The sequence below is a fragment of the Staurois parvus genome, unplaced genomic scaffold, assembly GCF_062004578.1.
Source record: "Staurois parvus isolate SC_StPar_1 unplaced genomic scaffold, SC_StPar_1.0 ptg000102l, whole genome shotgun sequence".
NCBI classification, from domain to species: domain Eukaryota; kingdom Metazoa; phylum Chordata; class Amphibia; order Anura; family Ranidae; genus Staurois; species Staurois parvus.
Window position 1 is genome coordinate 4,622,046 of NW_028317898.1, and position 288,358 is coordinate 4,910,403.

The following is a 288,358-nucleotide window of genomic DNA, read 5'->3' on the forward strand; positions in this document are numbered from 1 at the left end:
GAGTGGATGCTCTGGTCACCGAACCTACATTAAGCTGAGAAAACTCTATTTAGGCTTGGGAAAGTTGTACTTTGGTATCCACATGGTGCAGTAAAGATTCCTTCAGATGCTAATGGCATTTTTTAGGAGAAGCAGCAGATAGAACAAGACCCAGTGAAATTGGGGCATGATCAAACCAGGTAATTTCCTCAGTTTCAGGGGATATCACATTTGTTGGGAGGGGAGTTGAAACCATGAAGCAGTCTAACCTAGAATACATTTTATTAGAGTGAGAATAATACAATGAAAACTGTCTGTTGGTGGGGTGTTTGATTGTACAGGAATCAAAACGGCAATGGGATTGAATTAGTTAACAGAAAGAAGTAGCATGGGACTGAGCTTCAGTAGATGGTATAGAGCTGAATGAAACCAGTATGTCTCCATAGTAAAACACAACACAGCACATAATGTAAAACACGCACAACACACAGTTAACCCTATGATTGGCCCAGATGTTAAGCCCTTCCTGCCTAGTGTCATTAGTACACTGTCAGTGCTTCTTATTAGCACTGATCACTGTATTAGTGTCATTGGGATGTCAGTGGCAGTTAGTCAATTGTCAGACTGTCTGCTGCAGTCCCACTGTCCTGCTATAAGTTGTTGATCACTGCCATTACTAGTATAAAAAATAAAATTAAAATGCCAGTATATATACCGCCATTTGTAGACACTTTAAACATTCATGAAAACCAATTAATTTACATGTATTGGGATTTTTTTTGCAGCAAAGATATGTAAAAGAATACATTTTGGCCTAAATTTATGAAGAAATTTGATTTTTACAATTTATTGGATATGTTTTATAGCAAAAAGTCAAAAATATTTTGTTTTTTTTCAAAATTGTTGGTCTTTTGTGTTTATAGCACACAAAAAAAATGCAGAGGTGATCAAATACCATCAAAAGAAAGCTCTCTTTTTGGGATAAAAAGGATATAAATTTAATTTATGTACAGTGTTGCATGACCGCGCAATTGTTGGTTAAATGGATGCAGAGCTGTATCACAATAAATGGCCTGCTCAGGAAGGAGGGGGGAAAATCCTCTGGAGGGTAAGTGGTTTAAGTTGCCACTCCAACCTTACCAGAAGTGTCAGAAGCAATATAAGAAGTAGGAAAATTTAAAGGATCCTCCAGATAGAAAATGCATCTCCTGGACTAGGATCACATCAGCACCAGAATTTTTAAACTCTTTTAATGCTAACCATTGTTTCTTAATAGAATTTAGACCTTTGACATAAGATAATATCCTTAAAGCCATAACCATTGAACAATATTAGGCACTATTAAGCATGGTATGATGGAGAGGAATCCATTGGTGTGCAGAAAAAAACCTGTAGCAGAGCTCTAAATATAGAAAAAAGAGCAGCAGAACACAAAAAAAAAAATAAGGCCAACAAAGACAGTCAATTGTACACAAACATAAAACCTCATAGGCTTAAAAAAAAAGAAAAAAAAACATGTTGAAGGCCTGAGAGGCATATGCTCTCAGGGGTCCAGAACCGTAACCCTGGGACATGGAGGGAAACATGGAGACTCCAGAAGCGGACGTGAGGGAGAATACATCTCCACTCTCCAGCAGATCAAAGCAAATATAGATTGTTGTTGAATATAGACCAAACTAACAACAATGTGAATCAGGGGACACATGACACAGGGGACACATCACATGGGTGAATCAGGGGACTCCAAAAATTAAAAATATAGGGAAAAAAGGGGCCTAAGAAGCCTTTGCTAGGGCAGCAGGAGGACATTGACAAGCCAAACCCAAGGCCCAGGGCATTGGCCCAGAATGTCATGTAGGTTGTCTGATAAGATGAGCACATTGTGGTTCTCTTCGCTTTACCTTTGGCTGGAGTCCAGAGTCTAGTTGGAGCCATGGGGGTTCATGGTGTAGAGGTGAGTCATCCTCAGGAAGAGGTGGAAGACTCAGGTTTTTGAGAAAGACTTCTCCTTCTTGTAGCTCTCGAAGGACATATTGAACACCATCTTTTGGGGCACCCAGACAGAAAGGGATGCCCCAAAAGAAGGAAATCATTTAGGTTTGAAGATGGGAGGTAATAGGCTGTGGACTGAGCCATTGTTGCAAATGTAATAAGGGAAAGGTCACCGAAGATTTGGAGCTTATCTCCTTTGTAATAAATCTAGGAGTGATTGCGAGTAGCCAGTGTAAGGGCTTCCTTGCTGTCATAATAATGAAAACGAACCACAATATCCCTTGGTCTGGCTCCTGTGGGAGGTTTAGGAGCCATGGATCTGTGAGAATGATCCAAATGCCAATCTATGTGAGCGATATCAGGTGCAAGGGTATGAAATAAGCCCAGAAGGTAAGGGCACATATTGTTATCACTCACTAAATCCAGCACTCAGTGAATACATAGATTCTAGCACCTTTCCGTTTTCTAGGTCCTCATGTTGCAATTGGAGTTGTGAGACAGTGTGTTTGAGCATGGAGTTTTCTTCTTCTAAACTATGAACATACTGGGTCAGATCATCAAACCTAATCTCTAAAGTATAAGTACACTCTCCCAATTGGCCTATCTCACCCCTCAGTTCCTGAGAAATCTTCCCAACCTCCTGAGAAATATTGCAGGTTAGCTGATGAAGTACAGCTTGTAATTTCTCATCCAGCAACTCAGGGGTTAATGTAGACTGAGAGGCTGAGGGATGGCTGTAAGATGATGCAGACTGTGGTGGATTCTCAGCCATCAGAACACTGATTTGTTCCGCCAGATCATTTTGGGAAAGTGTCACGTACCTGATGGGAGACTGAAATGACGAGGTCGGCCTCACTTGTGTCACTAGTCCTGACCCCGCTGGAGTAGGAACAGAGGGAGTCTAGGACCCAGGGGAACAAGAGTGCCAGTAGTTGTTGTTTGCAGCTCTTGCTGATGAAAACCTTTGAAGGCTGATGATCCTCTGATCTTGGCACAGTAGTAGTAGGCAGAGCAGGTTTTGCAGATTGACAGGCGTGCACCAGAGCAAGGCAGGTAGTGAGGACAAGAGACAGGAGCAATATCATGGAATAGCCAGGGTCATCAACAGTCGGGCAGCATGGTACAGAATCAGAAGGAAAAGCCAAGGTCAGTAGCAGAGCCGAAGTCAGGAACCAGTATCAGGAGAGCAATCAGAGTCAGGTGAGGAACAAGCCGGGTCAGCAACAAAGGAATCATACAGGAACAAGCAGGACATAGGGGAGCTGAAGACCAGTCAGCACTGAACATGAGCAGAGACACTCCTTAAATAGGATCTTCGCCGTGCCTGTGCGTGATCGCGCATTTCTGGTCGCGATTAGTCTTGCTGGAAATCCCTTACAGAAAGTGAGGCCAGGGATGCAGGCTTAGTAAGGAAATGCTCCAGTGTGGATAGAGGCCAGGCCTCCGGAAGCAGGGAAGAGGGTTGTTGCCACTCTATTTTGTCCATAGGGTGCTTGGGTGTTGTGAGAGTCAAGGTAGCTTGTCACCAAAGCAAGTGAAGCGGGAAGGGGGCTGTGGAGAGCGGAAAGGGAACCAGAGGTCACCTTTTAAATATCCACCATCTCTAGAAGCTTCAGTGAGTGTTTTACAAAAGCACCTGGACTTCAACCATAATCTAGTTCCTAAACTGATATTAAGGATAATTTTTAAAAAGATGTTATAATTACCTGTTCTGTGAAATGATACTGAACAGAGCAGTCCCTTACATCCTCTATGGCAGTATTCCGCTGGTGTTGACCACTTCTCCCTGCTCCGAGTGCCTCCTTAGCAAGCTACATGCTAAGAGATCAACCATGTCTGTGCATTTCTGAGCCAGGCTGTTTGCGTTCATAGGCATACACAGCACCAGCAAGCTACACCCCTGCTTCCTCCTCATAGAAGTTTGACTGACAGTGTCAGGAGCCTATAGCTTCTGCTGCTCTCAGTATCTCCCTTGAGACCAGGAAGTGAGAGGAGTGGTTGTGCTGCAGCCATGAAAGCACTGGAGTGCTGAGAGGAGTCAGGTAAGTGTTTAAGGATGTTTAGGGATGGGAATGGATGGAACAGGTGGTAGGGTATTTTTTACCTTAATGCAGGTAATACATGAAATAAAAAAAAACGTTTTGAGTTTAGAAACTCTTTAAGATGGGGGTCAGGCCATGGGTTGTATCCAGCTGCTCAGGAGGGGTACTGGAGGCCTAACACATAAGTACGGTCACATTATTATTATAATACAGTATTTATATAGCGCTAAAAGGTTTGCTCAGCGCTGTACACTATAGTGGGGACAGTACATGAGACAATACAGTAACAAAACAATACACGAGGGGTTCGAGGGCCTTGCTCTTTCGAGCTTACAATCTAGGAGGGAGGGGATAGTGGTACAGGAGGAAGTGGCTGTGGGGGGATGGAGTGGTAGGAGGAGTGGAGGAGATTGGCAGTTAGGTGAGGGCGGGGTAGGCTTCCTTGAAGAGATGGGTTTTCAGGACGCCTAAAGGTGAGGAGGGTAGGTGACAGTCTGATGGATTGGGGTAGTGAGTTCCAGAGGATGGGGGAAGTCCTGGAGACGTCCTGCAGTCGGGCGTGGGAGGAGGAGACCAGGGAGCTAGAAAGTAGGAGGTCTTGTGAGGAGCAAAGATTACGGGTAGGGTGGTATTTGGGTATCAGGTCAGTGAGGTAGTTTGGGGCAGCATTATGAATGGCTTTGTATGTCTGTGTTAGTAGTTTGGATTTAATGCGTTGGGCAATTGGGAGCCAGTGGAGGGAATGACAGAGGGGGGTGGCAGAAGCGGAGCGGTTGGTAAGGTGGATGAGTTTGGCTGCTGAGTTCAGGATAGACTGAAGTGGGGATAGTCTGCGATGAGGTAGGCCGGTGAGAAGGGAGTTGCAGTAGTCCAGACGTGAGCTAATAAGAGAGTGAACGGATTTTGGAGATGTTGCGGAGGTGGAGCCTGCATGAGTTTGCCAACGATTGGACATGGGGTTGGAAGGACAGGTTTGAGTCTAGAGTGACACCTAGGACTTTGGCTTGTGGGGTGGGACTGATGGTGGCGTTGTAGGTCGTGATGGAGAGGGGGAGGCACGGGCTGGGGGGAAAATCAGGAGCTCAGTTTTGGAAAGGTTCAATTTGAGGAAATGGAGTGACATCCAGTCTGATATGTCGTTCAGTAGGTGGGTGATACAGGCGGAGACTGAAGGGGTGAGGCGAGGGGTGGAGAGGTAAAATTTGCATGTCAATCGGCGTAGAGGTGATAGTTGAAGCCGTGGGAGTGTATCAGTTTGCCGAGGGAGGAGGTGTAGATGGAGAAGAGAAGGGGCCTGAGGACCGAGCCTTGGGGGACCCCAACAGAGAGGGGGAGAGAGGGGGAGGTGGTAGCGTTATAGTTAACGCTGAAGGAGTGTTGGGATAGATAGGAGGAGAGCCAGGAGAGAGCGGAATCTCTGATGCCGAGGGAGTGTAGTTTGTTAAGGAGGAGGGGTGGTTGACTGTGTCGAAGGCCCACGGAAAGGTCGAGGATGCACAATAAGGGTTAAGGTAAATAGATTTCTAGACAAGCCAGGAAAAAAGGGGTAAAAACAAAGGTCAATCTCCAATGCAGAAAAGAGTTACACCACAAATTAATAAACTCTATGTGTTATTTGTTCTTTAAAGGGAAAATGAAGTGGCAAGGAAAGCCTGAGAGCATAAAGAGTTTACTGATATAGATGTGGACTCTTAGGGGATTGCCTAGCAGGCGAACCAAAGAAAAACCTGAGAAGAGTGAGCTGATGGAGGAGCATCTGTACCCCAGGCGGCCAGTCCCAATACAAGCTACTGGCTACCCAGCTAGAGGTTCACACAACAGGGTCCTGACAGTAAGCACATCTAGAATTTATTATTATGATGAACAGTTAAAGAAGAAAGATGTTTTATTGAACAAGTCTGATTTAATGTCAAATATAGCAGTGTAGTTTGTGAAGAAAGGTGAGAGGAATTGATAAAAGAAACAAATTCATACAGTAAAGTGAATGTAAAACTTATAAGAAGGTAAGTGTGGAAACAACAATAGAAAAAATTATTTTGAAAAGATATTGAAAACAGCCATGTAGACTTACACAGTAATGTAAGTCAGACTGGAGCATGGCTTCATGCTGATTTAATGGATGAGGTTTCAGATGGATGACTCCATAATTGACCCTGGTTGCTCATGAATGCAACCCTGGCATTGTGCTGAATTATGTTCTGCCATAATACAGTCTGAAAATGGAAAAAAATGATCTTTTCTATTGTTTTTTCCTAGTATATTGTATTAGCTGGAAGAACACATTATTCTGCTTGATATATAGGGAGCAGAGCTCCTGCTGATTGATTTCTCTCTAATTTGATCATTTCACACTCTCTTCCCTATTGATGTTTGATTATCTATACAGCAAACAAATGTGGGTGTGTACTCTTAGATGTGATAGAATTAAGAAAAATGACCCAAGTATATTGCTTGTTGAGTTATTAATGCATGGGACATCATTCTAGTCTATGTTTTATTTATTGTTGTGCATTCATTAAAGTAATGCATAAGGACAGAAGTTGGAGATAAATGAATATAATGATGGAGAAGAGTGGATTTCCAGTTTTTGTAAAATATGAAACAAAACATTTCTTCAGCCTGGATATCACTGTCCACCTGCCATTTCTCATAATCAAAGCCAGACACATCCATCAATTCCACATATAGGCATTACAGCAGAATTACAAGCAGCACATTGGGCCTGCCACTCTGTTACATGCTGTTTGTAAGCAATTTACCTACTTTTAGTTCTGACCTCCATCATATACAAAATATACTCATTATGTTCATGCTCAGTTTTCTACCATTGTTTTTATTCCACATCCAAAATAAAACCTGTCTCCATTTACAAATTATACATTTGATAAGAAGTCTAGTCTTCCTTATATCCAGGGTTGTAATATTATATTGTAGTTTACTTTATTTGTAATGTACTTTAGCATTTATATGGTCCACATATGCAGTACCATTAGCATTTAACAGAGAATCAATCTCATTACAATCTATCATCCCAGTTAAGTCAATGCTTACTATATCTATAAATCTGAATTGTGGTAAGCCAGAGAAAGCTCATGCAAACATTGGGAGGATATACACCCATTAAGCCACGTCAGGTCCAAAATATTTTGATTTAATATCTTAGCTGTTCTTTCTTCACACTAGTTTAAATTGTTATTCCCATCCTACTTTGAGTTGACAGGAGAACTCCACCCAATTATTGACACAACATCATGATCAAGCAGTGGGCCATATAAAAGCAGACCTTCTAGAAGATTGGAAAGTAAAGATTATACCGGTGCTAAAGTGCAGGCCTTGAAAAAGACAGAATTACACAGGTGACAAGAGGTGTAGTCACAAAATAGATGAGTATCTTCTTAGATCACAAGAAAAATGGGTATGTTTCATTTCAGTTCTGGGAATGGACAACTGGACCCCAAACATCTTAGTTAACAGACCTCTAAATACCAACATCCTTATATGAAAACTAAAAACACAATACTGGGTAGGACATTTAAGGTACCACACACATTAACATAAGGTACAACAACATTTTAAATTCTTATCTTTTAATCTTACATCATAAGATCACAATTTCCATGGTAAAACATACACTTTAGCTTAACCTTCCATTTATAATGATTCACTTTATACTTATGCTTAATATACTTAAACCATGCACAAAAAATTCTTGGTTCTTTTCAATTATAATTTCACAACTCCTTTAATGTACATATTAGTATTTTTCCAAGAACCAGAATTTTTCTGAACGCGTTTCATGAACAGCGTTTACTTCTTCAGGAGAGGTTAAGAGTGGATATACAGTATGATATATAACAGCAAACATGTTACAATACATCCATAATATACAGTTTGATTGAATAAAAGGATAGATTCAACCTTGGGAACATGTTTCACCAGTTTTTAGGGTAGAATAAGTAACATGTCCTCACTGCTGCAGCCTCTCAATCTTTCAATTCTAGTGACATCGAGCTGGGGATCTTCTCCCTGAGCTCGCTGTCACAATGTTTTAAAAAAATGCGGCCATGTGGGGCTCCACCCACCCGGCAACGTTGTTAATTCACAGAGTTCTGTGAATGGGAGAACTACAAGTATCCAGAGCCTTTGCGGTTTGTAGTTCTCAATGAGCTACCAGGGCTCTGTTGAGCGCTCTAGGTAGTTCATTGTTTCTTCCTGTCATTGTGTACAAGATACAAGCAGACAGCTTACATTCACAGGTCTGCAGGAGTCCTGCATTGCACCTGCAATCTGCTGATCGTGGGTGCAATGCTTTGCATGCTGCTACTAAAAAAAGAAATAGATGCACATTTTTTACCTGCAAAAAAGATGTGCATTTATAATTTTTTTGCAAAGGTGAACGTATACTTTAAGGTTAACAAGATTTCATATACCTGGAATATTATTCAGCACTTATAAAATGAATGTTACACTATTGTACAGACATCAGACCAATCCCAGAGGATAAGAAGGTGGTGAGGGAAAGCAGAGAACCCACAAAGTATATCAAATAATGGGATGGTGTCAGGGCTCCAGGTATGACCAGAGGTATGTGAACTGACGCAGGGAAACGCAGGCTTCAGATATGTTATAAACAATATAATTTATTAATACTAGCAATACATAAATGCAGTGCAATACTAAAACATAACACAGTGCAAACGAACCAAACCAAACCACCCACAGATAACAATACATACAATGCAAGAGTCGTCAGGCAGGCCGGAGCAGGCAGAGAGTAGTCAGGTCACGAGCCGGGTACAGCAACTAACGGGCAGGTAGGTACAGGGGGTCAGGCAGAGAATGGTCAGGGTCACAAGCCAGGGATCAAACAGGAGAAGTCAGCAGAGGTCCGGATCAGGCAGGGTCGGCAACAAATCAGTCAGACAGGAACAGGAATGCAGGTAACAAGATACAGGGGCCCATGGAAAACCACACACCAAGGCACAGACTGCAGGTCTGGCCATCCCTTAAATACACCTCCGTAATCAGCTTCAGGTGTTTGGCTGACTGCAGGGTTGAGTCTCTGATTGCTGAGAGCACCCGCTGGCCAGCCCTGGTACTGCAGCCCACAAGGCAGGTGAGTCCCACCATTACTGGCAAGTCCATTCCTGACAGATGGCTTCTCCTCACTAATACAATAGAAATTCTTTCATACAGAGGGAAAAGTGATCTAAGTTATATTTCCAAATTTTAATAGCAGGCCCCTTATCTCAAGAAAATGCTATAAATATTCCAACAACACAAAAATATACATACTGTATAGCCTACTACCTTTTAAAGTGATATTAGGGGCGCATGCGCGGCCGGCTCCCGAATGGACATCTAGTGTGAGACGCTCCATTCAGCTGCCAGAGTGATCGCGGCATACCTAGACCCCAGGGATTTTTAACCCCACAGTGGCCTGCAGAAGAGCTGCTCGGACCTCTCCAGACATGCCCCACAGGAGGAAAACTCCGGGACAGTCGGGGAAACTAACAAATTTCTTCCCTGCCATCACGGCAGGGATCCAAGATGGCACTGGCGACATGAGGGACAGCAGGCAGGAGGGGGACTACACTGCCCAGCAGCAGGACCACAGACTGCAGTACCAGCTGTATCCAGGGGACCCTGGTGAGTTGTCTCCCCCCCTGTCCCCCAACTCTAGAAGCCCAGCCAAATCTAAACCCAGGCTGGACCCTGAACAACAGCCTGCATATCAGGCCCTCAGCCACCCACCTCCTCAGATACAGGCAGACCTCCTTGTTATAGAGGCATTCCCAGCAACGGATCAACCAATAACCGAGATATGCCTGAAGAACATGCTATTATCACTCAGGCAAACCCTGCACAATGACCTGTCATCATCCTTAGTACACATCACCACCGCGGTAAAACAGCAGGAGCATAGAATACAGCATATTGAATCCAAAATGAGCGACATCATTATAGCGCACAATGATTTGATTGACGCACACACAGATCATACTTCAGACATTGAACAAATCAATCTGAAACTAGCGGATCTAGAAGATTGGTCAAGGCGTAATAACATCAGATTCAGGGGTATCCCTGAAAGCGTCACTAACGAAGCATTGTTGCCCTATATACAACAGTATATGAAACTCCTTATGCCAGCTATCTCCAACTTAGAGATTGCTATAGACCGAGCTTACCGATTACCTAAGCCTTTATTCCTACCGGCTTCCATCCCAAGAGATGTCCTAGCCCGGATTCATTTCTATCATATAAAAGAAAAACTTATGCTGGTGGCCAGGAATTCATCTGCACTCCCACCATCACAGGCAAATATCCGGTTATTCGCAGACCTCTCAAAGACCACACTCCTTAACAACAAAAAAAAATGATTACCATCACTAAAGCCCTGCGTAATCACGGCATAGCATATCAATAGGGCTTCCCCACAAAACTAACCGTAAAACAACAAGGTAAAGTCTTCACCATCAGAAACCTCGAAGCGGGCCTGGACTTGCTCAAATAATCCCTGAGGACATACAACACAACACACCTACTCACTTCCAGAATATGGAGGCTGATTAAGCCCATTAAGGCTCACCTCCGCTACAACACCTCAAAGTTGACATCACTCTCCACTAATCTCTGGCGATTGGCCAAGTTACGAAGATCTTATGTTACTAGAAATTGTTTGGCTTGACCTTTTTTTCGGTCAGAGCCTGTTCTCACCCCCCAATTTCAGGGATCCCCTCGATCCCCGCCGCGATGGTCCCGGCGCAGGCGCAGTGTGCCGCCCTGTGCAGGGACTCGAGCATTAGGTACGGGCCAGCCGCGGCGTTCGAGTTCGCGCATGCGCAGTAGAAGCCGCGGCCGCCCGCTGGGCACCAATGGCAGCGCAGGGATATTTAAATGGCCCTGAGCTGTCATTCAGTGCCTTCTGGTCTTACCTGTATCCTGTATCTGCGAACCTGTGAATTGTAAATTGCTTACCCGGATTGTGCTTTGACCTTGCTGTATTTCTCCTGCCCTGACCCTTGCTTCGCCTGACCTCTCTCTTGAATGCCCCCTAGTGGATCTGACCTGCTGTTGCTGACCTGGCGTGTGACCCGACTATTCTCTGCCCGCTGCCTTGTACCGTACCGTCCTCCCTGTTACCGACCCGGCTTGTCTGACCTCGCACCTGCTCAGCCATCCATCCATCTGTCCATCCCTCCCAGTGGGGTCTCCTGACCTCCTCATATCAGGCTCTTCCCCGCAGGAGCCCTCGGCGAATACGACTACCACTAACGGGTTTGCCCAGTAGTCACGACCTGGTCTCGGAGGGCTCCAAGTCCATCCCCACCATCAGGGGCCCTGGTGAACAAGCACCCTGGGACTTAGACTCCGTGCTCTGGAAACGCCTATTTGGTGGAGTGCTAGTGGTACTGCTGGGGGGTCCCTTGCAGTACCAGAAGGCCATGACGGAGCCTCGAGGAGGACCCTCCCCGCTGGAGGAAGTTTGTAAGCACCTGGCTTCCTTGACGCAAGCTGTAAACGTATTACAGGACAGGTGTTTACAGATTGAAAATCGGTTCCAGGCCTGCACGATATCTACCCCTGCACCACAGGCCCCGACCCCTGCACCTCCGCCCGTAGCGGCCCCTGAGCCTGCTTCAGGGGCCCCCGCATCACTTCCTATGGCCGAACCCCGGGTACCCCTACCGGAGCGTTTTCACGGGGACCGCACACGCTTCAGGTCGTTCCGTGAATCCTGCCTTCTCTATTTTGAGTTGCAACCTCGTACCTTTTTGACGGAATCAGTAAAGGTGGGGTTTGTCATCTCCCTCCTGCAGGGTGAACCCCAAGACTGGGCCCACCGACTGAGAGGGAACAATGACCCCCACCTAGGCTCAGTTAACGTTTTTTTTTGACGCAATGGCCATCTTATATGATGACCCACAGCGGGCAGCTTCGGCCGAAGCAACCTTGTACACACTCCGGCAGGGCCGACGGGCGGCGGAGGAGTACGCCTCTGATTTTAGGCGTTGGATGGGGGACACACGCTGGAACGAGTTTGCCCTTGTGCACCAGTTCCGTATGGGCCTGTCAGAGGTCCTGAAAGGTGAGCTCGCCCGGGTAGAAATGCCTGAGGCGCTAGAAGACTTAATTGCACTAACCATCAAGATTGACCGAAGACTGCGGGAACGCAGGTTTGAGAGGTCCGGTCAGGGTCGAGGAGGTACCTGGGGGTCTTTCCAGGGTCACAGCCAATCCACTAGGCCACAGTTCCTGAACCCACCACTGGAGGATACTCCTGAACCCATGCAGCTAGGCCTGGCGCGACCTAAGCTATCTCCAGAGGAACGCCAGCGCAGACGCTCCCAGAACCTATGCCTCTACTGTGGTGAAGCTGGTCACATGGTACGATCCTGCCCGCAGAAACTGAGTAAGTGCACCTCTTCTTCCTTATCTGTTGGCGATGTTCATTCTTCCCAATACTTAGTTGTACCCCTCTCCTTTCAGCTGCCAGAAAGGACCGTGGAAGTGACAGCCATAATTGACTCGGGGGCATGCAGCTGTTTTGTAGATATTAATTTTGCTCACCAGCAGGGTATTCCCCTCCAACCAAAAGAAAAGGGGTTCAACATATTTCTGGCCGATGGGTCCCGGATAACATCAGGGGTGGTTAACCAGGAGACCCCTTCCATTGCTACCACCATTGCCAGCCAACACCAGGAACTCCTCCGCTTGGATGCCATCGCATCACCCCTTTTTCCAGTCATTCTGGGGCTTCCATGGTTACGGGCTCATAACCCCAAGATTGACTGGGAAACCAGGGTAGTCTCGTTCCCTTCCTCATACTGTCGGGAACACTGCCGCACTTCGGGCCCGGGGGTTCCCCAGGTCCTTGTGTGCTCAGAGGGGGATGCCGACTTAAGGCAGGTCATTCCTGCAGCCTACCATGAACTCCTTGATGTATTCAGTAAACGGGGAGCAGATACTCTACCCCCCCACCGCCCATATGACTGTCCTATCGACCTGTTACCTGGCTCAGAGATCCCTTTCGGGCGGATCTTCCCCCTTTCGGAGCTCGAATTGGGGGCCCTGAGGGAATACATTGAGGACAGCCTGCAGAAGGGATTCATCCGCCCCTCTACCTCTCCGGCAGGGGCAGGGATTTTCTTTGTAGAAAAAAAGGACAAGACCTTGAGACCGTGTATTGATTACCGGGAATTGAATAGAGTTACAATCAAAAACCGTTACCCCCTGCCGTTGGTACCAGAGTTATTTCAGAGTTTAAAGGCACCAGTGGTGTTCACAAAACTGGACTTAAGGGGAGCATACAACCTGGTTCGCATAAGGGAGGGGGACGAGTGGAAAACGGCATTCCGCACCCGCTTCGGCCACTTCGAATATCTGGTCATGCCGTTCGGTCTGTGCAATGCAACACTTTGTGAACGACATTTTTAGGGATTTCCTGGATGTCTTTGTTATAGTCTACTTAGACGATATTTTGATTTTTTCACCTTCTCTGGGGGAGCACAGGGTTCACGTAGCAAAGGTATTAGGGCGGTTGCGGCAGCACGGCTTATACGCCAAAGCTGACAAATGTTGCTTTGAACAGTCTAGTATTACTTTTCTGGGTCTGATTATCTCCACCGCAGGGGTCGCGATGGACCCTCAGAAAGTCTCTGCAATACTGGATTGGCCTGAACTCACAGACAGGAAGGGCGTCCAACGGTTTGTCGGGTTCGCAAACTTTTACCGCAAGTTCATCAAGAACTTCTCGGGTCTGGTCTCCCCCATTACTCAGCTAACCAAGCTTGGAACTCGATTCAGGTGGACGCCAGAGGCGCAGGAAGCTTTTGAAGCTTTGAAGAAGCTATTCACTTCGGCACCCACCCTGGGTCACCCCGATGCCGCCTTACCCTACATCTTGGAGGTAGATGCGTCAGAGAATGCGGTAGGTTCCATCCTATCCCAGCGAAAGGGCACCAGGGAATTGCTCCACCCTGTGGCATTCTTCTCACGGAAACTCACCCCGGCGGAAAGGAACTACGATATCGGCGATCGTGAACTTCTGGCGATTAAGACAGCGTTAGAGGAATGGAGGTACCTGCTGGAAGGTGCCTCACACCCCATCTTGATATTTACGGATCATAAGAATCTGGAGTACCTGAGGACCGCCAAACGCTTACGCCCACGACAGGCAAGATGGGCACTGTTCTTCTCCAGATTCAATTTCCACATTACATACAGGCCGGGATCAAAGAATACGAAGCCAGATGCGTTGTCACGCATGTACGAGGACGCCAAGGAGGTCCCAGCGCCCGACACTATCCTGTCTTCGGGAAACTTCTTGGTGCTCCAGACGGACCTTCGTTCCAAGATAATGGAGGCGTCCACGGCCATATCCATCCCAGCCAGGGTGCCCCTCCAGAACAAGGGGGGACTCCTGTGGAAGGAAGATCGGATTGTGGTGCCAGAGGAAATCCGAACTCTGGTCTTGGGCCATTGCCATGACCACCCGATGGCAGGGCACTTTGGGTCGGCCAAGACCTTAGAGCTCCTCCGACGCTCCTTCTGGTGGCCTGACATGGCAAAAGACTGCAAACACTACGTTAACTCCTGCATCACCTGCCAGAGGAACAAACCATCAAGGTGCAAGGCTTGGGGTCTTCTGCGGCCTTTACCGATTCCCGAACGGCCTTGGCAGAAAATTTCAATGGATTTCATAGTCGAGCTCCCACCTTCACGAGACCACACAGCAATTCTTGTGGTCGTGGACCGTTTATCTAAGATGGCCCACTTTATACCATTAAGGAAGACTCCGTCGGCAGCCGAAACTGCGCGAGTATTCATTCGAGAGATTGTAAGACTGCACGGGGTCCCTGAAGACATCGTCTCTGACCGAGACCGGTTCAGTTTACCTCAAGATTTTGGAGGGCTCTGTGTAAAGCTCTGAACATCTAACTGTCCCTCTCTTCTGCATTCCACCCTCAGTCCAACGGACAGACCGAGAGAACCAACCAGACTCTGGAGCAGTACCTGCGCTGCTATACATCTTTTGCCCAGGATGACTGGATACCACTTCTACCCTTGGCGGAATTCGCGTACAACAACGCGTGCCATTCGGCAACGGGGCAGTCCCCGTTCTTTTCCAATTATGGGTTTCACCCTACCTTCCTCCCGGACTTGGTCCCTGAATGCCCAATTCCAGCAACACAGGATACATTGACGTTCTTCTCCTCGAACAACAAGAAGCTACAGGAAGCCCTAATTCGGGCCCAAGATGACTACAAGAGGGCATTTAACAAGAGACGAAGGGGAGATCTGGTGTTGCGACCCGGTGAGAAGGTTTGGTTGTCTACTTCCAACTTAAAGATGCTTTGCCCCTCAAAGAAATTAGGCCCTAAATTTATAGGACCCTTTTGCGTTAAGCGGATGGTCAACGAGGTGGCCTACGAACTTGTCCTCCCTGACACACTCAAAATCCACCCAGTCTCCCATGTGTCCCTGCTGAAGCCAGTGGTCCCAGATACCTTCCCGAGAATCTAGACCTCCGCAGGCCATATCGGTAGAAGGGGAAGAAGAATTTGAGGTGGAATCAATCTTGAAGTGCCGAAGGAGGGGGGGGCCAGACCCAATTCCTAATCAAATGTAAGGGCTATGGCCCTGAGGACAATTCTTGGGAACCAGCCCATAATGTCCATGCACCTAGACTTGTCCGGAGGTTCTTTCGCGATCACCCGTGGTGGAGAGATCGGGTGGGCATCCGGAGGTTGCCCGTAGGGGGGGGGCAATGTCAGGGATCCCCTCGATCCCCGCCGCGATGGTCCCGGCGCAGGCGCAGTGTGCCGCCCTGTGCAGGGACTCGAGCATTAGGGCCGGCCGCGGCGTTCGAGTTTGCGCATCCCGCCCTGCGGCCGCCCGCTGGGCACCAATGGCAGCGCAGGGCGGGATATTAAAATGGCCCTGAGCTGTCATTCAGTGCCTTCTGGTCTTACCTGTATCCTGTATCTGCGAACCTGTGAATTGTAAGTTGCTGACCCGGATTGTGCTTTGACCTTGCTGTATTTCTCCTGCCCTGACCCTTGCTTCGCCTGACCTCTCTCTTGAATGCCCCCTAGTGGATCTGACCTGCTGTTGCTGACCTGGCGTGTGACCCGACTATTCTCTGCCCGCTGCCTTGTACCGTACCGTCCTCCCTGTTACCGACCCGGCTTGTCTGACCTTGCACCTGCTCAGCCATCCATCCATCCATCCGTCCATCCCTCCCAGTGGGGTCTCCTGACCTCCTCATATCAGGCTCTTCCCCGCAGGAGCCCACGGCGAATACCACTACCACTAACGGGTTTGCCCAGTAGTCACGACCTGGTCTCGGGGGGCTCCAAGTCCATCCCCACCATCAGGGGCCCTGGTGAACAAGCACCCTGGGACTTAGACTCCGTGCTCTGGAAACGCCTATTTAGTGGAGTGCTAGTGGTACCGCTGGGTGGTCCCTTACACCCCATATCTGAAGTAGCGAGTCAGGCTACTCAGACCACTTGCATTTTACGCAAGTTTTTTTTTTACCCCCATCCACCTTCCTCTCTGCCTCCTTCCCTGGCACCAACAGTTGCTCAATCTCGCCTGCACACTAATATTTCCATGACGAAATCTCATGGAAACTCCACCCCGTCTCAGCAACCGAACTTAAACTGCTTTAATACCTTGGATCACCTCTTTCCTATCGTGGATTTAATCGCACAACTTCATATCTTCTCAAATATCACCTCAAACATCTCGCTCCGCACTCAAAGACCTGCAACATGATTAACATCACTTTCCTCAACGTCTGAGGCTTAAATTCTCCATTTAAAAGATCGATGCTACAAAAAGAAACTAGAATGTTCCAAGCTGACATCCTTTTTATTCAAGAATCCCACTTCGCTACAAACAAGATCCCCAAACTCCACCTCCAACGTTTCCCAAACACCTTTATGGCTACTTACCCCAAGAAGAAAAATGGGGTCATCACAGCTATAAGAGATTCTATCCAATTCCGACGCATCTCAGAAACCATCGACCCTCAAGGTCGCTACCACATTCTAATATGCCAACTAAACAATACCTTCTACACTCTGGTAAATGTCTATGGACCCAACAAAAGCCAGATGAAGTTCTTTAACAAGCTATACAAAACAATCTTGTCATTAAAACAAGGCATAATTATCATCAGAGGTGACTTCAACATCATCGGAAACCCAAAACTGGACTCATCCTTTACCATAAACACTACATAAACACTCTACCAATTCCTACACAACCACGACCTCTACGACATTTGGAGATGCCAACATAGCAACGAGAAAGACTATACCTATTACTCCCCTGCGCACCTTTCATACTCCAGGATTGATTTTTTCCTCATGGACAAATGGACACTACAACATATCTTATCATCTAAAATTGGTACAATTACATGGTCAGACCATACTCCAATCCACATCTCATTGGACGACAATCAACGCTCAGCAATCCAGCCTATCTGGAGATTAAACTCTACAATCCTGAAGAGCCCAGAACACCAGAAACATATCTTAGAAGCACATAACCTATTCTTTGAAACCAACTCAACCCCTAACATGCCTATAACCACGATTTGGCCTACGTATAAGGCATACATGAGAGGTATCCTCATACAATTAAACTCCCGCATCAAAAAAACAAAGGTCCCATCAAATCGACCAAATCCTAGCCTCCATTAAACGGAACAAGAAAATTAACAAAAAATACCCAAACGCCTCCACAGCCGCAACCCTGGCCTCTGATAGAAATAAATTACAAATAATTTTGTTACACAATTACGACCTTAACCTACAGAGAACCAAATCTAAATTCTATGCGCTTGGTAACAAAGTGAATGCACTCCTATTGAAAAGAATTAAACAAAAAAGGCTTAAATCTAAGATCGCCACGATTAAACACCCAACGACACACGCACTAGTTACAAACCCACGAGACATATCTAACACCTTTGCGAAATATTACCAAACACTGTATAACATTAAGGATGATCCAAACACAACCCAACCCACCACCACCGTTCAAAACTTCCTAGACACTACCAAATTACCCCGACTCTCAGCGACTCACCTTGCATCGATACCAATCTCCCCCGCAGAAATAGAACGTACTATAACACTACCCCTAAACAAATCTCCAGGAAACGATGGTTTTACTAATTAATTCTTTAAAATAATGGCACCGAACCTCACACCACATTTGTCTGTATTATTTAACCATGCCACCTCTACAGGGACATTCCCATCTGAAATGCTACAATCAGTAATCACAACCATCCCTAAACCAAACAAAGATACCCAAATGGTCCAAAACTACAGATCGATTTCTCTACTAAACACGGACATAAAATTATATGCCAAAATAATTGCCCAAAGATTGCTTCCTTACCTCCCCACACTTATTCACCCCGACCAAGTGGGATTTATCCCAGGTAGACAAGCACCTGATGCTACCAGAAGAATAATATCCCTAATCTATAAACTTGAAGCCACCAAGCAACCCTCATTACTCTTATCGCTAGATGCTGAAAAAGCATGTGATCTAATTCATTGGCTTTTTATGAAACTTACGCTTCAAAAATTTGGACTCGCAGAGTGGATGCCATCGGCGATCCTCGCCCTTTACTCCAATCCGTCTGCTACAGTTTTAATGAACGGTACACTCTCACAACCCTTCTAGATATCTAATGGCACCAGACAGGGTTGCCCCTTGTCTCCCATAATTTTCACCTTAATAGAGCCTTTGGCATCTAAACTCAGAGATGATCCAACATTCACAGGTATTTCTCATCTTAAAACGGACCATAAAATTTGCCTCTTCGCAGACGATATTATCCTAATGGTCACTAATCCTTATAGATCGCTCCAAACAATACGCATGCACCTCCACAACTATTCTGAAGTCTCCTACTATAAGCTTAACGAACCTAAATCCTCCATTTTGAACCTTTACACCCCTCCTAAGATCCAAAATATACTGACCAAACATTTCCCCTATGCGTGGGCACAACACAGCATTCCCTATCTGGGAATCAAACTCACAACCGCAACTAACCAATTATTCGAAAATAATCATAAAATACTACTCGACTCAATCCCACGGGAACTTAAGCAACTACACACACCAACATTATCGACAATAGGTAGAATAGCAACCCTAAAAATGTGCATATTACCTAAAATACTATACATATTCCGTACTCTTCCTATTCCAGTTCCTAACTCCTTTTTCTCCAAACTTCAAGCGATCCTAAACAAATTCATGTGGAATTCAAAAAAACCTAGGTGCACGACTAGTTTATTAATCAGACCTTTCTCCAGGGGAGGAGCAGGTCTCCCTCATTTAAAGTCCTACTACAACGCCACGCTTCTAGACCAGCTCTTCTTTTGGTGGCATCCCGCCAATAGTTCGCTCAGCGCTGTACAATACAAATATGTGTTTATAGTGAAGTAAGTTAAAATAGACAAGACAGAATTGCAAGTCTAAAAAATAAGACTTCACAACTGGAAAATTCATATTGTGTGTTCTGTCCTATGTAGCAGATTAAATGTTTTTCAAAGAAAAAATAAATGTTAAAATAAAAAGGCAAAAATGTTATTTATAACATTGTTCTTTATCAGGTGCAATTACTTTGAACATAGTACTACAAAGTTGATTGCAGGTCATATTCACAGTTTGGACTTAAGTGTTGCAGTTTACCAAGTTCTTTTATTTCAAAACACCTTTCAAAATGATTTACTTTTGTATTTTGTCCTACTGGAAACAATGACTTTCCAGAATTACCAGTCCCAGCTGAGAGGATTGTTGATTTTGAATCTACATTGTGTCACAGAGAGTTCACAGTCAGAACTCTAGTCAGTTTTACAGTCAGAAATTTAGTGCATGCTCTGCAACCTATTTTGTGCTATTGACATCTATTTATTGTTCTCAGTAGAGAATGAATCGATAGCTTGTAAGTCAGAGAACATCCTCTGGTGTGTGAGATAGGCCAGCCTCTTTAGGTACTCCAGCATTGCTGCATCAGTATTTCTTGGGCATTCATCAGATACAATATTCCTCTTTGTGAGTATGTAAAACTATATCAGAGCATGGACAAATAACATACTGCCATAATATAAGGTCATATCCATGCCAGTTATTGGGAACAGATGAGCACAATGCATCAAAAATGTAGATGTAACCTAAAGACTAAAATCTCACATTTTTAAGGCATGTTAAAATGGGTCTTTAAAATGCCAGGTCCATTTTCTTTGTAGACTCTCATCCTTCATGCAAAAATGCAGAGTTACTTAAAAAAGAAATTAGGAGATGATAAAAATTAATACCCTCTAACTCATCTTCTGGTCGCTTCACCTAAGTGAGGGGAATGTTACTCAAATCCTGAGAACGCTGAGGATCTCAAATCTCATGAGACAATGGTTGTGCATATTCTCATAAGATTTGGGATCCTCGGCTCTTTTAGGGTCTCATATGAAGGCAGAATAAGATCAACCTTCCAGAGGCCAGAAGTCAAGGGGTACAGTTAGTGGTGTATTTAGATTTTGTGCTGCCCTAGGAAACACAAAAATTGGACGCCCCTCCTCCCTGATGTAGAGAGCTTGACACCAACCAACACCAGACCCCCCCACCCCCCACCCGAGAGAGCCTTTCACTAACACCCACCTCCCCAGCGACAGAGAGAAAGACACTCACCATTACAGCTCTGGACATCCCCGGGAATGACAGACGGGCTCTGCATACACCATCAAGTAGCCCCTCTCAGATCCCATCTGGTCCCCATGCTGCATATGTCCCTTCTTCTAGGGAGCAGTGCTGCCCCCCTAAAAAATGCCGCCCTAGGCAAATGCCTTGTGGTAAATACACCCCTGGGTACAGTGAGTATACTTTTCTTTTATTCCTAATGGGGCAGTGATGTCACAATCTTCACCTGATCCAGTCAAGAACGCCTTGCATTCATTGAGAAAAATGCAAGGGGTTTCGTGAATGACACCAGTGTGGAGAGAGCAATTCCCTGCTGTTACTATGTAGCAGCCAGCCACTTGCTATGGGACCTGGAAGACAGCAGTGATCACTGTAGTATTGGCAACTACTGCATCATTTCTCTGTTTCCACAGTGGTCCCACAGGTATGGCATCTCTACAACATTAAAGCTAGTCATTCTGTAGTCCAAGAATTAACAGAGTTTTTTGAGATAACACAGGAAGTGTGCAAAGGACACACTTATTAACTAGTGTGGGAACTTGCATCAAAATGGTAGAGCTTCTTTAAAGCACACAGCAACTCGATTTTTTTAAGGGCCGTTTTAGCCCACTTTTATTTAAAGGAAAAGTTCCACATCACAGGTTTCCCACGAAGGGGTATCCACCATCAATATAAACAAAATTCAGCCTCCTGGCTCTCTCCAATATACACAATCTTCCTCTGGCCTTCCTCTTCAGGCTTACGTCTGTCTCCTGCAGACTCCTTCAAAAATGTCTGTTTTGCACACAGCTAGCCACTAGCCCACAGCTACTCCCTAGCAGCCCCTTGCTTCTTCTGGCTTCCACCTCACCTAGGTGGAGCCCTCCTGACTCCTGAGCACTGACCTCCTGTCTGCCAGGGTGGAGCCCTCCAACTCACACAGCCGTAGAGTCGTTGGTCCACACACAACCATGAAGTCCTTGAACCGCACCCAGCATCAGTCTCACACAGAGACACTCATTTAAAGCCCTGCATACACCTGTACCATTAGTGTGCTGGCTGCTTTCAAACTCTGGACACTGGATTGGAGATTTCTTCCCTCCCAAGGCACTTTGAAAATCTCCAAACTACGGATCCCCATCCAGAAATACTAAAATCTGGAGAAACCTGCAACAGACGTTTTCTCCACTCAACATCTATGCTCCGCAGTTCTGCACTCCTCACATGTGCAGACCCTGTGTCCATTACCTGACCACTTCTACCTGCATTTATCCAGTGACAGGGCCCTGCACTGTTACACTAGATATAACAAAACTATTTCAATTGTAAATTAAACAGAGCCAAAGGGAGCAAAGAAGAGAAGATCATTGTTAGGGTTTACATAAACATCAAGGCAGTCTCTGGCTAAAAAGCTAGATCTACAGATGGACAGAAACAAACAACATACGTTTTTACCTACAAAACTATTTTTGTCATTTTGCCAAGCTAGTCTAGTAATTCCAATACCTTTGCCACACTGCATAGCAGAGAAGGTACCACTATTCAGTATCACAGTACCCTATTTCACCTGCTTGTCTGTTAGAACAGGGGTCTCCAAACTTTTCAGTATGAGGGCTACACTGTATATTTTACAATCATTTGCAGGCTGAAAAAAAATCCACTTTATAAATGAACAAATCAAACTTAAAATAATTAATATATTTTATTTTAGTTTTGTTGTTATCAGCATAAAATTTTTTAAACAAATTTCAGCAAAACAAAGCAAAGAAATTCCAAATAAAGTTGAGTCCCCCTTACATCAAAGTCCCCCCTTAAATCAGAGTCCCTGTCAAAACCCCTTACATCAGAGTTCAAATCAAAGTCCCCCTAACATCAGAGTTCTCCTTTACATCAGAGTCCTATTAAAGCAGTAGTAAACTGCCCACAAAATAATTCTAAAAAATCTTCTTGTTGCAAGTTAAGAGCATATTGTGCTAGTATACATCACATACTAGCACACTATGAAAGACTTACCTGAAAACAAAGACCTCCAGTGGAGCACTGTCATGGGTCTCCGAGGCTTCCATCTTCACCAGGTCTTCCTTCTGGGTTCGCAAGCTGCGGCCTTCTGATTGGCCAAGTCTCAATGTTGTCAATCCCGCGCATGCACAAAGGGAGTTTTGGTAACGGCACAGCTCTCTCAATAGACAGCACATCGTCCATTGAGAGCACAGTATGCATGTGATCTCCTAAACTGTGCACGTTTGCAGGATATTTACAGTACCTACAGGTAAGTCTTTTTAAAGGCTGTAGATAAATGTTACCAAAGTGGGTTTACTTCCACTTCTTAAGCCCCCTTACACCAGAGCACCCATCAAAGCTCTCTTTACATTGGATTCCCTCTTACATGAAGGTCCCACTGAGTTCCCTATTACATGACAGTCCCATTCAGAGTCTCCCCATAGATCAGTATTCTCATCACAGTCCCATCTTGAATGTACAGACATAGGTAGCCCCACTTAAATAATGTGTATTATATTAATGACCATGGATACATGTTTAGGGGATAATCGGCTCTGAGACAAGGAACTAGCAGAGAAGATCATGACAGAAAAGGCAGGTGGTGACAACCCTAAGTTTCAGAGATGGAACTTTGTAGAAGCCAGAGGCTGCCTTGCATACTACCCAACTTATACTTGTTTTTTATTCTAATAATTTTACTTAAAAAGCTCACAATGCCAGGAAATATGTTTGGTTGATCCCCCTGTTAATTGAAATGAAGCCTGATTGGTTTGCAGTATATCTGCTTTGCAGAGAATTGTGAAAGAGATACAGTGAAGATAAAAATAAGTAGTTTGAGAGCAGTTTTAAAATATGTTAACAAATACATTGCTGGATACAAGTGTTGTTAGCCATCAAAAACCATATGTACTGTATGTTTAGTGGGTTATTTTGTAACATCCATGCCTACATACCTGCAGTGAACTGGAGGTCTGTGTTGGAGAAATATGGTTTAAATTGACTCAACAGGGCTCACAGAAAGCTGTGTGGTACAGACAGTGACAGGCTGACAGCTTTTATTCTAAATTTGATGTAATGGTGAGCTGTCCATACCAGGTGACAGAGCTTCAAACATACTTGCCTTTTGATCAATTGCTTGACAGCATCATCCATGGACCACTTTTCTGCCTACCAACACACAGCTGCTCACCGTTCCACTGCAGCAACCAATCACAGTTATGTTAAATGCTCTGTACTTTCTGGGCAAAGGGATGCTGTGATATATTCCAATGACTTCAGTAGTCCAGAGCAAAACAGTCAATTACCTACTAACAATGCAACATATTTCCTAGAAAAAAAAGCACACATACTATACAGTCATGGCCGAAATTGTTGGCACCCTTGATATTTTTCCTGAAAATCAAGTATTTCACACAAAAAAGGTATTGCATTAACACATGTTTTGCTATACACATGTTTATTCCCTTTGTATGTATTGGAACAAATATAAAACAGAGGCAGAAAAGCAAATATGACATAATGTCACACAAAACCCCAAAAATGGGCTGGACAAAAGTATTGGCACCCTTAACTTAATATTTGGTTGCACACCCTTTGGAAAACATAACTGAAATCAGTCGCTTCCTATAACCATCAATAAGCTTCTGACACCTCTCACCCGGAATTTTGGACCACTCTTCCTTTGCAAACAGCTCCAGGTCTCTCTTATTGGAAGGACACCTTTTCCCAACAGCAATTTTAAGATCTCTCCACAGGTGTTCAATGGGATTTAGATCTGGGCTCATTGCTGGCCACTTCAGAACTCTCCAGCGCTTCTTTGCCATCCATTTCTGAGTGCTTTTTGACGTATGTTTGGGGTCATTGTCCTGCTGGAAGACCCAGGATCTTGGACGCAAACCCAGCTTTCTGACACTGGGCCCTACAGTGCGACCCAAAATCCTTTGGTAATCCTCAGATTTCATGATGCCTTGCACACAGTCAAGGCACCCAGTGCCAGAGGCAGCAAAACAACCCCAAAACATCATTGAACCTCCACCATATTTTACCGTAGGTACTGTGTTTTGTTCTTTGTAGGCCTCATTCCGTTTTCGGTAAACAGTAGAATGATGTGCTTTACCGAAAAGCTCTATCTTGGTCTCATCTGTCCACAAGACGTTTTCCCAGAAGGCTTTTGGCTTACTCAAGTACATTTTGGCAAACTGTAGTCTTGCTTTTTTATGTCTCTGTGTCAGCAGTGGGGTCCTCCTGGGTCTCCTGCCATAGCGTTTCATTTCATTTAAATGTCGACGGATAGTTCGCGCTGACACTGATGCTCCCTGAGCCTGCAGGACAGCTTGAATGTCTTTGGAACATGTTTGGGGCTGCTTATCCACCATCCGGACTATTCTGCGTTGCAATCTTTCATCAATTTTCCTCATCCGTCCACGACCAGGGAGATTAGCTACAGTGCCATGGGTTGCAAACTTCTTGATAATGTTGCGCACTGTGGACAAAGGCAAATCTAGTTCTCTGGAGATGGACTTGTAACCTTGAGATTGTTGATATTTTGCCACAATTTTGGTTCTCAGGTCCTCAGACAGTTCTCGTCTCCTCTTTCTGTTGTCCATGCTTAGTGTGGCACAGACAGACACACAATGCAAAGGTTAAGTGAACGTCTCTCCTTTTTATCTGCTTTCAGGTGTGATTTCTATATTGCCCACACCTGTTACTTGCCCCAGGTGAGTTTACAGGAGCATCACATGCTTGTAACATTCTTATTTATCCGCAGTTGTGAAAGGGTGCCAATACTTTTGTCCAGCCCATTTTTGGAGGTTTGTGTGACATTATGTCGAATTTGCTTTCTTTCCTCCCTTTTTTTGTTTTGTCCCAATACACACAAAGGGAATAAACATGTGTATAGCAAAACATGTGTTAATGCAATACGTTTCGTGAGAAATACATGATTTCCTGGAGAAATATCAAGGGTGCCAACAATTTCGGCCATGACTGTATATAAAATATATCGCCTTTACTTTTGGTTTCAGGCAACGTTGTTATGTTACTTTTTCTAACAAAATGGGATACCCTACAGTTTTATTAGCTCCTTCTCTGACAACACAGTCAAAATTTGTAAATGGCCTAATTTTTAATGGGTTTATGGCTAATTCTCCAGGTAAAACATATGCACCTGGTGTAGGACAGGAATGAGCCTTTCCCCTAGGTTCACACCTAAGCATTTTCTGCAGCATTTTGTGTTTTGCAGAAACGCAGTACAGTCTATTTAACATGATCTCCTATGGGACATGTTCACATCTGTGCATTTTCACCCAGTGCGATTTTTGGAAAGGGTCAGGGACTTTTTTGATCGCAAAAAGTTGCGTTTTTGGTTAAATGGAAATGCTGCAGAAAAGCATGTAGTGCATTTTTGCTGCATTTTTTTGTGTTTTAAATCTGCCTAAAGAAAAAATGCAAAACGTATTAAAATCACGGAAAAAATGCCAGTCCAGAAATGCAACGCAAAACGCAATTCAGAAACCGCTTAAACGCAGCCTGCATAGGTATGAAACTAGCCTTAGGGCTCGTTCACACCATGGTGCAGAGATGTCAGTTTTTATGCAAGTGTTCTACAACAGCCTTTCTCAACCAGGGTGCCTTGGAGTTTCTTCAGGGGATGACTTGCCAAAATGTCTAAAAATTGCCAAAAACTTGTATACAAGCCAGTTGGTGGAACAAGCCTGACTTTTAGCTGCACAATTATTATTATTATACAGTATTTATAAAGCGCCAATAGTTCGCTCAGCGCTGTACATTACAAAGGGGGACAGAACATGTGACAGAACAATACCAATACAATGCAAAACATGAGGGGATTGAGGGCCCTGCTCTTTCAAGCTTACAATCTAGGAGGGAGGGGATAGTGGTACAGGAGGAGATAGCTGTGGGGGATGGAGTGGTAGGAAGAGTGGAGGAGGTTCGGCAAGTTAGCAGGGGGTGGGGTAGGCTTCCCAGAAGAGATGGGTTTTCAGGGTGCGCCTAAAGGAGAGGAGAGTAGGTGATAATCTGATGGGTTGGGGCAGGGAGTTCCAGAGGATGGGTGACACCCTGGAGAAGTCCTGGAGGCAGGCATGGGAGGAGGAGACCAGGGAACTAGAGAGAAGGGGGTCTTGTGAGGAGCGGAGTGTGCATGCTGGTTGGTTCTTGGATATTAGGTCAGTGATGTAGTTCGGGGCAGTATGGTGGACAGCTTTGTACATCAGCGTTAGGATTTTGAATTTGATCCGTTGCACAATCGTAAGCCAGTGGAGGGATTGGTAGAGGGGGTGGCGGAAAACGGAGCGGTTGGAAAGGTGAATGAGTCTGGCAGCCATATTCAGGATCGACTGAAGCAGGGATAGCCAGTGGCGAGGCAGGCCAGTGAGGAGGGAGTTGCAGTAGTCAAGTCATGATATGATGAGGGAGTGGATGAGCTGTACAATGCCACAGGTTTTCATTGTGCGCCATTACAATCTTCTATGACAGCCAATGACATGATCAGTTGATAAGGAGCTGCCTGCACAGCATCCTACTTTGACCATCCCCTGCCTCTCTCCATCATTGCTGGAGTCACATTAGGTCAGTGATGGGGAAAGACTGAAGGAGAAGAGAAACACTGGAATACTAGTCAGTACCAGTGTGCAAAAGTGTATTTGTTATGGAAGAATAAATCACCTCTAATGTTGGGTGTCCTACATGTGTGGATGTTGCTGCATTATAGAAAACTATTAGAATAGTTTTTCACATTTTAGAATGGGGTGCCCTTTTAAAATTATGGGCTGCCTCAAAACTGTCCATAATTTTAAAGGGTGCCTCAGGACTGTCCATATTTTTAAAGGGTGCCTTGACTGAAAAAAGTTTGAGAAACACTGTTCTACAAGGGCACAACAAAATCAATTGTTCTCCATGTGCCCTGTTCATACCACAACACTTATATAACTTGCATATTTTTTCTGTACCAGAATATGCAACGTGTATAAAACTCACTGAAGCAAGCATAAAAATTGATGTCTCTGCAAGTGTAATCTGCGTGTCAGTTTCCATCAGTTTTTCTGCACAGACATGAAATATGAACACTTATCCCTCTATAGTGTCTACTTGTCTCAGTTAAGAGCCCTAGGTGACATTTCTGTCTGCTTCTTTGTTTTTATTAGTATGAGTCACTTCTGACAAGTTTTCTTGACACCAAAAGTAAAATGGTGACAGGGGAGGGACCTCCAGCAGAGTGACAGCCTCAGCTCTGTTCCTGTGAGCTGAGTGGAGGGGGAGGGTGTCTCCTCCCTCCAATCACATTGTTCACATGATAATAAACCCCGCCCTGCCTCCTGGCATCAGAAACCCATTAATGGGTCAGGAGGCTCCAGCTTTAGGAGGTAACAAGAACTAGTTAGCACAACAATAAGACAGCATACACTGCTGGCTTATTTATTGAAGGTCAATTCCCTCTTCTTCCTTGCTTCACTACTATGTGGTCATGGGTCACAGGCCTGGAACAATCAAACACATAAATGGTTTTCGCTTGTAAAGAATGGACATGGAACTTGCACCTTTTTAAACACGTTCAGTCAAAAGTTTCAGTTTACATATTTGTATACTGAAATATGTTCTAAGTCTTTCATTTCTCCTGTTACCATATCTTTGTAGCAGGATATCTAAGGTATGTGGATTCTGGTCAACTGCTGCAGCAAAAACAAAAGAACTGTGTTTGTTTGTTTTTTTTTTAAATGTTGTGTAGCAATCCCACATTCCCATAATGCTAAATACCCATACATACTTCTCTACTCTCCTGAGCCACAGCCCCTGAAACTGGAGACATTCAGCAGTTGGTCCCATGGAAGTCTTTGGAAATCAGTCCTGCAAGCACAGTTAGAGGAAGGAAGATTTTTGTTCCAGGGACTCTTAGGCCTGATTCACATCTATGCATTTTTAGTGCATTTTGCAGAAACAAGCTACAGTCCATTTAACATGGTTTCCTATGGGACGCGTTCACAGCCACTGTGTTCTTGGAAAGGGTCAGAGACCTTTTTAATTTCATTTTCATTTAAATTTTTGGTTCAATATACTTCAATAGACACAGAGCAGAAATGCATGTAGTTCGTTTTTGACACTTTTAAAATGCGTCTTTGATGCATCTTGCGTGTTTGGGGGGGGGGGGGGGGGCTTTGCCATTAGGAAAGTACTGACTTTGATGAAACTTTGATGTGACATTGGATGTGTGCAACTTTTTTTTATTTATTTGCTAATAGGAAAGTATGACAGCTCTGTTCATGTAGCACGACATTCTCAGGCAATCAAGTAGCATCAAAGTCAGTACTTTCCTATTGGCAGAAATGCTTGTTCAAAACTGCAAAATGCATCAATCGCAACACCCAGAGGTGTGAACCTAGCCTAAATACTGCAGTTCTCTCACAAAAAGCAACAGTAGTAAAACAAAATGAGTTTGCAAAAACATGGAGCAACACCAAGGAAAAAAAAAAGTTGCTAAGACCAACTAAACTTCTGTTGCACTGGTTTTGAAATTCTATGTCTTGTTGCAAGGAATTCCTATCTTGATCCAGAGGGGACTGATGCACTTCTACTGTTTTTCAGTTGGTTTTGTGCAAACCTGGCACATCTACACATCTACAAAGGACACTACTCAAAAGACATATTTTTGGAAGCAGTACAAATAGAATAAAAAGTGGAAAGCTATAAATTTGTGCCCCTGATGAATCTATAAACGGAGGAGTGTACTCCACTGACATTATCTGTAATGCATATGTTTCCTCTGCTATGTTCCACCATGAGCCTACCAAGTGTTAATTACCGCAAGTAAACCTCTCTGTTCTGACATTCTGTTGTGTTTTTCTCTATCTTTCAGCTCACAACATCCACAGCTCTCTACTTTCCTCCTCTGCTTAAATACACCTGCTAACTGTAACCTGCATTCACTTTTATTTTCCAGGATATTGATGTGTAGAAATACAGCTCTTCCCCTAATCCTACACAACCATCGTTCGGCTTGCGATCAGCAGTATATTGCCAATGGGCCTTTCTTAAGTCCTTTCTGGTTACATCTCTCCTTCCTTCAAATCTCATAAATATTTAACAATTACATAAGAAGGGACCTCTACACTTCTTTTCAATGACAGCATCCATAGTTAGTCTGGCTGAAAAAAGACAAAAGTCCATTCAGTTCAACCATTAAAAAAAAAAAAGTTATAATCCTATACCCACAGTTGATCCAGAGGAAGGCAAAAACCCCAGCAAAGCATGACTGAATTTGGTCCTGCAGGGGAAAAAATTCCTTCCTGATCCCCCGAGAGGCAATCGGATATTCCCTGGATCAACTTTACCTATAAATGTTAGTAACCAGTTATATTCTGTGTATCCAAGAAAAAATCCAGGCCTTTTTTAAAACAGTTCACTGAGCTGGCCAGAACAAATGCAGGAACGATTATTATGATAGATTACATAGATTAATCTGTAAATGTTTTCTTTGCACAGTCTGATTAATCCTTTAATGGCAAAACACTTGAGATATTTTTTGCATCAAATTTCTTACAAAGTACCTATACAACAATCTGCCTCTACTCATAAATTGCATTTGTGCCTTGCAGATGTGATAGATGACCACTGGGACTAACAGTCTAACAGTGTCACTTTAAAAGGTTAGGTTATTACTATCTTTAAGTAGTAGCAATAATAATAATAAAAATAAAACATTAACAACTAGCAATGTACTTCGGACGGACGATCCGTGCAGGCAAAGCGACGTACTGGTACGTCACTGCCTGCTTCTGGGTTTAGGGAGTGCACATGCAAGCCCCCCCGCGGACACCTGCTGTGATTATACACAGCGGGAGTCTGTCAACAAGTCCCAGCCAATGATTCATGGCTAGGACCTGTTGATGGGCTGTGTCCTCTAAATGTTAACCCCTTTCCAGCCAGTGCCACTAGTACAGTGACAGTGTATAGTATTATCATTGATCACTGTATTAATGCCACTAATGATGTCAGTGTCAGTTAGTATCAGATTGCCCACAGTACTCCTGCAGTCCCATTATAAGTCGCTGATCACAGCCATTTGTAGTATGAAAAAAAAATTCCTGTATATCATAATTTGTAGGCGCTATAATTTCATGCAAACTAATCAATATCCATTTATTGGGATTTTTTATATCAGACATGTAGCAAAATAAATTTTGGCCAAAATTTATAAAGAGATTAGATTTTTGTTTTCATTTTTTATTGGATGTGTTTTAGAAGGTAAGAAATAATGTTTTTTTTTCAACTTTTTAATTAACATTGAGAAAAAAAAACCCAGCGGTGATCAAATAACAGCAAAAGAAAGCACTATTTGTGTGAAAAATAGATATAATTTTTGTTTAGGTCCAGTGTTGCATGACAGCGCAGTTACCAGTTAAAGTAGTGCAGTGCTGTATTGCAAAAATAACCTGGTCATGAAAGGGGTAAAATCTTCCAGAGCTTAAGTGGATAAGCTCTCACCTGTTATTTAATATTATTACTATATGGGATTTATATAGTGCCAACAGTTTGCACAGCACTTTACAATTTGAACACAGATTGTACAATTACAATACAATTTAATACAGTAGGAAAGAGAGGGCCCTGCTCATTAGAGCCTACAATCTAAAAGGGAGGGTTAATTGATACAAAATGTAATAAATGTGGGGGATGAGCTGACAGAGCAAATAAAGTACAGATAATAGGTGGGGGCAGGAAAGGCTTGTCTGAAGAGATGGTTTTTTTAGGGACTGTCTAAATGTAGACAATGAGTAATGTAGAGATGAGTAGGAGACAATCAGATAGATAGGGGTAAGAAATTCCATAGGATGGGAGAGAATCAGCAGAAGTCCTAGAGGTGAGCATGTGAGGAGGTGACAAGGGAGCTAGAGAGCAGGAGGTTTTGGAAAAAACAAAGAAAATGATTTGGTTTGTATTTTGAGGCTAGGGTAGTGATGTAGTTGGGGGCTGAGTTGGGGATGGCTTTGTAAGTTTTGAACCTGGCACATCTACACATCTACAAAGGACACTACTCAAAAGATATATTTTTGGATGCAGTACAAACAGTTAAACATAATAAACATAATAAAAAGTAGAAAGCTATAACTTTGGGCCCCTAATGAGTCTATAAATGGAGGAGAGAGACACTCCAATCATATTATTTGTAATACATATGTTTCCTCTGCTATGTTATACCATGAGGCTTGTCTGTAGAGATGGGTTTTCAGGGATAAATGTAGACAGAGTAGGAGACAATCTGACAGATTGAGGTAGGGAATTCCATAGGATGGGTGTCAGGAAATGAACACATCTATGTACGGGCGTAGAACTCCTGTTGGCCCTGCTCGTGGCCAGTTGGCGGGTGCTTGCAAACAGGTGCGCGTTGGTGTGCATGCGCGACGGCACATTGACGCCAGGTGGGCTATTTAAACTGGGCTGGGGCCTTGCATCAATGCCGTTTGGTCTTTACCCCTGAGTATCTGTGTATCCGGCTACCTGTTATCCTATTACTGATCTGATCTGTCATTGACCTTGCTAGAATGCTGCCTGCATCGACCCCTGGCCTGCCCTCTGGACTATTGTTCTGCCTGCGGATTCTGTTTTACTTTGCCTGCTAGTTTTTGACCCAGACCGCCTGACCTTGCTTACTCTGATCCTGCACCTAAACCAGCTTACTCCTGCCAGTATCCTGAACCTACACGTCTGCCTAAGCGACAGCTGCCAAGCCATTCCTGCACCTCTGCCAGTGTGCCATCCTCCAGCAGCTCCTGCATTCCTCATCAGCCCCGCGGAAGTCCTACCAGGCACTCGTGCACCTCTGTGCTCCGGCACTCCCTGTTACTTTACCAGCCTGAGCCAAGGGAGGTGCTCCACTGCATCTCAGGTTCTACTATCAGGTACAGGACAATGGGAGAGAACCGGGAGAAGTCTTAGAGGCTTGCATGGGAGGAGGTGACAAGGGAGCTAGAGAGCAGGAGGTTTTGCGAGAGATGAAGAGAACAATTTGGTTGGTATTTTGAGACTAGGGTAGTGATGTAGCTGAGTTGAGGATGGCTTTGTAAGTTGTTGTTAGTATTTTGAATTGAATTTGTTAGGAGAGCAGAAGCCAGTGGAGGGCTTGGCATAGAGGAGTAAAAAATTCTGAACGGTTGGTTAGGTGGATGAGTCTGGCAGCAGCATTCATGATCGACTGAAGAGGGGATAGCCTATGTAAAGGTAATCCAATGAGAAGGGAGTTGCAGTAGTCAAGGCAAGAGATGCCCAGGGAGTGGACTAAGAGCTTTTTGGTGTCATTACTTAGGAAAGGGCGTATTTTAGTGATTTTGCGTAGGTTGAGGCAGCAAGCTGTGAACAGTGATTGGATGTTCAGAGGATAGTTCAGAGTCCAAAATGACACCAGGTTGACAGTTGTGCCTTCAATCGTGACAGAGATGGGGGAGGGGCACGTGAGGGAGGAAATGTTATGAGGTTGATTTTGAATAGATTTAGTTTGAGGAAGTGGTGTGACATCCAGGCTGATATGTCTGTTAATAGATTAGTGATGTCTGTGGAGACTGATGGAGTGAGCTGTGGGGTAGAGAGGTAGATATGAGTGTCATCAGCGTAGAAATAGTATTGGAAGCTATGGGAGGCTATCAACTGACCCAGGGAAGAGGTGTAGCTGGAGAATAGAAGAGGTCAGAGAGCAGAACCTTGGGGGACCAAGTTGAGAAAGGCGGAGGAGAAGAGGAAGTGACATTGCAATTGACAATGAAGGTACGGTGAGATAGGTAGTAAGAGAACCAGTAAAGAGTGCAGTCATGGAGACCAAATTGAGTGGTTTTAGCTGTTAGTAGAGAGCAGTTTCTGTGGAGTGTAGAGAGCGAAATGCAGACTGAAGAGGATCAAGAACGTTATTTTCAGTAATATGGTCGCACAGTCAGTTGTAGATTAGGCACTCAAGGAGTTTGGAGGAAAAGGGGAGCAAGGAGATGGGGCATAGTTTGTTCAGGTTGGTGAGGTTCATTGATGGCTTTTTAAATATGGAGGTGACTAGTGCATGTTTTAGAGAGTTGGGGAAGATGCCAGAAGAGAGGGAGAAATTGAAGATGTGAGTTAAAGATTGTAGGAAAGAGCCAGAGAGAAACTGCAGCATTTCTGAGGTTAAAGGGTCCAGGGGGCAAATGGTTAAGTGGGCATTAGAAAAAAGTTTAGCAACCTCTTCTATAATAGCGGAGTTGAATTGAATAAGAGAAGTAATGAGTGCACCTGTGGACATGAGTAGTGGAGGAGATGTCTCTACAACAGAGATTTCACCACGAATTGTATCAATCTTATTTTTAAAGTGATTGGTGCTATCCTGGGCAGTGGTTGAATTAGCAGATGGAGGCAGTGAAGGACGAAGTAGAGAGCTGAAGGTAGAAAAGTGTTGACAGGGACTGGATGAGAAGGTGTTAATGAGAGTGATAAAATAGGTCTGCTTGACAGCATGCAGGCAGGAGTAGTATTTTTGAAGGGCAGATCTATATTGGTTGAAATCTTTCTGAGACCTTGTCTTGCATCCCTGGTGCTCAAGAGCACGGCTGCGTTTTTTCAGACTTCTGGTGTTATCTGTTTACCAAGGTTGTAGGGTCGGGACCTTATTCCGTGTATAGTGAGGGGGGCAGTTGTGCCTGGGACTGATGTCAGTGAACTATTATAGACAGAAGTGGCTTGGTTGGGTCAGGAGAGGGGTAAGATTTTGTCATAGAGTTGGTCAATAGCAGAGTAGAGAAGTGAAGGGTTAAGGTGGTGGAAGTTTTTTTGAGTAACTGAAATATTATAGAAATATTGCTCTTCTGAAAGGCACCAGTAAAAACAAAATAGGCATAATTTGTGTCCGAACGTTTTGTGTCTAAGTGTCTCATCTACTGTGGTTAATTATTTCAGGGATTCTTTTAGTACATTTAAATTTAAAGCAGTCAATGGCCAGGAGGGCAGGGGATGTATTTAATTGTAAATGTGCTTTAATGAATTGAAATGAAATGAAATAGAAGTAATAGGTTTAGGCACAAAGTTTTAAACTTGATGCTCGAACAGATGACTGCAATCAGGTATATATCACTATTACCAGTGTTCTATTATGATATTAGAGACCTATGTGTAATAATAAAAGTCTTAAAAATAAATAAATATATATACACAGTGTGTGTGTATGTATATATATAATATTTCTAATATTATGAAAGGTTTCTGTACTGCAGCTTTTTCCCAGTAATACGATATTCACGATACTGATTAATGAACCTTTAAGGACTATTGTCTGCTTGTTCTCAACATAAAATAAATACGTCCAAAGTAAATAAAAATGAAACCATATAATTCATATGAATTACACTTCTCAATGAGATGCCCTTGTCACCTTCACGGCATATGGGCTGCCTGAGCGCATACAATTATGAGCCAGCAGGGCAGGTCACCACAGCTTTTATCTGCCATTAGAGTCATGGCTCACTCACGGCATTTATCCACCATCATCATGAAAGGGAGCTGGAGAGAGCATGACAGTGAGGGAATGTTATAGAAAAGACAGTGACAGCAGAAGCATGAAAGGTACGAGAGAAACAAAGTTTCACTTGTAAGTGATCAAAATCAGTATTTCTACTCTGGCTTTGTTGTGTTTTTTTTTTAAAGTCCAAATAAATGGGGCAAAATGTCCCTTTATAGTTTGTCCTAAAGTGTTAGTAAAACTAATTTTAAAAAATCATATTTTATTTTAAGATGATATTAATAAAGGCAATTTTTTTACATAAAACAACAAGCATGTTACACTTACCTGCTCTCTGCAATGGTTTTGCACAGAGCAGTCCCATTCCTCCTCTTCTTGGGGTCCCCCACAGGCACTCCTGGTCCCTCACTCCTGCCAAATGCCCGACAGCAAGCAGCTTGCTATGGGGGCACCCAAGCAGAGTTTGTTCCCGAGCCGCTGTTCTCTGTGTTCAATCAAACACAGAGCCCCACCTCAGCCCTCTTCCTTTTCTCTTCTCATTGGCACACTGGGTGTGATCAACCAATGAGGAGGGAGAGTCTCTGGAGAACAAAGGCTCTCTTGCATGGTCTTGCTACATCGTGATGGGGCTCAGTTAAATATTGGAGGGGCTGGGGGGGGGGGGCTGCTAGACACAGGAGGATTTTTACCTTTGTGCTTAAAATGCATGAAGGTAAAAAACCTTGAGCCCTTACAGCCATTTTAATCTATAACTTTGTAATAGCAGCATAAGATAGCACATGCAGAAATAAACATTTTTAGGATTCATGCACAATTAATGTTTTTAATGCTGCTCATAGGGACATCTGGCATTTGTTTTCTGCTTCTAGACACCCCTGCATGTTAGCCTTTGTGTTCATAAAGGTGTTTAGAGGAGTTTACAAAAAGGGGCATTTTAAGGCAAAAAAAACCCTCTGCCAGTGCATCTAGGAGTAGCAGCATTTTGGCAGAAAAAAACACTTGATGCCTGTAAATGGTGTTAACACATGTAGATAGCTAGGAGGGCTGAATAGCAGCCTGGGTGTGATATATAGAAGGGCCAAATTTGGATCAGGGCTGAGAGGCTCTGCAGACTGGCTCTCTGAGACTTCCCTGTGCACTAGAACTTCAGAGAAAATTCTAGAAGCAGTGGGTGGAGGTAAGGAGTGGCTATTCCAAACTCTGAAGGGATCCTGGCCAATACCCAACAGGAGGATTGGCAAGGATCCAGGACAACCCTAAAGAGCGACTGAGCCTGCTCAGCAGCAGGAGAGTTCTGGTAGAAGATGGAGAAGTGAGGCTGGAGAGCAGGAGCCTGGGACAGAGCCTAGATGGGAAGGGGCTCACATCCAGGCAGGGATACTAGAAAGAAGAAAAAATCAGCACCTCATCATTCCCCAGAGCAAGGAGTACCTGTGCAGCAGGGAAGAAGTGGCCCAGCTAGAAGACCTGGTAGCAGCCACTATCCCATCTGCTCAGAGATGGAGGACTGAGTGAGCAGAGCTACACCCCTTGGGCCAGTAAGGGGAAGGAGCACTCCAGTGGGAAATGGGATTAGCTACTACCCGGCACTGTCTTACATTTAAAGTGACAGACACTGGATCCCCTGTCCAGGGATTTCTTCAGGCAGATGGATAAAGGAGTATCTGGGGTCTGGAGTGGTACATCCAGAGAGGCTGGCTAGCTCTCCAAGAAGAGGATCTTTGTCTAGAGACTTGTACATAGCTCCAGGAAGTTGTCCTCAGTTATTATATCCTTGGGCATATCGTACACCCCTTACCCTACCCAAGTTCAGTCCACTAATATAACTTCAAAACAAAGCTCAAGGACTGGTTACTGTCTCCTGTATGACCATCTATGTGAAAATGCATGTAGCCTGGCTGTGCAGGACTATAAGGGGACCCAAAACTTCAGCGACTTGTAAGGGGGTAGTGCTACACCATCATGAATTACTTAAAATGGGGACACGTGCATTGCAATTAGGAGGTGTAAAGATTACTAGGAGTTGTAGTATGCATGTGACCACAACTTAAAATAGTATTTAAACATTGTTGGATTGTTTTAATAGCGTGGAAATGTTTGGTATGCTATGCTGGTATGTTATGCCGGATTACAATGGTTTTTTTAAGAAGGTGGGTTTAGTGACATTTTTGGTTTGCAGGCAACAAATGGGCAATTGTGACAATATGGGGCCACCATAGAGCAATCATATTAAAATGCAACACATTAAAGGGCAATTGTTATAGTATATAAGCATGCAGTGATATGCCTAGGGTAGTGGGGAGAGTGGTCTGCCTTGACTGCAGTCGGGTTGGGGGTGCTTCAGAAACTGTACCCCACCTATTATATGTAATTTTTCCTTAGGGGGTACATTTTTGCCTTTATAGTGTCACAATTGCCCATTTGTTGTCCACATATTGTCAGGATATGCAGCTTGTTGTCCACCTACATTTACAATTGCCTATTAGTTCTCCACATATTATCATGATTGCTCTTTGGTGTCCATATATTGTCACAATTGCTTTTGCATTACCCAGAAATGTCGCAATTGCCTGTCTGTTACCAATGTACTGTCATGATTGGCCTTTTGCTGCCCTTATATTGTAATAATCTACATTTTGTTATCTGTGTATTGTATATTGTATGATGGCCGGCCAGTTTGGGGCCCAAGTATTATAAGGACTGCATTTTTTTTCTTACATATTTCAAATCATCACTGTTGACAGGATCATATTATTATCATTTAGTCCCCTAAAGGCCTGAAACTATCAAAACACACTGATACTATCTCTATATTTAACTAAAGTGCTGCTATTAAGTTTTTTATTTTTTAACAAACATGATTATACAGTTTATACAACATTTAGATACGGAAAATATATAATTTCTAAAAAAAATTCTGCCAATTCTTAGCATGACTAATTCATAATTATTGTTAAACATAATTTTGATATGAAACTAAGCATGGGAGTATGTTAAAAATTATCCACCCTGGGGTCAAATAAACTAGTTACACTACTGCACTGATGATTCAGTAAGCCTTTAGCAGTGCCTTAGGGTCAAAACGCAGCCTCTTGTCACTTGATTCTCTGCAACCATATACAGTTGTGTTCAAAATAATAGCAGTCAGACATCACTAACATGATCAATCACTGTTTTTGGTAGAAATGATATTTCTACATGGCAAATAATTTACTAGCAGGTGTAGTAGGGTAATAGAAATCCAACATACCCAACAGTCATTACATGCATGCTGCTGATTCTGTGTAATTGAATCACTAATTGAAAGGGGCATGTTCAAAATAATAGCAGTGTGGAGTTCTATTAGTGAGGTCATTCATTCTTTGAAAAACAGGTGGCAATTATTGCCCTTATTTAAGGAAGGAAGGCAGCAAATGTTGTACATGCTGGTCACAGTGCATTTCTCTCTGAAATTCTGAGGAAAATGGGTCGTTCCAGACATTGTTCAGAAGAACAGCGTACCTTGATTAAAAAGTTGATTGGAGAAGGGAAAACATATAAAGAAGTACAGAAAATGATAGGCTGCTCAGCTAAAATGATTGCAAATGCTTTAAAATGGCAACCAAAACCTGAAAGACGTGGAAGAAAGCGGAAAAACTACCATTCGAATGGATAGAATAGCCAAAATGGCAAGGACTCAGCCAACAATCAGCTCCAGGAAGATCAAAGAAGGTCTAAAGTTACCTGTGAGTACTGTTACAATTAGAAGACGCCTATGTGAAGCCAAGCTATCTGCAAGAAGCCCCTGCAAAGTCCCACTGTTGAAAAAAAGACGTGCTGAAGAGGTTACAATTTGCCAAAGAGCACATTGCCTGGCCTACAGAGAAAGGGCGCAACATCTTGTGGACTGATGAAAGTAAGATTGTTCTTTTTGGGTCTAGTGGCCGGAGACAGTTTGTCAGACGACCCCCAAACACTGAATTCAAGCCACAGTACACTGTGAAGACAGTGAAGCATGGTTGCGCAAGCATCATGATATGGGGATGTTTCTCATACTACGGTGTTGGGCCTATTTATCACATACCAGGGATCATGGATCAGTTTGAATACATCAGAATACTTGAAGAGGTCATACTGCCTTATGCTGAAGAGGAAATGCCCTTGAAATGGGTGTTCCAACAAGACAACGACCCCAAACACACCAGTAAATGTGCAACATCTTGGTTCCAGACCAACAAGATTGACGTTATGGAGTTGGCCAGCCCAATCCCCGGATCTTAATCCAATAGAAAACTTGTGGGGTGACATCAAAAATGCAGTTTCTGAGGCAAAACCAAGAAATAGAGAAGAACTGTGGAATGTAGTCCAATCATCCTGGGCTAGAATACCTGTTCACAAGTGCCAGAAGTTGGTTGACTCCATGCAACACAAATGTTCAGCAGTTCTCAGAAACAGTGCTTATACAACTAAATATTAATTAAGTGATTCAAAGGAAAGCAAAATCTTCAAACATTTTTCAGTTTATATAGTGAATGTTTGAGTTTGTAAAGAAGAATACAAACACTGCTATTTTTTTGAACAGTCTAATATTTAATTTTCTTCAATTTCTTTAGAGGAACAACACAAATTTGATATATTTTTCTTCATGTTTTGATTTGGAATAGAATGTGTAGTGTTCCCAATGCATTTGTGTGTATGCAAATAAAAGCTATTAGAAGGATTTTGAGCTTTATTCACTTTTTTCAACACACTGCTATTATTTTGAACACAACTGTACTTCATCTGAATAGCAGTCATTCCTTTTTTAGAGGATTGAAAGACTGTGTGACTGTAAGTTCTGTGTTCACCCTAGACAAAACGAGCACTTAAACCACATAGCGCAGGCACAGCCCCACTGCAAGGGGAATTTTTTTTCCAGAGTTCTGCTTTATACTATAGTGGAAGATGGTAAAAGGGAGAGCAGCTATCCAGAGATTGATAGGTTGTTGTGATATGAAAAAGGATGCAGGCTTACAACAACCTCAATGAATAGATGTTGTTAGGGTAGCAAGAGGAATGTGATGTCATTTTAAAGCCCAAATCCAGCATACAGTGTATCTTTTTATTTTATTTATTTTAAGATTCTTTTTATTGAAATTTTTGCAGATACATGAACAAAAATGGAACATCATCTCCATAGGTTCACAGTTATACAGGCGAGTTATATATCAGCATAACATATCCCTCTGATAATGAAGAACATCAACCAGTAATAGTAGAGAAAAATATGAGGGGAGTAGTATTTTCAGAGCATTGCATAACCTAGAACTGTAAGGGGAGTAGGGGGAGGGACAAAAAGAATGGGGGGAGGGGAAGAAGAGGTAATAACAAATTATCCAACATATTAACCTTATACCAGTCAAAACATTATTGCAAATACTCCATATTGTATGAACTATCAAACTGTAACTGTACATTTAGGATTGTGTGACCATAAGGCCCAAGACCTCATTAATTTGGTGTAGGAGAGGTGGTTGAGGGAGAATATTTTCTCCATATCACATTGAGTGTTCAAATCACCAATCACTCTAGCTATAGATGGTGACACTAGTGATTTCCAGTCTAGTAATGTTGTTTTTAGCTGCATAAAGAATATGAATGACAGTGCGCGAACTTGGGGAGAATTTATCTAGACCAATATGGAACAATGCTAATGTAGGGTTAGGTCTTACCACGCTACCTGTCACTTTGGAAATCATGTTAAAGACACCATTTCAAAAAGATCCGATTGATTTACATGACCAAATTATGTGCAAAAGGGAGCCTATCTCTCCACACTGCCGCCAGCACTGCGGAGAATAGGTGGGGTATATTTTTGACAGTCTGACAGGGTTAGGTACCATTGATGCAATAATTTTAGGTAGGATCCCCAATATGTTGCGCAGTGAGAGTACTTGCACATTAAAGTGAAAGCCTTGTGCCAGGATTGATCTGGGATTGATTGTGATATTATCAGTTCCCAGTTTCTTTGGAATGTTGTTCTTTGGGTAAATTACCTCTACCAGGATATGTGGATTTGTTCAAATACTGGAACACTGGGGTTGTAAGGGTAGTTGTATGGAGAATATTTTTAGATTTTAAACAATGAACAATTCTAAAATGCGTAAATCTTTCAGAGGTGAGTAATGAGAATCTACTTTGTAGATATTGGAAAGGGACAGTTTGTCATATACTGTACATATAGGTCTAGTAACAAATATACACCACATGATTCCCATTTGGTTAGATTGATGTGAGAGATTAGAGAATATATTACATTAAGGGGAGTGGGAATCGACTTGCAGGTTGAAAAAGGATGTGATAATAGAGAAGACCAGGTTTCCATACAAGCTTTGATACATGGATGATTGATGGATGCTTATTTTCTATCTATGGCACGTAAAATTAGGTGATTCTGTGGTAGTGATGGAAGAAATAATTGGTATTCTATGTTAGACCAGGTTTTCTCCGTAGTTGGATGCCACCAAAAGTAGATCTGGTCAAGAAGTGTAGCTAAATAATATGAATGCAGATGTGGGAGGCCTGCCTCCCCTCTATGACTTGGGTGGATCAGTAAATTAGAGGCACATCTAGGGCGTTTTCATTCCCAGAGAAACTGGGTAAGTTGTGTCTGGGCCTTATGAAAGAAGTTGGAGGGCACTTTAATGAGAAGGGTCCTAAAGATGTAAAGCAGTTTGGGCAGGATGAACATCTTTAGAGCCATGATTCGACTCAGTTTAGAAAGGCCATAGGACCGAAGAGAATTAAGTTCCTTTGTTAGTGATTGAAAGAATGATTTATGATTGAAATCATAAAGTTGAGTGGTTGAGGGAGTCAGATTGATTCCTAGGTATGGGATTGGTAAGGCCTGACCCTAATTTGGCATTGTTGATTGATTAGTCCATAGAAATGGGAATTCTCTAGTGAGAAGCTGTTGTGTTTTTAGGGGTGTGTGTAAGTTCAGTATAAGTGATTTATTTTCATTCAGTTTATAGTAGGAGACTGCTGCATAGGAGGCCAGAATTTCTCTAACTATTGGAAATGATTGGGAAGGGTTAGTGATTATTAAGATAATGTTGTCTGCAAATACACTAATTTTGTGCTCAACATCTTGGTATTTAATACCCATGAATAGTAAATCCTCTCGGAGTTTGGAGGCCAGCGGTTCAATAAGTAGCGCAAATATAATAGGGGAAAGAGGGCATCCTTGCCGGGTACCATTCATAATGTCAAAGGTTTTGAACAGCATGCCATCTGTAAGACCTATAGCTGAAGGGAAGCAGTATAGTGACATGATGGCTGTTTGTAGCCATCCTTTTACACCAAATTTTTGAAGAACCGCTTGCATAAATCCCCAATGAATGTGGTTGAATGCTTTTTCTGCGTCCAAAGAGAGGAGCAGAGAAGGTGTTCTTTGGTCTTGTAAACTATAAATCAACGAGATTAGGCACCTAGCTGCACCTGGGGCCTGACAGCCCGGTATAAATCCAACTTGGTCTGAATGTACTAAGGACAAAAGAAAGGGATGCAATCTACAAGCTATTAATTTGGCTTATAGCTTCATATCTATATTGATGAGGGATATATGTCTATAGTTTTGTACAAATTGGAGGTCTTTGCCCGGTTTGGAAATAGCTGTTATAGTAGATTGTAACATTTCTTTTGGTAAACAACCAGTGGAGGTAGCACAACTGAAGAGGCTTGATAGGTGTAGAAACAGGATTTGGGCAAAGTGTTTGTAGTATTCATTGGTGTAACCATCACTTCCAGGAGATTTGTTCAGTGGTAGGGTACAAATTATGGACTCAATTTCCGCAGATTGGAACGGTTCCGAGATGGTTTGGAGTTGAAGAGGAGAAAGAGCTGAGAGCTTGACTGATTGGAGGAAGCTTTGTATGGTAGTGGTAGACGGTTGAGGAGTTTCCTCATCGGCTTTAAGGTTATATAGAGATTGATAAAAGTCAGCAAAGGCATTTGCTATGTCTAAGGGGTTTGATACAAGAGAGTTTGAAAGTGGTTGGTGGATTGAGTGTATTTTGGCTTTTAGACGTTGTTGTTGTTTGACTGACTTTTCTAAAAGGAAACCGGCTTTGTTACCTAGTGAAAAGTATTTAATTCTTTTCAAATTAAGGTCATATTTGTATAGCAGAAGGGAGCAAAGTGTATCCCTTTCTCCAAGTAGGGAAGTGGAGTTAGCTTCATTTGGATTACTTTTATTCATATCTTCCTTAATTTTTATAGACTCTAAAACCTCTTCAATCCGGTGCCTCCTCCAGTTGTTCACCTGGGAATTTAGTAAGAATTCCTCTCATATAGTCCTTGTAGGTAGTCCATAATACATTTATAGAAACATCAGGTGTGCTGTTTACTTAAAAAAATAGAGAGAGAGCTTCATTAATGGATTTCTGATTAACAGGATCATTTAGCAATGTGGAGTTGAGTCTCCAGGGACTTGAGATGGAAGGTCTGTTAGGTATGCCAATCGTGATGCTAATTGGTTCATGGTCCGACCATGTTATTGATCCTATTGTTGATGAAGAGATATGTTGCAGTGTCCATTTATCCGTGAGGAAGAAAGCTATTCTGGAATCCGAGATATGGGAGGGAGAGTAATAGGAGTAATCTCTTTCTGGTCCGTGCTGGCATCTCCAAATGTTGCAGAGGTCATTAGTGTGAATAAATTGGACTGCGATGAGGGTCATTTACCTGAAGACGTATCCAGGTGGACATTTCCAACTATATTGAAGTTTCCTCCTATAATTAGGTGTCCCTTTTTGAGCAAGGAAATCCGAGCATACAGATGTTTGCAAAATTGGATTTGGTTGGAATTTGGACCATATACATTGACTATCGTGTATTGATAATCATTGATGAGGGAAACTAGAATATGGAAGCAACCTTGGGGATCAGCATACTCAGAGGTTAGATGGAATTTAACCGAGTCTTTGATTGCCGTCATTTTTCTTTTTAACATTAGATGCTAAGTATTTTGTAGAGAAGTGCCTCATGTTAAAGAGGAGTGTCTTGGGGGAAGCAAAATGTGTCTCTTGAATGAAGGCGATATCCGTATGTAGAGAGTAAGCATCTTTGGTAATTGAGGATCTTTTGTAGGGGGAATTAAGACCACGGGCGTTGATTGATATTATTTTAGGAGTCATTTTGGTAAGTAGTAATGTGGAGGATTTGATTAGGGTAGATCGATTGAAGCCAGATTGGGGTTTGCATGACATAAGTGAGAGTTGTTGTACTTTTGCAAGTGTCTTGCGTGTCGTACCACAATGGGTAATTGTGGAGATCATTGAAGACTTCTTGGTCACTCAAATGTGAGGTTTTTGAGAAAGCTTGCCAGAAGCATAGCGTAAGTAATAGGAGTAATGTGGACTGGTATAAACAAAGAAGAACAGACAGGCAACTAGAATATAAAAAAATCTTGTTGAAAAAAAAGAGGTATGGGTAGCCCTCAGGCCACTGTCAAACGGGGGTAGTGTAGGAACCATGGCAACAACAGGTTGCCACAATAGTATGACTTTGAGATTTTAGAAGTCATGAAGTGTAGGCCGAGGCCATTCAGCAACATATAAAGGTATGTTTCACATGTGGATATCAATCAGGTGTAGAGTCGCAGTCAGGTCCAGTCCCCTCCATATGGTGAGGTTGGTTTGGATTGCATTGGAGGTCCACTACAAAAATTTCTGATTGTAAAGGATTTACCCTGACTTTTTATGAGGAGTTTGGTAGGGAAACCCCATTGATATCCTATACCACTGTTGCGTAGGGCTTTGATGACTGAGATCAGCTTTTTTATGTTAAGTAATGTCTCTTTGGAGACATCCGTGCATAGTTTGACCCCTGTATGGGATGCTGGGAGCACTGATGAGTTTCTCGCAGCTGCCATAAGTTTCTCTTTGATGTGATAGAAGTGGACCCGAACCAGTACATCTCTAGGGACCGAAGTCGGCAAAAATGTGGGTTTTGATATTCTATGGGCTCTGCCAATTGCTGCCTCAATAGCACTGAGTGAGTGGATAAGATGTTTCATTAGTTGTTGTAGGTAGGGCACTAAGGTGTCAGGAGTAATCGACTCTGGGATTCCACAAAATGCAATGTTATTTCTCCTTGAACGGTCCTCTAGGTCTGCTATCTTGAATTTAAGTTGTTGGATTTTAGTGTCATGGTCTGCATGTGCATCCACCATGCTATTGTGGGCCGAGAACATGTTGGTCATTTTGTTTTCAATATGGTGCAAGCGTTTAGCGTGATCAAGGATAGTGTTAGATAGTACTATCACGGTAGTAATATCAGTATGTAGGGTCTGTCTTAATGAAATGAAGTGAATGTTTTTCATGGCTAAGTCAGAGGCAGGTTGATCAGATGCAGGAGACTCTTCTATTGCTGATTGTATTTGAAATGTAACGGTATAGGGGATATCAGATGAGAGCAGTGCTGTGCAAGTGGGATCATCAATTCTAGGCCGAGATTTAGCAGGACTGCGTGAGTTGGGTGATAGAGGGGGCAAGGACTCACCTGGATCGCCATCGTAGAGAGGCACCAGGAGCCTGGGATCTGGTGTGTATAAAGCCTGTTCCTCTGAGTGAGCAGAGCAGAGCAGGCCGCCGGCGCCATCTTGGAATCTGGAGTCCCAGGCCAGATAAAAGTCCATCAGTCTCTGTGACTGAGTGGGTGATTTCCTTCATCTGGGCATCACACATTAGGAGGCATGGGGGTGTACCCTGTATTAGGTGGTGTCAGTGTCCTGTTAGTTGGTCTGGAGTCGCTGTTATGGCTGAGATGGTGGAGGAGCGCTGCTACAGAGGCGTAGCTAGGATATTTTGTGCCCGGGGACGAATGGCCACCTCATGACACCCCCCCGCTTCATATGGTCCGTGTACACACACCCCCATCCCGATCACATTGCCCCCTTCATCCATGGCACTACTCACCCGGCTCGGCTCTCCCCTCGTCCCCTCTGGCACATGCCTGGATCACTGCCCTCCTCTCATCTCCTCTCCCAGCATTTTTTTGCAGACCCAGCCACTACCTGAGAAAGAGAATGAGAATCTGTGGCCTCACATGACCAGAATGTGAACTGCAAAAAAAAAAGAAAAAGGGTGGGAAGTGACAGCTAAAGCTGACCTTTACTGGCTCATGTTGTATGGGGACTGACTGCAAAGAAAAACATAAGATTTTTCAGACCTGCGGAGACCTGTTATAGTGGCACGAAAATGGAATTTTCTCTTTTGCCTGCAAAGTCTCTCTACATAATGGATCTGTTCTTTTCCTAACTCTCTAGATTATAAGATTACAATCTGTACTGCAAGTACACTTGTTCCCTCTATGCTGAGAATTGGCCTTTGCGAAGGACAGCCATATATAGAGATTCACAATGATGGTTTGTGTTCTGGACCAAAAGTTTCCCATCAATCCCCTTCCTCGGTAAGTCAGCACTATTTTACCAGATATGTCTAAAGACTAATATTTTTAGCATAAATTTTATTGGATGCCAACAAAATCACAGCCAACGCAAGTAGGTAGAAAGAGAACATAATGAAATGGCATACAAGTTTACACTATCAAAATAGAACAGATACAAAAGGCAGGTGGACAGATCAGTACAAAAATCTGCAAACAACATATCAAGGTATAAGCAATTCAGAGTAGCATAGTGAAACATGCAAATATTCAGGTCATCGCCAGGTGTCGAAATAGGAAATAAAAAAGGGAGGGGAAAGAAAAAGGAAATGTAGGAGAAGAGGAAAGGAGAAAAGAGAGAGAAAAAAGGAAAAAAATTTAAAAAAAAAGGAAAACAAAAAGGGAGGGGGTGGGAGGGGTAAAGACTTATATTTAGTGTTCAGTTTTCACCTCTCTTAATTTTACCAGGACTCTCATTATAATTGCAGAAAGATGTCATCTCAAACTTGTTATCTAAAGGCAATTGTCTTAGCAGCAGTGATCAAAATATTTATTTATTTTATGCAGCGCTGTTTATTATTTATTCGTTATTGGCTGTCGTCATGGCAACCTGCATTGTAATAAAAAAACAGAACAGCAGAGGCCATTTTACATTTCCCACAGGGGCTATGTTTTACTAGATTAAATCGGTGAAGTCTAGATAATACAAAAATGTGAAAAATCCTGAACAAGCAGACAATGCTATTTGAGAAACAGGGTGAATAAATTAATTCCTTCTGATTTAGAGGCATGTTTCCCATTTTTGGATTTCAGTTACATATGTTGTGAACAATGTAATACTCTGAAGGGAAATTTAGTAAGGTGGGTCAGTATAATTTTAATACCTGTCCACTAATACTGGGCAGGGAATTATTATTTGTCCTGGACTATTCAGCCTAACTAACTGAAGTCATCCATAGTTCAGTAGACAAAGTTCTTGCATATGTAGCCAATAAAGCAGTGCAAAGTGTTATAGTAGTATAATAAAGAGAAAAAAGTGAGCACTCTATAAACAGCAGCTATAGCACTAAAAGGTAACCAAAATAAAAACCTCAATAATAGGCAAGTAAGAAAGTGCAGCGCTTAAAATTGAATCTGCGTTGAAACAACATGATAAACAGCAAATATATAAAAATAAATATTCAAAAATAGAATAGTATAACCTAAGCTTCTATACCCACTCATCACTTAAAGGGGACCTCTGGCTGACTGGATCCCATATCACCCAGGAGTTTCTGATGCACCACCACTTTCCAGAGGGAGGATTATCCTTGACCTGGCTCATATCCATTTCCTAAAGGGGACCTCTGCTGATTGATTTAAAGCGTATTACCATTACGCATCTGGTGAGTGCGTATTCTTACCCCACTATTTTGGAGCACCAGCACTGAAGTATTGCTGCTATTCACCATATACTTGCACAGATTGTCACCTATGGACTATCACCATTTAGCTGGCATGCATTTAATTTATTTTATGTGGACTGTTCTTTATGGTTTATCGATTCAATTTTAAGTGCTGCACTTTTTGCACAGGTATGGATCACAGTTAGATATGCACTACTAGAAATGGCTACTGCCCCAATCTATAACTGACCTTCACAGCAAGGAGCACACATGGAAGGGTGACGCATGTCAAACAACAAAAAAGAAAAATTCCCAGCTCTAACTTGCCAGCCAGCTTGCAAACAAACGGAATTAACCTGTCTAACAGTATGTGTTAAAAACAGGGGTTTAGTTAGCACACATTTGCAAATACATGCATAAGCTACAGAGCCTTGTCATGGCACCCCAGTATTCTGTAGTTCCTAACTCTACAATTTTAAGAGCCCCCATAGTAGAGGCACATGTATTTAATGGATAGACCAAGGGCATGTGGACCTGAGGGAGCCCACCCCTCCTTAAAAGGTACAGGAGCGCACTGGACACCCAGCATGTAGCACAATATCAGCTAAGGTCTCTAGTGTGCCCTCTTGACCAACAATTCAACAGTACAAGAAATGGCCACTGCCTTAGTCTATAACTGGCCTTCACAGCAAGGAGCACATGGAAGGGCGATGCATATCAAACAACAAAAAAGAAAATTCCCAGCTCTAACTTGCCAGCCAGCCTGCAAACAAACCGAATTAACCTGTCAAACAGTATGTGTTAAAAACAGAGGTTTAGTTAGCACACATTTGGAAATACATGCGTAAGCTACAGAGCCTCATCACGGCACCCCAATATTCTGTAGTTCCTAACTCTACAATTTTAAGAGCCCCCATAGTAGAGGCAGCCCACCCCTCCTTAAAGGTACAGGATTGCACTGGAAACCCAGCATGTAGCACAATATCAGCTAGGGTGTCCAGTGTGCCCCCTCGACCAACAATTAAACAGTACAAGAAATGGCTACTGCCCCAGTCTATAACTGGCCTGTCACTCCTGTGACAAGTTATCAGTGACAGTATAATTGAGTATAATTTGAGTATAATTGTTTTTAACTCATACCCATACTTCTCTATTAGGATTAGAGATGAGCGAATTATTCAAAAATTCGATTCGGCTGATTCGCCGAATTTGAGGAAGAAATTCGATTCGATGCGAATTTATTCGCTACGAATTCAACTTATAAAAAGGCTTTCTAGGCTTCAGAGAGCCTTTAAATTAGTGCAGAACACTGTACCTTTAATTTAAATGCCCTTGGAGATGAGGAAGGAGAAGGAGAAGGAGAAGGATGAGAAGAAGGAGAAGGAGAAGGATGAGAAGAAGGAGAAGGATGAGAAGAAGGAGAAGGATGAGAAGAAGGAGAAGGATGAGAAGAAGGAGAAGGATGAGAAGAAGGAGAAGGATGAGAAGAAGGAGAAGGAGAAGGATGAGAAGAAGGAGAAGGAGAAGGATGAGAAGAAGGAGAAGGATGAGAAGAAGGAGAAGGATGAGAAGAAGGAGAAGGATGAGAAGAAGGATGAGAAGAAGGATGAGAAGAAGGAGAAGGATGAGAAGAAGAAGGGTGAGAAGAAGAAGAAGGATGAGAAGAAGGAGAAGGATGAGAAGAAGAAGAAGGATGAGAAGAAGAAGGATGAGAAGAAGAAGAAGGATGAGAAGAAGGAGAAGGATGAGAAGAAGAAGAAGGATGAGAAGAAGAAGAAGGATGAGAAGAAGGATGAGAAGAAGAAGAAGGATGAGAAGAAGAAGAAGGATGAGAAGAAGGAGAATTCCAAGCCGGCAAAAAGTGTATCTGCAGAGCTCCGCTATTTCTTAGCGGAGCTCTGCAGATACACTTAGTGGAGCTCTACAGATACACTTTTTGCCGGCTTGGAATTCTTCTTATTTTCATCCTACTTCTTCTTCTTCTTCTTCATACTCATCCTCATCCTCTTCTTCTGAGGATGAGGATGAGGATGAAGAAGAAGAAGAAGAAGAAGAAGTAGGATGAAAATAAGAAGAATTCCAAACCGGCAAAAAGTTTATCTGCAGAGCTCCGCTAAGTTTATCTGCAGAGCTCCTCTATTTCTGACAGTTCTCTGACATTCACATTTACAGCGGTTGAAACATTGTATCTATTTGTTTCCATAAATGGAAACAAATAGATACAATGTTTCAACCGCTGAGCTCTGCAGATACACTTAGCGGAGCTCTGCAGATACACTTAGCGGAGCTCTGCAGATACACTTTTTGCCGGCTTGGAATTCTTCTTATTTTCATCCTACTTCTTCTTCTTCTTCATCCTCATCCTCAGAAGAAGAAGAAGAGGATGAGGATGAGGATGAAGAGGAAGAAGAAGAAGAAGTAGGATGAAAATAAGAAGAATTCCAAGCCGGCAAAAAGTGTATCTGCAGAGCTCCTCTATTCTACAGATACACTTAGAGGAGCTCTGCAGATACACTTTTTGCCGGCTTGGAATTCTTCTTATTTTCATCCGACTTCTTCTTCTTCTTCTTCATCCTCATCCTCATCCTCAGAAGAAGAAGAAGAGGATGAGGATGAAGAAGAAGAAGAAGAAGAAGAAGTAGGATGAAAATAAGAAGAATTCCAAGCCGGCAAAAAGTGTATCTGCAGAGCTCCGCTAAGTGTATCTGCAGAGCTCCGCTATTTCTGACAGTTCTCTGACATTCACTCCATACAGCGGTTGAAACAATGTATCTATTTGTTTCCATAAATGGAAACAAATAGATACAATGTTTCAACCGCTGTATGGAGAGAATGTCAGAGAACTGTCAGAAATAGCGGAGCTCTGCAGATACACTTAGCGGAGCTCTGCAGATACACTTTTTGCCGGCTTGGAATTCTTCTTATTTTCATCCTACTTCTTCTTCTTCATCCTCATCCTCATCCTCAGAAGAAGAAGAAGAGGATGAGGATGAGGATGAAGAAGAAAACGAAGAAGAAGTAGGATGAAAATAAGAAGAATTCCAAACCGGCAAAAAGTGTATCTGCAGAGCTCCGCTAAGTGTATCTGCAGAGCTCCTCTATTTCTGACAGTTCTCTGACATTCACATTTACAGCGGTTGAAACATTGTATCTATTTGTTTCCATAAATGGAAACAAATAGATACAATGTTTCAACCGCTGAGCTCTGCAGATACACTTAGCGGAGCTCTGCAGATACACTTAGCGGAGCTCTGCAGATACACTTTTTGCCGGCTTGGAATTCTTCTTATTTTCATCCTACTTCTTCTTCTTCTTCTTCTTCTTCTTCTTCATCCTCATCCTCATCCTCAGAAGAAGAAGAAGAATGAAAAGAAGAAGAAGAAGAATGAAAAGAAGAATGAAAAGAAGAAGAAGAAGAATTCTTCTCATTCTTCTTCTCATTCTTCTTTTCATTCTTCTTCTCATTCTTCTTTTCATTCTTCTTTTCATTCTTCTCATTCTTCTTTTCATTCTTCTTTTCATTCTTCTTCTCATTCTTCTTCTCATTCTTCTACTTCTTTTCATTCTTCTTTTCATTCTTCTTTTCATGAAGAAGAAAAGAAGAATGAGAAGAATGAAAAGAAGAATGAAAAGAAGAAGAATGAAAAGAAGAATGAGAAGAAGAATGAAAAGAAGAATGAAAAGAAGAATGAGAAGAATGAAAAGAAGAATGAGAAGAATGAAAAGAAGAATGAAAAGAAGAAGAAGAAGAATGAAAAGAAGAAGAAGAATGAAAAGAAGAATGAAAAGAAGAAGAAGAAGAATGAAAAGAAGAAGAAGAAGAATGAAAAGAAGAATGGAAAGAAGAAGAAGAAGAATGAAAAGAAGAATGAGAAGAATGAAAAGAAGAAGAAGAAGAATGAAAAGAAGAAGAAGAAGAATGAAAAGAAGAAGAAGAAGAATGAAAAGAAGAATGAAAAGAAGAAGAAGAATGAAAAGAAGAAGAAGAAGAATGAAAAGAAGAATGAAAAGAAGAATGAGAAGAATGAAAAGATTCTTCTTCTTCTTTTCATTCTTCTTTTCATTCTTCTTCTTCTTTTCATTCTTCTTCTTCTTCTTTTCATTCTTCTTTTCATTCTTCTCATTCTTCTTCTCATTCTTCTTTTCATTCTTCTTTTCATTCTTCTTCTTCTTTTCATTCTTCTTTTCATTCTTCTCATTCTTCTTTTCATTCTTCTTCTCATTCTTCTTTTCTTGAAGAAGAAAAGAAGAATGAGAAAAATGAAAAGAAGAATGAAAAGAAGAAGAAGAATGAAAAGAAGAATGAGAAGAAGAATGAAAAGAAGAATGAAAAGAAGAATGAGAAGAATGAAAAGAAGAATGAAAAGAAGAAGTATTCCAGTACAGCAAAAAGTGTATCTGCAGAGAGCTCCGCTATTTCTGACAGTTCTCTGACAGTTCCTTCACATTTACAGCGGTTGAAACATTGTATCTATTTATTTCCGAATAAAAACATCTGTATCCTAAATGGAAACAAATAGATACAATGTTTCAACCGCTGTACATGTGAAGGAACTGTCAGAGAACTGTCAGAAATAGCGGAGCTCTCTGCAGGGACACTTTTGCCGGCTGATCGGGAAAAATCCGATTCGCGCACCCGAAGTATGCAAATATTCGGATTCGACGCGAATCGAATTTTTCCTGAAATTCGAAACGAATTCCACTTCGCCTGGTTCGATTCGCTCATCTCTAATTAGGATGTAAGGTGCAGAACCCACAGTCTAATGTTTAATAGATGTATCTGTGAGTTGATAACTGAAGCAGTGGATTCAAAGAGGCAGTGCCACCTGGAAACCCTTTTTTAACAGGGTTTTTTTTCCGCCAACCCCTCTTCTTATTTTTTGACATTCGCACTGAAATACAACAGCCAAGGTGAATAATGGTGTGCATGTCCTGTATGGGCTATACCCTACAACACAGTGGGGTTGACTTACTAAGGAAAAAAAGGCTTTCACAAGATTAAGAGAATTTTCAGTTTGCAAGGAAGTTTTCCTTAGTGTACGTGTTTAAAATCCACTTTTCAAAGTACCCAATCCCATGCAAGGAAGAAAAACTGTATATTTGCTTGCACAATATTGGATGATGAAAGTCTGCAGAGCTTCACTTCATGCACTAAGCTAAGGGATATTCTCTTGCAAAGTGGGCAGTCTATTTCCTTTTGGTAAATCAACACCAATGTGTCAAATGTTGGTTCTCGGACACACCCAACTGTCCCTTTTTCCAACTGATAGAGAAGAATCATAGAGAGGCTCTCTACTGGATAGTGGGGCAGCAGCACCAAGTGCACGCAAGGTCTGAAAGCCAAGGTGCCCTAGAGTGTACATGATAAAGGGTAATAAAGAATTATTAGATCCTTATCTGATGCTTAGAAGCCAAACAAGTTCATAAAGGATGCATGATTCCCAGTGACTGAATTGGAATGGAGGCTGTAGTCAAAGGAAACAGTGAGCTAGGATGGGATTTATAATAAAGTAAATTAGGAGAGGATTTAGGATCATTAATCCATACAATAAAGTCTATATTGCAGTAAAATAATTATCAAGGGGGCTTTGTAATGGTGAAGAGTGAGTAGAAGGAGGTAAGTTCATTCTGGGATATTTTTGTATAGAGTTGATGTTTCTTCAAACATCAAAGGGCTTTGTATGTGTATAATAGAATGAGGGAATGCGTTGCAGAGCAGAAAGTTGTTTGTGAATGAATGAAGGATGTATAGTCAAAAACACTGTAAGGACCATTGTGATTATAATGGGATAGGGCTTAGGATAGTTTCTGATACAATGGAAGATGAACGCTACAATAAAGGAAACTGGGTTTAAGGTGATATGAGTTATATAAAGCAGAGTTACACAAATTGTAGGGTAAAATGTTTTTTCCTTATTGAACTTTACCTGATAAAGTTTCTTTATAGCTGTCTTAAATTCTTAATGTAATAATCAAGAACTAGACACTACACCAATCTTACATCAGAGCTGACAATCAATTATCAGGGGTTGTAAATACATTTCAATTTCAATTGTCCATTGGAGATGTTCATCGGTTAATCTAGGTAGGCTATATCAGTAATGATAAGTGAAGGTTATAGTGTATATGTAACCTGTCTAGTTAAGCAACCAACACACCTTTTCAAAAATCTTCATAGAGCGGAAGCTAAAGGTGGTTATGAGAATGTGTAGCTGGGAAAATTGTATAGAAGTAGAAAAAAGAAGTGAGTAAAAGAAAGATAAATAGAAGGTAGAGAGAAAAGAGAAGAACAAAAAGTCAGTTATTCATTCAAAATGACAAGTGACAAATCTTAAGTCACATTTAATGAAATAACACATGGTGCATTCTACTTCTTTCTTCTGTACATCCTGAAAGTATGTCAAGTTGTTAGTAGGGGTATATGTTATTAATAGGGGTATGCAGAGTGACATATTAGTGAAGGAGAAAGACTTTGTTTGCACTTAGCTGACTTGAGTTTTCCTTCTTCTACACTATTTATAAATGAATCCACTTTGTCCTACTAATAAACTGCGAAAAACAAAATGCTTTTTTGTAGCACTAACAAGTATTCAGTGTTTGGACTTGGAGTTAATGTGATAGATGGGGTCTAGAATTAGATCGTCGTCTTGCTGCGCCATAACTGATTTAGTTAATTAGATGAGATGATGCATGGATAGAAGCAGAAATACAGATTGATTTCTAGAAGAAAAGCTTGAAATTAAAAGGCTCGACCGACTGACCAGCTGGCAGAGCATGAAGAATCTGTGGATGATAGTTGGACAGTTACTAGAAGAAGAAGTCAATTCACTGCATACGAGTGTCTTAGTTACTGTAAACAAAAAAAAATATATAATATTGGCCGCGTATAGGCAGAGGAAAAAACTAACTATCTGAGCAACAGGAGTTAGAAACAATTTCTACAAGTGACCTGTATTGTAAAAAAGGGTGGGTGTGTGTTTACATTGAAAATTCACATTTTCATATGTTTGTTTTGATATATTTGTGTTATTCTAGCAATGGCAGATATTTGAAAATTAAACACTAGAACAAGGGTAGATTAGCTAGAACAAGGACTCTAGCTGTTGAACAGCTATTGAAATAATATATCAACTACGCAAGGAGGGCATTCTTTTTAAAGAGTAGGATGAACTTGTAGGAATAGGCAGCAACACAAAACTGTGGAAATATAAATCTGGAAGCAGAGCCTCTGTATATATACTGGGCAGAAATGTTCCAGCAAAAGAAAGTTGCAGTCTGCAACCTGCTGAGTTGTTTTACTTTTATTTATTTATTGTCCACTCCCCTCACTGAATAGCAATGACTGTCAGGATCCTATTGTAAAATTAGTCTAGCCCATCCTTTCTCAACATTTTTACCTTAGAGAAACACTTCAAATAATTCTTAGGTCTCAGGGAGCCTCTGCTAAAACCAATTCATTAGGGGTCACTGGGAAGACTGCCACAGTTTTGGTGGTTGTAAGGCTGAAGGTATTTTACCTTTGTGCATCCCCCCCCCCAATAACTACCTTAGCCCCATCACGATCCAGCTATGTGCACGAGAGCCTCTGCTCTCCAGGGACTTTCCCTCCTCACTGGCTGGGACAGCAGCAAAATCATTGGATCCTACTGCTTTCAATCACAACCAGTGAGAGAGAAGGAGTGGGGGCAGAGCCATGGCTCTGTGTGAATGGACATGCAGGGCAGTGGCTCAGGAGCAAGCCTGTTTGGGTGCCCCCATAGCAAGCACTAGTTAGGAGGGAAGGGCTAGGAGTGTTGGCGGGGGACCAGAGAAGAAGAGGCAAAACCACTGCACAGGTAAGTATGATATGCTTGTTTGTTTTTTTTTACTTTAATATCACTTTAAGAAAGCTAAAAAAAATAATTGGTGTCATGCTGCTGATTCTACCAAGTGGCATTGGCCCTGGAACTATACAGGCATTATCAAATGGGAAGTAATTTGTCAATGGGAAGCCCATTGTTTTTACCTTAATGCATAGAATGTATTAAGGTAAAAACCTTCTGCCTTTAGAACCATTTTTGTACTCTCCTCTTCTTTCTGATGCTCCTGGTTTTTGGCAGTACCTCACTGGCATCACATTGGTCCTGCAATGTATTTGATTTGTCAGTGCGCATCAACCAACCAAATCACCATAGAATATAGGCTTCAGGGGACTAGTTGCACAAGTTGGAGGAAGTCGGCCTGAGCGAGGAGTAAGGTAAATATTCTCCTGCTCTAGTGTCCAATAGCATTGCAATAATGGGGTTGACGTACCAAAAACAAAGAGCATGTTCACTTTGCAAGGAAATGATCTCCAGAGCTTAGTGGATGAGGTAAAATTCTGCTGACTTCCATCATCCAATCATGTGCAAGCAAAAATGCTGGGTTTTATTTCATTATCCTTGCATGTGATTGGGTATTCTTTGTAAAACGAAACTTCACCACGTTCACTAAGCTCTGGGTAAATTTATCTTGTAAAGTGAACATTCTATTTGTCTTTACTAAATCAATCCCAATGTTTTTAGAGGGAAACCACGTGTGTAAAAAGGCATACAATTTAGTATCAACAAAGCAGGGGGCTCAAACACTATGGACTTACTTTCAAATACACATGTTGTGCTGTACTGATATTCTTAAAAATGAATTCAGCTCTATTAACTTCTCTTTTACATACAGCACAGTTGTTCTTTGTTCTGCCCTGGTGGCTTCCCTGGTGGTATTCCCGAATGTAGCTCGGGGTAAAGTTTCAGTACCACAAGCGGTAACCCCCGAGCTACACTCAGGCTTACCATGCGGCGCTGCTCCAGGATCTGTTCTTCTCTTACCTTGTCCTGCGCTCCCGCAATGTCCCTCCTGCAGTGTCCCCTGTAATGTCCTCTGGAGGATGCCGGCATCTGTCTTCTGGGTTCCGTCCCCTGCGACGTCAGGACGTAAGGGGACGGAGCAGCGGGAAATTTGAAAATGACAAAAAGTGACATTCACTAAATTCACTAAAATTATTATTATTATTATACAGTATTTATAAAGCGCCAATAGTTCGCTTAGCGCTGTACATTACAAAGGGGGACAGAACATGTGACAGAACAATACCAATACAATGCAAAACATGAGGGATTGAGGGCCCTGCTCTTTCAAGCTTACAATCTAAAACCACATAGTAAAACATTACCATATCAAACCATTTCACATACATTTTGTCCCTACTGCTTTGTCCTGTGCCCTGCCTGCATTTTTACCGTTCTTTCTGCCTGGAAACTGAGAAACGTCCATGGCGACCAAAAAGCGTCCCTTTAGGTCAAAAGTGACTTTGCTCAGCAATGTGTGAACTTGGCGCTATATTTCAAATTTCAGTGTTTTTGGTTTGATTATATTATTTAAATTAATTATTATTATATTATTATTTGTTATGATTATTTATTAAATTATAATTTATGATTTCATGTTTCAAATTTTAACATACCCGGGATGTTTACTAGACTCTTGTTCGGACAGATTTCAGTGAGTTATTCCTAAAAATTACAGGCCTACATTAAAAAAAATACATATTTCCATGCAAAAAATGTACCACTTTGAGCACAGAAATATGGACATAATCAGACCGCTAGGGAGGTTAAATAAGCCTATTAGAATTTGTTTTTTCTGGTTCCAGATACTTAAGGTCTCAAACCTACCATTTAGTCACCACTGAAGCTATTCAGAAATACTTTTGCAAACCAGAACTAAAGTCAGATCTAAAAATTAGTAATGACAGATATTTCTAAAAGTAAGTATAAACTCCGAAGTTTGTACCTCTTTGAGCTTTTTATTGTCTTCTGTACAGCATGACTAAACTATTAAGGGTTATAGCACTTGACTTAAAAGTATAAGGAGATCTTTTAAGCAAAAAGTGTTGTTATATCACCTTAGATCATATACCATATTTCCAAATGACCTGGCTAAGCTGTTTGGTAGGGGTACCTGGGTCAATTGTCTAAACTAATAAAAAATCCATTGCTAGGTAATACAGCTAACATTACCCGTACACAAATTAAAACCCAAATCAAGGAAAATAAAAATCCTCCCATCTCACACCGACCTGCAGGGTTAATTGCCCATTACGGCTAGGGGAGAGATAAAGAAGTTGTTTCACTTAGATGATCCCCCACTCCACTCTCTTCCTCTGCCAGAAGCCTCAGCCTGTGGGCAAAGCCTCAGCATCATTGCTGGAGGGAGACTGATGGAGCAGTGAGTAATATAAGTAATCCTCTTCCCTTAAACTAAACAAGCAATCTAACCTTGCAGCATGGGAAGAGGGCGAGTGCAAGGGTAGATTTTTTCTCCTTGGCTTTAAAATATTTATGGGGAAACCCTGAAGCATACATTTAAAGGAAAGCTTTTATTGCTTAAAAATACGTATAAAAATTACAATTGCTACAACAGCTATTATTGTATTGTAATATGACCTTTCCATTTCATTCTGAAACTGCTATAATTTACTAAAACGTTAAAAAAAACTAAAATCTTACTGTTTTGCAATATGGCAACTTGGATACATTCTGTACACTCTTGGTGTACAGACTGAGCCCAGGAATTTCATTTTCTGCTTGTATGAATGACACTTCTCAGAGGCCTGCACTGATACATGCCACATTTCAAGTATCCCTTGTAATAGCAGTTTTATTTTTGGTAAAATACTCTCTAAGGTTGCTCTCCTTTTACGGGGATGCATATAATGTGCCATAGGTGGTTATAATGAGTGCAAACCCTCCCATTTACAAATGTGTTTGAGATGGGACATAGTGAAAAAAAACAGCAATTTCTGCAGAAAAAAAAGGGAAAGATATGAATCTGGAAAAAAAAAAAGCTAAAATCTTTTCAGTGTATATGTGAATATAGTTCACGTGAAAAATTGTCATTGTCAGCTTTATATACCAGCCACTGTCCATGGTGCTGAAAGCACTCATGTACATGAACAGCTTTAAAGTGATATTAAAGGCAATAAAAAAACACACACACATTATACTTACCTGCTCTGTGCAGTGGTTTTGCACAGAGAAGCCGTGATCCTCCTCTTTGTGGCACTCCTGGCCCAACCTTCCTGCCAAGTGCCCCCAGAGCAAGCAGCTTGCTATGGGGCTCCCAAGCCATTGCGTTGTGTGTCCATTCACACACAGAACAGTGGCTCGACCTCGCCCCCTCTTTCCCCTTATTGGCTCACTGGCTGTGATTGACAGCAGTAGGAGTCAATGGCTCCTACTGCTGTCTCAACCAATGAGAAGGGAGAATCCCCAGAGAGCCGAGGATCTCATGCAGATCATTGGATTGTGATGGAGCTCAGGTAAGTATTACCTTCTGCACACAGTAGCTTTTTTACCTTCATGCATAGAATGCTGGAAAGTAAAAAAAATCTTGAGCCTTTGCAACCACTTTAACATTTAATATTTCCGCAAAAATGTAAAATCATATTTATGTACTGTACAACTTCTCTCTTATGCTCTAATATATGAACTGTTCTGCAGCCATTTTAAATAAACAAGATGTGATGGAGGTGTGGGTGGAACAGAACACACACGGAGAGCAGTGGGACACACAAGGCTTTTATTGAGTGATTTGGAGGGCATGAGTATAGCAAGGCTCTGGCAAAACAAAAGTTAAGTCCGTACCACAGGGTGGGACACACGAGAAGGATCACCGAGTTCTGGTAGGCAACATGGGGGGATAGTCCGTAGCACCGTATGGGTTCACAACAGGGAGGCAGACTGACAGGCAATGGGTTAAGTCTGAGTGGCACACAACAGGGAGCAGTCTCTGGCAGGCAATGGGTTAAATCCGAGTGGCACACAACAGGGTGGCAGGCTGGCAGGCAATGGGTTAAGTCCAAGTGGCACACAACAGGGTGGCAGACTAGCAGGCAATGGGTTACGTTCGAGTGGCACACAACAGGGCGGCAGAACTCGGGTGGCAAGGATTAAGTCCAAGTTGGATCTTCAGCACAGAAGGTGGCACACAGCAGGGTGACAAGACTCTGGTGGGCAAAGATTAAGTCCAGATTGGGTCCTCAGCACAGGAGGTGGCACACATCAGGGTGGCAGGCCTCTGGCGGGCAAGGATTAAATCCAGGTTGGATCCTCAGCACAGGGGGGTGGCACACAGCAGACAGGCAGAACTTTGGTGGGCAAGGATTAAGTGCAGGTTGCGTCCTCAGCAGAGGGGGTGGCACCCTGCAGGCAGAGCAGAGAGGGTTGTCCTAGGCACAGGGTAGCAATTCAGGAGCTCACCAGCTAGCAGTGACCCCAGCAGAAGAAATCTAGGCAGATAGGCACCAACTCCTCACGAGTCTTCAGAGGGCTGTGTGTCTTGGCCGCAGCTTTGAGACCACACAGACAATATAGAACCACAAGTCCCAGCAGTGCACAAAGCAAAACACAGTTCAATGCATCTCCTAGCGAGGCCTGCAGCCATGAGCTGCTCTGTCCATCTTGACTCAAACTCTGCCCATTCTCCCCCCATAGGGACATTATATGGTCATTTCAATTTGACCAAGCCCCAAGCCCCTGGTGTCCACACATCTGGCTTGTCACAGCCACAGGACACCATGCTGTCTTCGCTCCCTGCTGAGATCAATCTCATCTCCCACCCCCTGTGGGCACAGGAACTCCAACTTTTAACTAAGCAGACAAGCTGACTGCTGGATACACGTGTTGCTTTCAACAAACAACACCAAAATAAAATAATATTTCTGATCTCTGTCACACAAGAATCCTGATAATTATAGATATTTAGATAGCAGCCATCTGCACAAGCTGAATTTTACGATTAAATACAGAGATACACATTAGGTAACCTACCTCCCAAGTCAGTTAAAGTGAAAAAGTCTTCTGTGCAACCTATGCATATGCTTCTGTTATTATTTTAATAAATTGGGCAGTTGCTAAAACCCTATAATTTGTCAACTAGCACAACTAAACAGATTTATAATTCATTGGTATTAACCACACCCCGCCTGGTCTTTAGCAATTTGATGGCCATCAGGACTTTCGTTATTCTGGATGGACGTCATATGAAATCCTCCCAAAATGCACCTCAGACGCAGCTGTGGGGCCACGCTGGGGACGCAATCTGTCACTGGCTGTGTCCACCGGACACAGCTGATAACTGATCATTGTACCGATTTGCTGCCGGTACCATGTAATCGCTGTAACCAATCACAGATCACATGACAATTGTAAACAATGAATGGCTTTAATCACATGGTACAGACAGGGCCAATCACAGCTAAACACTACAAAACAAACTGAATGAATCAATTGCATTCAATAAAATGCTTGCTTATAGCAGTGTATTTCATAACAATCATAATGTGTAAAAAAAAAATCCTGATCACTTCCCCAGAGTAGTGTAATGTTACTATAGTATATTGCTCTGATCACAGTGAATTAAAAAAAAACTTGTAAAAAAAAGAAAAAGATGTAATAAAAAAAAAATTAAAAGATTGAAAAAAAAAATGTATTTTTTTTCATACTCTCCCCAGTCAGTGTCCCTGGTCACCACCACACCAGTTATGTGATGACGCTGTACTGTACTGGTGACAGAATGTAAAGAAAAAAAATTGTGAATTCCAAAAAAATTTTAACTTAAAGGACTCGCAATGCCTCTTACTAAATACTCTCTACTTTCCAAAAAGGGGCCATTAGGGGGATATCTGTACTGTCATGGCATTTTTTGGCTACGAGAAACGGGATAGACTGTCAGTACATCAGGATTGATTGATTTTCAGATATATACCATAGTTTGTGAGCTCTATATATTTTCACTAAAGAAAAGTAGCAGGATACATTTTGGCCTAAATTTATGAAAAACAGTTATTTATTGGTAAAATTCTATAACAGAAACAAAAAAAAATAGCTGGGGGTTTTTCCAAATTTTTGGTCTTTTTTTATTTAGTAAAAAATACAAATCTCAAGTGGTGATTAAATACCTCCAAAGAAAGCTCTTAGTGATATGAGTACATAGCATATAGCAACCTCTCACAAGACACTGCCCCAACCCCTAAAACAAAAATAAATAATTAAATAAAACAATAAATTTCTTCTAAAGTCTCCACCACCAGGTGAAAAAAAAGTGTGCAAAACAATCCACCAATGAATGTCCTTTCATGTATACAGTGTAAACGAAAGCAGACTTCCAATTCAGATGTTCTGCTGCACCACAGTGTAACCAGTGAGACACTCTCCCCTCCACACACCTCACTCACCAAAATTAATTGCTTGTCTAGCATGAAAGCATAATTCACCGATAATAGTATAAGGAGATAACAGACCAGTATATTTCCAGTATAGGAGATCTGTAGATGAGAGGACAGTAGAGAGTATTATATCTCTTCTAATAGTATAAGGAGATAACAGAGCGGTATGTGTCCAGTATAGGAGATCTGTAGATAAGAGGACAGTACAAAGTATTATATACCTATAATATTATAAGGAGATACCAGAGCGGTATGTGTCCATTATAGGAGATCTGTAGATGAGAGGACAGTAGAGAGTATTATATCTCTTCTAATAGTATAAGGAGATAACAGAGCGGTATGTGCCCAGTATAGGAGATCTGTAGATAAGAGGACAGTACAATTTATTATATACCTATAATATTATAAGGAGATACCAGAGCGGTATGTGTCCAGTATAGGAGATCTGTAGATTAGAGGACAGTATAGAGATTATATACCTATAATAGTATAAGGAGATAACTGAGCGGTATATGTCCAGTATAGGGGATCTGTAGGTGAGAGGACAGTACAGAGTATTATACCACTTCTAATACTATAAGGAGATAACAGAGCGGTATATGTCCAGTATAGCAGATCTGTAGATGAGATGACAGTACAGAGATTATATACCTATAATAGTATAAGGCTATAACAGGGTGATATATGTCCAGTATAGGAGGTCTGTAGATGAGATTACAGTAGAGAGTATTATATCACCTATAATAGTATAAGGAAATAACAGAGCGGTATATGTCCAGTATAGGAGATCTGTAGATAAGAGGACAGTACAAAGTATTATATACCTATAATATTATAAGGAGATAACAGAGCGGTATGTGTCCAGTATAGGAGATCTGTAGATGAGAGCACATTACAGAGTATTATATCACCTATATTAGTATAAGGAGATAACAGAGCAGTATATGTCCAGTATAGGGGATCTGTAGATGAGAGGACAGTACAGAGTATTATATCACCTATAATAGTATAAGGAGATAAAAGACCGGTATATGTCCAGTATAGGAGATCTGTAGATGAGATGACAGTACAGAGATTATATACCTATAATAGTATAAGGCTATAACAGGGCAATATATGTCCAGTATAGGAGATCTGTAGGTGAGAGGACAGTAGAGAGTATTATATCACCTATAATAGTATAAGGAGATAACAGACCGATATATGTACAGTATACCCAATGGTCACTTGAACCTTGATATGCAGTCCCCATGGTGATATGAACTGGTCACTAAAGCTCAAAAGGGGGAAAACAAACAAGTCACATAGCATAATCCTATTTAAAAAAATTATTATAATAACCAATCCCTCATTAAAATACACTCACAAATGTACAAGTAGATTGTGCTTAAATACATTGGATAAATCATCCACAAGTCATCAGTAACTGCATGGTAGATGTGAACGAGGTCTCACTGTACTTCTGCAATCAGTCTTCTGCTTCACTTTAGGGTGGCGGGTCTTTGTCACTTCTGGCCAACCTATTGAGGTCATGTATTGTCATGCACTGATGTGTTTCATCATTATCACTCCTCTGAGGGTTTAGACCATACAACATGAGGGGCCGGCCTTTATAGGTAACACCCTTATTATATATAAATGACGTTGTATGGTCACACCCTCAGAGAGATAAAGCTTTTTTTTTCTCATTTTGGATAAGGTAAGTCTGGGCTTTAGCCCCTGTCAGGTTCTTTTTGTTATCACTGCCACAACATTTCCCTTCACTTCCAAAGTGAGGGAATACTGGAGTGTCACCAGAACTAGTATCCCCATTGGAATAGTTCCCCTCTATTCGTATTCTGATGTCAATCAAAAATGTTTTTTCTTTTACTTTCACTGTTGATCAAAACAGTAAACAGGATAAATAGAGAGGATGAATCTCTGCAACTGGGACAGAGACAGTGATAAAAACCTAGCAGAAAGTTTTGCCTTTAGTTAAACTTTAACAAAGTTTTTTAGTACTTTCCAAGGCAATGAAGCATTGGTATTACATCCGATAAATTGTGGCATTATAAATATTGCAAATCCAATATGTGGGGGGACTCCAACAAGTCATGTATCCGTGTGACATTTTAGGTGGTATGGATTACCAAAACTGAGACGATGACAGTTGAGAAAACATATGAGATATGCAGGAATGTCTTGATCTGGGAAATGACGAGTTAAAAAAACAGAAAGAATTTGAAAAAGGATAAGGTATATGAAGTATAAGGTCTGATTCCACAGATGTATCTGATATGTCAACTGCATAAGGGTAACACAAATTTAGGGGTCTTTAATCAGCCTCAGTAAAAATATCAGAGGAAGAAAAATGAATCCAAACCATACATTGTGCTTTACACTTCTCCCATGTGTCTGTGCCGTGTGCCAAAAGCTTCTCCATTCTCAAGATGTTGATAACCATTTTGTTTTCCACAAAGTTTATTAAGAAAACACAAATCATACAAAAAGTACAAAGAGATACAATGTGCCAATGAAAATCACAATGTACAACAATTAGCAAATACCATACATTGAGAGAATTGTTAACCATAAGGACTAAGACCAACAAAGGGAGTGCACATAAGCAGATTTAGAATGGATCCTGTCATTTACATTTAAGTGTATGCAATCCCTAACAATATTTTTTTTTTTTTACTTATTCCCTTGTAGTTTGTTAAATATACTATTGAAGGTTTTTTTTTTCATTATGTGCAAATAATACCTGTTGATCCTGTCTGTGAGTTTGTAACTTTGACTGGAATCTATGCAGAAGTGAGCCTGATTTTGCACTCTTTAGTTTTAGTAAATACACCCCACTATGTCACCTTTTCGCATTAATATATTAGTGATATTTTAGTAAGAAACACCAAGAGGTTTCCCTTGGGATGTGCAGATGACATGACCCTTCCCTCCAGCCTTGTGTAGTACAGAAGTGATAGTGTCAGATAAGACCTTGGCATTAGGTGCCAGCCTCCTGTCTCCACGTCCTTGCCACTTGCCATCTCCTTCCAGCTGGAAAACATAGATATTACAAGCATCTTTTGTGCTACACTTGCAAAACGAATTTCCATTTAAATGCATATTCTGACCTTCCTTTCAAGCAGAATAAATAAGCAATAAATTATTCATTGAAAGTGTTTAGCATAGGTGCAAATTAATACTTTAGCCAAGCAGAGCACATTTCAACTTAAATTAAAAAAAGTCTAGTTATGTTAATGGTGCATGGTAGTAACAGAATGTGATCATTGTGGGGCCATTTGACTGAACTGTATTTGTCAATGCCTGAGTCCTTTTCATCCAAGTAAATGATTTCAATGTGACATCCTAAAAGTGCAACTTCAGGTAACCAGTAAAATAAATATAACACAGCATTGCCAATGATATCCTGGGAAAATGTTATATCTAGAAAAGAAAACGTACTCAGGTTGCCTTGAGAGCTAAGTTCAGCAGGTTTCTAACAGAGCTGGGTGGAACTGTGTCACTTTGGAATAAGATTTTGTACTGTACATCCCTTCTTTGCTTATTCCAATGGGGTTGATTTACTAAAGGAAAATAGGCCATTCACATTGCAAAGTGATTTCCCCCAGGGATTAATGAATGAGGGGAAGCTCTGCTGACTTCCACCATCCAGTTATGTGCAAGCAAAAATGCTGTTTTTTTTATTTTCTTTATGCACGATTGAGAATTCTTTGCAAAGTAAAATGTCACAAACTCACTAAGCTTCTGGGGAAAATTCCATTGCAAAGTGCAACTTCTTTTGCAAAGTGAATCGCCTATTTGCCCTTAGTAAATCAACCTCAATATGTCTGGGTGCAATTGCAGACTAGAGAAATAGAGACTGATGCATAAGGCAGTAATGCACACAAAAACAAAAATGACATATATTGCAAATATACAATTATTAGATGCGGTGGTTGCATTTATTTCCTTTTCTTATTCTATTCCTTTACTTTACCTGATGATTGGACCAGTAAAGGTGGGAATACACGATTAGAAAATTGACCGATCAACGACCGAGAGGCGTTCATTCGTTGGTCAAAATCGTGGCCCACATTAAGCAATCTAAAAAAATTGTTCGTCGGGCAATACGTAGTGTTGACATCTTCCATACAAGTGGAAGTGATGCAGTGTCCATGTGACCTTGTAGCCACGCCCTTCCAGACAGAACGAGCGCTATCCACAGTATAATATAGTTTATTACATTAACTATATTCATAAATAGTGATACATAAAAATATAATATACATAACTCTGGTTTCATTATTTCTTTAGGCCAATCTACTTTTAACATTTGGATTTTTCATTCATGTTTACAAAGATTCCTTGGACATAAACATCCAGGTCATCTTCTGTTTGCGCTCATGTGTGATAGCGCTTGATAGATTTTTTTCGTACGACCGTCATACCACCGCATAGAAAATTGGTCGTTCGTATGCAAAACATTTTTCACTGTTGTTCAACCGGATTTTTTCATTCACAATATCGTTATCGGTTAAAGCATCCTGCTCATCAACGAAGAGAAAATCGCTCGATCAGTGGTTCTACTAAATGTTTCGGACGATTTTCTTATCGTGTGTTTGGGGCATAAGTCTGCTATTTTTCAGCTTCCTTTAAAAGACTGACATGTCCAAAAAGAGTACTAGTTTGAGTGTTGAGACAAACCTTTTAACACCAACAGGGGTGCTTACAATTCTCATCTTTTTTTCCTATAGTCAAAACCTTTATCCAAAAAAGAGAAACAAAAACAGTTTCTATGTAGCACTACCCCCTTAGGAGTTGCTGAAATTTTGGGCCCCCCTATAGTCCTGTACAGCTGGGCAACACGCATTTTCACATAGACTTGAATCCAGGAGTCAGTAACCAGTCCTTGAGCTTTGTTTTTGTGATTTTATTAGGGGATTGTAACTTTGATAGGGTAAGGGGTGTATGGGTGGTAAATGAGGACAATCTACCTATGCACATGTCTTTACATAAAAAATCCTCTTCCTGGAGAGCTAGCCAGCATCTCTGGTGGTACCACTTCAGACCCCAGATTCCCCTAATCCAGCTGTTCTGGGTGCATCCCTGAGCAGGGAATCCAGTGCCTGTCACTTTAAAAGAAGACAGCCCTGGGCTGTTGCTAATCTGGTTCCCCACCAGAGTGCTCCTTCCATTATCTGGCCCAGGGGGTGCAGGCCTACTCACTCAGTCCTTCTCCTGTACTGCTGGTGGGTTGGTGGCTGCTACCAGGCCTTCTAGCTGGGCTGCTCCTTCCCTGCCACACAGGTTGTCCTCTCTCTGGGGGCCTGTGAAGTCCCAAGCTTTCCTTCTTCGAAGATCCTCATGCCTAGAGGTGAGCCCTTCTCCCATCTGGGCCCCCTCCCAGGCTCCTGCTCTTCAGCCAACTACTCCATCTTCCACCCAAACTCTCCTTCAACTCTCCTGCTACTGAGCAGGCTCAGTTACTCTTAAAGGCTGTCCTGGCCCCCTGCCAAGCTTCCTGTTGGGGATTGGTCAGGATCCTCTAAGAGTACAGACCATCCACTTCTCAGATCCCCCCACTGCTTCTAGATCTTTCTCCAAAATCCTAGAGCAGGGGCAAATTCCAGAGGGCTAGTCTGCAGAGCCTCTCAGCTCTAACCGCAGTTTGACCCCTGCTAGCTATCACACCCAGGCTGCTACTCAGCCCTCCTGGCTAACAATTGGAGTCTAGCTCCCCCTAGCTGATTAGGAGGGTGCTACATCTGTAACTGTTTAACAAATTAAAGCCTTATTCCAGCTAACACGTTTTAGTCACTTTTGTAAAGTCCATCTAAGTCCACTAGCCCATCTAGCACTAACCATCTCACTGGATTATAGTGCAGCTGTCTAAGGGTGTCTACCTTGCTCCTCCATAAATGCAGTGGAGGAGTAAGTATAGCCACCCTAGCACAGGAAATGTGTGGCTGGATCAGAAGTTAAAAATAGTTTAAAAAACATAAAAAATGAAAACTAATGCATGTAAGGACTAGAAAATGACAGTATATTACATTTTTGGTTTGGGGTTTAGGTATACCCTATATTGCCAAAAGTATTGGGATGCCTGCTTTTACAACCACATGAACTTTAATGGCACTCCAGTCTTAGTACATAGGGTTCAATATTGAGTTGGCCCACCCTTTGCAGCTATAACAACTTCAACTCTTCTGGGACAGCTGTCCACAACGTTTAGGAGTGTGTCTATGGGAATGTTTGACCACTGATGTTGGACAAGAAGGCCTGGCTCGCAGTCTCTACTCGAATTCATCCCAAAGGTGTTCTACCGGGTTGAGGTTAGGACTATGAGCAGGTCATTCAAGTTCCTCCACCCCAAACTCGCTCATCCATATCTTTATGAACCCTGCTTTGTGCACTGGTGCGCAATCAAGTTGGAACAGGAAGGGACCATTCCCAAACTGTTCCCACAAAGTTGGGAGCATAAAATTGTCCAAAATGTCTTGGTATGCTAACGCCTTAAGAGTTCCCTTCACTGGAACTAAGGGGCCAAGCCCAACTCCTAAAAAACAACACCACACCTTAATCCCCCCTTCACCAAACTTTACGCTTGGTACAATGCAATCAGGCAAGTACCATTCTCCTGACAACCTCCAAACCCAGATGCATCCATTAGATCTCCAGACAGAGAAGTGTGATTTGTCACTCCAGAGAATACATCTCCACTGCTCCAGAGTCCAGTGGCAGCATACTTTACACCACTGTATCCGATGCTTTGCATTGTACTTAGTGAAGTAAGGCTTGGATGCAGCTGCTTGGCCATGGAAACCCATTCCATTAAGCTCTCTACACACTGTTGTTGTTCAAATATGAAGGCCACATGAAGTTTGTAGGTCTTTAGCTATTGACTTCTGTGCACTGTGCGCTTCAGCATGCGATGACCCTGATCTGTCATTTTACATGGCCTACCACTTTGTGGCTGAGTTGCTGTTGTTCCCAGTTGCTTCTACTTTGTTATAATACCACTAACAGTTGACCGGGAAATATTCAGCAGCAAGGAAATTTCACGGATGGACTTACTGCACAGGTGGCAACCTATCACAGTACCACACTTGAATTCACTAAGCTCCTGAGAAAGACCCATTCTTTCACAAATGTTTGTAGAAGCAGTCTGCATGCATAGGTGCTTGATTTTATACACCTGTGGCCATGGAGGTGATTGGAAACACCTGAATCCAATGATTTGGAGGGGTTTCCCAATACTTTTGGCAATTTAGTGTAGTTTAAACTCCAAACCAGGATTGAATCTGATTGGTGGCCCTGACACTCTGGGGTTGATTTACTAATGGCAAATAGGCAGTACGCTTTGTAAAGAAAGTTGCACTTTGCAGGAGAATTTGTGTAAAAACATAGGGAATATGATGATATTCACTTTGCATAGAATACCCAATCATGTACAAGGAAAATAAAAAAATAACATTATTGCTTGCACATGATTGGATGATGAACATATTCAGAGCTTCAATCCCTTAACTAAGCCGTGGTTAAATTCCCTTACAAAGTGCACAGTCTATATGCCTTTAGTAAATCAATTACTTTGACTCAATATGAATTTTTGTATGTGTAGGACACCAAAGATCTTACAATAGGTGTCCTTTACCATACCATACCATACCATACCATACCATACTATACCATACCATACTATACCATATCTTAAAATACCGTACCAAAAGGAATACCTTTACAAAGAGGTATGCAAGAGGGGTTCATGGACCAAATATTGACTAATAAGTGTGAAGGACTGGTGTACAGCAATGCCTGAAACTGAATCCCTGAACTGGTAGGATCCTCTCCCTATTCATTTCAAGGCTGAGAGTAGTGCATACTTAAAATCCATTCTTAGGTCTACCATTTATAGCAATAAAGACATCTGACATGATTTTCTGGCTAAAATCAGCACTTTTAATTATCAGGGATATAGGCAAATCAAACTTGTCTTGTCCTGATTTCTCTACTGCAGGCCACGGAGAATAGATATCTAAAATAAAACAGAAAATCAATATTGCTGGCTGATTTTTCTTTTTCCCTTTCTATCCCTGCTTCTCTTATTGTCTTTCTCCCTCCATCTTTTCCCTTCTCCCCTGCCGCTTTTATCTATCTGAATAACAATTGCTTGCACAACACCTCTCCATTCTCCCTTACAACCTGCCGCCCGGAACTTCCTGTCACTATCACAGTCTATTGTGTCACTCTTTGTTACTGTATTATCTTGCTGCACAGCTAAAAGAGAAATACAGAAGCTGATGCTGAGGTTTACAAGACAGAATTGCTCATATAGGGACATGTTTAAAATTCAGCACCTCTGCAGCAGAATGCTTGTTTATGATAGACTTAAATACAGTGAATTATTTATATAATATTAAATATTTAAAATAAAAGTAATTCATATATATAGTATGATGAAATGCAACTATATGTGGCAAAGAATATGTGACATGAATCAGAATTTTTTCTTTACATTAGCAGTACTCAGTTGGTGGCTCTTTTAAATGAACATGTGCTTGATTTATATGATTTTTTTCAAAGTTTTCAAGGCCTTCTATGTATAGTGTGTGATTACATATTTACATCATGGTAGCAATTTTTTCATTTTTTGCTAAATAATGAAAAACGACCACAAATTGAAAAAAAAAAATTCTTAGTTTCTGTTATTAAATTTTGCAAATAAGTAATTTTTCTTCTTCACTAATTTGCGCTGATGAAGCTGCACTAATGTGCGCTGATAGACTGCGTTGAGTTGCACTGGTGAGGCTTCACTGATGGGCACTTATGGGCATTGATGAGGTGGCACTGATGAAGCTGCCCTGATGGGCACTGGTGAAGCAGCCCTGATGGGCACTGGTGAAGCAGCCCTGATGGGCACTGGTGAAGCAGCCCTGATGGGCAGCGATAAGGCATTACTGATAAGATGGCACAGATAGGCACTGATGAGGCTGCACTGACTGGCACTGATAGGTGGCACTGATGGGGACTGATAGGCGGCACTGATGGGGACTGATATTTTGCACTGATGAGTGTTTATAAGCTACATTGGTCTGCACTGATGGGCACTGATTGAGCTGCACTGATGATCAGTGCCCTGATTATCAGTGTAAACAATGTACTGGCAGCCTTGCTGGCTATTGCCTCTTCTTTCCTCACACAGACACAGTGTGTGAAGAAAGGACTGCAGATAACCGGGAAGTTTGTGTACATGTGATCTGCTGTGATTAAACACAGCTGATCACATGGTAAACGGCCGCTGTCATAGGTCCATGGACGCCTGGAGGACCTCACTGTAGCCGTCTTTTAGCTATAGCATGGTTGGGAAGTAGTTAATCTCTGTGTATCAAAAGTAAAAATAGAAAAGAAAGTTCCTGGTCAACTTGCCAGCCAGCTTTTCAACAACCAAATTAACCTGTCTAACAGTATGCATTAAAAACAGGGGTTTAGTTAGCACACATTTGCAAATACATACATGTGACCAGGAACTTTTTCTCTTTTTTCTTTTGACATGCGTTTCCTGTTCATTTGTCCTTGCTGCAAAAGCCAGTTATAGACTGGGGCAGTGGCCATTTTTTGTACTGTTGAATTGTAGGTAAGTGGGAGCACTAGGATACCTTGGATGCCATTGTGCTACATGCTGGGTGTCCAGTGCTCTCCTGTGCCTTTAAGAGGGGTGGGCTCCCTCAGGTTCACCTGCCCTTGATCTATCCATTAAATACATGTGCCTCTACTATGGGGGCTCTCAAAATTTGTAGAGTTAGGACCACAGAATATCAGGGTGCCGTCACGTGGCTCTGTGGCTTATGTATCTATTTGCAAATGTGTGCTAACTAAACCCCTGTTTTTAACACATACTGTTAGACAGGTTAATTTGGTTGTTGGCAAGCTGACCAGGAACTTTCTTTTCTCTTTTTTTCTTTTGGCATGTGTTGCCTGTTCATTTGTCCTTGCTGCAAAAGCCAGTTATAGACTGGGGCAGTGGCCATTTTTTGTAATCTGTGTATCACCTGAGGCCAGTCACTTCATTGGGTATATGTAAAGGTTTACAATCACATTAATCATTGCACACACAGACCCTTCTCTATTCATTGCAGTGTTACACAATGGTTATGCTTTTCTGCTTGTTCTACCAATATAGGTCATGACTCATTGAAAGCAATGCACTCCCTGTTTGGTGGATACATGACTAAAAGATTTGTCAACCTCGGTCCTTAAACGTTTACAATAAAGACACAAACTGCATGGCATGGGTTTAACTGGCCACAGCAGAACTTTTATTAACAAACGAATAAATAACATAATTTAAAACAATTTTAACAATGCAACCAGAAAAGGGGTCTTTGGGTGTCCTTAAGGCACACTTTATCACTGTAACCACCCATGTCCTCAGCCGCACCCCGACTTAGGTTATGACCTCACACATTCTTACATTTTCTCCCAGGGGACCAGGCTCCTGGGATAACCACCAATAACTAATCAGGTGGAAGCACCATACCCTAGATGGGCCCCCAAATTGTTTGTAACAATATAGTTACACACTGACCTCCAAAGACCCCATGACCCGCTAAACTGCTGTGACAACATTCCATATTTTAAGTTCCTGTAGGTTTGGAACAATTATCCACCTATAAATGCGCACCCACAAAATCATATTGTACAACCCCAGGAACACCAGGCATCTGGAATTTAGGGTGGGAGGGAAAGACATTTGCTGTTCTCCAAAATGCTGCAGAATGAATACCCACCATTCCTTGCATGAACCACCCATGCAGCTCCAAGTACTATGCCCCTTCATTACTAAACGACCCAGATTTTAACCTCCCTTTAGTCATGCCGACCCTCTGTTCATTCTTTCTCTCTGGGTCAAACTTTATCTCAACTGCTACTAAGCTACTGTATATGTTAGGGTTACAATGCAAACACTTTTTTTTTTTTTTGCTGCCTGTATCTCTTTCACTTTATGTCCAGTAGGCACATTAGGAAGTGTGAAGAAAACTCTAGGAAGTGAGAGAAATCCCCTCTTAGGATCCTTTCAGACAAGCAGTCCGATCAGATAAGCATGTCAGTTTGAAGAAGGATCTGAATGGAAGGCCAGTGTTAGTCTGTGAGAAGGTTAATCTAACCCATTTGTTTATATCCAACTACTTTTGAGTGCATTTTGATTAAGAAATGGAACAATTGCCATTTTTGCAGACTTAAATGTGATGGATCGGAGCTAAAAAAAATGTAAATGAATGTACATTTGTTTATATCTGACTGTCAACAGACCCAACATGGGCCTGTTACAAAATACAGAAAAAAAAAATGAACAAACATGGATTTTACAAACGTCACATTCCATCCTGCTCTGATTCAGCAGGGAATCTGTTTCCATCCTGCTCTAATTCAACATGGGATTGTTCACAGATCTCTTGCTTATCAGAAACAATGCCTTCTGTAGAAAGGGTCCTTTGACAGTTACCACTGAACAGAGTGTCCCTGTTGGAAAATTTCAGAGGATGGATAGCTGGGGCCGTCAGGGTAGAGGCGGCAGTTTTGTATTTTATTTACTCTTACGTGACATATTCTGTGTGTCAATATGTCAGAAAAGAGCCAGTGTTCTGTGTTGTTTGTCTGGTCTGGTTCACACCACATTATCATTCATCTGCTTCAGAAATGGAAAATGCACAGGAGAGAGTGGAAACGCAACAGGAACCCAGCTGTCCTGAACTGAGCTGAAGCAGAGAAATCGCAATGGACAGCTTCAAAAACACTCCGCAATGCCCCAGAATGTACAAGTCCTGAATTGTGATGAAGAAAAAAACATTCTGAGAGTCATCTGGCGACACGACAGGAATGGAGGCAATACTTGAAAGGATGATTTTCTTTATCCCCTCAGAGACCCCCGGTCTGTGGAGAGATTCCTGATTTATCAGCAGAATTCTGGGAACACCCCTTGAACACGGAAATAACGGCAGCTTATGTTCAGAGATGTTCAAAGTTTATTAGACATTACTAAGATTATATAGGATACAGAAAAATAAGGGAAGGGGGAGCGAGTTTCAAAAACTGTAACTTGTAAGTTTCCATCATGAGCTAACTACATGAAACATGACATATACATTTCTTGGTACAAATTGTTTTGGCTAGCTTTCTGAGAAAGAACCAGACAAAGACATTGTCAGGGTCATGTTAGCTTCTGTTGATACATCCTTGAACAAGTAAAACAGTTTCATTAAACTTCTAATATATCTGCAAAAACCTAACTTAATGCTTAAAATGGCGTACATAAAACAAAATGGAGGTTATCTAGATCCTTTCAATACTCACATGAGGGTCATGCATGGAGCCATCTGTGTCAGCCAGGCCAAATGAATCTGGTCCTGGATTGCTGACATCCATCCTAGGGGATCTCGCAGCTGCAGCAGGCGATTGTGTTTTGGCCCTTTAGTTTTTGTAGCAGCAAACAGTTTCCGTGCAGCCTCATGCTGCTTCTCCTTAGCAGTGCAGGGCAGGAGGGCGCCATCTTGGCTGGCTGAATCCAGCTGCATCCTAATGCCCGTTCTCCTCTTACCCATCTGAGATGTGAAGCAGAGAGACAGTATTAGCCCACAAGCCCACAAGAGGAGGAAGACTGCTGTGTGGCTGGGAAATGGATCCTTAGCCCATGAGCAGTGCCGTCAGGATAGTAAGCAGGATTACCGGCAGAGCTTGCTAGTCTTCAGTCCTCTCACATACCGTGCAGGCCATATTCCCCCCGGAATACATATAAATGCACCAAAACCCCTCCAAAATGCACATAAAAGGGCCAGAAAGCCTGGAATCACTACTGGAACACAGATGTCCTTAACTGAGCTGAAGGAGAAAGAGAAAATGCATTGGACATCTTCAAAATATACTAGTCCTGAATTGGAGAAAGAAGAGAAGAAAATGTACCAGCAAGCTTCAAAATGCATGAAAAGTGCACCAAAACATACAAAAATACATGTAAACACACTGGAATGCATATAAACATACCGGACATGCACCAGAATGTACAAAAGAGAAGAAAAACATGCCAGCTTCAAAAATGCAACGGTACTGCACTGGAATGCACATAAATGCACCAGAAAGCATGGAATTTCAACGGGAACCCAGAGGTCCTCAATTGAGGTGATGCAAATAGAGAAAACGCAATGGACTGCTTTAAAAACACTTTGGAATGCCCCAGAATGTACATGTCTTGATTTCTGGTGAAGAAAAAAAGAGAAGAAAAACGCACCAGAAAGCTTCAAAAATTCATATAAATGCACCTGGATGCACATGTCCTGAACTAAGATGAAGAAAAAAAGAGGGGAAAAACATTGGTAACCATGGTTACAGAACAATAGCCAACTGTCAACTGAATTACAGCAATGGTATTTAAGCTATCATTGTATCCAGCAGCATTTGTTTCAGAAGCATCTCCTCAAACTCCAAGAAACTTGATGTCTGTTTCCAAGACAAACAATCTGAGGAAATGAGTGCACATATACTGTATATACTGTGTATATATATATATATATATATATATATATATATATATATATATATATATCAAATGCAACACACCACCTGGCCTAAACGACTGACAACCTAAACTGACACCCACCTACCTCCAACCACTGACACCCCAAACATGTCTCAATGTCAGGGCTCAATGTAAGTGATCATAGAGCCCTGACATTAGTGTCATCTACATATCAGACCTCCGTGATATTAATGCTTGCTAAAGCGGAAGAGTAGCCTAACTATAACAGTTCTTAAAAATGTCCCCCCTCCTCCTACCTATGCTGTATAAAAAAAGGTGCGTGTACTTACCTATTTTTAATCCACTCCAGTCACGTGATCCTGAGGCTCCGGCACCCCCGTGTCAATGACTGCTTGCTGCAGGGAAGAGGATGGAGGACCGACAATGCACATCTCCCAGAATTTACAGCCATTACCGAGTGCTCCCTTACACAGGATAGGTAGGAGGAGGGGGGAGGGGACATTTTTATGAATAGTTAGAGTTAGGCTTTTCTTCCACATTAAAGCTGAATTCCAGGAATTCAGTCACTTTGTAATTAGAAGGTCTAGCATCAGGTTTCCGGAACTATAGCAATAGCTGACTTCCCAGAGTTCTATAAATCTGTCAGATAGAATGACAGAGATTGGGCAGCACAGTGGCTAAGTGGTTAGCACTTCTGCCTAGCACTAGGATTGTGGGTTTGCATCTCAACCACAGCACTACCTGCCTGGAGATTGCATGTTCTCCCTGTGCCTGCGTGGGTTTCCTCCCACATTCCAAAGACGTTCTGGTAGGTTATTTGGCCCAAGTATGTGTATGAATATGAGTTAGGGACCTTACATTTTAAACCCCTTGAGGGTTAGGGACTTATGTGAATGTAGAATATATATGTAAAGTGCTGTGTAGACTGACAGCACTGTATGAATACCTGTAATAAAAAAAATAAGTGCGAGAGTTGTCATACACCTCCTTGGAAAGAAAGAAAACAAAATACTCTGTGAATAATAGGTGAGATAAAGCTCCTCCAAGTGAAAAAGACACACTCAGTGCTCCCACACCAGGGCTCAAATCAAAGGGCCAACTCACACTGCAACACAGAGCAGAAAAAGTCATTCACTGCTCTGCATTGCTGACTGCTGTAGGGGGGAGTGTGATACTCGATTCAGTGCATCACAGTGCTTCCCTTTTGTTTTTGTTTTGATTACATTTTTTGCTAAGTGGGCCATACTCTTTTCAGATTTCATAAAAGCATTGGATCATACCAAGATTATTTTTATCAGATGCTTTTTCCAAACCAGTATTTGTATGCACAGGAAAACCGGAAATGACTAAATACTCAGCACTTTCGATTTCTTACACCATAGAGATGATCATCCAGGTATATCCACTGAAACTTCCGAAACATACAGGTATCTTGCAGGGTGTCAAGTGGTTAATGATAGTCAAGAAATGAAAAGGAAATTACTGAACTGACCAGACATGTAGAAGTAACATATACCTAGGAAAAAAGTATAGCATATCAAATGGGCAAACAGAAAACATTTCATGAACCTTGGGATCTGTGGCTAGTATTTAGACTAGTGACTTACGTTAGTACAGCTTGTTTGCTGTTTTTAGTATGTTTAAATCATAAAACACCTGCACTCTTAGAATAAATTAATAATTCCCAGCAGCTGCTTGTAGGTATTATCTTTGATATCAAACCAGCATAATAAAATTAAACAGCAGCGTTATACCCTCATTCACATGTTGATACTTAATAAAGCTGTATTAATCCCAAAAGCAAATATTTATTATTTCAGTTTACTAATTGTTAGATGTGATGGCTACATTAGTTTTCTTTTTTTGTGGATTTCTTTCCTTTATTTTCATTTGGTGATCCAACGAGTAAGTCTGCTTTTCAACAGAACAGGCTTTCCTGCAAATCTAGCAGTTAGAGCAGGCATGTCCAAACTGCAGACCTTTGCTTCCATTCATCTGGCCCTTGTGGACATAATTCCTACTGTTAACACCAATGATGAGGCATCATTTCATCTACTGACACCTATACTAGGGTATAATTCCTTCCATTGACATCAATGATGAGGCATCATTCCTTCCAATGACACAAACAGTGTGACATAATTCCTCCCACTGACACCAACAATGAGGCATTATTCCTCTGACTGAACAAAGAATGGGCACTATTCCTCCTCCTACTGACCAAAAGTGCAATGTTTTTTTCACTCCCCTTGACCCTAGGTTATTTTCTACTCCCAGTAGCCACAATCTGCCCCCCCCCTAAAGTCTAAGGGTCAGTAAACTGGCCCTTTGTTTAGAAAGTTTGGAGACCCCTAATCTAGACAGTAGTGCAGGACAATCCACACATATATTAATAGAAAGTGTCGTCATGAAGTAAATCATCCAAATGCACAAATGTAGTATAGCTGAAGTCACCGTAAATGGGGGATAAAATCCAAAAAACCCTATTAAACATTTGTTTGTAAGCACCCCCTAGCTGCTGGAGGGCATCGTGGTTAAAACTCATATCTGGAGGCCTACACTGGGGGTGGACTCACAGGGGTACACCAGCGGGGTTGCTGAGCTTAATCCCAGCGCACTCACCCTTATGTTCTTTGAGAGGGACATAACAGAACTTCAGGCCCTCCTACCAGTTCTCCTTGTACAGTGTAAGGCCCTTATAAATATTTTGACCTTAAAAAAAGACAGGCGCCACTAAAATGACATACTCATGAGCAATACCTTGCTTAATACAAGGTCTTTGGCTTGGTCCCTGGGTGTGGTCCTGCACCCAACCAGGGACCACCTTGAAGTAGTCCTGTCATCTGAGTGTGTCAAAGATGTTCTCTGATTACTCTACCACCAGGATTCCCTACTCCCAAACTGGGTTCTTGCCATTCTTACATTCCCCTGATAACGTACATAGGCTGTGCTATGGCCTAATAAGGCCCACAACACAACACAGCATTTTAATGCAGGGTGCTTCCGTATTTATGTTAGAAATAATGGTAATAACAATTCCAAGCAATGGCAATCTGACACTAGCTGACACTGGCTGGGGGGTACACTAACTGACTAACCGAAACTGACATCAAGAGTCACACTAATACAGTGATCAGTGCTAATACTATACAGTACACTGTCACTGTACTAATGACACTGGGCTGGGAGAGGGTTAACATCTAGGGGCAAAGGTTTAACTGTGGGCCTAACAATGTGTAATGTGTGTAATATGTGCTGCTTTTACTAAGCGATCTTGTTGGGGTTTTTTTTCCCTTCTTTGCAAAGAATAACAAAACAGCAAGATTGCCTATCAATGTACAGAATTATGTGTTGTTTACCAACACAAAGCTCTCTTCCATGATTTACAGAGTCAATGAGTGGGTCCTGGTGATCAGTCACTGGCCGAGAGCCGCTGAACTGCTTATGCTGTAGCAAATAACAGCACAGCCAGGGTGGCAGGCGTGCTCGTGAGTGCGCACCTTGCCCAGAAGCACTGATCGCATACCAGATATGTGATCCAGTGTACAGTGGTCACACTGCAGCAGTAAATGTAAGTGGGGCGCTGACTAAGTGGATAAACAATTTCACACAACATCACTCAGTCCCATGATGCTATTTGATTACTTCCTCAGTTACACAAGAGGGGATGCTGAGTGTTATGAATTCTTTTCCCACGAGTAAACTACTTTTCTACATATCTTTTCTTAAGTCCAGAATAAAGTTCATAATGATATTTCTAGTCCATAGCAGGGAAGACTGGCAAGCGAAAAAGCCCAGTCCAAAGCAAACTCACATGTTCCCTTTGTGTGGTTGTCACATTTCCTCATTTCAACGGAAGGTATGCAGCATGGCTCCTCAAAGGGGGTCTACTCACAGCTGCAGGCTGCACATGATGTTGCCAGTTCTCTCTTCATAGAATGTGGTGTATACTGTATATACAGAATGTATATATACAGAGAGAGCGAGAGATTGATTATATGGCCACGCCAAAATGGCTGCCCAAATCTGGCTCCACATGGTGGCTGCTGAAGCCCAGGGTAGAGGAAAAATCAGTCTTCCACTGAGCTTCATACAACTCCATGTACTCCATAAAGTAACAAATTGTTCTAAAGGGCAAAGAGGCCTACTAAGGCCCACAACACAACACAGCATTTTAAAGCAGGGTGCTTCTGTATTTATGTTAGAAATAATGGTAATAACAATTCCATACAATGGCAATCTGACAGTAGCTGACACTGGCTGGGGGAATATATATATACAGAGAGAGCGAGAGATTGATTACATGGCCACACCAAAATGGCTGCCCAAATCTGGCTCCACATGGTGGCCGCTGAAGCCCAGCGTAGAGGAAAAATCAGTCTTCCACTGAGCTTCATGCAACTCCATGTACTCCATAAAGTAACAAACTGTTCTAAAGGGCAAAGGGAGTCCCCTAGCTGCCAAACAGAGAACTGTATCTCATCCACAGTAATGGGGAGAAGTATTATATGAAAAGACCTGTTTCCTACCTGACACTCCCTACACATACCTCACTACCAGGTGTGGACTGACAACTCATGGGGCCCCGGGCAATAGGGGATCATGGGGCCCCTGTGTCCTCACCCACACTCAAACCACACCCAAAAAAGCCTATGAAAGGTACCAGGGACATCTCATGGGGCCCCCTACTGACCCCGGGCCCTCAGGCATTGCCCGAGTTCCCCAATGGTCAGGCCGCCCCTGCTCACTACTTTTGAACACTTATTAGCAAAAGTATGTAGGCATAGGACACACCCTGCCATGCCCCCTTAAAGGAGAATTATACAACACAACTTAGTTAAACCCACAAGTGCTTTTTTTTACTACTACTATTCCTTTATACTAGCTTTTGAAACTTACAAATAGAGCAGTTTACAATTTGGATGGAAAGTTTAGCACTGTGAAAGATAAATAGTACATTTTAATTACAACTATATAGATCAGACCAAAGTGAGGGACAAATGAGGAGGAAACAAGGACATTGTTCTAAATCAGGGACAGTCTCTCAAAATTGGGGACAGTTGGGAGCTATGCCCACATACAATGTTGTATACAATGGCAGTCAACATTGACAGTATAATTCTCCAACGTTTGTCATACAGATTGCATCAGTACATGCACAGACATATTCTCCATAAAAGATGTGATATAAGATGTATATACAGTCTTTTCAATATCCACCCACAGTCTTAGTGGTAAAAGGCATGTAAATCTAGAAATATCGAAGACAGAAATAACATAGCCTATCAGCTCCAAAATATAATGAAGGCAATCCTGGCTAACAAATTACCAGAAGATGAGTGCCTAACAGCAGGAGAAGTTGGCAGACAATAAACAGGTTAAGTGAGTAGGCGATACAGGACACTAACATCATGTTCTGATGCTTTTTGTCACAATGGCATCATCTGAGTGTCAATAAAACCTAACAGGGTTCAGAAAACCCTTCCTTACTCTATCCAAAACTAGAAAAAAAGGTTTTGGTTTTAGATACACATTAAGCAATTAGGTAAAGTCATTGTAGTCATTAATCTACCCTGTCTTTAGAAGCTTATCTACAAATCTTTACATTAATATAAAAATATGCAGAAGCAAGCACATAAAAATGTCACTTGAATAATTAATGTAGACACTGTTCCAATAACTCAAAATGTAGTTTGTCTAATAATACACTATACTTTTCTTTTAAAGAAGAGTAGAGTCAGACCTAGATAGGAAGAAATCAAAAAATGTGTATCTGTACTTTTCTGTTGGATCAAATGTCAAAGAAAAAGTTGCCAAGCTGGAGACTGTCTGTCAATGTAAGTACCAAGGGGACATCTCCTCCCTGTCTGTGCTCAATGACATGCCATTGGTCAAAGACCACAGAAGTTAGAGAAAGAGATGAGGAGAGAGGAAGGTGGCATAGTTGAAGCAGCAGTGGGGAAGAAGTGATGCTGAAACCGAGTTCAACACTACAGTATATACAGTTAGATCCTGTTCACACTTGAGCATTTTTCAGCTCAAAGCTCGATGCTCAAAGACATTCAAGAAGTAAAATCCCATTACTGCCAATGGCCCCTGTTCACACTTGAGCATTCTGTTACCTGTAGCAAAACATATGTAGCTGAAAAAACTTGGTCCATGTTTCAGGCAGATCTGAGTGTTTTGTCCCCATAGACTTGAATGGAAAATGCCTAAACAGTGGGAATTAGTGTTTTTTCAAGCGTTTTTCAAGTGTTTTTCAGCTCAGACAGCAGCTATTTCTATTTCTATTGGCCACAGCAAAAACACCAAAATGAAAAACATTTATAATATTTGCAAATCTGCAAAAACGCTCAAAGATGCCTGAAAAAAAATAAACTTGAAAAAACACCTGAAAAACACTCAGCATAGTGTGAATGGAGCTTTTATACTTATTATTATGTAACTAATGCTAACAGCAAATTCCATTATGTTAAAGTTGCTGCAGGTGCATGGAGTTGCCAACCTTTTCATTTGGACATTTTTCTACAGTTTTTGTGGCTGTGGCCTGGGCACACGTGGAGCTCTGTTTAATGACTGCTGGATGGGTTGCAGCACCGCACCATCATTTTGTACTGCAGGTACATTGTGCTTTGCAGGTTAAAGCATTATGTCACACAAAAAACAAAACAGCACATGGGAAACAGCATCTTTATTAAACAGAAAACAGGATTTATTGGCTAGGCAATATATATAATAAAAAAAAGGCCCTAGTTTTTTCCCTAAAGAATAATATCCATATTCTCTTTAATAAAATAGCTAATAGAAGGGGGGCATTTATAAGATAGTACTACTTTATCCACTTTTTTCTTGCTAGAAAAAATTTTGCGTTGGTATCAAACACACAGGGGGTAAAACTCTGTAAAGTTGCACTTTTATCTGGTAGTCTGTCTTTGGTTGTGTGATATTACTGAGTTGGCATCAGTAAGTAAAACATCAGTATCTGATGTAAATTCCAGCCCTACGGCAGGCCCCTTTCTCAACATTATCACACACTAAGACAAGCCGAGGAAGGGACAAGCTCAAGAAATGGAATTATCTTTATACGTGTACCTTAGAATGTCAGAATGTCATTGCACCAATCAGTTCAGTTTCATCATACATGCAGCATTCCTGTTTACAAATATGTACGTGTATATATATATATTTCTAAACCGGAATGATCGACATCCCAGGCAACACAAGGGTGGGGCCTATTAGAGAAGGTACACCCTATCTGTCTTAACAACTAAACTTAACCTGAATCTTTATTGTTATTTTTAAGCCTAGGTTCACATTTGTCCACACTATGCGGGGTGGATGCAGAAATCGCACCTGTTCACACACACGCAAACACCCTAAGCCAAATCAATGCTCCTCAGAGCATTCTTAATGGCACCCCCACACAACTCAACTGGAAGTGTGTTTGCCGGTGTGGGAGCATTTTCAAAAAGCTGCATGTACTTATTTTCTGCAGGAAACGCAGGCTCAGCAGCCAATTCAAATCAGTAGGTTGCCGTCCCTACACAAATGTGGCCGCTCAACCTGCACAAGTGTGAACCTAGGCTAAATGTTTTTCTATATACGAACGATTTTAGCTGTTAGGGTATATTATTCTGTTACCCTTTTTTGTGTATTCCTATGTGCCCGTTGTAGATAATTGTCATCTTATATTTTTGAAACTGGTTTCAGAAATCTATCACTTAGCCCAAGAAGGGCGTAATAGTCCCTAGTTATTAATAAGCTGCCAACATCACTAAATTGTAAACTTACTAATAGTCCTACATTTCAACCATGTTTCATCACTTTTTTGGCTTTATCAAGGGAAATTGCAGAGCTTTTTTTTTCTATGGTACAATGTAAAGTTAAAGCCCAACTCCAGGAAATTAAAAATTAGCCTTTGCAGTAGGATCTGCCCACACTGCAAGGGTTAATTGCTATTTGAGGTCTAGGAAACTTGTTAAAGAAGATTTACTCAACTGATCCTCCACTCCTCTGCAATGCTAGACCTGTCTCTGTAGCATCTTCTCCCCTTCCCGTTGTACACCAGCAGTCTAAGGTGCTGATACCATAAAAATTATTGTATGATCTGTAGCCTTGCATTGTGATGAAACCGAGAGATAGTTCACCCCCAGCGCAGGAGGTAATGCACCATCCTTTGGGGGAACAGAGGATTTGGTAAGTTAAAGTACTTTTCTCCCCTAGAGTGAATGAGCAATTAGTCCTTGTGCACACCCACTGCAAGGGATAATTTTCAAATTTCCTGGAACTGGGGTTTAAAGCATACCTAAAAATAAAACCATATATTAATCTCCATTATTATGAGGTCCTGCTAAATAATCTGAATGATCTTCTGTTCCCTAAACTTACTGCCTTCTGAACTACAGAGGTGCTGAGAGGAGGAGCTTCAGGAGGCAGAGTCAGTACAGGGATCACTACTTGCAGGCAGCAAGGTACTATGGGATAAGTAGAGGGCCGTGGGTAAGGGGGTACCACCAGTCCTCCTGTATGGGGCCCAGGTCAGTGGGCGAATCAGATGTGGGCAGAAAAGGGGATCAGCAAAGTGGAGGGGGAAATTACTGGAACCAATCTCCGTATGGTTCTCTATGCAGCAGCTGAAACCCGGCTTCTCCTCTCACCCGCTGGATTTCAGCTATTGCAGAAAGAGACAAACAGGGGATTGGTTCCAGTAATTGCCCCCTCCCCCCCACTGCACCCATCATTCTCCTTGTGCACCATATGTGTCAGGGATCGCGGCTCCGTGCTCCGCGATCGCGGCTCTGTCCCCCGCGCATGCGCATTGGCGGCAGATCGCGCCGGGACACAGGCACTAGGTCCCGGTGAGCCGCGGCTGACAGGACGCCGCGCATGCGCAGTAGGTGCCGGGGGCGCGCCTCAGGCGCCCAATGACAGCCGGGGGCGCGTTCTAGCCGGCCAATGACAGTGCAGGGCGCACTATTTAAAGATGCCCTGCACTGTCACAGATTGCCGCAAGGTCTTCCTGTGATCCCGAGTTCCTGTACCTGTCTAGTGACCCTGATTGACCCTGACTACGCTGCCTGCTCCTGTGATTGACCCGGATTGTCCTGACTACTCTGCCTGCTCCTGCGTTTGACCCGGATTGCCCTGACCATTCTACGGATTGACTTCCCTGCTGACCCTGCGTGTGACCCGACTACTCTTCTCCTACCGATTCTGTACCCCGCTTACCCTCACGGGCCCACGATCCGTTACTACCCTGCTGGGGCCGCCATCCTCTTCATATCTGGCTCTCCCGGTACCTGTCCCCAAAGGTCTCCTCGGCCACTGGTGGGCCTGCTCGGAGGTCGTGACCTGGCCCGGGACTGTTTCAAGTCCATCCCCACCATCAGGGGCTCTGGTGAAAGCACAGCCCGGGCTTAGACCCCACGCTCTGAGTAGGTCTGTCAGTTGGCAGCCTGAGGCACCACCTGGCGGATCATAACAATATGTTTTTCCTTGCTGCCCAGGTCCCCTTGTGTGCTTCCGCAGTGCTGCCAGTTTCCCCCCTCTCCTTTCCATTGGCGGCTCCAATCATACAATAGGATCCTTCAGGATGGAGAGGGGGAATTGTCTGGTAAATATGTAACATTTACCAGCCCCTTTCTTTCCTGAATGAATACAATGAGTGATTGGTACTAATCCCTCAATGTGTTCATTCATAACTGAAGCATAGTAAACTGTATTTTTTTTTTTGGGGGGGGACTATCAGGTTGGCTGTATGGGGCCCTGTGGTTTCTAACAGCATCCTTGGATATGTAGTCCTTAGAAATCAAAAGTACAGCAGAGGGGAAACTGCAAAGCATGCAGGGAATCCAGGAAGCTGTGGAAAGAGATGGCCAGCTGACAGGCAGCACTCACAACATGGAAGGAAATTCATCAAGAAGCTTATATTGGATTTCCAAATATACCAGTTGTTTGTATTGCTAGTACAATGCTGACGTTATAAAATTATAGTGTATGCTGTGACCATAGATTTCCTTTAAATAAAATGACAGGTAGTGTGATCTCTCTAGTAAAATATTTTGGCTATAGTTCCCTTTTAGTTGTCAAATCCAATATCATTGCCATCTTTGAGGGGTTTTTTTTTATCACTCGCTATGCAAAGTTGCAGACTATGTTACTAAAGCATAATAACTGTAGATGTTTACCTTACTGCAATGCAGCTCTGTGGCTTTATCTTTTAATAATGTTTACAACATAGAGCAGACAGCGCTTTTCAGTTTTCAGAATGAATGAAAAGAAGATATTAAAATAGACTTTTTTCATAATGTGCAAATTTACAGCTAGAATTCAATGCAGTTCATACAATTCATCCATCCCCTGACTATGGCTGTAAGTACAGTTTTTTAACTCCAGGTCATCCCTGACTACCTAAGAGTCCATAATTAGTCTTGTTTGAAATGACATTAAATGAGTATGTTCTCAGCGTCTCTTTGGATGCATCATCAGGTTTATAAAGAGAACCCATTTCCTATCAGTGTTCCCCATTACATCTGCCACCTGTGAAAGATGAATTTTATTTGAAACAAGTCCAGTCACATGCACTAATTCTAATTTTCGGCTGTATATTATGGCAACAGACCATTTCTCTCTGTTGTCCTTAATGAATTTCTATCCATTATGGAACGCCTTGCATATCAGAGCTCGATGCAAGGCCGCTCAGCTCCAATTATTGACAAAGATATTGGCCTTTGGAGGGTGAGTTAATGGCCATTTTTCTTTCTTCCCTTCGATCTCTGCAAAGTCTCCGGGGAAAGAGAATATGTTTCTGTTATTCAGAAAAATATTTTGTTAAAATGAATCAAGCCCAGCAGTTATAGCAATAGTATACCTGAAAGTATAGGCAACATGCACATGGGTGACATTTGCTCCACCCATACGTATTAAAGCTTTTTCATTGCAGGGTGAACAAAACTCAGCTGGCCCTGGTAGACAAGAGAACCTGAATCAATGCACACATGTTCTTGTCCATCGTTGTTTCTAGGGTTCATTACACCTTTGAGTTTGTATGTAGGTAAATACAGGAGTTCATTATTAAAGCCAAACTTAAGCTTATAGGGTGGAATCTGCTATTGATCTTGAATGCCTTTGTATGCAAGCAAGATTACTTTCAGTTACAGTCATATTCCCCTGAGTCGCAGCGCAATATATGAATTAGGACTTCACCGCATTAGTAAATCTACAGAAATCCCTCACACAATGAAACAAACATATAAGCATGAAAGCTTCTTCTAATTGCTAAACACATCACAGGAACAATGATGAGGACGGAACACATCTCCAAGAGACATCGGTGAGAGATTCATATATAACAAACAAAAGCAACTTAAAAACACCCTCAGAAAGAGATGTAAGTGACGAAACGCATCAGGGTGGGGCCATACAGCAACCGGATGTGACATCAGACCATAGGCTGGACATCATTTGCAGAGGACGCAGTTTGGCAAGTGTGAGGAGACAGGGTTTTCACCGGTTCTCATATTCTGGGCACATCTGACTGTGACATTTTCTCATGGGCTTTTAAAGAATTACTTTTGTGAATGTATGTGAATTTAAATTTTAATATAATTAGTTTAATAGGATTACACTATCTAGACCACTCTTTCTTCTGAGTTCTAGTATTATATGGAGAAATATTGAAAAGTGATGGGATTGTCTTAAAGGAACAGTAACTTTGAAGGGGATTACCCTGAATGCTATATTTGCCAATAAGTAAAATGAGAGATGAGCTATGGGTCAGTGGTGAGCACCTTTTCACAGTGGTGGAGGAAGATTCACACAACTATTGTGGTGTATTTGCACTGAATAAATTATGACATTTTGAAGATATTATTAATACAAGCATTAATTGATTAATTATTTTATATTCTTGACTTTGGCACTTTATATTGGTTTGTTAAGAGCACTTATATGGGATTGAAGTGTATTATTATTGTGCTACCAGAGTTTTTTAACCACTTCCCACCCAGCAACTGCACATAAACGGCCGGGTGGGAACTTTCCGGCTCCTGAACGTCCTCTCAGGGTCGCACATCGACACAATCCTGTAATGGCTGTGTCCTTCAGACACAGCACATCACAGATCATGACATGTGATTGGCCCTTCTGATCACGTGATAGATGTGTCCAATCACAGCCATCATTCAGTGCAAACAGAGACACGTGTCAGTGTGTTGGCTTTCCCCACATGCCTATGACAGCTCTCTGCATAGCTGATGATTTTAGTGTTCAGCTATGCAAAGAACACAAAACATGAAGCACCATCTGTCCCTGTCCAAGTGTCACATCAACATCTGTGCCAGTGTCACATCAACATCTGTACCAGTGTACCACTGCACAAATCATCTGTCAGAGTGTACTAGTGTCACATCAACATCTGTCACAGTGTACCAGTGCACAAAACATCTGCCGTTGTGTTCCACTGCAATGTCAACATCTGTCAGTAGGCGACCAACATCCATCACAGTGTACAAGTGCACAAAAACATCCATCAGTGTACCAGTGTCCCTCCAATAAATAAATAAAAAAAATTAAAGCTCCCCCATCCCCCCGTTCTCACATGCAAAGTCAATGCAAGCATTGGTCCCGTACTCATATGTAAATGTCGATCACACTACACAGGTGAGGTATTGCTGCGAACATCAGAGCGAGAGCAATAATTCTAGCACCGGACCTCCTATGTAACTCTAAACTGGTAACCTGTAAAGCCTTATAAAACATTGTCTATGGAGATTTTTAATTACCGAAGTTTGGCGCCATTTCACAAGTGTGAGCAATTTTAAACCGTGACATGTTTGGTATCTATTTACTCGGTGCTGCACCATATTTTATATTTTACAAAAAATAATTGGGTATTTTATTGTGTTTGTGTGCATTAAAATATATTAAAATTTATTTTTGCATTAGTTTGTAAAATTGCGCTAGAAAACCCATTGCGCAAGTACCATGTGACCTAAAAAATTTGCAAAACCCTCCATTTTATTCTCTAGGGCCTCTGCTAAAAATATATAATATTTGTGGGTTCTAGGTTCAAGCAAAAATAGAGATTTTTACTTGTAAACAAAAAGTGTCAGAGTGCCTGAAGGTTTTCCTTAGATGTTGGTCCTTTCTTTGTGACTAGGCTGTGAAAAAGCCTCACACATGTGGTATCGCCATACTCAGGAAGAGTAGCAGAATGAGTTTTGGGGTGTAGTTACAAGTATGCCTATGCCATGTGTGAGAAATAACTTGTTAATATGACATTTTTGTGGAAAAAAAAACTTTGCGGTCTTTTTCCTTTTATAGCTCAAAAGAGTAAAAAACCCAGTGTTGATTAAATACCACCAAAAGAGAGCTCTATCTGTCTCAAAAAATGCTAACAATTTCATATGGGTACAATGTTGCATGACTAATTATCATTCAAAGTGCGGCAGTCCTGAAAGCTGAAAATTGGCCTGGACAGGAAGGGGATGAAAGTGCCCAGTATTGAGGTGGTTAAGTTACTCTTGTTTGTTATATATGATTTATATTATTTATGGTAGCAGCTAACATACTGTTAACACATTTGTTTAAATATTCTCCAAGGCGTGGGGTATTTAGAGATTTTTGATATCAGAGAGATAGTAATTAGTATTATTTCTAGTACTCTTGTTGCTATGACAATGAGCAGTGACAAAAAGTCCACACAAAAATGATATTTCACCTTTGATTCTCTATTAACTGTGACATACGTTTCCCTTGGATATCACACCTCCACCCTCAGCAGTAGTTGCAACTTATGCTACTAAGATATTTGCTAAACAGTGTTCTCCAGTCACCCCTTTGCAGAAACCATCTGACCAGTGGTAAAGATCTTACAATTCTGCAGAATGCACTAGAGAAGCAGTAGGCACAGAGGATCCTTCCAGGGCACACAGAAAAGCATAATGACTGGCACATTTTGATATCATCTGGTTGATAGCTCAGTGGCATAACTGCAAAGTCATACTCCACCTTGCTGAAGAGATGGACACTTGCTCTCTGCAGAGGTACAACACACCCCCTGCTGAGATTCAGCAGTTTCTAATGTTGAACTTCTGCTTCTCTGCAGCATTCTACACCTGTAAAATTTCACATTTCTTTCATTTTAATACATTGTGACAAGCAGCCAATATCAGTCCAAGGAAGAGTTGTAGATGGAGTTTACCTGACAACAAAATTGTAGGCAGGGGCGGACTGACCATTTGGAAACTCGGGCAGTGCCCGAGGGCCTGGGCTCAATAGGGGGCCCCATGAGATGCCCCTGGTACCTTTTTCATAGGCTTTTTTGAGTTTGGGCAAGGACACAGGGGCCCCATGATCAATAGGGGATGATCATGGGGCCCGGGGGCCCCATGAGTTGTCAGTCCACCCCTGGTTGTAGGGTATCATGAGATAAACTGGTGGCAGTGATAGGTCTTTCTAGCTTCATACTGGGGATTATGCACTGGTCACACCCTTTCTATCAGTTGGGACATAATTTGTATTTTCCTTGTATGAACAGGGATGTGGGTATTAGAGAATGTGTGGTCTCACAGCTAGCCAGGAGACTATATGACTTTTATTGGTTATGGGGCTGTGCTGAGACTTACCCCTTTGTGTTTGGTAGATTGCAGACAAAAAAATGTGGGTAGGAAGCCCTTAAATACACTTTGGCACCTGGATTTCCTCTCTGCAAGCTCTCCACTCAAAGTTAATTGCTTGCATCAACTGGAATGTATTTGGGCATCTGTCACTTCAAATAGGTCTTGTATTCCCATACAAGTCTATGGAAAAGCAAAACCCGCTTAAAAGAAGTCAAATGTAAGTTAGAGGGCGTTCAATTGCAGGTCAAATGTACCTGTCACTGAATTCTAAGAGGCCTCAGAAGCATTTCAAACTGATGCCAAACTAATGACATCGACACAAGTCCAAAGTCAATTAAAACATGCCTTGCAGATAATTTTAAACTGAAAGTTTAGTTTGAATGTATTAATTTTGTGAAATAATGTGCAACTCTGCATGGGGCCGCTTGGAGCTGGGGCCAGTCAACTGCTCTGATCACAGCACCTACATCACTAATTCAAGGAAAGTTAAAGAGCATGTCTATCCAAACCCAATATCTTGGTTTAAGGAAGGCACTGATGAACTCAGTTATCCGCTCTTTATTTTTATCTCTGAAACACTTTGCAGGAAGGCCTTCCATGAAAGGTATGAACATCTAACTTTAGCAGAGCAATATTATTTTCTTTGGTAGGATTTACACTAAGCAGTGATATACTACATTCTCTGTGCTGGTTTCCTCCCTAAACACAGAGAAGAACCAGCACAATATAATTACTTGGTATACAACTGAGAAAAATTAGGATAAAACTGTATAGGCCCTAAGACTACCTTTGAATAAATTTGTTATCTGGGTGGACCTACTTGTTACCATTTCCTATATATTTGACACATGTCTCTCTGTGAGGTACATTATTGAAAAATACTTCTCTAGTCCGGGACTTGTTTTTCAAAAGCCTGGTTTTCCTGTGATAAGCCTCAGTAATTGCTCTCGCTGCACCAGCCTTCAATCTATAGAAAGCCTGAAATGAATGGACATGTTTTCAGGCTGCTTCTTGAGGTTTGTAAGTATTGTTGTGTCAAGGGGGCAAGGCTTGCAGTCAGTCAAGTTGGTACAGCAATGTCACAGCAACAGAGGAAGATTGATGACCTTGTGAGAAAGAAACTTTTATTAGTGCCTTCGGTAACTTCTAAAAACAGATGATATATATTTCCCCTATTTGTACCGCATACTTTGTTTATTAGTTTCAGAAGTCAGAACTAAATTGCTATAGAGATGACAAGGAAAAAATATTTGGGGTTTCTTAGAAATAAGTGTGCATTTTGTGAAATGTACAGAAGTCACTGCTTTTCTAATTATCTCCCAAACTAGTAAAAAAGGCTACAGTGCAGTGAGTGTACATATGAATGTAAAAGCATCAACTATTTTATCACATATACAGTATTTACAGTATGGTTAATTCAAGCAGAACTATAGGCAAACTTTTTTTTCAGTTTGGATAGAGCAGGGGTCCTCAAACTATGGCCCGTGGGCCACATGCGGCCCGCAAAGACCATTTATCCGGCCCGCCGGCAGGGGCGTGTTTTCCGCGAGGAAGGGACACTAAGTACAGGGGCGGGCAGGGGGCTGCTGTACCTTGCCTGGCTCCGGTCCCAGTCCCACGACGATCCAGTCCAGGTAGTGCTGCTCCTTCATTCACTCCGGCCACTCCCTCACTCCTGCCGCTCGGCTCCGCCTCCTCACCGGTGATTGGGCGCCAGAACTGTAGCTCAGGAAAGGCACACAGGCGGCCAATCACCTGCGAGGAGGTGGAGCCAAGCGGCCCCACGAGCATCGAGTGAGGGAGAGGCCGGAGTGAAAAAGGACAGCTGACAGGTAAGTGTGCCGTGCTGATGGTGCTGCTGCAACCAGGTATGCTGGCTGCAGCAGCACCATGCTGGAACAGGGGTCAGCAAGTTAAGTGTCATTGGTGTCAGTGGGAGGAATAGTGCCCCATCATTGGTGTCACTGATACTAATGATGGGGCATTATTCCTCCCACTGACACCAACGATGGGGCACTATTCCTCCCCCCACTGACACCAACGATGGGGCACTATTCCTCCCCCCCACTGACAGCAACGATGGGGCACTATTCCTCCCCCCACTGACACCAACGATGGGCACTATTCCACCCCCCCCACTGACACCAGCGATGGAACACTATTCCTTCCCCCACTGACACCAAATGATGGGGTACTATTCCTCCCACTGACACCAATGTTGGGACACTATTCCCCCCCCCACTGATACCAATGACGAGGCACTATTCCCCCCCACTGACACCAATGACGTACTATTCCTCCCACTGACACCAAATATGGGGCACTATTCTTCCCACTGACACCAATGATGGGACACTATTCCTCCCACTGACATTAATGATGGAACACTATTCCTCCCACTGACACCAATGTTGGGACACTATCCCCTTCCCCCACTGACACCAACGATGGGGCACTATTCCTCCCCCCACTGACACCAATGATGGGGCACTATTCCTCCCACTGACACCAATGATGGGGCACTATTCCTCCCACTGACACCAATGATGGGGCACAATTCTTCCCACTGACACCAATGATGGGACACTATTACTCCCACTGACACCAATGATGGGGCACTATTCCTCCCACTGACACCAATGATGGGACACGATTCTTCCCACTGACACCAATGATGGGGCACGTTTCTTCTCACTGACACCAATGATGGGGCACTATTCCCCCCCCAACACTGAAACCAATGATGGGGCACTATTCCTCCCACTGACACCAATGATGGGGCACTATTCCTCCCACTGACACCAATGATGGGGCACTATTCCTCCCACTGACACCAATGTTGGGACACTATCCCCTTCCCTCACTGACACCAATGACGGGGCACTATTCCCCCCCCCCACACTGACACCAACGATGGGGCACTATTCCTCCCCCCACTGACACCAACAATGGGGTACTATTCCTCCCCCACTGACACTAATCATGGGGCACTATTCCTCCCACTGACACCAATGATGGGACACGATTCTTCCCACTGACACCAATGATGGGGCACTATTCCTCCCACTGACACTAATGATGGGTACGATTCTTCCCACTGACACCAATGATGGGGCACTATTCCTCCCACTGACACCAATGATGGGGCACTATTTCGCTCCATAAGACACACTTGGGGGAAATGTCTGTGCGTCTTATGGAGCGGCTGGCCCATTATTCCCGCCGCCGTTGTATGTCCGCAGTCTCTGGTCATCCCCTGTACTGTGTCCGCAGTCTCTGGTCATCTCCTGTACTATGTCCGCAGTCTCTGGTCATCTCCTGTACTGTGTCCGCAGTCTCTGGTCATCTCCTGTACTGTGTCCGCAGTCTCTGGTCATCTCCTGTACTATGTCCGCAGTCTCTGGTCATCTCCTGTACTGTGTCTGCAGTCTCTGGTCATCTCCTGTACTATGTCCGCAGTCTCTGGTCATCTCCTGTACTGTGTCCGCAGTCTCTGGTCATCTCCTGTACTGTGTTCGCAGTCTCTGGTCATCCCCTGTACTGTGTCCGCAGTCTCTGGTCATCCCCTGTACTGTGTCCACAGTCTCTGGTCATCTCCTGTGCTGTGTCCGCTGTCTCTGATCATCACCTGTACTATGTCTGCAGTCTCTGGTTTTGGGCCTCTCCGGGCCTCTCCTTGGTGTGGCGTAGGATCTCAGAGGTAGCTTCTGCATTGGCGGGTGTTCCGGTGCATCTGACTATGCAGTCCTGCCTACTGGGAGCCCATATCTCAGGAATTCAGACTGAGGTTATGAGGCTAATCCACACTAATTGTATATCCACCCTATGGGCTATTACCCTACACTGGAAATCTCTCACAGTACCATTGGCCTCTGCTCTGCATAGGGTTGATGCTGTAATGCTCATGGAAACAATTCATTTCACTTTACTGGACAAGATGCACTTATTCAATAGAAAATGGGAAATTTGGAGAACTCATATACATTTACTACATGATTAAGGAACATCCATGTTTGGATTGACTGAGTTACTCTGTCGGTAGCTGTATAATTCTGCCTTCCTTTCTATTTATATTGCTCATGTACTTAAAATTCTTTTCTCTCTTTCTCTCTTCTCTTCTCTTCTCTTCTTCTTTACTCTGCATAATTGTACTTTCTGAAATGTACATTTCAGTTGTGCCTTGTTTCTGTTTTACATACTGTTTGAAGCTGTAATGTCACTTTACAGTCTATTCTTGAAAAATAAAATCGTTTGTAAACAAAAAAGAATACAAGTACATTTAAATTTTTTTTTGAGAAGGTGACCTTACACTTTAAGGTGGGACTACACTAATTTGCACAGGCCATTCAAATTATTTGAGCACCTATTGCATTAATTATTATTACTAATATACAGGATTTATATAGCGCCAACAGTTTGCACAGCTCTTTTCAACATGAAGACAGACAGTACAGTTACAATACAATTCAATACAGGAGGAATCAATAATACAGTGTTTGGTAGAAACCCGAGCAATGAAATAGAAGAAAACTGCCTATTATTACAATGAGAATTAAAACAGTTCCCATTTCTCCACAAAAGTTAAAAATATTTCTATAGTGTATGCAGCAGATACAAATATTATGGAGAAAAGTTGCAGTGAGACCTTGGAAACTCAGATGTCTGAAGTGCTAGATGTCTGTTGTTATCAGTGAAGTACAATGTTATAGTTTAATTTTTTTAATTGTGTGTGCATATTATCTACTGGAACTATTTGAGAGTCTTAAATTACAGTACATATATAATCAATTTCCTTTGGGTAATTCTAATTAATCTTTTATTGAACATTGGCAAGCAATTGGAGATCTCTCCAAGATCTGATTATTGAAATAGGAGTATAAACCCAAGCACTATAGTAATAGACAAAGGAATGAACCATATAAAAACAAGAAGCTCCATCACTCAGGGCCAGAGGCTTGATTTCCATGTCCGTAGCCAGTTGGCATAAAAAATATCATAAAAATAGGTCTTCCATAAAGCACAGCACTAATTCTCACTAACCTCCCCAAAAAATGTATTAATAGAGGGAAGTGCCAGGGGCCCGCCGAATCAATTACACTGTGGCTATGGAGGTACCTTTGGCATGTAAGTCTGCCATAATGTGCTATTATGCTGTGCATAGTAGCACATTATTACATAACCCACCTGCCCCCTCCCCCCCCCAAAAAAAAAAAATAATAATAAAGGACTTAACTACTGCTTTAATGTAAATTCAATCTTTCAGTGGGGACAATAGTTCTGTAAACAACCAATGATTCCCTTAATTTTGAGGGATTTCATTGCACTTCTTGTTTTGGGTATGGCACAGGAAATGAAGGGAAATCTCCACAATGGGACACAGATGGCAAAACAAAATCTGACTTGAGTTGTAACCCTCCCTTACCCTATCCAAAAAATGTTTTACCTTTAGTTCTACTTTAACATGTGAAAGCTTATATGAGATTTCAATGATTTGGTATACAATAGTTTTGTAAGGGCCATTTAAAATAAAATCTATACAATGAAGAGATCTTTACAAATTCCTCAGGTTGAGCATAGTTGACAGGGATTGTTATGTATGAACCTGTAGTTCTAGTAGTAGATAATTGTACTGATTCATTAAATGCACTTGCAGTAGCTATCAGTATTAATCAGTTCAAGTGTAATAAAATTATGTTACAGAGCTATTCATTACAATGACTATCAATCTCCACTTGTAAGCAACACTTGTACTGTCAGGTGCAATCTATATGTTTACAAACTAGCTAGTGGCACTTTTACACTATAAAATGTTTCAATTAAAAAAAAGCACTCTTAATGTAATAAAATACTTTAAAAACACTCCTGATATAAGTGCTAACGTTTGGGTGGGCTAAGAGTCTATAGATTTGGAAATCTGCATGGCCAAATCCAACCATTTAGGATCTCTCTCTCTCAAAATCACCTTTGCAGCAATAGTAATTGGATGCTGCCTGAATACGCATATGTACAGTTATGACACATGCAGGTTTTTAGCCCTGACTATCTTAGTACATAACCAAATATTGATCACTCAGGAAAGAGTCTTCTTCATCCTGTGTAAGCTATCATAGAGTGGTTCTAAAGTCTATTTTTTTTTTCTTAAAGTGTTGCTAAACCCAGGGCCCTGCATTCACTATATCTGGTCTCCTACAGTACACAGAACATGGAACTGCAATTATTTTGTTAATTATAAACTGCTAAATACCTTTTCTCATCAGCAGTATATAGCATTCTTGTGACTGCTATCAGTGTCCGGCCGAGCACTGGTTAAAGCTTGTAGGGGGAGTTTTCATTCTCTGCTGACTGTCCTATGAGGCTGAATGACCCCTGACCCTCTGTCTGGACAGTGCTGTATGGCCCTCCCAAAAAAAAAAAAAAAACAACTCTCTATCAATACACACCATACACACCAAACTGAGCATGTATAGAGTGTCTCCTAGGGCTCCGTACTATCAGCAGATGGATTGGGGACAGCGAAAGAAGAGGAGGATCACAGAAGACAGGCTAAAATAGCCTTTTTACACAATGCAGAGGATTAACCCCTTACGTTCCACAGTGAATGTAACAAGCATGATGTACTGCATATACAAACTGATTTTACTGTTGTGGGTTTTAATGTAAAAATGTATCACTACAATGACAGGTTGCTGGCGGCCGCATTTATTTCACAGCTCTCTGCACAGCAAGCGATTACCTGCGGTTATTGTGTTGGATGCTCACGGAGTGCATCTAACAGCAATCACTGCAGGTAATGGCTGGCTGTGTGGACAGCTGCAAAGACCTGTGGCCGCCAGCCGCAAGTTATAATTCAAGGGCAGCCACATGGGCCTGTATAGGTGAGTTTAACTCAAAGAGCCTTGGGGTCTTCAAAACCTTAGTTGAATAGAGTTCAGCAATGGTGATGACTCAGCTCTCTTCTCCCCAAGTGAGTCTTCTCAGAAGTGACAAAAGACAGTCATAGAATCAATAGTACATTTCTGACTACTATTATGACTACTAGGGACCAGGGGGTAAATCTAAAACAGTGATAAAGTTGTGTTCATGTGGGGAGTTTGACAGTGTTTATAAAATTTGTGTGAAACATTTGCTACGATCCTCTTTGATTATCGAAGTTTCTATCTATTCTGTTTTAAAGAGGGACTGGAGATTTTCTAAAAATGATCATTAAGGATGGTATGGGGGGTTGGGGGGAGTTGCATTTTTTCTGCCCTCTGGTGATAAGATTAGGGACAAAATCCAAGATCCTATAGAAAGTTGTAAGCTATCCCACTCAACAATGCCAAATAATGCCCAGTTAGGTGCGATGGGGTGGAAGTCTGGTAGTTGTGTTTTAGTTGTGTTTTAGTAGATTACACAGCCTGAGCACATTATTGTTATTTGGGGATAGCCCCAGAAGTTGTGATAAAAGTTGTGTCACATTCTCTGCTGCATTTGAGACAACTGTGTGAGTTAGTTAACCTTAGTTGGTGAGATTTAGTGGGTAAATAAAAGCTCTATGGAAAGTGGAAATACATTTTCTTGTACTTTGCAGATGTTAATGGTGTCCACAAGCATTTGTATGCACTTAGTAGCCTAACTATGTCCATCAGGGAAAGTATTATAGCAATTTTGATGCGGTGACAGTGCATTTGAGTGCCCTATATTATCCCTTAGAAACAGTTAATATTTTGAAATCACTTTCTGAAGAACTTTGGGTGTCAATAACATAGTGTCAAGGATATTTTGCCAGTCGATTTTGAAAGTTTCAAGATAGATGGCATGGTGTATGATTTAGCTTGAAAGAATGCATAAATGTCTGAGGAAATAGCTAGGAATTTCTGGTTTAGTGTTGAAAAAGACAAAATTTTATGGGTCTTCAAATTGACTTGCTGTCTGATGGAGGAAACGCCTTAATTGTTCCATTTCTGAAAAGTAGCTGAGTAGAGGCCAGGATTAAAGTTCTCATTACCAGTGAGAGGCAAAAATAATGTGTGTTGTTTCTGTGGAATTTGTGTCATAGTAATCAAACTAATTATAATAGGAAAGTATTTGTTACATTTTCAGGGAGTAATTCTTTGCTTGAATGTGAGTCATGGTTATGGGATATATATTAGAAGTCAAGTTGTAGCCAAGATTGCGGTAAGTACAGTCATTGGTCTAGTGAATACAGTCTTTCAGGATTTTGCGTAGGGAAGACTGATTATATTTTTTTATATTTTCTGAGAGATTGTATGAGAATTAGCTTACTAATTTTGGCATATTATTCACCCCAAAGAAAGTGTCTAATCATTTTATTAAATTTTTGTAATGGTAACGGATTTTGTGTTTAGCAGTATGAGTCGATTATATTAGGCAGAGGAAGATAATCATTTTGTTTAAAGAAATCCTGCCAAGGTAGAAAAATGTGAGGTTCTATCATACTGCAGTCCAGTGACTGAAGCATTAGTTTCGAGCGCCATATCAATATATATTTTGGTTCTGAAAACTGATGATTTGTATCTGATGTACTTGTACAATTTAATTTCTATTTTTTTAACCTATTAGTGAGCAATCATGCACAATCATATTGCACAGACATGCACGACTATGCAAGCATGATCAAGATGAGTTTTTGTTACAGTCTGAAACAGGGGCGGACTGACAACTCATGGGGCCCCCGGGCAATAGGGGATCATGGGGCCCCTGTGTCCTTGCCCAAACTCAAAAAAGCCTATGAAAAAAGTACCAGGGGCATCTCATGGGACCCCCCACTGACCCCGGGCCCTCGGGCAGTGCCCGAGTTTTCAAATGGTCAGTCCGCCCCTGGTCTGAAGATATAGATGTTAAAGTCTTTCCTTAGTACTTCAGACAAACAAATAAAAGATCTTTCCATCTTTTTATTCACTGGGTAGATATCTCTGGCGCTGGTCTAATCTCTTGGAAACAATAAAAATATTTCAGAAACATTCTTTCAGAACAAATAATAACACCTCTACATCATTTAGATACAATGTGAAAGACCATACTGTGCCATAGAGATGCATAGTTTCTGATTTCATAATTGTTAATTGGATTAGTCCCCATGTGACTAGGGATAGCTTCAAGTGTAACTCCAACCAATCCTTTTTTCTGTCTTCAGTTTTGGATAGTTTGGGGATTCACTATGAGATTTTTTAGAGGTTGTGTTCCCATGCTGCCACACAGAAAATGGGAGAAATTCTCTGTTACAAGGACACAAGCAGTAATAAAAACCTGGCAGATGTTCAAATCACTCCCCATATTATCCAAAAAGTGCTTTAATTTTGTAGGAATTTTAAATCTTTTTACTTCTTCTGTTGCTTCAGCAAACATTAAAGAGATTGACTAAATACTCACAGTAATTCCAGGTCCAGTATGAAATGTCATGTGAAAATTATACACCATGTACACATAGAAGGAAAGAAAGAACGAAAGAGCTGAAATGTTAACTTGATGGTCTTGCTTCATTTAATAAAAATTACAAAGGTTAAAGTGGTGTTAGTAGCCATTTATGATATGTAATGATGGGTTTCCTTGTTATTTGTTCCTCTTGTGCTTTGTGGAACATCCACTGCTTATCGTTGTGGCAAACAACAAATAAGTACATCACTAAGTATTAACAGCAAATACACCTGCACTATACTTTGCTTTTTCATGATGACTCACAGTCATTGTCGCGGTCAAGAATCATTTTTCATGCTGATCCTCAGTTTTTATTAAACTCCTTAGTTCTACCTATTTTGTCTCTAAATAAAATCATGTCTGGATGCAATTAAGTAAACTACTCTTTCATTGCTGATGGAAACGAAGCCATTTTGCATGCAAAGTGTGCAGAGTAAAAGCTGCCTTACCTTCTGAGGCCCCTAGGCACAGGCTTAATGTACTTAATCCTAAATCCAGCTTTGACTGCAAAACACGTTATCTTCCTGAAATAGATGAGGAACTTGGGTTACAATATGGATGGCTGACAAAAAAACATAGCACAGAAATCCAGAAATGTTGCATGTGTTATGGTTCACTGTCTGATGAAGTTAACTGTGGAGAAAAAAATAGTTTTTGTTAATTCTTTTTTTCCTAATACTTTCCTATATTTATTCTAAAGAGAAGTCAACAAAAAACTATATTTTACATCTTTTTTTTAAATAGACATGATTTAGAGGCTACAATTTGGGCATAGTTAGGTTGCCCATACTTCCTGTCTTGGAGAGCACAAAGTAAAAGGAGCTGAACTTGATGAGTAAAATTATCCCAGTGTTAAATATCACAATTCTTGTCTCCAGCTGCTAACATGTGTTCTGGTTCCCTTTTGTGAACAGCTTGGCACAATTCACTTCTTTGGTTGGACATGTCCCTATAAAGCTCAATAGCACAAACTGAAAATTGCACACGAGTAAATAAGGCAGAACAGCAAGCGTTTATTTACACGCAAGCGTTGTTTTCATGTGTTTGACAAGCTCGCGAAAAGCACTCAAATACAGGTTGGCAAATTCCCATTGACTGCAATAGAGTAATTCATGTGACAATTCAGACCTATTTTGTGTTGCCTTTCTTTGGATGCAGCATGCCCTATTGATGTGTATTTAAACTGGAAAGTAGACCAAACCTAGCCCTTACCTGAAAAAACTGTGCATTCTTTGGAACACATGCATTTGAGTAGTATTGCATTCAAACAGAAATAGCTGCAATTTTTCAAAAATGCCTCTCTTTCTGAAAGACTCCATCCAAGCTTATAGTCAGAGAAAGGGACACTGATAACTCCTGCTGTGCTGCCACTTTAGCTAGTGCATAATGCTCTGACAATCCTTTGTCATATTCAATTATCACAATGTTTATTTGTAAAAGCAAAGATTACATACACATAGCAAAATCATAAATATCAGTGTTAAAATGTATAAATGTAAAATAAAAAAAAATAATTAAAAATGTATCCAAAACCTTTAATTTACTTTTAAGGTTTGGCTAGAAGAAACTCATTTTACTTACTTCCAGTGAGCTCATTAGGCAGGATAGGGAGCCAAACTAGTCTCTGCTTCTCCTGCCAATGGGTAAGTTTTCAATGTGCCTAATTGATGGCCTTTACCTCTATGTCCTATAGGGATGACCCCACAAAACATGAAGTAATTACTGCAATAAAAATGCTCTGCTCCTACATTTCTTCTTGCATGTGAATGACCCCGTTTGTAATTAGTTTCTGAAAAAAAAACACTTGCAAACATCTAAAAACATCATGGGTTATCTAGTCAAAAAATAAATTAAAAAAAATAGTTACTAGTAGAACATTCAGCGGTATTTACAACTTCCAGCTGTACATTCTTTTAAAGTAATTTGTCTTTTGCTGGGTTTGTTGGACCTTTAAATACACTGCTATCTAGCAGCACAGAACATGTTCATTAAATCAAAGGCAATGCAATTTTCTCCCCAGGTTTGCTAATAAACCTGCCTCACAGCTAGTAATTCTTTCAATCCATCTCTAGATTACTCTGCTCTGAGTATGGCTGCTGATTGTCTTCTACCCTAATTCAATTGGCCTGCAAACAATTCCTATTTTCTTTTATCCAAATCAGCACATGTGTTTGAAAGCTAAACCGATCAATGGACAAATGTTCAAATCCATCTAGAAACAGGACAGGGGAATTCTGGGGAATGGCATTATTTTTTTGGAAACACACATTTACTCAATGAAGTGATTACAGAAGCTTCATCCAAACTGCTAAATTTGGACCTTTTAAGAATAATGCCACTAAAATCTGAAACTATATTACTTTGATGTGTTACAATAAGCACCACATATATGCTCAAGTTAGGGCTCTATTCACAATAGTGCGATTTCAGATGTACCTTGAATCGAATGACAATAGAAATCACATTGTTTGCAAAAGTGCCCATTCACATCAATGCAACACAGCATGGGGCAATTTTGAAAAAGGTTCCTGTACTACTCTGGTGCGAAGTAGCATCGAAGTTGCATCCAGGTTGCACTACATATTCGCACTGAAAGTTGGATCAATATCGGTCCACAGTGTGAACCTGGCCTAATACTAGAAGAGTCATTTATTGGAGGTGAAAGTTTCTTAAAGTGACTAGGTCAATAGGGAAATATGGTGACTGCCGCTGCAGACCCCCTTCTGAAAATGCTAGATGCCTGGATATGTCTTACTTCAGTATATTTCAGTCACAGTCCTAGAACAAGATTGCTTAAAATGAGTGGTAAAAAGTGTCAGAACTACTTATCTCTTTTTCTGTTTTTGACTTCAGCGACCCAGACAGCACTGAAGTCAAAGTATCATAATGACCACCAAGAAACTTGCATTCTCTAAGGAGAGTTTAGTAATGGCAGACTCTATTCATCTCCTTTAAGGTGTCCTATCAGGCATTGTCCTTCATAACACAATAATAAGATCCAGCATCAATGCACATTGTTCATCAAAAGCACAGCTGTCAACTGACCCTCATTTTGGAACCAAATTTCTCTGCCATTCCTTCTTCCCCATTTGTCCTGTTTTTGGTTGATGTACAGACATCTATAATCATAATGTACTATTTAACTAGCAATAGTGTTATTTCACATTAATCCTTTTATCAATACCTCCCAACTTTAGAATTTAAAAATGAGGGACACAAGTAGCGACCTGAGGTGTTTTATGTGCTCCCTGGCAAAAAAGTAGGTGTGTCAAAACTTAACAGTCGGGGGGGGGGGTTAAGGGGAGTGGTAACACAAAACTCTGGCTTCCTTGTGCCTATAAAATATCCTTTGATTGCCGTGCTATGAGCAAGAGTCTCACACACATATAAACATCAGCACGATCTTTAAAAAAAAAAGCTCTTCCTTTACATGTGTTTTTTTTGTACACTGAAAATAAACAGGGAGCTAACACTTTGTTTGAGCCTTTCTTATGGAAGAACTTTATTCAGATAGTCAGGGACTGCTTAGCAACCAGCAACTGTTGGGACAAAGAACACTTTGATGAGAAGTATGTAATGTAGATGTAGCCAGGTGCTGGCTATATCGTTATACTTTTCAGGGACATTTACAGATGAGACTATGATTAATCATTTTCCCCCTAGTGCCCAGTACTGGGACTGCTACATCACTTCCTGTTAGCAGAGTGGATGCAGTTCTTCTGACAGCAGAGGATCTTGGGACTTATACATTATATTGCCAAAAGTATTGGGACGCCTCTCCAAATCATTGGATTCCGGTGTTCCGATCACCTCCATGGCCACAGGTGTACAAAATTAAGCACCTAGGCATGCAGACTGCTTCTAAATGCTTGTAAATGAATGGGTCACTCTCAGAGCTCAGTGAATTCAAGCATGGTACCGTGATAGGTTGTCACCTGTGCAATAAGTCCATCGGTGAAATTTCCTTACTACTTACAACTGTTAATGGTATTATAAATAAGTGGAAGCAACTGGGAACAGCAGCAACTCAGCCACAAAGTGGTAGGCCATGCAAAATGACAGAGCGGGGTCAGTGCACAAAAGTCGACAACTGTCTGCAGAGTCAATAGCTAAAGACCTCCAAACTTGGTTTGGCCTTCAGATTAGCACAACAACAGTGCATAGAGAGCTTCATGGAATGGGTTTCCATGACCGAGCAGCTGCATCCAAGCCTTATATCACCAAGTGCAATGCATAGTGTCGGATGCAGTGGTGTAAAGCATGCTGCCACTGAACTCTAGAGCAGTGGAGACATGTTCTCTGGAGTGACCAATCACACTTATCTGCCTGGCAATCAGCTTGATGTGTCTGGATTTGGCGGTTGCAAGCAGAATGGTACTTGCCTGACTGCATTGTGCCTAGTGTACAGTTTGGTGGAGGGAGGATTATGGTGTAGGTTTTTTTTCAGGGGTTGGGCTTGGCCCCTTAGTTCCATTGAAAGGAACTCTTAAGGCATCAGCATACCAAGACATTTGGACAATTTCATGCTCCCAACTTTGTGGGAACAATTGGGGGATGTACCCTTCCTATTCCAACATGACTGCGCACCAGTGCACAAAGCAAGGTCCATAAAGACATAGATGAGTGAGTTTGGGGTGGAGGAACTTAACTGGCCTCCAAAAGGTCCTGACCTCAACCTGATAGAATTAGAGCTGAGACTGCTAGCCAGGCCTTCTCGTCCGACATCAATATTGGGCCAACTCAATATTGAACCATACGGTCTAAGACTGGGATGCCATTAAGGTTCATGTGCGTGTAGAAGCAGGCATCCCAATACTTTTGGCAATATAGTGTAGTCTCATAGATAATACATACTGTATTTCTGAATGCTGACTGAACTACAACTACCAGAGAGCTGGTGAACCAGAAGGATGCAGATATATTCTACAGAAAGGGACTGTCTCTCTTTCTCTTGGTGTGGGATTCACAAATAAACATAGAAGACTGCTGTTATCCTCCAGAAATAGGTTGCTGGCCTACTGCTGCGGGACTCTGCACATCAGTTCAGCACAGCAGTGATGCTTATCACCATAGCGGAGCCCCATCAGCTTCTCTGCATCGGGACTGTCACTCTGCAGTCTTCACACAGACATCTCTGCTTGCTGCACTGACAGGCCATCAGGCAGTAACTCTGTTCATCCCTGCAAACAGCCAAGAGCCTAGGCAAGAACTCTTGCTCCTAGGAGGCTTCCATAGGAATGGTGAGCGAGACACTTTACATGCAGACATCTTTACACCTCAGTTACTAGCTGACCTTTGCTTTAAGCAGTACCACGGCTTATCTGTTTAACTTTATTGAATTACCAGTATTCACTACTGCTTATGGGCCCTACCATTGCTAGCAGAAGACAGCAGACACCACCATATCAGGAATTGTAAACATCTCAGAATTCAAGTTGCAATCTCTAGTTAAAAGGACCTTTTCTCTTCTAAGGCCATTGTTATTCAACTTAGGATACTTACAGTATATCTATTTGTGCCAGAGTATACATTTACATCATTCTCTGAATGCCCTGTGGTGCCAGTGGCATGGAGGGAGTTGATAAGTAAACATGCTTTTTCTTCCCCCTCTTGCTATTGGTGTTGCAATTAAATAGTTGAAGCTTGCTACTTAAGACTTCAAAACCTGTTAAAAGTTGCTAATTGATTATTTCTATTTTACCAGTGTTCTGTTTTTATGCATTACCAGGGTTGTATATCCTAAACCCAACATTCCTGCAACCTACTCTAATATATAGGTGTTACTAAAGAATTGAGTCTCTTGCATTAGTTTTCTATACTGTTGGAATATGTCTGAACCCAGAGTGTCAGAAGTGTCAGGAGGCTTGCAAGGTCAGAACAACCACTGGGGACAAGCATTATCAAGTGGCCTCTGAAGGGGTAGCACTACATGCAATATACTGTATATAGCGTAGGAGTCTGTAAGGGAGAGTGCAAGGGTCAGGATTATGTAATACACAGAGTGCTGCAATTAGTAGCAGGTTGAGGAATACATAACACAGAGTGCAGGGGTCCAGGGTGTGTGATTCAATATATTCAAGGGTAAGGAGTATGTATCACACAGAGTGCTGCAGTGACTCACACAGAGCAGGGTCCAGGAGTAAGTAAAGAACAGAATGCGGTGAACAGGAGTGCGTAATTCTCAGTAGGAGTCAGGAGTACAAAACAAAATGTAAGCAGGAGTCAGGGGTGTGTAATGCATAGCGTAGTGCAGTCAGTTGCATCCAGGCTTGGACATCTGTCCCTAACTGCAGGTACCCACTTAGTGCTTGTGCATGCAAACAGCAACAGCTGCTGTCATCCTCTCATTACTTTGTACAAGCTGAGCGACTGCCACTATTTGCATGCACCTTTCATTCTAACCACAAGAATTCCCTCGATCCGTGCCACTGGAATCTGGTGTACTGTATGCAGGTAAACGTCCCTGTGTAGAAAGCCTAATATTAGCATTTGACACCTTCACTTATAGTTGTGGGTACAGTGAAGTCCAGCACTTGCTCATTGTTGAAGGACGACAGCCTGTTATGCCCCAAGCCCACTAAATAACAGTCCCCACTACATTCATGGAACTCTAGCACTAGCTGGATACCAATATGCACACCCAGTTACTCAGCAGCTTTCATGACAACTCCCCAGCCTACCTCTGACAGTCTCTGAAAGTGTCCAGCTAAGTGTTGGCACCTGCTAACTCTAACCTATATCAGTCCACCAGGGGATAGCCTACGCAGGCTAACTAATATTTATTCAATGGGAGCCATGCACTTGTGATGACTCCACCCGCCTAAAAGCAAGAAAAAAGTCCCCTGATGGGGCCCAGGGAGCTTTTCAACAGGGCTGGCACTATTTCCCTACCAAGGGCTGGAGTGCGGGTGGATACAGGGGGAGAGAAGGAGGAGGTAAAGCAGATCCAGCCTCCCTCCTTTTCCATTTGTGCAGACACTGAGTGTCACTGAGTCTCTCAGCCATGACAACTGCAGTATGGTACACTCCTGCCAAGCAAATTATAGGCTCCCTGAGAAGCTGAGCCAGGTGCTGCTCCAGACTCTGGGGTGGATCCTGAATTTGAAGTTGGGATCTTTCCCCAGCCTGGACCGGCTGATTGATGTCAGCCGACAGCGGGCTTCAGTCTGCTGTCGTCAGAAAACAAGTCACAAACTGCACTCCTGTGAGCCACAGGAGAAGTACAGCCGAAAGAGCTTTGGCTGTACTTCTCCTTTAATGCTGTCCCTTATACATATGAAACATATAGCTGTTAAATAATTTTTTTCCTGTTTCTGCACCTGTGCCCAGTTTGAACTAAATTTGTTTTTCTTTTATCCCCTACAACATATCATATGAACACTTAATCAGACTTCTCTTTTTTGTGTTTACAAAGATTGTTTACTAGCAGTGCTACATGTTTCATATGAATCAACAGTAGCTGCCGCATCAGTATCCTCCACAACAATGGTTGGCAACCCCTTTAAAGAGCAGGAAACACATAGTCTAGGGTAGTATCACCGTACACTACAGGATACCTTTTCTCCACCGGTCTTTGATGGGCAGTTCTCCAGGAGAGGAGAGGAGGATTAAGAGGAAAGCAGGACTGTAACTGGCCGCATCTGGGGTTAAGTCCCAGAGATAAAGTTGGCTGTGTGGTTGTCTGGGAAGAACAGAAAATCCCCAACCTTTACCCAGGGACCCAAGCTAGGCAGGCAGCCAGCCTGGAGCAACCCACTAGCATCTGTCAGAGGTGGCCAGAATCCCAGGAACAGAATGTAACAGAGGCTGAGATCAAGTCCCCTGCAGCCCAGAAAGAGATCCATGGACCACCATCAGAGGACAGACTGCACCCAGATGGGAAACAGCCAAGTTACAGTCCAGTTACAGTGAAACTTGGAACTTGTATTGAACAGAATGTCAATGTTACAAACAGCCTGGGGGGAGAGTGCCACAAGGGAAATAACTCACAGTTTAATGCAGTCAGATGTGGCTCAGGAGAGGTGCCAGCAGAGTCTGTTTCAGAGGGTGAAGCGTGACTTGGCTGGTCTGGTCCCTAAAGGGAAAGTTCCTTTCTAGGATAGCAAGTCCCTAGCCTTTACCTCCTCGTCAGCAATCTTTCCCTAGAGTTACTTTCTCTAACTCTATTCTATACTCTCTATACTAACCACATGCAAAATGTGCACCACACTTAAATTGACCCTGCTGATCCAAGATGGCCACCAAGGGTCACATGGCCGTAGAGTAGCCAACCAGAATGCTGCTCCATTGACCCAAGAAACCATAGAGAAATGGTGTTTCCCTTGAACTTCCTTTCCAGGCTGTAGTACCAAGCTCCACCTACAGATGCCTTTAACAGATGCCATCCTCTGCATCGCAACACAATAGAATGTCAACAGCAGAGCAATAAAAACAAGTTAACCACTTGCACTCCTGAGCATTTACCCCCTTAATGACCAGGCCTCTTTTTGCACTAATTCAACTGATAATTGCGCGGTCATGCAATGCTGCACCCAAACAAAATTTACGTCCTTTTTTTCACACAAATAGAGCTTTCTCTCGGTGGTATTTGATCACCTGTGCGCTTTTCATTTTTCACGCTATAAACAAAAAAAGATTGAAAATTTTGAAGAAAAATTATATTTTTTACTTTCAGCTATAAAAAATATATAGTAAACTCAAAGTTAGTTATAAATTTAGGTCAAAATGTATTTTGCTACATGTTTTTGGTAAAAACAATCCCAATAAGTGTATATTGATTGCTTTGTGTGGAAGTGATAGTGTCTACAAACTATGGTATAATACTGCAATTTACGTCATTTTTTTGCTATGTAGCGCTGCACTAGTTTAACGGACAATTGCGCGGTCATGCAATACGGTACATAAATAAAAATTTTGTGAATTTTTTCACACAAATAGAGCTTTCTTTTGGTGGTTATTGATCACCTGTGCACTTTTTATTCTTGGCGCTATAAACGAAATTTTTTTTTAAAAAAACAATATTTTCTCATTTTGGTCATAAAAAATATCCAAAAAAACTAAAATGTTGTCATAAATGTAGGCCAAAATGTATTCTGCTACATGTTTTTGGTTAAAAAAAATCCCAGTAAGTGTATATTTATTGCTTTGTGTGAATGTTATAGCGTCTACAAACTATGATATAGATAATGGAATTTACACAGCTTTTACTTTCTGACTGCTCATCACATTTCTTGAGGTGCTAAAATACCAGGATAGTACAAACACCCTCAAATGACCTCTTTTTGGAAAGTAGACACCCTAAGCTATCTGCTGAGAGGCATATTGAGTCCATGTAAGATTTATTTTTTTTCCACAAGTATCTGGAAAATGGCAAAAACATTTTTTTTTTTACACAAAGTTGTCATTTAAAGGATTTATTTCTCCACACAAACCATGGGTATATGTGGAATTACACCCCAAAATACATTCTGCTACTTCTACCGAGTATGAGGATACCACATGTGTGAGACGTTTTTGTAGCCTAGCCACATACTGGAGCCTGAAATCCAATGACTACTTTGAAAGCCTGAAGGTGCGTAACATCCTCATTTTGACATCCTCAATACCTATCACAGTTTCGAAGGCCCTGACATGCCAGGATAGCACCAAACCCCCCAAATGACCCCTTTCTGGAAAGTAGACACCCCAAGGAATTTAAAAAGAGGCATGGTGAGTATTTTGCAGTTCTCATTTTTTCTCACAAGGTTTTGAAATATAAAAAAAGAATAGAAAAAATATGTTTTTGTTTTCTTTCTTCATTTTCCAAAAACTTGTGGCAACAAACGAGATCTGCAAAATACTCACCATGCTTCTTATCAAATTCCTTGTGGTGTCTACTTTGCAAAAAGGGGTCAGTTGGGGGGGTTGGTGCAATCCTGGCATTGCAGGGCCTCCGAAACTGTGATAGGTAGTCAGGAAGTGTAATGAGGAAATAAAGTCCTTTAAAAGCCTGAGGGTGCTTATTGGATTTTGGGGTCCTGTACTTGGCTAGACTGCCAAAATGTCTCTCACATGTAGTATCCCCATACTCGGGAGAAGTAGAAGAATGTATTTTGGGGAGTAATTCCACATATACCCATGGCATGTGTGAGCAGTAAATCATTTAAGTGACAATTTTGTGTAAAAAAAAAAAGTCATTTTCCAAAAACGTGGTAAAAAATTAAATCCTTCTTTTGATTCAACATGTCTCTCAGCAAATAGTTTGGGGTGTCTACTTTACAAAAAGGGGTCATTTTTGAGGGGTGGGGGTTTTATGCCCAGCTGTCAAGAATGGACTCAGCACTGGTGGTGGGTCTCACCTGCCGTGTGGGCTGCAGTACCAGAGCTGACCAGCGGGTGCTCTCAGCAGCCAGAAGTTCACTCCAGCAATCAGCCAAACCTGGGGCTGATTACAGAAAGGTGTATTTAAGGCATGACAAGGCCTGTGCTCTGGGCCTTGGTGTATGGTTTCCCATGAGCCTCTGTACCCTGTGTTCCTGCTTCGTTGCTGACCCGGCTTGATCCTGATCTCTGTTGACCGTCTCCTGTTCTGACTACTGGCTCATCCCTGACTATTCTTCTGCCTACTCCTATGCTGTTTGACCTCCTGTTGCTGTACCTTGGCTTGTGACCCGTTTACTCTTTGCCTGCTGCTCTGTACTGATCTGCCTCCACCGTTACCGACCTGGCTTGTCTGACCACGCTAACTACTCTGCCATCCATCCATCCTGCACGGATCCAGCTGTACCTGCACATACCTCTGGCGGATCCCTCTACCACTAGCAGGTGTACTCAGGGGCCGCGACCTGGTCTCAGTCCTGCGCCAAGTCCATCCCCACCAACAGGGGCTCTGGTGAAAAGGCAGACTGGGGCTTAGACTCCGCGCCCTGGGGAATCCTGCCCTGAGGACCACTAGAGGTACCACCAGGCAGTCGTTACAGAACCCTACGGCCGGCCTGACCATTCCACCTCTCCAGCCCTGACTACGCCTGTGTTCCTGCACCTCCTAAGATTAGTGGAAGGTTAGTTTGTTCACTGTGCGTTTATATATATATATATATATATATATATATATATATATATATATCTGGGTGGCTAATAATAAACTGTATTATATTGTACCTGAGACTTGCGTTTCCCTGTGTCAGTCCACACCTTTCTGGTCACTCCTAGATTCCTGACATCACACCAAGGCCTTTCCTGACCAGAAGTGGCTGCACAGGGAAGCCATCTTGACTTGTTGTGAAGGATGCATCCTGATGAGGTTATATATTTGTCTATGCTAGTCTTTGATGACAGAGAATATGCCTATCAGACTCTGCGGGAGTATACCAGGGATCAGCTGCTAGAGTGCATACGGGTCGCTCATTCCCTAGTAGGTCAGGACCTAGAGCTCTCTGAGGTGCAACCATTGATTCAGGCTTGTGTTGAGTTGGCTTCATCTAGTACCCCTGAAAGCAGGGATGAATTTCTTCCTCCATTCAGGGAGAGTCAAATAATATCACTGGTATGGTTGTTGGAGGATGATCCGGATTGCTTCTTGGAGCATTATTCAGCATGTTCACCACATGTGCCAAAGAAGTGTATAAACGCAGTGCAATCTTTGACCAGACAGGCCTTGTGTAAGCTGAGCGTTGTCCAACCCTTACTGCAGACATGGTCAGACTTGTTACACCCAGCCTCAATCAGCTTGCAACGAACCAGTCCTGCTTCTCATCATTCCTCTGCTCAAAGCTCTTTTCCTGCATTCCCGACAGCACCCCCAGTGACAGCCCCCCCTGTGACAGCCCAGTATACCCTGCTATCTACCACATGTCAGTACCCTGCTCCCACTCACTGTACCATCATGCCAGTCGACTGCCCTCTGTCATGCCAGTTGACTCGGTGCCAGTTGACTCGGTGAACGCTGTCATACCAGTTGACTCGGTGCCAGCTGACTCGGTGCCCGCTGTCGAGCCAGATGACCTGATGCCTGAGGACCCAGTGCCCGCTGTTGAGCCACATGACCTGATGCCTGATGACTTGGTGCCCGCTGTCATGCCAGTTGATTCAGTGCCCACTGTTGTGCCAGTTAATTTGGTGCCTGTTGTCGAGCTTGGTGACCCGGTACCCGCGGTTCTGCTAGATGGCTCGGTGCCCGCTGACATGCCCGGTGACTCGGTGTCCGCTGACTTGCCAGGTGACTCTGTGCCCGCGGTTCTGCTAGATGGCTCGGTGCCCGCTGACATGCCCGGTGACTCGGTGCTCGCTGACTTGCCAGGTGACTCTGTGCCCGCGGTTCTGATAGATGGCTTGGTGCCCGCTGACGTGCCCGGTGACTCGGTGCCCGCTGTCGTGCCAGATGACTCGGTGCCCGCTGACGTGCCTCTGCCCGCTGCACAGCCCGACATGCCAGCCCCTGATGTCCAGCTAAACTGGCCAATAACTGATTCTCAGCCTACTCCTAGAAATCCTGTGCCCAGTGACCTGCCTTCCTGGGTTCTCCTACACAAAGAGAAGTCTACCAGCAGGAAACCCAGCCAGCCGGTTTACTCCGGCAGTTGGATATTCAGCCAGTTACCTGACCCGGGCGGTGGAACATTTTGCCCACTAAGGACTGTTTGGAGCGTCCTGAGGCCGCTCCTTGAGGGGGGGGTACTGTCAGGAATGGACTCAGCACTGGTGGTGGGTCTCACCTGCCGTGTGGGCTGCAGTACCAGAGCTGACCAGCGGGTGCTCTCAGCAGCCAGAAGTTCACTCCAGCAATCAGCCAAACCTGGGGCTGATTACAGAAAGGTGTATTTAAGGCATGACAAGGCCTGTGCTCTGGGCCTTGGTGTATGGTTTCCCATGGGCCCCTGTATCTTGTTATTGGAGGTGGTGCTGCCTGAACCCTGTAGAGTTGTGATCGCCCACGGAACCTTCCCCTTGCGGGGTTGGGAGAAGTGGGTTGTCCTGTGTCGGTAGGAGTATGGCAGCGGTGCCACCAGATGCCCCTAACACCATTCGGGTGTTAGTTCCAGAGAGTCGCCGTGCTGACTGCGGGCTCTATTATATCCAGAAAAAGATCATAATGGATTTACTCGGAATGCCCATTGAAAGCATTTTTTGTCTGCAAGCTTTCCCATCTAGCGGGATGTTTGATGTGACCTTTTTTCGGCTGGCGGACCTGCAGACGTGTATGCTAAGACGGAATGAAAAGGCTGATGACCCGCAATTAGAGGGAATTTCTTTTCTGAGGAATGAGTCAAAACACCGGATGCCATTGACTGTCCAAATGTACAATCCATTTGTACGAGAAGACGAGGTGAGGACCTTTCTGCATAAATATTGTTCATTTGTGTCGGTTGGAGTGAACCAAACAAACATTTTGGGAACCTTTAATGGTCACCGCCGTTACTATGTTCAACTTAAGAAGGATGATGGAGGCATTGGCGGCTGCATGCACCCCCCTCAGGCTTTCTCCATAGGGGCTAATAGGGGCGTGCTCTGGTACCCGGGGCAGCCGCAATTCTGCAGGGGCTGCTTCTCCTTTGGGCACACCCGGGATCAGTGCGATGTTGGAATTGTCTGTAGGAATTGCTATCGTCCCGGACATAAAACGGCTGAGTGCCAGGAGGGCAGAAAATGCCATTTGTGCGGAAGCGAGGAGCATTTGGCCCGGCAGTGTCCCCGGCTGAATGTGCCCTCTGAGGACTCTGGTCACAATATCAGTGGGGCGGTTGGTGGGAGGGCCCCCTCATATGCTGAGGTGGCTAGGAGAGTGACCCGTGCAGAAACAGTGGAGGTTCCTGCAGAGAGGGAGGAGGCAGGTCAGGCAGAGGTGCCCAAGCCTGATGATACTGCAGTGGAAGCTCAGGTCCTGGCAGTTGGGACCTTTGAGCCCCCGTTGTTTACTGCAGTGGAGGGTGGTGGGGCGATGAGTACAGCTGATAGAGTCCTGGCAGTTGGGAACGTTGAAACCTCGCTGGCTACTGTGGTGGAGGGTGGTGGGGCAATAAGTCTGGCTGATTGGGTCCTGGCAGTTGGGACCGTTGAGCCCCCGCTAGCTACTGCGGTAGAGGGTGGTGGGGCAATAAGTACAGTTGAAGAGATGGACTTGTCCTGCGATACCCTGAAGAGGAAGCAAGAGAGTCAAGAGTCCTTACCTGCTTCACAGAATATACTGGAGTTTCCAAGTCTGGAGTTAGACTCTGATTCCTCTATCCAATCGTCGGAGTCCTTTGCCAGTTGCAGCCATGTTGAAAATTTACAGGCAATTATGGGCTTCAAACTCCATCCTTCTGATGGAGGGGAGGGGGTGGGTGGGATGGGAGGAGTCGTAGGGGTTGCTGTGACAAACAAAGGGAGGAGGTGTAGAAGCAAGAAGCTTGCTAGTTGACAGCATAGCCCTGATTGTTAAATTTCTTTCTGTTTAATGAATATCTCTGTCTCCTCTTTAAATGTCAGAAGTATAAGATCGGCACCAAGACGGGCAGCTGTATTGAAATACTTGTCTCTAGTACCTGGAGATATTTTATGCCTACAGGAGTGCAACTTAAAAGAGGAGCCGCACCGAGATTCATGGACGCACGGCCCCGCGGTGTGGTCAGAGGGATCTGATGGCAATGCTGGGATTGGAATCCTGTTCAAGGGCTGGCGCTTCAAAATATTGAAAGTTGTGCATATTGCAAGGGGGAGGGCGGTGTTAGTGTGGGTGGAGGTGGATGGTTTGGTGTTCCGGGTGTTAAATGTCTATGCCTCCACAAAACAACAGGAACGCATTGAATTGTTTGAGAACCTGAGATTTTTTTGCGGCGGTCGTGAACCCTTAATGGTCTTGGGTGATTTCAATTGTACAGTTGGGGCTGGGGATAGGAGGGGGGGTGGGGGTGGTGGGGGGGGGGTGGGGGGAGGGGGAGTGGATAAGTCGGGTAAAATTTTATTAGAAATTTGTTCAGATTTTGGATTGGTTGATGTTGGGAAAAACAAGGGGCATACCTTTTTTGCTGAAGGCCGAAACACAAGCTCACGTATAGACTTTCTTTTTGTCTCCAGAGACTTCAGTCCTGAATCCTTTGTGGTGCAGCCAGTAGCGTTCACGGACCATGGCCGAATCAAATGCAAAGTGAGTATGGAGTCAGATAAGGTGTATGGTAGGGGAGTGTGGAAACTGAATGTGGATTTGCTAGATGATGTGAATGTGAGAAGAGAGTATGGGAGTTTGTTTGAGAGATGGGAGAGAAAACGATTGAAGTTTGAAAGTATAGTTGAATGGTGGGAATGGGTAAAAATGATGACTAAGCGTTTTTTTTTGTAAGGAAAGGGTGTGAGAAAGTGAGAAGAGAGCGTGAAGAGTATGAATGGTGGCAGAAGCGGTTGACATATTTGTTGGAAATAAGCGAATGGGGCGAGAATGTGAGAAGCGAGATTGCAGAGGCACGAGTGAAGGTTGGGAGTTTTATGAAAGCGAAGGGTAAGGCAATAATTGCACAAGCCAGAATGGTTGTGAGAGAGAATGACGAACGGTGTACAAGGTTTTTCTTTAAGAAAGTGTATAGACGGAAGAATGAGATTGTTAGTGTGGTGGATGAGAGTGGGAGTGAAATAAGTGGGAATAAGAGGGTATGCAGTGAAGTACGGAAGTTCTATAGTGAGTTGTTTTCTGTAAGAAGGAGAGATGAGAATGTGGAAAAAGAAGTGATTGGTGAGGTTGAGAAGAAGTTGGATGAGGAGGAAAGAATGGCTTTATGTGAGGATGTGAGTGTGAGTGAAGTTGAAAGATGTTTGAAAGGGATTAAGACTGGAAAGACTCCGGGTATGGATGGTTTGCCAGGGGAGTTCTATCGTGCGTTTTGGGGGGTGATCGGGAAGCGTGTGCATGAGGTATGTGTGACTGTGCTGGAGAGTGGGAGATTATACAAAAGTATGGCAGAAGGTTTGATAGTTTTATTGTACAAAAAAGGCGACAGGAAAGACCTCAAAAACTGGCGGCCTATATCTTTATTGAATATTGACTACAAGATAATTGCGAAAGTGCTGGCTGAAAGAATGCTTGGAGTGATTGGTAAGATGGTTGGTGAGGAACAGGTGTGTGCGGTGCCAGGGCGAATGATTGCTGAAAGTTTGGGATGTTTGCGGGACGTTTTGTGGGATAGTAAGGAGAGGAAGCAAGGGGCGGCTGTGGTTACGATTGATTTTGAAAAAGCTTACGATAATGTTGCGCATGAGTTCATGTATCGAGTGTTGGAAAGAATGGGAGTGCCTGAGAGGATGATGAAGTGGATTAGGTGTCTGTATGCGGGTATCATGAGTAGAGTGCAGGTGAATGGGTGGTTGACAGAGGGAGTGGAAGTGAGAGCGGGTGTGAGGCAGGGGTGCCCTTTGTCCCCTGTCTTGTTTGTATGTGTGATTGAGCCTCTGTTGCGGATGCTTGAGAGAGATAAATGTGTGAGAGGTTTGATGGTACCCGGGAGTGGAGGGAGAATGTTGAAGGTGATTGGATACATGGACGATGTGACTGTGGTATGTAAGGATGAGAGGAGTTTGAAGCGTGTAAAGTTGTTGTTGAATGTTTTTTGTGCTGCAAGTGGTTTTAGGGTGAATATGGAGAAGAGCGAATGTAAGTTTTTTGGTGAATGGAGGATGAGTGGTCAGTGTGATTGGAAGGTGTGTAAGGGGAGCGTGAGGGTGCTGGGTGTCAAGTTTGATTGTGATTTGTTTGGGCGTGAAAGTTGGGAAGACGTGATGGGCAGAGTGCAATCCAAATTGAACTTTTGGTCTCTAAGGACCTTATCCTTTGAGGGTAAAGTATTAGTGGTGAAGGCTGTGATCCTGCCAATCTTGCTATTTCTGTACCTGGTGTTCCCCGCCCAGGACAGGGTGCTGAAGAAATTGGTAAGGATGATGTTTCTGTTTTTTTGGTCCTCCCGCACAGAAAAGTTGAAACGGGAGAAAGTGGTTAAATGTAAGTTGAATGGTGGGAAAGGTATGGTGAATGTGGAAAAATTTTTGTTTGTGAAGTATGTGGGTATGTGCGTGAAGATTAGTAAGAAGGAGAGTCTAAGTGGATGTATGGTGTGGTATGTTGGAGGGAGCGTTTTGAGGAAGTATGGATGGGGTGAGAGTGATTTGTGTAGACCTGTTAGCTTTAGAGCTCCATGGTTTTACGTCAGGATCGAGAGAGGGATGGAAAAATTGGGGATGAAGGCTGTTGAGAGGAGTTTGTGGAATGACTGTAAAAAAGTGTCGAAAGTATTGGCTGAGAGTGAACAGATGGAATGGATTGGTGGGTTGACTGTTAGTGAATGTAAGCGAATGTGGAAGAACATTTGTATGGAAGGGATGGATAATAGACAGAAGGATATTGGATGGATGGGGGTGCATGGATGTTTGCCTGTGAGAATGTTTCAGAGGAGAAGAGGAATGTCCGATACCAAACGTTGTCCGAGAGAGGGTTGTGTGGGGTGTGAGAGCGTGTGCCATGTTTTCTGGGAGTGTGGGTTTGCTAGAGAGGTATGGAAGAAGTTGGAGAGGATGATAGAAGGTTTGGCTGGAGTTAGAAAGTTGACGTATGAGAAGATGTTGTATGGGTTGTGGAATGTGGGGGTGATAGAGGGGAGAGTGCTATGGATGTTGATGGGTTGTGTGAAAGAGAGTTTGTGGGATGTCAGGAATTTGGGTTTTTTTTAAGACAGAATGGTTGAGTGTTGATGAGTGTGCGGCCATGGTCCGTGGTCGTTTGTATGCTTACGGTCACTATGATCGGTTTAAACTGGGGGCTGAAGAAGCCGAAAGGATTTGGAAATTTGGGTGTTGGAAGAATTGGACTGCTGCTAAGGGGGATTGCAGAGTAGGTCTATTGATGGCCTTTCTTGCGTCCTCTGGAGGTTCGCAGTGCTGCGATGATCTGGTTCCAAGTCTTACCAACACTTCTGGAGTCTGAAGGGGAGGCGATCGTTTTTTTCTTCTGTCTTCCTTCTGGGGTCCCAGGGAGGTACAGATATAAGAGGATTACTGTTCATGACGTGATGCTGTGTTATTATTGTGCTTCTAACATTGTTTTTTCTTTGTTTAAGGCGGCATTCTGAGCTACCGGAATGGGTGGGGTGGATGGTGAGGGCGAGAATAGGTGTTTTCTTGTGTAGTTGTAGGGATAGTTATGTTTTGTTGTTTTTTTTTTGCTCCTTGTCTGCAATTTCACGAAGTTCTGTCATCTAAAGAGACAGCTTACAAGTGGAAAAGCACAGTTTCATTTTTCTGAATGCAATGGAGAAAATTGCAAGCTTGTTTGATGTATGCTGGAAATGCCTTTTTTGTTCCTTTTGTACCTTTTTTTTTTTTTTTTTTTTTTTTTTTTTTTTTTTTTTTTTTGTATATATTTGAAGGAAAAAAAAAAAAAAAAAAACTCATGACACATGATGTAAATGTTAATGCTTTATTTACTTTATTGTTTTGTTTATTGTTTATTTTTAGTATGATTTTGTAAATATTGCAGTTTTTTTGACTTTGAGGTATTCTGTTTTCTTTTTGGTTGATGATGATGGAATCTGTAAAAAAAAAAAAAAAAAAAAAAAACTATTGTTTTTGTGAAATTGTTGTTTGAAATTTTATAATAAAAGAATTAAAAAATCCTGTGTTCCTGCTTCGTTGCTGACCCGGCTTGATCCTGATCTCTGTTGACCGTCTCCTGTTCTGACTACTGGCTCATCCCTGACTATTCTTCTGCCTACTCCTATGCTGTTTGACCTCCTGTTGCTGTACCTTGGCTTGTGACCCATTTACTCTTTGCCTGCTGCTCTGTACTGATCTGCCTCCACCGTTACCGACCTGGCTTGTCTGACCACGCTAACTACTCTACCATCCATCCATCCTGCACGGATCCAGCCGTACCTGCACATACCTCTGGCGGATCCCTCTACCACTAGCAGGTGTACTCAGGGGCCGCGACCTGGTCTCAGTCCTGCGCCAAGTCCATCCCCACCATCAGGGGCTCTGGTGAAAAGGCAGACTGGGGCTTAGACTCCGCGCCCTGGGGAATCCTGCCCTGAGGACCGCTAGAGGTACCACCAGGCAGTCGTTACAGAACCCTACGGCCGGCCTGACCATTCCACCTCTCCAGCCCTGACTACGCCTGTGTTCCTGCACCTCCTAAGATTAGTGGAAGGTTAGTTTGTTCACTGTGCGTTTATATTTATATATATATATATATATATATATTTATATATATATATCTGGGTGGCTAATAATAAACTGTATTATATTGTACCTGAGACCTGCGTTTCCCTGTGTCAGTCCACACCTTTCTGGTCACTCCTAGATTCCTGACACCAGCATTAGAAGTTTATGCCACACTTCTCTCACTCCTCTAACCACCTGAAGATCAAGCCTTTTCTGACACTTTTTGTTCACGAGAAAAAAATTTGTATTTTTTGCTAGGAAATTATTTAACCTTCCTAGCGGTATTCCCGAGTATAGCTCGGGGTAAAATGTCTGTACCAAAAGCGGTAACCCCGAGCTACACTCGGGCTTACCATGCGGCGCTGCATAGGGAGTCCCTGCAGAGGTTACCTTGTCCTTCGCTCCCGCGATGTGTCCCCTGCAGCGTCCCCGGCCATCTCCTCTGGCCGATGCCGGCATTCGGCTTCTGTGTTCCGGTCCCTGTGACGTCGGGACGTACGGGTGCCGCCGGCGACGAGAAATTTGAAAATTTGAAAAAATGTCATTTTTTCAAACAAATTTTACATAGCAAAACATTGCTGTTTCAACCCATTTCACATACATTTTGTCCCTAGTGCTTTGTCCTGTGCCCTGCCTGCATTTTGTCTGTTCTTTCTGCCTGGAAACTGAGAAAAGTCCATGGCGTCCAAAAAGTGTCCCTTTAGGTCAAAAGCGGGTTTAGATCAGCTAGAGAACAGCGATAGTAAATCAGAACCACTTGCAGAATTGAGTGACAATGATTTGTGGGGAAATTCATCATCAGACACTGAAAACGATTTTGCGACTTTGCTCAGCAATGTGCGAACTTGGCGCTCTGTTTCAAATTTCAGTGTTTTTGGTTTGATTATATTATTGAATTAAATGTATTATTATTATAATATTATTTTTTATGATTATTTATTAAATTATAATTTATGATTTCGTGTTTCAAATTTTATCATACCCGGGATGTTTACTAGACTCTTGTTCGGACAGATTTCAGTGAGTTATTCCTAAAAATTACAGGCCTACAATAAAAAACTACATATTTCCATGCAAAATAATGGTACCGCTTTCAGCACCAAAAATCTGAAATATTCAGACTGCTAGGGAGGTTAAACCCCCCAAACATTATATATTTTTTAAAGCAGACACCCTCGTGAATAAAATGGTGGGTACTACAATTTTTAATGGCACATAGTACATGCGCAGCGATTTTTCAACAGTGCCTAAAGTACTCTAAGTGCTCGTCACACGTGTTACTTAACTCATAAATAATAAACATCATATATCATAATAGTGCTATGTAAAACCATTAAACGTATTTTGTGTTAGTGCCACTTCAAATAAATATATAACATGTGATCGTGCCAAATCACTATAAATAAATATATCGTCCAATGTCCAAAAAACAATATAAAACAATATAATCCAAGTGATGCTTAAATGCACATGCAGTGTGTTATCATAGTGTCACTCGTGAAAAACACACTCTTCCACTTTGGCTGCAATGCCTCCTCACCTCCTTTCAGCGACCCCCAGGGGCCCACAAGCCTCTAGGATCACCTTGGATCCTCAACACTCCTGGATGGTACCTCTCAGGCTATCCTCCTGTTTTGCCTCCTCCACACATTAACGCCTTATGGAGTCCTCTACAGCGTTAAGGTGTTAAGGCAGCAAATGGGCAAACTACGGCTCGCGGGCCGTATACGACCCGGCGGACCTTTTAATCCGGCCCGCGGAGCGTGATACTGTCAGGATGTGTGTAGGCGGGGCAGCATGAAGAAAGCGAGGGGAGCTAGGCTCCTCTCACAGTCCGCCCTGAAGACCGGTGTAGCATGAAAATCTGTCTCCTATGAGGATCTGTCCCCCTCGACGTATCTGCGCATGTGCCGGAGATCGCCGATCGGCTGCTAATGCCTGAAACTGGCACATGCGCAGATACGTCGAGGGGGACAGATCCTCATAGGAGACAGATTTTCATGCTACACCGGAACGGCGCGGGAACACGGCGAGAGGAACGCGCGGAGCAAAGGTAAGTGAATTGACACAGGGGGGACTTGGGGACTTAATATGGGGGGATGAATTACTATATGGGGGATGAATTACTATATGGGGGGATGAATTACTATATGGGGGATGAATTACTATATGGGGGGATGAATTACTATATGGGGGATGAATTACTATATGGGGGGATGAATTACTATATGGGGGGATGAATTACTATATGGGGGATGAATTACTATATGGGGGATGAATTACTATATGAGGGATGAATTACTATGGGGGATGAATTACTATGCTTACTATGGGGGAATATTACTATACTTACTATGGATGACACATACACATCATTCATCTACTCTTGGTCCGGCCCCCGGGTCCAATATATGAACCCATTGCGGCCCTCAAGTCAAAAAGTTTGCCCACCCCTGTGTTAAGGTGTGGAGGAGACCATAAGGCGTTAAGGTGTGGAGGAGACCAAACAGGAGGATAGCCTGAGAGGTACCATCCAGGAGTGTTGAGGATACAAGGTGATCCTAGAGGCTTGTGGGCCCCTAGGGGTCGCTGAAAGGAGGTGAGGAGGCATTGCAGCCAAAGTGGAAGAGTGTGTTTTTCACGAGTGACACTATGATAACACACTGCATGTGCATTTAAGCATCACTTGGATTATATTTGTTTTATATTGTTTTTTGGACATTGGACGATATATTTATTTATAGTGATTTGGCACGATCACATGTTATATATTTATTTGAAGTGGCACTAACACAAAAAATGTTTAATGGTTTTACATAGCACTATTATGATATATGTTGTTTATTATTTATGAATTAAGTAACACGTGTGACGAGCACTTAGAGTACTTTAGGCACTGTGAGATTTCCCACAAGGTCAATACATTTAATTTATCACTTTTATACAGATTGCTTTGATTATGTTATTTAGCGCTACACTATTTTAATATTTATTTGAGCACTGTTTTTTGGTATCAGTAGGAGTGTAAGCAGCTGTAAACTAGGGAAAGGGGAGGGTGGTCCATAGAAGCGCAGGAGGACTTACAATACATAGATTTTTCAACAGCAATTTGTAAAAAAAAAATACACTTTTTTTACTTTTAATGCACAAAAACAAAATATATTTGCCAATTATTTGGTAAGATATAAAAGATGATGGTATGCCGAGTAAATAGATAACAAACATGACATGCTTTAAAACTGCTCATGCCCCGTGCAATGGCGACAAACTGCATACATTTTTAATATCCATAGGCAATGCTTTAAAAGCCTTTAAAAGATACCATTTTAGATTTACAGAGGAGGTCTAGTGTTAGAATTACTGCCCTTGATCTGACGTTCACGGCAATACCTCACATGTATGGTGTAACCGCTGTTTACATACCGACACAGGGTCAACGCTTGTGCACACAGGTGTGCATGCATGGGAGGGGCGAGTTTTTTTTTTTTTAAGTTATTTTGATTTTTTAAATTATTTTTACACTGTACCTTTCATTTTTTTTTTATCACTTTTAATGCTATCACAGGGAATGCAAATATCCCCTATAACTTCAATGGGCATTGTCATATATTCTTTTTTGAGAAATCTCTGCCCTTACATTATAATGTAATTATCTAATCAAACCAAGATCGGTGTGATCAGATGTTTTCCCAATTTACAAATGGCGCTGTTTATATCCTGAGAAACTGAAGTGATGAAATGCTTGTAGCTTCTGAATTCTTAGACTATAGAGATGATTGGCACCACTCTGGTCTCCAATCAGCTCTATGTTTAGCTGGCAGAAACACCAGCTGCATTCTCAGGTTCCCCCGATGGCACGGGACTGCCCGAGAAGGCCGTGGAAGGCAGCAGGGGAGGGGGCATCATATCCCACTGCTTGTAAAAGCAATTCTGCAGCTAATTTGCCACTAGGATTGCTTTTACATGAAAGCCGATCGCCGGCTGAAAAAAACTATACCAAGATGATGTCTGCAGCTGTAGGCATCATCCTGGTATAACCATTCAAAGTCCAGTGATGTACCAGTACATCGCTGGTCCTTATTGGGTGCATATGCTATGTTTTTTTTTTTTTTGTATGCAGCCTGTGGACTGAATGAAAAAAAGAAAAAAAATCTCTGAAAGAAAAAGTGTGTGGTATGCCCACCATTAGAAAATACCATCCTGCATCCACCTACTTCTAATGGTGGGCACACATTAGGTCACACTTTGCCACAAGCGCCAGTTCCAAGATTGAACAAATGTCTAAATAGTGGCATGCTTGAATACAAATTGTCCACGTATAAGTGGTACCCCATATGGAAAAAGGATGACACCAAGTCCCAAACTATCTTGTCACTGCTCTCCATGTAGTCTGGACATCCGGGCGGGCTCCACGTGACTATCTTTTCCCTCATAGATCCAAAACTTATAAGTATAGCCTGTTGTCCTCTCACAGGTCTTCTACATCTTGACCCCATATCTGGCACGCTTGCTGGGGAGAAATTGTTTGAATGCAAGGCGGCCAGAAAAATTAATCAGGGACTCATCAACGCAGATTTTTTGCTGGAGAGTATAGACATCTGCAAATTTTTGGTTAAGGTGATTTGCGAGGGGCTGAATTTTGTGGAGCCAGTCAAATTCAGGGTCACCCTGAGGATGACAGAGTGTATTGTCGTTGAAATGCATAAAACACATTATACTCTCATATCTGTGCCTGGTCATGGCAGCAGAGAACACGGGCATATGATGAATTGGGTCTGCGGACCAATACAACCGCAATTCATTTCTTTTAGTAATGCCCATGTTGAGGGTTAGGCCCAAAAAAAATGTAAATTCGGAAACCGTAATGAGTTTCCATGCGACTGGTCTGGCAAGGTTTGAATTTGGGTTGGTGGCGATAAATTGCTGTGCATATAAATTGCTATGATCCACAATCAACACATACAGATATTCCATGAAAAACAGCTCCAAAAATCAAGGGGAGTAGTTAAATTTGCTATTTCCACCTGAATACCGGGTTGGGTAGTGAATGGGGGAAGTACGGGTGCTGCAAAATTTGTGGGCTGTCAATCGGGATTTGCAAGCACATCCGGAAGGTTACTGGGAGCTCTATGGGCCTGTGTGCGAATTCTTGGTGGCTGCGGGGCAGTACTTGCTCGCCACCGCACCGGCTTGTACTGGACTTATGGGATTCGCCACATCACCAAGTTATACTGCAGTGCTGGTATTATTATTATTATACAGGATTTATATAGCGCCAACAGTTTACTCAGCACTTTACAGTATAACAATACAATTCAATACAAGACAGCAACAATACAGTTCAATACAAGAGGGTTAGGAGGGCCCTGATCCTGGGAGCTTACAATCTAAGAGGTATGTGAAAGACCAAGATGTACTAGACCGCTGGTGCTCACCAGTTCACCAAAAGGTAGCATGGCATTAGTACTGGCACTCTGCTGCATATGAGAATCATCAAAATTTACAGGCAAGTGCTAACAGAGATCAGGCCTGATTCTGCCAACACTGCTGTTTTGTGTGCAATGTATCAAGTGACAGGGACCTACTGACACTGCACTTGCTGGGGGAGAAGGGGTCAGGTAAGTGTAGGGGCTAAACTCAGGTTCTGGCAGGGCTGATCCCGCTAACGCTGCATTTTTAGGGACGCTATACTAATGTGACCGCTGGTATAGTGCTGACCTGATCAAAGATATTGATCCGTTCAGACACTATACTAGCAATGGAGGTTTATTGTGCATGAGCGTCTTCCTGGCAATCAAGGGTTTAAATGTGATCACTGGTGTACTGATGGGCAATCTGACACTATCTGGGAGGGGCGTGAAAACCACGGGAGCGCAAATCATATATATATATATATATATATATATATATATATATATATATGTGTGTGATTTTGCGCACCCATGCCTCCCTGTAGCAGTATTTCTGCTATAGGGCAGTCAGGAAGCGGTTACAGAAGCGGTTTGTGTTACGTCACTGCGTTACTTTAACTGACAAATGCACGGTCATGCAACACTGCACCCAAATTAAATTTATTCCTTTTTTTCCCCACAAATTGAGCTTTCTTTCGGTGGTATTTGATTTCCTGTTATTATTTTTTGCGCTATAAAAAAAGGCTGACAATTTTGACAAAAAAAAACAATATTTTGGACTTTTTGCTATAAAACCTGTCCAGTAAAAAAAAATTAAAAATCAAATTTCCTCATAAATTTTGGCCAAAATGTATTCTGTGACCTGTCTTTGCTAAAAAAAAATCCCAATACGTGAAAGATGTTGTGTCTACAAATGGCGGGAAAGATACTGGGATTTTTTTTTTATAGTAATAATGGCGGCGACCAACGACTTATGGTGGTGATCAGCGACTTATGGTGGGACTGCGGCGGACATTTTGACACTGACATCCCCAGTGACACCAATACAGTGATCAGTGCAAAAAAAACCCCACTGACACTGTACTAAAGGCAATGGGGAGGAAGGGGTTAACCTTTTTAGGCAATGAAAGGGTTAACTGTGTGTTTTACTAGTGGGCGGGGGGTGTGTACTTCACAGGAACACCCTGATCCTGAGAGCTAAAGCCGCTCTCAGGAACAATGTGGTAGGAACTGACGGATGCATTGTAAACAATGCAGCTGTGCTTTGTGTCACTGTTTTCCAGCAATCGCTGGGACCTGGGGGTAGTGAACTGCTGGGACCCAGTGATTGACACCTGCGGCAGCGATTGGTGAGGCGGGTAGGGAGGGCACACACCTCGTGCGCGCCCCATACCTGTTTTGCAAAATCATGTTTTATAATGTGATTTTACGCAGCGGTGCCGCCCTGTTGCCGTTTTTCTACAGTGGCTGCTCAGCAAGTGGTTAAGGCAGAACTAATAAACACAGTTAAACAGCATAATCAGAAAATCTTGCAGATAGTTGCCCATGATTAGACCGCACAAGGTGGCAGATGGCTGGGCTTTCATCAGAGTCACTTGCCAAAGGTTCATCTTCAGGTAGTGACTTGGATGCCACAGGTGGCATGGGATCATTAATACCTTAAGCCCACTTTTCAACTGGGCCCCAAGTAGGATTTTCCTCTGAACCAGCACTGTCCATGGCATCAGACAGGGCATCTGGCTCCGCTGAACTGTCAATTTCAGAGTCTTTGGGCTCAGGCCCATTGTGGACTGGACGCTCCAGTTTAAGGGGATGTAGGATCCCGTCCAGGTGTGCCGTTTGTAGCGGTAGGAGGTTCGGCAGGGTTGAAAGCTTTCGGATCCTCAGCAGACTTCTTGGAACACTCGCCACCCAGTTCACAAGGCCTTAACAAATTTCAATGCAATTGCTTATTGACAGGTTCGGGTACCTCAGAGACCAGATTATAGACAGAGGTACGTGAGAATGATTGCCCCACCACCCGGTATGGGGCGATTCCCACTTAGGCTTGAGCTTACTACCTCGGGTGTGTTTTGTGTTCTTTACTAACACCCAATCCCCCGGCCATGAAGGTAGCTCTTTAAGGGCTGATTCCGGAACCAGGTCTTTATGTCTATCCAACACCAGTTGTTTGGCCCGTTTCATTTGCTCCCAATGTTCCTGTACCCAGGTATGGGGGGTGCAAGGTTGGAGTCTTTCAGGGGTATCCAATAAGAGGTCCAGGGGCATTCAACACCACCCAAACATGAGGTAAAAGGGCATATGCCTAGTGGATCAGTGGACCGTGTTGTTATAGGCCTCCACTACAGCCCCCACATGTTGATGCCACCTGTCTTGTTAACTTAGTTCCAATGTTCGCAACATGCCCAGAAGTGTGCGATTGAACCACTCACAAGCCCGTTACCCTGAGATTGATAGGGAGTGGCATGGGATTTCCAGATGCCACTCAGGTGGCACAGTTCTGTCATGATCAAAGACTCAAAGTTTGAGCCTTGGTCTGAAAGGATCTGGTTTGAACACCCGAATGGCTGGACAATGTACTTTCAAAACAGCATATATAACAGCAATATGTTTTCAAAGAACGGAGCAAATTCTTAACATCTTGACACAATGCTGGGGGAATATGCCAGTACCACTCTCAATTAGGTGGTGTATCCCCTGCATAAATTGGATGATCAATGACCTTGGTGAATTCATAGTCTTCTGGACTAGTGGCAAACACTAGGAAGTGTTTCTCCAGTAGTTGGTGTAGCAGTCTCTGGTGTGTTAGGGGAAAGCCTTTAAATGGGATGTCCAGTTGCTCCATGAGTAATCTGTATTGGGCCTCATCCCAGGGTGCCACATCTGCCTGCAGATAGGCACACTTGGCCTCCACCCCTGGCTGAGCCTCCAAAATGCAGTGGTTGGGGACTGTGTACAAGTCAGTGAGGATAATGTGTCTTGGTAGTGTGATGGGTGCATCAACTAGTGTGATGAGTGCATCGACCAGGTTGTTGAGCTGTACTAAGACGTGTCCTTGGAGGATCTTGCATAAGGTTCAGCCCACCAGTCACTCCCCCAGCATCACTTTACCCCTGGGGAGGGACCAGACCACCTCTTGCAAGGGTTCTAATAATACCTTCTGTTTAGGGGGTGTGCATACAACCCTTACCTGTTCTGGTTGTTTCTTTACTGCCTTCCATTGGGCCTTAAAGGCCTGAATCACTCTGATCCACACTGCTTGCAAGCCAGAGCTATGGGCTTATCTTCTTGAGAATTCATACTTGGCTAGCAGGTGAGGTAGGTCAGCATCTTTTAATACAGTCATGCCCAACACAACAGGCACTGCCAGGTTTACAGAGTCGCGGGTCAGCACCACTCCCAATTATTCCATCACCTGGTCTTCAATTTGAATCTTCAGCCAGGTAATGCCTTCCACCAGGATATGGCATGTTTTTGGCTGCTCGAAGGGAAAGTCAGCAGGGGCCTATCTGTTCCTGTGCATCTTTTTATGTAGAAGTCATATTCCATAACAGTGATCTCTGACCCTGTGCCAATCAAGCATGGGACTTCCTGACTGTTGACCAGGGCACACACCACTGGGCTGGAGGTGACCACAGCTTCCAACCTATTGGGACTTTGATGAGGCAGTCCTGTGGATCGTCCCTCTGCTACAGGATACATTAGTTTAAAGTCGGACTGGAAAAATTTCTGGATCACGACCGCTCACAGATCCTGGAAATATGTCCATACCAGCCACACCACCAGCATTTACGGTCTTCCTCTGGGGCCCTGTGCAGTGGATTCTCACCCCTCTGGGGTTGGGGAGAGTTATATTTTGAAAAAGGCTCTATCTTGCTTTAAAACAGCTACATCTTGAGACAATTCCCTCAGTGCAGATTGTACGGCTGACAGTGTAAAGGTGCCTAGGCCTCTTCCTTGAGGTATACTGGTTCATACCTTTTGGTCACTACTACAGTTATGTCTGCCTCTTCTTGCACTATGGCAACCACATCCACCACCAGGTTGTTGTAGGTTGTCCTTTACCCTTCTCGTGTAATGCTCTACAGGCTGGGTCAGGCTTCAGGTCTGCGATGAACTGATCCCTCAGCATTTAATAGGAGCCAGTTATGTCTGCGCAGCCGTGCATGTCATGCTTCTCTAGGCACCTCCAGAGGATCTGTATATCCACTATGTAATAGGTGATGTTTTCATCCTCCTGATGCTCCTGTTGAAGAACATCCTCCTCAGCTCCAGCAGTGGTATCTTCTCCCCAAAGAGGCCCTCCATATGTGTCACAATCAGTTCCACAGTGGCCCATTGCTCCTCTGGCAGCAACATCACCTCCTCATAGGTATCCTTCTCTAATAGCCAGCTCCACCACTAGCCTAGCCAGGACCTGGTAAAGACAGGCTCTCCTCCCATTCTGCCAGGGGGATGTTAAAGCCATTAAACTTAGATATCAGGGACAAGGCCGACCCTAGTGGAGTCATGCTGGAGCCCAGTCCTCTGTCTACACCCGCTGCAAAGGACATATCCTGCCAACTGTCACCAAGTGTGGGAAAGTGCAGCAAAGTGCAGGCAATAAATACACAGAGTCTGGTTGCAGTAAAACGTGGAACTTGTATTGAACAGAGTGGCAACATTACAGCCTGACAAAAGAGTGCTGCTAGGAAAATAACTTACAGTGCAATGTAGTCAGATGGGGCTGAGGAGAAGTGCCGAAAGCATCTGTTTCAGAGAGTGAAGTGTGACCTGGCCAGTCTGGTCCCAAGAAGGAAAGCTCCTTTCCAGGATAGTAAGTGCCTAGCCTTTTCCTCCTCATCAAGAACTTTTCCCTACCAGTATTTACTTTCCCTAACAAGAGGGGTGTCTCTCCCTACACTAGCCACATGCAAAATGCGCACCAAATCCCCACCTAAATACACCCTGCTGACCCAAGATGGCCGCTATGAGTCACATGGCTGCAGCTTAGCCAACCAGAACATTGCTCCACTTAACATAGTGATAATAACATAGTGATTGTTTGACAGCAGTCTGATACACCACCTTCCTTGTCACCACTAAATCAATGCAATTAGTAGAGATCATGAGCTTTCTTGATTGAAGTACTGTAGTTTATAACAAGGTAGGTATGGGGCAATATGTAAGTGAAGAGAGTTGGGCACTGGTCTGGATCTGCTGCATATTTATGGCAAAGTATTCCAGTTGTGTAATATGTCCAGGGTCACATCTTTACTAATGCTTATATCATGGACCAACTAAAGATGCAAGGGGAAAAGTTCCAAGAAAGTTATGTGAGGTTCAGAACAGATTTATTAGCAGCCACATTGGGTTAAAAAACCAACATGTTTCAAGGGCTCAGAGGACACCCTTTATCAGTGCTTATAGAAGCCAATAATTTGTATATTCTGGGCCAGTAGTGCTGAAAATGTCCTGTGGGGTAAAAGGAGCACATGGGCTTTATGGGCACATTTTGCCTCAGGAGAGGGAACCATCAAGTGTCTCAAACATTTAGACCAACCTCTTCATTTAGACCAAATCTTCATCCTCCAGCTGCCTGTGCAGAATCTCATCTTTGGAATTGGTGTCCTTTTTCCTGTTTAGAGAAAGATATCCTCCAATCATAGAAAGGAATCTTATATACACACTTTGGTGGAAGGAAAGGGGCTTAAAAGCTGCACCCACCCCTTACTTGTATTTTAATACAAGTTTTTCTATTACTATAAAATGTCACTTAATATTTCCATTTCTGAATTGAAAGAAACAGAAAGGTGATGCATTGAGAGAATTAAGAGTAGTCCTTACACATTAATGACTTATTTAATAGTCAATCCATTTCCAGTAAGTGCTACAGATCCCCATCCTGTATTTACAGAGAGTGCTGTGGCTTTCCTTTGCACAATCTTTTCTAAGTGGAATATTTACAAGGTTTTCCTAATTGCAGCGTCAAGTGTTCAGAAGCTAATTTACTTTCCTTGCACACTCTCAAATCTCTTGGAGAAACAGAGTGATTGATACGCAGGCGGAAGGAGGGGAAGATCTTCTCAGTTAGTACAGTACAAAAACTGGTAAGTCTGCCTTTCATGTACAGAAAAGGGGGGAGAAATGAAAAGCACAGTTAATTCAAAGCATATCTCCAGGATTCTCTTGAGGGAAGTGGGGGTACGCGCTCTTTTTATCTCCTTTGAAGTTGACAGTAGCAGCCTATCACAGCAAGAAAAATCCCACTTCATTAGGATAAACCGGCAGTTCTAGGACTGCAGAGGTAGAATCATTTATGGGAAACCTAATCGACAACCCATGTCTCCAGATTGCCTGCCGTGTACAAAAGTTGCTAGAGAAAGAAATGGTGATACACATTGTCTGAATGCATGCTTGTGTGTCAAAAAAGGGAGCTCAGTTCTCCATTTTCCATGCTCAAGACAGATTTTGTGACACCAAAATGCCTTTTTATAGCTGCATTACAATAGCACACTTTGGTTTATTACACTAGGCAGCAATGCACATGGCCAAAGTACAACTACTGTACAGGTGTCAATCAAATTTGAAATATAGTTATTTCTAACTTGTTATTTGAACTTTGCCAATTTGTCTGTCATATTGCCCATTCAAGGTAAAATAATAATATCAGCACACACTCCACCCCCCATGTATATGTATACTAGCTCAGCAATGCTCCCTTACAACCTCCTCCTTGCAACTTTTCGACCTGTCTAAGCTAAGGTTTTGAATGGTGTCAGAACTTAGGTGGGGCGGAAGGTGACATTATCTGGCAATTTGTAGGTCTGATGATTGGTGACTCAGCCTCACATACATAGTGAAGGCCCCATGCACCCCCATACCCAGGAAACCATTTAGCAAGGGTTCTGACAGTGCAGAGGGGTGGCAAAGGAGTATGGCTGTGTAAATATACATGCCTTATGAGGAACAGGGGTATAGCTACTTGCTGACACTGCCGGAAGTAGGCAAAGTGACAATGTCAAGTTAAAGTGCAGGGAAGCAATGGTAAACCATGGCTGGGGAAACATACATGTTGGCAGCAAGGAAGAACTGCGTCCTGATACATCTGTATTATCTCATATGTGTCTAAGTGCCAAACTGGTTCCCAGGCCCAAAACACTGAAGGTCAATGTCTTGCCACCTGCCAGTGACACCTGTCCCGCTACTGACCACAGAGACACCTTGAGGGGAATAGCACTAGGTGTAGAGTTGTAAGCCATGTATCGGGGTGGGCTCCCCAGGATACAGTGAAGTCATGAACGAGGAAAGCAACCCCAACTTTAAGTTGTGGAGTCCTTCCAATAATCAGTAACAGCACTTGTGGCCTGACACAAACAAAGACCCTAACTAACTAACTATAGGCCTGGACTCAGTCTCAAGGTGCCAACACTGAAATGAGGTGCGTGCATGATCTTACCGACCCGCCTCTGATTTGCAGCCGCTGGTGACTCTGAACAAAACAAATGTCTCTCCAGCCAGCATGCGGTCTCGCCGTATATATTGCTTAGTTCCTCTGCTCTCACCAGCCTTCCTGGCAGCAATCTCATCAGCATTCCTGGCAGCAATCTCATCAGCATTCCTGGCAGCAATCTCATCAGCTTCCTGGCAGAAATCTCTGGTTACTGAGGGATGCATTCACACCTGGATGTCATTGGATTCTCAGCTCACACGGCCCCTTCATTCAGCATTGTCCAAAACATGGCTGCATTCTCCTCTTTCTGTTCACTAAACTCCAACTCTGAGTGCAAAACTCCACCGCTTCATGAATATACAAATATCTATGTAGTCTGAGCCTGTGTTAAAAAAAACAGTGACATCTTGTGGCTAAACCGCAGAATGTCAGTCAAAACATTAATTTACTTCCACACAAACAGTGTTCAAACAATGAGAGCTGTTTCCCCATCTCACAGATTGTCCTCCACCAGCTTTTCACAACACACTTTGCTTTTCACTCATATCCAACCCTGAAGGCAAAGGGGGGAATTACCATTCTTACTTTGTGAGTCCTTGCACACAAATGGTTCCAGGCTCAATCCTTAGGAGGGTTACATTACGCAGCAGGCTCTAAATTAGAGACCCTGTAACTTGGCAGAGTATGCCAAGAGCCAGGCTTCTCCTATCTACGGATCCTCCATCACTGGCCAACATTGTTCCCTCTCTGAAACTGCCTGCTCCTCACTACATAACCTCAAGGGTGAACTAGTTTATACTTCACCATTCATCAATACACACTATGTAAATACACTCATGTTTTCTCTTCCAAAGCAACTCAGACAATATGACTCCTTTTAAACAGTGATTTATTTTACTGAATAAAGTTATATGGACAGTTTTACAGCATTTTCATAGAAGTGCATTGAGTGTGCCATTACAGTATACTTTACAGTCCCATCCTTCCTAGTTGTAACACTATATAGAACTCTGGCTGTGTAGTGCTGTGTGGTACTGTCCATACCTTACAAAAGATTTGTTGCTTCCCATAAAGTATTACCGAAAGAACAGTCCTCGGAACCCACACCACAAATTGTTCTTTTCACCTCCCATACACAGACAGACCATAAGATCTGACCTCCTCCAGCATATATCACCTTAGAAGCTGGAAGTGGCATATGCAGGGGAAAGCACACTACAGCATTGAGTATTAATGCTTGCAATACCAAACATTAACCCTTTTGTTTGGCAAACACATGACTACTGCACCATAGATAGGCTTGTCCACTCCTACCTCCACCATTGCCTATCCATACCACTCCAAATCCCCCCTTTAACCAAATAAACTTTACAAAAACATGACACCATTTTGGAGTAAATGGCCAACATGGCCTTTTATTAACAACTTCACATTTTACATACATCAACCGTTCCTTAACGGAAACCAAAGAATTGTTGTTGGTCTTCAAAGGCACCCACAAACGATCCAAAATGCACCTGCGGACAACCCTATACACTAGGCCTCCAGCCGCAACCACCCAGCTCAGAGACAACCATACCGTCCGCAGTGCAGCACCACCACCTTCCAGTTAAACCTTGGTTAACTGGGAATATCCACCGGGCCCCCCATACCACGGATGGGGTCCCACACCATTGTTTTCCTTCCAAGATGAGAACCGCCTCCAAAGACCAACAACCGCCCACGAACCAACATAAAACCCACCTCTCCAACCAGTGTCACCTTTGTTTTTTTTTTTGAGTTTCCTGCACACCTGCCCCCGGACAAGACCCGATACCCAACCTAACAGGGAGGGCGGGAGGGAAGCTCTGGTCCTTGCACCCATCCAGCTCCACTGACGCCCCTTCCGCAGCAACCCCCACCCTACGGTGCCACAGACCCCTCCTACACTCCACATCTGCCAATCCCGTAATTCCCAATCCATTCCCCACCCCTTGGAGCTAAATTTTAACCCCTTCCGTTCCCTACCACTCTGGGCCTAGTCATGTATGCCCTGCGCTATTTCCATTCTTCCCTATTCGCTACGGGCATTTCTTGACTACTGCACCATAGATAGGCTTGTCCACTCCTACCTCCACCATTGCCTATCCATACCACTCCAAACCCCCCCTTTAACCAAATAAACTTTACAAAAACGATCCAAAATGCACCTGCGGACAACCCTATACACTAGGCCTCCAGCCGCAACCAACCAGCTCGGAGACAACCATACCGTCCGCAGTGCAGCACCACCACCTTCCAGTTAAACCTTGGTTAACTGGGAATATCCACCGGGCCCCCCATACCACGGATGGGGTCCCACACCATTGTTTTCCTTCCAAGATGAGAACCGCCTCCAAAGACCAACAACCGCCACAGCACGCTGGGTAAGCCCTTACCCATGCGTGCCACGCCACAAACAAACCGCCCGTAGTATGCCGTCCTGCAGCTCCAGGGACCACAAATCCGTGCCCACCGTATTAAAATGCACTCCATCACTGCGAAGGTACCGCCAAGCATCCACCTCCAACTCCACATGCCGAACCACCAATCCTCCATTACGACTAAAAAAGCGCCCCACCTCCCGGTTGACCTTAATCCTGGCCTTGTTGAGCCGCTCCACCGACTGCGCCAAGCGCCAAGAAGTGCGGGCGACCATGTCAGACCACACCACCACCATCCCCGGAAACTCACGCCGCAACTGAAGAAAATCCAGCTTGACATCTCTAACCAGCTCCCGCATGGACCTACCCCCCAAATCGTTGCCACCCGCGTGAATCACCAACACATCCGGTGGCCTATCCAGCAGCGCAAAACGCCGCACCTCTGGCACGACACGACTCCACAACATGCCCGGCACACCTAACCAGCGGACACAAACCTCCCGTCTATCCAACCCCAGCTGCCTGCCATTGGGCCGAACATCAGCCCGCCTGGCCCCCCAAAACACATACGAGTGACCCAGGATCCACTCCAGGCACACCGCTCCACCTGAAAGAAAAGAAACAATACCGCCAGAACAATACAGCACAGGGACAGAACCGCAACAACCTCCCACAACCCAAACAAACAAAACACAGGACCATCCACTAAGCCCGCAACAAATGCGGCCGAACGTACAGGCGAAATCTCTGGGAATCCCACCTACCAATGCGCTTCACCACATCCTCCGACAGCCCCCACCTGGCCGCCTCCGTAGCAGCCCCTATCCGAAACGAGTGCAAAGCATACAAAGACGCATCCAAACCAGCAGCCGTCAAACACCGGCGAAAAACTGCCACAAATTGAAAACGCGTTAAAGGGGATCCATCAACATGCCTGAAAAAGGACCCCCGCCCCCCAGGGCGATGGGACAAAAATTCCCGAACCGCCTGAACAGGGCACACCAGTGAACCCGGAAGAGCGAAAAAACGCACCTTCGCACCCCTGCCCAATTGATCCGTCTTAGACCGACGGACCAGAACCTCCACCCAATCACCGGAGCACACAACCTCCCCCACCAACAACCCCCCAAGAACCGACTTGGACGGACTAACGAGCTCCCCAATTCGCAAAGCCCCAAAAAAAGCCACCGCAAAGGCAGCCCGAAATAAAACCACCTCAAAATCCGAAGAACACACAGTCCGCAAATGCTCAAACAAAGACCCCAACAACGAGAACGACACCGGACGACGAGAATCCCTACAACGATGAGCCCTCCGATAACCCCGCAGAGCCTGTCGAACCCAAAAATCCTTAGTAAAATCTCGACACCCTTGCAACTTAAAGAAAAACGCCAATGCCGCTAGCCGGTGATCCACCGCAGACACCCCCCACTCCAAACTCCGCGCCAAGAAGTACAACACTGCCACACGCACCTCCGGCCCCCAGGGATCAATAGCTACCAGTCGCAACAGCTCCAGCCATTCCCGCCAGACCATAGAGTAAGCAGACCAAGTCGCCTCACTCACCGACCGCCGGATCCAACCCGCAACAACTCCAAGGCAATCTCCCACAGCCAGTCGGGACAAGGAACCCCGTGTTGCTCCCAGAATTTGTCCCACTGAAAACGAGACAAAGTGTCAGCTAAGGTGTTGTCAACCCCAGGGAGATGTACCGCATGGAGAAAAACATTCAGCTGCAAGCAACGCAACACTAAGTGGCGAAGCAGGGCCACCACCGGTCGGGAAGAAGCCGAGACCCTATTGATGACCTGAACCACCCCCAAATTGTCGCAGTGAAAACGCACCTTTTGATTCAGAAAATTCTCCCCCCAAACCTCAACCGCCAATACCACTGGAAACAGTTCCAATAGCGCTAGGTTACTGAGAAAACCTGCCTCCCGCCAGGAAGCCGGCCACGAGGCCGCACTCCACCGACCCCGGAAAAAGGCCCCGTATCCCGCAGAAGCCGCCGCGTCTGTGAACAGCTCCAAGTCAAAATTACTAACCGGGCCCGACATCCAAAGCGCCCGCCCGTTGAAAGAATCCAAAAAGGTGTGCCACAACTGCAAGTCCTCCTGATGCTCCCGAGTCAGCCGAATGAAATGAAAAGGGGAGGCAATACCCGCCGTCGCCGCCGCCAACCGGCGGCAGAACACCTGACCCATCGGCAGGATCCGACAAGCGAAATTAAGTTTTCCCAACAATGACTGCAAGGGACGCAGCTGAATTTTACGCTTCCCCTGAACCGCACGAATTTCACCCTGAAGGGCCAACAGCTTCTCTTCCGGCAGCCGGCACTCCATTGCGCCAGAATCCAAAACGATACCCAAGAAAGTCATCACCGAAGCCGGACCCTCCGTCTTGTCAGCCACCAAAGGAATCCCGAAACGGTCAGCAACGTGCTGCAACGTAGCAAGCAAAACCGCGCACACCCCGGAAGACGGCGGACCCACGCAAAGAAAATCATCCAAATAATGGATGAGCGAATTCACCCCTGAAACATCCCGAACCACCCACTCCACGAACGAACTGAACTTTTCAATCAACTCACAAGAGATAGAACACCCCATGGGCAAACACCTATCAACGTAAAACGCGCCCTGCCAACGGCAACCCAAAAAACTAAAACTGTCCGGATGAACCGGCAACAGCCGGAACGCCGACTCAATGTCGGACTTCGCCATGAGGGCACCACGCCCATACCGACGAACCCAGAACACTGCCGCATCAAAGGACGTGTAAGACACCGAACACGACTCCGGATCTATAGCGTCATTCACCGACCCCCCTTAGGGAAGGACAGGTGGTGAATTAACCGAAACGCATTCGGCTCCTTCTTAGGCACAACCCCCAAGGGAGAAACCACCAGATCCGCAAACGGAGCACAAGTAAACGGACCACCCATACGACCCAACCCCACTTCCTTCCGCAACTTAGCCGAAACCACCTCAGCATGCTGCAAGGCCGACTGTAAATTCCGAGCTAAGGGGGGGACCAAAGTCAAAGTACAGGGGATGCGAAAACCCTCCGAAAAACCTGCCGCCAGCAGCACCGCCGCAGCCTGATCAGGATATCTATTTAAGAAAGGCTCCATCCTTTCCACCCGCACCGGCGTCATCCCTCTTACCTGCAGGCTCTCCGGGAGGGCCTCTACCCCGCCTGAAACAGCGCGAGAAAGGATGGGATCCACCACACCCGGAACACTCGTGCCTAAACCTGCAGGACCCTCCAAAACGACAAGTGCCCTCCTGGAACTGCCAGCAGAAACCCCTACGCTTGGCGGCCGATTGTCCCGGGGAAAACGAACCACCGGCCCCGCCCTGAAAAAACGGACCAGGAGCCCTCGGCGGCGCCATGAGCCGCATCCAGAGGCCAATGTCCTTGTGGTCCCAACGCAAAGACGGGCGAACAGCCCTCCGCTGCCTAAACTGCTCATCGTACCGAAGCCACGCAGACCCGCCGTAAACCCTGTGAGCCTCACTAATGGCGTCCAGGTAACAGAACAACGCCGAGCAATGCTCCGGAGCTTTCTCCCCAATGACACTGGCCATGATTGCGAAAGCCTGCAACCAATTTGCAAAAGTACGGGGGATAAGCCGAAAACACCGCCGCTCCGCATCCTCCCGTCTACCGTCATCAACCCGGGACCCATCAAACGGAAAACGCTCCAAAGGCAAGAGCGTGAATATGCCCACATACTCCCCGTTCCAAATTTGTTCCCGCACGGCCGACTGCAAATGCGCACCCAAGGGGCCCTCAAAACACACATACACTTCCCCCTTCGCAGAGTCCGCCACGCCGACAGGTCCGGACACCCCCGAACCCTCCCCCAAAACCGCGGAAGGAACCGCAGAACCCATAACCCCAGACTCCGCGGTAACCACCCCAGGCCCAGAACTAAGCAGAGAAGAGACCCCCAGGCCCCGCACTACCCCGCTGTCCTGTCCCGGAACCGCGAGCCCATCCCCACCGGCTGGCGGGAGCCACGCAGAAGCAGGCACAGGGGTCTCAACACCGCCCCACTCCAGCCGCCGCACCAAGTCCCGCAAACCGGAAAGTACCTCCCCGAGACGCCCACCAAAACCAGACAGGGGAACGCCGCCAACGAACGCTGCCGAGGCCGCACCCACCGGGGCGGCCTGACCGCCCCCCAGCAGATCCCGCAACGCAGAAGAAAAGGAGACAGACACAGGAACAGGTAACTCACCAGGCTGCCCAGGAAATGCCCCATCAGCCGCGCGCTCCCGCTCCATCGATGAAGAGCGACGAGCCGTCGCCCGCGCATCGGGTTCCGACAGCTCGCTCTCCGACCTCTCGTCCACCGCTCGGCGTCCGGATGGCCTCCCAGTCCCAGGAGCCACGGGTCCCGCAGGGTTGTGCCGCTCCCGACTCCGCCTCTGGGCACCAGCCATGCCTGTCGCCGGCCCTGGGCTCCGTCCAGCAGCACTCCGCCCAGCGCTGCACCTCTTCCTCCGTCTTCTGGGAGCCCCGGCTCCCGACTGTCCAGGGGCCCACCAGCCCACCAGCCGCATCAGGGGACAGCCCAGCAGCCGCAGCAGACCACCTCCCGCGCCGAGCTCCCTCCCTGACAGGTACTATGTCAGCGGAGGAGCCGGTTAATGCACTCCCTCTCCTGCCTCCACGCCGCGCGGGCGGGGGGGAGGGGCTACCCCGCGAAACCCTGCCCGCCAAGCTCACTCCACGTCCTCCTCTCCGTGCAGGCGGGGGGAGGGGCCACTCGGCGAAACCCCGCCCGCCGAGCTCACTCCACGGCCTCCTCTCCATGCTGGCTGGGTGGAGGGGCCACTCGGCGAAACCCCACCCGCCGAGCTCACTCCACGGCCTCCTCTCCGTGCTGGCGGGGTGGAGGGGCCACTTGGCGAAACCTCACCCGCCGAGCTCACTCCACGTCCTCCTCTTCGTGCAGGCGGGGGGGAGGGGCCACTCGGCGAAACCCCGCCTGCCGAGCTCCGCCATCGCCGGGGATTCCTCCCGGCACCGCCGCTAGCAGTGGCCAGTGAGCGCCCTGCCAGCGGGGCCGCAGGGTCCCGAGGGGGGCTCCCAATGCGGCGCTGAGCTCCAGGGGGTGGGGCCGGACTGAAGCGCTCCGGAGGCCTAGACCTCCGAGCACGTGGGTGCACCCGCCCCCCCCCCCCCCCCGCTGCTGGTGACAAGCCCGGGTCTCCCAACAGATCAGAGACCTGGCCCTGCAACCAGCCCATACCTCGCTCTTCTGCTGCCACCCGCAGCTGTGCCACAAGGGCCTCCATGCCGCAGGTCAGATAGGAGGGGGAATTTTCAGGACCAAGCTCACATGAAGCTCTGGTCCTTGCACCCATCCAGCTCCACTGACGCCCCTTCCGCAGCAACCCCCACCCTACGGTGCCACAGACCCCTCCTACACTCCACATCTGCCAATCCCGTAATTCCCAATCCATTCCCCACCCCTTGGAGCTAAATTTTAACCCTTTCCGTTCCCTACCACTCTGGGCCTAGTCATGTATGCCCTGCGCTATTTCCATTCTTCCCTTTTCGCTACGGGCATTTCTTTTTTAACTTTGTAGGTACCTACTGTATCTACACACTAAAGGGTGGCCTATGTGCATAGATAATCACTTTGTCTTTAATTTGCAGTCTAGTGCTGATAAAAAAAAACCACATAAAAGGTGAGTTTAGCATTGAATGGCAGGTATTCTAAGGTGCTAATCAACTTGTCCTTTTTAACTATTGTCGGAGCCCCCACACCCTCTTATGCAAAGCACGACTGCAAGTTAGTTGCATGGACATAGACAGTGCTTGGGTCTAGTAATAAGTTGCTCAAGCACTAAGAGCTGCATTATGGAATGAGGAAGAAGATAAGTCTACGTTTCACATACCTGTGAGTCTTTAGCACCATTGACAGAAGGATTTATTCTCTAACATAAGTGTATTTGGCACCTTGCATTTCTGACAATTCAGCACATACCATATTTTGCTATTTTGTTAGCGCCACTTTAGAGTAGTGTATTGTTTAGAGTATTTAATTATTATAAAAGCAACGTGTTGGCAATTTAAACATGAAATGCAGATCAGTGGATCAGTGAGAGATGAGTGTGGTGTATAAGTCCATTTCTCCACCTTTTTAAGCCCTACGATCTGCAGTTACTCTATAAGTAGTTTAGGAAACTCTGTGCCACTCCTTCATCTCTCCTTTACTGTTCAGGGTCCATAGAAGCCTATACAAAATGCAGATTAGAGAAACAGGGCTTTAAGGTAATCATAAGATATCCACTACATCCATAACTCTTCTATCAAAAATTAGTAAGAAAAGTTTTAGGATCAGTTGTTTTCTGGGGTATATAGGAGTAGAGCTGTGGTTACCATATTGGCAATTGTGGACCAGTGCCAAGGGAAGCAGACTCAAACTTCAAAATCTAAAAATTGTCATCCATTTATTTCCCTCTTCTTAGCACCTCTAGACTTCTGTGGCTCAATTCAAGATATTTCCTCTAGAGGGAAGTGAGTGCAGGGCACAGTGGGAGGAATCAGAAGACTCACCATAGTTCAAGGAACTTGAAACCATCTCTTATCTCTCTCTCTCTCTTTTTTGTGTCTGGTTATAAAGTAGTTGTGAGAATATATAGTGTAATATATAGTATAGAATATATTATTTTTCTGTTAATGGTTGGGACTAAAACGCCCTCCTTTATAAGTTTTTCCTTAAATTGGGCTCACCTGCCAATCTAATTATTACAGAGTGAAACTGAAAAACAAAATATTTCATCTTTGTGACACTTAAATCGAATTTGCATAATAATTTGGAACGCAGTGTATATAATTAAGAATATTGATATATATGAAATGATAAATACATGTGATATGCAGTATGTAATAATTATTAGGAGTATTGGGGAGCTTTTGGTTCTTTTCATATATTTTCTAGTTTTTCTTTATCTTTTGTTCAAAAAAGCCTGTTTACAGTGTTCAATGGCTCAAAATGAAATTTAGACACACATGTAAATATGTCAAAACAGTGACTCCTACTTACCCCCTCCATTTTTACCTGGAATCAAACTTTTGCAGTCCTTGTACAGCTGGGCTTAAAGTGTTACTAAACCCACAACAGTAAAATCAATCTGTGTATTTAGTAAAGAATGCTTGTTATACTCACTGTGAAATCTAAGGGGTTAATCCTCTGCATTGTGTAAAAAGGCCATTTAATCCTCTCTTCTCTGCTCCTCCTCTTGTTCAAATGTCCAAGTATTATCTCCAGATAAGACAGACTGAACCCATAGCCATTCTGCACATGCTCAGTTTACTGTGTATTGCTAGAAAGTTTTTTTTTTTCTTGGGAGAATGCATGTGATCATCACAGGGCCAATCAGCACTGTTCAGAGAGAGGTCAGGAATTTTGCATCCTCCAAGAGCAGAAAGAAAACTCCTCCTACAAGCTTTAACCAATGCTCTGCTGAACACTGATAGAAGTCACAAGACTGCTCTAACTGCTGATGAGAAAAGGTATTTAGCAGTTTATATTTACTAAAATAATTACAATTCCATGTTTCGTGTACTGTGGGGGACCAGCTATAGTGAATGTAGGGTCCTGGGTTTAGTAACACTTTAAGTGTGAGAGGAAGAAGCAGTACAAGGAGAAAATCAGTTAATGTGTTGACAAGAAGCACGCTGATAGGAAGAGAAAGCAGTGTGACAGAGAGAGGAGCTCATCACCGTGGTGCTTATGCTGTCACTATCCATTCACAGACTGGGGTGTGTCCAGATACCTTTGCTTAGAGAGAGTGCCATAGGTTTCTAATATATCTTGCAGGTGTAGTGAACGTGCTGAAAGAACATACAAACTTCTGCATTAAGGAGTTTTGGTGCGCTTCCTGAAAGCGCACAAAAAACGCAGAATATAATAGAAGTCTATGGCTCAGTGCAGCTAACCCACAGGAAAGCCACAGGTGCACTGCACTGCCCCTTTGATCCTTGTGAAAGCAGCTTAATAGTTGTTAACTACAGTATATGCCCGTTGCAAAAGCTCAATGTATGTGTTGCTTAATACACTGACTTTCTTTTCCTCTAGCTTTTGCTGGCATCACTCTCCATCTCCAAGCTGCTAGAAAGGTCCCAGGCAAAGTGCACTTGGTTTCACTCACAGGAGGCGGTGCTACAGAGGAAGCATCTGCTTTTGCAGCTCATGTACTCTCCATGGCTCCCTGCTTCCTCCGCTGCCAACACTGGCTCCATGCACTCTGATGCTCTGGGATAGCGGGTCGGAAAACCCAGATCACGATTAATTGGTTGCCAACACTGGGCATGTGCTTCCCTGGGTTGAGGTCGAGGGCCACATCAGAGAGCTGTTTCCCACGGGCCACAGGTTGAACACCCCTGGTCTATAGACTACAGTATATTATAAAGCTGTGCTTAGCTGTAAAATGTCAGTTTATTTATAATCTTAGCTGAATTTTCATTGTCATCTTGTAAGAGATGGAAACTATAAGCTTTTTACTGGAGGGTATCTGTGCTTCAGTCACTAGTGATTTTTTTTAGCAGCTCCACCTCCATAAACTTTAAAATTGTATGCATTAGAGCTTTGGTTCTAGTTATATGACCTCTCTGTGCCAAAGAGCAATTCATCAATTTCCTATCCTTAAAAAGACCCTGTCGCCAGGCCATTCATTTTAACAACACTCTTCCCATAAACTTCTCTGTGTATTTAATGTAATTAATGGATGGCATTTACCCGTAAAAGCCTCGCTTGTGTAGACATCTAAAAGCCCTTGAAATTGCTGCTGAGCACTGCCATCTTGGATTGGATGTCAGCAGCCCCAGAACACTCACAGCTATCACTCCAGCGACACTCAATAGTATTCCTCTTTGTGTCTTCCGTGGCAGCTACATAAAAGGTTGTGTAGCAAGGTGGAGGGAGGAGCAGAGCAGGTAGGCCAGTACAGACAGTAGTTACATACTCCCAAAACAGTAGAGGGCTGTGATGTTAGAGGGGCTCTGTGATGTTAGAGGGGCTGTGTAATTCTTCCTGAAGAAATCAAATATGCTAGAAAGTTTAAAGGCACATTGCAAGTGAATACAAATAGTTTCTTATAAGGAAAACAAATGCATGTAAGAGTTTAAAATGCTTGATTTTTCTATGTTGTTATATACAATTTAAGTTGGGGACAGGGTCTCTTCAAACCTGCCCCCTGATTCTTGGTTAAACTAAGCCTGAACAATGTGCTGCTCACTTCATGCTTTATAGTGAACCTTTGAACATGCTGGAATGAGTGATTATTAGTCTATTTTTATTCCATTTTTTAGTTTTTGATAGAGTGGGAGGGTTACAAGTTCTGCCATTTTTGTATAGCTGTATAAGTTCCCTTTGATGAGGTTTACCACTTTGCACTGATAACCATTGTTTCCAATAACTTGCTGAATCTGTGGGACAGGAAGTAAAGGAAGATTTCCCCAATAGCTTACAGACAGCAAAAAACGAAATACATTATTAATAATAATAATAATAATAATAATAATAATGATAATATGCAGGTGTTGTAACCCTTCCCTACTCTAACCATAACTAAGAAAGAATTATAAGCATACCCAGGTTTCCCATGGCACAGTTCTAAAGCATTTATAATATTTATTGAATGTATATTTTTCTCCAAGCTCATCTATAGTCTTAACTTTTACTTTTTTTTACACCACAGGGGTTTTATTGATCATACAGTTTGCATTACACAAATTAAATATAAAATATGCAATAATCCTCAAGCAACTCTATAAAGCAAAACAACAAATGTTATAAAAGAGAGTTTAAAGAAACCGTAACATTTTGTTTTTCATTCATGTTTATTAGAAATAAAAACATATTCAAACCTCAACCATCTTAAGAACCAAACAAAAGAAAATCACAACTTTTAATAATAATTTGTATCACACATACATTTCCACACAAGCATGTTCAATTTATTTCAAAATTCTAAGGGCTTGTGTCAACTGGTGTTTGGTTGCATCAGACAGGTTTTGCTTTCCCATACAAGTCTACAGGAATGTAAAACTGACTTGAAGTACTGTAGGTCAAAAACAGATCAGAAGGTGGTCAACTGTAAGTCATATTGACCTGTCTATGAGTTCTGAATGATCTCAGAAGCATCTAAAATAGAAGTCAGACTGATGCCATGGACACAAGCCCAAAGCCTGACAACAAAGGCCCTTAAAACTGGCAGAACATTTAAATATTCCTGGAAGGTTGCTTGCATTGCTTGTGTTCAAACCCCCCACCCCCTGACAAATGCCATTTCCTGCTTATGTGAACCCAGTGAAGACAACTGTCATTCAGATCATTCAATATCATTGTTGGAACCTGGAGATTAATCATTTAATGTGATTTTAGGCAATCATGCATCATCATGCAGACTGAGTTCACAAGAGAACACAGATAATGGCACTCCTGTCACATGTGAATGCCATTCTCTGGTGCATTGGGAACTACCATCAGTTAAGGACTTCCTGCACTGTTAATACTGCATTATTTAATGGACAACCAATGCATTATTTTTTTCATAATGTACTGTTTTCCTTTGAAAGACTAGTCCATTGTTAGCCCTGAAAGCTGCCAATAACTTGCCCATTTCTGTTGTAGACGTTGCATGACTGACTGTTCATTTGTTTGACCTTCTGTGCCTCACATCAATTATAATTGTTATGAACATTCTTTAAGAGTTGGATGTCCTTATCTGCAGGAAAAAAAGAACCTGCATATTGAGTAAATATCAATATCAATAAAACTCTGCAAAGCAAAGATTACTAGTCAAGATGTGTCAGCATGGGCAGACCCTAGCCAAGCCTCCATCAGAAAGGGTGGGTGTTTTATATGCACCACAACAAGTTCCCCCTTGACTTCTTCCCTGGCATAAGGTTGTCTTAGGAAAGTGGTTTCTCAAAACAGTCTGCACGTAGTGAAGGTGCAGGAGGTTTCATCGCTGGTTTTATATGGTACATCATGCCTCTTCTTGAATAAAGATAACTTTACTGTTTCAGCAGACCAATAATCACCTAGTGTGGCTCCTATAATAATTGCCCTTTTCCAAAAGGGACTTGAAAGAGAGCAGCAGCAACAATTGAAAAATGGAAATGGAATTGAAAATGGCATTTAGAGCGCAATTTTGCAGGTGAGGGATCACAGTCTCTGGAAAGGGATGGGTGTCACCTAGGATACTTGTACATACATGGTGAGGGATTCAAGCATATGAGTATCATATGGAGAAAAGTGACTTTTCAGTTTTCTCAGGAATTGAAAAGTGCTGACCTTTGTCCTGGAGCCTGGAGGTTTTGAAGTGTTTTGAGTGGGAAAAAGCCTCCAATCCTAGGGCCATGTTTAGCTGACAACCAGCATCCACTGATTGTGCAGGTGAGCATAGGTTTTATGGTATGGGAGCGGACTACATTTTAGGACTTCCAGGAGATGGATCTAACCAGGAGAGGATGAACCAGTACAGCTGAGAGCAAACAGTCAGGGTGCATGTGTTCACAGAATCTGAGAAGATGGTCTGTGAAGAAACAGACAGGGGCCTAAGCTTGTGAGCCAAAAAAGCAGTGCGACATGTGAAAGTTAAGAAGCTAATATAAGTATTTGTTTTGTGTCAAAGGAATGACATGTGTGGGTAACCTTTTTCTTATGAGCCTTACTTTTGATAATAATAGGTGAGGAAGCCCTTAAATGGACGGACTTGATTTAAGTTCATGAAAAATACTACACTGAGACCCAGTGGTGATTAATTATAACTAAAAGAAATCTCTATCTGTCTCAAAAAAATGATAAAAATTTTGTTTGGGTACAATGTTGTATGACCGCGCAATTGTCATTCAAAGTGCGACAGCACTGAAAGCTGAAAATTGGCCTGGGCAGGAAGGGGGTGAAAGTGTCCGGTAGGCAAGTGGTTAAAGTGGTTGTAAAGGCTGCAGGTTTTGTATCTTTATGCATTCTATGCATGAAGATAAAAAACCTTCAGGGTGCAGCAACCCCCCCCAGCTCCAACAATACTTACCTGTGCCCCACCATGATCAGCGATGTGCACAGCAGCCTCGGCTCTCCTGGGTCTCTGTTTCCTCATTGGCTGAGACAGCAGGATGTGCAGATACATGTTTACAGCAACGGACAGCCTTGGCTTTCAGCCTGCCACTCAGTTGTACAGGCAGGTACAGTATTTGCAGTATACTTGCAGCACCATGGAATTTAGACAGTATAAATGAGAAGTAAGCAACTTCCTTCTCAGTAAAGTCTAGTGCAGTTTGGGTAACACAGGTTAACAGCTGGAGGGAACCAAGGCCCAAGGACACAGGGCTGTCATCCTGCAGGACTACAGTACTGTGGTAGTAATAAGCGAGGGTTCCCCACGGGCTGCCCACACACTGGTTCTGACAGTGGAGGGCCTCTCACCTGGCTGCAGGCCACTTGTCCAGCTACCTCAGGTCTCATTAGTTATAGCCTCTCTATGCTGCCTCTAAGGACTCTAAGGAGACAGCACAGAACATGAGAGAAAATCTTTCCAAATGATGAGAAATGCTCTGTTGTCACCAGAACAAGTGTCTCCATTGGAATATTTCCCCTCTACTCTTTTGCTGGTAACAACTGCAGATTTACTCTTTTTTACCATTTTCTATCCCAGCGATAATGATCACAAAGAGAGGGTGACTTTCCCCAATGTGGCCACAGTAAGCAATAAAAATATGCCAGGGTTCTAATCCTCTTACATTCTGATCATGACTAAAAAAAAGTTTTTGCTTTATTATACAATTTAACCTGAACTCAAAAAAAACCCCCAAAAAAACAAAAAGAACACTAAACCTTCACCAATTTCTTTCCCCATTTATTTTATTTATTTCAGGTACTTATATAGCACTGTCAATTTACGCAGCACTTTACACATATATATTGAACATTCACATCAGTCCCTAACCACCCTCAAGGGGTGTACAATCTAAGGTCCCTAACCTACATTTATACATACACATATTAGGGCTAATTTAGACAGGATCCAATTAACCTACCAGCATGTCTTTGGAGTGTGGGAGGAAACCGGAGCACCCTGAGGAAACCCACGCAAGCACAGGGAGAACATGCAAACTCCATACAGGAGGCGCCATGGTCAGGAATTGAACCCATGTCCCATTTACTGCAAGGCAGATGTGCTGACCACTAAGCCACTGTGCCACCCATCCTAGCTTTAAACGTCAGATATACCCCTAAGTCTAAACACATATACTGGGGTCAACAATATAATTATGGTAAAATGCTCTAATATGGAAACTACTTTTATACCGATGTTAACCATACTGGTGCCAGAAACCTGCAGTGAAATGTATGCATCAAACCGAAAAGAGCGACTCAGCAGATAAAGCAATATGTTAGGCAGATATACCATAATACACCCCTATTTATACCAGTTATGCATTCCGTAAAAACAAAAAATATATATATATATATATAAAAATATTTTTTAAATAGCTTTCTGTAGTAGCCTGTCAAGCATTATTCAGATTGAGTCAGAATTTGGCAGCATGGTAAGTCAATTGCATTTTATACTTTTTATTTATAGCACAGTAAACATGTAGCTATCTATTAGAATCGTTTTTTAGATTCACTTTAATAACTTTTCCTAAAAAAGTTAATCTTGTAGATTATATTGAATAAGTCTAGTTTAACCAGTATCAAAACCTAAAATATCAAAATGATTCTTTTTTACCTAAGGGTCATATGAGTTTATTGACCTACTGACTGCTCATAGCAAGCAGGTAAATGCAAACATGTAGGTACAAAACATGATCTAAATGATTGTTTATTGATCAGAGATGAATTTGAGTATTGATCTGGCAGGGCTGTGGTTGCAATTTACCACATAAGAGTTTGTCTCAGGATGAAGCATAATTGTTATAATTGGTTGCATTGGGGTTTTTAGAATGACTTCAACTGAATCAATAGAACTGTTTACTCAGACTAATAATCTTGGCCAGTTACAACAAAGAAGCAAATATAGAGTTTGGTGAATACACAAGTGGCTATAAACAATGAATCCACATTATAGTACAGGGAGCAAATAGGGTAAATGATATAACCTATAGCAGGGGTAGGCAACCTGAGAGCCGCAGGACTACAAGTTCCATCATGCCTCTGCAAGTCATAGCTGTAGCTGTTAGTTTTGTAATCTTTGCAATGCCTCATGGGAAATGTAGTTCCACAACAGATAGCGAGCCGCAGGTTGCCTACCCCTGACCTATAGCTACCAAATGCCAGTCACATGCTGCTAAATTTAAGGCTAAAGCAAAGTTTGCTGAAAAAAAGCAAGTTTTCTATTAGTTTGTAATTGATAAAGTTATATTACTGATAATATGGCTGATTATCATAATATATTTTAAAATACATAATTTTCTTTAAGGTGGGCAGTCTGAAAAATGAAATAAAATATATTAAAATGGTTGGCACTCTACCATTAATCTAATTGTAAATGCAATCTGTGAGCAGTACACAGACTCTTCATATAATGAAAAGGTTCATTTATTTTGCTGAAATGCTTTGAGAGAGTTGAATAATCAGCTGTCCAAATATTATACAAACACAAAATCAATCAACAAGTATTCTTACAGTATGTGCCTGTTAAAGTGGGGCTGTCATGGGAAAAATGTGGTTTCTAATCTCTCCCACTTTAGTTCTCTGCCTCCCATATCCCTGCCTTTACAACAGTAATTTCTTAATTAATGTTCTGAAACAAGTATAGAAATAAAGAATTATGACTTTCCTCTGACTTTAGTTTTCTTCATGTTTGCTGGGTCAAAAGTATTGAAACCATACATAGCCAGACAACTTGCATTTACGACCGATAGTAGCCTCCATACATCTTCCATGAATGATGCCCATTACACCTTTCAAACTGAAGAAAAATGTTAATATACAGCAAGTGGAACAAAGCTGAAAAGGCCTTCCTGAGTTCCCCAGAACCCTTGAAACAAACCTGCAGTACACGGATATGCAAATATTTGCCTGAAGAAGAAAAGCTGAAGGCAAACCCACCTTTCCTGTCTCTCAAATGGTTGTGAATACTGACAGTCACCTTAAAGCTAGCCATGCATGGCTCTAATTTCAAGCAATTAATGAAACTGGATAATATTACAGTCATGGTTGGCCCTATCAGCACAGTGACTACAGATGTATTTGAGCAGTGACAGATGTTGTGGCTGTTTGGATACAATAGCCATCAGAGGAGATCCCTCTGTCTGTAAATAAATGTAGGAATTTAGTGATTTTCTTTTGATCAGTATATGGGCTAATCATGTGCATGGCTAGCTTCAGACAGAATACTGTATGTTGAACAGGCTAGCTATTATATTTCCAATTATAGTGCTTTGTACATGCCTGGGTGTTCAATAATATTTTTCATAGATGTCTGTGGGCCATTGAGTGTTGGGTACAAAAAAAGCATTGTGCATATTTAAGGTATCTTTGTCTGTCTACTTATTTGGTCCACCAATTGGAAGATATCCAAACTACTTTTAGAACTTGAGTCCAGCACCATTCTTTTGGCATCAGAGATTTTATTTAAAGATGTCTGACTACACATTTTCTGATATTTTAACCATTCTTGTGCCTCTCAAAGTTTCTGTGAAAATACAGTCTTTTTTAAAAACAATATGTACAAAGGCTTTAATGCATTCCAGCCTCTTGGGCAAGACAGATTTACACTGTGCACTGCTGGACAATGGATGGGTAATACTTATTATTCTAATACTTTGGTAATCTATATGTTTTGGGAACACTGGTAGTGCTCTGGAAAAGTATTGCAGCAAAAAATGTACAATATGGTCCTTCTTGGTGCCTAACATCAATTTGGGACCAGGGGCGGACTGACAACTCATGGGGCCCCCGGGAAATAGGGGATAATGGGGCCCCTGTGTCCTTGTGCACACTCAAAGCACACCCAAAAAAAGCCTATAAAAGGTCCATTTCAGGGGGCATTTCATGGGGCCCCCTACTGACCCTGGGCCCTCAGGCAGTGCCCGAGTTCTCAAATGGTCAGTCTGCCCCTGCTAGGGACCTTAGTTTACTATACATTTCTCTGTTACAAGTTGTTTTTAAAGACAATTGTACCTATAATAAGCTGTCTCTGCCGCTTGAGTACTGCCCACCAGATCCTTTACAGCCCAGTTCCATCTGTTTTTACCGTGTGACCTGCTTGAAGATGCACAACCTTTTTAATGAAAGTGGACTCTTCATTCTGTGCATGCATGCCCCAGCCCAATTCATTGTTTATGAAAAGTTGTACTAATGGTGCCTTCAAGCAGTCTCTCAGAGTACAGGTTTCCTATATTTTATTATTATATTACAGGTGCTTATATAGCGCCATCAATTTATGCAGCGCTTCACATATGTATTGTACATTCACATCAGTCCTTAACCCTCAAAGAGCGTACAATCTAAGGTCCCTAACTTACATTCATACATACATTATACTAGGGCCAATTTAGACAGGATACAATTAACCTACCAGCATGTCTTTAGAGTGTGGGAGGAAACCAGAGTACCCAGAGGAAACCCACGCAGGCACAGGGAGAACATGCAAACTCCAGGCAGGTGGTGCCATGGTTGGGATTCAAACCAACGACCTTAGTACTGCCAGGTAGAAATGCTTACCATTTAGCCATTGTGCTGCCCGATATGAATGAATTAATTTTGATGTAGGGGCGGACTGACAACTCATGGGGCCCCCGGGCAATAGGGGATCATGGGGCCTCGGTGTCCTTGCCCAAACTCAAAAAAGCCTATGAAAAAGGTACCAGGGGCATCTCATGGGGCCCCCTACTGACCCCGAGTGCCCGAGTTTCCAAATGGTCAGTCCACCCCTGTGTAGGTGTAGCTTATGCAAACTGTACAAAGGTACAATTGTACTTTAAAGTCAGGAGCCTAGAGGTGACTGTAATGTCACACTGCAATTACCGGATCAGTTCTGTGATCCCAGTTTAAAGTAATTGTGTGGTTGATTGTGAGCAGATTATTTTTTTTTCAATTCTGTATGTGCCAGTTTAACCAGAATCATTGCGTTTTCATTACTTATAAATAGTAGAAAAACATTTCCTATTTATCGTCAACCACAAAGACAATAAAATTTGAAAACCTACAGTAAATGTTAACTGCAAATTACACATTAATATACGTATTATATATTTATTACAACTAAAAACATACACCAAACAGAAAACTTACTTGAGTAAAGACCTTCCATATATTTAAGACCATGTTTCCTTTTGCCTTTTGTAGAATTCTCATGCTGAACTAACCCTGATTAAAAATGATTTTATAAAGTTATAACGCTTGCTTCTTTTTAAGCTTCATAATAAACCTATATTCATTGTATGATGGCTAGATTTTAACAAACATCATTAATCCAGAATCCTCCACATCCCAGAGGTGATGGGGACACTTTTAATGGATGATGGTTTTCCATATCTGAATGAACTCTGTGGCTCTCTGTGACACTCTTGGTCTTTTTGTTCTGACTTTTAAAGGATAGTTTAATGTTTCATTTTTTCATCCTCATAAACTTCTGCTAAATTTCGCTTAATGTTAAAAATGTTTTCTTTTTCTTATTCTACATTGGATTTTTATAGAGTTGATCACAAGTTTAAAATTCCATGTTTTAATAACTTACAGTATTCTGCTGAGGTTTTTTGCAACAAAAACCTTAAGTCTGACGGTTAAAAAAATTGATTAAAAAAAAATCATCACTTGGTCTGATGATATGAAGAGATATTTGGTGGATGTTGGACATAAATGTGTATAGCCTCACCAATTTCCATAACAGCTGTATAGACATCACTATTGATAACCTGTAAATGTCGTATTACCTGTATGTCCACAGCTAACTGTAGAGCTATCTATAACAGAATATAATCCACAAAACAACCTTTTCTTTCAGGACTTGGAGAGGTCTTCTGCTGGTCTTGAGATTCAAACAATAAGCATCTAATGTATGTGCTTGCTCTAAGAGTTGGTTTGGTGTTTATATGTCCAATCTATGTGTACCTAGGCCTGTACTGGCTAGTCATAGTTGTCAAGATTTTAAAATAATTTTCAAGGTTGATTTACTGGCTAGCTAACTACAATCCCTCTGGGGTGGAGTTAAACATCGGAGAAGGCTGTGACTGTCCTGCTGAGGTAAGTAAGTAGCTGTCTGATGGTATTCTAGGTTAGCTGTTGTTACACAAATAGGGAGGGTTCGCTAATGCAGTTTATTTTAAAAGTTAGCTTGTCCTTTAAAAGTAGGTTCAGTAAAACAAAAAAGTAGCTATAAAAATGTTTGAACTTTAAAACAATACAGCATTCGAGCAACTAGTAATTCCATTATATTTTGGGGGTGCTACTGGGGGTGCAGCTGGGGGCAGGGCTAAATATTGTAGTTGTTGGTGTACCTTCTAAGACCTTTTAAACCACAGTTACTGGCTATGTTTAGTAGAACTGAGATTCTGTATTCTTCCATGAGACCAGGATATGTGAATCTAATCATTAAACTGGAATTACTCTTTCAATCACCAAGAACTATTTTTCATCTTTATGCTTATTAGTAAATTGGAAGTTATATTATATTTACTTGTTTTAAACTTGTTTCTTTTCTTTACTTGCTTCCTGGTTTCTGTCCTAAATCAAAATGATGTCATACACCCAGGAGTCTTCATATGCATTTTTTACTTTCATCTGGAGGAGGGGCTTTGTTAGCGAAGCACAGCCTCCTGTCTTCATGTAAGAGCAGATGGATTCTACATAGTAAATACTACATGAATTATCTGCTCTTACTCAAGATGGCTACGGCCAGAAATTCTTGGGGTATATTTCAAAGGGATTTCTCAACAAAATAATGGGAGGATGGCTAAAACTGCTTTGAATGTTAGTAATGGATTAAATAGCATTTTCAGTTTATGGTGCTCGGATACAGTTTAATTCTGCTTTAAAGTTTATGTCAGGACAAAATTTAAAAAAAGCATTCTAAATATATCTCTACCATGCTTTGTCCCTTAAAACACACTACAACTATAAATACAAACTACAAATACAGAAATACCTGTTCATATGCCGGAAATCCAGTAGGCTCCTTGATTCCTGTTTGAGCTTACAGAACAGTGTCCTTGATGAAAACAAAATCTCAACCAGCATTGTCCTCCTTACCTGCTGGAAGATTGACCTTCACTTAGCTCATTCTCCACATGCAAACATTAATTTATCTTTCAGCAAACAATGCTGTTGCCTTGATTGCCTTTAGGGAATGGGCTCTTGGGAGATGCAATTCTGGGAGTGTGTCAACATTAGTAGGAATTCAGCTACTAGAAGCTGCCTCTTACAATAGTTTTTCAAACCTGGCAATGATGTCATATTGAGTAATAAAAGCTGTTTCTTCCTGAAGGAACACTGTGAAAACAAAAAATAATGCTGGGACATTATTAATCCTACCAAGTGAGTGGTAGGTTTGTGGATAAATTTGGGCTAACACTAGAATAAACATTAAGAATTTTGATACTGTTCTAGCTGCCAAGGTAGCTACTACCAAAAACTTAGTGGAAAAGACATTTTGTCAAAGATATCTGAGTTATATTTTTGAGTGAGAAATAAATAGTATATTAAAGCAAACACGTCAGTAAAAAGCAAGTGGTGCAGATCATCCTTTCCAATTAAAATCCAGGTATTTCCAGGTGTAGGGAACTAGTGTCACTCCACCCCTCCCTCACTCAATTCCTTGGAATCCTGGGTATTAAAAATAGTTACATAGTTAGTCTGGCTGAAAAAAGACAAAACTCCATCCAGTTCAACCATTAGAAAAAAAAGTTATAATCCTACACCCACAGTTGATCCAGAGGAAGGCAAAAAAACCCCAGCAAAGCATGATCCAATTTGCTCCTGCGGGGAAAAAAGTCCTTCCTGATCCCTCAAGAGGCAATCAGATATTCCCTGGATCAACTTTACCTATAAATGTTAGTATCCAGTTATAATTTGTGTATCCAAGAAAGAATCCAGGCCTTTTTTACAGCAATCCACTGAGCTGGCCAGAACCAACTATTGAGGGAGTCTATTCCACATTTCACAGCTCTCACTGTGAAGAAACCTTTCCTTGTTTGGAGATTAAATTTATTTTCCTGCAGACGTAAAGAGTGCCCCCTTGTCCTCTGTGATGTCCTCAGGGTGAATAACTCTACACCAAATTAACTATATGAACCACTGATGTCTATATACATGTTGATCATATCCCCCTTTTATATTCTCTTCTTAAGAAAGAATAAATTCCGATCCTCTAATCTTTCCTCATAGCTGCGCTCATCCATGCCTCTTATCAGTTTGGCTGCCCTTCTCTGTACTTTCTCCAGTTCCCCAATGTTTTTTTTGTGAATTGGTGCCCAAAACTGAACTGCATATTCCAGATGAGGTCTTACTAATGATTTGTACAGGGGTAAAATGATAATCTCTCTCTCTGGAGTCTATACCTCTTTTAATACAAGAGAGGATGTTGCTTGCTTCAGAAACCGCAGCTTGGCATTGCATGCCATTATTAAGCTTGTGATCAACCAGAACTCCCAGATCCTTCTCCACCATTGATTCCTCCAGTTGTACCCCCCTAGTATGTATGATGCATGCATATTATTAGCCCCCAAGTGCATAACCTTACATTTATCAACATTAAACCTCATTTGCCACATAGTTGCCAAGTTAAACAGTGCATTGAGGTCAGCTTGTAAATTGGAGACATCCTTTAAAGACGATATTCCACTGCACAGCTTGGTGTCATCTGCAGAGACTGAAATGGTATTTATAATCCCAGACCCTATATCGTTTATAAATATATTAAAAAGTAAGAGTCCCAACACTGAACTTTGGGGTACACAACCCTAGACCATTCAGAGTATGAATCATTAACCACTACTCTCTGAATACAATCTTTTAGCCAGTTTTATATCCATTTACATACTGATTTTTCTAAGCCTGTAGACTTTACCTTACACATTAGCCGTGTGGGGAACTGTGTCATATACTTTTGCAAAATCCAAGTATACCACGTCTACCGCCACCCCTCTGTCCAAGGTTTTGCTCACCTCCTCATAAAAAGAAATCAGATTTGTTTGACAACTTCTGTCTTTCATGAATCCATGCTGTCTGTTGCTTAAAATATTATTTTCCAGCAAGAATTCATCTATGTGGTCTTTTATTAAACTCTCCAGTATCTTCCCAACTATAGAAGTTAAACTAACAGATCTATAATTACTTGGTAAAGATTTTGACTCCTTTTTAAATAATGACACCACATTGACCTTACACCAATCCAGTGGTACTATGCCAGTCATTAAATAGTCCCTAAAATTAGAAACAATGGCTTTGAAATGACAGAGCTCAATTCTTTAAAGACCTGTGGGTGTTTGCCATCCAGTCTAGGTGCTTTATTCACCTTTATTCTGTCTAAATATTTTTGGATCATATCAATTGTGAGCCAATATGGATCATATGGAGCTGTGTCAATACCATACTCATTATGGACAAGAGCTCCCCCATGCTGCTTTGTATACACAGAGCTGAAGAAGGTATTTAAAACATTTGCCTTCTCTTTGTACCCAGTCACCCACTGTAGATTATTTTGTAAAGGGCCAACATGCTCGGACCGGACCTTTTTACTATTAATATATTTGAAGAATGTTTGGAGGTTGGTCCTTCTATCTCTTGTAATCTGTCATTCGTTTTCAACTTTTCTTTATTCTTTGTAATGTTTAAATGATGATAGCATTCCTTCATTTTTATATTTAATAAAAGCTCTTTTCTTAATATCTAAAGCTTTTTTAACTTTGGCCGTAAGCCACATAGGTTTGATTTTTAGCCTTTTAAACTTGTTGCCCATGGGAATATATTTTGCAGTGTGTTCACATACAGTCTTTTTGAAGAACTCCCATTTCTGTGTTGTGTTCATTGATGCCAATATTCCTTCCCAGTCTAAGTCTTGGAGAGCAGCTCTCAGCCTTGGAAAATTAGCTCTCTTAAAATTGAGGGTTTTTATTTTTCCCGTATGTGCTTGCTGTTTACAGCTAACAATAAATGAAATCATGTTATGGTCACTACTACCCAGATGTTCTTTTATATGGACATTCGTAATAAGCTCTGCATGGTTTGAGATTACCAGTTCCAGTAGAGCATCATTCCTAGTTGGGGCCTGTACCATAAAATTGTCCTGAAGTAGGTTTAAAATTTTCTGTCCTTTAACTGTTCCTGCAGTACCATTACTCTAGTCAATTTCCGGTCTTCAACTAGGTCATCTTTCACACTCACTCTGAGATCACTTCTCACATAGAAACCATACACCACCACCTTTCCTATTTACCCTGTCTCTCTGAAAGAGAACATAGCCAGGAATATTAATGTCCCAGTCATGTGAAGAATGAAGCCAAGATTCAGCAATACCAATTAAATCATAGTTCTCTTCATGCACCAAAGCTTCCAACTCACCTATTTTGCTTGGCGGACTTCTGGCATTGGTGAACAAACACTTTAATACATTGACACCTTGTGCACAAGTATGTTGCATATTTTTTTTTCATACAAATAGTACCAATTCCACTGGTTGTTTGTAACATGGGAAACTTATTATCATCTGCCATAGCCCTCCCCCCATCTTTCCCCATTCCTCCCACCAATAAGTACTGACCCCTGTCTGATCTAACTACCCCATTATAATGTAATTCTCCCTCCACCCTCGATCCTAGTTTTAATACTCCTCCAGGCTTCCCATAAGCCTCTCCCCCAGCACAGCAGACCCACTTCCATTTAGGTGCAAACCATCTCTAGCATATAGGCTACACCCAAATGAAAAGTCATCCAATGCTCTAGAAACCCAAATCCTTCCTTCTTACACCGGGCCTTTAGCCATGCATTGAGTTCCCTAATCTCCCCCTGTCTTTCCTGAGTTGTGCATAGCACAGGTAATAGTTCAGAGAATATCACCTTGGAGGTCCTTCCCTTCAACTTGCAGTCTAGTTCTTTAAATTGATTCTTAAGGAGCCTCCACCTTACATGTATTCTGTCATTGGTTCCAACATGGACCAAGACAGCTGGGTCATGCCCAACCCCTCCCAGTAATTTATCAACCCGGTCAACCACATGCCGAACCCTGCCACCAGGGAGACAGCAAACCATTCAGTTGAGGTGATCCTGGTGACAAATTATTCCATCAGTCCTTCTGATTATAGAATCCCCTACTACCACCAGCTGTATAGGCCTTCCTGCACTACTCTCACCACCCCTCTCAGATGGTCTGCCTTCCCAGAATAAATTGTTAGGGATAGCAGTGACATCCAGGGCTGCCACCCCTGAGCTTACCACCATCACATATTCACCCAACTTGGAAAATCTGTTTGGGTGCACAAACCCAGGGTCAGCTTTCCTTTTCTGTGAGCTCCGACCACTCCCTCTCATTACAGATGGTCAGCCCTCCTGGCTGTTAGGGATAGCAGTGACAACCAGGGCTGCCACCCCTGAGCTTGTCACCCCCACATCTTCACCCAACTTAGCAAATCTGTTTGGGTGCACATACCCAGCCTTCCTTTTCTGTGAGCCCCTACCACTCCCTCTCATTACAATAACCCATGTCCCTACCTGATAATCCTGATTAGCCCCTCCGCCCTCCACATTAATCTCATTAGCTACCTATTCAGTGAGCAGAAGACCCCTTTCAAGGTTGTCGGTTCTGCCCAGTGGTGCAACTTGCGCCTCCAGATCTCTAACACAAGTTTCCAGTAGGGAAACCTGCTCATATCTGTTGCAGCGGTATCCATCCTGGAGCTGTTGCTCCATTTTTGCATACGTGTGAAACACTGTGCACTGTACAAAACCTTCCATCCTGCTAGCACACATTATACCAATTACAATATTAATACAAAATATCAGTTGTCACTTACAGGTTTGTTCTTCCTTTTCTTTATGTAATATTGTACAAGAATGTCTTTAATGGCTTTTATAGAGCCACATTAGTTGACATATTTCTGCCCTGACAGATTCAATTACTGTCAGTCTATGTAGATCTTTATATTATGTGGTTAAAATAAACAGCCAAAATACCTATGCAAAAAGTAAGTTCAGAATCTGCAATCTGCTTAATTAGCCTTTCCTAATTTCAAGGAGTATAGAGATACTTAGCCTGTCTCTTTCATTAGCAGATCTACAGAGACACACAGTCATTAGGTACGTGTGGCGGAGGTGAAAAAAGCAGAAGAGGGCATGTTTGGGGCTCTCTCTGCTCTCTGCGGTACATGGATCATTCATGGTTCACTTGCCTCTGTTTTTTCCTTATGTCCCAATGTGTCACCCAAAGTCAGAATGTCTTAGGGACAAGTCATGTGTGACCATATCAGGCAAACAGCCTGGCTCTCATCCATCGAGACTGGCTGTCATTTCAGGTCTCTGGGTGCCTCGCTGTTTCACTGTAATACATTTTCTTTATATATAACTATGTGCCACAACCATTTATTTATTTTTAATTTTTTATCGTGTCTTTTACAGGTCCTTTTTTCCCATGCATCTTTAGATACAATTTATTTTATAAAAGTAAAATTTTTTGGCAGCATTAATTTAAAGGAACACTATTTTTACAACAAAAAACCCCAAACAAACTGCGTTAATGCTTCAAATATCCATTCAGTAAAACATATATTTTCCTCACTATCATGACAAACATGGCCTCAACATTTTTCATACTGTAGACCTCCTATACTGCCCCTTTATGCATCCCATACTTGTCAGGGCAGGAGCTGTGGAATGGACAGGCAGGCCTAATGGCAGGGTCACGCACCGACTGGCGACAACCACCACCCACAGACCGGTGTCCCTCAAGGCGCGGAGCCTAAGCCCCAGGCTGCCCTTCACCAGGGCCCCTGATGGTGGGGATGGACTTGACGCAGCCAGGAACCAGGTCGCGGCCCCCGAGAAACCCCAGCTGCGGTAATGGCTGCCTCCAATGGTGTATGGCTGGTAGGAACCAGATAAGAACGATAGTGTAGTCGGACAGGCCGGGTCGATAACAGCGGGACAGACAGTATGGAACGGTAGACAAGAATACACAGGTCACAAGCTGGGTTCAGCAACGGGAGGTCAGATAAAGGGATAAGGCTGAGAATAGTCTTAGACAAAGCCGAGTCAGTTTCCAGGAGAGCCACGAGAGTAGAATAAGAGCTTGCAACAACACTATCAAACAGGACACGAATGCAGAGAGAACTTGCAGACAGCAGGCTTAAATGTGATCAACCACACCCTTCTGAGGAGGAGCTGCAGAAGCCTGAAGGCATAAAGGTTCCCACCATGCTTTGCAGAAACCTAAGATGGATGCCAGCACATGGAGATGCACAAGTTCTGAGGAAAGGTAGGACCTTGACAGTACTACTACATACTACCACTGCCTGTACTCATACCTGTATCCGACCCTTGACCTTCAAAACTGAACTGAAGACATGCAACCATCTACCAAATTAACTAATAACCTATGATTTACATCATCATAGGCTTTGAGCTATTGACCATCAATAACACATTTTATGAATTACTCCCCTTAACTAACTTGAAATCATTTTGATTAAATATTGGATGACACATGGCAGCCATCAATTAAATTATTGGCTCTTCATCAGAACTGTATAACTGAGGACTTGTGACCTCCCCCACCCTTCCCCACTGATGACCTGTGATGCCTACATTGACTGATGACCTATACTGTTCCCATGGGTGCAGCTGCATTAAGATTTTACTTGACTTAGAGGTTCATTATCATTCATATCCAGGGGCGGACTGACCATTTTGGAAACTCGGGCACTGCCTGAGGGCTCGGGGTCAGTAGGGGGCCCCATGAGATGCCCCTGGTACCTTTTTTCATAGGCTTTTTTGAGTTTGGGCAAGGATACAGGGGCCCCATGATCCCCTATTGCCCGAGGGCCCCATGAGTTGTCAGTCTGCCCCTGTTCATATCTATCTATCTATTGTGAAGTGAATGTACTTGGGCAATAGTAAAATGGGAAGCCCAAAATTGTTCTGGCATAGGGAAACCAGCTGGATTTCAATCCACTTTAAAGTGGATGTAAATCCTAGACATCAAATATAAACAAAACATATCCCTCTATAGTGTATACATGTCTCAGTTAAGAGCACTAAGTTTAATTTCTGTCTGCTGCTTTGTTCCTCTGAATTTAGCATGAGTCTGAATCAGTTCATCACTTCTGACTAGTTTTCTTGTCACCAAGAGAAAAATGGTGACAGGGGAGGGACCTTCAGCAGACTGGCAGCCTCAGCTCTGTTCCTGTGGTGAGCTGTGTGTATGTGTGTGTGTGGGGGGAGGGGGGTTGTCTCTTCCCTCCAATCAGCTCTCAGAACTCTCCTCACCGAGCTCTTCAGAGTGTAATATCAGCTCTCCGCCCCCTTATTTCTGAGCTTTGACAAGCTTTATCAATTCCGGACGTTAAACGAAAGAGAAGTGAGAACTGCAGGTAAACAGTATGTAGGAGGATTTGTTTAATCTCTGAGTATCACATAAGGCCAGTCACTTCAGTGTTTATATGTAAGGGTTTACAACCACTTTAATGGTGGCAAGATGGAAGAGATCAGGGAGAGGGTGTTCCACAATCTACTCTGCTGAATGTGAACCCAGACAAGCTCAGCACTGAGCATTTCCTGTTAACAGCTCTACAAATCCTAGCTGAAAAGCAAGTGGCAGGGGAGACATAAGGTGTCTAATAGTCCCCTGATGTACCCATTAAGACAGGGCTTAAAATTTCAAATCCTAAGCTACTAGCCAGGCCTTAAGAGTTACTAGCCACCAACAAACACACACAGAGACACTTGTACACACACACACACAGACATGTACATACACACATAGAAACATGTACACACACACAGACACATGTACACACACACACACATACAGACACATGTATACACACACAGGCACATACAGACATGCATACACACAGATACATGTACATACACAGAAATACACACGCACACACACATGTACATACACACAGACACATGTACATACACACACAAACACATGTACACACAGACACATGTATGTACATACACACAAACACACAGACACATGTACACACACACATACATGTACATACAGGCAGACACATGTACAGATACACACATGTACATACACACAGACACATGTACATGCATACACACACACACACACACACACACAGCTCTATAAAAAGTTGCAGTACTTCGTTGTTCACTCACAGAACTTCACTCTAGGGGGAGGCAGAGAGCACAGCACACACTCCTTCCTTTGCTTTCACTGTGCTCAGCTATTGAGCAGTCTGACGGCTCCCAGTGCCAATGACAGATCCAGCCTGAGCTCTGAGCCTGCTCAGCAAGACAGCCCTGGGGACTCACTCGCCCCTACCATAATTTCCAGTCGCCATTGGCGAGCAGGTGAGTGGAAATTTGAAGGCCTGCATTAAGAGCACATGTCACCTGCCCAATGCTATAAAATAGGAGGCTTGTTCTTTAAAATGTTGAGTGGAAAAAAGTTAAAACATTTGAAATAAAAAAAATTAAAATAATTAAAAGCACCATCATTGCTCCATGCACACACAAATGAATGCAAGCGAGCACAGTTGTATGTAAATGATTGGGCAACACAACTTGGGTATAGCTGCATCACCAGAATATGAGAAATTTAAGAAAGAGCATAGTGTATAATATAAAATATTAATGCTTAATTTTCCTCTATGCTCTTACATTGGCAAGTACACTATTTGTATCAGGATTTGAAAAAGTCAAGTAGCAAAATAAAACAAGTACTCCTGCGCATGGGTGTGATGTACCAGGGTAGTTAGACAGGATCCCCTATGAACCCAAATCCAGGGATATTGAGGCCTTACTGCCCTCCTATGACAGGGGAAGTCCAGCAATACTGCAAAAAATCAAACAAAAGAGAAAAAGGACACACCAGCCTAGTGCATTATCCCTGTGGGTTTATTGGTAGTATAAAGAGCTCAAAACATACTTACAAGCATAAGTAATATATGGCACGTAAAATCAGCATTTGTGGCACAGAGGATGTTAAGACTCAAGTGGACCCAATGCCAGCAGAAGTGTCGTCCAGGATCCAAGACAGCTTACGCATTTCATGGGTACCCCTTCTTCATCAGAGCTAACTAGTTTGATCCTATCTATTTAGGTCTGATGAAGAGGGGGTACCCTTGAAACACATAAGCTGTCTTGAATCCTGGACAGCGCTTCTGCTGGCGTTGGATCCACTTGGGTCTTTACATCCTCTGTGCTATGAATGTTGATTTTATGTGTCATATATTATAAAAGAGAAAAGAGAGAAACATCAAGTCAATTAAACTCCTGGAATATTGATCCCAGTTAAGTAGCAGAGGGGGTTGTTAATCAGTTTCAGCTGCTTTGGTATTAATGAAATGAACAACAGATACACTAGATGGGGCAACAATGAGGTGACCCTCCCAATACAGGAATGGTTTTACAGGTGGAGGCCACTGACATTTTTTTCGCTACTCTTCCTTTCTGACAAAAGTCGCACAGGCAGTCCAACATTCTCAAGAGCATGGAGGAGATTCCAGGAGACAGGCAGTTACTCTAGGAGAGCTGGACAGGGCCGTAGAAGGTCCTTAACCCATCAGCAGGACCGGTATCTGCTCCTTTGTGCTAGGAGGAACAGGGTGAGCACTACCAGAGCCCTACAAAATGACCTCCAGCAGGCCACTGGTGTGAATGTCTCTGACCAAACAATCAGAAACAGAGTTCATGAGGGTGGCCTGAGAGCCTGATGTCCTCTAGTGGGCCCTGTGCTCACTGCCCAGCACCATACAGCTTGATTGGCATTTGCCATTGAACACCAGAATTGGCAGGTCCACCACTGGCACCCTGTGCTTTTCACAGATGAGAACAGGTTCATCCTGAGCACATGTGACAGACATGAAAAGGTCTGGAGAAGCTGTGGAGAATGTTATGCTGCCTGTAACATCGTTTAGCATGACCATTTTTATGGTGGGTCAGTGATGGTCTGGAGAATCATATCCATGGAGAGACGCACAGATCTCTACAGGTGAGACAATGGCACCCTGACTGCCATTAGGTATCAGAATGAAATCCTTGGACCCATTGTCAGACTGCACACTGGTGCAGTGGGTCCTGGGTTCCTCCTGGTACACAACAATGCCCAGCCTCATGTGGCGACAGTTTGCAGGCAGTTCCTGAAGGAATTGATACCACTGAATGGCCCCCACACTCGCTTGACCTAAATCCAATAGAACACCTCTGAGATATCATGTTTCAGCCCATCCGACACTGCCAGCTTGCACCTCAGACTGTCCAGGAGCTCAGTCATGCCCTGGTCCAGATCTGGGAGATAATGCCCCAGGACACCATCCGTCGTCTTATTAGGAGAATGCCCCGACATTGTTAGGCATGCATAAAAGCACCTGGGGGCAATACAAACTACTGAGTACCATTTTGAGTTGCTGTAATGAAATTTCAGCAAAATGGACTAGCCTGCAGCATCAATTTTTCACTTTGATTTTTGGGCTGTCTTTGAATTCAGTCCTCTGTAGGTTGATCATTTTTATTTCCATCAAATGATGGGTCATCCTTAGATTCCTAACACATTACCCAGTTCATATCACCTCCACCTCCCCAACATCCAAAATATGCACATTCCTAACTCCAGAAACTGCAAAGCAACTAATTCACTCCCTTATCATCTCCCGACTTGACTACTGTAACTCCCTCCTCGCCGGCCTACCCCAACACAGGCTATCCCCGCTTCAGTCTATCCTGAATTCTGTGGCCAGACTCATCCACCTTACCAACCGCTCCGTATCCGCCACCCTCTCTGCCAATCCCTCCACTGGCTTCTGATTACCCAACGCTTAAAATTCAAATTACTAACATTGATGTACAAAACTGTTCATAACACTGCCCCAAACTACATCACCGACCTGATATCCATCTACCACCAAAAACGCACTCTCCGCTCCTCACAAGACCTCATACTCTGCAGTTTTCTGGTCTCCTCCTCCCATGCCCGGCTCCAGGACTTCTCCAGGGCTTCCCCCATCCTCTGGAACTCACTACCCCAATCCATCAGACAGTCACCTTCCCTCCTCACCTTCAGGCGCACCCTGAAAACCCATCTCTTCAGAGAAGCCTACCCCGTCCTCACCTAATTGCTGATCTCCTCCGCTCTTCCCACCACTCTATCCCCCACAGCTATTTCCTCCTGTATTACTCTCCCCTCCCTCCTAGATTGTAAGCTCCAAGGAGCAGGGCCCTCGAACCCCTTGTGTATTGTATTGCTACTGTGCTGTCTCGTGTACTGTCTCCCATTATAATGTACAGCGATGAGCAAACTGTTGGCGTTGTATAAATATTGTATAATAATAATATCAGTAGAGATATCCAGCATGATATTTTTCCCCATTGAGATCTGATGTGTTTTCAAAGTGTTCCTTTAATTATTTTGGGCAATGTATACATACACACACACACACACACACATATATATATATATATATATATATATATATATATATATATATATATATTTATATATAAAACAAGAAGTGCCTGGACAAGAACCTTGATGGCAGGATCATGCAGGTCTTATTTTCATGGAAACTGCATATTTCAGATATTGAACACAACTTTTTAAATTGCATAAAAGCTTACATGAGATTTAAGTGATTGCTTTTTAATCTACCTTAATTCCCAATTTATTCAGAAGCATCTCTGGGAACAAGCTTCCTGGTAGTCCTGCAGTTGATTTTATAACACCTGAGCACACTTAAACCCTCTTCCTAATCAGTTCATTCAGAGACAGTCAATAGAAAAAGTGTTTTAAAAAGTGATAGAAGAGTACTACAAAACCAAAGAAGAGAGGTATGCTTATCCCAGGCTATCAGGCACACAAAATTAGTGCTGTAACAGAAAAAAAACTTTAACTTCCACTTTGTTCTAAGCCCCTTAGGGCTCGTTCACACTTGGCTGTTTTACCAACGCTTGCCAAACGCCCCTATAGCGTTTGGCAAGCGTTGGTCTGGCGTTTGCCGAGCATTTTTTAACGCTCAGCAAACGCTCCGCAAACGCTGCATGCGCGGTTTAGCAGCGGTTGCTAGGTGTTTGCCGAGCGTTAATAATGCCACACAAATGCCTATAATGCAGTTTGAGTGGTGTTATCGCTCCGCAAACGCCCCGCAAACGCCCCGCGAACGGCGTCGCAACTGCACTGCAAACGCCGGCCGGGTGTTTGCGGAGCGGCACCATAGACGAGAATAGGAGGCTTCAAAGCCTCCTGACTCCACCAGAGGCGTCCGTTTTGCCGCGACACAATGTGACGCGACGCAAGCACTATCGTTAGAACAGCACCATGTGCTGTAATGTGCAGAATTGGCAGAGGCGTTTGGGAAGCGGTAAAAACGCTTCCCAAACGCCTCTCTGCTGCCTGCACACAACGCTAATGTGAACGTAGCCTTAGTTCACCATAAACTCTTTGGGATGATATTGTTATACTTGTTCACAGTCAGTGACATACAGCATGATTAGGTCAGGATCAGGTTAACATCTCAGGAGCATATGCCCTCACACAAAACTTAGTAATTGTAGAGGCCATACTCCTGTCCTGACAGGTACTCTTTGATGTCAGTGTCCATCAGATATACAGTGTGTTTATCTTACCCTTACCCAACCATAGGGTGTTGCAGCTTTTTAACCTGCTGTTCTGTGTTATTGCGGGGTACAGACAGTCATCAGCCATCAATAATTAAACATGAGGCTACAGAAAAAGGAAACCAACACCATTAACACCACAGTAGAACAGAGAATTTATTGGAGCCATGAGATCACACCATGGTTAATCCTTTACTCATTAGAGACAGCACGTAACCCGACAGGTTTTGTTCATCAGAATTAAAAATTCACAGCACACGCTAGACTTGAAAAAGAACATATATCGTGAGCAAAGGTGACAGCTACATAAAGCAATATGTTACCAACATAACTAAAAAGTAGAAAAATACAATTAGAGGCACCCTATAAAAGTGTAGGCAGTAACCACAATCTTTTTTCTGTTCAAGAGCTACAGCCATTGCTGGTATCCCAGACTTCTGGTAGTATCAGGTACCATTTTCTATGTCACCAATGTGTGCCATGGTGACATAGAAGCTACCATGGTGACATAGGACCAGGCACCTGACACTATTCTGCTTTTAGATGGCATCTCTAGTCTTTTTTTTTTCTTTTTTTAGATTAGTGATAGAATTGCTTTAAGAAAAAAGAAGTATGGATGTTTATACACCTAATTGCTCACTGGCTTCAGATATCTCCCAAAAAACTTGAGTCCTCTCTTTCTGAGAGGACATGTGAGCTGGTGTAAGCTTCTGTTGGATGTTTTTCAAGTAACTCGATAAAGTGATGTAAACTTATTTAAGCCTGTACAGGGTAAATCTGGGCACCACAACAGTCCACAGTGGTGTCAACAAGCAATCATGTTCCTGGTAATCACTTTGGTTCCATTAAAAGTACAGTCTCGTTTGGTGCTTATGGAATACCATAAACACATATTGCAATCCATTCCAGTAAAGACTCCACTGGAAGCTACGATGACTTCATTAGGTTAAAATTCCTAGCTATTTATATGCTCCTCGAACTGCTCCATAAATGTTAATATTCTTAAAATTTAATATATGGGTAAGTTATCTGTATCTACAACTAAGTGATAATAACATGCCTCATAGAACTAAGCTATTTTAGCTTCAATATTTCACACACTGTTTATATTTTAGCTTAAAGAAATATAGCCAAGTGCAACTATTCCTAATCACAAAGCCTCCTGAAATATTCCATATGCAGAATTCTGCCAACTTTCCCCAATTATGTGCAAATTCATCAGTGTCTTCACATGCAACTTCAATAGCAGGCTTGGCAATAACACAGCCATGTTCTTATCGGAGTGACAGCTGAGCAGGATTTGTATGACAGAGGAGTGGGGGAGATGGATCAGAAAGGTAGAAGAAAAGCTGGGATTTTATAGAAGCTGTGAAGTTTTGTTCCCTTTTTCAGCATCTTGTTATTTAATGAGCTCTCCATGGCTTTGATCAGTGCAGGATGAAAAAGCTGCAGCTTCATCTTATTTTTCTTATTCGTCTGTTTGAGTTCTTCCCATACAGCACCAAAATTTATCTCAAATACTCTATCAAGTTTTCTCTGCATTCTTCAGTAGGCACAGCATCTATCTGTACTTGTCGCTGGATTATTTTTGTTATGCAGTTTAGCACTGGACACATCCATTTTAAAATGGCAGCTACTTCCAAATAATATTTAAAGATATTGAAAGATTTTAATTTTTTCATTTTACTCTTCTTTCTTTTTTGAATACACACAAATGTATTTAGCAGTATGCCTTACAACATTTTACAGTTACAAAAGTGACATATTAAAATGGTTGTCAAGCTCTCACATGAAATATGAACAAAGCAAATGCCTTCATAGTGTTTTTGTCTCAATCCAGAAAACTAAGTGTCATTTTGTCTCTTTCATCTACTATCTGTATGAATCACTTCTGACAAATTTTCCTGACACCAGGAGATAAAAAGGTGACAGGGGGAGGGAGCTGTTGTCATGTTCCCTGGGCTTCACATGCCAATTTGTGGGCCAGGAACCTGCATAGCAGGTGCCACCAGATAGAGGGAAGACAGCAGAGTGGACACACATCAGCTCTCCTCTCCTTCTTGTTGGTGACCTGGAAGCGACATCCCCCTGTCAGTTTCCCCTGGGAAATAATGTATTGCAATGTGATCTTCATTGCATTAAATTCAGTGGAGCACAGGGAAGACATCCAGGGTCTTTAAGACCCTGGATGTCTCACTAAGGGGAACCTGTCGCCTATTTTACTGAATTTTGCAGTAATATCATGTAGCATAAAAATTTGGAACTACAACTTCTTTATTCTTTAGGGTGTCTGCTTTCAGATAATATACTGTGTAATTTTTTGGGTTTTATACTATCTTGAGGCCTAAAATGATTTTTTAAACATGTGTGCAAAAGATGCAAAAAACAGCTCTGACAGCAAAAGGGTTAATACATATTCAAAAATATTTTAATGATTTTTATAAAATTGCTAAGCTAAATCTCTGAATGCTCTATGCTTAAATTAAAGAACTATTACCTTTCTGAAGAAAGCTACCATATTCTAAACTCTGTTACAACCCTGTCTGGGCATGGCAGTGGATGATACAAACATTTTTTTAAAAGGGCAGATGCATGGGAGCACATAATTGACCTACAAATTATTTTAAAGGTTTCTCTGGGGGCGTGGTCTGGTGTTGATGCGAGGAGACATACGTGGCTTGACCCCCGCTCCTGGCCCTTGACATCCTTGTTGCTGTGAGTTGCGATTGAGAGGGGGCTCCCCAGCAGACAGTGTTGGTGGCTGGGTTAAACACCGGTGACGCTATGGTGGCGGTCTGGGTGTTGAGAGGTCTGGAGTACGGTGAGGCTGATAGCCATTTATTTGGCTAGATCTGAAATTTTTGGAGCTGTGGAGGAAAAGAGGACTGTCTACCAGGCGGTGGGGACGGCTGAGCTGTGGAGGTGGCAGTCCTGGCAGCTAGAGGTCCAGAGGCTAGTGAGAGTGACGGCTGTTTGTTTGGCTTCCTCTGAAGTGCTGGGGGCTGTGGAGGAGAGGATGACTGCTTACCAGGTGGTGAGGACAGCTGGGCTGTTCTCGAAACGGATTAGAGGAGTGGAGGACTAGAGATTGGGTGGTTGGAGTGCTGAATAGTGTTGTCATAAATGGACTGAAATATTTTATACAGATTGAACGGTAACTGATCCCCCAGTGTGTGTGGTCCCCATGACTAGAAAGAAGGGAGAAGCAGTGCAGCAGGATGAACAGGTACACAAACGCAGCAATCCGCAAAGCATTAGGGGAGACAGGCAGCAGCCAAGCTGGAACGTTTTACACACACACCTGTAAAAGGGAGCCAATCTACTTTACAGCAGTCTAAAACCCAGGTGGTGGTCTCCCCAGTAAACAAAAGTAAGGGGGAACACACTGCAGGTTCAGGTGAGTGTGTACCAGGAGAGATGGTGGCAGAGATGGAAAATTCAGTGTTGTCCCATGAAGCCTATACTTTAACAAGAACCCTCCTTAAAGGAAGTATTGCAAGCAATCAACTCCTGTAAATGTCTGACCAACTTAAGGGTATAAGAGAGGAGATATCCTTTTTGAGACACAACTTACAGAAAGTACGTGAACGAACAATGGCTTTGAAAGGAAGGATAAGTGCAGTGGAGGACGATTTGAGCCTAGTAAAACAGGAATTAAAAGCACTTGGTAAAAAAGTAATTGTATACTGTCAGGAGCCGACTGGCGGTAACCTCTTGTGACCCACAGACCGGAATTCCTCAGGCCACGGAATCTAAGCCCCAACCTGCTATTTCACCAGAGCCCCTGATGGTGGGGATGGACTTGGAGCAGTCTGAGACCAGGTTGCGGCCCCCGAGTACAAACGGCTGTGGTAGAGGTAGTTGCCAGTGACAGGTGAGAGCCTGATGTGAAGAGGCGGAGTGTAGCGTAGTCAGACAGGCCAGATTGGTAACAGCAGATCGGTACAGAACGGCAGGCAAAAAGGATCAATGGGTCACAGGCCAGGTTCAGCAACAGGAGGTCAGGTAAACAGGAGAAGGCAGAAGAATGGTCAAGACAAGCCAGGGGTCAGAGCAGGAGAAGGTCACGGCAATCCGGGTCAGGCTGGGTCGGCAACAAGCAATTTCTCAGGAATAATAACAGGAACAGCAGGATAAAGACCATATGGCAAATTGTGCACTCCACAGGTCTGTTTAAATAGAGCACCCTGCGTCGTCATTGGTGCCCGGCGCTCACCAGTGTGCGCGAGTGCGCATGCGCAGCCGCAACTGCCGCCGCGGGTGTCTGGGTCCCATCGCCCGCATGTTGCTGCACCTAGGCAATTCGAGCCTGCACAGTCCTGTGCTCAGCGGCAGACTCTGGGATTCCTGACAGTATACACCTCCAAAATTAAGGATATGGTAAATTGGTTGCAAAGGAATAACATGAGGATTGTGGGTCATCCTGAACGTTATGAAGGGCTCAATCCAATTGAATTTTCTGGAGAAATGGCTTACAGAAACATCTGGAAGGACTCTTTCAACATTTTTTGCCATTAAAAGAGCACATAGGGTTCCATTTAGAGCACTGGCTCTAGGGGGTCAGCCTAAGCCCATTCTCATGAAAGTGTTGTATTACAAAGATAAACTTACCATACTCCAAAAGGCTAGAGAAATGAAAGACATTTCCTGTAATGGGATCAGGATTTCAATATTTCCAGATTTTTCCCCGAAGCTTCAGAGAGAAGAACAAAGTTTATGGAAATTAAACAGAAATTGCAACAATTGAAAGTTACCTCTGCTATGCAGTACTCCGCCCCGGCTGCAAGTGGTGGCATTTGGGGAACCCAATTTTTTTAATACACCAATGGAGGTGGCAGCATGGCTGGAAAAAAAGAGAAAAAGTTGTGGACAAACTTAAATTTGTATATAGAATGTGTTTATGCCATTTAGGTTATTAATTTTTTTGGGAGGGCGGTGGCGGGGGATACATAGTGGAAAGGGGAATGGTGGTTTTGTGGTTCCTCTTTGGAACAGGGATTTAATAGGAAGTCATTATAATATGGAGAGTCAAAATTTCACATTGATCACACATGATGTCCACTTTAGATGCCCCCTATATAGGCCTGATGGGTGGAAAAAAAGGGTGTTGGTGTATATTTGTTGTTTGTTATTTTATTGTTGTAGTTGTGTAATGTATGAGTTTTTTTTATTAGCGCACTATTAAGAAGAGAAGAAATGGGAAACAAATGTTAATCAGGGATTCAATATTATAAGTTAATTATGTAATTGAGAAACGCTCGCAGTATTTGCTATAGACAGGAAGAAACTAGAAGAATATCGAGGGAAGAAAGGAAAGCACAGTAGTTAGAGCGGTAAGTTGGGCTACAAGGGATATTAATATGGCAGACGATATATTAAGCAGTAAAATATGATGTTTCAGTCTAAAATGTTGAATATATGCTCCTGGAATGTTCGAGGGTTGGGGGAGCCAGCATAGAGGGCAGAGGTTTTTGCTACAATGGACACATATAACAGTGGGGTGGTTTGCCTGCAAGAAACACATCTAAGTAAGGAGACAGTCTTTCGCCTGAAACGTAGGAGGTTTTGTAACCAGTACTATTCTGTATATACCTCCTATTCAAGAGGGGTGAGTATTTTGATTGATTCAGGGGTTGTGTTCTCTTGCAGGCAAATTAGTGTAGACGATACGGGTCGATATATTTTTCTTTACGACTCTTGAGAATTTTGTGTGTGTGTTGGCCAATATATATATATTCCCCCGCCCTTTAAAGCTGAAGTAAAATTCTTACTTTATAAACCAGATGTACCGGTAATAGCAGTAGGACCAATTTTCACCAGGGTCCTTGACAAACCAAGTAACTGATAGCTTGCTATCCCAATTAGTTGGGGAGGCAGGGTTGATGGATATATGGAGGTTGCAAAACCCTAGTGATTTACAATATTCTTGCTTTTCTAGAATACGCTCTACATTATCCAGAATTGACTTAGCCTTGAGGAGCGAAGGCACATTATGTTATGTTAAAAATATAAAATATATGTCTTTCGGATCATTCGCCATTGGTGTTGCAAGTGAACTTGGGGGAGAATCGTTGTATTGGGCAATGAAAAATCAGCTTCTTTTGGTTGGAATTAGTGGGAGAATCTGTGGGAATGTTGACTTCTCTGAAGGAGTTTATCGAGAAGAATGCTGGTATGGCACCCATGGGGGTAGTATGGGATGCTTTAAAGGCTTTCCTTTGGGGTATATTAATACAACAGGTGTCCAAAATCAAGAAACGTAATAAGGAACAGGAAAAAAACCATAATGGGAGAGCTTGCACCAGCAGAAAGAGATTACCTGTGTGAGGCATTTCAGCAATAGGTGAATAAGCAAGAGGAATATAAACACAGGGATCTAATGAGGGAAGAAAATACTGTAGATGGTTATTTCAAAATCAGTGTTTTTATGAAGGAGAGAGTGTGGGACATATGTTGGCTCTTTTGGCAAGAACAAATACACCTACAATGGTTATACCTACTATTAGGACTTTAATGGGCAGAGTCCCCTCATATGTACCAGAAATTGTTGATACATTTAAACAATATTATGAAGGGTTGTATAGTATGCAACAAGAGAATATGGAGGGGAGATGAAGGATTTTTTTTAGAGATCTAGGGAATCCATGCCTCTCTACGGAGGAAAGAGAAATGCTAGACGCACCCATAACTTTGGAAGAGTTACAACAGGCGGTACTCGCAATGGAAAGCCAGAAGTCCCCAAGACCAGACGGTTTGCCTTCAGTGGTGTATAAACGCTATGGGGAGATTTTGCTACCGGAATTGTTGAAAGTATTTAATAGGACAGAGAAAGAGGGGGTTTTACCATCTTCTGTGAGAGAGTCGACCATCATAGTTTTGCCTAAGGAGGGGAAGGATTTATTTAACCCTTCCTCCTACAGACCAATATCTTTATTATGTACAAAAGTGAAATTACTCGCAAATGTTCTGGCTGCTAGAATAAATAAGATTATTCAGAAATTATTACATCCAGACCAGTGAGGATTTATACCCAATAGGTCCACAAGTACAAACATAAGGAGAGTGTACATAAATACACAGGTTCCAGTGTTTATTATGGGTTCAAGGGCTATTTTGTCTCATGATGCAGCCAAGGTTTTTGATAGCCTAGATTGGCAGTATCTTTGGCAAGTATTGGGGGCGTTCCAATTTGGACCAAGAGTTATTGAATGGGTAAAGTTGCTTTATACAAGACCTATGGCGAGAGTAAAAATAAATAATGAAGTTTTGGAAATGTTTCCGCTGGCTCAGTGGACAGGTCAGGGATGTCCCTCATCGCCCCTACTTTTTGCCCTAGTATAGGAACCATTGACTATCACCATTAGGTCCTCGCCACGAATTCAAGGATTTCAAAGGGGATGTGGTAAGAAAAAAAAAAAATCGCATTATATGAGGACAATGTATTATTATTTTTAGAAGATACTCAAGCCTCTCTGGCTACTGTAATGGATATAATAAAAGAGTTTCCGGTTTGACAATAAACTGGGATAAGTTGATGCTTCTACCAGTAGAGTAGGCCTCTTGGGTAAGAATAGTTAATAAAACTAAGTACCTGGGGATACATATAATGGGAGACCCTAGGCAGTATACTGTACAGTATATTTGATAATATAGCTCTATCAGTAGCCAAATTTAAACGTTAACGGAGGATATGGAGTTGCCTTCCCTTGTTGTTAATGGGATGGAGTAATTTAATTAGGATGATTTGGATGCCACAATTATTAAATGAATTACATAAGTCACCAGTATGGATACCTAAACAGTGGTTCCTGAGAATAGATATCACATTTAGGGAATTAATCTGGAAGGGAGAACAGCCCAGAATATGTCTATGAATGTTACAGTTACCTAAAGACAAGGGAGGGATTGCGTTGCCACACCCCTGGAGCTACTTTCGTGCAGCACAGCTGCAACACCTAATGGGATTTAATTTACTGATGGGGGAAGATTCAAGTGGGAAGATGATGCTAAAAGGCTCATGCCATAATACGTTAGTGGAAGTTATGGAAACAGACGGCTTAAATGTCCCACGCTTTCTATGATTAGTAAGGTATGGAAAATAGTGAAAGTGCTGATGGGTTATAACGTATATATAGAATACGCTCTGCTTTGGGATAATAATCATTTACGGAATTGTATAATATAGGGAAAGTTAAGGAATGGGAAAAGTGTGGTGCTAAATATCTTTCCCGGGGGGCGTGTCCAAGATGGCGACCGGAGCGGCCGCATAATCCGGAGCTCAGACGACCCTGCATCTAATCCGCTTTCATCCTGGCAGCAGGGGATTGAAGGAGCAACCCGGAGGTCCCGCCGCACCTGCTGGTGTTCGGTAGAGGGGAGTCAAGTGGTTTTGGCTCCCCTCCACGGCAGCGGACCGTCGCGGCCTAGTGAGGCCTTGCTGGACGCCGGGCTCGTGTCCAGCGAGGAAACAAGTCTGCGGTGGGAGGGGGTGTTTTAAGATCATCGGGCCCCCCCCACCCGGACCATCGGGCCACCCTACCCAGACCATCGAGGCCCCCCCACCCGGACCCAGGGGACTGTGACCTGGAATAAAGTGCTTGGTGGTCCCCTATTACAGGGAGCTGCAAAACAGCCCCTGCTGGGCCTGAAGGCCTGCTAAACCTAACAGACAGCTACTTGGGGGATAAAGCAGTGCTCCCTGCACCCCCACTGAAAGGTTCTGGAGCCAGCACCATAGGGAGCCTATAGTTCTTCAGCCCCTGTGCCTGCCTGCCTCTCTACACAGTTTGAGGCCTACATTTGGGCCCCTGGCCTTTATTGCGATTATATACTACAAGTTTATAATTACTGGGGGGCTTGACTTGAGCCCAGAGAAGATGGCAGCTTAGTTCCAGGTGCCCTGACACATGGAGGTAGAAGCACGTGCTCACAACAGGAAGAGACACCGCTGATATGGGGAGAGTGGATAGGAGACCCCCCGCCAGAAGAGCGGTACTGCCAATCGCAGCATTCCAGATTTATTCTGGTCCCAGACCCCAGAACACATTGAGACCTCCTCCCCTGCTGCCCCCTTCCATTCGCTTCACAAAGCACCCCACTCTCGGAGCAGGAGCCCAGCTGCAGCACCCACAGCCTGCCATTCTGAGGCCTCCCCTCTCACTATAGGGAATTTGAAAGCAGTAGCAACACTGTAGCAATTGCTGAGTTACATATCGACATGCAGGCAGTGGCCCAAAGGCTTGAGGCAGTGGAGGATAAAGTTATCACTCAAGACCTTGCCATCCATAATATACGCAAACTGGTAGATACACACACTATGCACCTAAGAGAGCTTGATCGTCATATCGAGGACCTGGACAAAAGGGGAAGACAACTTATTTAAGGGTACGTGATGTCCCTGAAGCAATTGAATCGGGCCAACTCACCCAAACGCTCTTAACCATTTTTAATGATCTTTTGGAAAGACCACAGGAATCTCCTATTGAGATCGAACGCTTCCATAGGGCTCTGCATCCTAGAGGTAGAGACACTGATCACCCGAGAGATATAATTTGCTGCTTAGTCGACTTCCGACTTAAGGAAGAAATATTAAGCAGAGCACAAGATCGAAACCGCGTGATATATAATGGAGCAGAAATCAAATTATTTAAAGATCTCTCCCATCTCAGCTTACAACGCAAAAAGGATTTATGCCCTTTACTGGACCTATTACATTCCAGGGGTATAGTATACCGCTGGAGATTCCTATTTGGCCTTTGAGCAACACACATGGGGCGATCAGCTCTCCTGAGATTCCCAGAAGATATTGCACCATTCTGCGAGATCCTAGATATCCCAGATATCCCAGTAGTGGAAATACCCAACTTGTCCGGTGAATCCCATCTCTGACGGATGAAGATCCAATGGAGGCCCAATCCGCTGGACACCCTGGAGGAGCAAGGCAATGCAGACCATCCCACCGCACCTCGTCCTCTCCACTACGACAAAGGCTCATCATTGGGGACAGTCTACCAGCTTCACCAGCTCATCGCAAGGCACGTCACGAATGACACTTCTCCTTTCTCCCCCCCCACCCATGCATCACCATTCCCCCATTCTACTTCCACACCTGACCTAATATATCGTGTGATTTTCTTCTAAACCATGATTCCTTTTCACCTTCAATGGAAAACCTACTGTCCGCCCTGAGATAAGACACTAGGGTATGTGTATTGCAACAGATTGCTCTAACTCTTGTGTATGCTATCTGTTCATTATCTGTTTATACCGCTTCTGAATGTATATACTGAGATTATATTAGCTCTTGCTCTCTGCGAGCTGCATGGTAGCGGTGCTATTAGAACCTCGATTCATAATCTTGCTGGCTCTGGAGTTTGTTTGTTTGGACAGTAATGGCCTACTGCATTATACGGATAGCCTCAGCTGAGACCAGAGTTTTTCTTTGTTTGAGATCCAAGGATGCAGACCGCTTAATTGCCTCGATGTAAGTCTGCGTCACTGAATCTCACCGCATTTTGCAATTGGTCTCCTCAGACAGGGAATCTTATGCAATTGAGATTTTGAGTTTGAATTACTACGGTTTATTATGGCCTTCTTGCATTGCCCGCTGGGAACATATTCTATGGTCCATGAGCAATTCCAGAACGAGCCTTCTCACTCCTATTCAATGTTTATATTGTGGTTCTGTGATGCTGTTATTGTGTGACCATGCTATACCCTGATACACATTCTGCCCATAGCGTCTCTTCATGAGCTTTTTAACTACATGTAAGCTCATAGGAACCTTTCTCCGAATATCATACTCTCCTACACATTCATGATCATACCTAGATTTATACATGAACACTTGAGACACTATATGCAATGCACTCATACACTTTTCTTCCCCCCCCCCCCTCCTTTGTACACCGCCTCCCTCTCCCCCTCATATGTTGGCTGCCTTTACATTTTTCCCAGTATAAGGTGTGATTACCTTAGAAACCCAGGTTCCAAGTCATCTTTAAACGCAAACCACGTAACTGCCCTTGGACAATGTGTTAAGATATGTCTAAGGCATAAGAGTTCTTTAATTGTTATGCATACTACTGGTTCACTCTATGGTTGTGCACATTTCTGATATGTGTACATAGATGATAATGGACCGCGCTCTCAACAGGCCACAGATTCACAATGCTACCTCAGCAGTTTATCACAACCTTGCTTAATCTGGGGTTAACCTGCATCCGTAATAGCAGCCAGCTGCACAGAGTGGAACGCCTCGGTTGGGGCCAATATTTTTCTTATATCAGGGTTTCAGGGATGCAGTTTGACCAGATGGTTTGCCCTCGGTCCGCATTCCTCAATATTTATGCATTATGTAATTGCTGTTTCCTTGCAAGGTTTCTCATAAGGTTAATATTTTCAGTCTGAACTGACACAGTATAAGGAGACATTTTCGCATTGTCTTTTGTGATCGCACTGTAGGGCTCATGGACAACTACAGAACGAAACGTACTATTAATGTATACTGCTTATCTTGTGATACTATAGTATTATAAATATATGACTATGCCACATCCTGTTACATAGCCCCACCTTGATGCCTTCCCAAGACAGTAGAACATACAACTAGACACATAGGAACCATCCTTCAGAACACCATACGTTCATACTTATTAGTGAGCATCCCTAGATTTGCACATGAATACCCACACTATTATAGCTAACACACCTCTACATATAATATCTCCTACCTGTGCCCCTTACTACGAATTGGACGGCTCTCCCTACAAAAATTTGCTGACATCCACCTATCTCTGTGTGTCACTGCTATGTTACGTTGGAACAGAATGACAACATCAAAGGAATTTTAATCAATGGCAAAATTCACAAAATAGCGGCCTTTGCTGACAACATCTTACTTTTCCTGACAGACCCACATATTACGCTACCTAACTTACTAAACGATTTCAAATTATTCCAGTATTTGGCCAATTTTAAAATTAAACTTCAATAAATCCCAGGCCCTCAATGTTTCCCTAACCCAAGATACGGTCAGACAGGCAAAAGCAAACTTTCCTTTTTGCATGGCAGTCCGAGGCCATCACTTACTTAGAAATTCAATTACCGACTCACCTTGCAGAACTCTATACTAAAAACTTTTTACCCATCCTATGTAGCATCACCAAAGATCTACAGACATGGGAAAAACCATTTTTTTCTTGGTTTGGCAGAGCAGCTATTCTCAAGATGAACGTGCTTCCTAGACTTCTATACCTGATGCAAACGATTCCTATCAAACTACCTAATTCCTTAAGTCCTATAAAACATTATGTACCTTGTTCCTATGGTGTAATAAACGCCCCAGAATCCGTTTTGAACAACTTACCATGCCTAAGACGAGCGGAGGTATTGGACTGCCTGATATCACCTGCTACTACAGAGCCTGTCACATGGCAAAAATAGTAGATTGAGCTACAAGCCACAACCGTAAGGCTTGGGTTAATAATTTGGAAGCCGCATTTTCGGGGACCCCGCTCGCCACCTCCCCTTGGCTGAAAAACTCCCACATTCCGTCTCAGTTCAGGGAACACCTTCATATCGGCCCTACTCTCTCGTGTTATCACCTGATAAGCCAAAAAACAGGTTTATCTTCAACCCCTGGCCCACTCACTCCTATCAAAATGAACCCAGACTTCCTCCCTGGTATGTCTCGTGCCTTTCTCGCCGGGTCTAACCCCACAGACAATTTGAATTTGCATCAACTTTTCAAAGATAAGACGTTATTACCCAGAGACTTCCTTCTGAACAAATGGCCATCCCTAACCGTGACGCCATGGATGTACAGACAACTCCACCACTTTATACATAGCTCCCCACATCTAAGAAATTTTACTAGACCACTTACCCCATTTGAAAAACTTTGCTCAACAGACTCCCCCCAGAGACATATTATATCTAAGCTCTACACATGCCTCGAAAACACCATTGACCTTCCGTCTAGAAAATCTTGCAAGGCCTGGAGCGCTGACTTACAACTCCAACTTTCGCCAGAGGACTGGGATCACATTTATGAACATATACACAAAGGGTCCATATGCGTCTCCACATAAGAAAACAATTTTAAACTATATTCTAGATGGTACAGAGTTCCGTCCCTGCTTCACAAATTTGACCCTAACATTTCAGATTTGTGTTGGAGATGTCACCAGGTGATGGGTACACTCTTGCATATCTGGAGGGACTACCCATTGCTACAGCCTTTCTGGGGGAAAATCCAATCCATAATAACACAAGTAACTATGTACTCTCTAGACCTCTCCCCCGCACAATTCTTGCTCCACCACTCCACACTTCCATTTAGGACATACCGTAAATCACTCGCCATGGACATGGTAAATGCAGCAAAACAATGTATCCCAGTTCACTGGCACTCAACACATGTTCCCACTATTCGACAATGGTTTGCTAGGATCAACAAAATTGAGGAAATGGAGGAGTTGATTTATGTAGCAAAAGAACATCCTGAGAGATTCAGGAAAACATGGGCTTGTTGGAGTCATTTCAAAACCACCACTACCTATCACCTATTAATGCATGAACAGCCTACACCCCCTGACTGATTGATTAGACACAATACTGTTCTAGGGAACACCTTGTCCACCAAAGGCACATTTGATACACATTTGGATGGGCTGAAACGCAGCATTGTGGTCTTAATTCTTTCTGCTGCATAGGGTATATTGTACCCCTCAGAAACTGTTTTTGTTTGGGTGGACGCAAGATGCCAGATGCCCAAGATGTGCAGATCCAGGCGGAGACCTTATTCACATGGTATGGAGATGCCCAAAGTTATATAGGTATTGGGGTAAGGTTCTCGATACTATAAACTCTGAATATTGGATATCCTGTAGGTTAGACCCAATGTTATGTATATTGGGCTATGTGGATAAGGATAAGGTAGTGAATGGGGTACAGGAGGCAGTAATTTGATGTTTGTTTCAGGTGCCTAAATTGATTGCGCAGAGGTGGCTTGCAGCAGTGTCACCTTCATGTAAGGAATGTGTGAGGACTGTGGAAGAAACAATAAGGAAAGAAAGACTGGTATATAATAAACAGGGATCTTTAAAGAAATTTCAGAGACTATGGAAACCATGGTTAACTAGAGTAGGATCAACTGAAAGAAAGTTTAAAAAGAATCTTTGGAATCTTAGAGAAGATGAGAGTAGTGCATTGTTATGTAAAGATATAAGTGAAACATGTAAATGTCAATTGTTGAATGTATGTATGATTTATAAAAAGTTTTCAATAAAGAATATTTAAGATAAAAAAAAATATATATATACACACACAAACACCTACATATATATATAAAAATATATACACACACTGTATATATTTTTTTTAATGAAAGAAAAGAAAACACTGCAAGAAAATATTTAGAGAAAATAATAAACAATAAGCAACAGTACAATAAATGGGATTAAAACTGAAACATATTTAGCAAAGTTTGCCTAGTCTTTGGTTCCATGTGTAACTCATTGAAATGTTATTACTTGCAATACATTAAAATGGACATTAGATGGTGGTGGGCTGCCATTCGAGGTCACTCGCATGGACAGAACAGCCCACTGGAACTTGTATGCTGTATAGCAGGACTCAGCTGGTGAGCAGAGCCGTTAGGGACTACATTTCCCAAAAGAGGTAGCGTGTGGGCGGGACCATATAAATATAAAAGCCTGGGAGATTGGCCTGTAGAGTGCAGGGAAAGACTGATGGAGAAGGAAGTGTGCTGACAGCTTAAGTGATGAACTAGGCCGTGGAGCCAAGGTTGGAGAAAGAGGAGTTCAGAAAGAGCCTGCTGACCACCCAGTCTGCCACGCTGCCCAGCAGGCCAATCTGACATCAGAAGACTAGACAGAACGCAGAGTTTGAGCCGTCTGTGGACTGACCCAATTTACAGAGAAAGACAAACCCTACGATCTGCCAGACTACTTAATCAGGTGAGGGAGACCCATGCACCCACTAACCAAGTGAATACTGACAGTTTGTCACCTCAGCTATCTACCTACACATAGTTGTGAGCATTACATATAGTTAACTCAGTTTGTGGCCTAGTTCTCACAGATGCCATCGTTGAGATACATCTACATTGCAGTCTATTTTACAAGCTGACTGCAAGACATACAGTTGCAGGCCAGGATACAACAGTGTAAACTGAAAAAACAAGTTATCCTCCTTCAACAAAGCATGATTCCCATTACTGTTAACTTTTGCCATTGATGTACAAAGGGAGCTATCTTTGCCTATAGACATTTATGCCAATTGTTGCTACCCATTACTCCAAGCCTGCACATGTTTAGTGCCCTAAAGGGGACTCTGCCTTAATTCACTAACACCAAGAGGACAAGTGTTAAATCTCCCTTGTTCCTTCACTATTCTGGAACTACCATCTCAAGGAACTATATTCCACACCTCAACTCAACTTCATTCCAACTGGGCCCCAATAAGCGTGCAGTAGACATTGTAGCGTTCTTAAAAGGGGCAGTGCTCAATTTCAATTTAGAAATCACTTTCCTTTATCTCTAATCCTTGTCATCTAGTTATGAGAACCCACAGTGAGCTCACCTGTTTCTTGTTAGTTGTTTCCTGCTCACTGAGGATTCAGCAGTTTTTGCTTTATGGTGAATGTCGTTACTTTTGCTCACAATTACCAATTGTGGTTATATTTGCTGCATATATCCATGTCATTTTGTTCTTGTAATTTACTTTGGTCACAGAAGCACAGTGGTGTCAGCAGAGGTTGGACTTGCAACCAGAGATTCAGATTGACAGGGAACCCAAAATAATTACTAAGCAACCCTTAAGGGTGTAGTGCTACACATAAACAGTTCATTCCCTTGCAGAGTAAGACCAATCTGATAAATCGCAGACACTGACTCTCCGAAAAATTAATCAGAATTCCTAATAGTTGTCAAACAAAAGCTGCAGTTGCTGATTGCAGTATTTTGTTGAACCTTGAGAATGACTTGGAGATCTAACTACACCCAATGAAAAGGTCCAAGGGGTGGGCTAAATTGCGCTGAGAATATTTATTATGCTCCAGCAGACATACCCAGGCCCGAACCGGGACAAAAAAATAGGCCTGGGCATATTGGACTGGGCAGCCCCAAGCCCGGGGACCCTTTCCAAGGAGTCCGGTGGCGGAATGCCATGGCCTGGTCGTAAGAGCAACCTTTTCAACCCTGGTAGCCACTAGTGTCAGTAGGTTTTTATTTTTACTTTATTTTTTTAAATTTTAGATTTTATTTTTTTTTTCACTTTTTTTTTGTAGGAGTCCTGTTGGGGGGCTTTGGTGAGTGGGAAAGGAAGGAAGGAAATAAATGAAGAGAGAAAGACAGAGAGAGAGAGAGAAGGAGAGAGAGAGGGAAAGAAATAAAGAGAGAGAGAAGGAGAGAGAAAGAAAAAAAGGAAAAGAAAAAAAGAAAGGAGAGATAAATAATGATAGAACGAAGGGAAAGAAAGAAAGAAAAGAAAGAAGGAAAGCAAGAAAGAAAGAGAGAAAGAAAGGAAGAAAAGATGAAGAAAATGAAGAGAGAAAGAAAGGGGGAACCCGGCAGGAGCTCTGCAGACGATGGCGGGGGGCAGCTGTGGAGGAGTATACAGGAGCCCACAGTGGCAGGAGATGGATAGGAGGGGCGGCTCATAGAGGAACCAGACCATGCATTTCTCTCCTGTCACCACTGAGTGCCTGTAGGAGGAGAGTGGTGATAAGAGGGAAATGCACGGTCCAGTTCCTCTTTGTGCTGCTCAGTCGCCCCTCTTATCCAGATGGCCCCAGCCCAGCCCAAATGCCCGGTGTGCCCTATGACCAGTCTGGACATGCCCTTACTGACATTTTAAATACACCTACATTACTATCTGCCAAGGTGTTACAAATCGGCAACCAATATATTGTTAAACAAAAGCAAATCACTATTTGTTAGAGAGCACATAAATATGGGTCATATGAACACCTCACGTAAGTTTTCTAATGTGTCCAATTAGACACCTGGACCTTGTAATATAGCTGCATTTGGTGTCTAGCTAATGGTATCATACATCAGTGTAATCACTTTTTATGATTGTAATTGCATCAGTCTATGAGTTATGGAATATGAGCAAATATGAGATGTATGAAAGTACTTTTTTGTCAAATAAAACCAGACTTGCAGATGTGTATTACTCACACTTCCCTTCCAGACTGTTTTACAACCTGGCTTTTTACAACAAGGCTGCAAAAGGAGTCTGCCCACTAAAGACATGAGATTTAAATCTAACCATCACTGTTACCAACTTGCTCACCAGAACACATAACAGTGATGTGTTTTGGAAACTAAATAGCATTTTGCTGGGGGATGTGTTACTAACTGGGTTGTGCTTGTCACCTAGGAGAGGAAATGAAAGCATGTTAACAAACATATTAAATGTTTCCAGGTTTACTTTTACATGTGACAAAAAGGAATTTGACACATATAAATGAACTTAGCCTTTAAATCTACTACAGGAAAGTGAACTGTTGGCTTATTCATGCCGGAAACAGAAGCCATGTTTTCAGTGCAAAAAACACACATTTGTTTGCCAACCCCAGGCTACAAAAGCCACCATAAACGGAAAGAATGCTAAAATTGCCAAGTTCCTGGCGAGGTCCATTTCAGTGAAAAGTTGGAGATCAGAGTCAAACTGGACATCTGCCACATGGACCTGTCATTTTACGCAGCAAGGGGCAGCTGACAAACTTTAAGGTCCTCCCTGGCTTCCCTAGTGATGCACATAAAATGTCAAAACTCCTGGTGTGAAAAATGAAAGCCGCCAGGAAAAAATTCTGCTGATAGGCAATATACTCTGAAAGCAAACATTACATTTTAGCAGCAAATGAAAAGATTTTAAAGTGGCATTAAACCCCAAAACAAAAAATAATAAATTGCAGCTTGCAAATCCTTAAATGTGGTGGCTGTATTAGTTTTCTTTTTTAAGGCTTTTTCCCTTACTGTCATTTGGTGATCCCTGCAAGTAGCACACTTCCTGTCTTAGAGTGTCATTCTGGGTAGAGGGACAATGGAGACACTTTTGGACAGCAGCATAATCAACTGGGTAGAGGGTAGTGCTAGGTGGACTTGATAAACAAACTAAGGCAAACTTCTGCTAACACTTTTTATACAGTTATAGCAACAGTTTTGTTTCCTTCTGGGATAAAGGTTTTATATAAATGAATAAAAGTTGACTATTGTAAGCACCCCTGTCAGTGTTAAATGGTTTGTTTCAACCCTCTAACTGCCGCTTTGCTGGACAGCTTGATCTGTTAAAAGAAGTTGGAAAATAATAGACTTACTGCTCAGATCAGCAAGAGAAAATAAGATTAAAGCCTAAAAAAAGAAATGAATGCAGCCACCACATCAGAATCAGTGAGCTGCTATATATTGCAGTTTTGTTTTGGGGTTTAATACCACTTCAAATTTACTTTTTTTACTTGCACCTTTTTTACCATTTCTGCAGAAAAACTCACATACTTTTCAGCTGGCAGTCCACATTTCATTCAAATGGGGTCAGCCTTGGAGATAAGAAATTTGATCATGTTTTTTCTTAATTTCTCAGAAATTGAACACAATTTTTTCAGGAGATGAAGGCTAGAATGTGATCTCCTAGAGCCAATGCAGATGAAAATGATCAAAATAATGCATCAGCACCTTAAAGCCTTAAAATAAGCACACAAAATGGTGAAACCCATAGACAAGCACCTGTTCACGTATCATGCTCTCTCATACTTGCAACAGTGATATTTTAGGTGTTACTTTTATTGAACCAGAACCATTAAAAGACCACTACTACAGGCAGACATAAGGGTACACAGGTGCAACTAAAACTGTCTGTGAAACGTGTTGAAAATGGGTTGTTGTCTCACCATTGGCCAGGATAATGCTACAGTATGTACTGAGATTTGTGGTTACACACATTGTAATATTTAGTTATTGTATTGGAAGAATAGGTGGGCCCAAATACCCTTCTGGGATAATGGTACAAGGGTGTAAGGTATAACATTAAAAGTGGGTCTAAATATAGTTTATAGTGACTGAATGACAACAAAGAACCTTTTAAAATGAAAATGCTAGGTTATTAATTACTACATGTGGATAATAATAAAAGCTACATTTTGTAATGGAAATATATTGGTTTCCATGGTACCTTCAAGGTCCAACTATATTTTGTTGAAAAACGGTTTAATATCTGTCTGTAGCTGCACAGTATCGTTTGTTGGGGGAAGGAGAGGTGAGTAGAGTAATAAGTCACTTCTCTAACTCATTCAGCTGTTTGTGTATTCTGAACCTCAACTTATGAGCTCTGCAAAACATAAGATTGTTGGAGGTGTAAAAAAGGACACTGGCCTTCATCTGGTGGTGAAGATGTATATATGGCAAGGTCTATAGACTAGTAGGCAAGACATTGCCCCAGGGGATGTGTACCAAAGCAAAAAATTCCCTTAAATTGCTTGTGAAGTGGCACATGTATATGATCTATGACTTACTACACCAAACTAACATTTACAAAGCAAAACATGCTGTTTAAATTGTAGGTAAATGACAACTTTGGCTGCTTTTTTATATTTTTATAAGCAAAGTGGATGAGGATTCCATTAATATAAACCAGACCCTTATGCTATATGAGGGTCTGGGATAGATATACCAGACCCTCATCTAAAATTGGCATGTGGTTCCACCTAAAAATACATATCAGACCCTTATGTTTGATGAGGGTCTGCTATAGATGTTAATGAGGACCCCACAAAAAAGCAGCATAGGCTCCCCACATGTTCTATACCAGACCCTTAGGGGTTTATTTACTAAAGCTGGAGAGTCCAAAATCAGACTCCCTTCTGCATAGAAACCAAACAGCTTCTAACCTCAGCTTGTTCAATGAAGCTTTGGCAATGAAACCTGGAAGCTGATTGGTTTCTATGCAGAAGGGAGTCTGATTTTGGACTCTCCAGCTTTAGTAAATAAACCCCTTAAAGTCTTGCATGGAGTTTAACCACTTCCCATCCTTAGATCATTTATAAATGGCCTAAAGTTGAAGTGGTCATACTGGGGTCATGGTTGAGGCTACAATTATGATCCCAGTATCAGTTTTATTTCAGCAGACGATTCCCCACAATGTAAAAGTAATCCAAGTGGCTATAGAGCCTCTGGATTATTTTTACAGGCAGCAGAAGGGGGGTCCTGCCATCACCCTTACTGCACTCTCCCATCCAATCAAGCATGCATAAGAATGCAACTGGTGACATCTGCTTCCTGGGACATAGTGAGAGGAACTGATGTTGTTCCTCCCACTGTATGATGTAAGAAACAGGAAATGACAAGGATTTTGTCACTTTCAGTCTTATTTGAACAAGTCTTTACAAGCTTTAGAAGGCAGCTGATCAAATCGTTACTGCTATTTTGTGCATTAACATTCATTAAAGTTATTATTATGTTTTCCAAGTCCGGAGGAAAGATCTGGGGTCAAATAGGTTTGTAGATCTCTCCATAAAGAGGATCTGTTATGTCTCATGCTATCACAAGGGAAGTTGTTCATCCCTTGTGATAACAATAAAGTTGATTAAATAAATAAATAAATGTACAATGTAAAAAAAGTTTAAAAAGGGTACTATGTAAAAAAATAAAAGGTACAATGTAAAAATTTTTTTTTAGCAAAATAATAAAAATTATATTTTTAAGTCAATAGATTTTTTATTGAAGTTTTCGAAAGTATGTACAAAGGACATAGTACATAATAAATACAAGAAAGAAAAATAACATAACACAGCCATTTGCAATCCACAATTCATATCAAAACAGTAACAGTACATTATTAAAACCTAAATACTACTGGACTTATGTTTTGGGACCTGACCTCCACTCTATCCAGGGTTGCCAGACCTTCATGAAGGTCAGGTATAGGCTCAACTCATGGCAAGGTCTTATTCGTTGGAAAATCAGTTCTAACCAGGGAGAGGGCCTCCAATGAGTTAGGTGCTAACTGGGATTTCCAGTGTCTAACAATTATAGTTCTGTGCGCCAAAAGAATATGGGTGATAATTGTGCTGCATGCTGTTGGCCATTGTTCAATGCCTAAATTTAGTAATGCTAGGGCTGGATTAACAGACCATAATATTCCAGTGACTTCAGAAATATTTAGAGATGAGCGAAGTATTCAAAAATTCGATTCGACTGATTCGGCGAATTCGTGGAAAAATTTTGATTCGAGTCGAATATATTCGCTGTGAATTTAACTTATAAAAGGGTGTTTCTAGGCTTCAGAGAGACTTTATATTAGTGCAGAACACTGTACCTTTAATTTAAATGCCCTTGGAGTCTGCTGGGGAAGAGAAATAATACTGACAGTCAGTATGACATGCAGATGAGTGCCGTCGATCTTAGAATCACCACACACTTCACTCATTTGGGCAGTCACGGGGCCAAAACCAGAGTGTGGAGCCACAGTGTGGCGGTGGAGGCAGCAGCAATGGGAGGCCATACAGCACCCTATGACAAAAATGGAAACCACCAGCAGTGTGAGGAGACCTGAAAGTGGCACATGGCAGTGTGTGGCGATGGAGACAGCAGCAATGGGAGGCCGTACAGGGACCCATGACACACTCTGGACCTGGCAGCAGCATGAGGAGGCGGTACAGGGGCCCATGACAGATTACGGGCCTGGCAGCAGCATGAGGAGTTGGTACGGGGGCCCATGGAAGATTACAGGCCTGGCAGCAGCAATGGGAGGCCGTACAGGGACCCATGACACACTCTGGACCTGGCAGCAGCATAAGGAGGCGGTACAGGGGCGCATGACAGATTACGAGCCTGGCAGCAGCAACTTGGACAGGAGGACGTTCAGCTTCTGCACCGTCGGGTGCGTGCTCGCAAACTGTTGTCTCTTGGAAACGGATTCCAAGAAAGACTGCTGACGGAATCCGTGAAGAGGAGTAGCAGGAGAAGGAGCATCTGAACGAGCGGAATATGCCAACAAGCGACAACAGGGGCCCATGACAGATTACGGGCCTGGCAGCAGCATGAGGAGTCGGTACGGGGGCCCATGGCAGATTAGGGGCCTGGCAGCAGCTATGGGAGGCCCGTAATCTGCCAGCACCCTATGACAAAAAATGGAACACACCAGCAGTGTGAGGAGACCTGAAAGTGGCACATGTTTGGGGCATGATTCATGGCGGATTTAGTCAGTTGTGTCAGGAACTGGTGGTTTGAAATCCAGACTAATCCACGCCTGATTCATTTTCACAAACGTGAGTCTCTCCACACTTTGGGTGGACAGTCGTGTCCTCCGCGGAGTTGCAATACCTCCTGCCGCACTAAACACGCGCTCCGATGCCACGCTACTGGCCGGGCATGACAGCCTTTCAAGGGCAAATTCAGCTAGCTGGGGCCAAAGGTCAAGTTCGTTGCCCAGTAGTCAAGGGGATTGTCTACCTCGGTTGGCAGGGTGCTGTCCAAGTAGGCCCAAGCCTGTTGTTTGAGGTCCTGCTCCAGGTCCACCTGATGCTGCTGCTGCTGCGGCTGGTTAGTAGTTTCCTCACTGCGCTGGTGAAGAAAGCTACTCATCATCGACTGCAGACTGAGGCAGCCGCTGCTGGTGGAGCTACCACTGCTCCTACCACCCCACCCCTCCCCTGCTGCCATGGCAGCGGAACGCGAGCGCACAGGGCCCACAGTGTCTGAGGATGGACGTTGGCGCAGACAGGCAGAGACCAGCTGACTACATAGGTGGTTTTTATAGTACGTTATTTTGGCCTCCCTCTCAGCAGGTGTGAAAAAGGCCACCATTTTTGAACGGTAGCAAGGGTCCAACAAGGTGGACAGCCAAAAGTCATCCCTCTGTCTGATGGTTATTATTCGGCTGTCGGTACGCAAGCAAGCGAGCATGCTATGGGCCATTTGTGCCAAGGAATGCGAGGGACTCCCTGCCTCCATCTCCACAGCATACTGCCACGGTGCGTCTGGGTCCTCTGTCTCCTCTTCCTCCTCCTCTACCAGATGCTCCTGCTCCTCCACTCCTGTCCGCTGAGTGGAAAAACCACCCATTTCACTCAATAATTCCTGAGCACCAATGTCCTCCTCTACCTCCTCCTCTTCTTCCTGTCCTGCCCCCACAGGGGTCATGTGGCGTTGAGATCTGTGCGCCACGTCTACCGCACCCTGACCAGCCATTATTAACAGCATTTGTTCCAGGACGTGCAACAGAGGAATGACGTCGTTCATCCCATAGTCCTGCCGACTCACGAATAGCGTGGCCTCCTCAAAGGGCCTGAGCAAGCGCAGGTGTCACGCATGAGCTGCCAATGGCTGACATCTAAGTTACACAGGGAGTACCTTTATCCGCTTTTAACATCAGGAAATCTGTGATGACCTTTTGCTGTTCGTAAAGGCGGTCTAACATATGTAGTGTTGAATTCCACCTTGTTGCAACGTCACAGCATGAGGAGTCGGTATGGGGGCCCATGGCAGATTACGGGCCTGGCAGCAGCAATGGGAGGCCCGTAATCTGCCAGCACCCTATGTCAAAAAATTGAACACACCAGCAGTGTGTGAGGAGACCTGAAAGTGGCACATGGCAGAGTGTGGCGATGGAGACAGCAGCAATGGGAGGCCGTACAGGGACCCATGAGAGACTCTGGACTTGGCAGCAGCATGAGGAGGCGGTATAGGGGCCCATGGCAGATTAGGGGCCTGGCAGCAGCTATGGGAGGCTCGTAATCTGCCAGCACCCTATGTCAAAAAATTCAACACACCAGCAGTGTGTGAGGAGACCTGAAAGTGGCACATGGCAGAGTGTGGCGATGGAGACAGCAGCAATGGGAGGCCGTACAGGGACCCATGAGAGACTCTGGACCTGGCAGCAGCATGAGGAGGCGGTATATAGGGGCCCATGGCAGATTAGGGGCCTGGCAGCAGCTATAGGAGGCCCGTAATCTGCCAGCACCCTATGTCAAAAAATTGAACACACCAGCAGTGTGTGAGGAGACCTGAAAGTGGCACATGGCAGAGTGTGGCGATGGAGACAGCAGCAATGGGAGGCCGTACAGGGACCCATGAGAGACTCTGGACCTGGCAGCAGCATGAGGAGGTGGTATATAGGGGCCCATGGCAGATTAGGGGCCTGGCAGCAGCTATAGGAGGCCCGTAATCTGCCAGCACCCTATGTCAAAAAATTCAACACACCAGCAGTGTGTGAGGAGACCTGAAAGTGGCACATGGCAGAGTGTGGCGATGGAGACAGCAGCAATGGGAGGCCGTACAGGGACCCATGAGAGACTCTGGACTTGGCAGCAGCATGAGGAGGCGGTATAGGGGCCCATGGCAGATTAGGGGCCTGGCAGCAGCTATGGGAGTCCCGTAATCTGCCAGCACCCTATGTCAAAAAATTCAACACACCAGCAGTGTGAGGAGACCTGAAAGTGGCACATGTTTGGGGCATGATTCATGGCGGATTTAGTCAGTTGTGTCAGGAACTGGTGGTTTGAAATCCAGACTAATCCACGCCTGATTCATTTTCACAAACGTGAGCCTCTCCACACTTTGGGTGGACAGTCGTGTCCTCCGCGGAGTTACAATACCTCCTGCCGCACTAAACACGCGCTCCGATGCCACGCTACTGGCCGGGCATGACAGCCTTTCAAGGGCAAATTCAGCTAGTTGGAGTCAAAGGTCAAATTTCGTTGCCCAGTAGTCAAGGGGATTGTCTACCTCGGTTGGCAGGGTGCTGTCCAAGTAGGCCCAAGCCTGTTGTTTGAGGTCCTGCTCCAGGTCCACCTGATGCTGCTGCTGCTGCGGCTGGTTAGTAGTTTCCTCACTGCGCTGGTGAAGAAAGCTACTCATCATCGATTGCAGACTGAGGCAGCCGCTGCTGGTGGAGCTACCACTGCTCCTACCACCCCACCCCTCCCCTGCTGCCATGGCAGCGGAACGCGAGCGCACAGGGCCCACAGTGTCTGAGGATGGACGTTGACGCACAAAGGCAGAGACCAACTGACTACATAGGTGGTTTTTATAGTACGTTATTTTGGCCTCCCTCTCAGCAGGTGTGAAAAAGGCCACCATTTTTGAACGGTAGCGAGGGTCCAACAAGGTGGACAGCCAAAAGTCATCCCTCTGTCTGATGGTTATTATTCGGCTGTCGGTACGCAAGCAAGCGAGCATGCTATGGGCCATTTGTGCCAAGGAATGCGAGGGACTCCCTGCCTCCATCTCCACAGCATACTGCCACGGTGCGTCTGGGTCCTCTGTCTCTTTCTCCTCCTCCTCTACCACATGCTCCTGCTCCTCCACTCCTGTCCGCTGAGTGGAAAAACCACCCATTTCACTCAATAATTCCTGAGCACAAACGTCCTCCTCTACCTCCTCCTCTTCTTCCTGTCCTGCCCCCACAGGGGTCATGTGGCGTTGAGATCTGTGCGCCACGTCTACCGCACCCTGACCAGCCATTGTTAACAGCATTTGTTCCAGGACGTGCAACGGAGGAATGACGTCGTTCATCCCATAGTCCTGCCGACTCACGAATAGCGTGGCCTCCTCAAAGGGCCTGAGCAAGCGGCAGGTGTCACGCATGAGCTGCCAATGGCTGACATCTAAGTTACACAGGGAGTACCTTTATCCGCTTGTAACATCATGAAATCGGTGATGGCCTTTCGCTGTTCGTAAAGGCGGTCTACCATGTGTAGGGTTGAATTCCACCTTGTTGCAACGTCGCAGATCAGGCGATGCTGTGGAATTCCGTTCTGCCGCTGCAGCTCAAGGAGGGTGTGCTTTGCGGTGTAGGAATGGCTGAAATGCATGCAAAGTTTACGTGACATTTTAAGGATGTCTTGCAGTGGGATGGTGGATTTTAGGAACCGCTTGACAACCAGATTGAACACGTGAGCCATGCATGGCGCATGGCACAACCTTCCTTGACGCAGAGCAGACACCATGTTCTTTCCGTTGTCGGTCAACATGGTTCCGATTTTCAGTTTGCGCGGAGACAGCCATCTGTCGATTTCTCTGTTCATTACACTGAGAAGTTCCTCCCCTGTGTGACTACGTTCGCCTGGACCTGGCAGCAGCATGAGGAGGCGCTATAGGGGCCCATGGCAGATTAGGGGCATGGCAGCAGCTATGGGAGGCCCGTAATCTGCCAGCACCCTATGTCAAAAAAATTGAACACACCAGCATTGTGTGAGGAGACCTGAAAGTGGCACATGGCAGAGTGTGGCGATGGAGACAGCAGCAATGGGAGGCCGTACAGGGACCCATGAGACACTCTGGACCTGGCAGCAGCATGAGGAGGCGGTATAGGGGCCCATGGCAGATTAGGGGCCTGGCAGCAGCTATGGGAGGCCCGTAATCTGCCAGCACCCTATGTCAAAAAAATTGAACACACCAGCAGTGTGTGAGGAGACCTGAAAGTGGCACATGGCATGAGACACTGTGGACCTGACAGCAGCATGAGGAGGCGGTATATAGGGGCCCATGGCAGATTAGGGGCCTGGCAGCAGCTATGGGAGGCCCGTAATCTGCCAGCACCCTATGTCAAAAAATGGAACACACCAGCAGTGTGTGAGGAGACCTGAAAGTGGCACATGGCAGAGTGTGGCGATGGAGACAGCAGCAATGGGAGGCCGTACAGGGACCCATGAGAGACTCTGGACTTCGCAGCAGCATGAGGAGGCGGTATAGGGGCCCATGGCAGATTAGGGGCCTGGCAGCAGCTATGGGAGGCCCGTAATCTGCCAGCACCCTATGTCAAAAAAATTGAACACACCAGCAGTGTGTGAGGAGACCTGAAAGTGGCACATGGCATGAGACACTGTGGACCTGGCAGCAGCATGAGGAGGCAGTACAGGGGCCCATGGCAGATTAGGGGCCTGGCAGCAGCTATGGGAGGCCCGTAATCTGCCAGCACCCTATGTCAAAAAATGGAACACACCAGCAGTGTGTGAGGAGACCTGAAAGTGGCACATGGCAGAGTGTGGCGATGGAGACAGCAGCAATGGGAGGCCGTACAGGGACCCATGAGAGACTCTGGACTTTGCAGCAGCATGAGGAGGCGGTATAGGGGCCCATGGCAGATTAGGGGCCTGGCAGCAGCTATGGGAGGCCCGTAATCTGCCAGCACCCTATGACAAAAAATGGAACACACCAGCAGTGTGTGAGGAGACCTGAAAGTGGCACATGGCATGAGACACTGTGGACCTGGCAGCAGCATGAGGAGGCGGTTCAGGGGCCCATGGCAGATTAGGGGCCTGGCAGCAGCTATGGGAGGCCCGTAATCTGCCAGCACCCTATGACAAAAAATGGAACACACCAGCAGTGTGAGGAGACCTGAAAGTGGCACATGGCAGAGTGTGGCGATGGAGACAGCAGCAATGGGAGGCCGTACAGGGACCCATGAGACACTCTGGACCTGGCAGCAGCATGAGGAGGCGCTATAGGGGCCCATGGCAGATTAGGGGCCTGGCAGCAGCTATGGGAGGCCCGTATTCTGCCAGCACCCTATGTCAAAAAAATTGAACACACCAGCAGTGTGTGAGGAGACCTGAAAGTGGCACATGGCAGAGTGTGGCGATGGAGACAGCAGCAATGGGAGGCCGTACAGGGACCCATGAGAGACTCTGGACTTCGCAGCAGCATGAGGAGGCGGTATAGGGGCCCATGGCAGATTAGGGGCCTGGCAGCAGCTATGGGAGGCCCGTAATCTGCCAGCACCCTATGACAAAAAATGGAACACACCAGCAGTGTGAGGAGACCTGAAAGTGGCACATGGCATGAGACACTGTGGACCTGGCAGCAGCATGAGGAGGCGGTACAGGGGCCCATGGCAGATTAGGGGCCTGGCAGCAGCTATGGGAGGCCCGTAATCTGCCAGCACCCTATGACAAAAAATGGAACACACCAGCAGTGTGTGAGGAGACCTGAAAGTGGCACATGGCAGAGTGTGGCGATGGAGACAACCCACCGACTGTTTTGCTCGCTGCCAAGCTGCCACCCTCTTCTCCTGATGATGCGGAAGCAATAGCCTGATGACGACGAGGCTGCCAAGTGCGATCAGCCTCATCATCATCAATTAGGGTCTCCGCCTCACTACTAGCCCCCTCGGCTGCGTGTGGGTCAGAAGACAGACCTGTCTCTAGACCGGCTACCGAGCCACTCTCCTCGCCACTACTTCTTCGCCTGGCTGCTGAAGAGGCGGATGTCTCCCCCCATTCCTGACCGCCCTCTGTTAGCTCTTCCTCACTGTACTGGATGACACTGGGAGCACTGGCCTCTGGCTGCGAATAGTGCTGCCTCGACCCCTTCCTCTGCTGCCACGTCTGCTCGCTCCTAAAACATTGCCTCCTCTGCCACTCCTCTGCATGTTGTCTGACATACTCTTTAATTCAACGATTCTGTGTCCCTGAGTAACAATTCTGTGTCTGTCCCTGAGTAACAATTCTGTGTCCCTGAGTAACGTTTCTGTGGCCCTAAGTAACAGTTCTGTGGCCCTAAGTAACAATTCTGTGTCCCTCAGTAACAATTCTGTGTCCCTCAGTAACAATTCTGTGTCTGTCCCTGAGTAACAATTCTGTGTCTGTCCCTGAGTAACAATTCTGTGTCTGTCCCTGAGTAACAATTCTGTGTCCCTGAGTAACAATTCTGTGTCCCTCAGTAACAATTCTGTGTCCCTCAGTAACAATTCTGTGACCCTCAGTAACAATTCTGTGACCCTGAGTAACAATTCTGTGTCTGTCCCTGAGTAACAATTCTGTGTCCCTAAGTAACGTTTCTGTTGCCCTAAGTAACGTTTCTGTGGCCCTAAGTAACGTTTCTGTGGCCCTAAGTAACGATTCTGTGGCCCTCAGTAACAATTCTGTGTCCCTCAGTAACAATTCTGTGTCCCTGAGTAACAATTCTGTGTCCCTGAGTAATGTTTCTGTGGCCCTAAGTAACAGTTCTGTGGCCCTCAGTAACAATTCTGTGTCCCTCAGTAACAATTCTGTGTCCCTCAGTAACAATTCTGTGTCCCTCAGTAACAATTCTGTGTCCCTCAGTAACAATTCTGTGTCTGTCCCTGAGTAACAATTCTGTGTCTGTCCCTGAGTAACAATTCTGTGTCCCTGAGTAATGTTTCTGTGGCCCTAAGTAACAGTTCTGTGGCCCTCAGTAACAATTCTGTGTCCCTCAGTAACAATTCTGTGTCTGTCCCTGAGTAACAATTCTGTGTCTGTCCCTGAGTAACAATTCTGTGTCCCTCAGTAACAATTCTGTGTCCCTCAGTAACAATTCTGTGTCCCTCAGTAACAATTCTGTGTCCCTCAGTAACAATTCTGTGTCCCTGAGTAACAATTCTGTGTCTGTCCCTGAGTAACAATTCTGTGTCTGTCCCTGATTAACAATTCTGTGTCCCTGAGTAACGTTTCTGTGGCCCTAAGTAACAGTTCTGTGGCCCTCAGTAACAATTCTGTGTCCCTCAGTAACAATTCTGTGTCTGTCCCTGAGTAACAATTCTGTGTCCCTGAGTAACGTTTCTGTGGCCCTAAGTAACAGTTCTGTGGCCCTCAGTAACAATTCTGTGTCCCTCAGTAACAATTCAGTGTCTGTCCCTGAGTAACAATTCTGTGTCCCTCAGTAACAATTCTGTGTCCCTCAGTAACAATTCTGTGTCCCTCAGTAACAATTCTGTGTCCCTGAGTAAGAATTCTGTGTCTGTCCCTGAGTAACAATTCTGTGGCCCTAAGTAACGTTTCTGTGGCCCTAAGTAACGTTTCTGTGGCCCTAAGTAACGTTTCTGTGGCCCTAAGTAACGATTCTTTGGCCCTAAGTAACGTTTCTGTGGCCCTAAGTAACGTTTCTGTGGCCCTAAGTAACGGTTCTGTGTCCCTCAGTAACAATTCTGTATCCCTCAGTAACAATTCTGTGTCTGTCCCTAAGTAACAATTCTGTGGCCCTAAGTAACGTTTCTGTGGCCCTAAGTAACGTTTCTGTGTCCCTAAGTAACGATTCTGTGGCCCTAAGTAACGATTCTGTGGCCCTAAGTAACGTTTCTGTAGCCCTAAGTAACGTTTCTGTAGCCCTAAGTAACGTTTCTGTGGCCCTAAGTAACGTTTCTGTGGCCCTAAGTAACGGTTCTGTGGCCCTCAGTAACAATTCTGTGGCCCTCAGTAACAATTCTGTGTCTGTCCCTAAGTAACAATTCTGTGGCCCTAAGTAACGTTTCTGTGGCCCTAAGTAACGATTCTGTGGCCCTCAGTAACAAATCTGTGTCCCTCACTAACAATTCTGTCTGTCCCTAAGTAACAATTCTGTGGCCCTAAGTAACGATTCTGTGGCCCTCAGTAACAAATCTGTGTCCCTCAGTAACAATTCTGTGTCTGTCCCTAAGTAACAATTCTGTGGCCCTAAGTAACGTTTCTGTGGCCCTAAGTAACGAATCTTTGGCCCTCAGTAACAATTCTGTATCCCTCAGTAACAATTCTGTCTGTCCCTGAGTAACAATTCTGTGCCCCTAAGTAACGTTTCTGTGGCCCTAACTAACGATTCTGTGGCCCTAAGTAAACGTTTCTGTGGCCCTATGTAACGTTTCTATGGCCCTAAGTAACGATTCTGTGGCCCTAACTAACGTTTCTCTGTCCCTAAGTAACGTTTCTGTGTCCCTAACTCTCTCCCTGCATACAGCCAGGTCTGCCTCTGTTGAATGACTGGAGGCAAATGGAGAATTCTAAAATGGCCGCCATTTATAGCTCGACCATTACACTGTGCTGGCTGGCTGGCTGCTGATTGGCTAATGCGATCACATGTCATGAATGAATGCATTATGGGTCAGCGCGCCTTGTCTACGCGCCTTCCCAGACATCCCCGCTCCGTCGCCGCACATGTCGCCGCCATTTTAGGAAAATTTTCCTAATATTCGAAACGAATTCCACTTCGCCTACTTCGATTCGCTCATCTCTAGAAATAATGTTGGATATCTTGAATCAAAAACTGGTTAAACGTTGACAAGCCCAGAGTAGTGGTGTATTGTGTCATCTAGATAAAATTGTTTGGTTGAATTCCTAGTGATTGGCATTGCGTGATGCAGAGTATACAGATCGGTATGCTTTAAGCCATTGTACCTGAGAACTGTTGGTTAAGATCTAACTCCCATTTTTTTATGGCGTCCAACTTATAAAACAAGGTTGTTTGTCCTGAAATAAAGCATAGAAAAGTGGTATACCCTTGCTGCAAGAATCATGAGCAGTAAAAAAAAAAATGTCCATGCCTGGGGGTGTACGTTTAGTACTAGGATGGGATACTTACTAAGAAATTGTGAGATACGAAGATATCGTATAAATAAAATTGGGTACTAGGGATCAGAAGATCCTCCATCAATTCCCCCGTGGTTTTGGGTATGGGGTTACACAACAGCTCATTCACTGTGGTAATGCACACATTACATTACAGTTTCTCCTTTACATCAGTGCCAACAGTTCACCACTTTACATCACAGCTCCTCCCTTTACTATACAGCCCACCTTTACATTGCACTGCATCCATTTACAATACAGCCCTCTCTTTACATCACAGACTCCTTTGCATCCAAGTCCCCCCATTTACATCACAGACCCCCTTTCATCTATGCCCTCTGTACCCTCTTAACATCACAGCCCCCTCCTTACATCACATACCTTCCCCTTTTACATCAGTGTTCTCAGCCCCCACCTCACATCATAGTCCCCCTCCCACTCACATCATTGCCCTCTGTCACTCCTTCACATCACAGTCCACACTTGCATCCAAGTTCCCTTCACAGCCCCCTTCATTGTATCTCAGTCTCCTTCACAGTCCCCTTCTTGTATCCCAGTCCCCTTTTCAGTCCCCCGTGCTTACACCCCAGCCCCCTTCACAGTGCCCCTCCTTTTATCTCAGTTCCCCTCACAGCCCCCCACACTTGCTTCCCAGTCCCCTTTACAACCCTCCTCCTTGTATCCCAGTCCCCTTCACAGCCCTTCTTAATTGCACCCCAGACCCCTTCACATTCCCCTTCCTTGAAACCCAGGCCTCTTCACAGCCCCTCTCCTTGCACCCCAGTTCCCTTCACAGCCCACCTTACTTGCACCTCAGTCCCCTTTACAGCCCCCCTTCCATGCATCACAGTCCCCTTTACAGCCCCCCTTCTTTGCACCCCAGTCCCCTTCACAGCTCTCCCCCTTCTTTGCACCCCAATCCCCTTCATAGCCCCCCTTCTTTGCATTCCAGTCTCCTTCACAGCTACCCTTTCGTGTATCATGGTCCTCTTCACAGCCCCCTTTCCTTCTTTGCAAACCAGTCTCCTTTTCTGTGAAAGCCCCCTCCCTTATTTCACATTTTCCCCTGTCAATCACAATCCTTCAATCTTACTTTACAAAGTAGGTAGAAGGCAGAAGCTGCGGCATGTCTGGACAGAGGGCGGGAGCTGCCCTACTTTTCAGGTTAACAGGCTGATGATTTGTTGCTAGACTGCTCTAGGGCCTCTGCTAAAAATATGTAATTCTTGGTGGTTCTAAGTAGTTTTCTAGCAACAAAATGCAGATTTTTACACGTAGGAGAGGAATGTCAGAATTGGACCTAGCTGGAACTGATTAAGGGGAAACCCATGCAAAAAAACTAGAAACAAAAATGGGATCCCCATAAAACTCATACCATTGAGGTGGAAGCCTGACACCTTAGCCACAGGACTACCTTGTCCTTTTGAAGAGCGAGGAATGGTTTCTTGTAAGAGAAAGATACCAATTCTAAAACACATCTGACTGATGTCATGGCAAACAAAAAGGCATCCTTGTGGGCAAGGTCATCTAAGGTAATCCCCTGATAGGTTCAAATGTTAATTTCTACAGAGAAGGGGGAGGGAACAAAGTTGAGGTCCCAAGGAAGCACAAGGTGCTGCACAGGGGGTGTGATTCAAGAAACAGCTTTTTGACAATGGAGAGTGAAGCCAGTGGATTTTAAAAAGAATAGACAAGACCAAAACTTTTTCTTTCAGGGTACTTAAGGCTAACTTCTGGTCAAGTTCAGATTGGAAGAAGGCCAGGAGACGAGTTCTCTGAATTCTCTGAGATTGAAACATCTGTGTTCACACCAAAGAAGGACTAACAGGTACAGATAATAATTCTAATTCTTTCTGGATGTGGTTTTTCTTGCCTTTAGCAAAGTAGGGATGACCGCCTCAGAGACTTAAGACTTGAGCTTCAACAACAATGCCATTATAGCAAGTAACTGAGAAGAGAGAGAGAGAACAAAAGTCCCTGTGACAACAGATCTGGCCTGTTGTTCCTATTAGTCTGAATATGTCTGTTTACCAGGTTCTTCTGGGCCAGATCAGGGCAATTAGAATCAATTGATTTTTTTCTTGCTCTATTTTAAGGAGCAGACAAGGTAGAATTCACACTGGAAACAAGTAATAGATTAGCCTGAACTGAGACCAGATGATTATCAAGGCATCTATTTTCAAGACTAGAGGATCTTTATATTTGGTCACAAAGAGAGATAGTTTGTTGGTGAATCTGGAGGCCAGAATATCCACATCCAGGGTCTCCTAACTCAGTTTGGTGTATCAGTTTGAAGATGTCAGGGTGGAGGGCCCATGCTACTTGATTCTGGAAGGGATGGCTGAAGTAATCCACTTTCTAGTTGTCCAGTCCTGGGACTACAGAGACTGCTGAACAGTGAGTTTCTATTCATGAAATGATCTTGCTTGCTTCCTTCAAGGTTGCATGACTCTTGGTGCCCCCTGGTGGTTGATGTGGGCCACATGTGTGGCATTATCTGATTGCAACCTGATAATCTGTCCCTGTAAAAGGAAGGTCAATTGCTGCAAAGCCAATTTGATTAATCTGAGTTTCAAGATGTTGATGGGCAGCTTCACTTCTGTCCAGGGGAGGACTGACAACTCATGGGGCCCCTGGGCAATAGGGGATCATGGGGCCCCTGTGTCCTCAACTACACCCAAAAAAGCCTATGAAAAGGTACTAGGGACATCTCATGGGGCCCCCTACTGACCCTGGGCCCTCGGGCAGTGCCCGAGTACCCGAATGGTCAGTCCACTCCTGCCTCTGTCCAGCCTGAAAGACTGACACCTGTTGTTTTCACTTTCCAATAATAAGAAAAAAAGGACTTCCCTGTTGATGAGGCTGGACAGAATCACTGGTATGTCAAGAGAAGGAGCATGTTTGTTCCAGTTCAACATGTTGTGTTGGAGCAGCCTCAAATGGAATAGAGCAAATTGAACAGCCTCAAAGAAGGACGGTGGAGAACAGATTTTTGAAAGTTGATCAAATGAATGCATAGAGAATCTGAATTGTCCTGTGGACATTGTCAGATAGCTGGAGGGAAGATGAGTCCTTCAGGGGACGTTCATCCAGCCTGTGTCCTGTACTGTACAAATAAGATAAGATAACAAAAAAAACTTTACTTTAAAGCTTGTATAAGATTTAAATGTTTGAGCTTATATACACTTTAAAGTACAAATGAGTTTCTATTTTCTAAATTCTGCATTTTCAATAAAGCTTAGTGGACAAGGAAAGGTATGTTGTTAGAGAGCCCCTTAATGTGCAGAATGGCTTGTTTCTTCATACAATGATAAAAACAATAACGAGGCAGTGCACCTTTAATTTTTTGCTGAAAGCCCACATTTTGTGATTCAGTGGCACACCTAAAACACAGATAAAGAGCTGTTCTCATAGTATATTTATGTATGAATTGCATTTTACTGGACTTATAACTGCCCATTACTCTGTCTCTTTTGTGATCAGTGAAGGTAGCTACTAAACTCATTCAATGCTATGCAGGAGAACTGGTCTAGTGCTCAAAAAAGGTTGTTTGCAAACAGTATTGTTTTTTTCAGATGAATGATTTTGCATGGTTAATCAATTAATCAATCATTAAAAATGCAAAGGACATTTTCTATAATGACTATCAAATTCCTCTGTTTTCAGTCAATATAAAAGCAGTCCGTACTCATTAGCTGTTTTATTGAATGGACTTCTTTCCTCCATTAAGTCATTAGAATTAATCTAGTTGGAATATTGAATTAGAAAAGGAAAGGTATTAATAGATTTGTATAATAAACTAAATTACCTAGATGCATGGTACATTTGACATCGGTTTTCTTACAATTTGTCTCTACAGTTGATATTCTCCCATTAGTTTTATATACTGCAGCCAATTTCTGTCTGTAACCAATACTCAGTTAATACACACACTGTGAATTCAAGGTTCTCAAATCTTCAGGCTTGACTAACAATGCAGGTTTTGCAGATCAAACAAAAGCAATGGGAAATCTAGCTACGTAGGTCAATTATCCTTTAATGAATTCATTCATTGTATAACTGGGTAATGGAAATGTAAGTGGAAAGCTATATGACTGCTGCCATTACTGACCTACCTCTGAAAGTGACTGTTGTTTGATTGTCATTCTGACCTACCACGTTCAATAATTTGAGTCAATCCTTACACACAGTGGGGTGATGGAGGCTTGCTTTCTTAATCAGATATGCTTGTGGTTGGTAATAGGACCTGTTAAGAGGGATGCTGCACTGTCCAACCAGTGGCTCAGATGCACTGCAAGACCCCAAGAATTTCCTCTTTTCCCAACACCAGGTGCAGACAGGAGGGGGTTTATTTACTAAAGCTGGAGAGTCCAAAATCAGACTCACTTCTGCATAGAAACCAATCAGCTTCCAGGTTTCATTGCCAAAGCTTCATTGAACAAGCTGAGGTTAGAAGCTGATTGGTTTCTATGCAGAAGGGAGTCTGATTTTGGACTCTCCAGCTTTAGTAAATAAACCCCGAGGTGTCCATTATGTCCCTAGACTTTCTCTTCTCCACAGGAACACAATCTTTTCAAAAAAGCCAAGTCAAATTTTTTAAAGCCAAGTCAAATTTTAGATTGGAAAACAGTGTGTTTGGGTGGTGCGGGGGAATTTGGGGCTTAGGGTCATATCTGAGTTTAACTGCTGCCTGTGCCTCCATCTTAGTAATGTATCTACAATGCATGACACCTTTGTGACACCGTGACAAGAAGGGTGGGGATAGGGGGTAATCAGGAAAGGATAGCATAAAAAAAACCAATACAAATCTGACTGAGGTTCTAAAATTTCTCAGCTAAAAATGGGTTTTAATGTTTTCTCTCTCCCCAGTTGGGAGATTTTCCATCACTTCCTGTCCTTCATAGAAAAATCTCCCTAACATTGTTACAAACAGCAATAAAAATAAAAACTGTCAAAATCTCACATTTCAACTCTAGCCAAAACAAAAGTAACATTTTGGTTGAATTGGGGTTAATGCTGAATTCTAGGCAAATGGCTAAAATGACATTATATAATGGAACGGTTTTATTTGTCAAATTATTTCTATTTCTGTCCATCCAGTCCTGACAATTACACAGCACTCTCATACAGAATGGGCTGGTCTGGCATGGCAGGAGACCTAATTTCTTCTGCAGTAAAGTGACACTTACAGGTTTTGTTCTTTCTCCAACCCATGACTGGGCAATGAAGAGAGAAGCAGCAAAATGATGAGCTCATCTTCATGTCACTCTCCTCCTATCAGCATACCCCTTCTTTGCACATGAGCACAACATTTTAGCTCCTTCTGCTGCTTTTGATTTTCCCAGGATGAACTCTGCTGTACGTGATATTGACAGCTCATCAAGTTACTTACCCTGCTTACATTTAAATATACATACTTTACATATAAGCAGCTTTAAATGTACTGGCACAGAGTGAAGTGATATTGACAAAAAAATGATTACAGTATAGAAAGTATAGGTACACATGTGGTTTTAGTGAGCTGATGGCTTTAACAAACTACCTTTTATATACATTGGGATTTATAAAATGTCATAACAGATTCAACATGAGAGCTGATAATTTGGAATATTTACGTGAAGTGGTATAAAACAATATAGTGAGGGTTTTGTGTATTGTCATATTTTTTATAGAAAAGTAAAAGACCAGGTAAGAGAGTGTATTAATATTAATTAAGAGTCATTAAAATTCTCCGTATCCAGTGGCCTCTGTCACAGACAACTTTCCACTGTCTCTAAGTGGGCTTTGCTGGACAATTACCTTGATTCTGTTCGTTTCTGGCTAATTAATCCCTCTATCACTGGGGGCTGGATAAAGGAAGTCAGCCATTTCATAGCATTAAATTAATTAACCCAAGCATTTACTTTTATTGTCAGGAAAGTAGTGAGATTCCTACATAGCGAGTTAATTAACCATTTAATTTTCACTTGAAATAAATAATTACTGATACAGTGTCTCATCCAGCAGATGTTTAACTTATTGGGTTAAATCTTTAGCATTGTTGTAAGAGTGCCAGAAAGTTGACATAGTGATAGGATATACATTTTAAGCAGAACTTTAGCCAAACAAATGGTTAAATACACAACTGGGATCCAACTGACAATTTTTTTTAAGTTTAGCTGCTCCTGCGATTCAAACCCATCTGCCACATCATGAATCCAAGGGGGAGACAATCAATATTTAAAAGGTATAAGCACATTATGGAAACACTGACAATACACATAAAACGTAATTTGACTGGTTTACACGTACAAAAGTCAACACAGCACGACAAATTATCAGCCCATAATATTTACAGACAGTTGTAAAAAATAACTGATTTCTACAAACTGTCTGTAAATTTACTGATGGTTGGCAACCCTGCTATGGACTCTGAAGATCGCTGCTATCACTGTAGTAGCACTGACTACTGCAGTGATTCTCTGCTTCCATAGGGAATGCACAGGTATGAGAAATGCATACTACATTAGTTCAAGCTGGACCAATGTAACTATACACTAAAAATCATGCCTAAAGTTCAGCTTTAAATTAAAGGCATTGTTCAATGTAGTGACGCTTGATTGCCTAATCTCCAAATTTCATTCTTCAATAACAGCTACTAATGTTCATTTTGTCTAGTTTCAGCATCTGAACTTGATTCTAGTTCAGGCTCATTAAATCCCCTGTAGAGTAACACTGAGACAGAGACGTAGGGCTAAGACTAGGAGCTACACAGGTGCCCTGACTTTACATGTTATAACATGGAGCATGATAGAAGGGAAGACCAAAGAGATGACCTTATCAGTCTGTTGCTGCTTCTATACTGTCCAGTCATAGCCTTGGGGGAGGGAAATGACCTGACGGGGTTACTTAACTGCAATGGGGAAAGGCCAAGTCCCCAGGCCAGCTGCGTTATGAGATGAGGACTTGGTAGACAGACATGCAAACCTTTTTGAAAGCTCCCAGACATGTATTTTAACTCTATATTTAGCTGTTCTCTTGGATTTTAGTTTTGAGCTTTAAACAAGAAAGAATATTGAAAAAATATAAAATATGAGGTGTTCTCAAAAATGTGTTAGTCCATCCAAACCTCATATTTTACTGCTTGGTAGATGCTAGTGAATTTGGTTCTTATATATCTCTGGGACTCTTTTAAATATAAAATAAGTAAGTCAAATAGAGCAACCACAGATAATGGTATTTAAAGAAAAAAAAAATCAAGAAAAAATGCCCACTGTGCTATGTGAAAATATAATACAAACTTCTCCAGGAAAGAGCACCATTATTGACTTCGTGAGGAGCAGGGTGTGGGGTATCCAGGAAAAGTAGGATCCCAAAGCAAGGACAAGGTCAGAAGCTTAAAACCTGGCTGTAGGCAAAATGCTGAGGCATTTAGTTATAAGGCTGGTAGGTATAACCCTCATCTTGTCCTTGTAGGAGAATAAAAGATTGAGGGAAAACCTGCACAGTAGAGGCCTCTGCTGCTAGTAAAACTGCATTGAATAAGTAGAAGCATCACCACCAGCTGGACAGTTAAAATAGGGTATGTTTCTTAGAATACAGAGTTGCAGTGAATGATCCCCAAGGGTCAAGGGCCATGTTCCCTCAGGGAACTTCAATGCCTTGGAATATAGAGAGACATTTTAAGACTATCATGCAATACTAGATGCAAAAAAACAATGTTCTTCAAGGCCTTGTCTGGACTTGCTTTGCTGTCTGAAGCGCACTCTGCATTCAAATCACTTTTCAGACAGTAAAAGACAAGTAGTGTGGAGGTATTGCATCACCACCTGTTTTAATCCCCTAATTTCTTGACAACCAGATCGCAACTGTGCACATTGCGGGACATTTGGAGACTGGTCCCATTCACTTGGTACCGCCCACCAAGTGCGACAGGGAGACAGTAACGCATTGCAGGCGCGGCATGTACACCCCCCCCTGCTGCTACCTCAGTAGCAACAGAGGGAAAGGTGGAGGGGAAGTAAAAACATGGCTCAACCTTTAGATTTTACCACCCCTTCAGAGCAAGTGCAAAGAAGGGCTCCTTCACACGTGTGTTGAATATGTAGAATGAAGTAACACACCTATAGGATTTATGATGTGTTTTGTTGTGTTTTGAAATAGCATCAAGAACGCATATAAAATGCCCATGAAAAGTGTTTTTTTTCTAGTAGGAAATGGGAGGTAAATAGAGGTATTTTTGTAAATTTTCTGCAATATAGATTTGTATATTTTGATCTTTTGGGCATTTGACTTGGTCCAGCTCAAGGTGATCATGTAAAAAAATGTCCAGGTGGAAAAAAAAAAAAGTATTGCACTGGTATTGGTCCAAACATTTTAATGAACGATCACATAATTACAGCAAGGCAATGTTTCGGCGTTTCGCAGGACCCTTCATCAGACGTGACAAATTGTGATAGAAACTGGAGAACTATTTAAGAAAACCATCCACCAATCAGAGTGAAGTGAAATGAGCCTGGCCCCGCCTCATGATGTCATGTTCCCTCCAAAAATGCATTCAAATCAATATAATCAGAAACATTGCAAACTGCGAAATAAATAAACCATAAAACAATAATGAGATGTGCATAAACTGAATTCCCGGGATAGAAACATTGTGGTCACGTGCGTATCATAGTACTCCCCGGATTGTGATAGTGTCAGCTGAAAGCAGCGCTGGATTATGGAGACAACGACCAGCAGCATAAATGTCCCTGACAGAAGATAAAGACTGTTGCCTAGAGATGTGGGGGTGTCTCCGATTGCCAAGTGAGCTGCAATGGGGACACACCTACAGTGGTCCTATTAGTGCAGTGGCACAGTTTCATGGAGACGCATGTCACCTGCATGCATGCACTACTCAAAGTCATTCCTGCAACGGCCGCCATTATCATGGAAACCCATGACGTCGGCGCCGGGAAGGACAAGGCAAGGCAGGTGGCCGGCATCATAGAAACACATGACACCAACGTCACACTAGCCAATGGGCGGGCAGGGTTGCAGAGATCAGCTGTGAAGAAAAGAACAGAAATGAAGCAGATTGAGGGCCAGTTCACACCACATGCGTTTCAGTTACTTTTCATCTGCATCCAAAGAGAAAGTAGGCTACATGGTTGTCAATGTCATAGTTCACATCAGTGCTTGTAGTTCCAGTGCATTCCAGCCGCAGATAAAAAACAGAACATGCCTCATCTCCTCCATACAGAACTGCACTGGAACGCAGCAAATAACACCAGAGCGCACCAAAATGCTCCAAAAATTCACCGTAACACACATGTCCCCATCTAAATTGAAAATAGAGGGGGGAGTTAACGGACTAGAATGCATAAAAACACTTTTGAATGCATTAAAAATGCATAAAAAAAACGCACCAGATGTGTCAAAAACCGTGTCAAAACGCACAGGCAAAAATGCATCTGGACTACGTGTCCATAGTGCGAACTTGCCCTGAGAATGATGATAATCGGTCCATGAATAGAGTTGGGGAGAAGTGGAAAAAAAGAGAGTGATAAAAATGGAAAAGAGGCTAGAAACGGAAAAAAAAGAATGTGTAGATGTGGCATAGCTCACCTGCTTGCAGAGAGAAAGAGAGAAACCACTGTGAATAGTGTGAATGTGAAAAATCTATACCAAAAGTTATCTACAAAACTATATACACTTCAATCATGAGGAATCATCCTAACCAAAGTTCATCTGCGATCCAAAAAGCACAAATATGATGTGTTGGTATTAAGTCCCCTCGGTTGTGTTGTGTCGAGGTTATGGATCCAATTAGCTTCACGACGGAGGAGGAAGTTGTCACGATCTCCTCCTCTCTCCGATCGACTGACATGTTTGATGGTCATGCCCCTCAATTCATGTACCTGGTGTCCTGCTGAAATAAAATAAACTGCTACGGGTTTGCTCAAATCAATGGGTTCACCTTTGATACTCTTGACTAGAGCTGTCCTAATGTCACTCCTGTGTTTCTGAAATCTCCGCTTAAAGGGGCCTTTTGTTTTGCCCACATAAACTAGTGAGCATGAGCATTTCAGAATATAAATGCAGTAATCCGTGTTACAGTTCAGGTAACCCTGTATCTGGTAATGTTTCCCATTGTGGGGATATGTGAAATGTTCCCCACAGATCAATGAGTTGCATACATTACAATTGTAACACTTGTAACAACCCTGTCTTTCTGAGAACTTGAATACTGCCTTAGCGTATTTGGTCCTAGGGTCCGCTTGAACTAATAAGTCATGTAGGGATATACCTCGCTTATATGCCATTAATGGTGGATTCTTTAAGTCGGGTGATAGAGTGTCATCAGCTCTAAGGATGTTCATGTTACGTATGACCGCTTGTTTAATACGTTCAGATGCCTGATTGAAGCCATATATAAAGAGCGGCCTGTTGGCCACCCTAGGGCTGCCTTCAAAATCTGTTGTAGATCTGTCTAATGCCTGGTCAAGTACTCGAGTAGGATAACCTTGTTCCACAAATTTTCTATACATGGCCTCAAGTTGTTCTATCCTGTCACTCATACAGGAACAAATACGTAACACCCTATTGAACTGTGAAATAGGCAGGCTATCACGAAGATGCTTGGGATGTGCGCTCTGGTAATGAAGTAGGGAGTTCCTGTCTGTTGGTTTTGAGAACACATATGTCTGGAGTGTACCCTGGTTGTTAGTGATCCTCACATCAAGATATGTAATGCTGTCGGGGGATATCTCTGGGTTGAAAATGATACCAGGAAAGATGCCATTAAGCTGATCAACAAACTCATAAAAAATAAATGTTTCCCCTTTCCAAATAAGGAAGATATCATCAATATATCTTAGCCAGCATTTTACATGATCAATGAACAAAGGCATGAGATACATGTTTTGCTCCTCCATAAACCCAACAAATAAATTTGCAAAGGAAGGGGCAGCAGAACTGCCCATGGCAGTGCCACATATTTGGGCATAGATGGTTCCCTTCAATGCAAAAAAATTGCTTTCAAGTACAAAACTTAAATAATCAATAAGGTATTCACACAGGAGATTCTGGGCCTTCGACGAGAAATGTTTAACGTTAGCAGATACAGGGTTATCTGAACTGTAACACGGATTACTGCATTTATATTCTGAAATGCCCCTGCTCACTAGTTTATGTGGGCAAAACAAAAGGTCCCTTTAAGCGGAGATTTCAGAAACACAGGAGTAACATTAGGACAGCTCTAGTCAAGAGTATCAAAGGTGAACCCATTGATTTGAGCAAACCCGTAGCAGTTCATTTTATTTTGGCAGGACACCAGGTAAATGAATTGAGGGGCATGACAATGGAACACGTCAGTCGATTGGCGAGAGGAGATCGTGACAACTTCCTCCTCCATCGTGAAGCTTATTGGATCCATAACCTTCGACACAACACAACCGAGGGGACTTAATATTAACACATCACATTTGTGCTTTTTGGATCGCAGATAAACTTTGGTTAGGTTGATTCCTCATGATTGAAGTGTATATAGTTTTGTAGATAAATTTTGGTTTAGATTTTTCACATTCACACTATTAACAGCGGTCTCTCTCTTTCTGTCTGCAAGCAGGTGAGCTGTGCCACCCCTACACATTTTTTTTTTCCGTTTCTAGCCTCTTTTACATTTTTATCACTCCCTTTTCTTCCACTTCTCCCCAGCTCTATTCAGGGACCAATTATCATCATTCTCAGGGCCAGTTTGCACTATGGACACGTAGTCCAGATGCGCTTAGGATGTGTTTTTGCCTATGCATTTTGACATTTTGTTTATGCATTCAGAAGCTTTTTTATGCATTCTAGTCCATTTTCTCCCCTCTCTTTTTTCAATTTAGATGGGGACATGTGTGTTACGGTGCATTTTTGGTACATTTTGGTGCGCTCCTGTGCATTTTTCCACGTTCCAGTGCAGTTCTGTATGGAGGAGATGCGGCATGTTCTGTTTTTTATCTGTGATTGGAACGCACCTGAACTACGAGCACTGATGTGAACTATGACATTGACAACCATGTAGCCTACTTTCTCTTTGGATGCAGATGAAAAGTAACTGAAACGCATGTGGTGTGAACTGGCCCTCAATCTGCTTCATTTCTGTTGTTCTTTTTTCTTCACAACTCATCTCTGCAACTCTGCCCGCCCATTGGCTAGTGTGATGTCAGTGTCATGTGTTTCTATGACTCTGGCGACCTGCCTCCACCTTGTCCTTCCCGGCGCCGATGTCATGGGTTTCCATGATAAAGGCGGCCGTTGCAGGAATGACTTTGAGTAGTAAACTCACATGGTGCATGCAGGTGGCATGCGTCATCATGAAACTGCACTAATAGGACCACTGTAGGTGTGTCCCCATTGCAGCTCACTTGGCAATCGGAGACACCCCCACATCTCTAGGCAAGTCTTTATCTTCTGTCAGGGACATTTATGCTGCTGGTTGTTGTTCCCAGAACCCAGCGCTGCTTTCAGCTGACACTTTATTACAATCCGGGGAGTACTAAGATACATGTGACCACAATGTTTCTATCCCCGGGAATGCAGCTTATGCACATCTGATTATTGCTTTATGGTTTATTTATTTTCACAGTTTGTAATGTTTCTATTTACATTGATTTGAATGCATTTTGGAGGGAACATGACATCATGGGGCAGGGCCAGGCTCATTTCACTTCACTCTGATTGATGGATGGTTTTCTTAAATAGTTCTCCAGTTTCTGTCACAATTTGTCACATGCCTGATGCGAGACTCCGAAACGTTGCCTTGCTGTAACTATGTGATCGTTCATTAAAACTTTTGGACCTGTATTGGTGATCCTCGGTGTGCTGGTGACATTCTCCCTTGCTGATTCTGTTCGGTTCCAGCCAACAGTCACTGCAGCACCCACTTATACACACAGCCATTTTTAACGCAGGAACGTGTGCTTTTTGGATTGTACACTTGCACTTGTATTGGGTACATCTCACAGTCTTCTAGAGAATTTCAAAGGGGCATTTCCATAAATTGATACCAGATAGTTGCTCTGTTCAAACAGGAAGTGGATGGAGCTGCTCTGTCTCTATGTCCCAGTGCATTCTGGGATACAGGAATCTCCACTCCCTCTCCTCCAGCTCCCAGCTAACACTCTATAAATGCTTCACTAACACACCATAAATTCTATAGGTGTGGTGAACATAACACAATGATATCACTCCTGTGTGTGCTGTACAGTGTGGTGTCCATTGTAATATTCTTGGTGGGCACTGAAGAGTGGTTATGGGGCTTTAAAAACACTGCTTAAATGCTACCTAAACACAGGATAATGACACAGATATGAACATTATCCCTGGTGTCCCTGATCTTGCTTGAGTGTATCTGATCTTGCATTCTGCTTGATCTTTTTCCTCTTTTCAGTGAAGTTTCACAGCAAGAAATGTTTATGCATCTATTAAATCTAAGGGTGCTACAAAAGTGATTGCAGTTGGGTAAAGAAAGCTACAGTGTCAGATTTCCACCAAAGAATAGCAAGGTAGCTACACTGAGAATTCCTCTTTGGTCCAAACCTTGCATGAGTAGCTCCCGGGGATAATATTTACATAGTTAGAAAAACAAACAACACATGTCCACCAAGTTTAACCAATAGACAAACATAAATAAATTAAAAACCTTGCATTGTTATGTAGGGACACTGCCCCAAGTAATAGTGCCCCTAGCCAGAATCTAGCGCTGCTTGGTTGTAATCAGCCTGTGCTCTAATTGATAGTTTTACTTTTTTTCAGTTTTCATTAGGCTCAGCTTTATTGTTTGTCTCTGCCTGCTATTGATGAATATCCCTGGCAATAGTGTAAAAACATCCAATAACCTGAGTTATAAATATTTTTGTCTTCCTGGACAACCACTAGGAAGTATATTGTCAGTTGTACATGCTGCGGATGATATAAATATTTGAAAGTGACCTTGGAAAGCTCTTTTACCTTCAGATTCTGGGAGTGTGTTTGTTGCTGTGTATTACTATTCTCTTGTACCTGCTGCCTGGGGAGGGTCTGTTACAGAAAGGCCCAAGCCTGATGCCCGAAGTATCCTGCTGTCCTGCTAAAGGGTTTATCCAGAGATAATGGAACAGGAAGGTGCTGACCTGGATTGGAGCACCAGGGATGAAATCTAGTCTGCTAACAAGTGCCCAGAAGAGTTGGGTAGAAGATACTAACTGTGGACATTGGAGGAAGCTCTGATGGATCATTTAAGAGGTATGTAAGCTGAATAGGAGCTGCTCTACAGTCTAAATAGTGCTATTCTAACTTTAAGGACCAATTTTCTGTACTAACTGTAAGTGATGATACAACATCTGAATATTATTGTTAAGTTTGGGTATCTTGTGCTCTAGTCCCTCTCTTCCAGAGTTTCTTTGTAGGCAGGTGCAGTCTGTTTTCTCCACTGTAGGTGGAGATTACCTGAGTGGCACCACAGCTGGAGAGGAAGTCAAGTAAAACAAAGGTTTCTCTATGGTTTCCTGGTTCTTGGAAGCAGCGTACAGGTTGGCTATGCTGCATCCAGGTGACTCCTGGTAGCCATCTTAGGTCAGCTGAACCTTTATAAGTCCCTGTTCCCAGGTTTGACATTTGAGAAGTGTATAGTGAAGAGAGAGAGAGGCCCTGTCTGTCAGGAAAAGTGATTAGTTGTAGGGAGAGGTTCCAGATGAGAAGGGACAGGTTAGTGACTCACCATCCTGTAAGGAAGTCTCCCCTTTTGGGACTATTCCAGCCAGGCTGCACTTCGACCTCTGAAACAGATGCTGTCAGCACATGCTGTCCCACTGCATTTATAATGAACTGTGGCTGTTTCCCTAACAGTGCACTCCCACCTGGGGTATTTGTAGTTTGGCATTCTCTTCAATACATGTTCCACATTCTATTGCAACCATTGTCTTTACTGTCACTGCACCTTCCCACATATTAGTGATAAACTCTGTTAAAGTGGCTGGTACCCAATATCTTTCACCCCACAAAGAGAAAAAAATTGTGCTCTAAGGTGAATGCTAGCCCACTGAATCAACTGGGGATCTTTAACAACCTTTGGGGCTACGGGAAGTGCTACACTAACATTCCTAAACCCTCAAATAAGATGTGATTACTCTGAAACAGATGTGTTTGTGATTTAATTCATCCAGAACCATCTGAGCCACTCCATAAAATGTTATTGCATATAGGTAAAATAGGCTTGTGAACATACAAGCTGTAGCCACTTTACTCATTGGTCTGCTCTGCCTGCTAAGGATGTTTGAAAGGTGTTGCAGTATTATAGGGCCTGCGTATATAGGCTTTTGGCCTCTTCAGAATTGTGTTTCTCTCAATACAAGTCAATAAAAATGTCATAGCTGCTTGGAGTGCCTTGATGATGAAGCAAAGAAGGTCAACTACAAAGATTATGTGAATTTTGAGTTTCAAACTGATTTCCATCAATGTGCAATAACAACTAGCAATTCGAGTGTATGTGCATGTGTATGCCCTTCACTGTATCTTCTACAAATAGAGAGTCGCAGCCTTGGTTTCCTCTGTTTTGCTCAATGACATTACTTATTGTGTAATATCGTTGATCAACTAATATTGATCCTGACTGTAGAAGAAGCTATTAAATTGCTTTTAATGTGTGTTTTGTCTTGAAATTCTGGGTTAACATGATCCATACAACCCTGATCACTGATGTCATTTTGAGCGATTTTTCTTTGACACCTATTCGTCTTCTCCCTTAATGTAATGGTTACACTAAGGGAATATTTTCTTGCACCAATTTAGCGAAAGTACCATTTTGTGAATCCTGATACACACAGAAATCCCTAGTGTGTTTTTGTTCTTTCTGCTTGAAAAGTAATTACGATACTATCTGCAGTCATGTTAATGTTAAAGGACTGATTAAATCACAGGAATCTGAAGCAAAAGGGGGAAAAAAAGGCATTTTTCATCAGCAGGAGTTGGGTAATATTTTATAGAGATTGCTTTAATATTGCAAAGTGCCCAATTAAAATTGCATGTCACAGGAGCAGCTGCCTGTCCCCTTTAACAGAGCTAGGGGAAATTATTCCATTAAACAGGAGCTTTTCTAAGTTTGAATTTGCCGACAAAACCTTTCCAACCCTCCCCTCCTCACCTCACCATGTCCGATAGCAAAGCTGCAGCAATTAAAAATCTCTTTAAAGATTAACAATGGTTAAAATGGCCAAGGGACAGAACATCCGAGTGAGGAGAGGTAAAGTGAAGTTAGAGAAGACATCATTAGGAAAATTTCAAGATAGTGGTGTTGCTCTTTCTGCATCTTAATGATGGGAATTGTTCTCCAACTGACATTTTCTGAATATAATTAATTGGATGGACTGTTTTAGGTGCTGTCTTCTGCAGGTGTGTTTAACCTTCTAAACTAAGAACAGATAGAACCTTTCAGAGTTTCTTTACTCCAATGTCTCAGAAGTAGAATATGTTAAAGGAAACCAGAGCTTTAAAAAACATGCAGGTTATTCTTCTACAAATGGTAGTCACCTGGCAGCTGTTCTGATCTAAATGGCTTCAATTTCCTTTAAATCACTGGCTTGGAACAAGTATGTAGATCAGAGCTCAGTCTTTCATCTGTCTTGGTGTAACTTATACTGGGTCCTGGTAAAGGCCCATCCACTTAATAAAAAATTGTACGAACATTTCAGTATGAGGAATGATCGGTCGATTATCTGATCGTTAGTATAGTACTTTTGACAGCCAAATGACTGTTTAGACAGCAAAAACTGAGGGTGCAAGCTAAAAAATCTTTATCGTGTGTAAACACAAAGTCTGGTTTTTGTTCAATGTGTACAGTAATCATACAGAAATAATCAAATAGAAAATAATAACTTGCATGATCAGAAGCAAAGAATGACTCTACACTTCCTCTTCTACTAAGATAAAATGTAGCTATGTTTGCCTACATTTTCCTTTGTGGGTTGAGAATTTTTGTACAAGTTAATACTATTTTCGGTTACATAACGATACGCATCTTCATGGAGAATCAGACGATCGTTCGTTCAATTTTCTGATAGAGTGTACTAGGTTTAAGTGTATGAAAATTGATTGCTTTACGAAATGTCTATATTGTGAGGTGGTACTGTAGAGCATGTCCCCCTTAAGTACCAGTGCTAAACCTGGATGTATATGTGAATGTACATTGCTGGTCAGTGGGCAGCGGACATTGCTGCTTTGCTTCTCACTCATGTGGGGTTGCCACCTCATCCCTTTAAAGCCAAACATATATTAATTACACAGGTTCTGAGGCTAATTTAATGCAGATAAGTCTCCAAGTGAGTTTAATTAACACCTTAATCAGCCTCAGAACCTGTGTAATTAATACGTGTTTGGTTTTAAAGGGATACGATAGCAACCCTACTAATGCGAATGCAAATGTGCATGGCATCAGCTTGCAAAACAATGCTGCTCAGCTTCAGCAGGCATGCAAATTTAGTGAAGCATGGGGTGTAGCCATTTTTCCAGCTGGAAATGGAGCAGTAGTGAAAATCGGGCTCTAGTACCAATGAGGTTTAGGCTGGATTCACACTTAAACAATTTGTAGCTTGAAGCTCTAAGCTCCAAAACACTCAAACTTAAAAAAAAGCAATTCTTCTCTATGGTGCCTGTTCACTCCTGATCGCATGAACAGGCACCATAAAGAACAATTGATTTTTTATAAATTTGAGTGTTTTTGGAACTTCAAGCTACAAATCGTTTAGGTGTGAATCCAGCCTAAGGAGCCTCTGTGTAGGTGCACCCCTAGAAGGGTTGCAACCTCATCCCTTTAAACCCAAACACATATTAATTACACAGGTTCTGAGGCTATTTTCATGCAGGTAAAGTGCCAAGTGAGTTTAATTACCACCTTAATCAGCCACAGAACCTATGTAATATGTGTTCAGTTTTAAAGGGATGAGGTGGCAACCCTAACCCCTAGTCATGACGTGGACAGTATATATTTGAACTCATACTCTGGATTACCCATTCTTTTTTGCCCCCTTTGGCTGAGAAAGCCAGAATGAAAGTAACATCAAACCCTAATAGGTTTTTTTAGATTAATACATTGAGTAAAATAAACATTCCCCAGTAAACTATTTGCTAAAATTCTTAACCTAGCACTTGCACTTTACAAATTTCAAAGCTGTTGACTCTTGCTTTCTCAGAGCTGCTTCCCTGAATCCAGATCTTCACAGGAAAGAGTTAACAGAAGAAAAAGTGCTGTCTCAAATCAGTCTGTTAGCTGGGAGAAGGGAGGAGGAGGAAGGAGCAGCAGCAGAAGAAAGCCTTGCCATCCTAGGCTCCATGACTGTGTGTTTCTATTGTACACAGTGTAGGAAGACAGGATTCTAGTCTTTAAGTGCAATGGTTTTTTTTGGGATGCTACAAGAGAAAGGAGTTACCCTGAAACAGGAGGTCTGGGGCAGCTGTCATGGTACCTGCTTATACAGAAGCATAAGCAAGGATTAACCCTTTCACTGCCAGATCAGTTTTTCCATTTTTTTGCACACGTTTAAAAAATAATTTTATTATTTTCTGAAAACACACCCTAGAGAATAAAATAATGGCAGCTACAATTTGTATTTTATTATTGAAAAAGTCTAAGAAATGCCAAATTTCAGTAAAAAACACACTAAAGTGAATTTTAGGGCAAACAAACACAATAAATTATCCAAATGTTTGATAAAATATAAAAAAGATGAGGTTGCACCAAGTAACTAGATACCCAACGTGTCAAACATTAAATTTGTGTGCGCCCATGAAATGGCGACAAACTTCAGCACCCTATATTTTCTCTAGGCGACATTTCAAAAGCCCCTACAGGTTATCATTTTAGTGTTACAGAGGAGATCTTGTGCTAGAATTATTGCTGTCACTATAGCTTGCGTGGTGATATGTAACGTGTGTATCGCAATCAACTTTTTCACACAAAGTTTACATTAGTACGTGTGTGGGGATCCTCAACATTTTTATTGGAGAGATGTTATATACTTGGGTGTAACTTTATTTTTTTTTGGTTTTGCAATAAACACAAAGACACCTATGTGATGTTTTTTAGGTGACAGGCTCTCTTTAATGAGACATGCAAGGTCTAAAAGACTCTGTACATCTCCTCTGGGCTCCACTGAATGTATTGCAAGGCAGATCACATTGCAATACATTCCTCCCTGGCTAGAGAAGTGACAGGCTGACCCAGAAGTGACGTCATACATGCCACTTTCCAGGCCACAGCAAGAAGAGGAAGAGTGCGGACATATGCCCCTCCACCCACCAGCACCCACTACATTGGCCCCGAGGCCGCAGTTGGGCAAGTGCAGCCCAGAAGACATGGCAGGGGTGGGTGCCTTTTTATTGAGAGTATGTGGAGATAATCGGGCAGCAGTACAGCCCAACTGCTTCCACCTGACAGGCAGGAGTCCGCTTGTCAGTTTTATACACAATCCTGGTGACTGCAGCCACTGCATTGTGTGTGAACCCCCCCCCCCCCACTGTCAGGTCTGTATAATGTATGGACCTGGCAATTAAAAGCTAAAGAGACTGCATTACATCAGCTGCTGAATATGATTCTATGGGTTTAAAATCACTTTACGTCTAAGAAGAGTTTATAGACCAGGCCAAGAATCATGGCTGTTACCTACACCCAAGTGAGATTATTAAAGCTAAACTCCAGCCTTACCGTTAGCCATGCAGTTGTACAAACTCCTCTCCTGTACTGGAATTGTTTGCTTTGATTTCCCTGCCCACTGTGAGCTTTTCATTATGTGGCTTAGAAGCTGTAGCAATTCAGATAGAGCCTGCCTCATATAATGACTAAAGCACAACTAGTATCTAGCTCTTTCCTCCGCAGCTTTAACATCCCTAGTCCAACATGTTCATTGGATTTAAGCTCTTTAAATCATGGAGGCTCAGCTTCATATGCCTAAACCTAGGGCAAGCTGCGTGAAAATGCAGCCTGCCTAGGAATTCCCAGTCCTCCAGAATGACGTCCAATCATCAAGGCATTTTAATATATGTTTATGTAACACTGTGCATTGTTACAGAGGATGTAGAGCCCTATTGGCCCACAAATTGGCAGCATTTAGCACTTTGCCTCACCATAGCCTCAGTACAAGTACTCAGAGCATTCTGGGGGGATGTAGTCTGGAAGCAGAACTTTCTGTAAAGTAAAGTTAAAGTCACAACTACAAAGCCTGCAAGCAGGAGGGACATTATATAAGGAAAAGCCTGGAAGGACAGTTGGGAAGAGATAAGCCAACTGCAAGGAGTGTGTGAGTGACTGTTCCAAGCTGTGCTGTCCGGGCCAGGTAGGGTTGAGCTGCATTCAACAGAGCTTCTAGTGAGTCAAAGAGCAGACTGCTGTGCTGAGCACTGAGCCATGGAGACCATTCTGGGGGGGTCCTTCAGCATCTGTAGCCACTGTGAGTAGTGCATGTGTCCAAATCGCCACAACTGCATCGCCATTTACTGCGCCCCCCTCACACCACATGACAACTTGCATTCTTCCAGGATTTCTCAAGAAGAATTAAGTGAGAGGGTCACTGTCCCACACTTCACTGATACTCATTATAATTAGTTCTTGTTGCCAAGCAGACCTACTTGGGCTATAATCACTTCCTGACACTGTCTTTGATCAGAGCTAAGTACCTTGCTGCCATCCATTGCTGTAAGCTGCCACCGTTTTACAATAAAGCTGCCATTGCACTCAGTCTGCTGAACTGGATTAACACTTCTCTTCCTGCTTAACCAACCCCTTGCTTCAACAACAGTTGCCTTTGCTTAAAGGGGCACTCCTACTGACTAAGTTCAACCCTTCTTTATGGAACTTCCCCCTTAACTTCACATCCTAAAGTGCACTTCCCTACTGACTTCTCATCTTAAAGTGAACTTCCTCATTGATTCCATATCTTAAAGCAACATCACCTTGTTTTGTGTGCGTAAAGGACCCCAACTAAGCCAGCAGAAGCTACATACAAGGATTATTCAGACCCAAGTAGCAAGACTGGTATGCAGGAGATTAGGTAGACATTTATGCCTAAACCTAGACTCTCCAAAGTGAGAGCTCCTCGGTTTACTAGCCTGTTTTTTTATTGGTAGGCATCTGAAGTCACTTGGAGTGTGATCTCCCAGTCAGAGAGCTATTGTTTACGCTCTTGGTACTGCAGTACATATTTAGCCTCACTTTAAAGGTACTGATGTTAACTTCACTGTATTGTTATTGCCTCATTTCCTTGTGTGTTGACTTTGAATCTTTGAACTGCTGTATTGCCCTACCACCCTAGTTTTGCCAGTACAACCTGTTTACTTTACAGAGGGCACAGTACTACCAGCAGCTCGTAAGGGGGTAGTGCTACATGCAACCCCACCCAGGAGCCACCCCATTACTTGCATCAGGGCTGAGGACAGTTAAACAAAGTTCTGAGATAGTGTTCTGTGTTTTTTTCAGAAAGCTACGTATGCCAACCTGTCAACCCCACCATCTATAATCTGCCTACATTGCACAGAGACTCGCTGATGATGTCACTGTGTCTAAAATAATGTATGCAATGAAAACATAAGGGTTTTATTTAAAAATTTCAATAAGATGTTAATGAATAGGAAAAGCTTTAAAAAGGAGAAAACAAACAGACAAACAGATTATATTTCAGCTTTTAATAGGGAAACAGGCATTTAAAGATTCATCTCTATAGATCACTAAGGGTACCTACATTTGTACTGTGCATTACTGCAACAAATAGATCTAAACGAGGTCTGAAGGACAATGAAATACACAAGGATCTGCTTTGACCTTGGGACATTAGTGGGTACATGACCATGGGACATTAGTGGGTAAAGTAATAGCAGCCACAGCACAACATTCATTGAATAAAGTGTATTTTTTCCAGTGGAAAAGTAGAGTGGAGTGGAAAGCTGGAGCATATTTTAATGCCCTATTGGGAGAGCCCTGGTGTCAAACTAGTTATAATACCAAATACAGCTTAACCTTCTATCTCTTGAGAGGTGTATATGAATTTTAAGTCACTGTTTAAAGTGGTGGATAGGATGACACAGTGGTTCCTTTTTCTCTGTTTGGACCAGGTAGACAATGACTGTTAGAAGTTTGAAGTGAAGCACTACAGGACTGGATATTAATGCATATGCCTCTTTTATAATGCACTAGGCATAAAGAAGAAAATCTGTAATTCTAAACTTGTACTACACAACACATACTGAAAAATCAGTTATCTTACAGCTGAAGAGCCACTGGGTACCTTTAGGTTTTGTACACTACAGGAATAATGTAGAGGAATATGTGTATAGAGTACAATAAACATATGTAGACCAAAGGGCTGGCTTGGGGAACATGTTTCACAGTGCTGAGGTAGAGATGAAAATACCAACACTATACATATGTATAAGATGCTATATGATTTATTCCTACATGTACAGTATACTTGTCAGCTTTTGAGCTGGGCAAATCTGGAGTCACATCACAGATGTAGGAACTACAGAAAAAGGAAATTTACATGTACATTTGAATGTAGTAACAATCACAGCGGTATTGCAAACCAAATGGAAGATTTTGGCTTGAAGTATCATTGTCTAGAAAGGACTCTTGTTGAGAAGTGTATACAAGTATATGAGCTGGCTGTCATCCTAAAAGAAACACAAAGATGTGAGACATGGATAAGGATGACAGTTTTGGAACTTTCACCTCCAAAAAAAAGGCCAGTAATGGCAGTTCCATGGAAACTGAACCCATATTAATCGTAGGGCTAGGAAACAGGTCACTTAATTGCACACCCACCCCTAAACCCCATTCCTTCTGCACTTTCTTTCCATTATCTTCCTTACCCTTCCTCATTTTGTGCCTGCTGTACCATGTACTTGTGTTTAAAGAAAGTATCCGAGCCTCTTTTTATTGCTTCTTTTGTGAAATCCCTAGTGTTCCTGCCTCTGCCTTCTTATTTAAAACTGACTACACTAGGCATGAGAGCACAGTGTGGTTATTTCTCTAGCTGTGCTAGAACTCAGTCTGCTCTCCTCCAATGATCACACTTTTGCTCACACCTCTCCCCTGCACAGCCTTTCACTGAGAAGATAAATGTACTGCTGTTTCTCCTCCTCCACCTCTTATGCAGCTGAGAACAGAGGGTATGTGATCACGTATTAAAAGAAAGGGGGGAAAAACAAGTATATCATCATTTTTTTATACATATCTATACACAAATGTGTTGCCTTTTATTTCTATTTTAAACTGGGTTATTTTACAAGGTGAGGGTTTACAATGACTTTAAAACTTTACAAGTGCAATTTAGCTTTGAGCCTTGAACTCAGTTGATGTGGATCAAGTCTCTCATATCTGTACAACATGGGTGTGGTTACACCGTTCAAGCCTTATTATATTTCTACATTTACAACCATTTGGGGGAAATGACAATACATAAAACATTACAGGTAGAAGATCATTGTCTGAGCCAGCTGATGACAATTACACCTATAGGTATCAACAAACATCCACAGTAGACAACTAACAGCACCGAACACAAAAGTAGCATTATAAATGTATAGACCTTTTGACATTTGAAATTCTGTATATATTTAAATACATTTTGAAAAAAATAATTCACCTTCTTTAGAACATGTCCAGTTTGTGCTGCTTTTAAGATAAATCAGAACAGGTAAGCCTGCTTATTGTATTTTGCACATATATAGTACAAATAGCTCCATGAGTTGAGCAGCACATATTAAACAGCTTTCCTCCAGCCATAAGGGATGTATGTTCAGCATTTGGGCATTTCTAATCTGTGTATGAGATAAGAATGGGAGCAATTATAAAGGCCTCTGTCACAAAATTGTGGGCATAAGCCATACAGTAGGAAGAAGGGATTAGCTGGAAAGAAGTGTGAGTTTTTTGATTGTTTGAAGTGCCTTTAGCAGGTGTAGTAAAGACTCCATCTATCATTTAATATTTCATGATAAAGCTGTTAAATATTTATAGGACACATACAGAGTGTGAATTTATTACAGGGAGAAAGAGATGGAAAAAAGTATGCAGAAATAGCTGTAAACTTATGAAAAGAAGTGTCTGAGCAGCCTCCGGAGCCTTGTAATGAGCCTAGAGGTGTAAATTTGTTTTCTATTTTTTTTCAAGCAATGTGCAGGTACATTTTTTTTGTAGATATTAATCTTGTAAACTGTGGTTAGCTATTTAGAGAAACCAGAATTTATCCCAAATTATAAAGGCCACCTAAAACTGACATTTTAGTTTAGTCTGCATCCTCATGATATGTTTCATGGACTTCAGCAATACGATCCTGATGTTATAACCTTGCCCAGTTCACTTCTGCTTTCATGAACGTAAAAACTCTAACAGTGAGAGTCCTCATAATAATGAACCGGGTACATGAACAAAACAGTTCAAATATGGACAGTGCTCCACCTTACATCCTCCCCAACACACACACCTTTTATAAGTAGAGCCAACTAATCAGTGCACACCCAAAACTCAACTGCAGTTTTGGGTGTCCTAATTGTAGGACATAATCATGGGTTTACATGAGTTAAAAAATTAGACACTTTCTGAAGACCCTTCTATAGGAACTGTACTATATGTATAACTAGAAATAACTGTCAAAAAGCTTTAATTTCACTAAAAATCTGGTGAAAAATTAGAGATTTTGGCAAAACGTTGCTGTGCATCTGAGAGGTGACCTGGAGTTTAGCCAAATGCCAAGCTCAGTGTCAAAGGTTGCCCTACAGTTCTGATTTGGTGTGGAAATCTCTGACTGCTTCTCTAGGATCCTCTAGGAGCTCCTGCTGGGATCCGGTTTTCCACTGGATGGTGCCCTCTGTGTGCTAGCATCACACTGTAATGTATAATTATGTATCTCACTTTCTGACTCTGGACTTGTTGGGAAAAGATCCTGGAAGGAGGAAGTGAAGGGATAGAAAGTCCTTGCCACATGTCATGTCCATGCTACTAATACCAGATCAGAAGAAACTATTATGCAATGCCAGATAACTAGAACTGCATTCTATGCTCATTGGGTAATGGCTGGAGGGTCCCCTCATCACCGCAGATCTTGTCTTCAGGTCTCTGATGCAAAAACACACACTGCATCATCCTCAGGGGCCCCTGCATTAGGACTTTTTTGCAACATTCAGTGTGCTCTGTGGTATATCTCTAAATAACTATATGTGCATAATTCCACTAGGACTCCTACCAGGCCCTTTCCTGATAATATCGGTTTGTACATTATATGTATGTATTGTTATTAATATTTTCTTATACAGTATAAAGCTTGAATTTTTTTAGACTGCATTGCATCTATATTTTTATGGTTAATGTTATATGCTGATTGTAATAGTTCCACTGCTTCCAATTACTCTGTTTCGATTACTGGTTAATTTCCTCATAAGGGAATCCCCTCTGTCTACAAAGGCCCTGCCCTGGGTGGAAGCACTGCCAACTTTTTTTTATCAACTCCACTCTTCCATTTAGCAAATGTTCTGGTTCTTATATTTACCTAGACATTGAGGGCAATATTTTGTTTGGGGTGGGCTATTTCTCATAACTTCCTCCCGCCAGGTAATCTGTCCTGATATAATGGGCATAATGAAGAGAGGGAGGCCTGTGATATGGCCATCGAGTTAGGAGGAGGAGGAAAAGAAACTGTGTGTGATTTGAAAAACTGGGTTTGGATATCATACATTTTTGTTCCTATATTTTCAAGGATATACATACAAAATTACAAATATATCATCTTTTAGTTCAAACATAGGCATAGACACGATTGAAGCAAAAAAAGAAATGTATTCATTTACAAGAAAAATGCTTTTTGACCAACTGCATAATTACAGCAGGAATAAAAAGGAAGAGAATATCCTTGGTGACCAGATAAAGATCTTGGCAAAACTACTGGAAGAAGATCACAAAGAAGAGCTGATGATATGCTAAAGAGTATAACTATCAATCATGCAATGGAGAATATGTACATAAATAAGGTTAATTCATTAAAGCTATGATATATATATATCTAAAATGATACAGGATACAGAAAGGCCATACCGCAACAGAAACAAGCAGAGGGCAAAGTTTGAGCGCCAGTATTGGCTGGATGTATCAGCACAGGATGGTGAAGTTAAAGCTCTTAACCTCCCTAGCGGTATGATTATTTCAGTTTTTTGGTGCTGAAAGCGGTACCATTATTTTGCATGGAAATATGTAGTTTTTTTATTGTAGGCTGTAATTTTTAGGAATAACTCACTGAAATCTGTCCGAACAAGAGTCTATTAAACATTCCGGATATGATAAAATTTGAAACATGAAATCATAAATTATAATTTAATAAATAATCATAAAAAATAATATAATAATAATAATAATAATACATTTAATTCAATAATATAATCAAATCAAAAACACTGAAATTTGAAATAGAGCGCCAAGTTCGCACATCGCTGAGCAAAGTCGCAAAATCGTTTTCAGTGTCTGATGAAGAATTTCCCCACGAATCATTATCACTCAATTCTGCAAGTGGTTCTGATTTACTATCACTGTTCTCTAGCTGGTCTAAAACCACTTTTGACCTAAAGGGACGCTTTTTGGACGCCATGGACGTTTCTCAGTTTCCAGGCAGAAAGAACAGACAAAATGCAGGCAGGGCACAGGACAAAGCACTAGGGACAAAATGTATGTGAAATGGGTTGAAACAGCAATGTTTTACTATGTAAAATTTGTTTGGAAAAAAATGAAATTTTTAAAATTTCCCACTGGCGCCCGTATGTCCCGACGTCACAGGGACCGGAACACAGAAGCCGGATGCCGCCATTGGCCGGAGGAGATGGCCGGGGACGCTGCAGGGGACACATCGCGGGAGCGAAGGACAAGGTAAGCTCTGCAGGGAATCCCTATGCATGGTAAGCCCGAGTGTAGCTCGGGGTTACCGCTTTTGGTACTGACATTTTACCCCGAGCTACACTCGGGAATACCGCTAGGGAGGTTAAAGAGCTGAAACTGCTATTCTTACAGCATAGAAGCTTTTAGGCAGTCTGGCATCCCTTTTGTCATCACAATATGGGCAAGAAAAGGGATGTTGGGTTCTGTGTGGGGAGGCAAAGCTCCTATCAGCATCCAGACTGGCTGTCAGTATTTTGATAGCTGCTGCTTAGTGCATCCCCATGCTTCTGCAATATCAAGAGTCATGCAGTACCTAAAATAGACCCAAGGAATGAAACTGAGATCATTTTCAAATGGCAACCCAGAACTCAAAGAATATGTGGACTGCAATTGGCCAGGTGATGCCAGTACTTACAAATCTACAAGTGATTGTTTTTTCCAATTAACAATAGCCCAATATCGTGGCCTACCAAATAGCAGATTTCAGTAGCATTATCTTCCATCAGCTGAAGACAAGAAGCAGTAATCTATGAGGATTCAAGGATGTTTCATTCTTGTAAAAAGATCAATATCGGAACCAAACACATTAATATGAGGTACCGTTTCTTCCAAGACCAATAGGAAAAAATGTGATTGTGTTTGAATAAAGTGAATTAAATAAGATGATAGCAGTTGCTATAATAAATCACTATCAAAGCCAAAGTTTGAAGAACTCCAAAAGAAGATGGGACTTATATGTGAAATAGTTTGAAGTGCTACCATCGTGAGGGCTGCTGTGTTATGGGTACTCCTAAGCAGGGGAGGACTGACAACTCATGGGGCCCCCGGGCAATAGGGGATCATGGGACCCCTGTGTCCTTGCCCACACTCAAAGAACACCCAACAAAGCCTATAAAAGGTACCAGGGGCATTTCATGGGGCCCCCTAATGACCTCGGGCAGTGCCCAAGTGCTCAAATGGTCAGTCCGCCCCTGCTCCTAAGCTTCTCTCTGCACAGCCAGGCAACAAGTATTTTTCCACACAGACTTGCATCCAAAGACAGTGACCAGTCCCTGAGCTTGGTTTTGCCGTTTTATTAGGGGCATTCAACTTGGATAGGGGAATAGGGATTATGGGATGCCCAACTTGGCTTGAAACAATGGAAGGGGGACTCTTTCTTTCTGTGCACAAAGGCAGATCCTGGACTATTCTTTTCTTGAAAGCCATCAGTTGTTGCGGATCAGTAGCAGCTGCCCTTTACGGAGCGAGGAACTAGCAGCCCCTCGAAATCACTTTACTTTTTGTAGCTACATACAGAGAAGTCATCTCTCCCCCTACAGAGCTGCTCCTAGTTCCATAGCCTGCAAGCACTACCAGTCCTCCTGGCTTCTTGGAAGATCTCCCTGGACAAAGATAAAGGAATTAGCTCAATGCTATGTTTGGCAGTCTTTCCTCTTGTAGATCCCAAAGTGTGCTGCTGTACTCACACTGTCCTGTTTGCTCGCTGCTGCTCCAAGCCTTCATCCCATCCACTCCTCTCTGCATAATGTATCCTCCTGAGCCAGCCCAAGCCTAGCGTATAGGTTCCCCCCCCCCCAGACCTAAGGGACCCCTCATAGACACCAACAGTCTCCTCAGCAGTCCATCTTCCACCTGAGTCCCCTGTCAGCCTGACTCTCCCATATTTAAAGGCCAGTCCACCACTCTACCTGGTCCTCCAGAGTTAGGCTGGCCATACACTATACACTTTTCTTGAGATTTTTGCTTTAGATTTTTGAAAAAACATATAATATGTGGTCAAACCTAAATAACACTTTCAGTTGTATCCAATTAGGCAGGCCCTTGTGCTACATAGTTGAAGGTAAATCTAAAGGAAATTGGGCAGAAATTGGACAGAAAATTGTAAGGAAATTGTATAGTGTATGTCCAGCCTTAGGAGGAAGTGATAGAGCCAGCCACAACCTGTAGAGTCATCCAGCTGACCTGCAATAACCCAACCTTAATCACGTGACCCACACAACTACCATGAGTCACAAACCATGATCTTGCCTATAATACACTACAATATTCTAGTAGCACACTAGAGGGTGGTACAAATTGTTGAGTGGGGTATTAGCATGCTGTTTATACAGACATAGGTGTGACAATCATACTCGTATAGTAAACCGCACTAAGTGGTACTGTTATGTTTATTGCTTATTATGAACTAAATAATTTGTGACTCTGAGCCAATGATGTAACATGATTAATTATAATGAAATTAATTGCAAAATATTGATAATAAGCTACCTCTCTATAAGTGTATAACAGTGAAATTGCACTCATATGGAGAAAAAAACCCCAAGTAGGGGACACTATACTCCGCAAACTACTACTCTTACTCAACAAAAATTCATATAACTGTGCATATACATAATTTAATATCCACAGCAAATTTTCAATAAAACTGGTAAATAAGATAATCTTTAGTTCATTGTGTCCATAATTATAACAACATCTATGTCTCCAGTGCTCCTCTTATCTTCCACTTCCACCATAACTATACATTTTCCACCAAATGTGCTCATGTGAATAAACCACTCACCAGTCTAAAATGACCCCTTTAATTAAAAATAAGGTCATCATATGCTTTAAAGTCCTCCACAGCTCTCACCAAGATAAGAATATCTGTGTACGGTTAGAACTCCTCCACTCCACCATAGAAACCAAGAAAAGACTGATATATTGTAGTAAATGTATTTAAAAGTCATGAAACCAATCAAATAACAACTACCCACATTTTTATGTTTATTGCTTGTATAGTGTATTGCTCTTTCTATGATGATTATATGGCATAATAGAAATGAATAGTGAAGAACTTAATATAAGTTAAGTTTGAATGCCAAATCTAAATCCCATGGAAGTTGATGGGAGCCGAATCCTTAGAAATCAGTAATGGCCATTTTCTAGGGATTGTCAAACAAGTGGCATCAGAAGGCTAGGTACTGCTCTGAGCAACATGTACCAAAGCTAATTCCTTTAAATAACATGCCTGGAGGATGCTTTAATCTGCCTGTGAAAGTGCATATTATTATGTATACAACCTATTATAGCAAAAGTGACATTTACAAAGAAACACAATGCTGTTTACATTGCCAGCAAATGACAGGGCCCAGCTGTTTAATTCTGTTTGTAACAGAATAGAATTTAGGAGGGAATCACATAAAAAAAAAAAAAAACCTAACAAAATCCATACCAGACCCTTATCCAAGTTCAGTATAGAGAAGAGATGAGCATGCGTCCCCCTCCTAAACCATACCAGGCCACATGCCCTCAAGGGCTACCTTTCCAGGAAAAATCTAGAAGCCCACTTGGAAAACATACCCCTATTCATTCTAAAAAATGTAAACATCAAATAAACAGACCTGCACTGTTTGATAAGTCCTTTATTGAAAAAAAAAGTCCCACAATATAAATCCATTGTCAATAACATCATCTTGCAATGCAGATCCTCACCAATTCCAATGAATGACACCAGTCAGCAATCCAAAATAAAAACCCACAAACACATGTGATCCCGTTACATGCAGTGAATAAGGCTGGCCATACACTATACAATTTTTTTTTTCAATTTCTGCCCAATTTCCTTTAGATTTACCTTCAACTATGTAGTGCAAGGGTCTGCCTAATTGGATACAATTGGAAGTGTTTTTTAGGCTTGAGCTCATACTATATGGTTTTTGGTAAATCTAAAGCAAAATTCTCAAGAAAATTGTATAATGTGTGGCCAGCCTAACAGCTCTCAGTCTCCACAGTGGAATGTAAACAAAGAGGTGGGGTATCCCAGGTGATGGTATTGAACAAATATAAACATAACCAGTAATACTGCTGCAAAATATATCATTTCCTTCTGAAGCCAAATATTTGGCCCAGCCAAACATACACTTAATTTGGCCATTTGCTGAAAGTCTGAACAAGCAAAATTCAGGCAAGACATGGGTTCGGACACAGTCTAGAGTTGATCCCTAGCTATGAACAAAAAAAGACGTGTTAGATCTATGGCTGCCTCTGTAGATACAGTGGAGAAATGAATGTAGACATACATCTATATACTCATTGAAAAGGTGAAGGTGAAAATAAAAGTAAAACAACATAAAAAGAAAACTAATGCAGCCACCGCAACTAAGAACTAGTAAGCTTCAATTTATTTTTTTGGTTTTTGGGTTTAGATACACTTTAAGGGTGATGTTTTATACACAAATTCAAATTTTTTAATTTTTTTTTATTTACCATAAAAAGTTATATCCTCATTAACTGGCTTATTTTTCACTATAACTTTTTGTTAATATATCTTTATCAACATTCTAAATAACTCTGCATTGCATACATACATACATACTTGTAGTGTGCAGTTGGGTCTCTTGGGGTGAAAAGCCACCTCTATCTTTGGTCAACAAATATTTCATTTAAGATCTGTGGATGTTTATAAAACCATAGATATTTAGTTACAGTATTATCCCCCTCACTCTACTGAGATAGACCACAGAGAGCTTAATTGATATATTCTAAATTAGACACAAAAATCTTGGCAAGACCATCATTTTTAGAATTACCATGTGTCCCAATAGATTAAATGTATGAGATTTCCACCCATTCAGCAAGTTTTGAACTATCCCATGGAAATTTGCATAGTTGAATTCAAACCGTCTTGTTAAATCACTTGGCAACTTGACACCAAGATAATAAATATATGTTGTATCTACAGAGTAAAGCCCTCATTAAAAAAGGCATCTGAAACATTTAGTTTTGCAGTTAACATTTGATAATATTCATCTTGAAGTCTGAATGCTTTCCAAATGCCTCAATTAAGTTTAAAAAGCGAGATGATGGTCAACAATTATAGAGAAACGATTTTTCATATGTGGGCTGCAACCATTTAGAAGCAAGCATAGTTACCCCACAAAGATATATTTAATGCACAAGAGCTGAATCAACCATCAATAAGAGAGCCAAGCAGATTTTGCTCCCAACACAGACACTCAAGATCAAGAGAGATGTGAGAGTGAAAATGAGTCAAGAAATTGGAAGTAACTATTAAAGCTTATGTATAGCTCAAACTTTTTTTTTTTTCAAGGGTTTGCTGGAGTAAGGAAGGGTTTTAAAGAAAACCTGTTACCTGTCCTGCCTAAGAAAATCACAGGTTTCATTTAAGGTGAATCTTTAGTCAGAAAAATAAGTCATGCTAGATCACTTGGCTGTCCTTTTGTATGTACAGCTATGTAAAACATTAAAAATATTTGCCTAGGGGCGCATGCTCGGCCGGCTCACGGATGGACGCTAAGCTGTGAGCGCTCCGTCCACCCGCCAGCATCTGAGCGGCACACACCGGCCCAGGGAGGTAATAATACCACAGTGACATTACCGGAGGGTGCCCGCACCCCTCCGACCATGCCCCGCAGGAGAAAAACCCCGGAGCAGCCGGGGAAACTAACTTTATTCTTCCCGGCGCTCAATCCGGGAATCCAAGATGGCGCCGGCTGCAGCATCCAGGGAGAAGGCAGGAGACACGAGGGGGACTACATGGCCCAGCAAGTAGATGCCAGGCTGAGGCATCCACTCTATCCAGGGGACCCTGGTGAGTTGTCACCACCACTATCCCCCACGACCAGTAGCCCAGCCAAATCTCGGCCACGACTTGACCATGACCTTGATCCCACATTTCAGGCCCAAAATTTCCCGCCTCAGTCAACTTCCACGATCCTGCCTGACATAGATTCCTTCCCAGCGTCAGACCAACCGCTGACGGAAATATCCATGAAAAATATGCTGACACTATTGCGGCAAACCTTACATAACGACATCTCGGTGTCGCTAAACCAAATGACTACTGCGGTACAAAAACAAGAACGCAGAATACGGCACATCGAACTTAATATGGGGGATGTAATATCTGCACATAATGATTTGATTGATGCCCACGCGGACCATGCATCTGACATCGAACAAATTAATTTAAAACTAGCTGACCTGGAAGATCGCTCGCGTCGCAACAACATCAAATTCAGAGGGATCCCTGAATCAATCACAGGCGAGGCGCTATTGCCCTATATACAGCAGTATATTCAACTTCTTATCCCCTCACTTCCTAATCTGGAGATGGCGATAGATCGAGGCCACCGGCTACCAAAACCCTCATTTTTGTCAGCATCTATTCCAAGAGATGTACTGGCCCGTATTCATTTCTACCATATTAAAGAAAAAATTATGACGGCTGCTAGGAATCCACCCCCGCTGCCACCATCACACGCAAATCTCTGACTGTACGCAGACCTATCCAAAGCCACACTCCTCAACAGGAAAAAAATTATTTCCATCACCAAAGCTTTGCGAAATCATGGCATAGCGTACCAGTGGGGTTTCCCCACAAAGCTAACAGTAAGACATCAAGGAAGGATATATACGATTAGATCCCTGGAGGCTGGCCTGGACCTACTCAAAGTATGGAACATCTTACCCGCGGATGCACAAGACACGACATCCACCTCCATTTTACCTATGGAGGCAACATAACCACCATAATGTCACACTCTACGCTTTGACAAGCCTATACTTCTCCCTAGAGGCCACTCTTCTGCATACCACTATCTGGCGATCGGCCATACCTGATGACTCATGTTCTAAGTTCCTACAGTTGGCATGACCCCTTCGGAGGTCAAAGCCGGTTCAAAACCCCCAATTACCAAGTGGCAGTTGCAGCTACTTGGTTCACTTGCATTGTTTGCAAGTCTGTTTTTATCTTTTTTTGTGCTCCTTCCCCCCCTCTACCCCAGCACCGCCAGCTACTTGTTTACATTCTAAGATATGACAATCCTACACATCCAGGGAAAACGTCCTCCAAATCCTCCATTGAGCCTAACCTACAATACGATAATCTCACTTCTCTCCTCCTCCAGAAGATACCCACTAAACCTCGATCTCCCCAAATAACAACGCTACTATGCAAACACCTGGGGAAAACATATACAAATGAGTAATATCACATCCCTAAATGTACGAGGCCTAAACTCCCCATTCAAGAGATCAATGCTCGCCAAAGAAACCCGGAAGTCCCAGGCTGATGTAATCTTTATACAGGAATCACATTTTGCTACAGACAAGACCCCCAAACTATACCTCCACCATTTCAACCAAATATTTATGGCGACAAATGTCAAGAAAAAGAATGGAGTTATCACTGCCATAAATGACTCTATTCCACTCCACATTATTTCGGAAAAAGCTGATCCGCAAGGACGCTACCATATCCTGATATGTCAAATAAACGACATAACCTACACCTTAGTGAACATCTATGGTCCAAATAGCAAACAGTTGAGCTTCTACCACAAACTATACAAGATCGTTGAACGATGTAAACAAGGTAGACTTATTATCGGTGGAGACTTTAATATCCTGAATAACCCTTCCTTAGACTCCTCCTCCAGCCAAAGATCCTCCAAATTAAGCCTCAATCGCTTTTTGCATGACCACGATCTATATGATATCTGGAGATGCCAACACGGCACGGAAAGAGACTATACATACTTCTCCCCTTCCCACCTCTCATACTCAAGAATAGACTTTTTTCATTACTGACAAGTGGACATTACAACATGTAACGGCATCCAAAATCGGTACTATATCCTGGTCTGACCACGCCCCTATCAACATATCCTTGGACAGAAAATGACGCCCGGCAATCCCGCTTATATGGAGATTGAACTCTACACTCCTGAAGAATCCGGAGAACCAGAAACACCTGCTTGAAGCCCATAATCTTTTCTTTGAAACCAATTCTACACCTGATATCTCTATTACTACGCTCTGGCTGACATACAAGGCCTACATGAGAGGTATTCTCATACAGCTTAACTCACGCATTAACAGGCAGCGCACACAACAAATTGACCAACTACTCAGTTCAATCCAATTACATGAAGAGATCAACAAAAAAAACCCAAACCCTTCCACATCTGCAGCTCTAAACACAGATAGAAACAAATTACGCACCATATTACTTCACGATTATGACACCAATCTTCAAAAAACAAAACGAACGCATTATTATCTAAAATTGTTAAACAAAAACGACTTAAAACTAAAATTCTTACAATCCAACACCCCGCCACGCGTTCCCCTTTAATAAATCCACAGGATATAGCCAACGCATTTGCACCTTATTACCAATCCTTATATAACATTAAAGATGACCCACATACAACCCAACCAACGATTGTATCTATTGAAAACTTTCTATCCAATACTAACTTACCCCAAATTACCCAATCTCAACTTGAAACCATTTCTGTGCCAATTTCTACCATGGAAATTGAAAAAGTCATAAAAAGTCTCCCCCTACACAAATCGCCAGGAAATGACGGCTTTACAAACGAATTTTATAAAACATTTACGCCCAGTCTAACGCAACATTTAGCTACCCTATATAACCTTGTTGCCTCTCGCGGGGAATTTCCTCCTGATATGCTCCAATCAATAATCACTACAATCCCAAAACCGGGCAAAGACCCCCAACTGGTCCAGAATTACAGACCGATTTCACTTCTCAATACAGATATAAAAATATATGCCAAAATAATAGCCCAGAGACTCCTTCCTCACTTACCTACATTGATTCACCCGGATCAAGTGGGGTTTATACCGGGAAGACAAGCCCCTGACGCTACCAGACGTATTATATCCCTTCTCCACCATCTCGAAACTAATAGGAAACCATCCCTCCTACTATCGTTAGACGCAGAAAAAGCGTTTGATAGAATACATTGGCGATTTATGACACTAACACTCCAAAAATTTGGAATAACAGACTGGATGCTGTCGGCAATTCTATCACTCTATTCAAACCCCTCAGCTAAAGTTCTAACTAATGGCACGCTTTCACAATCCTTTTCTATCTCCAACGGGACCAGACAGGGTTGCCCACTATCCCCTATTATTTTTGCATTACTCATTGAACCGCTTGCTTCCACCCTTAGAAATGACCTAAATTTCACAGGCATCAATTTTCTCCAGAAAGAACATAAAATTAGTCTCTTTGCAGACGATATTATCCTAATGGTCACAAACCCATCCAAGTCGCTCCAGGCCATCCGTACACAGATTCACAGATACGCGGCAGTCTCCTATTGTAAGCTTAATGAACCCAAATCGTCTATATTAAACCTCTACACACCCACAGGAACACAAAAAGTTCTTTCCCAACGTTTCCCGTTCACCTGGGAAACGCACAGCATTCCCTACCTGGGGATTAAATTCTCTACCTCAACTAACCAACTATACAACAATAACTTCATGCCTCTACTTGAAACTATACCACAAGAGCTCAAATACCTCTGTACGACTACATTATCGACACTTGGCAGAATAGCCACTCTAAAAATGTGCATTCTACCCAAAATTCTTTACATATTTCGGACACTTCCTATCCCAGTCCCTTCTTCCTTTTTCTCTAAACTACAAGCAATATTAAACAAATTTATGTGGAATTCAAAAAAACCCAGATATACTACGAACCTACTCATACGCCCACCTTCGAGGGGAGGAGCTGGACTCCCTCACTTGAAATCGTACTATCAAGCTGTTCTGTTGGACCAGATTTTCTTTTGGTGGCATCCTTCCGCTGAGAAGATCTGGTCCATCATGGAAGCATCCATATTCCTACCACACAAAATAACTGACATACTACTCATACCACAGACGGCACAAACTAAACCTCTACACAAACACCCTTGCATACAAGCCTCTTTATGTGCCTGGCTCGAACTTTTAAATCATAACCAGTTAAACCAAAATACTGTGCGCACTTCGGTCCCACTGTCCTCCCTACACCGCATCATCCCACAACTAAATCTAACAAGGTGGAAAGCTGCTAGCTTACTATATATTCATGATATCTACACTAATTACAAGCTTGACTCATTTCCCACTATCCAAAAGAACTTCCATCTCCCAGATAGGGAGCAATTTACATACATGCAGATAGCACATGTACTACAAAAAAACCCCATGCCATCTGAGGTAAAAGTCCCGATATCTACACACCAATTCTTCCAGACGGCCACTTACCCAAAAAAAGGAATTTCAAACTTTTACACAACTATAATCGGAACTCTATTTCCCACAAATACCACCTCAATAGCCAACTGGGGAACACACCTTCTTCCGCTAGCCCCACATATCTGGGAAAAAACATTCACTATTACTTTCAAAGCCTCAAAGTGTAGTTCTCATTGGGAAACGTATCTAAAAATTCTCCATCAAGGGTACCTAACCCCTACCAAACTATCCCTTTATTACCCCCAGCTCTCACAAGCATGTTGGAGACATTGTGGAGAGACAGGCTCACTACTTCATTTACTATGGACGTGTATGTCCCTTAAATCATACTGGAACAAGGTGTTCCAGATAATATCCTCAATTGCGGAAACACAAATATCCCCGAATCCAGCACTAGCCCTTCTTCACATCGGGATTGATAAATATCCTACAAATTCGCGCATTATCATTATACACATTTTAGCAGCTGCTAAAATAAATATTACAAAACTATGGCGATCCACTACAACTCCTCTTTTGTCACGCCTCTTTTCTGATCTCAATCTCCAATGTGAGATGGAAAGAAGAACAGCCCTGTACAACTCCTCCTATCACAAATTTAAGACTCAATGGTCTCGATGGTTAAAAAATCCAAATTGCTCAATACACTGTTGATGATTACTAAACAAAGTTTATATATCTTCCACATCCACTGACTAGGTGCTTCCCTTCCTCCCCCCCCCCTCCCACCCACCTTGTTCTATTTTACTACACATCTACTACTATCAACCCATTATGGTTCACATTATATTAAGTATACCTCTCATGTACATTATACGAATTCTCCTAGACCCTCGGCCAAATGGTGGGGGTCCTCTATTCCTTTCACTCATATCCTTTCCCTTCGTTAAACAATGCTCACCCCAAATGTGAATCTTCTCATGATGATAATTGTTCTTTTTCTCATGTATGTTAAACATTTCTTTTTGTTTCTCTGTTTTTTTTTCTTTTCTTTTTCTTCAATAAAAAATAAAAATATTTGAAAAAAAAAAAAAAAAAAAAATATTTGCCTATACTGTTTGAAATCCAGTAACACACTGTCTCACCCTGCTCTGCACAGGCTTAATTGCTCTCTGTTTTTCGGCACTGTGCTGAAAATGTGGAGGCCGATATGCTGACAGCCTAAAGATTTACTGTTGCTCAGGGGCTCTGTGCTTCAGCAAAATGGCAGCCACCAGCAAGAAGAAACAGGAACAACGCTGGAGGCAATTTACTGTGCACACTCATTTTGGTAGCAAAATTACTAAAGTAGAATGTATGTCCCTTGCTAAAGAAAATCTTTTTTTATCTTGTTTTTATGGGTAAAATTCCACTTTAATTAGCCTGTGTTTGCCATTAATTGTGGATTTCTGGTGTCTGAGAGCAGAGCATATCATTTTTGGTGGGTGTTTCAAAAGGATTCATGTGAGAAAATGCACAATTGTGCGAAATAAAGGCGTTCAATTGTTAAATAGCAATTTCACATAAAAAAATAAAGATTGTTCACGTGTGCAATATTTATGCATGTGAAACTTACTGTGAGATAAAATAACAAATGCAGTTAAAGGAACGTGTGCAGTCAACAAGCTGTTCCTATTGCCTCTGCTATTCTTTCCTAGGTTTCCCATTTCAGAAATAATGATAAATTAATCAGCTCATGTCTAAACTGGCTGTAGAATGAATGTTTCTGTACATCTGTGATAGGGACAATCTAGGTTCCACTGAGGCTGTGACTAATGGAGCTGGAAGATTCTCCCATTGCATAATTTAATAAATGGGTGGGACAGAAAGGGAGCATTTGTGTTGTACTGAAACAGAGAATACAATACAATAACCAAAGACACATTTTAATTATTGAAATGTGGTTTTTACATAGCTCAACTGTAGTTTACTTTTCTGTTTTGATATTTTTGTATTAGCATTACTAAATTCCTCCAGACACATAGTTAAAATGATCCAATTTTAGGGTACAATCATTTTTAGTGAGGCAATACATACTGTTCTGGTACTTTGAGTCATCCTGTTTTGGCATGCATAATTTCCACCATTGATGCTTACTGAAACAGAAAGTAGTAGTTAAAAGCAGTAATTCTAACTAGTGTTGCAGAAAGAAATGTATTGTAGTAAAATGAGAAAACACTGGAATTACCTAATAAAATACACAGAAATATTTATGATAGACTTCTAACAAATCCATCAGTGTTTCAACAGCATAGCACATTTCATTTAGACTAAGCTAAAATTCAGATAATAACTATAATAAAAGACCTCATCTTGATATATTCAAACAAAGGGCAAAATGTACTTGAGTGCGGAAGATTCGGTTTCAGTTCAGTTTTATATAAACTATATTCAGGATTTTCAGCTGTAGTATGCTGAATATTTTCTAGGACTGTAGATAGGGAAAGATTAGTGTAAGAATTACGGGAGGGGTTAATGTGAAAGTTAGTGTTAGGGGTACAGGGAGAATATGTGTGAGAGTTAGTGTTAGGGGTTACAAGATTATTTAAAGTGTCACTAAAACCAGGACCATGTATTCATTATAACTGGTCTCCCACAGTACACAGAACATGAAAATTTAATCATTTTAGTAAAAATAAACTGCTGAGGGCGTGGTCTGCCGCGATCCGGAATGGCCGCTTAAGCAAGGAGCTCCCGCCGGCCGAAGACTTCTCCCTCTTCTGCATAGAGGATCGGGTGAGGCAGGGGCACATGACCATGGGGAAAACGGACCGGAACACACCCGGTTCCCGTTCCCGTTCCCCACGGGTCCCTAATCAGCCGCAATCGCGGCATATACAGGAGCTGTTCCGCTCCCAGAGGGACAGGGCCCAAGCAGCTTCCCCCTCTCCCCCCCCTCCTTCCTCCTCCACGGCAGCCTGTGCTCAGGGCAGTGACACTGAGCATGTCACTGACACAGTCCCTCAGCATGATCTCTCCTCTGACTCCCAGGCATTATCCCTCAGAGATCTTCAGGCGGTGGCTGCAGATATTAAAGTCACACTCACCACCGCCCTCAGTGACCTGCGAGAGGATTTACTTTCCTTGGGCACAAGGCTGGAGGGAGTGGAAATTGCTAGCCGCAATAATGCAGACGCCATAGCAGAAATACAGCAGACAACAGTCTCACACGCATCACATATCCGTGAATTCTACAGACAAATAGAGGATTTGGATAACCGTGGACGCAGACATAACATTAGACTCCGTGGTTTGCCAGAATCTGTGGAACCGAACGACATCTCTACAACGGTTGTGGCGATCTTTAATGACCTACTAGGTCGCCCGCCGGCCACGCCTATAGAGTTGGAACGAGCACACAGAGCACTCCGTCCCAGGGGCAGAGATTCTGATCCCCCAAGAGATGTAATATGTTGCCTAGTCAGTTTCCCACTAAAAGAGGACATACTCAGGCGCGCCAGGGACAGAAGGCGCCTCTTATATCAGGGGTCAGAAATACATTTATTCCAGGATCTCTCCAATATTACTCTGCAACAAAGACGGGAACTTCGCCCCCTATTGGATACACTCCGCTCACATAACATACCATATAGGTGGCGTTTCCCATTTTGTCTTTCCGCACAGGCGCAGGGGCGCACAGCCTACCTGCGAGTTCCGGAGGATCTGCCTAATTTCTGCACTTCCCTAGATATCCCACTAATCGACCTCCCCGATTGGTACAGCAATATGCGTCTCCCAGGTGTTCCGGAATCCAGACCGACGCCAAGTGAGATGGAATGGCAGGGCCCTGGCTCTCGCCGACGCCGATTGATTCCCGCAACCCCGCCGAGACTTCCAGCCGGTGGCTCTACCAGCATAACCAGCCCGACGGCCTCTCCTGCTCATCGCAGGCCTCGTCATGAAGCTTAGAGACCCTTCTCTACACTCTGTCCTGATTTTCTTAATTTACTGTGCGCTACCGCTGGTTTCATTGCTCACGATCCGTTCAGCCACTCTTCGGACTTTGTCTGCAAATTCCTTGTCCCATTTCGCCTTACCTATGGAGCTTTCTGATCTATCATCCTGGGATCTTCCCTCCACATGATCTGGACTGGACTCATTGGTACTCTTGCACACAGGCAGCCCTATGCATCTGGGGCCACTAAGATCTCATCCCTACGATTCTTGACCCTTAATGATTGTTTGGCACAGAATATTCCCATAAGTTCCTCCCTTCTACCCGCCCATTTTCTGCACCACCGCTGTCGCTTCGCAACGGGAATATCGGATCTACAACCAATTTAGTGCCCAACCTCCTCCATGACACCTCTGATAGGTCTATTGCCATCTAGAGTCCCCGGGTGGACTACGGAGGGCTCCGATCCTCTTCCATCTCCTGCACAGCTGACTCCGAGCCTTTCCTGGGGACCTTCGAGGATATCGGATTCGCCAATGAAGGACTTTATGTCCCCCCACACGCATCGTATTCATCTCGCCTTGCACCGTTTCCAGAAGACTGAGTTGGGAGAGGATGAAGAGAGTTCCTCAGCACCATTTATCCTTTTTCACGTACTCTGATGAGCGGGTTGCTGAGTTTGGATTGGGAGGGGTGGGGGGGGGGGGGAAACCTTTGCTTATAATTTATTTATTTGTTTTTTTTTTTTTTTTTTTTTTTTTTTTTTTACCTTCACATTGTTGCTGTGCACCTGTGAACGAGCATCACCTCAATGAGCTCTCCGGATGGAGACTCCTTGCAGAAATCGGTCTCTCCCATCCCGCTCTGTATCCTTTTTCACCTTCTGCATACTAATGAGTACCTCTGCTGAGGCTCCAATGTAGGTACTCTGCCTGTGCCTTCTTTTTTTCTCCCCACGCATTTCCTCCTATCTGATCTGAGGTGCTGCTCGAGTCCAGGAGTACCTTGAGAGTCCAGGCCGGGGGGGGGGTCGTTCTGTCATATTAGTTGTTCTCAATTTAGTATATTGTGTTTTTTTTTTTGATATGCGATATTTGAGCTGTATGTTTTTTTCTGCACATGTTATGCCTTACTGTTCCTCTGCCAATATTTTGTGACTTCATGCGTTGTGAGACACTGCCTGTTCTCTCCCTGAGGAGAGGGCGGTCTGACCGTTCTATGAAGCCATACCTTTGAGGACGACATTCCTAGTAGTTCCACCACGGTATACTCGTGACACCATATTTCCGCTTTAGACTTCCTACGTAGTGCTCCGTTTATATGGGTATCTCCCAAACATTGATATGGCTTGTTGCCTGTCTCACTTCCCTCACTTCCCTCCTAGCGCAGGCTACCGTTTTGTTCTTGACCCCAATTTCTCGCTAAATCCTGAGCCATACGCCCTACCAGGTGAGGGTTGATACATCTCCCTCGCCGGTTGGGTGTAGTCCCTCTCTGTGCATGCCCTATCCTCGCCCTACCTCTCCATTCCCTGCACTTTTTAAGGTCTTCCGTACGGCGGGCCTCTTTTTTATTTTGGATTTCGACCCACTGCGTTCCCCACACAGTAAGCTCGGAGAGCTTTTACTGACTCTTGCCGGCTGTTTTTACTCCCTCCTTTCTCTTTTCTGTTACCCCTTTACCCCCCCCCCCCCCCATCTTCTCTTCCTTTCTCTTCTCCTTTTTTTTTATATATCTAGGCGGATTAGCTGGTCTTCTCCTCCCGCTGGTAGTTCTGTCTTTTTTTTTTTTTTTTTTTTTTTTTTTTTTTTTTTTTCTCTTACCTGTATCTACTCTCCTTTCCCCTTTCTTATTTCTCTTTTCTTTTCTTTTATTTTATTTTATTTTATTTTTCTTTCATTTATCTCTTTTACTTTTTTTTTTTTTTTTTTTTTTTTTTCTCTCCCCCCCCCCCCCCCAATTCTATTCCCACCCTTTTAGTACCCTGTGTTCCCTTTTTTTTTTTAGGTTGCTTTCACATACCTCTTTGGACATGTCTTCTCCCAAATCGTTGTCCGGACACTTGTCACTGAAAGTTCTATCTCTTAATGTGAAGGGCTTGAACGCGCCTGAAAAACGCTCCATTCTGCTCTCCTATTTATCTAAACAAAGAGCGGATATCGTTTTCCTTCAGGAAACGCATTTTAGACAGGATGTCATTCCCAAGCTCTTTAACTCACGTTATCCGACAGTCTTTCATGCCCCTAACCCTCATGCCAAATCAAAAGGTGTCGCCATCTTGATTGCAAAACATCTCCCTTTAACTATAACGGAGTCGCTCCCTGACTCAGAAGGTAGGTTCCTATTTCTAAAAGGTACTTTTGCCAACAGACCCATTACACTGGCAAATTTATATGCGCCCAATACCAAGCAGGTTCCCTTCTTCCGCTCAATCTCCACCTCTCTTTCTTCTTTTCAGTCGGGTGTACTGATCTTGGGGGGAGACCTTAATGTCCCTTTATGCCCCTTATTGGATTCCTCCTCGGGCAGTTCATTTTTACCATACAAATCCCTAAGACAGATCCGCACACAACTCCAGGATTTACAACTTCACGATTCTTGGCGAATCCTACACCCGAACGTTAAAGATTATACGTTCTTTTCTCCTCCACACAATAAGTACTCCAGAATTGACTACATTTTTCTCTCGCAAGTGGATCTGCCATTTCTTCATGACACCTCCATTGAACCAATGGTCCTATCGGATCACCATCCCATAACCATGACGTTGCGTTTTCCTGAAAAACACTCCCGCTCTAAGATTTGGAGATTGGACGCATCTCTTCTTTCCGACCCAACTCACGAAGCCGAGATCCGCTCCCAATTGGTAGACTACTTCGCGACCAACCAGACTTCAGATACCTCCTCCTTGACGCAATGGGAGGCACATAAATGCGTAATTCGCGGGGTTCTCATAGCCATGGCTACGAAGCGTAAAAGGGAGAGACAAGCACATTTGCGACGACTTATGGAGCGCATCCAGTTTTTGGAAAGAGTTCACAAACACAGTCAAGCGGCTTCTACCTTGACTGAACTCACAAACACTCGCACGCAGCTTTTGACCGAACTGGGTAAGGTGGCTAAACGTAGATATGTCTTGTCTCAAAAATTATTTTATGAGTTTGCGAACAAAAGCGGGCGATTCCTCGCCAGATCCCTTCAAGCGAAAAAGTCGAGCTTAACAATCCACAAAATCAGGGGTCCAGACGGTTCTTTTGCCACCACTAATGCTGACATTGCTTCTCATTTTGAGCAGTATTATAAGGCATTATATAATCTCCCTCCGGAACGTCCCCCACCTGAAACCAACAAACTCAGAGCCACGGTGATCTCGGACTTTCTTCATCTTTATAGCCCTTCTGCACTTTCTGAGACATCCGCTCTGGAACTGGAGCAAACTATCACGGCAGAGGAACTGTCGCGGGCCGTCAAACAAATGAAGTCTGGTAAAAGCCCGGGCCCTGATGGCCTGTCTGCGGTATATTACAAGGAGTTTTTACCCGTCTTGTCCAACCCCTTCCTCTCGGCTTTCAACACTTTCTCTTCACTCCCTGTGTCGTGTCATCGCCTTCTGGAAGCGCACATCATTGTCATACCCAAAGGAGATAAGGATGCAACTTTGGTTTCCAATTATAGGCCCATCTCCCTTCTGAATGTAGACGTGAAACTTTATGCTAAAATTCTGGCCAACCGTCTCCTCCCCTTACTCCCTTCTTTGATTAACCTCGATCAAGTGGGTTTCATTCCTGGCAGGGAAGCGAGAGACAATACTATCAAGGCCCTCAACCTTATCCATTGGCTTCGCACATCAAAGAATCCTGGGTTCCTTCTCTCTTTGGACGCTGAGAAGGCCTTTGACAGAGTGTCCTGGGATTATTTGAGGGCAACCCTTCAGGCGATTGGTTTGAGAGAACACATGCTTAATTTCATCATGACCTTGTATTCTGGACCCACGGCACAGGTTCGGGTGAATGGCCATTTATCGAACCATTTCTCTCTCGGCAATGGCACGCGCCAGGGCTGCCCCCTTTCTCCTCTCCTCTTTGTGCTATCATTAGAGCCACTGCTGCGTAAACTCCGTTCCAACCCAGATATTAAGGGCGTTTCCGCACCGGCTCAAGAGTATAAACTCGCCGCCTATGCGGATGACATTTTACTGTTTCTAACGGAACCTCGGACCACCTTTCCCAATTTGCTTAAAGATTTCTCACTTTTTCAATACATGTCGAACCTTAGAATCAACCATTCAAAATCATACGCCCTCAACGTCACCCTCCCTTCTGATGTAGTCTCATTTTGCCGATCGCAGTTCCCGTTTAGATGGGACAGTGAGACTCTCACTTACCTGGGCATTCAGCTTACGTGCGACCTCTCTGACCTTTATGTAAAAAACTTTATCCCAGCACTTAAATCCATTCAGGAAGATCTCACTAAATGGCATCGACCATGCTTTTCCTGGTTCGGCAAAGCTGCTATATTAAAAATGAACATTCTCCCCCGCCTCCTCTATTTATTTCAAACCTTACCTATCCACTTGCCACCCGCCTTTTTCGCTTCATGTAGGAGAATGTGCTCCTTCTTCCTTTGGAACCACAAGCGTCCGCGCATATCTTTCTGCCAATTGGTTCTCCCCAAATCCAGGGGTGGAATTGGGCTCCCAGACCTCAGGCAATATCATTGGGCCTGCCATCTTTGCAGAATTATAGATTGGAATATTCATTCGACTACCAAAGACTGGGTGCATCTCGAAAACTCCTTCTCTCCTTCTCCTATAGCTTCGATCCCGTGGCTCTTGACGAAACATACCCCCCAGGCCCTTCTCACTCATCCACTGATTGGTCCTACCTTGAGCATCTTCCGCTCGATGTGCAAGTCGGCCTCCATCTCAGATGCCCCCAACCCTTTAACCTCCCTTTGCTTAAACCCGGACTTCCCTCCGGGTATGCACAAGGCCTTCCTGTCAGAACATTGGCCGTATGACCAGGTGAAAGCGGAACACTTTTTTCATAACGGCCAATTGAAATCCTACTCCTCTTTGGCGAGCACCATGAAAGATCGTACCTTCCCCTTTTGGGCCTACCTTCAAATCAGGCATTTTCTCACATCCTCTGTTCACCGCCACAAATGGACTCGTCCTCTCACCCCCTTTGAATCAATTTGTTCTAAGGCTGAACCCCAGCGGCATCTAATCTCATCCATGTACCTCCTTCTCACCGGTGATGGGAATCCTAACTCGCTCCCCGCTTGCCGAGCTTGGAGGAGAGACCTTGATATAGATTTTTCCTCCTCAGATTGGGACCAAATTTTTACATACTCCCACAAATGTTCGCTGAATGTATCGACCCAAGAAAACGGATACAAGCTAGCTTCCCGTTGGTACATTACCCCTTCTAGAACTCATCGTTTTAACCCTTCTCTACCCAATAATTGTTGGAGATGTGGAGCACCTGATGGGTCCCTTCTCCATATTTGGTGGTCCTGTCCTATCGTCCTGCCCTTCTGGCAGGAAGTCCACCGTATAACCTCGTCAGTGTCCACTTTACCTCTCGATTTCTCCCCGGCCCAATTTCTCCTCCACCATACACCGCTCCCCAAACGTCTATACTTCCGATCGTTAGCTATGCATATGATTAATGCTGCTAGACTCTGTCTTCCTGTGTTTTGGAGATCTACTCAACCCCCCTCAATAAAAGCTTGGTTCACTCGTCTGGGAAGAGTTGCAGAGATGGAGGAGTTGATTGCTTCCTCCCAAGATAACCCGACTAAATTCTCCCATACTTGGTCGTGTTGGATTCACTTCCAAACGACCCCCGAATACCAATCCCTCATGGGTCTTTCTACCTGACTCTGAGCCAGACCTGTGGCTTTATATTGCACTCTGTATTGTACTGACTCCTCGACCCTTGCTAGGCTGTCGATAATACTTTTCTATTATATCCCTTTCACTGATCAGGTAGTGAGACACTCCTTTTCCCTGGTGCTCGATTGTCTGCTTTATGTCTCTATCCCCTAGGGGATGAGCACACCAGCTCTGTCCTTGGAGCTTCCACCTCTATGACATGTCTATCCATACCGCCCCCCCCCCCCCCCCCCTTAGTCTCCCTCCCCTTTGACCCTTACCCCCCTTCCCCTCTTTTTTTTTTTTTTTTTTTCTCTTCTTTGGCTTTCCAGCTTCTCACCATTTTTTATTTTTTCTTTCCTTCCGACTCCTTCCTCATTGTGCCCTGTACCTGCCATTACTGTTTTTGTTGTTATTCACATCTTCTCCACTTCATTTTTTCCCTTTTTCTTTTTCCTCTACACATATGTTTATTCCGCTGTCCATAGGCAACCTAATCTCACACCCGGATTACACTTGCACATGTGCCTCTCCCATTCCACGGAGTTTTTTTTTTCATATGCGTTGGTTACCTTTGAGTGGTACCTTTGCTGCTCCTCCTGGATAACACCGAGCTTTCTATATTTTCGCAACTTTTTCCTTGCACCAGAAGCCCAGCACCTTTAGCTTTATCCCCTTCCCCCCTACTCTGCTCCTCGATGATAAAAGATATCTGGGGGTGCACATAAATGATCCTGCTCGTTTGGTGATATTTTGTATGCTATGTGGTGATTTTGATTGGTGTTTGCCTTCTTTGTTTTTGGCTGTATTCTCGTGTTTTTTTTTTTTTTTTCCAAGTTCAACTTCATTATTGTTACAGGTGACACAAGAGGGCTTTATTATTTTGTTCGCCTGCATATTTCTTTTTGTCTGGCATGTGCGATTTGTGTTTTACCGCGTTTTTCTTTGGCACATTGTATTACGTTGTACAATTTATACCATTTGTATGTTCTGACTTTTTCTCAATAAACTTTGTGGAACAAAAAAAAATAAACTGCTAAATACCATTTGTCATCAACAGTTAGAGCAGTCTTGGGACTTCAATCAGTATCCAGCAGAGCCCTGGTTAAAGCTTGTAGGAGGAATTTTCATTCTCCCTTGATTTACGAGGCTGCATAAAACCCCTGACCCTCTGTCTGGACAGTGCTGATTGGTCCTGTGCTGATCAAATGCACTCTCCCAAGCAAGAATATAACTCTCTAGCAATGCACACCACATTGAGCATGTGCAACTTGCCCCCAAGTTTCTGTTCTGTCAGCAGATGGATTGGGGATAGTAGAAGATTAACCCCTTAGGTTCCACAGTGAGTATAACAAGCATACTTTACTGCATATACAGACTGATTTTACTGTTGTGGGTTTAGTAACACTTTAATGTTTAAAGTTTCAGATATATGATCATCATGTGGAAGCAGGATTTTAAAGGTAAGAACACAAAATCTCAACATTTTATTGAAACACTAACATAAAAACTTTCAAAACCAGAAATCAGTAAATTTGAGCCTGGTTGGCCTTATATTTTCTTTCATTTTTTTCACTGTTGCCTTATAGATTCTTGTTGGCTGGTCTTTATGTGCCTCTCCTGCATACACTACATGCCATCCAGATTTATTTTGGAGTATTAGAATTGGGAATCCATAATAAAAAAACATATTTTGCCCCTTTGTATGAGTCTTTCTCCTTTGAAATCCTTGGATTTAGTGTAGAGACCAGTTGTGGTGGTCAGAAAGTATAAGTCTACTATTACTGATTTATATTTGTATATTTTTCATAGGAGCAATTTTTAATAATTTTTTGTTTTTGATACAGTTTGATTCCAGTAGGTAACATACTCTTCCTGATGAAGCTGACTATGGCAAAACATGTTGATATCACAATTTAGCCTGCAGTTTTCCTGTCTGTGTAATTTTTACCTCCTTGCTGCAGTGCTTCTCCTAGTCCTGATTCCCTTCACATGTGTTGTTTGGCTTATGTACTCACCTATGGGTGTTGCCTGCTATTCTATGGGTTTTTATTTCCGTTTCCTTACATCTCTGCCAGGCCTGACTCCCAGTTTTCTTCTCTACATAAGACATGATCAATTCAGCCCACGTTGCCTGAGCAACTTCCCAGTTCTCTAAGTTCCTGTTGGCCTACATGTATTATGTGTATTCTGTCTGATATCCCGACTCCTTTGTCTACTGTCTGTGCTTGCCTGCTGCGTGCCCTGACTCGGCTTGTCTTCTTGATTCCTTCTGTCTCTTGCTGTTTGTACTCTGCACACACAAGTGGTCTCCGTATCCTCTGCAGAGTGTATCTGCAAGACGAGGCCTGGTTCCAGCTTGTTGCATGTCCATCCCCACCATCAGGGGCCCTGGGGAAGAAGCATGCTGGGGCTTAGACTCTGCACCCTGGGGAAACCCAAGTTGACCATCTAAAAGGACTCACTATCACAGACACCCGACAATTGAAGCAACTACTCAAAGTTTGAAAAGACCCAATATTGTATCAATATCTGACCTTTAATGTTTTATGTTACTGTTTCAATAAAATGTTAAGCTTTTATCTGTAATTTTGTGTTCTTCTATCTGGCACCTTCCATTTCCTTTATACGATTTTACACATATATATGTTTAAGGGGATGTGGTGCCATAGGTTTTGCCACTGTTTTATATTATTTTGCCAACGTTTCAGGGTGTATGGGAGGGTTAGTGCTGGGGTACAAGGAGGGTTAGCATGAAAGTTAGAATTGAGGTTACAGGGAAGGCAAATGTGACAGGGGGGTTAATGTGAGGAGTAATGTTAGGGAGTAAGTGGTAAGTGTGACGTTGAAGTTGAAGTTATAAGGAGGGTTGCTGTGTGGGTTACAGGGAGGATTAGTGTGAAGATTAGCTTCATGATTACAGGAAGGGTTAATGTGAGGAGTAGTGTTAGCCAGGGGTGGACTGACAACTCATGGGGCCCCCGAGCACTAGGGGATCATGGGGCCCCTGTGTTCTTGCCCAAACTCAAAAAAGCCTATGAAAAAGGTACCAGGGGCATCTCATGGGGCCCCCTACTGACCCCGGGCCCTCGGGCAGTGCCCGAGTTTCCAAATGGTCAGTCTGCCCCTGGTGTTAGCTTAACAGAGGGAGAATTGCAGTGCATGAAGGGTAATGTTGGAGGGAGGGGGGGTGGTAGTTGACGTGAAATTTAGTGTCAAAGTTACAATGAGGCCCACATGGAAGAAAAATATATTTTAGAATTTTATTCTTCCCAAATATATTGACATATATTTAAAATACTACAATTCTGGCTATATTCAATATATTTCAAAATGTATTATATATACTGCATGTTGAAATGCATTTTTTTATATATTACAAAATATATGAAAATATTTTTAAAAATATATATTTTTTTAAATATATACTTCAGAATTTTTTAACATATAAAAAAAAGTAATTTTAACATATTTTTACATATATTTGTAAATGCATTCCAAAATGTAGATTGTAATTTTAAAGACATACAGTATATTTGAAAATGTATTTTTGTAAATATTTTTCATATACTTCGGAATAAAAATGCATTTCAACATACAGTGTGTATTTGTATGTATGTATATGTGTGTATGTATATATATACATATGTGTGTGTATGTATGTGTATATATATATATGTATATGTGTGTAGGTGTGTGTATGTATGTATAATATATATATATATATATATATATATATATATATATATATATAGCAATATGTTTTGAAATATATTGAATACGGCCAAAATTGTAGTACTTCAAATGTATGTCAATATATTTGGGAAGAATATTTTAAAAGTATATTTAACATATATTTTTTATATTTTTCTTCCATGTGGGGGATTAGTGTGAGAATGAGAGTTAGGCATGCTCCTCAGTGTATCCATGGCAACACCCTGCCCATTCACCCTAAAGCGCTTAAAACTAGGCCAGCAGACTCACCTGTCCCAGTTGTTTTGATTTTCAGAAATCAATTGCAGGAGCATTGCTACACAGGCATTTCGTCTTAGTGTTGATGAGGCATTTGAATGTGGCACAAGAGGAGATCAAGCAACTGGAAGGGATGCAGACGGAATTCATGTGAGAACTGAAGAAGCAACACTAATTGATGTACAGCTAAAGGCTTTACCCAAATCCATAGAAACAGATGCTGTAAGAGCAATTCATCAACCAACTCAGAGTTCTGATATCATGAATGGATGCTGTCTCCTTAAGGAGTTGGACTGTTATTCTAACATGTTTTGTGGCACCTTTCAGCATCCTTCTTTCCAACTTGGATGCCCCCCCTCCCTTCACCTTGCATGTTTGTTTGCCCCCTCCTCTGTGTGTTACGTAATACTGACCCCCTGAACTCTGCATTGCTTACTACTGACCTCTGCACTGTATGTTACTACTGACCTCTGCACTGTATGTTACTACTGACCACTGCACTGTATGTTACTACTGACCTCTGCACTGTATGTTACTACTGACCTCTGCACTGTGTCTTACATACTAATAAATCCTGAATTCTTAAAACCTTCCTTACATTTAACCTCCCTAGCGGTCTGATTATGTCCATATTTCTGTGCTCAAAGCGGTACATTTTTTTTGCATGGAAATATGTTTTTTTTTATTGTAGGCCTGTAATTTTTAGGAATAACTCACTGAAATCTGTCCGAACAAGAGTCCAGTAAACATTCCGGGTATGATAAAACTTGAAACACGAAATCATAAATTATAATTTAATAACTAATCATAAAAAATAATATAATAAATTTAATTCAATAATATAATCAAACCAAAAACACTGAAATTTGAAATATAGCGCCAAGTTCGCATATCACTGAGCAAAGTTGCAAAATCGTTTTCAGTGTCTGATGACGAATTTCCCCACGAATCATTATCACTGAATTCTGCAAGTAGTTCTGCAAGTAGTTCTAATTTACTATCGCTGTTCTCTAGCTGGTCTAAAACCACTTTTGACCTAAAGGGACGCTTTTTGGACGCCATGGACGTTTCTCAGTTTCCAGGCAGAAAGAACAGTAAAAATGCAGGCAGGGCACAGGACAAAGCACTCGGGACAAAATGTATGTGAAATGGTTTGATACAGTAATGTTTTACTATGTGATTTTAGTGTATTTACTGAATGTCAATTTTTGTCATTTTCAAATTTCCCGCCGTTCCGTCCCCCGTACGTCCCGACGCTCGCAGGGGACGGAACCCAGATGACAGATGCCAGCATCCGCCGGTTACATTGCCGGGGACACTGCGGGAGCGCAGGACAAGGTAAGTGATCGAGGGATGGCCGCATGGTAAGCCTGAGTGTAGCTCGGGGTTACCGCTTGTGGTACTGAAACTTTACCCCGAGCTACACTCAGGAATACCGCCAGGGAGCCTACTAAAACCTTGCAGGGTTATCTCTTTTAAAAAAGCATGCTGCACCCTGGTGACCTTTTTATCTCTTCTATATTCTTAAAGTGGAACTCTCTCAATCAATATTGACTATTTTTAATCCTTATGCTGCTAGCATTAGTAAATAGATAGGAAAGTATATCATATTTTCTAGTTTTAAACTTTTTTTTTTAAATTTCTTCAGTTACTTCCTAGTATCCTGCCTAAGCAAATTATATCATACATCCCAGCAGTCTTTAGGATGGGAAGGAGGGTTTTCAGCTCATCCAGTGCCTGAACTAAGGGCAGATGCATTCCGGGAAGTAAATGCTACATGAATCATCTGCCCTTACTCAAAATGGCCACGGCCAGAAATGCTGGGGGGTGTTTTTCAAAATTATTTCTCAGCAAAATAAAGCATGGAGACAGGTGTGAATGAGTGAGTTTGCTTTAAATATTACAAAGAATTAAATAGCATTTTGGTTTGTGGTGCTCAGATGCAGTGCAGTTCCACATTAACCTCTGCAAGACTGCCTACCCCTGGGTTACGAGGTGGGATGAGTGTGAGGATTAAGGATACAGGGAGAGTTAATGTGAGGATTAGTAATAAGGTTACAGGGAGGGTAATTGTGAAGGTCAATATTACAGGGAGAGTTAGCGTGGGTTTTAGTGGTTAGGGTTACATAGAGAGCAAGCTGTTAGAGAGCACCTTAGGGTTGTACTCTACAAGCTAGAAAACTATAACTTTTCCTTTTGCAGCTCCAGGAATAAACTGAACATTTTCATTCTCTAATCATGTAAACATAGCGGTGCCTTCCCAATGTGAGCCATTACCTGTTTTAAATGTATTCCTATCCCTTCAAAATGCAGCCTAAGCAGGACAAACAATGCTGTCACCGATATGAAAAGTTCTGCTTTTAGTGAAAATTCAATAGTTAAGCTCTTATCCCCATTTACTACTTGCCACAACTTACCAATTACATATTTTCATATCCACTGTTTGACTGCTGCCCAAAAAGTGAAGTGTTTCTCACAGGTAGGGCAGAGGTGTTTTCAACAGTCTTGCCTTATCTCTTTAGCACTACCCCCTTAAGGGTCTCTGTGTTATTTTCAGGCTCTTTGTCACTCTTGACTCTTCCACTTTGAAAGCAGAATCCCTGCTGATACAACCGTACACCTCTGGCCAGAGTAAACTCTCTCAATATTAGCAGAAAATAGACTCATACACAGGTGAGAGTGAACTGATACTTTGTTTATATTAAAGTATGAGGACAGTAAAGTAGCATCAAAGTATAGGTGTGTAAATAATAACAGTTACTACTCATAGTAACTTTAAGCAAAGGCTACAATCTCAATGAGTTCTGGACGTCCTGCAAATCAAAGTTTAACCAAGGGCTTCAACTCTGAGATGTTTCTGTCTCCAGTGAGCAAAGGAGAAATTACTAAAGAATAGGGCTGGCCCACTTTGGGCCCTTAGAAGCTGATGACAAGGTTCAAATCTGAGATGAAGAAAGAGCTCTTTAATTAGCTCTTTAATTAGGAAGTCTAAAGTTCCTTTATCTGCAGTAAAAGATCTTCTGTGCACTTGTTGGGGCCCAGTTGGTGCACTGCAAGAATTCAGATCCCCCTGGTTGCAACAGGTGGTAGTCCCTCAAAATGATATATGTGAGCACAGGCACTATCCCTTTTAGTGGTATTTAACTTGGGCAGAACCCCTTTAAGGCATAAAATGAAATGCAGGTTTTAAGCAAGAGGTTTAAGGGGTGGGTAGAGGCAATTGTTAACAATGGGTTAATTGCTCTCTTGGCTGCATATGGCAACAATGATAAGTGTCCCTAGATGGATATAAACCAATTGCAGAAGAAACAGTAGTGTGGCTTGGCCTGCAGAAGGGCGGACACTGCAGCAGGCTCTGATGACTGGATTATACTGGAGATGTGTTTGCTAATAGGCTGGGTGAACTAAACCTCAACTTGTGTAATTGGTGAACAATGTCAGTAACTGTATAGAAAATGGCTGATGAAAGAGAATGACAGTGACAACTAATTGACTGGAGATTGGGACCCTCTCACCTAATCTGATCATCGGCGTCACTGGCGGTTTCACTGTAGATGGGGGACCCCCAGCAGTTCCTCCTGCAAAGTTCATTCCTGATTGCAGCACAACAGGGTAGTTCTCCAGATTCTTTGACAATGGCAACGGTCAGCTGTTCCTCCCTCTTTTCCACTCACTCTCTCTCTGCGGCCTGGTCCGGTCCTCAGGTGTTTCACACAGCTCTCTCCTCCACCTTCCTTCCAGCTCTCTCCCAGATCACTTCCTGTCTCTGTTCCCGGACTTCTACATTTACCCACACACCAGCTCTTCTGGGAAATGTAGTCCCCCAATTATCAGTCTTCTAACAAAGTCCTGCAGTTCAGCATACAAAATCCATAAAGCTTTTCACCAGAATGTGTACCACTGAGTTGCAGGACACCATCTTGTATCTCTTTTAACATCTTGCAGTCTGAATAATAGCAGGGTGTTACATCTCCTTTTATGGTTTTGAGAGAGGCAAGGCAGCAATGCACAAGGGCTTTATTTTCTAACTTTTGGGGTTAATTCTCAATTCATCTAAACACCACTCAGCTAATGTCTGGTCACTGGTCACTGAGAAGTTCTTACTTGACTCAGGTTGGTAGGGCTTAATTATGGAGGTATATTGAAAAGACTATTTAGGCTGGCAAAGATAATTGTCAACTGGACAACATAGTTAACAAGTTCACTTTGAACTAAGACTAGCTTTCAAGTAAGGCTGTGTAGGCAATTGAGATTTCCCATATGCCAATTACTAAAGTAAAACTGTGTGAAATTCTAACCTTCTGTGACTGGAAGTCACAGGACAAACTGCTCTGCAGATCTGTTTGCTTCCAAAATATTAACCCTAGTAAGAGATACAAACTAAATTTGAGATCCTGGAAAAAACATGAAATAAAAATTACCTCCTTGAATTTAGAAACTAATGTCTAATAAATTTTTAATTGAGTGTGGCTGTTATAATTATACTGTATTTAATGTACCTTTTTTACTCACCCCCACCCTTTAAAGCAGGGCTTGAAATTTCTGCTTGCTCGCTTGCCAAATGCAAGGGAAAATCCCTTTGTGGCGAGCACAGATGGAGCGGGTGGCTTGCAATGGAGCGGGTGGCTTGCAATGCGATCCCCAGGCCCCGGGGATCGATTTGCGTTCCACTTAATTCCAAGCCTCATTATGAAGCCGACTGCCGGTTTCCGACTTCCGGTTTCTTCTTTGCCGCCGTGGGGGACACGAAGCTCGCTCTCCACCGCTTTGCGGGAAAATGACTTGTGTATGGCCAGCTTAAGGTGAGCTGCTTGCATGCACACTACAGGTCGTTAATCATTGTCACAGTTAGAATGGAGCACCACTAAATTGTTTGAAGTTTTGTATAGAGAAAGGGCTAGAATCTATGTATTTTACTGTTGTCTGTGTCTGGCCTGGTGAGATTACAAAGACTAGGAAATTGGGTACAATGCCCCATCATTTACACTGTTTTTGCCACCGTCCCAAATATTGACAACAACTATGGAAATATCCTTTGGGACTTTGAAAGGCAAAAAAAAAGTGTGTACACAGGTATAAAACAAATGTTTATTGCAACAAATTATTTTATTGTTAAAAGAATCAAAAGACTCAGTGAGGTTGAGCTGCAGTACAACAATGTATGACTTAAAAGTAGACAACATACACGGTGTGCATATCTGGACAGTCTGTAATTATTACAGACTGTCCGGATATGCACACCGTGTATGTTTTCTACTTTTAAGCTTTAAGGGGGCGTGGTTCGGGGACAGGCCGGGGTTGGAGGCAGACCTGGGCAAGGTTGGGTGGGGCAACTGGTGGAGAGTAAGGTTTGTGCCTGGCTAGTAGATCTAGACTTGAAATTTTAAGCCCTGCTTTCAAGCATCCATACCTTTGCCCTTTTTGGGTCCTGTGTCAGAGCCTGGGTCCAAACCTGGGCCTTCTGTGGTGAGAGGCAATGTTTCTTCTTGCTGAGCCACCTGGAATGTTAGACAGCTCCCTTGACAATTGTTTGGATGATCCTGCCTTTTCCCTGTTTGTCTTGAACCCCTTGCTCCTCCCATGAACTTCCTGATAAAAGCCATGTCTCTGCATTTCCTCTTTGCCAGATTTAAAGAGGATCCTCCTGCACTTAAATGGAGCCCTAACCCTAAAGCTGCTAACACTAACCTTATACCCAATAAGTGTAAGTGGCAAATGATACACACAGTGTAGCTCTAAACAAAAACTCAAAATGATACTACCAAAAATAAAATTGCAAAAACAAAAAATATATAAGTGATAAGCAAAAAATGAATCATATGTGCAACACGTGAATTCCCTCCATGGGGACATAAATAGTGCAAACAGTGCTATGTGTCGTATACCACACAACATCTATGTTAATAGCACTAAACAATACTCCAATCGGTCAGCAACAAATATATACCCTACAATCAAGTCCCAAAACATACATGATAGTGCTTCAACTTCACTCTCATGCAAGTGATAATGTGTAGGCGATCAATACGTGGCAATCCTTCAGTGGCCAAAATGCCCCCTCACCTCCTTACATAGACCCCAAAGGGCCAGCTCGCTTAGGGGATCACTCCAATCTTAATAAGGACAGACTCCTCACAGGCTCCCCCTCAGTGGTGGTATATGCTCCTCAATCCAGGCTTCCACACAGCTACCAGCAAACGTCTCCCAGGATCATAATAAAACAAAAATATCCTCCATAGTGTAACCTGTTTATTTCCAGAATATGCATAAATAAACAAAAAAATGCCCACTCACATTTTTCTCCCTCATATGTCCGCTATTCTACCACATGCTAAAGGTGTACTGCATGGGTATCTATAAAGGGTGTTCCAATATGGCGCCCACACCGGAAATGACGTCACCGCTTTACCGGACGTTCCTCCCCACGTACCGACGCGTTCCGTCATGCTTAGCACGTGACTTCCTCAGGGACACATAGATGTTAGAATATTGTTTAGTGCTATTCACATAGATGTTGTGTGGTATATGACACATAGCACTGTTTGCACTATTTATGTCCCCATAGAAGGAATTCACGTGTTGCACATATTATTCATTTTTGATCCCTCAAGTGTGGATTTTAGGGGTGATTGAGTGTTGTGCACTTATATTTATGCTTATCACTTATATATTTTTTGTTTTTGCAATTTTATTTTTGGTAGTATCATTTTATGAGTTTTTCCTCTTTGCCAGATTATTGTGCCTTCTCCAGCCAATATCCTGCTTGTCTCTCCTGCTGCCATCTATACCTTCACTACCGACCTTTGGCTTGTTCCTGTACTACGATTCTGCCTCATTCTCATCTACTACCGTTTGTGACTGACCCTTGGCTTGTTGACTGATTCCGCTTCTGCTTGATCCCTAAACTGTTCGATCTGCTATTGGATTCCGGCTTGCTCATTCCCTGGTGGGGTGATCCTGAGATCTGCGACCTGGTACTAACACGCAGCCAAACCCATCTTCACCATTAGGAGCTCTGGTGAAAACTGATTAGTGCTTAGACCCCGCAGCTCAGGTGAGCCCGCGTCATTTCCCAGGGTGACCTGCCTGTGTACCTATCCTGCTGGTTTCAGGTAAGCCTTAACACTGCTATAGCAACTGGTCTCTGAACCTGACCAAGACCGTGACATCCTGCTCCGTATACTGAGGTTTGCCATGCTAGTATCTTTCTTGGAGGTGATTGTGCTTTGAAAAATAAATGAAGTCTCTAAACTGTTTCAAAAAGTAGAAACAAATTCTGGAAGATTACATGTGGTAAAATAAGATCTCTGGAGCAGATCTGGCAAATGGATTATTGGAAGATTGTTAGCACCACACTAGCTATTTAGGGACATATAATCCAATTGATAATTATGTAAGGATCTTTAAGAGAGATGACCACATTTATCTCACCCCAATTTAATAAAAGACATTCAGTCAGTGAGCAAAGACAACCAGAAAAGCAACTTTTTCTGGGGAAGAAAGCAATCCAGACCTAGCATGTGTTTTTATCAGCTTTGAGGAGGTCAGGGATACAGACCTGGGGACCATGTTTCCTCAGGAACCTACAAGAGCCTCCAAGCAAGGAGAAGTTGTTGCAGAATGCCTCACTTCCAAGTAGTGCTGGATTTATAAGGGGGCAAAAGGGGGGCCCTGCCAGAAGGGGCCCGAGACTTCCTTTATAAAAAAAAATGAAACTTATTTCCCCCCTCAGACTTCAGTAATGTGTTAGTTGAGAAAATTGTTCAGTTTTCAGCCTTTGCCAAGCTCCAGTCATCTCTCACTCCATCTCAACAGACCGTTTTATTACATGATGAAGGGCTTGCTGATACCTTTCCAGGTGTTAATGTAGCTGTTAGAATATATTTAAACACGATGGTCACTAGTTGTTCAGGAGAGACGTTGTTCAGCAAATTGCCACTGAGAACCACGATAAGCCATGAAAGATTCTGTGACTACTGGCTGTTGAGAGCAGTGTACTCAAGATGATACAGATTGATGAGTCAGTTAAAGATTCTGCAGATGCTAAGTGCAGGAAGAAAATATTGTAGTGTGATGCATACCTGTTATATATGCCTTGCCAGTTCCAATTACCTGTGTAAAGTGTATTCTTACAGTCAATAAAATTGAAAAAAAAAATCAAAAGTGCCTTCTTTGGAATCTAGTTATATAAAGTGCTAATAAACAACCGATAAATAAAAAATAAAAAAATTTAAATAATAATAAAAATTAAAAATAAGAAATGTCCAAAATAAATGTCCAAAAACCTAAATATGAAAAGTCTTCCTAAGAGCAATCAGCAGAGTGGTATTCCAGCAAAGTGATGGTCCCAATTATTAGAGGAGATTGAACCTCAAAAAAAGGAGAACTTACATAGTGTAATACCTTAGATGCATAGAATAAAGCAAACATCACTGCAAAGGCATGTGAATCACACTGAACCACACGCATGTGAACCACACTAAACCACACATAGTGAAGAAGAGTGAGTATAAGTGTGAAAACATGAATAACACTTGCATGCAGTGTCAAACCGTGAGAGTGTCCACATCTAATGGATAATATACCATTACCAGAAATCAGAAATGCAGCAAAAACCAGCATATAGATCCCATTCAGGAGATCACTTTATAGATTCAGCCATTGGAACATCGATTCCTCATCTATATATCCATCCACTTATTGCCATCAGCCAGGCTGCAGTAGTAAAGTCCCTCAAGATATATTCCACAATGTCCCTCTCAAACGCTTATTCCAGGATAATACCATCAGAACTCAACCATACAGCTTTCTTCATAAAAGCAAACTTTAATAGAAATAGTTCATATAAAACATACATGAATAAAATCAGCACAGCCAAACCCTCTGTATATCTTCAGGAATGCTCTCCCTGTAGTTGTGTTAGCGGATTCCAAGACTAAAGATGGCCGCCGGACAACCTCCGGTTGTGCTGTGCGTCGTGACGTCACTTCCTTTTGACGCGTTTTCGTCACCTGACTTAATCAAAAAGGGAATAATTGGGACCATCACTTTGCTGGAATACCACTCTGCTGATTGCTCTTCGGAGGACTTTTCATATTTAAGTTTTTTGACATTTATTTTGGATATTTCTTATTTTTAATTTTTTATTATTATTTTTATTTTTTATTTATCTGTTGTTTATTAGCACTTTATATAACTTGATTTATACACTTTTTGTTTATGTGCATCTAGGGTATTTTTATATAGGAGGAATACCGTAATTCTTGTTTACTTCTTTGGAATCTAACTTATAATTCAGTTTGCATTTTTGTCACATAATTTATTTCTATGTTGAGGAGCACCCGAACTTGAAGTGCTCTGGGTCCCCAAGGTCTAAATCCGGCACTGCTTCCAAGAGAGGACTTCTGGGCAATGAAGTGAACCTGATAAATCCATGGTGTCCGTTTATGACACAGAGAATAGCTGTGATTCAGAGGATCGCAGCTATTCTCTGGTCATTCACAGTTTATGACGCTCAAGAGATCAGCGGAGAACATGTTCAGCCCTTCACTGGAGAATCGGAGGAACCGCAAACTAAGCAGCGATAATTTACCTCTGCTTAGTAAACTGATCTTTTACTGTAATCTCATGAGATTATAGTAAAATCAGCCGTTTTCCAGTGTTTGTAGACCGTTCTCCAGCATTTGTAGACCATTCTCCCTTTGTTTGGAGAACTGATCTACACTGCTTCATAAACAGCATTCACAGGAGAACAGTGTTATCCGAGAATGCCGCAGAACTGAGCAGCGATTTATTTCCACTGGTTCATAAACGGACACCAAAATCGGCTTGCAAAAGGCTACTTGTTGCAACTGCCATATCTGTGGTCGGGTGAGCACATTTATTGGCAATAAAACACACCCTATTACCAAGACTTTCAGTAAAGAGTTGCATCCAGACAAGAAAATGTGTCAAGATAATGCAGCTGCACTATTGTGGCAAAACCATGCTTTTGAAAGTTTGAGTGTGACAAGAAGTTGGGTATGGTGTTGGCAAAAAATGGTTAATTGTAGAACAACCACACAATTGTGGCTACATCAAGAAAACATACTTTAAAATTAAGCATAAATGTGAGTCTATGTAGTTTTAGTACATTAGCTTGTTCCAAGGGTTATTGGTGGTATTGGTAACTGTGGGAACATTACATACTCTGCACTGATTTATGTATGTAGTGCTACCCTCTTGAGGGCCGCTGAGTATTTTTGGGTTCCCTGCCTGTCTTGATCTTGCTTTGTAAGTACAGGCCCTGCTGACACCACCGTGAATATTTGACCAGGAGGGCTCCCTGGCTTTGAATCATAAAATAAACACACAATTTAAGGTGAAAACATATTCTGGTTAAATTGAGGTCATAATATAAAGTGTGCAAGCACAACAAGAATGACAGTAGATTTTCATAAATGAAAAGTTAAACTATTGGTGCCAGAGCCTCTCGGCCCTTTAAGAGTTTCAGAAGCCAGGAGGTGGGGTGGGGTGGGGTTTTAGGGTTTAGGCTAACTCACGTTGGTGACTGGGTTCTACTAGATAAATACTTTTGTTATGAGCAATAGTGTCCTCTTTTTGTATCTCTTTACGTAAAGGTGTCCAGTCTTGCTTGATGGGGCCCTAGTTGGGGGTTCAGGTTCAAATCCTTCCTTGTGTAGGAGCAACATTTCCTATTGTGAATAGTCACAGAAATATTCCCTCTTTGAGTGATTTTGAAACTGAATAAGGTTTCTTTAACACAGAGGAGAAAGATAAGAAGTAGCTAGGATTGTAGAGGGGCAGAAACAAACTTCAGCAGAGGTTGAACCCCTAAAGATGGTGTAATAGTCGGTTTCTTTAGAGTTGGAACATGCTTAAAATGAGATATTAATGTAATCCTGTGTGCAGGGGACATGTGCTGTAACCAGAGTTCTGTGGCTTCAGGTTGTTAGTAAGACACTATGTAGTAGGCCTTAATACAGAGTGGGCTAGGCAGTCTGGGTCTCAGTGTGATATGCTGTGGTGTAAGGTGTACTGAATTGAAAATCTGAAAATTAAAGTGTTACTAACCTACAACAGTAAAATCAGTCTGTATATGCAGCAAAGCATGCTTGCTATTCTCACTGTGGAACCTAAGGAGTTTATCCTTTGCATTGTGTAAAAACGCTGTTTGATCCTGTGTTCTCTGATCCTCCCCTTCTTCCAGTCTCCCCTTCTTATCTCCTGATAATACATATTGTGTGGAGTCATTCTGAGAGGTTTTTTTTTTTCTTGTGAGAGTGCATGTGATCAGCGCAGGGCCAATCAACACTATCCAGACAGAGGTCAGGCGTTCTGCAGCCTCCTAGAGCAAAATGAAAACTCCTCCTACAAGCTTTAACATGTGCTCTGCTGGACACTGATAGAAGTCACAAGACTACTCAAACTGCTGATGAGAAAAGTTATTTAGCAGTTTATATTTACTAAAAGAATTGCATTTACATGTTCTGTGTGCTGTGGGAGACAAGATATAGTGAATGCAGGGGCCTGCGTTTAGTAACACTTTAACATGATCACTTGCATCTTGTGATGATCTGGGTTATGGAACCCTCTCACCCGGTCTGTGGCCTTTTCAGCGTACAAGGTAGTCTCTCTTAGTTGAGGACCCCTGTGTCTTTTTGGTCCCTCTGTTAAGCAGCGATGCCAACGACAGCACTATAATCCACCTGCCCGCAGGATTGACTGTTCTGCTCACCAGCGATCTGCTTTCCTTCTTTCCTCCTCCACTCAATGGCCCGATCCAGCCCGGATCTCCAGAGTCCTGCACTGCCTTCTCCACACACATACCCATCCTCCGCCTCTCACCATCTACCTCCTGTAAAGTTCCCAGGCTTCTCAATATGTGCCATATATGCAATATTTGCCAGCTCTTCTGGGAAATGTAGTCTGTTCACTTCTTGTCTGAGCGCAGAAGTTCAACAAGGCTTGTCTTCACTATAGTCTGGATAACCAAACCACAGAACACTGCCATCTTGTGTTTAGTTAACATCCTGTAACTAGTATTAATGCAATGTGTTACATGTATAATTTATCAAGTTTATCAGGAAAAGTTAATGCAGCTGTTGGAGGGTTTACCTAGTATAAGGTAGGAATATCAGTGCAAGAATTGTAGTGTTAATATTAACAAGCATAGGTACTATCATGAGTTGCAGAGTACTGGAAGGACTCCTAGAGGAGGGTGACTTCCTTTGGTCTGAAAATGGACTAGCAAATGCTGGGCTGTTCACACAGAAGAATTCTTTCTGGATATGCTCCACTTTGGCAGAGAGGAAGCCCCTGAGCTGTTGCATACAAGCTTCATGACAGTGAAGGTGTGTGCTCCTAGAAGCCCCTGGGGGACATTATGTTTCTTTGCATTATGTTGAAGATACTGTATGTCTCTTTAGGTGCTCTGTAGCTTTAGAGGAAAGTCAAGTAACCACTGCCCACAAGTAGTCCAACCTAGATAACACAATGCAGTATCAGCTGCAAACTGGTTTTAAATCTCAGTATTTTACAAGAAAAAAATACCAAGTAAATATAACATGGTCTGTCTTAGATACTTCAAAATTTATTAAAATGATTAGGAGGGACAACTTTCAACATGGTCTGTAGGCAAAGCTCACGTTCCTGCCATGACCTCAGAGCACAAAGTGTTTTTTTTTTTACCTCCTAATTTTTTCATTTATATTGGCTTTTCAAAATAACAAATGCAGTAATATAAAGGTTTGCTAAAATGTTTAGTGCAGCATAACACTTTTGGTAGTAGAATAATACATTTTGTATAGAGATGTACACATCAGACCAAAAAGAGGGGAACCTGAGGCTGCACAATGGACAGAGGGATTTGGTCTCACAAAAGGACTGTCCTTCTATATGAGAGACAGTTGGGAACTATGGTCATACCTATACCTAAGTTTGTTTTTTATCAGTTCAGTAACACATACATTGATTTAGTCATCTCCATGATGCCATCTGCTACTGGTGTTTCATTAAAAATGTATGTTTTGACCTTTCCAGATGTTGACATCTTTAAGAGTAAAAATATCAGAGTAAACCTATTTTACACTGTATGGCTTTGCTTGTTATACATTTATGAAGTGTTCAAAGGTTCCTGAGAATCAAATTGACCTTATGGACAAGTTGTTAACACAGCAGTACTACCACCGCTATCCCTTTTTCTCCAAACAGCGTAGCTTGAGTCTGTTGCTATATCCATGCATAATTTATCTCTCTCTGTAGTGAAACGAGTGGGATTGTGGATGTTTTTCATTCCATAACAAATTGAGTCTATATCCTTTATCAAATCAGAGATGGGTGTAAGAGACAGAGAGCGCTCTCACATCTGGCTTCAGTGATGTCAGTAGAAGCAATCTGAATGGAAATATCTGCATTGTTTCCACTGGAACTCATTTATTATTCTTGCCGTACATTTGCAAGGATTTGCAGAATATCCTGGGAGCGCAGTTCAGGACTAAGCTGCTTAATCCAACTAACTCTCGTCTCAGCTCAAAAACAAAAAAATAAAAATCTGCCTTCAGTAATCTGTTCAAAGGTGATTTATAACTCGATGCTACCTAACTGGAACCTTCCACCTGCCCACGGAGATCTGAGAAATACTATTTGAATTTTATTACAGCCAATTCAAGTTGTGCTTCTTGCAGGCAGGGTTCTGAATGCAGTTAAATGGAAGGTTCTGTATTACTGCTGCCTTATGTTACAAATGGATATACAGTGGTACGTAGAATATCTAGAAGATGGGGCAATTAAAAATTCAGGAATCTATCCCAAAGCAAATACCAGAGCTATTTTAAACATTTAAATTCATTGTCTTGCGAAGAACTACTGATTCAATACCAGGGGCGGATTGGCAACTCATGGGGCCCCCAGCCAATAGGGGATCATGGGGCCCCCGTGTCCTTGCCCAAACTAAAAAAAGCCTATGAAAAAGGTATCAGGGGCATCTCATGGGGCCCCCTACTGACCCCGGGCCCTCGGGCAGTGCCCGAGTTTCCAAATGGTCAGTCCGCCCCTGTTCAATACTGATTTCACTTCCAAAAAATAGAAATTTCAAGTGGAATTAAGCCTTCCCTGGTGGGGGTGAGCTTTTAGTGTAATGTACAAGTCACTACAGCATACTTGCACATTATGTCACACTTATGTCCTACTGTACTGTTCTCCAGCATTGATGGGTCCAGGTTTCTGTCACCGCTGTGTGCCCACTACCATCATCTTTGCTACCACTTTTTCTAGGTCTCATGATGATCTCCTTTGGTCATTATATAGCCACTGATGATGTAACTTCAGCACGTGTGCAGGGGTTACATTGTCTCTGGCATTTGGCTCTATTTTCTTCTGCCAAAAAAATCTACCCTGGGAATCTTTTGTTTGTTGGACTTTAGTCCCACTTTAAAACTCTCAGGATTCTACAAAATGTTTGGTACTTAAAAAGGCATACTGTATATGTAAATACAATGAATTAACAATTTTGCCTCGGTTTTTGTTAATAAGGACTGATTTCCTAATTGCACACACACCATTGTTTGTTCTCAGAGGCTATCCTACTTTAACATCACTGGGAGTCAGTAGGAGCATTTGTGTCTGTGATGAATGAATCAGCCAAAATTCAATTCACACAGAGTTCAGCAAATCCATCAAAAAATTTGATGAATGTGAACTTTGTGGCAAATTGTATTGAAGTAAAAGTCAATTTTGATGGTAAATTGTGGCCATTTAGAAGGCTGCTAGGAAAGCTATTATCAAACAAATGGTGTGGGAAGATAGGCACAGCTGTTGGGAACCTTTACCAATGTAAACAAGAGAAAAAAACATACAGAGAGAGGAGGGGCTTTTTCATAGTTCTTTGAGGGGGACATAAAAACTACTCAAAACCTTTAACCTCCCTAGCGGTCTGATTATGTCCATATTTCTGTGCTCAAAGCGGTACATTTTTTTGCATAGAAATATGTATTTTTTTTATTGTAGGCCTGTAATTTTTAGGAATAACTCACTGAAATCTGTCCGAACAAGATTAATTTTCCAGGGCCCATGCTGTAAAAGAAGAAGACTACTGGGACTCTGTACTCTGGAGTGATGAGCCCAAGATAATGGTTTTTGGAACGGATGGCTTCAAAACTGTATGGCGTCGCAAAGGTGAGGACTAAAAAGAAAAATGCATGGTGCCTACAATGAAACATGGTGATGGCAGTGTCCTTCTGTGTGGATGCATGAGTGCTGCTCATGTTGGGGAGCTGCATTTCATTGATATATATAGTATATACCTCCTGCGCTTAGAAGTGTACAACAATTCAAATAGATGACGGCAGCTAACACCCACGCCTATTACCTATAAGCGAATAATGCTAAACAATGTATAAATGGTGTAGCACTCATACATATAAAAAATAAATTAAATATAATAACACAGTGATAACTAGTGACCTAATCCCAAATAATCAAATATAGTACTAAGTGATAACTCAATAGTGACCTGATCCCATCTGGGATCTAATAGTGACACAAAACAGTGGGAAAACAACAAAAAAACTGTGATCTCAAAATATACCCAGTGTGGTATATTTATACACAAAAGTGCTCACAACTACCTAGATCCTTAAATAGGATCAGTGACTGACCATAACAAAAATCAGTGACATAAACAAGTGATCCCAGCACTGGGGGATGTATTTTTCAAATATAGTGAACAGTGCTCAGTGAAAAAAACTCAAATTCACATATATAATATAACATGCCACAATCACATCCCCAAAATTATACCTCAAAAACATATATAATACAAATGAATCTAAAAAAAAACGTATGTTGAAATATAAATCACAAAACATGAGAAAGTCCAACACAAACTGTGCATGTAAACCCAGTGTTCCACAAATTAAACAAGCAAATAGTGCTGTGGATGTGCACTGCAGCTGTTGGTGATGAATCCAAAATTAGCTGAATTGCCTCCTCACCTTCTTACCGTGACCCAATGGGCCAAACAGCTTTTTAGATCACCCCTGGATCCTCCAAGTGCGATTTCCCTTTGATGGAATCCTTCCAAATAGCAGTGTAACTCACATCACATCAAAGCTCCCCTTTAGGTTTGCGTGATACAGCCAACTCTCACAGGACTCATAATAAAGACATGGAAGAGAGAGCCGCCATAGTATAATACTGTTTAATGTACAAATATATCCAAAAACAAGCTAATTTCTCACTCACTTATTGTCAGAAGAATACAGGCGTTTTAACCTCATGCTATGGGTGTAGTTTTTCATGGGTTCGTATGGAGTACAAAGATGGCATCCACGCTGGATATTGCGTCACCACGACACGTGACTTCATCAGGGTCAGGGACACCATCTTTGTACTCCATACGAACCCATGAAAAACTACACCCATAGCATGAGGTTAAAATGAATGTATTCTTCTGACAATAAGTGAGTGAGAAATTGGCTTGTTTTTGGATATGTTTGTACATTAAACAGTATTATACTATGGAGACTCTCTCTTCCATGTCTTTATTACAAGTCCTGTGAGAGTTGGCTCACGCAACGCAATCTAAGTTGTATTGTTAACCTTACTAGCCTTACAAATATTCTATAAAACTCACTGTTGTCATAATTTTGGCAGTTGTTTTTGTGTTCATTGAGATATTGATTAAATATTACTTTTCAAAAGGGATGTACTCATTTATGGTGAGCACTGTAGGTTTTAATGTCAAAGCTTAATTAAACAAGCTGACATTAGAAGCAGATTGGCTACAATGCACAGCTGCACCAGATGTGGAGGGCTCCAGTTTAGGTAAATCAACCTCAATGAGTATAAAAGTTAAATATGGAATAAAAATGTCCACATTTTCCCCAGAATCCTTAAACTCTGGTCACCCAACTATATGCTGCATAATTGGTTACAAGAGCTCTGCTAAAGGGTAGATCAGAATTCAGACAAAGCCGCAAATGAACCTTGTCCTCAAATATTTGGGCTCCCATACAATACATTGGAATGCCAAAGTCCACCTTTTATAGGGTGCCCCAGGTCTTGTAATATTCTAGTAACATTTCTGCTTTAACATTTTGTTACTTCTCTGGCACTGGCAGCAGTGAATAGAGAACCTAAAATTCAGTTTAGAATGGTGCAAATGAACGAAAATGGTTATATCTTTAATATTCAATGAAAGTCTTCTGTAGGCAGTTCCTTTTCTCAGCTAGAAGGGGGAAGAAAACAGGTCTGCTGTGAATGTTGCAGTTGGCCTTTGGGCAGTCATAGATGGGTAAATATCTTCCAAAGAACAGGTGAGGAGATACTGAGTGTGCTTGTTCATACAAAACTCCAGTGAGCCCGGAGACTCACTACGATACGTGGAGATGAATACGATGTATTCATACTCTAGATCGTTCACTTTTCTCCATAGACAAACTTGCAAAACAATTCTCAAACAGTTTAGAAAAATCTCCTTGGGCAATATGAAACACATCATGTGTGGCCAGCCTTAATGTCTCTTACATAATTTTACCGAGTTTTACAGTTACAGAAAATAAAGAATAGTCTAAGCACATATCAGGGTACAACATCCATGTGGGAACAAATTAGTGAGGAAAGAAAAATCTCATTACATGTGGTAAAGACAGGGTCAACAAAGCTGTTATGGATATAGTGTATGGATATTAAGAATATAAAATCAATAAAGCCCCTAAGGAGAGGAGTGTTGCATGTTGGATAAGGAAGATGGTTAGAAATAATGCAAATGAAGGGCATCTGGGAAGTAGGAAATTGCCAGAGAATGAAAGGGATTTGGGTCATGATATGTAGGAGTCTGTATAGGTGGCTGGTAACCTTTAAAGTTATACTAAACCCAGGACCCTGCATTCACTATACTTGGTCTCCCACAGTACACATAACATGGAAATGCAATTATTTTAGTAAATATAAACTGTTAAATACCTTTTCTTATCAGCAGTTAGAGCAGTCTTGTGACTTCAGCAGAGCACTGGTTAAAGCTTGTAGGAGGAGTTTGCTTTCTGCTCTAGGAGGATGTGAAACCCCTGACCTCTGTCTGGACAGTGCTGATTGGCCCTGTGCTGATCACATGCACCCTCCCAAGAAAAAAAAAAAAAACCTCCTAGCAATACACACCAAACTGAGCATGTGCATGTGACCACAGGTTCAGTCTGTATCAGGTGGTCATTTCAACAAGAGGAGGGGCAGAGAAGAAAGGATTAAACAGAGTTTTTACACAATGCAGAAGATTAACCCATTGGGTTCCACAGTGAGTAGAACCAGCATGCTTTACTGCATGTACAGACTGATTTTACTGTTGTGGGTTTAGTAACACTTTAACGTAATGTTTCAGGTTTATCTTTAGTGACACTCTTGAGTGGGATGAACAAAGCTGTGAACTATAGAAGATCTCACTACCAGAGCTCCTGAGAGTAAAAAGAAGTTGAAAAGGGAAGGTGAACAGACCCTTTAAGGCAGGAATGTTAAACTGAAATAAAGCAGAAACTAAACAAAGGAACTCTGTAATTAACTCTAATGAAGGTTGTGATTACTTTAGTATTACTAAATTTATTATGTAAAAAAAGGGCAAAAAACACACTTTAATATGTTGTAATTAGGGCCAGAAATGACATTACAAATTAGTTATAAATGATTAATGAGAAGAAAAATATTATTGATCAATAATAATCTCTGATAGTACATTTTACTATCGCTGGTAAAATCTTAAAGGATAACAATCCTTTTTTTTCCAGTGGTCAGCCACTAATGATGAAACTCCTTTTGCATGGGCCTGGAGATACATTGTTCTAACTTCCAGCTCTGTAAAATGCCAGAAATGAGCCATAAGTGTACATAAGTGTACATAAGTGCATCATACACAAACATAGTAATTGCTAGTGAACATTTTTCTTTTTTGGGGGGGGGGGGTTGCATAAGAAATTCAAGGTCACTTTTACAAAAAACTGCCTGCTAACAATTTTTTAAAAGTTTAATTTTGCTTTAAATTGAGCCCCCACCTCAAGAATAGGGGACCATAGGATGTCCAAAGGTATTTTTTCTGTGTCCCCCAACAGAGCTGTTATGGCATGTCAATATTCCCAGCCTACATAAAAGTAGCCACTTTTGATTAATGGACACATATTAACGCACTCTGATGGACTTTACAAATGAAATATGATTAACACTTTACAGCAAGCAATGTCCCATTTATGTCAATGAAGGAAAAAAAAAGTCGTAGAGAACCTCTCCTCCAGTCTTAGTTTTCTTTGCAGTACAGTGCAGAGGACACTCTGTGGGACAATAAAGGTTTTACACAGCGGACATTAATGTATAAATTACTCATAAGTAGGCAGAGTGTGGATTAAATACTGTGATTTTTACAACCATGATGTACTTTACAAATGTGATGCACTTTTCTTTATTCCAAAAGCAAGCAACATCCCATTCATGTCAATGAATGAAAACATACAAATTGCAGAGAGGAAGAGAACCTCTTCTCAAGTATTGGAGCTTTATTTGCAGTGCTATGCAGAGAACACTCTATGGGTTACCAAAGGCTCTACACAATGGCCATCAATTAATGAATTACCCCTAAAAAGGGGATGATTTACTAAAACTGGAGAGTGCAAAATCTGGTGCAGCTGTCCATGGTAGCCGATCAGTTTCTATCTTCAGTTTTTTCAATTGTGCTTTGACAAAAAAAACCTGGAAGCTGGTTTCTATTGCAGAACTGCACCAGGTTTTGCACTCTCCAGTTTTTGTAAATGAACCCCAAAGTGTGGAATAAACACTGGGATTTCCAGCAAAGAGATGACTTTGTTAATCATTTCTTCTCCCACACATATAGGCATAAGACATTGTTGCTGTTCCACCCACCACTAAATTCTATGGGTGGATGACATCATCCTTTTGGGGAACAGTAAGCTCATTCCGTGTCAGCATGCTAAGTGAATGAATGATTGTGAACTTCAAAACAGGAGCCTACAAAATATTACGGATGAAAATGGAACTATGCATTGAAGTAAGAACGCTCATTTATTGATGTTAGAGTCTCACTGGAATATGGAATGGAATGTTTGCCAGCGACCTAGCTGAAAAAGCTACATCAGCACTCTTAATCATCAACCTTCAATATGTATGTATAGTCATAGAAACAATTGAGTACTGTCCGTGATACTTTTTTTATTTGCACTAACATACAATTTTGAGGACAAGCTTTCGGGGTATGTCCCCTTCTTCAAGGTCTAAGCAGTCAATGTATAGTCATGAATTACAGATAGGTAGAGAGTGTTAAGAGCAGTGCAGGTATACTATTTGCAAAGTATTGTCAGTTTTAAGTGGGTATTTTATCGTTTAGGTTTTTTTTATAGGCTTTTATCTAATCCCCCCTCACTTCCCCCATTTGTAAAGGGAGAATCTTGGAATTCCAGTGTTTAACTTTACTTTTTTGCACCATGCTTGTACCTTTAGTAACTTTTTAGTGTGTATGAATTAATTCTTAATAACTCACACCATATCAAGCAACATTTAACATTAAAAAGCTGTCCTTGAGCTCCAGTTCTGTGACTTTGCCTAGGCTGAGGTGATGTCACCAGTCTGCTTCAGACAGGAGAACATTTTCTCTGTTCCCTCACCCTCAGACTGCAACATTGTAACTTTCTGATAACAGGGTGAGAAGCTGCAGCAGGGACCAATCTGCCTCAGATCACAGCGAATAACTTCACAGGCATCAGGATTTACAGGACTGTGTCTTCCCTAGCCCAGTATCTCTGTTCAGGAAGTGGCCAAGTGATCTTAAATGATGCCTAAACAAAGATGGCAGAATTCTTCTGATGTGTAAACCAGGTGAAGGCATTGTCAGGTAGTATCTCTGTATTGAACAAGAAATACCTGTAAATGTCGCACTTACACACGAATTAAAAAAATATCTCATGATTCTCTCGAAGAATGAGAAAAATGTTCAGTTATATAGGGTTATATGTTGTTTGCCTCAATTCTATTCTGTGTAGACAGTTTGTATATTCCCTGCAGATACCAAAGTTGCCAACACATTATAACACATTTCCTCACTTCACATTGTACCATTTGTTTAAATTAACCTTGTTCCAACTAGACCTTCTAAATCAACAAGTCATGTTTTAAAACATTACCACAGCCTACATTACCATCTTTCTGAGCTTTTCCAGTCAACGTTCATATTAGTCCTGGGTTAATGGGGTCAGTATATTTCACCTACAGTATGTCTCCTCTCTCTGTCTTATTGAATTGGTTATATGTTCTTGACAGAATGAATAAAAAGGTTAACTGCTGGTCTCTTTCTGATGTCACCACCTAAAGATGCAAAGTGAATGCACAATTTCAGTCGGGCTGAAATATTTTCCTTTGTGGCCGATTATGCTTAGCAATGTAATACTACCAAATACTGAAGGAGGCAGAGAAAGAATATCCATTTAGAGGAGGAGAAACACACAAGTCTTTTTTTCTAGCGGTTTTAAGCCTGAGCGCACTAGAGATATAAAACTTGTTTCCTAAGAGATGTCAGCTCTGTGTTTGGCTCAGTATCTCATACATTTTACATGGAATTCATTATCTGAGCACTTTCAGCTTCTTCTCTGTTTCATGCTCAGGGAAAAAAAAAAATCAGCTCCACTAAGCTGACTTCTTCCAATTGTTTATAAGGCTTCATTTTGTATTTTGCCATAATTATAATTATTTTTATGGCACAGCTTAAAAATATTCATTATTATAACAAATTGAAAATGTAATTTTGAAAGAAATTTGGACACAATTAAAAACTTGGAAAATTGTAAAACAAATATTACTTCTCATGCATGTGCTGGATCATTTAACTCAGACTTTTTTAGCAAAGACAATACAATTTGTACTGAACTGTACTGTTTATCTGCTTGATGTAATCAGAATAAAAAAGATATGAGTTTTACCATGTTACTATGATATCAAAAGATTCTAGGTCTAATTCTTTTGCATATAAGGCCTCAAGCCCAAGATAACCAAGACTTCAATTGGAAATGCTGTTTTGATTACAATGGAAGAGATCCAAGCATAGTTTTGGAATTATTTGGCACTATGTTGTGTATTTGTTTAGGCTTGGTTCACATCTACGTGGTTTCTCCACATCTGAGTTTGCTTGGGTACAGCAGCTCATTCATTTGAATGAAGAGTCATTAAACCCACATCAAAAACTACGGTACTTAAAAATCTCCATGGGTGACGCTTTAAAAATTTCTACAGGTTACCATTTTAAAGTTAGAGGAGGTCTAGTGCTAGAATTATTGCTCTTGCTCTGATGTTCGTGGTGATACCTCACATGTGTGGTTTGAACACCATTTACATATGTGGGCGTGGCCTACATATGATTTCTAGCACGGGGGGACAGGGGTACTTTAAACGTATTTATTTTTTTAACACTGTCCCTTTAAACAAAAATGTTTAATCACTTTTACACTTTTATTCCTATCACAAGGAATGCATGCATCCCGTGTGATACAAAAAAAGCACTGACAGGTCCTCTTTATGGAAAGAGATATGAGGTCAATAAGACCCCAAATCTCTCCTACAATATAAAGAATTAGATCAAAAAAGCATTTATCTAGTCCTTAAAAAAAAAAAAAAAAAAAAAAAAGAAGGCCTTGTTTACAAGGCGCCGCAACCAGAAGTGACATAGTGACGTCGCTCCGGTCCTCCAAGGGCATAGAGATGAGTGGAAGCCATCTTTCCTTCACTTATCTCTATGCCCAGCGGCAGGATCGTTCATTGGTTTCTCAGGTAAGGTTGAAAACCACCAAGCGGTTGCAAGCGGCATCCAGCGGGCGAGCAGCGGTGAGGGGCTGGGTTATTTTCAGCGCCTGTATCGGTGCATATTTCTTATCAGCCAAAACGTTTCGGGGTGTGTCATCCACCTACATTTCGGTGCATCTTTAACAGGAATTGTGCACAGTACAACACTAGATTCCTCCAATGATCAACACATAGCAAATAGATATAGCAAAACACTTTTAAAGCTGATGTTTTAGATAATATGTTGTTTTAATCAGCACCAGGGATGGGGTGGATTCTCTGTTCATTTAAATCTTCATTCCTTTGAAGATTTCAATGAACAAAGTAGCCACCAGCACAACTGTTAGTGCCATAGAGACTTTTTATTCATTGTCTGTTATGCATTTGTACTTTTAAAATATTTTTTTTTCTGAAATGTTTGTACATGTGTAGAATTCAACGTATTATTAGAACACAATGTACTAGAAATTCTCCAATACCTACATCTATTACTTCTATAAATTATATTTGATTGTGCAGGTTAATAAGCATTCATGTTTGAAGCAGAACTAAATTCTATCCGAGCATGACATACTGAATAAGCTATTTACTTCATTTTTAATATTCAAAGCAAACTCACCCATCCATCCATGTCTCCATGCTTTATTTTGTTGAAAAAAAATCACTTTGAAAAACACCATTTAGTGCTCCCTCGCATTTCTTGCTGTGGTCATCTTGAGCAGCATCATGTAGGAATCCATCTGCCCTTAGCTTGCATGCAAGCAAAAGGCTGTGCTTAGCTGAAAAAGCTGCTTTTCCCCTCCTCTAGATGACAGGAAAAAAATGCTCATGAAGAATCATGGGATGATGGACATTATTTTCGCCTAGGCTGAAACCAGAAAGCAACTCAGCAAACAAAAAATGTAAAATTAGTACATATAATACACCTTCCCATCTATTAACTAATGCTAGCAGCATAAGGATTATAAATAGTTAATATTGATTTAGAGAGTTTAGATCCACTTTAAGAGTAATGACTAATATTTACTGTGAAAAGTGAATGCTAAGATCCCAACCCTCCCTGCATGCTAGAATGTTTGCCAGAGAGAAGCTACTGACTAGTGGATGCTGGTCCTTCCCCTTGTTAGTTCTCATACACAAGAACTCAGCACATACAGAAGATGTTTTTTGCAGTTATTAGAAAACTTTTTGTATGGCATATAATTGTGGAGCTCTCAAGCTGATATTGCCAAGTCTAGATTTCTAAAAATGACCAAAAGTTCTGATTCAGAAGCTGTTGTGTCTGACAAAACTAATTCCAGCCATAAAGCCTCGCACCATATCAGAACGTTTTACTTTTCCACCATACTAATCATCTGCATATTAAAATTGTACAACTACACCTACAGTACAACTTCCAAACACATTTGCAAAATCATAAAACAAAATCTCTCCTGAAACATTTTTAATTTCACACTCCTGAACTCTCTCATCAAGAAAATGAATGTGTCGACAAATATGAAAGTGAAGTTAAAAATGATAAATGCTCATGTTTGTATTTAATCAAATTACCATCCACTTGAAATTGCAAACTACAGTGACCGAACACAACAATCTTTAAAGCCGGCCAGCTTATTGAAGAATAATGAATTCTTGAACTTTGCCTAATGATGATTAAAACAAAAGGATTTGTATACTATTTGTATTTATGCATTTATTTTTTGGATCCAGGCTATGCTTATTAAGACTGCAAGGACCAAATTGTTTTGTTTATATTTTCTATTGTACTCATTTAAAGGAGAATGTAATTCTATTCTTCTAATGTTTTATTATGGCTTGTTAATTAAATATAATTTAAGTTGGTAATTTATTTAACATAAAAGTCCACATTAGTTGGGACATCAAGAATAAATATTAGCTTACATTATACATTGTTTCACTGTGCCTCCTAGAGGTAGGTCTTCATTTATTTTATAAAAACAATATATAATCTATATGGAATTAGTTGTTTTAATTTCACAAGACAACAGAAAGTTCAGTTCACCGGCAATTATATCCCCCAGTACATGTTAGGGCCAGACATAACACCCAGTACAGCATAATGACTAAGCCGCTGGCACAGAATAAAAATAAATCCCCAATGCAGCACAATATTGAACTGCAGAAATGGCACAATAATGGGCCTCTTTCACTACAGGCATTCCAGTTTGTCACATAGTACATCATCTAGTTCTCCTATCCCTCTAGTGGGGGTAGCAGTAACATTATCCTAGGAATAGCGCTATACCCCTATGTTTTTGACCTGCTTTTGACACATATCTTATAAAGTATGAAAAGTGTTAGCAGTAGTTCCTACCATTGCGCAGTATCCGTTTTACTATTTGTAATGGCACAAGAAGGAACTGCAACCATGGCACAGTAATAAACCTTAAATATTTCACAATAATTAACCCCTTAGTATTGCACAACAATTAAATCCCAGCATGGCATAATGAACCCCAGCAAGGCACAATAACAAACTCCCAGGAATGTGCATTATTAACTACTAGAAATACACAATAATTAACCTGTAACATTGTATAATAATTACTCTCCAGGGAGTATAGCAGCTAGTGTGCCCCCTTTATTGAAACATAGAGCATATAGAGTGAAGACATCAGCACTATGTTGTTTATAATGTGTGGGGGTCAGAACTGAGTACAACAATAGATTGTCAGTGTGCCCCTTGTACAATGGTGGTCAGTGTACCACCTGTACAATGCATACAGAGGGGAAGGGGGGGGGGGGGAAGTGAGCAGCATACAGTGGGGAAAAAGTGAGCAGCATACAGTGTGGAGACAGTGAGCAGCATATGGAGGGAGGGGGGGGGTGCAGTGAGCAGCATATAGTGGAGGGCAGTCAGCAGTATACAGTGGTGGGGGCAGTGGGCAATATACAGTGCAGAGCAGAAATGACCCATTAGAGTGCCCAAATTAGGTGTGTCCCCTTAAAGTGCCAAGATTAGGAACGACCCCTTAGAGTGCCAAGATCAGGAGTTACCTCTTAGAGTGCCCAGAGCAGGAGCGCCCCTTAAGAGTGTCCAGATTTGGAGTGTCCAGAGCAGGAGTGCCCCCTTAGAGTGCCCATATTAGGAATACCCCCCTTAGACTGTCCAGATTAGAAGTGCCTCCTTAGAGTTCCCAGAGCAGGAGTTCTCCCTTATAGTGCCCAGAGCAGGCATGCCCCTTCAGAGAGCCCAGATTAGGAGCGCCCCCTTACAGTGGCCAGATCACGAGCACCCCCTTAAAGTGACCTGAGCAGGAGAGTGCCCCCTTTGAGTTCCCCAGCAGGAGGGTGCCCACATTAGGGGTGCTCCCTTAGACTGCCAACAGCAGGAGAATGTCACCTTAAAGTTCCCAGATTAGGAGTTACTCCTCAGAATACCAAGAGCCAGAGAATGCCCTCTCAGAGTGGCCAGAGCAGGAGAGTGCCCCTTTAGAGTGCCCAGAGCAGGAAAATGACCAGTTAGAATGCCCAAAGCAGGAATGTGACCGCTTAGAGTGCAAAGAGCAGGAGAGTGACCCCTTAGAGTGACCAGAGCAGGATAGCCCTCCTGTAGAGTGCCCAAAACAGGAAAGTGCCCTTTAGATTGCCCGAAGCAGAAAAGTTCCACCTTAAAGTGCTCAGATTAGGAGTGACCCCTTAGAGTGCCCAGAGCAGGAGTAACCCCTTATAGTTCAATGGTGCACTCTAATGGGGACACCTGATCTGGGCACTGCAAGCAAACACTCTTAATCCGGGCACTCTGATTGCAGTGCTCAATCAGAGTGCCCAGATTACAGGATTCCCCTTGTGCTCAGCCCAGATCAGGCATGCCCCCTAGATCAGTGCCTGCCAGTCAATCCTAATTTTTCCTCCTTTGGGCACAGGCTGGAATTGGTACCCCCCCCCCCTCACTCTTGTGCTGGCTCAGCCTGCAATGCAGCAGCTCCACTCCAGCCTCCATACAAGGAAACCGCTCCTCCTGCCTATCGTGTTGAGGAAGAAGAAGCACCAATGCTTTTATAACCTAGCACCTCTGCACAGCACTGGGATCAATCCACCTCTGCCGAGTATAGCTAAACATTAGCAGCTTATGTGGCTGTATCGCTCCACCTACAGCCTCCTAACTGACAGGATTCCCAGCAGGTACAATATTGTTTTAAAAGTTTGACACACCTGCAATATGTGCAAATTTTGGAGGTGCTATGAGGTTACTTGAAGAATTTTGGGGGGTGCTTCAGTACCACATAAATGCAGGTAAATTATGTTAGGTACATACATAGTTATAGAGTTTACATATTGTCACTGTTGTAAAAACATATTCAGCTACATTGATGTTCCTGGAAAGCACTGCACAACTCTTTATTAGTTCAGCTTCTTCATCTGCAATGACTGCTAGTTTTAGTTACCAACTTTCAGTTACAGTATATCTCATTTCTCCCTGTATCATCAAGGGATCAACAAGACAACTGGACATAGTTCTGTGAGTTGTGTCCAAGTTGTCACTTCTGGCTAAAATGGATCTGCACACATTAAAACATTAAATATATACAGGATGAACAATGATTGAACATTGAACCTGGTCAAAGAGCTCTTTCTATCTCAGATTTAAGCCTTGTCATGAGGTTTAGAGGGCCCAAAGTGAGCTAGTTCTAGTGTTTGCTAGTATTCATTGTTCACTTGGGTTGCCATCTACACAGGATGAAGGTATTGGGCTAAATTTTGAAAGGCAGGCCTGCTAACACTGACTGAGATTTTGCTCTATGTGTTGTTTCTTTGCTTAGAGTTGCTAAGAGTAATCGTTGCCATTTCAAGTACTACTACCATTTTGAACAGTTTAACCAAGCTTACATTGAAGTTCAATATAAATTTCATATCAGTTTACTCTCATTTGTGTGTGAGTCTATTTTTTGGTGTTAATTTACTCTGGCCAAAAGCGTCCTGTGGTATCAGCAGGGTTTGCGCTTTCAGAACGGGGTCCAGAATGACAGGAAGCCCAAAAATAAATCAGAGACTCCTAAGGGGATAGTGCTACACTTCTCAACTGGAACCAAATGAATACTCATCTACAACTGAATAAATAGTGGTTAATGTCACATGGAGCTCTTTGGAGCACAATGTTTAGTTATCTTTCGACTTATCACTGATGTTCAGGCTGGGGAAATTGTATGCCTGGCACCCATGGTACCCAGAAAAGTACAGTTGCTATCAAACCAGTTTTAGATGTGGTAAACAAGACAAACATGGAACAAGATTAAATGTTGGCATGGATATTTGTAGGTACACAAAGAGATCCTTACAAGTGGGCACTACAGCATAGCTAAATTGCATACCAGAAAAAGTATACTTTTAGATATAAATGTAAATTGGTAAAATCAAACCTGTCAATATGATCACTTTTAGCTACAGTATACAGTTGCAAGAAAAAGTATATGAACCCCTTGGGATTACGTGGAGTTTTGCATGAATTGGGCATAAAATGTGCTCTGAACGTATCTAAGTCACAACAATAGAAGAACGCAGTCTGCTGAACATAATACTACACAAACATTAGATGTTGCCATGGTTTATTTGCACATAACATGTAAACATTCACAGTGCAGGGAGGAAAAAGTATGTGAGGCCCTAGCTTAATGACTTCTCCCAGAGCTAATTGGAGCCAGGAGTGAGCCAACCTTGACTTCAATCAGTGTGATGATATTGGATGTGTTGTTGACAGCTGTCCTGCCCTTAAAAAACACACACCTGTTTTGAGTTTACTGGTTTCAAGAAGCACTGTCTGATGTGAACCATGCCTCGCAGAAAAGAGCTCTCAGAAGACCTACGATCAAGAATTGTTGACTTGCATGAAGCTGGAAAGGGTTACAAAAGTATCTCCAAAAGCTTTGATGTTCATGTGTCCATGGTAAGACAGACTGTCTACAAATGTAGATAGTTTAGCACTGTTGCTACTCTCCCTAGGCGTGGTCGTCCTGTAAAAATGACTGCAAGAGCACAGCGCAGAATGCTGCATTAGGTAAAGAAGAATCCCAGAGTGTCAGCTAAAGACCTACAGAAATCTCTGGCACATGCTAACATTTTTGTTGACACATCTACAATAAGGAAAACATTAAACAAGAATGGAGTACACGGGAGGACACCACGGAGGAAGCCATTGCTGTCCAAAAAGAATATTGCACGTTTGAAGTTTGCAGAAGAGCACCTGGATGTTCCACAGCACTACTGGCAAAATATACTGTGGACAGATGAAACCAAGATTGAGTTGTCTAGGAAGAACACACAACACTATGTGTGGAGAAAAAAAGGCACAGCACACCAACATCAAAACCTCATCTCCACTGTAAAACATGGCGGAGGGAGCATCATGGTTTGGGGATGCTTTGCTGCCTCAGGGCCTGGACGGATTGCTGTCATTGATGTGAAAATGAACTCCAGAGTTTATCAAGACATTTTGCAGGAAAACGTACGACCATCTGTTTGCCAACTGAAGCCCCGCAGAGGATGGGTGATGCAACAGGACAATGACCCAAAGCATACAAGTAATTCAACAAAACAATGGCTGCAACAGCACAGACTACACCTTCTGGAGTGGCCCAGTCAGAGTCCTGACCTCAACCCGATTGAAATGCTGTGGCATGACCTTAAGAGAGCGATTCACTCCAGACATCCCAAGAATATTGCTACACTGAAACAGTTTTGTGAAGAGGAGTGGTCCAAAATTACTCCAGATCCTTGTGCAGGTCTGATCTGCAACTACAGGAAACGTTTGGTTGAGGTTATTGCTGCCAAAGGTGGGTCAACCAGTTATTAAGTCTAAAGGTTCACATACTTTTTCCTCCCTGCACTGTGAATGTTTACATGTTATGTGCAATTAAACCATGGCAACATCTAATGTTTGTGTAGTATTATGTTCAGCACACTGTGTTCTTCTATTGTTGTGACTTAGATGACATTCAGAGCACATTTTATGCCCAATTCATGCAAAACTCCACGTAATCCCAAGGGGTTCACATACTTTTTCTTGCAACTGTAAGATGTAACCACATTTGGAATGGCTATATTGTAACATGTTTGGGTACACTGGTTACAATCTGAATGTATATCCTCTTTAGTGCTGGTTCACATATATGCGGATTGGATGTGCTTTTAACCACATCCAATCCGCATGACATGTGAAAAAAATTGCTTACTATGGTGCCTGTTCACATATATCTGGTGTACTGGTGATGTGAATTCAGTGCAGTTTGAAAAAGAGTCATGTACGATATCTGAGCAGTGCCTTCAGGTTCAGGTGCAGATTACAGGCTACTGACTTCTATGGGAACAGTTTCTAAACCGCATATATGTGAACAGGATAAGATCCTGAGCTAATCCTGTCCTGAACCTGATGTAAACCTGACATGAACCTCTGAACAACTACTGTATCAATTAGCTATGAAACCTGAACTTCGATCTTCACTGCACATGTGTGAATCAGCGCCTACATTTGCAAAATGATGCAACTACCTCCGCGATTGTAAATATAGTGGATTGTTTAGGTATGTCCTAACACTACATATTGTTAGTAAACGAAAGAAAATTTTAAAAGATTGTACAATCATTATCGTTATTGCCCGTTGGTGGGCTGCATGGTTCTAGTAAAAGAAGGCTGATTTGAAGGAAACCTATATTGACACAAATATGGTGGCCATTACTGATCTCTTTCTAAAAAAGTTAATCTCCTCTCTTTGATCGCAATATAATCTGTGTCACTGAGGAAGAACAATCACTCGCCAAGTGAGGTCAGAGGAAAGATTCTGAAATTCAAACATGTTTCAGTGCCGGGACTTTGAAAATACTGAAGTTTTTGGATCAGCATAACAGCCAGGCAACAAACATTTTAAAAATGGAAGTTCATTTACGTCAGCTTGTTTGTTTTTTTCAGTACAGGTTTCTTTTAACGTCATATCCTTACCAACCTCTAGTATCTGGATTTAGAACAAGAGATCATTAATTTACTTTTGCCTTATCATTAGAAAGTGTACATTTCAAAAAACACTGGTCTCTTTCAGCCGCTTAACAAATTCACTGATGAGCTGCAAATTGTGATAGTGTTTTCTTTTTATTAATCAGAACAGGACACATGAGCACAGAACAAAACACAAAAAGTGTTAAAAGTATCCTATGAAAGGATTCTGTGAGTTAAAAGCAAAGTAATTTCTGTAGACTGTACAGATCTTGCCAGCTTCAGCAAAACTGCGAGTGATGTTGAGGAAGATGAAAGGAAAAGCAATGCTATCAAACCAGTTTTAGATGTGGTAAACAAGACAAACATGGAACAAGATTAAATGTTGGCATGGATATTTGTAGGTACACAAAGAGATCCTTACAAGTGGGCACTACAGCATAGCTAAATTGCATACCAGAAAAAGTATACTTTCAGATATAAATGTAAATTGGTAAAGGCAAACCTGTCAATATGATCACTTTTAGCTACAGTATACAGTTACAAGAAAAAGTATGTGAACCCCGTGGGATTACGTGGAGTTTTGCATGAATTGGGCATAAAATGTGCTCTGAACGTCATCTAAGTCACAACAATAGAAGAACACAGTCTGCTGAACATAATACTACACAAACATTAGATGTTGCCATGGTTTAATTGCACATAACATGTAAACATTCACAGTGCAGGGAGGAAAAAGTATGTGAACCTTTGGACTTAATAACTGGTTGACCCTCCTTTGGCAGCAATAACCTCAACCAAACGTTTGCTGTAGTTGCAGATCAGACCTGCACAACGATCTGGAGTCATTTTGGACCACTCCTCTTCACAAAACTGTTTCAGTGTAGCAATATTCTTGGGATGTCTGGAGTGAATCGCTCTCTTAAGGTCATGCCACAGCATTTCGATCAGGTTGAGGTCAGGACTTTAACTGGGCCACTCCAGAAGGTGTATTCTGTGCTGTTGCAGCCATTGTTTTGTTGAATTACTTGTATGCTTTGGGTCATTGTCCTGTTGCATCACCCATCCTCTGCGGGGCTTCAGTTGGCGAACAGATGGTTGTACGTTTTCCTGCAAAATGTCTTGATAAACTCTGGAGTTCATTTTCACATCAATGACAGCAATCCGTCCAGGCCCTGAGGCAGCAAAGCAGCCCCAAACCATGATGCTCCCTCCGCCATGTTTTACAGTGGGGATGAGGTTTTGATGTTGGTGTGCTGTGCCTTTTTTTCTCCACACATAGTGTTGTGTGTTCTTCCCAGACAACTCAATCTTGGTTTCATCTGTCCACAGTATATTTTGACAGTAGTGCTATGGAACATCCAGGTGCTCTTCTGCAAACTTCAAACGTGCTGCAATATTCTTTTTGGACAGCAATGGCTTCCTCTGTGGTGTCCTCCCATGTACTCCATTCCTGTTTAATGGTTTCCTTATTGTAGATGTGTCAACAAAAATGTTAGCATGTGCCAGAGATTTCTGTAGGTCTTTAGCTGACACTCTGGGATTCTTCTTTACCTCATGCAGAATTCTGCGCTGTGCTCTTGCAGTCATTTTTACAGGACGACCACGCCTAGGGAGAGTAGCAACAGTGCTAAACTATCTCCATTTGTAGACAGTCTGTCTTACCGTGGACACATGAACATCAAGGCTTTTGGAGATACTTTTGTAACCCTTTCCAGCTTCATGCAAGTCAAAAATTCTTGATCGTAGGTCTTCTGAGAGCTCTTTTCTGCGAGGCATGGTTCACATCAGACAGTGCTTCTTGAAACCAGTAAACCTAAAACAGGTGTGTGTTTTTTAAGGGTAGGACAGCTGTCAGCAACACATCCAATATCATCACACTGATTGAAGTCAAGGTTGGCTCACTCCTGGCTCCAATTAGCTCTGGGAGAAGTCATTAAGCTAGGGCCTCACATACTTTTTCCTCCCTGCACTGTGAATGTTAACATGTTATGTGCAATTAAACCATGGCAACATCTAATGTTTGTGTAGTATTATGTTCAGCAGACTGCGTTCTTCTATTGTTGTGACTTAGATACGTTCAGAGCACATTTTATGCCCAATTCATGCAAAACTCCACGTAATCCCAAGGGGTTCACATACTTTTTCTTGCAACTGTAGACCTATATGTTATGTTCTTTTTTTAAGAAAAAGTCCATAAAAGCCAATGTTTTTGTTTCGGGTGCATGCCATGTAGCTTAAACAGCTATATGTTTGTTAGTTATCTGGGAACTGAAGTGCCCAGATCACTGGAACTCCCACATGAAAGCCCAATCCCAATCCAAGTTGGATTGCAATGGTTATGGTGCCTGGGTGGAAAAAGGGAATTCACCAGGGAGATGTTGCCATTGGAATCCCATAGCATTAAACAAGGGTTCAGATGTTGGCATAATTCATATAATTACTGATAAATCTGTTTTGGATGAATTTTGGGTACCCATTAACATGAAATGAGTCACCTATTCCAGCAGATTAGGAATCCTACCTGGTTGCCAGCTCCAGTGATGTGAATGGGAAATTTCTGCTGAGAAATAAATTACTCTCCATAGAGGCACTAAGAAATGTGCCCTAGGTGGTCTGACCATGCATGCAGTCTAGTTTATAACCTCATTTAAATCTTATTCATTTAACAAAATGTGCACGTCACAATCCCCACTTCATAGAACAACTTGTATTCACTGAAAAATATACAAGATGTTCTGTAAATGGCAGTAATACCAACATGACTTGGAAGACTGTGGCAATAAACATAGTAGTGCCAACTACTACAGTGATTTTCAGCTTCCCCAGCAGCCCCTCAGGCACAAGATATGCATGTTTACATTGTTAAGCTGAACCAATGTAAGTATGTAATTAAAATCACACCAGGAGTTCAGATCTAAGAAACAGAAATGAATAATGACAGTCTTATGTAACATTTAATGCTGAACTCGTAGCAGGTATTGTGACAGTGCTGTGCCTTGTGATTTGGTAGTTATGTGTAAATCCCAAGACTGGGTGGAAAGAACTGAACATTCTTTGGTAGGCAGGGTATTTAGCTTTAAACATAATCACTGATACATATTTCCCACATTTCCCCAATACTCCCTTCTTCCATCAGAGCTCAGTGTCCCACTCTCAAGTGAATACAGCTCAAAATCCTTCTAATAGCTTTTATTTCCATACACACAAATGCATTGGGAACACTACACATTCTATTCCAAATCAAAACATGAAGAAAAATATATCAAATTTGTGTTGTTCCTCTAAAGAAATTGAAGAACAGTGAATGTTAGACTTCAAAAAAATAGCAGTGTTTGTATTATTCTTTACAAACTCAAACATTCACTATATACACTGAAAAATGTTTGAAGATTTTGCTTTCCTTTGAATGACTTAATGAATATTTCGTTGTATAAGCAATGTTTCTGAGAACTGCTGTACATCTGTGTTGCATGGAGTCAACCAACTTCTGGCACCTGTGAACAGGTATTCCAGCCCAGGATGATTGGACTACATTCCACAGTTCTCTATTTTTTGGTTTTGCCTCAGAAACTGCATTTTTGATGTCACCCCACAAGTTTTCTATTGGATTAAGATCCAGGGATTGGGCTGGCCACTCCATAATGTCAATCTTGTTGGTCTGGAACCAAGATGTTGCACGTTTACTGGTGTGTTTGGTTTTGTTGTCTTGTTGGAACATCCATTTCAAGGGCATTTCCTCTTCAGCATAAGGCAGCATGACCTCTTCAAGTATTCTGATGTATTCAAACTGATCCATGATCCCTGGTATGCGATAAATAGGCCCAACACCGTAGTATGAGAAACATCCCCATATCATGATGCTTGCGCAACCATGCTTCACTGTCTTCACAGTGTACTGTGGCTTGAATTCAGTGTTGGGGGTCGTCTGCCAAACTGTCTCCGGCCACTAGACCCACAAAGAACAATCTTACTTTCATCAGTCCACAAAATGTTGTGCCATTTCTCTTTAGGCCAGTCAGTGTGCTCTTTGGCAAATTTGTAACCTCTTCATCACGTCTTTTTTTCAACAGTGCGACTTTGTGGGGGCTTCTTGCAGATAGCTTGGCTTCACATAGGTGTCTTCTAATTGTAACAGTACTCACAGGTAACTTTAGAACTTCTTTGATCTTCCTGGAGCTGATTGTTGGCTGAGTCCTTGCCATTTTGGCTATTCTTCTATCCATTCGAATGGTAGTTTTTCGCTTTCTTCCACATCTTTCAGGTTTTGGTTGCCATTTTAAAGCATTTGCAATCATTGTAGCTGAGCAGCCTATCATTTTCTGCACTTCTTTATATGTTTTCCCCTCTCCAATCACCTTTTAAATCAAGGTACGCTGTTCTTCTGAACAATGTCTGGAACAACCCTTTTTCCTCAGAATTTCAGAGAGAAATGCACTGTAACCAGCATGTACAACATTCGCTGCCTTCCTTCCTTAAATAAGGGCAATAATTGCCACCTGTTTTTCAAAGAATGAATGATCTCACTAATAGAACTTCACACTGCTATTATTTTGAACATGTCCCTTTCAATTAGTGATTCCATTACACAGAATCAGCAGCATGCCTGTCATGACTGTTGGGTCTGTTGGATTTCCATTACTCTACTACATCTGCTAGTAAATTATTTGCCATGTAGAAATATCATTTCTACCAAAAACAGTGATTAATCAGGTTAGTGATGTCTGACTGCTATTTTTTTGAACATTGAACACAACTGTGTGTGTATATTTATATATATATATATATATATATATATATATCACCCCTGTGGGCAGACAATGACCAATAGAATAAGAAATAAAAATAAAATAAATAAGACATATTAAAATAAAATCCCCAATAAAGAATATAGGGTACCATAGACATAGACTAGGATGCACCCAATGACAAGAAATTAAAATTGGGGATAAATAACTCCCCTTGGCTCAAAGTAAACCACTAAAAACCTAAGAAGGTGCCAATCATTAATAACCACTAATGAAACAATTTAAATCAAATTCAGTATTATATCCTAAAGGGGCCATGGTTTACATATTGAAAATCCACTGCGATTCCTCCTGGATTAAGGCGCAAATCTTATTACTTCCTCTCCTATGAGGTTGAAATTTCTCAATTCCCAAAAAAATTAAAGAAGAGGGATGTTCGTTATGATAAGTGGCAAACTGTTTAGCCACACTGGGGTTTATTTACTAAAGCTGGAGAGTACAAAATCAGGTTCACTTCTGTGTAGAAACCAATCAGCTTCCAGATTTATTGCCAAAGCTTCACTGAACAAGCTGAGGTTAGAAGCTGATTGGTTTCTATGCAGAAGGGAGCCTGATTCTGCACTCTACAGCTTTAGTAAATAAACTCCACTATGTTTTGAGTAACCTTTTTTGATATTTTGCATATGCTCCCTTAATCTTTTCCAGAGAGGTCTCTTTGTTCTCCCAATATACTGTAGGCCACAAGTACATTGAAGGGCATACACAACTCCCTCTGATCTGCACATGATAAAATCTTTAATTCTAAATGCCGTCCCATGAGTGTGACATAAACGTTTCTCTTTTACAATTTTGGCCTTTGGTCCCCACACAGGCATAACGCCGCCTACTCGGAAAGAAAAAAATTCTGTTCAGAAATGTGATCTGTTTCTTCCTAGGGAGATCCACTACATTTTTCGCCAATTTATCTTTTATGATTGGAGCCCGCCTATATGTAAACTTAAGGTGAGTAGGTAATATCCCTTTAAATTGTCCACCCGACCTTAATATTGGCCAATACTTTTTGAAAATTCTCTCTATCTTCTTGTACTGTGTATTGTAATCCAGAATATTAAGTATATAGTCCCAAGATACATTCTGTTTCTTTTTTTTTCTTCAATTAAATGTTTCTGTTCAAATTTCCCTACTTCTTGCATCTTTTCTTCAATGGAACTTACTGTATCTAATATCCTTTATTAATGAAGCGCTCTCCTATTGTTTTGGCTGGACTCAGATAATCCTCTTTATAGGTACAATTACGTTGTAGGCGACTAAGCTGACCCTTTGGAATATTCAGTAGTCATGGTAAATGGTGGCAGCTGTCGAAAGGAATGCATCCATTTCTGTCTACCGCTTTAAAGTAGGTTTTTGTAATTAGACCTCCCATCTTTCATGGAGATTTCGAGATCAAGGAAATTTATCTTGTTCTTATCCAATTCCCATGAAAACCGAATGTTCTTACTAATCACATTCAGACTATTCAGATATACTTCCAATTTATCCTTCTCTCCCTCCCAAAGAATAATCGCATCATCAATTAAATGGAAAACACATGGGTGGGGAGTAATGTTATGTTATAGAAGATGCTGACATAATGAATGCAATGTGACAAAAATATATATGTAAAACATCAAAATACATCAAAAAGCAAATTTCCTTATCTGGATGGGTGTGCATGAATGACCATATAAAATTCCGATAATAATATATATTTTTCAAATGTAGTATGACATCTCTTCTGTAAATCGTAAAGCATCATATCATATCTAATATTGCAGTATTAGTTGTAGTAATAGGAATGGTAATAATGTTAAACCTCAAGTAATAGGGTGTCCATGTGGATGGATGAATATGATAAACTGAGTCATAACTCACTGAGCAAGGCCATCACCAAATACAAGCTGTAAACAGTAAGTCAAAGTGAAATGGAATCGATATATAGAGCAGTGGTGCCACTGGGAACTGCACTTGATGTAGTGGATGGCTGCTGGAACGCACGCCCACATATGCAGATCATGAGTATCCAGGTTGGTGCGTTCTAGAAGGAGGAAGGACCACCCACCTGTCAAGCCACGTACTGGAAGTGCACCGAAGTGTGCGCTCCACTGCGGGGCCCAAATAGGTGTGGGAAGGGATGGTGAGACTGGCCCTGCTCTCCGATGGGCGGGCCTGGTGTGCGTTCCAAAGGGAACCAATGGGAGCCTGAGTATGCGCACGTGACCACTCCCAGCCACGGAGGGGCGGGCGCAACATGCTGACCTAAACTGACGGGAAAGAGATAATAAGTTGTCAAGACGCAGGAGCGGGCACAGCAGCCTGACCTGCGCAATGTTATTAGGCTGCCAAGACACTTATGAGAGGTGGAATGTGGCAGTGAGCTCGGAAGAACATGTGCAGGCTAATATCATGGAAGGATGCTGGAAATAAATAAATGCTCTATATATACATGCACACTAAAGGATGTATGTAAAAGTGTGTATATAAAACTGATATATATTTGATGAGATTTAAGTGTCGAATCTGAAGTATGAGTCATAAAATGCATATAATAGGAATGATGATAAATAAAAAATGTGTGGAAAATGAATGCAATAACAGATGAATAAACAAAATATATGATGTTTTAAAGCTGCTGTTGGTGGTAATGATCTGGGAGGTGTATAGTGTAATAAAAGGAATGTACACCTGGATAAAAATATGGCAATGTATAGGCAAATGAAGGCTGTAAGTGGTGTATATATGCATATATTAAAAAATGTGTGTATATGTGCATGATGTAAACAGAATAATTGAAAGGATTGCAATCCATACTTGGACTGATATGGTACTACCACACTGCTCACACCCATTACAGGGATGTGCATAAGTGTATGCGTGTGGGCACCTGTCTATACACTTGCATGGAAGCATAGCATAAAGTAATATAATGTGAGCAACCTAACATAAATGGGTACAGACTTATAATAGCTAAAATGTATACAGTAAAAAGGTGTGATCAAGAAAGAATACTGTTGTGCATAAAAACATGCATCTAAAAACGTTCTTAAGCATACATTAGAAAGTAATGTAAGTAAAGTTAATGTAAGCACAAGAAAGAGGATGGAATTAGAACAAAGGAGGGGGGGAAGGGAGAAAAAGGTGCAACGGGAGCATGTGAACCTCTGTGGGGTATCCCTGTGAAATATGGTAAGGGATCAGTGAATAACCCCATGTATGTCCAGATCTTCGTTTAATCCGGCAGGTGCAAGGGAGCCCAGAGTGAAGATCCAATAAGTCTCTCTTTTGCATAGCCTCTGAAACCTCCTGCCGCTATCAGGGTCCCCCGTGATGGATTCGATCCCAAAGACTTTCATGCCTGATGGATCATTGTTATGTGCCTCCTGGAAGTGCCGTGGTACAGAGTATTTGTTTTTGCTTTTGTTGTTCTCCTTATAATTGATGATGTTGCATTTGTGTTCACCAAACCTAACTCTTAAGGGATTTATGATCCTGCCCACATATAGGCGACCACAAGGGCAAATGAGCCCATAGAAGACATAATTGGTGCCGCAGTTAATAAACTGTTTGATCTTATGTGTATGGCCATTCACCCCAACCACCTCTTTCTTCCTGTGGCACATGTATTTGCAAGCCCCACAGTTTGTCACTCCACATTTGAAGCTACCTTTTTGATCGAAGAAGGTGGACCAAGGATTGGCTGTGTTATTGGCACTGCTGAGTGGCTTTCTGATCCCACTGGGTGCAATATGACTGGTAAGGTCCCTGGATTTTCTAAATACAATCTCTGGTCTTGAGGCCAGACATTGTATGCTTCACTGTATATCGAAGGTTTTGGTGTCGAACCTAGTGCAGAATCCGACTTGGTTGTGATATTTGGTATTTGACTCTTTAGTGATTGGCCTGGCAGGCTTGTGAGGTGTATTGAGTGAGTTCACTTCATACTGGGCACAATATTTTTTATATAGGTTGGCATAACTGGGAGAAAATCTGGCCCCCATAGCCATGCCTCTAGTTTGTCTATAAAACTTCCCTTGAAAGGAAAAGTAGTTGTGTGTCAAGGTATAGGTGATTGCTTTCTGTAGGAAAGTGACTTGGGTGGAGGGTATGTTACTATTTTCTAAGAAATGTTTGCTGATATACCATACTGGTGTTCAATAGATGTATATAAGGACATGATGTCCAAGGATAGCCATTTATACTCAGGGTGCCATGTGAAAGAGGATAAGATATCCAGCATGTGTCCCGAGTCTTTGACATATGATGGCAAATCGACTACTAAATCTTGAAGAAAATGGTCTATGTAGCACCCTAGATTGCTTGTGATGCTATCAATGCCTGCTATAGTAGGCCTGCCAGGGGGATTCTCTGCATCTTTGTGGATTTTTGGTATATGGTAAAAGTACAGGGTTAATGGATGCTGTTTGATCAAAAATAGGTATTCATTGTTCTATAGTATTTTGTGTGTCATGGATTCATCCAGTAGCTCTTTCAGGAATTCTTTATACTCAGGTAGAGGATCTTTGCAGAGTTGTTCATAGGTGTTGTGGTCTCTTAAAAGTCTTCCAGCTTCAGAAAGTTATACATCTTTATCCTGAATGACCAGACCATCGCCTTTTGTCCGCTTATCTAATAATGATGTTATCTCTGTTTTTGATATGGGTCATGGTAATTTCAAGATTTTCTCCCCCAAAAAGGTGTGTGGACTCCTTGGGGCCTCCATGATATTTGCTGTGTTCGCAGAGTCTCTTGATATCTTCGAATACCATTTCATAGAAAGTTGGTATGAAATTCCCTTTGACACAATGTGGAAAGAAGGTGGAAGCAAGTTTGAAATCTGTATGTATGATGTTGTCTTTT